Source organism: Scleropages formosus, chromosome 8, assembly GCF_900964775.1.
Source record: "Scleropages formosus chromosome 8, fSclFor1.1, whole genome shotgun sequence".
Classification (NCBI taxonomy): domain Eukaryota; kingdom Metazoa; phylum Chordata; class Actinopteri; order Osteoglossiformes; family Osteoglossidae; genus Scleropages; species Scleropages formosus.
Window position 1 is genome coordinate 32,466,024 of NC_041813.1, and position 248,737 is coordinate 32,714,760.

The 248,737-nt window shown below is 53.5% G+C and overlaps 23 protein-coding genes across 54 annotated transcripts; 14 read left to right on the forward strand and 9 right to left on the reverse strand.

Moving 5' to 3' along the window:
* Positions 1-3,000: 3,000 nt before the first annotated feature.
* On the forward strand, positions 3,001-6,388 carry mrps34 (mitochondrial ribosomal protein S34). Of its 2 annotated transcripts, none has more exons than XM_018764713.2 (4): positions 3,001-3,094; positions 4,726-5,052; positions 5,148-5,190; positions 5,987-6,388. In XM_018764713.2, the coding sequence occupies exons 2-4, from the start codon at positions 4,735-4,737 to the stop codon at positions 6,277-6,279; spliced, it is 654 nt and encodes a 217-aa protein (XP_018620229.1). In that variant the 5' UTR covers positions 3,001-3,094; positions 4,726-4,734; the 3' UTR covers positions 6,280-6,388. The 2 variants fall into 2 exon arrangements, with proteins under 2 accessions (XP_018620229.1, XP_018620230.1); XM_018764714.2 differs by having other exon boundaries at positions 3,043-3,094; positions 4,731-5,052.
* Positions 6,386-9,663, forward strand: nme3 (NME/NM23 nucleoside diphosphate kinase 3). Of its 3 annotated transcripts, none has more exons than XM_018764717.2 (5): positions 6,386-6,472; positions 8,066-8,196; positions 8,380-8,481; positions 8,630-8,742; positions 8,828-9,663. In XM_018764717.2, the coding sequence occupies exons 1-5, from the start codon at positions 6,397-6,399 to the stop codon at positions 8,943-8,945; spliced, it is 540 nt and encodes a 179-aa protein (XP_018620233.1). In that variant the 5' UTR covers positions 6,386-6,396; the 3' UTR covers positions 8,946-9,663. The 3 variants fall into 3 exon arrangements, with proteins under 3 accessions (XP_018620233.1, XP_018620232.2, XP_018620231.1); XM_018764716.2 differs by lacking the exon at positions 6,386-6,472 and adding an exon at positions 6,507-6,641; XM_018764715.2 differs by lacking the exon at positions 6,386-6,472 and adding an exon at positions 6,652-7,369.
* Positions 9,664-10,022: 359 nt separating this feature from the next.
* On the reverse strand, positions 10,023-21,903 carry LOC108941826 (C-Jun-amino-terminal kinase-interacting protein 3-like). Of its 6 annotated transcripts, none has more exons than XM_029253879.1 (31): positions 20,948-21,903; positions 20,069-20,189; positions 19,720-19,790; positions 19,542-19,627; positions 18,694-18,817; positions 17,617-17,854; positions 17,424-17,514; positions 17,219-17,337; positions 16,910-16,921; positions 16,648-16,665; positions 16,217-16,274; positions 15,982-16,134; positions 15,813-15,870; positions 15,374-15,504; positions 15,226-15,282; positions 14,939-15,091; positions 14,719-14,845; positions 14,412-14,504; positions 14,174-14,332; positions 13,866-14,031; positions 13,582-13,770; positions 13,312-13,498; positions 13,045-13,158; positions 12,883-12,963; positions 12,737-12,804; positions 12,453-12,601; positions 11,925-12,096; positions 11,685-11,798; positions 11,377-11,415; positions 10,832-11,209; positions 10,023-10,722 (listed from the first exon to the last, which is right to left on the reverse strand). In XM_029253879.1, exons 1-31 carry the CDS (start codon positions 21,260-21,262, stop codon positions 10,607-10,609), a joined length of 3,957 nt encoding a protein of 1,318 aa, XP_029109712.1. In that variant the 5' UTR covers positions 21,263-21,903; the 3' UTR covers positions 10,023-10,606. The 6 variants fall into 6 exon arrangements, with proteins under 6 accessions (XP_029109712.1, XP_029109710.1, XP_029109714.1 ...); XM_029253877.1 differs by having other exon boundaries at positions 15,374-15,522; positions 20,948-21,902; XM_029253881.1 differs by lacking the exon at positions 16,648-16,665 and having other exon boundaries at positions 20,948-21,902.
* A 6,282-nt stretch (positions 21,904-28,185) lies between these two features.
* On the reverse strand, positions 28,186-34,411 carry LOC108941534 (dual specificity mitogen-activated protein kinase kinase 3-like). 4 transcript variants are annotated; one of them, XM_018764273.1, is made up of 12 exons: positions 34,304-34,411; positions 32,861-32,914; positions 30,436-30,499; positions 30,262-30,310; positions 29,984-30,097; positions 29,749-29,868; positions 29,550-29,666; positions 29,142-29,444; positions 28,981-29,058; positions 28,754-28,893; positions 28,632-28,677; positions 28,186-28,525 (listed from the first exon to the last, which is right to left on the reverse strand). In XM_018764273.1, the coding sequence occupies exons 2-12, from the start codon at positions 32,874-32,876 to the stop codon at positions 28,421-28,423; spliced, it is 1,152 nt and encodes a 383-aa protein (XP_018619789.1). In that variant the 5' UTR covers positions 32,877-32,914; positions 34,304-34,411; the 3' UTR covers positions 28,186-28,420. The 4 variants fall into 4 exon arrangements, with proteins under 4 accessions (XP_018619789.1, XP_018619788.1, XP_018619790.1 ...); XM_018764272.1 differs by having other exon boundaries at positions 34,287-34,411; XM_018764274.2 differs by lacking the exon at positions 34,304-34,411 and having other exon boundaries at positions 29,142-29,269; positions 29,393-29,444; positions 32,861-33,080.
* A 4,817-nt stretch (positions 34,412-39,228) lies between these two features.
* LOC114911092 (early endosome antigen 1) lies at positions 39,229-51,407 on the reverse strand. The gene is made up of 16 exons (XM_029254345.1): positions 51,319-51,407; positions 49,498-49,615; positions 49,254-49,370; positions 49,088-49,144; positions 48,930-48,998; positions 48,759-48,848; positions 48,384-48,493; positions 47,546-48,092; positions 42,616-45,651; positions 40,664-40,811; positions 40,471-40,573; positions 40,220-40,379; positions 40,011-40,118; positions 39,704-39,917; positions 39,507-39,589; positions 39,229-39,420 (listed from the first exon to the last, which is right to left on the reverse strand). The coding sequence occupies exons 1-16, from the start codon at positions 51,405-51,407 to the stop codon at positions 39,349-39,351; spliced, it is 5,121 nt and encodes a 1,706-aa protein (XP_029110178.1). The 3' UTR covers positions 39,229-39,348.
* Positions 51,408-55,608: 4,201 nt separating this feature from the next.
* On the forward strand, positions 55,609-58,776 carry LOC108941638 (DCN1-like protein 3). Its single transcript, XM_029253941.1, has 2 exons — positions 55,609-58,011; positions 58,090-58,776. The coding sequence occupies exons 1-2, from the start codon at positions 57,590-57,592 to the stop codon at positions 58,583-58,585; spliced, it is 918 nt and encodes a 305-aa protein (XP_029109774.1). The 5' UTR covers positions 55,609-57,589; the 3' UTR covers positions 58,586-58,776.
* A 1,772-nt stretch (positions 58,777-60,548) lies between these two features.
* LOC108941538 (protein FAM234A-like) lies at positions 60,549-67,634 on the reverse strand. 3 transcript variants are annotated; one of them, XM_018764283.1, is made up of 12 exons: positions 67,047-67,634; positions 65,037-65,291; positions 64,787-64,897; positions 64,507-64,656; positions 64,243-64,367; positions 63,357-63,519; positions 63,149-63,299; positions 62,810-62,953; positions 62,596-62,677; positions 62,018-62,170; positions 61,781-61,883; positions 60,549-61,672 (listed from the first exon to the last, which is right to left on the reverse strand). In XM_018764283.1, the coding sequence occupies exons 2-12, from the start codon at positions 65,287-65,289 to the stop codon at positions 61,455-61,457; spliced, it is 1,653 nt and encodes a 550-aa protein (XP_018619799.1). In that variant the 5' UTR covers positions 65,290-65,291; positions 67,047-67,634; the 3' UTR covers positions 60,549-61,454. The 3 variants fall into 3 exon arrangements, with proteins under 3 accessions (XP_018619799.1, XP_018619800.1, XP_018619798.1); XM_018764284.1 differs by having other exon boundaries at positions 63,149-63,281; positions 63,387-63,519; positions 64,507-64,683; XM_018764282.1 differs by having other exon boundaries at positions 64,507-64,683.
* Positions 67,635-67,964: 330 nt separating this feature from the next.
* Positions 67,965-76,411, reverse strand: eps8l1a (EPS8 signaling adaptor L1a). 3 transcript variants are annotated; one of them, XR_001966651.2, is made up of 16 exons: positions 74,766-75,268; positions 73,604-73,723; positions 73,444-73,502; positions 72,983-73,124; positions 72,772-72,860; positions 72,610-72,684; positions 70,760-70,908; positions 70,490-70,634; positions 70,334-70,392; positions 70,150-70,249; positions 69,927-70,037; positions 69,687-69,792; positions 69,437-69,602; positions 69,209-69,341; positions 68,927-69,120; positions 67,965-68,848 (listed from the first exon to the last, which is right to left on the reverse strand). XR_001966651.2 is itself a non-coding variant. In XM_029254016.1 (16 exons), exons 3-16 carry the CDS (start codon positions 73,713-73,715, stop codon positions 69,034-69,036), a joined length of 1,533 nt encoding a protein of 510 aa, XP_029109849.1. In that variant the 5' UTR covers positions 73,716-73,723; positions 74,766-75,052; positions 76,115-76,411; the 3' UTR covers positions 67,966-69,033. The 3 variants fall into 3 exon arrangements, 2 of the variants coding, with proteins under 2 accessions (XP_018620054.1, XP_029109849.1); XM_029254016.1 differs by adding an exon at positions 76,115-76,411 and having other exon boundaries at positions 67,966-69,120; positions 74,766-75,052; XM_018764538.2 differs by lacking the exons at positions 73,444-73,502; positions 73,604-73,723; positions 74,766-75,268 and having other exon boundaries at positions 67,965-69,120; positions 72,772-72,864; positions 72,983-73,080.
* A 127-nt stretch (positions 76,412-76,538) lies between these two features.
* Positions 76,539-83,242, forward strand: slc6a16a (solute carrier family 6 member 16a). The gene is made up of 14 exons (XM_018764541.2): positions 76,539-76,677; positions 77,155-77,230; positions 78,154-78,309; positions 78,669-78,900; positions 79,166-79,323; positions 79,708-79,828; positions 79,932-80,107; positions 80,335-80,445; positions 80,537-80,778; positions 80,920-81,103; positions 81,195-81,396; positions 81,491-81,650; positions 81,729-81,891; positions 82,017-83,242. Exons 4-14 carry the CDS (start codon positions 78,669-78,671, stop codon positions 82,341-82,343), a joined length of 2,076 nt encoding a protein of 691 aa, XP_018620057.1. The 5' UTR covers positions 76,539-76,677; positions 77,155-77,230; positions 78,154-78,309; the 3' UTR covers positions 82,344-83,242.
* A 91-nt stretch (positions 83,243-83,333) lies between these two features.
* slc17a7a (solute carrier family 17 member 7a) lies at positions 83,334-96,185 on the forward strand. Of its 2 annotated transcripts, none has more exons than XM_018764533.2 (13): positions 83,334-83,964; positions 90,234-90,486; positions 91,031-91,149; positions 91,233-91,347; positions 91,537-91,624; positions 91,736-91,822; positions 91,996-92,134; positions 92,389-92,538; positions 92,665-92,797; positions 93,093-93,203; positions 93,401-93,528; positions 93,758-93,827; positions 94,082-96,185. In XM_018764533.2, the coding sequence occupies exons 1-13, from the start codon at positions 83,665-83,667 to the stop codon at positions 94,369-94,371; spliced, it is 1,983 nt and encodes a 660-aa protein (XP_018620049.1). In that variant the 5' UTR covers positions 83,334-83,664; the 3' UTR covers positions 94,372-96,185. The 2 variants fall into 2 exon arrangements, with proteins under 2 accessions (XP_018620049.1, XP_018620051.1); XM_018764535.2 differs by having other exon boundaries at positions 83,816-83,964; positions 91,992-92,134.
* A 1,493-nt stretch (positions 96,186-97,678) lies between these two features.
* Positions 97,679-99,485, forward strand: LOC108941738 (GTPase HRas). 2 transcript variants are annotated; one of them, XM_018764540.2, is made up of 6 exons: positions 97,717-97,764; positions 97,885-97,943; positions 98,295-98,407; positions 98,508-98,686; positions 98,802-98,961; positions 99,051-99,485. In XM_018764540.2, exons 3-6 carry the CDS (start codon positions 98,297-98,299, stop codon positions 99,162-99,164), a joined length of 564 nt encoding a protein of 187 aa, XP_018620056.1. In that variant the 5' UTR covers positions 97,717-97,764; positions 97,885-97,943; positions 98,295-98,296; the 3' UTR covers positions 99,165-99,485. The 2 variants fall into 2 exon arrangements, with proteins under 2 accessions (XP_018620055.1, XP_018620056.1); XM_018764539.2 differs by having other exon boundaries at positions 97,679-97,943.
* Positions 99,486-99,606: 121 nt separating this feature from the next.
* On the reverse strand, positions 99,607-106,173 carry pold1 (polymerase (DNA directed), delta 1, catalytic subunit). Its single transcript, XM_018764532.2, has 26 exons — positions 105,877-106,173; positions 104,955-105,153; positions 104,760-104,873; positions 104,518-104,658; positions 104,316-104,441; positions 104,053-104,221; positions 103,855-103,969; positions 103,646-103,775; positions 103,282-103,553; positions 103,065-103,205; positions 102,874-102,984; positions 102,583-102,774; positions 102,414-102,502; positions 102,215-102,331; positions 102,010-102,123; positions 101,778-101,925; positions 101,604-101,699; positions 101,366-101,503; positions 101,108-101,283; positions 100,860-101,012; positions 100,673-100,775; positions 100,463-100,595; positions 100,245-100,358; positions 100,099-100,151; positions 99,912-100,009; positions 99,607-99,828 (listed from the first exon to the last, which is right to left on the reverse strand). The coding sequence occupies exons 2-26, from the start codon at positions 105,139-105,141 to the stop codon at positions 99,741-99,743; spliced, it is 3,318 nt and encodes a 1,105-aa protein (XP_018620048.2). The 5' UTR covers positions 105,142-105,153; positions 105,877-106,173; the 3' UTR covers positions 99,607-99,740.
* Positions 106,174-107,020: 847 nt separating this feature from the next.
* gys1 (glycogen synthase 1 (muscle)) lies at positions 107,021-112,790 on the forward strand. 2 transcript variants are annotated; one of them, XM_018764670.2, is made up of 16 exons: positions 107,021-107,119; positions 107,858-107,976; positions 108,063-108,244; positions 108,980-109,171; positions 109,260-109,445; positions 109,522-109,666; positions 109,760-109,877; positions 109,959-110,079; positions 110,170-110,276; positions 110,395-110,454; positions 110,539-110,731; positions 110,821-110,947; positions 111,047-111,142; positions 111,221-111,384; positions 111,462-111,542; positions 111,640-112,790. In XM_018764670.2, exons 2-16 carry the CDS (start codon positions 107,859-107,861, stop codon positions 111,952-111,954), a joined length of 2,205 nt encoding a protein of 734 aa, XP_018620186.1. In that variant the 5' UTR covers positions 107,021-107,119; position 107,858; the 3' UTR covers positions 111,955-112,790. The 2 variants fall into 2 exon arrangements, with proteins under 2 accessions (XP_018620186.1, XP_018620187.1); XM_018764671.2 differs by having other exon boundaries at positions 107,025-107,119; positions 107,592-107,976.
* Positions 112,465-114,914, reverse strand: aspdh (aspartate dehydrogenase domain containing). 2 transcript variants are annotated; one of them, XM_029254019.1, is made up of 9 exons: positions 114,857-114,914; positions 114,423-114,499; positions 114,244-114,299; positions 113,988-114,132; positions 113,811-113,895; positions 113,570-113,719; positions 113,271-113,494; positions 113,046-113,185; positions 112,465-112,950 (listed from the first exon to the last, which is right to left on the reverse strand). In XM_029254019.1, exons 3-9 carry the CDS (start codon positions 114,290-114,292, stop codon positions 112,913-112,915), a joined length of 831 nt encoding a protein of 276 aa, XP_029109852.1. In that variant the 5' UTR covers positions 114,293-114,299; positions 114,423-114,499; positions 114,857-114,914; the 3' UTR covers positions 112,465-112,912. The 2 variants fall into 2 exon arrangements, with proteins under 2 accessions (XP_029109852.1, XP_029109851.1); XM_029254018.1 differs by having other exon boundaries at positions 114,423-114,907.
* tmem86b (transmembrane protein 86B) lies at positions 114,408-116,080 on the forward strand. 2 transcript variants are annotated; one of them, XM_018764674.2, is made up of 4 exons: positions 114,408-114,474; positions 114,919-115,077; positions 115,212-115,455; positions 115,536-116,080. In XM_018764674.2, the coding sequence occupies exons 2-4, from the start codon at positions 115,027-115,029 to the stop codon at positions 115,988-115,990; spliced, it is 750 nt and encodes a 249-aa protein (XP_018620190.2). In that variant the 5' UTR covers positions 114,408-114,474; positions 114,919-115,026; the 3' UTR covers positions 115,991-116,080. The 2 variants fall into 2 exon arrangements, with proteins under 2 accessions (XP_018620190.2, XP_018620189.2); XM_018764673.2 differs by lacking the exons at positions 114,408-114,474; positions 114,919-115,077 and having other exon boundaries at positions 115,088-115,455.
* A 20-nt stretch (positions 116,081-116,100) lies between these two features.
* On the reverse strand, positions 116,101-118,745 carry hspbp1 (HSPA (heat shock 70kDa) binding protein, cytoplasmic cochaperone 1). Its single transcript, XM_029254017.1, has 8 exons — positions 118,327-118,745; positions 117,860-117,985; positions 117,566-117,773; positions 117,258-117,482; positions 117,017-117,172; positions 116,797-116,893; positions 116,572-116,683; positions 116,101-116,488 (listed from the first exon to the last, which is right to left on the reverse strand). Exons 2-8 carry the CDS (start codon positions 117,977-117,979, stop codon positions 116,408-116,410), a joined length of 999 nt encoding a protein of 332 aa, XP_029109850.1. The 5' UTR covers positions 117,980-117,985; positions 118,327-118,745; the 3' UTR covers positions 116,101-116,407.
* A 739-nt stretch (positions 118,746-119,484) lies between these two features.
* Positions 119,485-134,792, forward strand: kmt5c (lysine methyltransferase 5C). 5 transcript variants are annotated; one of them, XM_018764524.1, is made up of 12 exons: positions 119,485-120,109; positions 120,923-121,001; positions 124,152-124,284; positions 124,409-124,574; positions 124,952-125,061; positions 125,154-125,317; positions 125,819-125,838; positions 126,358-126,494; positions 126,879-127,039; positions 127,265-128,563; positions 129,331-129,426; positions 134,740-134,792. In XM_018764524.1, exons 3-11 carry the CDS (start codon positions 124,172-124,174, stop codon positions 129,396-129,398), a joined length of 2,238 nt encoding a protein of 745 aa, XP_018620040.1. In that variant the 5' UTR covers positions 119,485-120,109; positions 120,923-121,001; positions 124,152-124,171; the 3' UTR covers positions 129,399-129,426; positions 134,740-134,792. The 5 variants fall into 5 exon arrangements, with proteins under 5 accessions (XP_018620040.1, XP_018620038.1, XP_018620039.1 ...); XM_018764522.1 differs by lacking the exons at positions 129,331-129,426; positions 134,740-134,792 and adding an exon at positions 133,874-134,675; XM_018764523.1 differs by lacking the exon at positions 134,740-134,792 and having other exon boundaries at positions 129,331-129,472.
* Positions 134,793-137,944: 3,152 nt separating this feature from the next.
* Positions 137,945-177,118, forward strand: shank1 (SH3 and multiple ankyrin repeat domains 1). 2 transcript variants are annotated; one of them, XM_029254201.1, is made up of 28 exons: positions 137,945-138,100; positions 138,276-138,402; positions 148,823-149,365; positions 151,938-152,141; positions 154,374-154,445; positions 154,594-154,702; positions 154,956-155,110; positions 155,250-155,417; positions 155,605-155,916; positions 156,276-156,392; positions 157,437-157,514; positions 157,753-157,819; positions 158,321-158,490; positions 158,829-158,953; positions 159,033-159,181; positions 161,457-161,567; positions 161,875-161,950; positions 168,946-169,028; positions 169,121-169,245; positions 169,334-169,469; positions 169,634-169,714; positions 170,355-170,363; positions 170,624-170,647; positions 170,772-170,828; positions 171,516-171,631; positions 171,822-171,921; positions 172,409-175,844; positions 176,041-177,118. In XM_029254201.1, exons 3-28 carry the CDS (start codon positions 148,874-148,876, stop codon positions 176,993-176,995), a joined length of 7,527 nt encoding a protein of 2,508 aa, XP_029110034.1. In that variant the 5' UTR covers positions 137,945-138,100; positions 138,276-138,402; positions 148,823-148,873; the 3' UTR covers positions 176,996-177,118. The 2 variants fall into 2 exon arrangements, with proteins under 2 accessions (XP_029110034.1, XP_029110035.1); XM_029254202.1 differs by lacking the exon at positions 155,605-155,916 and having other exon boundaries at positions 137,946-138,127; positions 138,276-138,330.
* Positions 177,119-178,985: 1,867 nt separating this feature from the next.
* Positions 178,986-183,688, forward strand: LOC108941729 (protein kinase C and casein kinase substrate in neurons protein 3). Its single transcript, XM_018764525.2, has 10 exons — positions 178,986-179,200; positions 179,693-179,763; positions 180,091-180,247; positions 181,259-181,494; positions 181,596-181,751; positions 181,851-182,026; positions 182,112-182,232; positions 182,379-182,452; positions 182,535-182,614; positions 182,698-183,688. The coding sequence occupies exons 1-10, from the start codon at positions 179,005-179,007 to the stop codon at positions 182,808-182,810; spliced, it is 1,380 nt and encodes a 459-aa protein (XP_018620041.2). The 5' UTR covers positions 178,986-179,004; the 3' UTR covers positions 182,811-183,688.
* A 4,266-nt stretch (positions 183,689-187,954) lies between these two features.
* LOC108941834 (synaptotagmin III) lies at positions 187,955-199,179 on the forward strand. 3 transcript variants are annotated; one of them, XM_018764703.1, is made up of 12 exons: positions 187,955-188,183; positions 189,902-190,098; positions 190,718-191,128; positions 191,245-191,362; positions 191,465-191,647; positions 192,594-192,720; positions 193,124-193,342; positions 193,705-193,825; positions 194,006-194,177; positions 194,995-195,124; positions 195,989-196,103; positions 196,701-199,179. In XM_018764703.1, exons 2-11 carry the CDS (start codon positions 189,948-189,950, stop codon positions 196,073-196,075), a joined length of 1,719 nt encoding a protein of 572 aa, XP_018620219.1. In that variant the 5' UTR covers positions 187,955-188,183; positions 189,902-189,947; the 3' UTR covers positions 196,076-196,103; positions 196,701-199,179. The 3 variants fall into 3 exon arrangements, with proteins under 3 accessions (XP_018620219.1, XP_018620220.1, XP_018620221.1); XM_018764704.1 differs by having other exon boundaries at positions 187,955-188,170; XM_018764705.1 differs by lacking the exons at positions 195,989-196,103; positions 196,701-199,179 and having other exon boundaries at positions 194,006-195,077.
* Positions 199,180-200,165: 986 nt separating this feature from the next.
* Positions 200,166-207,592, forward strand: med25 (mediator complex subunit 25). 2 transcript variants are annotated; one of them, XM_018764276.1, is made up of 20 exons: positions 200,166-200,443; positions 201,076-201,226; positions 201,303-201,348; positions 201,667-201,791; positions 202,180-202,278; positions 202,436-202,556; positions 202,704-202,863; positions 203,015-203,136; positions 203,236-203,314; positions 203,471-203,721; positions 203,964-204,065; positions 204,326-204,411; positions 204,568-204,625; positions 204,716-204,823; positions 206,084-206,257; positions 206,379-206,486; positions 206,588-206,659; positions 206,809-206,973; positions 207,074-207,197; positions 207,286-207,592. In XM_018764276.1, the coding sequence occupies exons 2-20, from the start codon at positions 201,081-201,083 to the stop codon at positions 207,390-207,392; spliced, it is 2,253 nt and encodes a 750-aa protein (XP_018619792.1). In that variant the 5' UTR covers positions 200,166-200,443; positions 201,076-201,080; the 3' UTR covers positions 207,393-207,592. The 2 variants fall into 2 exon arrangements, with proteins under 2 accessions (XP_018619792.1, XP_018619793.1); XM_018764277.2 differs by lacking the exon at positions 200,166-200,443 and adding an exon at positions 200,681-200,703.
* Positions 207,593-210,096: 2,504 nt separating this feature from the next.
* Positions 210,097-218,334, forward strand: lrrc4ba (leucine rich repeat containing 4Ba). The gene is made up of 4 exons (XM_018764305.1): positions 210,097-210,191; positions 212,160-212,311; positions 215,224-215,739; positions 215,861-218,334. Exons 3-4 carry the CDS (start codon positions 215,491-215,493, stop codon positions 217,865-217,867), a joined length of 2,256 nt encoding a protein of 751 aa, XP_018619821.1. The 5' UTR covers positions 210,097-210,191; positions 212,160-212,311; positions 215,224-215,490; the 3' UTR covers positions 217,868-218,334.
* Positions 218,335-230,402: 12,068 nt separating this feature from the next.
* On the reverse strand, positions 230,403-246,371 carry mybpc2a (myosin binding protein Ca). 4 transcript variants are annotated; one of them, XM_018764724.1, is made up of 31 exons: positions 246,257-246,371; positions 241,603-241,638; positions 241,370-241,384; positions 239,854-239,874; positions 238,545-238,559; positions 238,354-238,437; positions 238,102-238,250; positions 237,887-238,004; positions 237,762-237,810; positions 237,625-237,681; positions 237,243-237,409; positions 236,898-237,030; positions 236,589-236,713; positions 236,365-236,470; positions 235,668-235,828; positions 235,297-235,462; positions 235,043-235,149; positions 234,854-234,883; positions 234,610-234,752; positions 234,205-234,364; positions 233,967-234,071; positions 233,133-233,321; positions 232,716-232,850; positions 232,453-232,620; positions 232,278-232,366; positions 231,946-232,141; positions 231,652-231,791; positions 231,100-231,259; positions 230,882-231,018; positions 230,549-230,735; positions 230,403-230,454 (listed from the first exon to the last, which is right to left on the reverse strand). In XM_018764724.1, exons 1-31 carry the CDS (start codon positions 246,276-246,278, stop codon positions 230,423-230,425), a joined length of 3,402 nt encoding a protein of 1,133 aa, XP_018620240.1. In that variant the 5' UTR covers positions 246,279-246,371; the 3' UTR covers positions 230,403-230,422. The 4 variants fall into 4 exon arrangements, with proteins under 4 accessions (XP_018620240.1, XP_018620238.1, XP_018620239.1 ...); XM_018764722.1 differs by lacking the exon at positions 230,403-230,454 and having other exon boundaries at positions 230,480-230,735; XM_018764723.1 differs by lacking the exons at positions 230,403-230,454; positions 239,854-239,874 and having other exon boundaries at positions 230,480-230,735.
* Positions 246,372-248,737: the final 2,366 nt, after the last annotated feature.

The window sequence follows — 248,737 nt, forward strand, 5'->3', positions numbered from 1 at the left end:
CTCACCGCCGCCAACCAGCAGCTGCAAGGGTCACCGGATGATCCAAGAGTTGTCAGCAGAGCAAATTGTTAAAAAATGGGAATAGTAGGGGTACACCTGATCCCTTTCACTCACAAGACTGAGGTTCGAGTGAGTAGTGACGTGGTGTACCATGCACTAAATGTAGTGTACCCCATGGCATGTACCACGCGCTGTAGGTCCAGCGTCCCCTGCTGCGTACCACAAAGTGTGTGCCCTGTGTATCACTCGCTGTCTACCCTTTATACTAACTATGTACCACACAATGTACCCTGTACCATACACTGAGTACGCTGTTTACCATGTACCTTTACTACATGTTGCGTATCCTGCAAACTCTATCACTACTATGGTTGCAGATACTTTCCCTCCTTTGTCAGAATCAGAATGAGCTTTATTGCCAAGTATGTTCGCACATACAAGGAATTTGTCTTGGTGACAGGAACTACCACAGCACAGACAGAATGACAGTCACAAGACAGGTGAGAAGATAGAGTATGTGAGCAAGGGATAAAAAATATTTAAAAATATAAAGTACCCAATATACAAAAATAGTCACTAGTTACAAATGCAAGGGAGTTTGAGTAAGAGATATGATGTGATAAATAGTTATAAATATAAATAGCAGTATGTATTGCACGGTTTACTCTCTAGGGGAGAGATTTAGGTGTTCGTGAGGTAGATGGCCTGAGGAAAGAAACTTTTCTTATGCCTGGCTGTCCTGGTGCACAGTGCTCTGTAGCGCCGGCCCGATGGCAAGGGTTCGAAGAGGAAGTGGCCTGAATGTGAGGGGTCTACAATGATTTTGCTAGCCCTTTTACTGACTCTGGACGAGTGCAGTTCTTGGAGAGCTGGGGGGGATGTGCCGATGATTCTTCCAGCAGTCCGAACTATCCGCTGCAGTCTTCTGATGTCTGACTTCGTAGCTGAGCCGAACCAGACAGTTATAGAGGTGCGGAGGACGGACTCGATGACTGCGGAGTAGAATTGCATCAGTAGCTCCTGTGGCAGGTTGAACTTCCTCAGCTGGCGAAGGAAGTACAACCTCTGCTGGGCCTTCTTCACAATGGAGTCTATGTGGGGCTCCCACTTCAGGTCCTGTGAGATGGTGGTGCCCAGGAACCTGAATGACTCCACTGTTGCCACAGTGCTGTTCATGATGGTGAGTGGGGATAACGCTGAGGTGTTTCTCCTGAAGTCTACGATCATCTCCAGCTGTTTTGAGCGTGTTCAGCTCCAGGTTGTTATGACTGCACCAGACAGCCAGCTCTTGGACCTCCTGTCTGTAAGCAGCCTTGTCACCATCCCGGATGAGGCCGATGAATGTGGTGTCATCTGCAAACTTCAGGAGTTTGACAGAGGGGTCTTTAGCGGTGCAGTCGTTGGTGTACCGGGAGAAGAGCAGTGGGGAGAGCACACATCCCTGGGGGGCGCTATTGCTGTTCGTGCGAGTGTTGGATGAGAATTTTCCCAGCCTCACTATCTGCTGCCTGTCTGTCAGGAAGTTGGTGATCCACCGACAGATGGAGGTGGGCACAGAGAGTTGGGTTAATTTGGACAGGAGGAGGTGTGGGATGATGGGTGTTGAAGGCTGAGCTGAAGATCCTCGCATAAGTCCCTGGTTTGTCCAGATGTTGCAGGATGTAGTGCAGTCCCATGTTGACTGCATCATCCACAGACCTGTTTGCTCGGTAAGCAAACCGCAGGGGGTCCAGCAAGGGTCCAGTGATGTTTTTCAGGTAGTCCAACACCAGTTTTTCAAGTGACTTCATGACCACAGACGTTAAGGCGACAGGTCTGTAGTCATTAAGTCCTGTGATTTTGGGTTTCTTTGGAATGGGGATGATGGTGGAGCGTTTAAAGCAGGAAGGAACTTCGCACATCTCCAGTGATCTGTTGAAGATCTTTGTGAAGATAGGGGCCAGCCGGTCAGCACAGGTTTTTAGGCAGGCCGGTGAGATGCCGTCTAGGCCTGGTGCTTTCCTTGTCTTCTGTTTGACGAAGACCCGACGCACCTCCTCTTCACAGATCAAAGGTGCAGGAGGGGGGAAGGTGGGGGTTACTGGAGATGTTAACTGATTTGTGGAGAGAGGGTCTGAATGGGTGTAGGGTGTGAGACAGGGTTTATCAAACCTGCAATAAAACTCATTCAAATTGTCGGCCAGTTGTTGAGTTGACACGGTGCCGGGGGGTGGTGTCTTGTAATTTGTGATGTCTTTCATGCCTTTCCACACTGATGCAGGATCGTTGGCTGAAAACTGTTTCTTCAGCTTTTCAGAGTAGTTTCTCTTAGCCACTCTGATCTCCTTTGCCAGTGTGTTTTTGGCCTGTTTATACAAGACTCCGTCCCCGTTCTTGTAGGCGTCTTCTTTGGCCTGACGAAGCTGTTTGAGCTTTGCAGTGAACCACGGTTTGTCATTGTTGTATGTTAGACGAGTCCTGGTAGGGATGCACATATCCTCACAGAAACTGACGTATGATGTTACAGAGTCTGTGAGCTCATCCAGATCGCTAGCAGCAGCCTCAAAAACATTCCAATCGGTGCACTCGAAGCAGGCTTGTAAGTCCTGCTCTGCTTCCTCAGTCCATCTTTTAACAGTCCTTATTACAGGTTTAGCTGATTTCAGTTTCTGCCTGTAGGTCGGTATAAGATGAACCAGGCAGTGATCAGAGAGCCCCAAAGCTGCCCGTGGAACAGAGTGATATGCATCCTTTACTGTGGTGTAGCAGTGGTCCAGTATATTACTGTCTCTGGTGGGACATGTAATATGCTGTCTGTATTTTGGCAGTTCACGGGAGAGGTTTGCTTTATTGAAGTCCCCGAGAATGATTATAACAGAGTCCGGGTGTTGTTGCTCTGTGTCTGTGATCTGGTCGTCAACACAGAATGATACAGTTTATACGTTTCGTGTCGTTTCGCCAGTTTACTCGGCGATCGGGGCTTTACGAGCCTTTTCGGCCGCAACATAAGGAACCCGGAAAGCAGCGCGAGTTCCCACACGGACTACATTGCGGGAACACACCTCCACACATCGCCGGAAGTCGCGTGCCAGTGGAGGTCGAGGCAAAGAAAGAGGTTCGAGAAATGTTTCTTTATACCATTTAGTGTTTGTTATTTTATCAAAGGGGGTGCGGTGGCGCAGTGGGTTGGACCGCAGTCCTGCTCTCGGGTGGGTCTGGGGTTCGAGTCCCGCTAGGGGTGCCTTGTGGCGGACTGGCGTCCCGTCCTGGGTGTGTCCCCTCCCCCTCCAGCCTTACGCCCTGTGTTGCCGGGTTAGGCTCCGGTTCCCCGTGACCCCGTATGGGACAAGCGGCTCTGAAGATGTGTGATTTTCTGTCCGCGCTCTTACTTAAACCTGCTTTTTTTTTTTTTTTTTTTTTTTTTTTTAAACGTTTTTTCGTATCCCAGCAATCGTATAATCATGTCGCGTCTCTCTCCCCACACGCGACTCGGTCGGTCGGTCGGTGTGCAGGATGTGATCATCATGATCATCAATGAATGATGTTGCACGTTCTGCTTCCGACGCGTAGGACATGTGTATAATATACAGTATATAATATGAGGCCCATTTACAGAGCCGAGTGGAATAACTGTACGAAGTGCGTTTATTTTTGTGTGTGTGTGCGCGTGTGGGGTTGTCGCTATTGCTGAGGCGCCTGTGCTGTGCAGTCAGTGACTCGGTGTGAGAGAAGATGACTCTGCTGACAGGAAGGAGCAGTCTGGAGAGCGTCACGTTTCACAGTGCTGGTCCCCGCAGGGCGCATTCCCACAGGGCCCTCGGACACGCAGCGGAACGCTGGCCAGCGGAGGGGCCAGGAGATGGCAGCCTGGCCGAACGCGACCGAGGCACCCGGTTACACAGAGGAACACCGCGCGCGCACGCTGCGTGAAACCGCTGGTCCCGAGCGGGGTCGCGGCGAACCGGAGCCCAACCCGACAACGGAGGGCACAAAGCTGGAGGGGGAGGGGATGCTGAAAGGCGCCCCAAGCAGGACTTGAACCCCAGACCTGCTGCGCCCCCCCCCTCCCGGAGAAACACCACAATTTCAATTAACTGATTTTTTTTCAAGTGACGGTTGTGAAACTGAGAGCTGTGAGTGGCATCCTGATTGCAGATGAATAGATCGAAAGAAAGAGAAAAAAAGGTACGAACATTGATCCAGAGGTAATTTCTCAAGGACGCCGGAGCCAGAATGGAAGAACAGCGCCGGCGCGGGAGCGACCCACTGCTCCGAACGTCCCCGGTGCCGCTCTGTCCGAAGTCTGGCGACCGCAGTGTGAATGGCGTCGCTCCGCCTCCACGCCAGCGAGCGAAATGGCGTGGGAAGGCCTTGTGGCACACAGGATGAGTGCGTACCGTGAGCTGTCAGCGCATGCAGCCGTTGGCACCAAGCCCGACGTGATTCCCACCGCGCTGCTGGCCGTGTCCGTTCACAGTCCCAAACAACGTGTTCAGCCCCGGTGTCTGCTGCTCACAGCCGCCCAGAGCAACTCCCAGACTGCAGCCCCAGACACGGTCGGCTGACCCCTGGTACACGCAAAAAGGCTGCCACAGCTGCAGCCCTCGGATACAGGAAGGGGACTGAAACGTGTGAAAGCTTGCAAAGTTTCCCAGTACTGTGCAGTGTTGTTTCAGAAATTTAATTAACAGTAGTAATGCTTTTCCTTGCACCTGCTGTGTCTTCTCACGTCTTCCCGTTCATCAGCACAGAACCATGGTGAGGAAGAAAGTGGTTCGGCCCATTGCGGAGCTGGCTCGTAAGGTCCGGGAGTACCGTGCTTTGAAGGAGCGTCCCCGGGACTCTCAGAAGTACGCGCTGGACCTGGAGACCATGACACGGCCATACTCCGGTAAGAAGTTGCCCGTGCTGGCCTGGGAGGATGTGAGACGAGAGAGCCGTCTCTTCTCCCTGCTCTGTGGCCTGAGGTTGTTTGGAGTCGGCCGCCTCTTCACCCGCAAGTCCTGGCTGCAGGAGCACGAAGAGCCATGCTACTGGAGGATCACCAAGGTGAAGGTGGACTACAGCGCTGAGGTGAGTGTATCTGGGTGGGCAACTGCGCGCAGAGCCTTGGGGGTGTGTGTGCAGAGCGAGAGAGACACACTGCTTCTTTCCCCTTTGTACTTCAGAATATGGACCATGGGAAGGCGTGGGGGATCCTGACCTTCAGAGGTAACGTGAGTCTTGACGTTATTCTTCGTTATATGGATTTAACTGGATCTGGTGCAAAGAAGGTGCTTTATAGCAAAGAATCTGCTCTTCAAATTACCCTGTGGGGAATTTGCACTAATACAGCAGTATGCTCCAAGCATGCTTTAAATGCAACTCCTTTAGCTGTTTTGCTTTCTTTTGTTACGGTAACGGCATGTCGCCAGTACTATTCGAACAAAGAGAAACTTTATTGACCACTAAGGAAACTGCAGAAGGTGGCAGCAGTAACAGCACATGTACAAGAGGGCGGAGACAGCAGCAGAGGACACTGGAAGAGCGTGGGAATTAATAACTGTCCCATGCAGAGCAGTGCGGAACAGGGCAAACGGACGGCGCGGAGGGCTCGGAGACACCACGACCGCGAGACAACTCCTTACAGCGCACACGTTCCGCACAGTGCATTGCAGACCTTCTGCTCATGCTCGGGCAGGTGGTGCAGTTCGTACAAGACCCTGTCGTACTGTTCATCACTGTACGGCCGAGGTCATCGGAGCTCATCGGTGCGGTCCATACAGTGGCACCACACCTGTGTTCTGCTCCAGAAGAGATAGCTAATGGAGGTGACAGTGTGTGGGTTAGAGCTGCTGCCTTTGGCCCCAAAGGCCTCGGGTTCGATTCCCTCCTCCAGCTTTAGTGCTCGAGCAAGGTGCTTACCCTAAATTGCTGTGTAAATGGGTAAATAATTGTAGGAAGCTTAACGCTGTAAGTCACTTTGGAGAAAAGCATCAGCTCAATGCGTATCTATCTTTTCCTCCAGGGAAGGAGGACTGCGAAGTGAAGGAAGTGGACAAGGTCATGTACCACGACTGGCGCCTCGTGCCCAAACACGAGGAGGAGGAGCTGAAGGGCTTTGTCGCCGTGCCAGAGCCGGCCGCGCGCTTCGTGACGTATCCGCCCCTGCTTCGGGCCATGATCCTGGCGGAGGCGCGCAGAGAGGGCCGGGTGCCGCGCCAGGAGCCTCTCCTCGACCTGCAGAGAGGAGGGCCCCTCGGAAAGGACTTTCACCCGGAGCAGGAAAAGGAGCGGGAGCAGCGCGGCGCTGCAGCGTGAACCATTTATGTCGCTCCGCCCGCACGGGACCCCGGTCCCAGCGGCGCTGCCCTTGTGTGTCACTTTTCCCAGTGCCAGTGTCCCCTGTGTGCAATATACTGTTGGTGTTCCCAAACAATGTTGGATTGTGTGCATTTCCTTTATTCCCGCACCTGCATTGGAGCTCATGAAGTCTGCTGCACTGCGGACACGGGTGAGCTCCAGTGTCGCGCGCCTCTCGTTCTCCGAGGGCGGGGTTACGTGCGCGCGGCCACACCGTTCTTGGCACGTGCCGACGCTCTACCCGCGCTTTTACCGCGGGCTCCGGGAAGCGGTAATGATTTGCCTCGTGCTAACCATATTTGCCCATATTTTTCACGCGGGTAAGTGTGTTCTAAGTTCCGTATTTGCGAATATTGTTCTGGGCAGTTCACTTTGAACGGTAGTTTGAAAGCGGCCACCGTGACCACGCTAGCTAGGCTAGTGCGGCTAACATTGATTCACCGCCGCCGCCGGCTCCTTCCGTACGGGCTGCTCTGCTGTGCCTGGCTGAGCCCGTGTGGCCACTCCGCAGTTACTGTGTTCTTTTGTTCCCCTCCGCCCAAATAATATCCTGGAAGATGGAACTTCGGGAGTAGGGCACCTTTAGACCGTCGGCGCTCCCGGCCTACGCTGGTTTTGAGGCAGAATCGAAATCGATCGCCTTTTTATGCGCACACGGATGCGCTAGCTCTCTTAGCCCGTCTAACAACCTGCTGACAGGTGAAGGTACAATATAAATTGCGCCACACATCCGACAAAATGATGCCGTTGAAAAAAAGGTGAAAATACCGTGCTAGGCGTGGAGGCGCCTGTATTTCTGTAAAGAAAGCGTTGTCTAGACACCCGTAAGCTCTTCTCCGATTGGCTGTGGAGCCTGTCCTTGGAAGACTGTTTGTGATTGGTTGAGCCCGCAAGTCTCTTGCGATTGGCCCGTGGACGCTCGCGCTCTTACACCCGTGTTCCATTGGCCGGGCGTGTGCGGCGCTTAAAATGGAAACGACGCGCTTTGCGGCCGATCAGCAGGAATTGGGCGACCGCGCGGCGAAACGCGCGAAACTCCTCGAGTTCGGTTAGTAAAGGGGCGGAACGTCGGGCCGAACGAAGCGCTGCGCCCCGTGGTGCCCTGGCTCCTGTAATCGACTCGAGTCGCTCGAGCAGATCCGCTCACTCGTCGTGTGTGAAGAAACGCCCGTAATGCTGCTAGTACTAACTAATGCTAGTAATAGTATTACCATAATCCGTGCGCGTCTGCTGGTCTTCCTTCGTCGCTCTGTGCGCGCGTGTGCGTCTGTTAGAAGATGCAGTGCTGACGCTGCTGCCCAGCCGGACGACTTTTTCACCCTGAATCAATGGGAAAATTTAGTTGTGTGTACTGTGTGTACAGAGCTCTTCCCACAGGGACACGGACGGAGCGCTTGAACACACACGCAGGCATAAGACAAAGAAAGAAAGAAAGGCATGAGAAACTGCAACACTAGTCTAGTGTAATACTGTATCTGTGCAAGTATTAAAGCTGGAAGTGTGTGTACTGGCCACAGAAGAAAGGAACAAAAACTCCCAAGTGAAAAGGGAGGAGGGGAAAAAAAAAAAACAACCGCTGGGGGTCCAAGTGTCAGTGGCTGCCCCCAGAGTGCGTGCTGTGCAGGTGAACGGTGGTGGGCGCGCACCCGTAAACAGCTCTGTCGCCGTGCGTGCGTTTTGGAGAGCTCGCGGCAGCACGCGTTGCCTGACTGAGGTGACGACCGCTTTTCTCTCTCCCTCGCAGCTTGGGTCGGGCTCAACGAGCAAACGTTCGTCGCGGTGAAGCCCGACGGCGTCCACAGGCGCCTGGTGGGCGAGATCATCCGCCGCTTTGAGCGCAAAGGTTTCCGCTTGGCGGGAATGAAGCTGCTTCAGGTGACGTCATCGGTGATGGGGGGGCTTTCGGACCGTTTCCGTTCAGGGGAGGCAGGGTAGTGGGGGGGGGGGGTAGCGCTGAGGTCTTCCGCCGGAAAGACCCGGGTCCGAGTCCCGCGTCCCGGCGTTGAGGGAAGCTGCTGCGGTGAACTAAGCTGAACGGAAGTGTTTTGTGTGTCGCAGCCGTCGGACACGCTGCTGAAGGAGCATTACTGGGAGCTGCGGGACAAACCCTTCTTTGGCAGACTCATCCGATATATGAGTTCTGGACCTGTTGTTGCCATGGTGAGGGATGCGTGTGCGCATGCTCCGTGAGAGCATCCAGCTCGGACTGGTGCATCTAGAAATATGTCTTTTGGAGAATCATTATAGTGGCAGTGAGAAACTGCTATGTGCTGCTGGCTTGGCATCGTGTGTGTGCGCGTTTCAACAGGTGTGGCAGGGTTTGGACGTGGTGAAGACGGCGCGCCGCATGCTGGGAGAGACGAACCCTGCTGACTCTCTGCCAGGGACCATCCGAGGGGACTTCTGTGTGGAGGTGGCCAGGTATGGCTTAACCTTTCCCCCAGATGTTGTGCGCGCACGTGTGTGCGCGCGCGCGTCAATGATGTGTCCGACTGTGTCCCCGCAGGAACGTGGTGCATGGCAGCGACTCTGTGCAGAGCGCCCGGAAGGAGATCTCCCTGTGGTTTCGGCAGCACGAGCTCGTGTGCTGGGAGGACAACAGCCAGCGCTGGATCTATGACTAAGGCGGAGCAGGCAGGCAGGCAGGCAGGCAGGCAGGCAGCTGTGCGCTCACTCGCGGCCACATGCACACACACACGCAGCTGACTAGTTGATTCCCGGTGCTAGTGAGAAGGGCCGTGTCCTTCGTTCCCCCCAGAGGGGGAAAAACCGCTTTCAGTCCAGTGTTTGTCCCATATTACTTGCCAGAACGAGACGTCTCTCCTGTGTTGAAAACATTTCGATATTTAATTTTTAATCATCTTCCCAGTGTGCTGCGATCATGGTGTGGTGACAAGGTTACGCTGCTCTCTTAATGCTTAAAGTGGTTGGATGGTGGAACAGCACTCAACAGTTTACATTTACCGTGTTCTGTAGTACGGTCAAGGAGGTCCTCGGTCTGCTCTGATGTCAGGTGAGGTGTGACACGTCAGCGTTTCAATACACAGCTAAGGCAGCAGTGCCTCTTTGTGGCTTCCTGTCCCTCACGCTGCTCATCGGTGCCTGTTTTGTGCTCAAAGACACGGAGAAATGACCGTTCCGGTGAGCAGGTTGCGTCTGGGCACTTGGTACCCCGAGTTCCTCAGGGAGAGACTCCCAGCTCTGTGGACTGATGCTAGTAAGTTGCTTAGTGTAGAACCCTTGGCCTCGCTAGCACATCTGCTATCAGTAGAATGTACTTGAGTCTCACAGTCAAGTTTATTCAGGAAACGCATTCTGTGTTACTGAGGCTCCTCATGAATAAAGAGCATCTTCTCAGTGTCTCGCGCTGTGATTTTACTTCTTTGTCTTTCATGACAGCACTGCAATATGTGGGGCAGCTCAGTGGGCAATGCTGATGTTTCACGGTTCCTGGGCTGTGTGTAGATCTGGGTTCGAATGTGGCTCAGCCTTTGTGGAGTTCACATGTTCACGCTGTGCATGTGTGTTGCGCTTTGCTGTAATGTGTCGCGTGTTACCTTGGACACATGGCTCAGCTAAATGCTGATGAGCTATAATAACGTTAAAATCACCTTTACCACATCTGAACTCTGTTTTCCAGGATGAAGATTTTATAGCTCGTGTTGTGCTGAGAGAGAGGAAACATGCCACGGCTCACAGCCCTCTTTCCATCAACACCTTTAATACACACACATCGCATTCAAGCACATAGCTGGGGTGTCGGATCCAAGGATGCAGGTCATCGTGTGGCTCTTGGCTGTTGATTTGGCAGCTGTTGAGGACTGAGCCTGTCCTCCTGGTCCTTCTCACCACATACAGACGTTCATACGAGGGACAGCAGCCAGTCAGATTACAGCTCACAGACAGACATAGCGAGGGGCGTTGGCCTCTGGCGGCCTCTACTCTTTAATTAAAGGAAATGTGATTTATGGGCACCGTGTGTGTATGTGTGCGTGGGTGTGTCTGCGCTTGTATACACGCATCACTGGCATCCTGCCCAGGGTCTACCTTGCCTCATTGCCTCTGCTTCCAGGATAGGCTCCAGACCCTTGCTGCTGGGCAGTGGTTGCTGGAAACAATTGGATGGTGTTACAGGCTGAGGTCCACCATGGGCTGAGTTTGCCACCCCCACACAGTGATTGGGGCAGGGGTAGAGGTGTCACGGGGCACTGGTGCTAATGCTGGGTCTCAGTAGGTGCACGGGACAGGAGGAAGACTCTTAGTTCAGGTACAGTGACAATGTAAATCACTCAGGGCTGTAGGACACCTGCCACACTATAATGTGGCTCCTCTCCGCCTTCGCCAGCTTGTGCTGCTGAGCCCCAGAAGCGGTCTCTTCCGCTTCCTCATCTTCTCCGTCCCCTGCAGGAAAAACACATGGATGGCATGGCAGGGCACTTAGACCGCACGGTTTGCTTGCTCGCTCTAGTGCACACACTGTGCTGCAAACTGGCTCTCCTGGCTCTCTCACCGATGCGGAAGTCGATGTAACCCTCTCCTCCGCTCAGCACCAGCACGTTCTGCACGTTCTGGGCTTGCGCCTCCGGGGTTGAGCCAGGGTTCTCGGAGGGGCTGTCCAGCACGCTGCCGTTAAGTGTGGCCAACACGTTACCTGAACGGTGCGAGACGTCGCTGGGGTGAGAGGCTGTTAAGGCGGGGGTGTGTAGAGCAGCACGGGACTCACCTGGCACAGAGACGAAGAACTTGACGGCATCGCGGTGGCCGTGGAAACAGAGCTGTGCCTGCGCCATGGAGCAGTAGGGAATGAAGGTGCTCCCGGCGCGCTCCGAGCTGTCATCGGCATACACGTGGATCACGCCTCCGGTTGACATGGGGGACACCTTGTTCGCTGCCGGAGAAGAACGGGCTCATGGTGATCAGAGAGGACCAGCAGGATTTAGTGTGTTCTTACCACGGTAGAAACACACCAATAAAATGGGTCACACTGGTAGGAGAGGAGACAGCGACAGAGCACCAGCGCAGGAATTAGGGTGGGAGTTGTCAGCTCATACTCACCCCTCAAGCCTACGAGCTGTCCCTGGTGTAGGACAATGGCTGTGGGAGGGAGGGGGTGGCACGAGAGCCAGGTCAGAAAATGTGTAAGGGATGGGGTTTCAACAAGAAAGGAGGGCAGGAAGGATAGGAGGCAGTAGAGCAAGGAAGAGAAGTAGAATACACTGGTTAGAGGGCTGTTTCATGGTCCCTGTCTGTTGCAACAGAAGCATGGGAGAATGTTGTGAGAGCAGCCCATCGCGGACTCATCCTGATTTCATCACAAACGCTGAGAAGCGTCGCTGTGTGTGCCACTCGGCAGGAACACTCACTCTCGGTCAGTGGGATGGAAATGACCACACCGTTGCCCGTCCCAACCCACAGGCGGTTTCCTCCAATCAGGAGGGCGGTAATTCGCACAAAGGAAAAGCCCAGCTTGCCGGTACCTGCAATCAGAACCATGTGGCACGGTCAGTACACACAGAGCCACGAGAACAAAAACGCTGACGCCAAACACAGGCGTCTGCTGAGCTGCAGAACACTGGCCTCCTGTGAGGACCATAAGGCCGCACCGAGCATCTTGCTGACGTAAGGCTCGATGTCGACGTCCTGAAGATGCTGGTGCGTTAGGGCGTGGTAGAGCCGAAGTGTGGAGTCCAGCCGGATGGACACCCAGACCCCATCGCCTACCCACGCCAGCTGTCGGACCTGGCTCTCCCTGCGTGGGTGAGCGTCGAAGGACTTCTGAAATGGGACGGCTTTGTTTTAGCACATACACAGCACTGAAAACAGACACATGTGACACAGTGCTGGGAGTTTGGAAGAAGCACCGACCTTGATCTGCATAGTCATGCAATCTAGGGACGCCCATCTTAACCTGCTTGGTCTCAGAACTTCCTAAAAGGACCTCATCTGCATGTTCTGTAAGCTTCCTTTGGGAACCTGGCACAATCTTCATGGTTTGTGAGAACTCTACCCACCCCAACCATGCTCTTCATGGTCTTGGAGAACCTTACCCATCCCAACTACATTCCTGATAGTCCCTGAGAACTCAAGCCAAGCTCACAATCTGAGTAGTAATGCTGCCTAGGGACACCCACCTCAATCTGCATGGTCTTTGGCTGGATGACGTGCACCTTGTTCTTGTAGCCGCACCAGACCCTGTCATGCACCACGGCCATGCAGCGGATGGAGTGGTGAGGCCGGCCCAAGTCCATCAGGTGGTAGTTGGTCAAGTCCCACTGGCTACCTAGACAGAAACACATAGTGTTTCTCGTTGTTCTGCCTCTGTACAAGACCTCTGTCGAGTCCAACACGGTCTGCCTTGTGCCTGGGTGCTCCAAGCACCTTGACCTCATCAGCTGCGCCCATGCCAGACTCCTACCTTCAGCTCTGTGGAAGACGGCTAAGGTCCCATCCGCCAGCGCTACAAGCACCCGGCCCTTCACATGCCTGAAACGCGAGGTCACAGAGTGAAAGTCGAGGTACAAGTGCTCAGCATCACACTGGACTGCTGTGACACACACTTACACAAGACTGAGGACCGAGTCCTTCAGCTTGATGGAGTGCAAACAGTTCTTCCAGTTGGAGACGGCCGAGTGCACGTAGAGCCTGGGGAGAGCGAGGGTTTCTCAGTGCACCTCTGGTTCTTGTACGAATGGAGAAGTGTGCCGGCGAGGTAAGGATACGCACCATCCGTTCTGTGCTCCGAGCCACATGGTGGGGGCTGCGCTTGTACACAACTTCACTTCCTGGGTGTGGGCGTGGCCTGTGGGGCGTGCCTCCTCGTTTGGCTGAATGGTGGGCCTGGGTCCCGGACACAGGGTGGGTATGGTCACTTTACAGCAGGAAGAGCTGCTGTTGCCATGCAGATGAGTGGATTGGACTGGTTTTCATGCGAATAAATGCAAGCGGCTGGCTTGGCGTTTGGAGGACCGCCCACAGGGGTCACCTCCTGACCTGCTCGTGTGGAGCTCTGCGGCCGGAGCCCCAATGTCTGCGAACACGTGCTCTGTGAATGGGCCCGGTGGAGCCGGGACCTCAGCGGTTTGGCCGGCAACGGCTTCAGGCACTTCGGTGGCCTCGGCGGCCTCTTCAGCGGATTGGGACGGGTTCACCTTAGGGCCGAGCAGCAGAGCAGTGGGGCCTGGAACGCACACAGACATGCATACATGAATATTCTGGCATTCGTGTTTGTACGCCTCCGTTGCGCATGGCTGTGATTGGTACCTGGGTTCCTTTCTGCCGCTGGGGTGTCTGTGCGCGAGGAGCAACTGCTGTGAATCACGCTGCAGTTTGTGGCACAACCCACCAGCGTAATGCCAGCCAGCATGGCCTCCACGCCCCCGGTGTCTGCCAAGTCACCAGTCCCTGGCACCAGGAAGATCTCCCCTGCAGGATAGTCGCTCTCACTGGCCGCTGGACACCGAGAGAGGGGCCATGGCAAGGGTCAAGGGCAAATAGGCACGGGGGGGGGGCGGGGTTTGGAGGTGCGGAGGTCCATGCTCGCTCACCTGGAACACTGGTGATGCAGAGCACGTGGGCGTTGCAGACGTTGAACTGGTCGATGAGTGAACCTGGCTGGTTGGCATCGATAATCACCACCTTGCTGGCCAAGTGAGTGCTGGTGAGGATCCACACTCGACTGCTCGTTGCATCTGTCTCGCCGAGCTCCTTAGGCTGCAGGAGGTCCAAATAAGGCAGTTAGGGTTCACACTCAGTCTGCCTGCAGCACATACACACACCACGAGGTGTTTACAGCGCGCTCTCCTTCAGAGGAGCCGAGCAGCCCAAGGATATGCCAAGCGCGAGCTTCCGGCACCTTCTCGGGGGAACTGCGATCCCTCTTGCATTCCACTCCGTCCTGCTTTGCCATCAGGGGGTCTGAGCTGCTCGGCGATGTCCTCGAGGATCCGTTGGCTACGACTCCTTTTGTTGCTGCCTTCCAGCCAGCGAGGTCCACCCCAGCTGCACACCAGAGCTGAGGACATGACAGGTGAGCAGCCACAACCTACCTCTGGGTTCCTCGCAGTCACTCCAAGCGTCAGAGACCCTCTTACCTTCCGGTTGGGATCCTTCTCGACTAGGGGGCGACAGTATACAGGCACAGGCACGTTCTTCATGGGATTGTCCTCCTTTTCGTTGGAGGTGATCTGTGGGACGAGGTGGAACTGGGTGTACGTCCAGTGGAGCACGGTGCCTCCTCTCAGACAGCTCTCAACCATAGGGTCAGACTGCTGCCGCAGTACTCGAACCAGGAACCATAAAGCAGCTCTGGTTGCGTTACAGCTCATGCCTTACTTGGTTTCATTAGGTCGGCTTTGTTCTGCTCTGCGGAAGCCTAGCTGTAGCCTGTCAGAGGGCTACCTGTTTGAAGCGGGACGGTACGCTCCAGCCACACGCCTGTCTCACGCCGTCTTCGCGCAGCATGTGCTCCCGCACCTGGCGGTATTGCTCCCGTCGCTGCTCCCGGTGTGTGGACAGCGCGCGCTCCCTACGAGGCACACGCAACACACGAGCGGCTACAGGGTCGGAGGGAAGCACTGTTGCAGCTCGAAGTGCAGGCGACGGCGCTGCGAACGCTTACTCCTCGGGAAAGAACTCCGCCGTGCAACCGGCATCGAGGCCATGGTGCTGGGAGAAGCAGGCGGGAGATGGTGACTTGTAGTGGATGTTGACGCCGGTGTAGGGCTGCTTGACCGGCGGGGGGCTGGAGGACGTGCTGAAGAGCCGGGCAAAGCTGAGAGTATCGGCAACACGCAGGCTTGAGTTCACAGAAGACCGTGGAGCGGCGCTCCAACTCCAGCATGAGTACGTGTGAAATACAACACAGGTGCTTGGAACGAGAAAGTGCGGAAGAGGGTGGCCACTTACAACTGCCACAGGGTGGACGACGACTTCTCGGGGATCGGTGGGCTTTCCCTGGAGGCCCTGCAGAAAGACGGCCCGCGCGCGGGTAGCGTTAGCGTGCCGAGGACAGAGGGTCGTGTTGTAATCGAGCCAACAAGGCCTTTCTTCTCACCGGATCATCTCCGTCCACCGCACGGCCTCCTGCAGCTCCATGAGGCGCTCCTTGTACTGGTTGCGCTCCATGAGGACACGTGCCATCTCCACGCGGGTGAAGCGCCGACGCTGGGTCAGGGGCACGTCATCCTGGAAGGGTGAAGAGTACTGCCAGGGGGCATGGGGTCACGGGTGAGAGGTCAAGTACTGGCCAACCGCTGGCAGACACTAACGGAGCTGCAAAGTCTCGAACGGCGCAAAAGGCAAAGGGAACACGAAGGCTGCGCTCAAGAATCGCGTGTCTGCATTCAAATCTTTCCTGCTGGTGTGGTGTACTTTTTCTCCAGTTCTTTGAGGTGTACGTCACTTCGGAGAGGAGTGCCTGCTAAATGAACGCACGTAAACGTCATTGTAACGCAAGTGCCATGTCGGAGAATGCCACTGTCTGCCACTCTTACATCCTCGCCGCCGTCTTCTTTGGTGTCTTGAGCCGCTCCAAGTGCCTCTGCTTTTAGCCTGCAAGGAAGAAGAGGAACAGTGGGGATGTTGAGAAGCTCCCATTCACCTACAGAAATGAAGAGCTTGTGGGTCAATGAGAGCCAGTGCCTAAGACCCAACCCAACCCACCTCTTGAGCTCCTCTTCCAGCTCTTTAACCCTGGTATCCGCCTTGTTCTTGGACTGCTTTACAGTCTCCATTTCCTCCCTCAGCACCTCGTGCTCCCCGGACAGCTCGTCCACCCTGGCTATGAGGTCATTCTTCACGATGTTCAGGGCATTCCTGCACGATGGGTGAAGTGCACGATCCAGCACAGCTTGGAAAAGGAAGACCTCAAACATGGGCTTTAGCCACCTTCGCTTACTTGGTCTCCAGGAGCTGCTTGTTCTCGGTCAAGAGGTTCTCCACTTCCTTCCCCATGCCTGCAAGAGAGGGGCAGCAGGCATGAGATGAGAGCCAGCAGCTGTCTCTCTGCTTGCTGAGCCGTGAGGACCCTTCCCGTCGGCCCTCGGGGAGCGCCTGCGTCCCTCACGCCTCCTCCCGTGTCCGGAGGAGACCAGGCTATGCCAGTGAGGCAGAGGTGCGACAGTGAGGTGGTGGAGCAAGGAAAGGTGAGCCAGAAACATCAACGTGAAGACAGCAAATTGGGTGCTGCCGCAGCAGGCCCTGGTACCCCGGTACAGGCAGGATGAGGGATGGAGAAGCGATGGGGGAGCGCAGGGTGCAGGGCATGGTGTGTGGCTAAAGATCGGAGAGGCGGACGGTGAGAGGGTGAAGGAGGCTGCGGTGCCTTACCAAAGAAATGATCGCGCACTGAGCGTGCAGTCCCGTAGGGGGTGGCACACAGCGTGAGTAGCGGGGTGGGGTGGGGTGGGGCGGGGTACAGACAGACAGACAGAAGAAAGAGAAGTAGTAAGCATCCTTCCATACAGGAGATAAGAGAAGAAAGGCAGAGGTCCGGGAGTCCGTGTGTGTGTGTGTGTGTTTGTGTGGTGTGTGTGCACGCGCACCTACGGGAGAGCGGAAAGAGCAACCAATCGGGTGGGCAGATACACACCTGAGAACTCCCCTAGGGGCGTGTCCAGCACAGGTACGTACGGGGGGGAGAGAGGAAGCACAGAGAGGATCTGTCAGAAGGAGGCAGAAGTGCGTGCAGTGAAGAAAGCACAACGGCTCGAGTTTGGGTCGGGGGGCTGCGATGGTGCACGCATGGGCTCCCAGGGGGCCGTGCGGGCCAGAAAGCGGAAGCAGCTGGGTGCGGGCTGCTTCTGGCCTTCATGCAGGACCGAGACCTGCACAGCAACTGCACGTGTCACCGGTGCGGTGCATCCAGCCGGAGCAGAAGCAGAACCTGAGCACTACGTACCGAGCAGCTCTGCCCCGGCGTCCACGTCCCCGATGATGTCGCACTCGGTGTCCGTGATCTCGTGATACAGAGAGTCGGTGTTGATGCCGAAGGCCTCGTTCACAATTCCTCGGGAGGGGCTGCAAGTGACAAGAGGCTGTGACCCCCAGAGAGACATTGCTGGGTTGACAGGAGTCCGTACGCAACGCTCTCTGTGCACCTGTACCTGTTTGTCCGAGGGTCCGCACACATGTCCCGTCCGAGAGTGGAGCCGGTCGTCCCCCGGATCTCGGCGCACTCGTCGCTGCTGCCCATACCTGTGTGTAGAACCTGATGGTCATTCGCTGCGAGTCCCAGGGGGACGGAAACACCGGCACGGAACCGGGTGGAACTCGGCCGACGGGACAGGCTCTGCTAACCGATGCTGACGTCGTGGGTCTCCTGGGACACCTGGACCTCCATGTTCCTGCTGAGGCGGTTGGCAGCCTTCCCGCACCTGCCCCGGCGCTTTGCGCCCACCTGCACCGCGTGCTGGAAGCTATCGGGGAGCGGCATGACTGTGGCTGAGGGCGCCAGCGACGTGATTCTGTTGGTTTTGGAGCCACCGCTGCCGGGCACGGTTGCTGCCGATGACCGGTCCGATTCGGAGCCGTCCTCCTGCGTGGGAGCAGAACCACGGGGCGAAGCACGAAACGTGAGTGCTGCGGTCCACCTGTCCGCCTGGTAAAGGTGGCGACCGTCAACCTTCAGGAGCGTGTTTGGAACAGCTCTGTGTTTCCTGAGCGATTAATACGGAGAACCTTCGGTGGGAGCACTGCGTCAGTGAGGTCAGAGACGCACTGGAGATCCACGGTAAATGAACGAGGTGAAACGCAGATTGTCCCAGTACCATAACAGTGAACTGTCTACGCGCAACAAACGAACAGTGTTGTTACACAAACGCAAAACAAAACATTTACACAAACGGCAGTTTAGTTGTTTCTGTGCTCAGCAAGCAGTACGGACTGACACTTGGGATGCGGTGAACGTGGCGAGAAGTGGTTTCTGCGGCAGCCCTGCTGTGCTCGTCGACACCGGGCGCCGCGGCGCATCCTGCTGGGCTTAGGACCCGCGACCCGGGCTCTCGCGTCTCTACGCTCCCGCACGGAGGTGTCGCTAAGGGCTCTTTGGGGACCCGTGCGTGGCGGCCGTGCGCCGTACCGGGGCTGCTGCTCGCACGGCACTCAGTGCTCCTGCCTGCCCGCGGGCCCACCGGTTACGGGTTCGGATTCCACCTGCGCTCGTACTAACCCTGAATTGGTTCAGTGAAATGAGCGGCTGTCCAAATGAGTACATAATCGTAGGTAAGTTCCCAACGCACGTCACAGGGCCGCGCGCTGAGCTCCGTCCGTGCTGCTGGCTGTGCGCCGATCGCACATCTGTGCTAAAGTGTGCTCTGAGAGCGACGCGCCGGCGAGGTGCTGTTCGGCCCCCGGGAAAGGACTGCTCCAGCAAACCTTGTAGGGGTGGCCGTCGTGCCGCGTGTCGGAGCCAGGTGTCCTCCGGGTGATCTGCGGAGCCCCACGGACCATCCCGTCAGCAGTGGCCGACGTGTTCGGTGACAGCGGGCGCTCTGTCCTGCTGTGAACGGGAAGAGATGGACAGGAGGGAGGAGAGCGTGTCGGCGAGCTGGGCCACGTGGAGAAGGTCCGCACCGCACAGCCCTGACAAACGCCGTCGCGCAGGACGAGCGCTCTGCCAGGACCAGGTTGCGCTCTCGGAACCCTGAGCGCTGAGGGACGAGGACTGGGGCCGAAACGTGGATGTGGGGTTAACTTTGCCCGTGCGTGTGCAGTGACTGTTGACAAAATACAGAGGCAACAACAGAGAACAGGACGCCAAAGTAGTGCTCGGGGGGCAGGGCGAACGCACGCACACACCATGATGGGCACAGGCCTTGTGGGGAACAGCAGTAGCACCTCCACTCTTACGGGTACATACATTATTTCGCATTGCTTTCTTGTTTCACATTGTTACATTGTTTCATATTACGTTGCATGATGTCATTATGACGACGTGCTCGTGCACAGGACTTGCATTGTCCCGTTTATGTATTGTAGCTATTGTTATTGCCGTTCTTGATTGCTTTTTAGTCTACCGCTGTCTATTGTGTTCTCTCTGGTCTGTGGAGAACAACTCGGGCAGGAATTTCATAGCACTTTGTCCACGGTACCTGTGCTGATGACGACAAACCTTGCAGCTGAACTTGCGGCGCTGCACAGCCCACGGCGTGTGTCGTGTCAGAAGACGGTCTACACAGAGGGAGTAAACCGGACAAACGGCCCCCGAGAAGGTCTCTACTCACACGCGGGCCGAGCCGTCCGCTTGGCTGCTGCTCCCGGCCTGCTGCGTCTTGGACCTCTCGACGTGTTCCACGTACGTCTGGATCATCTGCGAGAAACGGGTAGCGCGACCAAGCGGGCGTACAGATCAGCACCCGCGTTCTTCACCGGACACCGTGGCCCGAGGTCGGGTGGCCTCACCTCCGCGTGCCGCTGGCGCAGACCGCCGTACTCCTTCTTCAAGTCGGACTCCCGCTCCTCCAGGCGCGAGACTGGGACAAAGGAGACGCGATGAGCCAGCTCCGGCACGTCCGCGTCGGACCACGCTGCTCTCGGAGCTTTCTACCGTGACCTAAATGACAGCATCTTCCTGTCTGCTGAACTGCACCTTCCTCAGCGCTTTAGATGAACTACGTGCCTCAGACGTGAGCTTCTCTGCTGCACCGGCCAGCGTTGGCCACCTTGTGTTGAGGATCATCATGGTTGTGATCTGTGCAAAGTGTGCCTCTGTGTCTCGGGTGTGTGTGAGTGCAGGCGGTTGGCGCCCTACTCTGGTCCGCGTAGTTCTTGGTCTTCAGGTCTAGCTGCTTCCCCAGAAGCTCCAGACTGTCCACCTGAGTCTGCAGCTCCTTCTTCTCTGTCTCCAAGGCATCCTCGAACTCGATGAACTTCTGCAGGAAAGCAGGAGATGCCGTCACCCGGCCAGCGTGGAGGGAGCGCGTGTACGCCGGACAGCGCGCGGTTCCACGCGATGTCGGTCGGCCAGTCGCGGAACGAGCAAACGCTGCACCGGCGCGAGAGAAACGAGTCGAGAGCGGCGGCTGCGCAGTTCGCGCAGGCGGGAGAGCCTCCTGTTGGCCGCCCCCGGGAACTTCCTCGCTGCGTGCATGTGTGTGAACGTGTGCTTGCGTGCAAACGTGCGTGTGGGTGCGCGCGCGAACATGCATGCGAGGATGGCCGACCCTCAGCTGAAGAACCGGGTGCTGCACTATATGGGAGTACAAGGATGTGGGGGAAGGAGCACTTTGTCTGGATAACAACAGTAATGACGTCGTCTACGTTCTCTCCTGATCGCTGGTATTGATCGGTGGTATTACCCCCCTCCGGTCTCATTTATTGACCTCATATAAATAACAGCCTGATTTGTCACCCAAAGCTCCCACCATCAACACCTACTGTCCAGGCATTACTCTCTCTCTTTCTCTCTCTCGCACATGCACACGCACACGCACACGCATCCAGCCGGTGACGCGATGCACCGAGGAGGGACCTGCTGCGTGCCGCGCCGTCCGAGTCACCGAGCGGTGACGGGCCAAGGTAACGGCGCTCCGTGCGCCCTCCCGTGCCGGGTGTGACACGAGCGTTTCCCCCACCCCCACCCCCACCCCCACGGTGAGTGCCGGCGTGTGCGGAGGCGAGACGGCGCGACCTCCTCGGCTTGCCGGCGCAGGGCCTTCTCGCGCTCGTACTGCGTCAGCAGCTGCTCGTTGTCCTCCTTGAGCAGCTCGAGCTCCACCTCGTGCTCCCGGTTCTCGACAAGGGCGGCGTCCAGGTTCTCCAGCACGTTCACCACCAGGGGCAGGAGCTCCTTCACCACCTCCTCGTCGTACGAGTCGATGAGGCGCTCGAACTCGCGGTACACGCCGGCGGCCAGGCCGGACACGCGCTCCGACGCGACGGCCGCCGAGCCGAAGTCGTCCCGGTACGCGGCCTCGTCCGCGGGGAGCTCCGTGGCCGTAGCCATGAGGGCGTCGAGGCAGGAGGAGCGCGCAGCGGAAGGTGAACCGTCTCCTCCTCCTCGGGCGGTGGCGGCGGCGCGCGGTCGTTCCTCAGCAACCCCTCGCTCCTCCTCCCTGCTCTGCTGCTGCTCTCGTGCTCCTCACCGTTGCTACGAGGGAAGAAAGAGACTTAGAGAGGCTGCCTTAGAGGGTCCGCCAGCATCAGCACCAGCGTCGGCATCAGCATCTTCCTGAGCAGCACGAGGACCAGCCCGCGCTCGTGCCGCGGCGTCACTGCGGCTCCATCATCTTCGTCGTCTTCGTCACGGTCGCGCTCCTCCTAAACGCGCAGCGGGAAACGGGGAGTAAAAGCAGGTAAACTGCGCGCTCTCGGTGCTTGCGCGCTCCCCGCGCTCCTCCAGCTTCGCTTCGCTCCGCGCCGCGCTCGGGCGGGGCGATGGGGGGTGGGGGGGGCAGCCGATCCAGTGCGCTGACGTCACGCGGTCTGGCGAGAGCGCGCTCGAGACGCCGCCCCGCGAACAATGTGTGTGCGCGTGCGCGCGCGCGTCCCCACACACAGGTGCGAGGAATGTGTCGCAGCGCGAGGCGTCACGCGTCTCACCGGCGTAACATTGAAAAACTGTAACTGTAACTGTTTTGGGGGAAACGACGAGTAAAATTGAGACTCAGTCTGAGTCCGTCACCGTGACGTGAGGAATTAATTGAAAAACATCCCAGCGATAAAACTACTATTATGCCACACTATACTGTACTAGTATATTACACTATTTTACACTATACTATACCATACTATATTGATATTATATTATTATGTTATACCATATTATACTGTACTCTATTATAATATTATATTATGCAATTTTACATATATATATATAGGGGGGGCACAGCGGGTTTGGTCAGCTCACGTGCTCTGGTGGGTCCGGGGTTCGAGTCCTGCTTGGGGTGTCCTGCAGTGGACTGGCGTCCCGTCCTGGGTGTGTCCACCAACCCCCCCCAGCCCTGTACGCTGTGTTGCCGGGTTAGGCTCCGGTTCCCCACGACCCTGCTTGGGGTGCGGGTTTCAGACTGTGTCTCTTTGTGTGTGTGTGTGTGTGTGTGTTACATTATATTTCAAAGTTTTAAAACTTTAAACTGCTTACTACTAGTTTTTAAGCTACGTATATCTCAGCAAACCTTCTGGCTTTTTCCTTTCAACAGATACATTTACATCACGTGTTCATTTATCAGACACTTTTCTCCAAAGCGACGAACATCTCATAGAAAATACCACGTGTTCGTTACAGTAGCAGGAAGGGACACTTAGATACAGACGTGTGATTCTTAAGGAGTTTCTTTCTTTCCACCATCTCAACCAATGTTCATCACACGAGTAGCTGCATGAGCCTTTATCCAAATATCCACGATTCTCCTGATCACCTTCCTAGAAAATGTTTCTTTTTAAATATTTGTAAACATGTACGTACATTACAGAAGTCGCTGCGTAAAGGTTTTTCCGGGGATGATCATGAAATTATGGCGCACGAAAATTTGCACCTTTCATGAACTTAAGACATACGTACGAGGTTCTTGTTATAATGTAACTGTGCTGAGAGAACACAAATGTCTGGTGGTGATCAGTGCCTTTGGAAGAACATCAGCGATGACGTTTGCATGAACATCCCAGTCCAGTGTCACCTTAGCCCTCGTTTGGCTCTAAAGGAGTTGAGCTCTGTCAACAGTGATGTGTTTGGCCCATCAGCACAGTAACAAGGTGAAGACACATCCATGTTCGGGACGAGCTGAAAGACCTCTGATGATGATGATGATGATGATGATGCGGATGTTGTCATCATCACAAGGTTTTCTAACAAGAATAACAAGACACTGCTGACAGTCCCGATGCGTTTTGTTTCACCAGCTCAGCATCGAGGAGCTCCGTGAACCCCCCCCCACCCCACTTTCGCGTCTGTCCACCCAAGGTGATGCTCCAGCACATGATCGAACCCATGGTTTTCCTCCAAGAACAACGAAGGCCTTCCGTGGAGCCCTGCGCTTTCACATCTTGCTGGTCCAAGCGAAACCATCTTCGAAACACCTTTGCTGCCAGCTGCTGGAACAACCTCTGCTCGCTGAAAGTGGAGCAAAACATGACGTGGGGAGAGAAGTAACATGGATTTCTGTTACTCCGAGAGTGTGTTTTCCTTATTCTTTGTGTCTGGAGAAACATTACGTGAGAATGATGGTTATTGGACAACACTGGGGAAAAGTGATGGAAGAGTAGTGTGTGGTCACGTGAAGGGTGTCTGTGTAAACACACAGAGTGTAGCTTCACCCTTTCAGAAGGATCAATGTACCTGGAACATTTTTTGAAATGTAACATTTCCTCATGACAGCTTCCCAAAGGAGCCTCACCGTAACTACGCTGGGAAGGGTGTGGTTGGAGCTGGAGCAAAGAACTGAGCTGTTTTGTGTCACACCGCAATGGTGCTGGTTCAAGTTCCTCTATGAAATCATCTGTCCATCGTCAACAACCGCTCATCCTGAGCAGGGTCGTGCAACACGGCGCAAGGCTGAAGGGGGAGAGGACACACCCAGGACAGGACATCAGTCCGTGACAGGGCACCCCAGAGGCGCCACACATTGGGCACTGGCTGAACCCGCTGCCCTCGGCTCTATTCGTGCTCACTATATACTGGGGTGGCGGTTGATGCTGTGCTATATGTAGTGCAGCTGGTAACAGAACGGTTACACCTGTTCCTTTCGGCTTTGAATGTTCAAGTTCTATCTCCATGGCTGCAGCCCAACGCGAAGACCACTCTTAACTACATCCCCAAATCTGTTACATGGTGTAATGAGTTGTGCAGGTTAGTGTTTGTTTCTTTAAAAGTTCAGTTCCTACATGAAAAAACAGCCTTCAAATAATTAAAAAAAAAGACCCACTAGAGTATCACTGTACCTTAATCATATCAGAAATGTTTAGTACAGAATTTGTTTGGTGGCTCAGTAGGTGTTCTTGCAAACCTTCAAGTTCAGTTCCTACATGAAAAACCAGCCTTTTTTTAAATAAAAACCCATTGGAGTATCACTGTACCTTAACCACATCAGAAAAAGCAAGTATAGAGTTTGTTGGGTAGCTCAGCAGAATAGTATTTGTTTCTTTAAACCCCACAGTTCAAGTTCAGTTCCTACATAAAAAAAACCAACCTTTTCTACAAAAAAAAAAAAAAAAAAAAAAAAACCATTGGAGTATCATTGTACCTTAATCACATCAGAAGGGATTAAGATAGAATTTGTTGGGTAGCTCAGGAGGATAGTGTTTGTTTTTCTAAACCCCACAGTTCAAGTTCAGCCTCTACCTAAAAGACCAACCTTTTCTACAAAAAAAAAAAAAAAAAAAACCCTTTGGGATATCACTGTACCTTAACTACATCAGAAGTAGTTAGCAGAGAGTTTGTTGGGTAGCTCAACAGGTTAGCCTTTGATATCTTAAACCCCACACTTCAAGTTTACTTTCTCCATGAAAAAGCAACCTTTTCCTTAAATAAAAACCCATTGGAGGATCACTCTTCCTTAACCACATCAGAAGTAGTTAGCAGAGAGTTTGTTGGGTAGCTCAGCAGAATAGCTTTTGTTCTTTTAAACCTCACAGTTCAAGTTCAGTTCCTACATAAAAAAACCAACCTATTCTACAAAAAAAAAAAAAACCCATTGGGGTATCACTGTACCTTACCCACATCAGAAAGGGTGCATACAGGATTTGCTAGGTGGCTCAACAGGTTAGTGTTGGCTTTTTTTTAAACCCCACAGTTCAAGTTCAGTTCCTACATTAAAAAAACCAACCTTTTCTACAAAAAAAACCCATTGGGGTATCACTGTACCTTAACCACATCAGAAGAGATTCATACAGAACTTGCTGGGTAGCTCAACAGGTTAATCCCTGTTTTTTTTTAAACCCCACATTTCAAGTTCAGTTCCTACGTAAAAAAAAAAAAAAAAACTACCTTTTCTACAAAAAAAACCCATTGGGGTATCATTACCTTAACCACATCAGAAGAGGTTAATATAGAATTTGCTGGGTAGCTCAGCAGGTTAGTGTTTGTTCTTTTAAACCCCACAGTTCAAGTTCAGTCCCTATATAAAAGACCAGCCTTTTCTACAAAAAAAAGCCCATTGGGTATCACTGTACCTTAAGCACATCAGAAGAGTTTCATACAGAACTTGCTGGGTAGCTCAACAGGTTAATCCCTGTTTTTTTTAAACCCCACATTTCAAGTTCAGTTCCTACATTAAAAAAACCAACCTTTTCTACAAAAAAACCCATTGGGGTATCACTGTACCTTACCCACATCAGAAGAGGTTAGGACAGAATTTGTTGGGTAGCTCAACAGGATAGGGTTTGTTCTTTTAAACCCCACAGTTCAAGTTCAGTTCCTACGTAAAAAAAAAAAAAAACTACCTTTTCTACAAAAAAAACCCATTGGGGTATCACTACCTTAACCACATCAGAAGAGGTTAATATAGAATTTGCTGGGTAGCTCAGCAGGTTAGTGTTTGTTCTTTTAAACCCCACAGTTCAAGTTCAGTCCCTATATAAAAGACCAGCCTTTTCTACAAAAAAAAGCCCATTGGGTATCACTGTACCTTAAGCACATCAGAAGAGATTCATACAGAACTTGCTGGGTAGCTCAACAGGTTAATCCCTGTTTTTTTTAAACCCCCCAGTTCAAGTTCAGTTCCTACATAAGAAAAACCAACTTTTTCTACAAAAAAAAAAAAAAAAAAAAAAAACCCATTGGGGTATCACTGTACCTTAACCACATCAGAAGAGGTTAATATTGAATTTGCTGGGTAGCTCAGCAGGCTAGTGTTTGTTCTTTTAAACCCCACAGTTCAAGTTCAGTCCCTATATAAAAGACCAGCCTTTTCTACAAAAAAAAGCCCATTGGGTATCACTGTACCTTAAGCACATCAGAAGAGTTTCATACAGAACTTGCTGGGTAGCTCAACAGGTTAATCCCTGTTTTTTTTAAACCCCACATTTCAAGTTCAGTTCCTACATTAAAAAAACCAACCTTTTCTACAAAAAAACCCATTGGGGTATCACTGTACCTTACCCACATCAGAAGAGGTTAGGACAGAATTTGTTGGGTAGCTCAACAGGATAGTGTTTGTTCTTTTAAACCCCACAGTTCAAGTTCAGTCCCTACATAAAAGACCAACCTTTTCTACAAAAAAAAAATCCTTTGGGGTATCACTGTACCTTAACCACATCAGAAGTAATTAGTAGAGAGTTTAGTGGGTAGCTCAACAAGTTAGCGTTTGATGTTTTAAACCCCACCGTTCAAGTTCAGTTCCTACGTAAAAAAAAAAAAAAAACTACCTTTTCTACAAAAAAAAACCCATTGGGTATCACTGTACCTTAAGCACATCAGAAGAGATTAGTAAAGAGTTTGTTGGGTAGCTCAGCAGGTTAGTATTTGTTATTTTAAACCCCACAGTTCAAGTTCACTTTCTCCATGAAAAAGCAACCTTTTCCTTAACTAAAAACCCATTGGAGGATCACTCTTCCTTAACCACATCAGAAAAGTCTTGTAAAGAAATTGCTGGGTGGCTCAACAAGGTAAAACAGTGGTTAGTAAGTATTCTCTTTTAAGGTTCAATCCCCCTCAGCAGAAAACAACTGTGTTTAAAACCAGACTTCCTTTTCTTTGAGCTCATCTGAACTCTTTGAGAAGGTGCAGCAGGAACGGTGGTATGGCACAGTCTGTAAGCCAACGAGATGCTCAATTGCAGGTTACGGGTTCAAATCCAGTCTGGGGCGGTAACAAACAGATGTGCCAGAGAATGCTACGGTGGTGACGATGGTTACGATGGTGGTCTGATTACAGCATCAGACCCTCCTGGAGTTGGTGGGGTGACAACCTGTATGTGCAAGAAGTTCAAATGTGGTGGAAAAACCCCTGCAGAAGGGGATAATGAAGGTGTGAAAAGATGGTGAAGTGGAGGCCTGGGAGACTCATAAAGAGGCTGGAGGACAGTAACCATCTCCCCTGAGGGAGCACCCCCTTGCAAGCAGTGGAAGGGAGTAAGACTCAAAGAGTATGGGTGAGAAGGGAAGAAGGAGAACTATGCCCCTAGAGGAGAAGGGTGTGTAACCCTCTCAGGGAGTAAGCATGCCTCCTTAGAGGTGTATATATATATATTTTTTTTTTTTAAATTATAAGAATCCCTCCCTTACCTTCCCACCTTATCCCTCCATCACACACACACACACACACACACTCACTCACTCACTCACTGTCTCTCACACCCACCACCTGCCAACTCTCAGCCTCTCCATCACACACACCTCACCACATCAGGTGGTAGGATTTGAACCCCCAACCATGGGGTTAGCAGCCCAACCTCTCAGCCCACTGCTCCACAGAGCTGCTACACATAGCTTTCCTTGGATATTTCAGATATAGTTAAGGAACTGTAAAACGCCTCCTACATCACCCAAAAGATGATGCTTCCACAGGACCGAACCCACAACCTCCGGCACAACTATTCCTACAGCTAGCCAACTGCACCACACAGCCAGTTCTCCTCAACCCCTCGCACATGTAGCCAAGTCAGGGGAAGGGAGCTCAGTCGGAGCCCCAAAGGGAAGGGCCCTCGGCCCTGGGTGCGACCTCACAACCCAGTGGGGCTCACAGGGCGGCAGCCAAAGAGCACTCTGTGGGACATCCAGGACCAGTGTCCTCTGCCTTATGACACTCAGGCACTCCAACAGGACACGCTGGCTGCTCCGACAGCTCGGACTGGGCCCTTTTAGAGATGCTCTAGGGAGCATCCTGAAGCCAAAAAGGGAGCTGAACCAGCCACACAGTAGTAGAAGACACTGATGACCACTCAGGGTCTCACACAGAAGTTACTCAGACTGTGCTTTTTAACAGCAGCTTTTTTATTGAAAATGTCCAGCTGAACTGTGCAAAGCTGTGTTTGGCCAATGAAAGCAGCAAGTGGCTCGTACCGAGAACACCAGTTTACCACATTTTACCAGAGTCCTGTTTCTTTAAATAGCAGTAGCTGAAGTTAGAGAGAACGAGAGAGACTTTGCAGACATGGAGTGATGCCATTGCAGGCGGTGAGCATGGCAACCAGAGGAGCTGGGCAGCCCCGCTGCAGCCTGCGGACGGTCACCGGTGCTCCCCCCCTGCGGCGAACCCGTCGTCAAGGATCTCCGTCACGAACAAGGCCACGTCTGTCTCCTTGGACTCGTGAGTCTTGAAGAAGGGTTGTTCCTCAAAGACGGGCGAGACAGAGAGGTGTGAGAGCGAAGGTGCCGGACCCCCCACCCACACACCCCGCTCCACGCACTCCTCACCCAGAGACGGCGACCGCACCTACCATGAGCTCCAGGTAGCCGAGCCGCTCCCTGGGATCCTTCTTCAAACTGCAGGAAGGGACGCGCTGCAGTGAGTGACGCGCCAACGGGGCACAAGAGACAGCAGAGCGCCGGCGCTCCTCACCAGTGCGCCGCGAACGCCACGAAGTCGGCCGAGAAGCGGTCGGAGGGCAGCGCCGGAGACGGCTCCACCACCACCTGCTTCAGCTGCTGGAACGGGGTTCCCCACGACTCGTACGGGAAGCGCAGCATCGAGAGCTCCACCTGCACGACGAAGCAGCACGCCGTTGTCGGCCCCTGCGGCAGCTGGACGAGCGCTGGCGTTGGGGTTCGGGTTCGAGCGGCACTCACCAGAGTGATTCCCAGGCTCCACACGTCCGACTTGACGTTGTAGCCTCTCTGGCTCAGCTCAGGGTTGATCCTCTCTGGCTGCGGAGACACGTGTGGGCGAAGGTCAGCGCCGGGTCACCCCGCGCTCAACCGCCGCCGCCGTCGGCAGAAGTGACACCCACCGCCATGTAGGGCTTGCAGCCGGCATCCAACGTCTTGGCCACAGAGTCCACCAGATGGCCGCTGATGCCGAAGTCACACATCTTGACGTGACCCTCGATGTTGATGAGAACGTTGGAGGGCTTCACGTCTCCAACACACGAGCGAGAAAAGAGAACCGGAGGATGAGGGAGACGCAACGAAGTGCCGGGAGGAAGGCGTGAAGGAGAATGCGCAGAAAGGAAGGTGCGGTAGCAGACGGACGGAGTCCTACCTCTGTGAATCACCGACAGCTTGCTGTGCAGATGTTCGAGCGCTTTGACGATCTGGGGACAGAGATGTTCGCAACACGCAGTGAAAACCTGCAGGCGTGCCGAGCGTGACCAGCAGAAGGGTCAGGCTCCTGGAGCGCTCCGGCAAAAGGCTCTCACCGACACCGCGATCTTGCCCAGGATGTCCTCGGGAATCTTCTTCCCTTTCTTGATGACCTTCCTGTAGAACTTGTCCAGCGACGTGTCCATGAGCTCCATGCAGATCCACACGTCTCCCTAAGGAACATGAGGGTTGGCCGTGGGACGGGGGTGGGGGCCCACCAGAGTGTCACAGGCTCGCAGACGACGCATCGCCCACCTCTCTGAACAGGGCCCCGTAGAAGGTGACCGTGTACGGACAGTCCACGGTCCTCATGGAGATGTCCAGGTCCATCAGCAGCCGCTTCTGCTCCTCGCTGTTGACTGTGGCTCTAATCCTCTGTGGGGTTGAAACGCAGCTTGAAGCTTGAATGTACTGTATGATGATGATCGTCATCGTCATCGTCATCCTCGTACGCAGGATGAAGCAGCCACTGCGGCCGGAGGCGACTTACCTTCACTGCCATGATGATCCCGCTCTGAGCGTAACGAACCTTCTCCACAACCCCATATGCCCCGCGGCCCAGCTCTGACAGCACCACCAGGTCGTCTGCCTGTACCTCAAAGTTCTGGGAGTGTGTGTTAGAGTGAGTGTGTTCGCACGCGTGCGCTCCATCCAAACAAGGTGTCACGCACAGCTTCAGCAGAGCGAGCGAGCGAGCACGTGTAAGCGCTCTTTACTCGCAGCCCCCCCTGCTGGAGGACAGTGACACTGCTGGCCATTCACACACACCTTCTCTCCGATGGTGATGAAAGCCCTGGAGTCGAGGTTCCGCGGCGGCCTGCGAACACAGTTACAGCTGAGCCGAGCGCGTGGGCGGGCGTGGGGGGTGAGGCCCACCAGACGCGTGGGGGTCATCAGCAGCGCAACAGCTTACGGGGAAACCTTTTCAAGCAGGTCACTCACATGGGGTCCAGCTCCTCCTGACAGAACACCTCGTCCGGGATGGAGAGGCCGTGCTTCTTCTTCCCTGTGCGACAGAGATCAGGGTTAGTATGAGGCCTAAGTTCTGCAGCCCTCTGGGGCCCAGATGTCCACACCTCCCACAGATAGAAGTGACAAACCCAGTCCTGAGCTCTGCGCTTGTGCTCTCTGGCCAGCGTGGCTCCTGCAAACCCCGCCCGGACTGCGGGACGCAGCGGAACGCATTTCTGAGCTGTGCAGGGACAACTATGTGAGGAATCTGGGCACCCGAGGAGCTGCGGAGCAGGAGAGCCGCGCGTCACGCTCCTGTCGGAACATGCAGGATCTCTGAAGCTCGGCGGACGCGGAGGAGCAGGGTGGTGTGCGTGTTTGGGGCGGAAAGAAACAGTGCAGATCTCTTCATGACAGCAGCGAGTGCTGGACTCAAACGACAGCTGCTGTCCACACAGAGCGAAAAGCCGCTTCACCGAGAATTCAGCCTGTGCCACAAAACCTGCAGAAGGAGCTGTGAACTCGCTGTCACTTTGCAGGAACTCCTCAGCATGAGCAGCTCTCCACCTGCTGAGTGGAGTCTCCTGCGCATCCCTGTTTGCTTGCAGCTGTCTGAGCGTCTCTGAAACGTTGACACTTTCGGTCATGGAGCAAAACCGTCGTCCGTCGCAATATTTTGGTCCAAAGCAGAGAAATGGTACAGTGCTCACTGACCGTGAGAAGGCAAAGGGAAGCCCTGCCAACCAGTTTAAAACTTCAAGTGATGAAGTCAGCAATCTCTTGAGAGGCAGTATAATGACTAAGGACCGTTATTCAATTTCCTGTTCGCTTCCCACCGATGACCTTCCGAAGAGTACGACCTGAAGCTAGCCGAGTTCTGAAGACATTCGCAACGAACGCCAAAACTCTCAAGACTGACACAATTAAAGATCGGATTACATGCATTATTAATAACTGCTTGTGCAAAGGCAGGGCACACACTGGACAGGGCATCATTCCATCTCGGGGCAGTGCCCCACACACACACACACGAAAATGGGAATTTTCAGCAGTTCACTAAACACATCTTTGCATTATGGGAGAAAACCAGACCACCTGCAAGAAACCCACATGAACATGGGCAGAACGTGCTAATTGCACAGACTGAACCCAATTCAAACTCATACACCGTAAGCTGTAAGTCACCCACTGTGCCATGATGCCACCCAAGAACAAGAGAATAAACACAGAATAAAGAATAAAGAAAGAGGGAGAAAGACGACAGAAAAAAGAAGCTCACAAACATGAGGTACGAATAAGTGATTTTAAACATGTGGGTCTTAAACCTGGATTTAATGGTGCACAGAGCAGTTCTGAGGTTCTAGACTTGGGTTTCAATTATATTTTCTCCTCTTTTGAATAGATAAACCAGGAATTTTGCATGTTTCGCAGAAAATATGGGTCAACTTTTTATGACTCCTAAACACTTATTTTAAATTAATGCCAATTAAGTGTTTGTTTTACAAGAATTTATTTCACAAGCAGATTTTCAGGAAACAAAATTACAGTTGTTACGCAAAGAACATGTGTTTACGCAGGGAAGTGCCGCCCTGGTTTCCGTCTGGACCACAGCACAGAAACTATATTACCCACAATTATTATGGATACACTGAGACCATCTGATCCAAAAAGTTCTCCTGTACTGAGCCTTCCACACACAGTGCCTTTCATACTGTTCCCTTTAATAATGTGTGATGTTCACTTTTCCATACTGTACATCATTCATATCTTCTCACACTGGCCTGTCTGGACAAGTGTCTACATGTTCACCTTTTATCTAGATAATGCAATAGTTCTCATTCTGTGTACATTTCTGGTACTTTGGCAATATTGTTTGCATTTACAGTTGTTCCTTTCATCAACAATCACGAGCGCTCCGAGTTCAAGGCGGTGTTCTGCAGGGCTCCCTCTTGGGACCGACGATGTTTTCTCGTCAAGCTGCTGCTGAATACATCAGAGAAACGTGAAAAATGTTCACAAAACTCTTCCTCTGTTTTGGCCATTTTGCTCCAAGGGAACACCACACCTGGCGATGTGTTGTGAGCATTAGACTTTAAGGGTTCAAACTTCACTTGTCTACAATGAGCTTGAGGTGACAGATGATTTCTTATTGCGACCTAATGATCATATGAAAATATTGCCAAATTAAAATTTATCTCAGTCCATGCAACAGCTCCAGGCCCTGGTGTTCCAGTCAAGATCACCTGTCGACCGGACCGCAACAAATACAACCACACGCCCTGCTGTGCCGTCTGCTCCTCCCCAAACACAAATGGGACCGACCTTCTACATGCAGGATTCACATTCCGTCTAACTGCTCTTGGAAAAGAGTGCTTTCTAGCTGTAGCTGGTGACAGAGGGAAGTGCTCGCATTTACCTTCTTTCTTCTCCATGAGTTGAGCTGCTCCAGGCTCTGGTAATTCCCAAACACCTTCCAAGAAAGGCGGAAGCAGTTTACAATAATCAGAGTGATACTGGAAATATGCGCGCGAGTTAAAGAAACCCAGAAGTCACAAGAACACACAAGAGGTGAACAGTAATTTCTTCCCCACCGCCCACAGCCCAGAGCCCAGAGCCACACAGTATAAGCTCCTGACTTGTTGTGACAAGTCCAAAAAAAAAAAAAAAAAAAAAAGCCTTATTCAGATCTTCCACAGAATAGTCAGATATACACCATGTGGGCGGGGCCTCAGCCCACGTCACCAGCGGGGGGCGGTGCTGCAGCTGCAGGCCCCATTGCAGCGGCGCTTGGGTTCAGTGCGCGAGAAGGAGCTCCTTTCACTGCCTGTACCTGGATTTTGATCCACTTATTAAGGAAGGTAATAAATATACACACACACAAACATTTCTCCAAGTCATCACATTACCAAACGTAACATTACTCTCGTTACTGCACAACAAAATTAACAGGGGAAAAAAAAAAACTTTTAAAATTGTCTCATTTCGTCTTCTTTTACATCACATACAACACTTCGCAAGGATTAACATCAGATCTCCTATCGGGGCGCGCGGCGTTCAGGGTTCGGGGTCCGGACCGGGTGAAGGACACAGACAGTGTTCATGAGGAACGTTTATTAGAACTGCGGCTCAGAGGGAAATAGTGCACTGGGTCCAAGAAACCCCTTTCCTCAGGAACCTGCGCTTCCAGGCCGCCTTCCCAGCGTGCTTAGCGGCCCCGGGCTTTTCCTCTTTCCTCCTCGCCCTTATTATAGCCCCCTGTACGTCACCCAAATCCAGCCAATCACAAAAAAAAAACACATTTCCCGCTCAAACCGTAACAATATATATAAAAGACCAACATTTTAAGCAGTAAGTGCAGACATTAAATGAAGATAACAATGAATGAGAAGAAATATCCATCGAAAATTTTACAATCATTTACCATACCTGACAATTATTACACTTCAATTACATACATTTTTCTATTTATCAGACACTTTTCTCCAAAGAGACGAAAATCACATACAGGAAATACAAGTGTGTGTGTTCATTACACAGCAGAAAGAGACACTTAGATGCAGACGTGTGATTCTTAAGTACACTTAGTTTATTTCTACCAATGTTCATCACACGAGTAGCTGCAATTAATAATTAACCCTATAATAACATCTTTTTTTAGCCCCATCTATTGTAACACACAAACATTCCTCCACTCTACACATTTACATTTATTCATTTAGCGGATGTTGTCGAAAGCGACGTACATCTCAGCAAAAGTCCAATTTTATGCATGATTACATTAATATAAAAGAGACACGGCTGCAGACATGTGACTCTCGAGGGAACCTAGGCTAGTTTGTTACCTTGCACTTGCACGTACTTATATGTTTATTTCTTAAATTAAATTAAGGTATTCCCAAATTATGCGTCGGCTCTTATACTGCAGGGGTGGAAAATACCATTACGGTATAAGAACGAACGGCGGTTCCTGCAGGTTCAGACACAAACTAAAATTGGGCACAGTGTTTGACTGGCCAGCGCTGCACACATGATCTTGCAGCGGAGATCCGGCTTCTCGTTTATGATTGGCCAGAAACTTACACGTGATATCCCGGTTGTGGTGTGTTATTGGCCAACATTGCAAAGGTCATCTAACGTTTCATTCCTGGTTGTGGTGTGTGATTGGTTGCCGACGCACATGTGATCTCACAGCTGATTTCCGGGAATATAGTGATAGTGATAGTGATATGTTATGTTGTTGTTCGCTCTTTCTGCAGTTTTATCCCTGTCATTTCTGAAGATCCTTCGCAGAGAGGCGAGATGGCTCATGCGGAGTAGATAAACATGATGGAAACCAACCCGACGATGAGGGTGGAACACAACAGGAAACGGCGGCAGTTTTAGACTGAACTGGATTGGATTGATTTTTTTTTTTTTTTTTTTTCCCCCCCTCCTTATCTCCATTCAGAAATACATACTGTTCATAAACTTTTAGTCCTTGGCCTAGTACTTCGGCAGTACTATAACTAAAGTTTACTGTTGCCGATATATACATCATTTGTTATGCCAAACGATGAATTGTTTACTGCGTACTCTGTACTAAAGGCCATCACCTGGCTATGAGCTTTCGTTGTCACCATGTGACGTCGCGTGTAACATCATGTCTCCCTTGCCTGTCTCTCTCAGTTTGTCTCTCTCTCTGTCACTTTGTGTCCCTGCTCTGTACTCTCGGTGTCATCGTGTCGCTCCACCGACTGCGACGCAGAGCGGCACCGCCTGTGTGGACATCGTGGCCGTACACGGTAACAGTTGTCCTTGCTGTGGCCTGCAGGCTCCCACGACCGCGCTGTGCTTCTCTACGACTATGTGGGCAAGCGCACCATCGACCTCCAGCACACGCAGGTACCTGACGCATACAGGGGGCGGGGAATCGCCAAACACCTGGCCAAGGTGCGTTGGGGGAGGGAGCTGGCTGACTTCGCTCTCGGTGCTTCTTTGTACTCTTTCGGATTTGCTCCACGGACTCTTCGGCCATCCTTGTCAAAATGTTAGTAAGCATTCAAGACCGTTAAAGGACTGCGTGTCTCGTTTGCTTGAGGCGGCCATGGACTTTGTGGTGGAGGAGGACCTGAAGGCCCACCTGACCTCCTGGTATATCCAGAAGTTTGTCAAGGAGAACCCGCATCCTCGGTACCTGGAGCACATCCACCGGCGAGCTTCTGGGAAGTCGACACCCCCCTGAGCCGGACGAGGACACGGACGCGGCCTCCAGTCCTGGTCTTCACACGCAGCGCTGAGGTGGAAAAGAACAAGATGAGTGCGGGAGGGACATGCAGCTCCATTTCCACAAGGTGTTCAACTTGGAGCTACTGTGGGGTGCGACCAGAGTGGGCGGGGCTCTGCTAACGACGTGGACTCGACGCTACGGCAACAGGAACAAAAGGAGCTAGTGTTGCCCTCAAGTATACTGAGCAGAGCACACATCTGTGTCACATCTCTGCATCAGGAACAAAAGTGGGTGAGCGGGCCTCGGGTGTGCTGGAACTCCCTACCTGACAGCACTCGGTGGCCTCGCGGCTGCAGGATCCTTCCATGATCCTCGGCACCCATTGTACTTGAAGGCTCCATCTGCTGCACTGGAGCTCCACACACCAGTGAGATCTGGGAGTGTGTGTGTGTTAGACTTTCTCACTGTCCTCAGGTTTAGCAATGGCAGTGTGTGCTTCCACCCTACAGCACGGGAGGGTGCTACACACGTGGCTCCCGAAGAACATGCACATGGTCAGGGTCAATTAAAATGATCATATTATTACTGAGGCATACGTGGTCATAAATGTTTTATTTACAGAAAATCCACGCTCAACTTCATGCATGTTTACACACTGATTTCCTTTTGCAGTTTTTGTAGCGCTTAGACTTTCTTGGTGTAAATTACGGTGCTGTTTGAGTGTCACACTAGTGTATTTTACAGACAGGGACTCAACAGCTCCGCCAGAGCTGTCACCGCGCTTGCCACGGGGCAGGAAACGTGGACAGTAGCCTATCATTACTTCTTATTTGCTCACATTACATGTCACATGAAGGTGGAATGTTAGTCTGTCCAAAAACTAGTTTAACACAGTGCTGTGAGGACACTCCGTGTTGGTCTCTCTGCTATGAGTGATGGGGAGAATTTACAACAGCCTAGGTAGCGGGTCAGTCTCGGGAGCTGAAGGTCGTGAGTTCAATCCTCACATGGGGTAGTGAGGTTTTTTGTGGGTGGCACAGCGAGTAGCGCTGCTGTCTCACAGAGCCTGCTTGGTGCGAGAGGACGTGAGTTCGATCTCTGCTCAGTCTGTGTGGTGTTTGCGTGTTCTCTCTGTGTTTGCATGGGTTTTCTCCTAAAGACGTGCCGTTCAGGTTCACCCATAGTGTGCGTGTTCCACTGATGCGTAGATGAATGACCCGTTGTAGGTAGTGTATCTAGCAGATGGGAAAGCTGACTGGTTTCACGGTTCTGCAGCTGGCACTTTGTTATGAGAAAGTATGGAAAGTACAAAATGCAGGGGTGGTGCAGCAAGTTTGGCTGGGGCTCGCTGTGTCGCAGGTCTGGGATTCAAGTCCTGTCTCGGGTCCCTTGTGGCGGACAGGTGTCCTGTCTGGGGTGTGTTCTTTCCCCCTGCGGCACTACGCCCTGCGGCACTACGCCCTGTGCTGCCAGGTTAGGCTCTGCGACCCCACTCGGGACAAGTGGTTGTAGCCATTGTATATGTGTGGGTATTAAATGCCATAGATCAAAGAGGCAGTTTATTTTATTAACTGAGCGACGGACACAGTGGAGACCCACTTGGCACAGGTGGAACCCACCTGTCTTTACCTCACCCGCTCAGATCTCTCCCTTGGGCTTCCTGGGGCTCTTGAGCAGGATGTAGAAAAACAGCTGTCAAGTGACCAATGACCTGCAGATGATACGGTAAAAAAACGGTTCAAATCGTAATACTTTATTTTTTGTACCAGAAGTTCAGCTGCTCTCATTAAAAGCCTGCCACTCATTTGGGAGCAGACTACAGTCGAATATTGGCTCTGAACTCAGAGGTTCTGGAATACGCAGTCCTTCCTGCAACGTCATGCTCGGAGCGTTAGGCATAGGGTCCTGCGCAGAGCTGCACCTATGAGCACACAGCACAGGGGCTCATCCTTGACACACAACTGAAGGGACTGAAAGGGCCCTTTTGTGAAGGGGACTCTTGTAAAACCAGCTCAGAAAAACATCACATTAAAGAAGAGCTCAAGATTAAATAGCAGGCAGGCCAAGGTTCAGCCAGGTTAAATGACTGCGTTATAATTATTGAGGTGTAAGTACTGAGCCCAGTCATGAGTCCAGTGGAATCGGCCCAGTAAAAAGACTCGGATGTTAGGGTTAGTCAGGTGCCTGTGGTCTGAGCTGTTGGGATGGAGCCACACGGAGAACTATAGCAGTCTGTGGGATTTAGGAAAAAACGATGCCAGCACACGCGTGTGGAACAGGCTCCGTACTTCCTCCCGATGCTGTGCGCTCCCTCGCTGACAGTGACGTGACCAACGGCAGGTCCAGGAGGACATATTCCAGGAAGCTGTTCGGCTCCATGACCGCGGCATCCTCCGCTCCACTCATGCAAAGTGCCCCACAAGCACTTGTTCCGGTAGAACCGTGACAGTGCAGGGGCTGTGGGTGGCAGCTGAGAATAGAGTTGAGTGCTTTTGGGAGTCCGTGGGTCTGTCACAGGAAGACCGTTAAGTGCTGGCCACCTCTGCGTTTCCTCTGGGTCTCATCTGTGGGGAGGTCACAGCAGTTTGGCTCTGGAGCTCAACGCATCATTTTCCTCAGTCACAACAATGAATCAAGAGCTTGGAATAACTGGGAAGATCTGTGGGAAATGATCTGAAAAGCCTAGAGCACAAGAAACACAGCCATGGCAACAACTCAGGTATTCAGTATTCAGTCCTGTTGCTGTGGGCTCACGTAATGCGGAGCGACACCCTGGACTCTGAATCCCCGATCTTTCTCGGTCACCCCACTCAGACAAGCACCTCGACCCTTCCCTAGAGACACATAGGGGCGTGTGAAAGCAGCCCTCCTGTTGTCAAGTGCTGCTGGAATGATTCCTTTCGTGGCTGCACTGCTGTCATGGAGCCTGGATGACTGAGCAGTGAGTAGCAAAAACACAACTCAACTGAAAGGCAAGATGAAGAACAGCAGCCTGTTAATGATGAGTCAGTGATGCCCTTACAAATGTCTCTACTGAGGCTTCCCAGGTGTGACCATGCAGGCCTCTGTGTCACTCATGAGTGGGTTGCAGTTGGCCCTTTTGATGGCGAGTGAGGGCTGCCTTCGGGTGAGCTGAGGTCAAGTCTCCCCAATGCCCCCAGTTTAAATGCTAAAACTGTTTTAAAAAAAAAAAATGGTGTGTTGAAAAAGAATGCTCCTTCCTCCTCCTGCATGAGGCCACCTGCAGATTAAGAGTGAGCACACGGGAAAGGAATAACAGGTATAAAATCACCCACATGGTTAGTTGCCTGTCCTACATAAGTAGTTGACACAAAACGAGTGCAGAATCACACATGTGAGTGACCCTTAGACACCATGGGAGGAGGTGTGTGGACCACGGAGGACTCCGCAGAACCACACGCAAACCAACACCTTTGAGACGGAGGATTTATTAACCTTTGAAGTGTGTAGCACAACAAAGACATACAAAGACAGGGACATTAACACACAGAACAAAGAAGAGTTCACGTCTGAAATATGAACACCGTACTTCGGATGTCATTTGGCACCCCCCCCCGCCGCAGTGCTGTACTCTGCACCCCTCAGCAATGTCTCATTCAGTGACCCCCACAGTGGTACTCCCAGATAGTCTGAGATGCGAGCCATCAGGGTGTTTGCGCTGCCGTGCCTCTGCTCTCTCAGATCTTCCTCGAGTCCGCGTCCTCAAAGAGCCTCGTGCACTCCTGGGGAGTCAGGCCTTCCTTCAGACTCTGTGTGCAGTAGTGACCCTGCGTTATTCATTAACCATCATACTCGCCCACAATTATTTATTGTTCCGAGTGCTGTAGCCACTGACCTTCGATCTCACGCCTCTGCTGGACCGGGCCGACTGGTTGCGTTCTTTTCTCTGAGACCCGGTGCTGCTTTCACATTTCACACCTGCATGTGAAGGCATGCAGTTAGTTTTTAATTGTAATTGTGACAAATGCAGAACCAGCAGAACGGGGGTCTCTGGAGCGGTTGGGAAGCGTTAGTAGAGCGTGGATGTCCTACCACGGGCCTCCATCACAGCTGCCAGGTGTTCCTCCTGGGCCTTGGTAACGCTCAGCTGGCTGCTGTGTTTGTCGCCAGCACCGCGCTCAGCACTCTGGGAGCGGTCAGGTCGAGCAGCGTGTCGTATCCTGAGGAGCGCCTGCAGCTCGTCCTGCAGCGAACACAGCTCCTGCTTCAGACACTGAAGCTCAGCCTCTTTCACATGCAGTAAGACCTGCAGGAGGAGAAATGTTACAACTTCTGTCTCTGTTTGGAGGCACTCGGGTGCACGCGCATCCAGGAGGCGGGGTGACCGCAAGCTGCCTACCTCCATCTCGTACCGCTCGGAGCTCCGAGTCCCCGAGGGCCCGGCCCCGATAGCCGGCGGGCCGCTGCGGATGCGCGAGATTTCCTCCCTCAGCTGCCTGTTGAGCTCCTGTAGGCAGGTGAGTGTTGGACACGGGCCACTTTTCTGCGTCAGCGTGTGCAAGGCTGGTGCTCCACGTGTGTGGGAGACACTGCTCCCTGTTGGCTCACCTGATTGTGTGCATTCAGCTCACGGTTCTCCCGCTGGCAGCGCCGCAGCGCCAGCCTCTCGGCCTCAAGTGCCTGGGCCAGGTGTGTGCTCTCCAAGCACTTGTGGGAGTACTGCTGGGACAGCACATCCAGCTCCCGATGCACAGACTTCAGCTCCTCCCTGGGGCGCCGCAGTCAAACACTCAGGCCTCAGATGCACAGCTGGGGCAAGGACAGACCTTACAAACACACGGGCAGGCAGAGCTACTCACTCGTAATGGCAGCCTAGTTCATCCGCGTCGGACTTCCTGCTCAGCTGGGCTCTCTGGACCTTCTTGAGCTCCTCGTGATGGGCCTTCTTCATCGCCTCGATGGCTGTGGGGGCAGGGCAGACGTTCGCCGTCAGGTCACGCATGGCAGCGATGATGAGCAACGCACACGCCTGGGAGAGTAGCGGTACATTACCGGCGATGGTGGCTGCTGTCTCCTCAGCTAGAAGTCTGTCTCGCTCTTCCTGCAGCTTGGCCGTCTCCGTCTGGTGCCGCTTGTGCAGTTCCTCCATTGCCTTCTGATGGGCATCCTCCATGGCAGCGAAGCCCAGCTGGCACGTGACCTGACAAGCGGGTGCGCGCACATACACACAAAGGCACAAAGCCAGGGTCAGTGGAGCAGCAGATGCAGCAGACAGGGTCCAGGCCAAACACTGAGATCCAGGCAAGAGCACTTCACAGAGCTACTCCAGCAGCCCCGCAGGGCACACTCATAGCCCACAGTCCCCGGAAGTCTGACGAGCAGAAAAGCTCCTGCTCTCAGGAGAAACGAACATCCCCACTTGCCTCCAGGTTTCACTAGTGTGGCTTATCGATCCAGAGTACCCCAGCACTCCTCCAAACTTTCAGGGACTGATGGCTGCAGTCCAGCATTCAAAATATATACACTTGTTCCTCACATGACAGGGTTCATATGTTCTATGAAACTAGGTTAACAAACCAGGTTCACTCAAGAGTCACATGTCCATAGCCATGTCTCTTTCTCTTAATGTAACGCACAAATTGGATTTTTGCTGAGATGTATGTTGCTTTGGACAAAAGCATCTGCTAAATGAATAAATCTGAGTGTGAATCCAGCCCTTGGCTAGGGGTCAAAGTACCATTACTTCTGATGGAAAAAAAGTGTCAGTTCCTGGATCGAAAATACGTCACCAGAAATTAAAATACCAAAATAAATGTTACATTATGCATAATGATACTTGATCTGCAATAAAAATGTTACTCCTCTTTCAGTCGTAAAATTTCCCAAATTCATTATCAATTCCCATTGTACAATTGTACAGAGGTCACAACTGTCTGTATTTTAATGACATCATGAACATGATCTGAGCACCAGATGCATCAATAACTACAGAGCTTTTCTCCAGTGGGGGAAACCCTGCACTGAGAAAATAAATAGTGTCTTTTTATTTACTCTCTTTTACATCCCATTGTGGTTGTTTTACCCTGTTCCTTGAGTCCAGCTGCGTGCTTCCCGCTGAACAAGCGCTTCGGCGCCGAGCGCTCCGTTTTCTCCTCTTTCGACTCCAGACGCACTACAAGTGACGCTGAAAAGGCTCCTTTCTGCAGCGGCTGCGGGTGAAGCCGTGTGTCTTTCGTGCGCCTTTTACTCATTTCAAACCGAGTTTCCGAACCGGGGCCTCGCGTACAGCGGTAACACCGCGGTCTTTGTGAAGTAAACAAGAGCAGCACCGAGACTCTCGTTCGTACCTGTTCTTCAATAGCGCACTCTTTCTACGGAGCTGTCCAGCACACAGAGCCTCAGAGTTGCACTGGGACTCAACTCTTCCTATCTAAAAGCTCCGACTGACCGGCTGAAGGAAAGCAGAGCAGTGGCCACTGGGCTTCTTACATGCACCCTTCTGGAAGTGAAGAGACACACACACACACACACACACACACACACCCCATACGGGGTCGCGGGGAGCCGGAGCCTAACCCGGCAACACAGGGCGTAAGGCCGGAGGGGGAGGGGACACACCCAGGACGGGACGCCAGTCCGTCGCAAGGCACCCCAAGCGGGACACGAACCCCAGACCCACCGGAGAGCAGGACCCTGTCCAACCCACTGCGCCACCGCACCCTACTCCCCTTCTGGCAGTGAACTGACCACCTAATGGACAATAGCACTGTTGTACTAAATCAAAAGTGCTTCATGTTAAAAAGGGTATGTACTTACATAAGTCATAGTGGTTATTCATTGTACTGAACCTTGTTATGATGGATGAGTTAATTTTACTCTAAATAATATTTAGAGACATATCAGTTACCTGTAGCATGACTAGACCTGGAACTGATGGAGACTGATGTGTACATCTGACCAACCATTACACAGCCATGGTCTACAGATGGAGAAAGAAAGGAGACCTTCAAGTGCTCCAGATCCTGCTGATATTCTTCTTTCAGGCAGAAAATGCTCTTCTCCAGCTGTTTGTTCCCCAGCTCCTTCTTCATGACCTTCACTTGTGCCTCCAGCTCCCGGATCCTCTTCCTCAGCGCCACCAAGTCCGTAAGCTGGATAGAGGCATGCTTTGGTGGAGCTCGGCAATGTGGTGACTCTTCCTCGTGGCTGCTGCCCAGTTCACGGAGCCTCCTCTGAAAGGTCTCCTCCAGCTTTTGTATGTGCTCTTCGTGTCGGTCCTCCATCTTCTCCATCTCGATGAGGACGAGCTCCAGCTTGCGCTTGTTTTCAGCCGCCTCCTCTACGAGTGCCAGCTCAGTCGGAGCCCTTCTCTGCTCTACCTGTAATGCCTCCGCCTGCTGCCGGGTCTCTGTCTGCTCCAGCTGGGACAAATGCTGCTGCAGCTGGAGCAGCTCCTTGCGCAGGTGTTTGTTCTCTGCCTGCAGAGAGGCTGCATCTCTGCAGAGCTGCAGGCTATTCTTGTGTTCTGCCCTCAGTCTGCAGACCACGTAGGCCACCTGGGCCTGGACCATGGCCTCCTGCAGGCAATGGGTGTGGTCCCAGGTGTCAGAGACCTTGCTGTAGCAGGAGTTTGTCCTGTAGACAGCCTCCAGCCACAGGTGAAGACCGCTGCTCTTCCACTCGAGGCTCATCCCCACCTCCCTGGAGAGGCGCTGCAAGAACACAGCCTGAGCCTCCAGCTCAGAGGCCAGAGTGTCTTGGCTGAGTCGAAGGGACTCCATCGTGGTACTATAGGATGGAAGGTCCCCAGGACGGTTCATCCTGGGATTCTCAAGGTAACAGGCTGGTTCCTTTTGGATGTCTTCAGGGATCAGATCCACAGCTGGACTCTTGGCCGCCTCTCCTTTCCCTCTCAGGGTCCAGTCTCGGCTCGGTGAGCTTTTCCGCATGTTCACTGCGTCCTCCTGGAGTCTCTGGAATTTCACCTTATACAGAAGCTTCAGATTCTGAACTGCGTAGTCCAGATTGGCTTTGACACAAGGGTTCTCAATGAAAGAGCCTTCGGTTGACTCTGCACCATCTTGGCACATCTTTAGCTTCTCCACTTCTATCCAAAACTCACTCTCCACTCTCAGTTTGAGAGCCAAAGCATGTACATCAACCTCTCCATCACCATCATCGTTGCTGTTCGGTTTTTCCACCTCCTGGTAAATCTCACTGAGGTTCAGGAAAAGGTCCGCATTTTGACTCCGTATGGAGGATGCCATCCTGCTCAGAACCAGTGCCTCAAAAGCCAACATTTCTGCAATGCGTTTCGCCCTGTTTTCTTGTAGCACGTTTCTGTCCCTCGCTTCACAGTCAGTCCAGTTGTCTTCCCAGAAACCCGCTCCCAGTCCGATATTATGAGCAATGCTGCTCAGCTCTCTTCCCACCTTTACCAGCAGGGGGTGCTCCATGTCTGAGACCGGGCCATCATGGCTCAGGCCTGCCGAGACCTCTTTCTTATTGGGCCCCATCCAGGTCTGAGTCCTCCTGCATAGGGGGTCCACAGCTCTGGTGGAACTGGTCCACTTCCCTGTGTCCTGATGATGCTCATTGTTCAGCTTTCCCAATTCAGCACAAGTCTCTATCCCAGAGCCACACCCCCAGCTGGGCCACCCTGTCCCAGAATCTTGCTGATCCTGTAGCTTCACTGTGATGTCTCTGAGCTTCTCCTCTGTGGCAAGGAGCTTTGCTTCCAGGCAGCGGATGACAGAGATGAACCCAGCCGGGTCGTTTCCTGCAGAAGCCTTGCAGGAGTCCTGAGACACAAAGTTGCCAGGCCCCATGGGGGCACCACAGTGAACAGACCCATGGTCCTCCGGCATCTCCTCCACACAGCTAGCATCTCTCCACATGGTGAGCGTCTCAGCAATGGAGAAGGACTTGAGGTGCAGTATGAGGGCATTATAGTCTTGCTGAAGCTGAGTGTGCACCTTCTGAAGGTCAGCGTGTGCCAGTCGCAGGCCCTCTTGGCACTGCTCCAGCTGGACAATTTGTTCCATGGCACTCATCAGCTTGACCTGCAGTTTGGACGCTTCTCCTCCACAGCTCAGCTGGCGGAGCAACTGCTCCTTAGCTTGCAGCCTGAACTCCGTCTCCTCCAAGCTGCTTCCCAGAGCAGCCATCTTCACCACTGCCTCGTTCAGGTCCTGGTCCTTCCGCTGCAGCATTTTCTCGTACATCTCCTTGATGTTCTCAATCTCTTTGTCCTTCTGCTGCAAGGCCCAGGCCACCTGCTGGACGCACTCTGCCTTCTCGGCACAGGAGCCCATCTCCCTGAGCTGTTTCCACTTGCTGTCAGCTATGACCGCTTGCTGAGCCAGTTCCCGACAGCGTCGGTGCAGCTGGCTCTTCTCTGCCTCCAGCAGCCGCACGCTCTCCGTCAGCTTCTCAATGGCATCGTCCTTGAGCAGCAGTTGGGCCTCTCCAGCTTCCAGCCTGGTGGGCCGCTTGTCACTGAGCAGCGCCACGGCCTGCTGCTCAACCTCCAGCAGCCGCTGCTCTAGCTGCCACATGTTGCCCTGGGCGGTGGCGAGGCATTGGGCCAGGCCGTGGCGCTCCCGCTCCTGCTTTTCCTGCAGCACCTCCAGGTTCTCCTGCAGCCTCTGCTCGCAAATGGCCTGCGCCTCCTCAGTGGTGACGAGGTGCCCCGTCACCTCGGCCAGTCTGTCCTGGAGCTGCTCTGCCTCATTCAGGTGGTCGTGCTGCAGGGCCTGCTGCTGCTCCAGGTCAAACAGCGCCTGACCCCTCTGCAGCAGGTGGGCTTCCACAGCCTGCAGGCACTCCCCGCGCTCTTGCAGCTGTACACGCAGGCCTTGTTCCGCACACTCCCACCGCTGCCTGCACTCCCGGGAGCGCTCCTGCTCCAATTGGAGCTCACTTTTCACCTGTGCCAGTGCCCACTCGCTGGAGGCCTCACTCAGCCTGGGTTGTCCCTGCTCTTCTGTTCTATGCTGGGGGCCTGAGCTCGCCGGTATCCACGGTGAAGATGGAGAGTCCTTCATTGGGGAGTGAATCACACACCATTACTCATTCTGGGCTGTGACCTAACGCACATCATTTACATTTAATCATTTAGCCCATGCTTTTCTCCAGTGCAACTTACAATGTTAAGGTATTTAACTATTTACCCATATAGCTATTTAAGGTACTGACTATTTACCCATTTATATAGCTGGGTAATTTTACTGGAGCAAATTAGGTTAAACACCTTGCTCAAGGGTACTATGGCTGGAGGTGAAGGTCAAACCTGTGCCCTTTGGGTCCAAGGGCAGCAATGCTAACCACAACACTACCAGGTGCCCCATTTTAGGCTATACTGAACACCTGGAGTCACCAGTCCCCTTGTCCAGGTGGAACAACTGTGCTCTTACTGCATGCGTGCCCACAATCATATACATTGGGTGCCCTACTTAAAAACCAACTGTTGGTCCAGTTAAGTTTATTACTCCCACAGGTCATTAGTCAAATGCGACACAGGCCACGGACTCCTCAACACTTCCACATTTCTCTTGTAGTCCTACATGCAGCTACTTGTGTAGCATGTGCCTGCAAAACCAGTGGCATCACACAAACTGACTGTATAGACATCCCCTCAACTCACAAACTCTTTATCCAGAAATTTGGTTTAATGGTTTACACTTCTGGATTAAAATACCTGCATAATAAAATTTATCCAACGTAAGTCTAAAGAAGGCTGCCGATGGTAGCGTAGCGCACAGCACTGCTGCCTCAGTGTCTGGGTGGTGTGAGAACTTGGGTTTGATCCCTGCTCAGTCTCTGCAGAGTTCATGTGTTCTCCCAGTCTCTCTGTGGGTTTCCTCCAGGTTTGGTTGACTCATTTTGTTGCCATGCATTTGTGTATTGTGAGTGCAAGAATGACTGCCAAGCCTCCTTCTTTCTCCACCCACCACAACCCAGTCAACTGTTGTTCTTTTCACTTGCTGAGTACAGTAACAGTTCATTGCTTTGTTTGGTTATTTAAATTTGTTTTCTGCACTTATTTTTAAGAAAAATTTCGCCATGTGTTACTGCATACTGGATATAGTATATTGCAGTTATTGTAAATAAAGCACAAAAAAGGACTGTGACCAGAGCTAGGGCACGGTGTTCACAAGCATGCAAGGCAGCGCTGATTATTCATGATCTCTATGTGTTGGCCGATTGGGTGAAGCTTTGGAGCATGATTTGAATGGGTATGCTAGTCGTGTTTATGAAAAAAGAAACAATTATTCTCAGAAAAGTTTGTCATGGCAAAAAGTTGGTTACCCAGCACTTTATAAGCAGGGGACAAATGTATCAAGTGAAAAACTAGATATGAAGATGGTTTCATTTGGTTAATCTCCACCACTTTTCACCTCCCGATGATTACACACTGCTCACTAATGACTTTGGTTACCAGGGTAAATGCTGCACCTTTAAAGTATAAGTACGATGTATGTCCGGCAAGTACACGAGAAGACTGTTTCGAACATAAAGGAAAAAGTAGAGACATTAAAAAATAACACCATGACTTGATTAACTGTGATAAAGTGCTGTAAAGAGAGCTCTCTGTAGGAGACCTTCATGTTCCTATCAATGACAACACCTCTTCATTACTGCAAACTGAAAACTTTCTTACATGGGCTTCAATGATTATATGTCAACACCAGGGTTATATAAGCGTTTCTGTATTTCATCAGAAACAATGTGCTTTTATACGTATTCTAAACATCAAAATACACTGTAGCACAAATGACACGTTTTAATGTGTAAGGTAATGTGTCTTTCTTCATTACACATAAAGTACCGGTACTATCGTAAAACATTAGTGTGGAATTATGTAACATCTATGACGACAAAATGATTCAGACTAAGATGTGATTGTCCAGCTTCAACATCCCCCTCTCGTACCTGCAGCACATCACTGTCCAAGGCTTTTCTTTGCTTCTCCAGCGCATTCTGCAGAGGAGAACAAAGGTCAGGGGTGACAGACATAGGTGTCTTTGCGCTGTTGGTCACCTGCCGCTCATCTTCAGGGGGTTTGATTTCTTCTTGCTGGCAAGGCAGATTGGTCTCCTGCTGCAGTCTGGGAGGGCTGCTCAGCCCCTCTTCCCTGGGTGGATCCTTTTCAAGGCCACACCCTCCTCTGTTTGCTCCCTCCTCCTTCGGCATTGTGGTGGCTGGGGTGGGCAGTGCCTTCCTATCCACTGTGTCCCGAGCCTTCTCAGGAGGTCTGGGCAACTTCTGCGGCAGCAGCTCTCGCCGGAACTCAGCCCAGTCAAAGGTTCTGTAGCGTCCCTCCAGCCTGCGGTCACGGATGCGGCTCCTCCTCCTCCGCTGCTCCGTACCGTTTTGGTTGTCCATCTGTGTTTGTAGCTCCGCCTTGGAGCTGTGTGCATTTAACCCAGACATGGTGGGACACGGCAGGGCCACGGCTCTGGCCTCTTCAAGAAACGTGCTGGGAGAGAAACAATTCACAGGTCACTGTGTCACACGCTGATCAACCAGCGGGGAGGGGGAACTGTGGGAGGAGTTCTGGACAGGGGGAGGGGCCACAGTGTAGAGGGGACTATGGAGAAAGACTACAAACAAAGAAGCCTTTGAACCTGCATTTGGAACCTGACAGCTTCACAGAGGTGGGTTTCCTGTAGCAGGATAGTGAGCAAGAGGAGATGGAAAGAACTTCAGTGGCGATGGACGCTCATTGGAGAAGCTGCAAAACTGTCCACCTCCAGCATGTTTCACTTACCGTGTGACATCAGGGGCAGTGATGGTTTTAACATTCTTCAGCATGGCTTGTATCCAATGGCGGCGAATTCCTGAGGTCACAGCACTGAGGGTGACGGTGCCATCCTTTGTCTGTGTGAAGAATCACAGCCTGTGGTTACAGCTGCACTGACAGCAATGACCAAACTGCAATGAGCACACTGACAGTATGTACTTGGCACCCTGGTCAGAGCACATCAGCAAAGGATATTGTGAGCCAAACAAGTGCCACATAAACACACTGACTCCATGTTACACTTCTGGTTTCACAGCTGAAGTTCCTCCAGACTCAGCAACAAACCACTGCATTTCTGGTCCAGCAGGAACACTGAAGTAGCAGCAACATAGCCTGACTCACATGGATCTGGAAGCCATAATTTCTCAGCACTGGGAACTCGGTGACATCGCAGCAGGTGGACAGGTCAACCTCGCCGTCCAAATCGCCCGTCTGGAACAGACGCGGACATGTTGTGTGTCGCAGTGAGCGGTCCAGTGGCCCACGGGCTCTTAAAGTGGTGCTGGAGTTTACCTCTTCCGCCACGGTGTCCCTGTACCATCTCAGGCTTCGGTCAGTGAGGACAAACCAGCGCTTCTTCCACTGAGGTATGTAAAGAGAAGTGTATCTATAATGAGAAATTCAAGACGGAACGGTCAGGCAAAACAAACCGTCATGGAGCAGGTACTTACCACTCCACCATCAAAGAGCTTGGACAGCCAGCCCTTCTTGAAATTCAGCTGGTCGGGCTGCAGGGACGGAAGAGACGGGAAGTGCCCGATGCACATGAAGGAGATAGCGCATGAGTGTGGGTGTATGTGTATGAGTGTGTGTACACAGCCTGTGCAGAGCCCTCACTGTGCTGGACGACTCCATCAATCTGTGGTCCAGGGACTTGGTGCGTCTGACCCCCATGTGGGAGGATTGCAAGGTGCGGGACATGGTGTGTTCCAAGCGGCCCTCTGGTGGACGTGCCTGCAAATTCGGAGTGGTTAATTAAGTAACAACTGCACTTCACATGTGGACGTTCATCAACAATTCAGCTGATGTTGGCGGTGGCGGTGGCTACAAGGTCGCAACGCAGAGGACCATGAGGTGGTACCTGCTGTTCAGAGTGCGCACTGCAGCTCTGGCGGGTGCCGTTAACAGAGGAGGAGACGTCCTCCCGCTTCCCTCTGCTGCCCTGCAGGGCCTCTAACTTGTCTGTGATGAGCGGGCGCCTGGTCAGGGTTCCAACACACAAACACACATGTCTCTAAAATACATTCCTGTGTTCTTCATTTCAGACATTCAGTCAGACAGCAGACAGGAACAGTGGGAACACTCAAACGTCAGTGGAGTGGATACAGAAAGTGCCTTCTGTATGTTAGAGTATCTGTGCTGTGGACTGAGTGCATTGACCTGCAGGCAAGCCTGTGTTGTGCGTGACTGTGTTTGTGTCTGGGGGAATTAGGATTTAAATCTAGTTTAGGCAGCAGAGCTGAGCATCATGAGGAAGGAGCAAGACCATAGACCAAGCTGGAGAAAGAGAACATAAGGGAAGAAAAAAAAACAAAAAAGAGTAAAAACTGTTGAAGAGAACAACACTACATTTATTCATCTGGAAACATGCAGAAAGGAGAGTAAATATCAATAATAGTAAGATCATAAAGTATAAGCTTTGAGAACTTGCACCACAAACACACATTGCACAATGACATGCAGCTATTCACAGATGGCCCTAAAGAGCTACCAGTGACTTACCATGAGACTTTCCATATGAACTATTATCTATGTGACTAGTGCAACAAACTTGTCTCTCACTGTCTACTTTAACGCCAAACAGCAGCACAGTGAGTAGTGCTGCTGTCTCACAGCACCTGGGTGGTGTGAGAGGCTGTGGGTTCAATCCCCACTCAGTCTGTGTGGAGTTTGCATGTTCTCCCTGTGTCTGTGTGGGTTTCCTCCCACACTCCAAAGACGTGCTGTTCAGGTTCCCCCATAGTGTGTGTGTGTGTGTGTGTGTGTGACAGAGAGAGAGTGCGTTCCACTGATGTATGCATGAGTGACCCATTATAAGTAGTATATCTAGCAGGGTAAGTCACCTTGGTGAATAAGGTGTGTGGGCTGGTAACACTACATAGAGTTAATTGGAAGTTGCTCTGGAGAAAAGCATCTGCTAAGTAAATAAATGTAAAACTGTATGTACACAGACTCATCTTGATAGAAGTGTTTATTGAATAATGGCACAATTAAAACCATGTTAGACATATTTTCTGAAGACTTTGTTTCATTATTTTGCTTATTTTTTCAAACAGACCGTAGGAGCAGGAATACACAATGTAGCAATACATTTGTACAGATCAGATTCATTTGTTGCATTTAACTATTTCCAAAACTTCAAACTGAAAAATAAGTACTGAAGCTCAATGAAGGATTAAGAAATGATTAACTAAACATGATAAAATGACATCAAATAAACATATTTAGAGACAGACCTCACAAAACAATATCCAGAGTAACCACTTACAAATGTGAACCTGATCTGTAATAGTCAATAACTATACATACCTTGATATTATGTGGTAAACGAAGCAGAGAACATTGCAGGGGGGGGGGGGGGGGGGGGGGGGGGACACATTACAAGTGATATTTGTGGCAGACAGGAGCCTGGAAACAGTCACTCCCTACTGGCATTCACAGCTGCACCTGGTGTGGGGTTCTTAAGAGATAGCGAGCACCAGGTGCGGCCAATTCAGAAAAATGAGGACTTCAAAAAGACAAACTGGAGAGTATATAACTTTATATAAGATGTCACTGTACTTGTTCATTAGTTGTTAAACATATTCTTCTCCACACTCAAGGTGTGTGAGGAATGTGCAAGTACAGAGAGTGTGAGTGTGTGTGTGTGTGTGTGTGTGCGTGCGCGTGCGTGCTCTCCCACCTGGACTCCAGGCTAAAGAGCTGCTCCTTCTGGGCATCCTGCTGACCCATTTGCAGGGTCCTGAGCACACCTCCCAGCTGGGTGTACATCCTGACTCCTCCCCAATAAGGCCCTGCCCACCCTGACATCTCCTCACTGGGGGTCCTGTACCTGTGGGGTATTTCTGGGTTGCTCCTCTCCTGGCCTTCTTCTCCCTGCCTGTGTGCACCAAGACTTCTTCCCGAACAATCTGATCATGAGAACAGAGCCAGAGAGGGGCAGTGAGGACATACAGCAAAACACACACACACACACACCTCTGACTAGAGCAGGGGGAGATGGGATGTGAACCACAATCAACATGGAGGTAGTGATCACAGAGTCAAACGGTGAAGAGGCGGTATACGTGATGCCGGGAGGGAGGCCTAGTGTCTTTGTGGGAGTGATTTTTCCCCCATGACCGACAACAATTCCCACTCTTTTCTGCTACTTTTCTCCAAAGTGACGTACATTGATTTCCCAGCTGGGTAGTTTTTGGTGTTCTAATCCAGGGTAACTAACTGGATCAAAGGGAGGTAGGATTCGAACCAAGGTGCTTTGAGTAGAAGGCAGCAGCTCTAATCATGACATCTCACCTGCTGTATGCTCTAATGTCTTTAGGTTGAGGGTAGGGCTAGGGGTACGGTCAAGTTCAGCACACGGCTCACAGGCAGCACCTCACACCCCACAGGGCTCTAATCCCACTGGGGCATCACAACCACACAGCTGCTGTCTGAGGGACGTGGACTGAAGGAGTGGACATGAGACACACAGGGTAGCACACACTGACAGTGACAGTAACACAGTAACTGAGTGCGAGGCCCACCTGTGTGTGTGCTGTGTGTGGGGAACCCATGTCCCGGTGATGCGCCCACTCCTCCTCTGTGCTCCTCCTCATCCTGCGATGCCATGGTCCCTGCTGTAGACGACGGTGCTCCAGCCAGGGCACAGCAAGTGTGTGTGGGAGCTCTGCATTGCTGGACAGGATGGTGACAGGAAGCCCCTCCTCCACTTGAGAGACCCCCTCCTACATACACACGTGTCCTTTAATGCTCCAGTAGAGCTGTGCAGTTAATAGCATTACTAAGTTACTGTATTTCACCACAGGTGTCCAGCAGCTCCTCACTCTGTGGGCTCCAGCTGCACCACAGAGAATAGCTGCAGCAACGTGCGTGCTTGTTCCTCTCTCTCTCTTTCTCTCACACACACACGTGCACACAGTGGCCGCACGACCTGAGTAGTGGTCAGTGTGTCTGTGAGCCCCTTCCTCTGCCCCTGTGTGCTGCTGTGGGTTACAGCATTAAGGCCTCCTATCACCTGCGCAACAGAAAGACACGCACATGCACAGAGCTGCTCACCGTGTCACTAACGATGTTGGACACTAGTCCCCAGGGATTGGCTTGGTGCCCCATCCCATCTGGTGTGAAAAGGCCCCTAATCCCCCAGTTCCTGGATTAGCTTCAGGCTTATGACACTTTTCTGGAGCACAGGGATGAGTGCTGTTCTGATGGCTCCACACACTCTGCAAGTTTGATTGTAGCCTTGCATCATGGAGCACTTCCTGGTGACACTGCCTTGAGGCACAGTGATGGCTGGGACACAGAGACAGGGCATAGTAACCGAGGACCTTGCAAAGTATGAACCCCACGTAGTTCCACTGGACAGCGACCTCATCAAGACATATGTGGTGTATACAACACTGTAGGAACATGCGTTCCTCCCATAAGGGGGTTAATTAGGTAAATATACTTGCTTATTTATTTAGCAGACACTTTTCTCCAAAGCAGCTTACAATGGATACTATGTAGTGTTACCACCCTACACACCTTATTCACCAAGGTGACTTACCCTGCTAGATACATTACTTACAATGGGTCACTCATCCATACACCAGTGAAACATACTTTCTCTGTGTCACACACACTGTGGGTGAACCTGAACAGGCACCTCTTTGGACTGTGGGAAGAAACCAGAGCACCCGGAGGAAACCCACACAGACACGGGAAGAACATGCAAACTTCACACAGACTGAGGGGGGATCAAACCCACGTTCTCTCACACCACCCAGGCGCTGTGAGACAGCAGTGGTACTTGCTGTGCCACCATGCCACCATCTACCTAACTTTCCTTTCAGAATCAGAAACAGAATGAGTTTTATTGGCCAAATGTGCTGATGCATAGAAGGAATTTGCTGTGGTTCTAGGTGCCTCCAGCATTTACAGACAAGCAAAACTCATTTACATAACTTATATATGTATTTATCTCTGTGTCTTCAATGTATGTATATGTGTGTGTGTTATGTGTATGTGTGTTTTACATTGTGTGCTGGTGTAACCAGAAAAAATTTCCCTCTGGGATTAGCAAAGTTTCATTCATCCATTAATTCATTCATTCATCTTGTGAAATCCCTCAGGTAGGCAGAATCCCTTTGTGAATACTATGTACATTAATTGCTTTTGAAAAAAATCAGCTCCCAGACAAAAAATAGTCGGTGAGAACGTGTCAATCAGAGACGGGTGCATAATCAGCAGGGGACAAAGCTTTAGCTGGGACCAGAGAGCATGACTCTCCATGACTGTCCCCTCTGGGGTTTGGAGCAGCTAACCCCTGAGCACAGGTATACTCTACAGTGAGGAGGTGCAACACAAGCAGCAGATCAGCATGTTATAGCTGAGAAGTCATATGACACCTTACATGTGAAAACCCTGAACAGTATTTACTTGCAAAGACCGTGTTGCAAACACACTTTCAAAATACAATCAAGTCCTGAAAGCAAAACTGAAATGAAGTGCAGAGTCTTGGAAAGACACATTTATTATATGCGTGTCCCCTCTCCCTTCAGCCTTGCGCCCTGTGTTGCTGGGTTAGGTTCCGGCTTGCCGCAGCCCTACTCGGGACAAGTGGCTGGAGACAGTGTTGCGTGTGTATTCATATATGGTTATTCCAAGCATCAGATTGCTAAACTGAAATTGAAGATTTCATACAAAGGTGTCCATTACTGTCTTGAGAGAAGAGGGCCAACTGGATCTAACCAGGAGAGAAAAAGAAGGGGGAGGCCCAGATGCACAACTGCACAAGGAGATAAGTACATCAGAGTCTGTAGTTTGAGAAACAGGTACCTTACAGGTCATCAGTTGGCTGCTTCATATAGAACATGCCAAATACCAGTCATCTGCAACACTAAAGACTTAGTCTCATCCGTCCATAATGCTCTTTTCCAGTAATCTGCCATCTGATGTCTGTGTTCTTTTGCCCATTTTAATATTTCTTTTATTTGCCAGTTTCCTTTGTAAAAAATCTTCAGTTTTTTTGGCAATTTGACACATCATGATGATCATGATGGAATTGCCTTAATTTTGAAATATATTGTTGTATTGTATAATAAATACACTTTTGTTTCATCTGTGATTTATAATAATGAGTTGGGAATTAGCAGACCGCACTAGTCAGCCTAAAACCAAAATTCTTTACGGAAACCATGAAACTCAAATGTAAAACAGAAATTTAAATAAATACATTTTCTGAACCGCAACGCCAGTCCGCCGCAAAGCATCCTGAGCGAAACTCGAATCCTAGATCCACTGGAGAGCAGGACCCAGGCCAACCCATTGCGCTACTGCTCCCCCTAAATAAATACTGACACGTGTAATTAAAAACTACAATAAAGGTCCGTCGCTTTGTGATGACATAAGCCACGTACGTTCAACGTAAGCACGCTGGGGAGACGCAGTACAGGAAGTGATGGAGTGAGAATTCCCTTTGCTATCAATAGTATATGTTGGGAGCGTAAACGGTGGGAAAAGCGTGCGTTGGCTATTGAAAGGAAGCCCGATTGTCGGCGGAGGGCTGTAAAAACACGGTAATGAGGGAGGGGAGGCCGTGCGGTGTGTTGCTTCGACACCGTTTGTAGCCTAGTAGGAAGTGAACATGACTCGCGTCTCCACCACCATCCTCCTGTGAACAACGGCGGGTCGAGGTAAGAGAGCAGAGTGCGCGCGCGTGACTCTGGAAAAACAGAAGAAAACTAAACTGAAATCCCCAGTTAGTAACCTGCGAGGAGTGTGCAGCACACGGTTGTGTGTGTGTGTGTGTCTGTCCAGCTGCATTTTCAGGTGTGTTCCCTGGAAGTTCGGTGTTCCTCCTACTGCCAACCCAACGACCGACGCGGCGAGTAGTAGTGCTGTGGCTGTCTCTCTCTCTCTCTCTCTCTCTCTCTCTCTCTCTCTCTCTCTCTCTCTCTCTCTCTCTCTTTTTCTCTGTGTGTGTGTGTGTGAAAAACACACTGCAGGACAAAAATGACCATGAGCCATGTGATGATGAAAATGTAACCAGTGACTGACAATGTGTCTCTGCTGCCCTCGCCCTTCCTTGGTGCTCTTTGCTGACAAGACAGAGTTTGGTCTCAGTTTCACTGCTGTACCTGAGTAGTTTTGGTGTACTTTGCTCTGCTCTGACCGCTCATCCCTCTAGCTGACTTTCCCACTCCAGTGTGTACATCACCACCCGCCAAGGAAAGTGCACGATAACCGTGTAGTTAATTCTTATTGTTTAAAAACTTTTCAGTAACACCAAGTAGTTAAGTGACGGGTAAAGCCTTAGGGTACTCGTGTCATTTACACTGGTATCTAGTACTAACGCGACAAACGGGACAGTACTAGAATTGCCGCGTGTCTGGATGCAAGTCTGTCCTACAGTTGTTGTTCTCGGAGATGTACGTTCGTTGCTTCGGTCCACCAAGGAGGAGGAAAGCATCCGTTAAATTAATACAGTCAAGTACAGACATGTTACATGTCGTGTACGTGTAGGGAGAACTTCTCTGTTGCATCCATGTGCCACACTTTGCTCCAGGACACTTGACGTGAAATCGTTGCACAGGGAGCAGGTACAGTCTGTGTGTCACGCGTTTCTGAACACAGTGCTCCTGCTCCAGTTTGCAATGAGGCGACTTTTGCGGAGGAGACTTCTCGTACCGTGCAGGTGATACCATCATTATGGCAGGCTGCGAGTGGCAGAACTCATCCCTGCCATGTGGGTGGGCGTGTTTGCCGTGTTGAGTGTGTTATCTGCGCGCTATTCTAGAGGACAGCAGAGTGGAACAGCATTCTGGATTCTGGACTAAGCTTATGTAAACAGTGGCAGCAGACGTGCAAATTCCTCTGTGGAGGCACCGCCTGTCCCAGCCACAGCTATCTAGATGTAAATATACCTGTGACATAGACGTGTGTGTGTGTGTGTGTGTGTGTGTGTGTGTGTGTGTGTGTACGAGCGGGCACTCGCCTGTTGCAGCTGTCACTTTCTTGCCCTTGCCTGTGGTCCTCTGCTGCTTCGCAGCCATCCGGGTCGCATAACCACAGCTCCCAGGGCTGCAAGGCTGCAGGTAGCAGTGTCCCACCGCACACTGCTGCTGCTCTTCTGTCCACTGGCTGCTTTAACTCTGGTTATTCATCTATAAGCAGCAGCATTGTGCACCTGTAACTACAGTGCCTGCACATGCTGAACTGTGTGTGAACACAAGCGTAAGTAAGGCCGTTAACAGTCACGCTTCTTTGCCGGTATTTTGAGCCGCTCGCACAGCTGCAGCTTCACCATTCCATCTCACAATTCAAGGGTATAACAGCAGCACCCTCCTTGGTACTGTGCTGCTGCGGAGGGCTCAATGAACATGACTATTGTTGTGGTACTTCCTTGCGCAGTTAAGTGTCTCCTCCTCAGTGAAGTGTGCACACATTCTCTCTTTCTCACACACACACACACACACACACAACCCTCCTCCTCTGTGGTTGTTTTCTATCATTTCTGTCACTGAAAGTTGACTCATTCCAGAGATACTGATTGTTTGCGACCAAGCCGACATCCCATTGGCCCCTTTCATTGCCTGTATATTGTTTGCTTTATTTAAAGGTATAAAGTACTTTGGTATTTCATCCCCATCCTTTGGTGGCTCAGGTTGTAGAGCAGGCCTGTTCGTGTCTGTCCTCCACTGGGACGGGCGTCACTCCTCAGGTTCCGTGCAAAGAGGAAGTCTGGGATTCCTGCTGTTTGCTGCGGCTCTTCACTGGTCAAATGGGAAACAGAGGTCAGGGCTTTGAGGCGGGTGACAGTCAACGAGCGATGGGCTGCACGGGGAAGCCATTGTCGGTTGGGCATGATGGCAGCGTTTGCTTTGAGTTAGTCTCCTGTTGTTTCTTGCAGCTCCTGATGGCATGCTGAGGTCCGCTGGCCCCCCGTGGCTCAGCTGGGTTGGAGCACCAAGATGGGACAGTGTGTCACAAAGTGCAAGAATCCCTCATCGTCCCTGGGCAGCAAGAGTGGAGACAAAGAGTCAGGGACAAAGTCCCATTGCCGTAAGGGTGGGGCTAGTTCAGGGGACCGCAAAGATGAGCCAGGGTGTGTAAAAGCTTCCAGGGATCCCCTGCCCAATGGTACCAAGAAAGCAGAGGTGTGGGCAGAGACAGGTGGGGCCTTGGGTGGGGTTGTGGTGCCCTTGGGGGAGGCAGGGCTCTCATCTAGCCGCGTGGAGGAGCTGTTTGTACGTTACAAGGATGAGCAGGATGATGCCATCCTAGAGGAGGGCATGGAGCGCTTCTGCAGCGACCTGCAGCTGGACCCCACTGAGTTCCGCGTGCTGCTGCTGGCTTGGAAGTTCCAGGCTGCCACTATGTGCAAGTTCACCAGGTGAGTCAGGGTTCATAATACACACACAAACACTGAGGTGTCTCTGCCAGCTTGCTGACATGTGGCTGTCTTCTGCAGGAGGGAGTTCATGGAGGGCTGCAAGGCTCTGAGGGCAGACAGTCTGGATGGCATCCTGGCCCGTCTGCCCAGCCTGCAGGCAGAGGCGCGCGTTGAGGAGAACTTCAAAGATCTGTACCGCTTCACCTTCCAGTTTGGTCTGGACTCAGAGGAGGGGCAGCGCTCGCTGCAACGCGACATTGCCATCGCCCTGTGGCGGCTGGTCTTTACCCAGGACACCCCGGCCATTCTCCACTGCTGGCTGGACTTCCTGATGGAGAACCCCTCGGGCGTGAAGGGCATCTCACGGGACACCTGGAACATGTTCTTAAACTTCACACAGGCCATTGGTCCTGACCTGAGCAACTACAGTGAGGATGAAGCCTGGCCCAGCCTCTTTGACACCTTTGTGGAATGGGAGGTGGAGCGCAGGAGACTGGTGAGGCAGGGTGGGGCTGCCGAGTTGCTGCCGGGGGAGCCCCCTGAAGACACGGCCCGCCTCTCGAGTCCTGGATGAAGACACAAATTGCTGCTGTTGCTAGGGTAACTACGGTTATGACTATTTACTCTTTGTCAAGGGCTGGGGTAGATCTGTGGGTTCCCTCCAGCCTTCATCTGCCTTGTGTTTTATGAAAGGGCTCCAAAACTGTATGGTTTTGGCATTTAACTTATTAATTTCTCTTGAGGTAAATCTGTGTGAATATATATATATATATATATATATTATATATATATACACACACACACAATATATATATATCTTTCATCAGTGGATGTATAACATACATCGCTTCTTTTTTTAAATGCTCCTGGATGCTTTAGAGGTCAAATGTGAAGGCACAAGAAGCTTTGCCTGCTCTGTGTCTACCACTCTGAGGGACACTGGATACTGAGTGCCAGATCTGGCCCGTGCGATAAGTCTACACAGAGCAGTTTGCAGCTTCCTCTAACAGACACGTGCAGTGGTTTTTCGTAAATTAAATAAAGCGTTAACTATTTTGTCTCTTTCTGTGACTAACAAAGAGAAAATTCACACACTCACTTCTGTTGTTTCTCAATACAGTTCACTTCCTGCACCTCTCCGTTACAATCACGTTTCTTACTCCTCAGTGTTAGTGACAAAGTAGGTGTTTTGAGCTCTGTTGTTGCCTTGGTACCACGGCAAGGCCTGTCCACTTGCAAAACAGGAAGTGGCAGAAGTCCTTTGGCCCATCCTGGAGAGACAGCTCAACTTGAACCAGCTCCAACTAAGTTACTGTCACATACACACATTCTCAGAGCACTTTGCAGGACTTCATTGTACAAATAGGCTGGGAGTCAGAAATACAGTCTCAATTCTGGATGTACCATGAGGTGACACTAATCAGGCCAAGAACAACTTAACTTTATAGGCACCATCTCTACTCTGGAATGGAGCCCTAAACTGCCACTAAGAGAGGTGTACTCACAGTATATTGTGTGCTACGTTATTTGCAGGAATTTAGCATCCATACGGCTGGGACTGCTTTTCAAGTTCCACTCAAGGTTAGATGTGGAGGTAATCTGTCCAAATTTGAGCTTCTGTGATACATTTTGGAACTGCAGAGCTGTCATTTGTGGTTAGTGCAGAAATAACAATCCACAATGGAAGATTACTTAGTATTACCATGAATTATGCACACAATCTTGCAGCTAGGGGTTGCCTTGAGCAACATCTCAGCTTTCTTGCCAGTGCAGCTGGCTTGTAGTCAGTGCACTTTCTCTACATGAAGGAAATGACTCGTGTGGTTCATTTGTCACTGTTGCAATATTCCAGTGCAGCAGCTGACTGACTCAGACCCAGTGTGATTATGAGGCGGTGCCTTTGGGCTGGGTGCAGAATCCTGGTGCACGGCCGGTGGTGCTGGAGTCTTGTCTGACAACAGTCAGCAACGAGAGGAAAGGGTGTGATGCCTTGTCACCAGCAGTCTGGGTTTAACAGAGGACCGCTCAACAACAGATGTGTTTTTGCTTTAACATTTAACAGTGCACAGTGATTGCCCCTGCTTAGCACAATCCCAGTTAAAGACAACTCAGAAATGCCTGTTAGCACGTTAAGTACATGCGTACATACAATTTTCTGTGAATAGAGGAAACGGTGAAGTGCAGCCATTTAAAATCTCCTGAGAAGTGATTAAGTCATTAGCTGCTGACTGACACAGTGAATAATGCGATCACACAAGGAACCTGCTTGAACATCTGAGCATTAAGGCCTGCTAATTAATTTTGGTGTTAAAAGTCGAGTCACATCAAGTTCATCTCAGTCTAGGTTCCTGGACCTTAATCCTGCTCAGATCTCCATCACTGCCACCAAATAAAGCCAGGTTTCAGACTAACCAAAACACAGAAAACTTTTCTTTCTACTTAGATCTAAATAAAGAGCTGTTTTATGGCTTTGGGGGGTCATGACAAATTGAGAAGGCCAAGAGTGATGTCATCTTTCAAAAGATTAAAAGGCATGGTTCTGAAAAATAAAATGTTTATTGCACACTCACAAGTACAACATCCACAGAGACAAACTGGTGCCCCTAAGGCCTGTTCCATAGGTTCCTGGGACTTTACAAAGTGCATTTTATGTTATTAGTTTTTCCCATCCATGTATTTTTTACAGGATCAGTAAGTCCCATCCCCTTTTGATATCACCGCTTCCCTCTCTGAAACCAAAGAGAATTTCCTGAGGGATTTTGTCCCGATCTCTCCATTTCTACTGTCCTTTAGACATGGGGCCAAGCTTTACGGCACTTTACTTGCCTGGGGACTGCACTCCTACTTTCTGGATTCCAGGATGTGAATGTCTTCACCACCAAGTCTAGTGATGAATCCATCATCCAAACATGATGTAGAACTGGCCCACGCAAAAAGGATGGACTCTGCTATGCAAACAATCACATTTTACACTATCATTATAACTATGCAACTTTTGGAGACATTTAAGGGCCATTTTGCAAGGGTTCACACAGTACTTGTGTGCCCAGCTACATCAGTTCTTTCTTGGTTTAAACTATTACTACAAGCTGCCTGGGTTTAACTGGTCAGAAACACCTAAAGCCATACCCCTCAAGGAGAACCATGTGGGGGCACTGTCCTACCTTGGGGCAGAGTCATGTTACAAGCTCTAAGTGACCTCCAGGTTCCCAGGTTGTAGTAACAGCAGAAGGCATCCTACTATAGCTGATCCTGATGTGTTTCATGACAGGGGTGCTCATCTTTACAACAGAGCCCAGGAATGCCCTCCCAACAGGAAAGAGAGGGACCAGAACCATTCGTGCTGATTTTCTTGGGGCAGAAGGGGAGCCTTGTTCTCAACCCTTGTCTGTGTCAGTGTCATGGAGGATGGGGTAAGGGGGTGGGTTAGAGGGGCAGGTTTCTTAAGTGTTCTGGCGGAAGCGAAGTTTATCAAAAGCCGCTTTGACAGCCTGATCGTTACCGCTTGCATCCCCCAGCCAACACACGCGGCTGCTTGGCACATCCTCCTTCAGCTTGCGCTTGGTGAGCATGACACCATTCTCCAGCCCATCTTGCCCTGCTCCCTCAGAGCCCATCAGTGTGATGAAGCAAGCATGCCGCCCTCTCTCCAGCAGGGTTGCTGAAACAACGGGGGGGGGGGGGGAGTCAGTTTCGAGAAGGTCCACTCACATCATGTTTTGGTCATGTAGAATCTGGGCAGCTGTAAACACTCCTGAAAGACACTCACTCCTGAATGACACAATGTGCTCAGTGCCAGCACTGTTCTCCAGGACAGCACAGGGTTGCTGAGGGTGCAGCATGTAGATGAAGCGGTCTTTTCTGCTGGTGCTCTGAAATAAACCACCACAGCACAGTAAAAATGCAAATGACCTGTATTTCTGGTGTTTACTTGTCAATTACAAACCACAAACAGAATGACACTCCAAGCCATGATAGTATTAGCCCAGAATGCTGCGCGACTGACCGAACTGTTCTGCTGGGATGGCATTTCTCCCCAGAACACAAAGACTGAGATGGTGTGGATGGTCCTGATGGAGGTAGGCACTGGTGTGTTGGGTCGGATCAGCAAAATCATGTCCCACAGAAGAGCCCCAGAGTTGCCATCCAGGATCATCACCTAGCAACATATATGGGCATGGTACAGGGCACAAGGTGTGTGTACCACACGTGCATAGAGGGGGTAGGGGGGCAGGGAACTGTAAACATACATGATTGTCTTACACAAACTCTGTTCTGGCTCCCACTGTCTGTGCTCTCTGGTTGTCAGAGTAGCAGATGGTACCATCATCATGAGAGCACACATTCAATCCTCTGTTCATTACTACCCTGTGAAAAGTTTCATGCTCTGTCTCCTGCTCACCCTGGAGATCAATAGGTCCATTATCTGCACTGGAGTTGCTTTCATCCAGCACAAAGGACACAGTGAGGTCCTCTGCAGGATTATTCACACTTGGGCAACCATGCTGAGTGGACTGTTAGAGGATTACAACTTTTCACTGTGGTAATGCACAGTAAATCAGTTCAACGCAGTAAGATCCTCACCCGTTTGGTGCCACCATCAGAATCATCCTCTATCACAACATCAGGAACATCATCCTTGTTGAAGTATCCTGTGGTAGGCTCACTGGTGGAGCAGACAAAGGTAAACAGTCATGTCGGCTCATGGCAGCTTCTCACCTTCTTTCGCTCAAATCACAGGCCGCAACCACTGTAGTGGGTGGGTGAAAGAGAGAGAGAAACATCCAGAAACATGCACCTGAGGACTCTGCTGATGTTGACCCTCCAGAGAGACTGCAGCCTATCTCCATCCACAAGCTCAACAGAACCCGCAGATACCAAGAGCAGGTTGGGACTTCTGCTTTCCTTGGGAATCTGAACCACCTGCTGGAGTGATTCTGAACTGCAAAGAGACACACTTAGGTCACAAAAGCACCCACAAGCACGTACCTTCAGCATACACATTTTGTTCATTTTCACAGTGGACACATTATGTACATAAGCCACAAAGACACAGTCAAGATATCAGAGTATGAATGGTGGAGACACCTGTACTACTGTTTTCTGTGTGTACACATATCGAAGTCAGCCAAGGTACCTGTAGAGCAGAACCTGTCCAGTGGTGTCATTAGCTTTTTTCTCCCACACCTGGTCTCTCTTCAGGCCAGCTTCACTTCCCGCTCTGGCCTGGGCTGCCACCTTCCACAGGGCCTGAGCATAAAGGCCTGAACCTGTTGGGGCCAATACATCTGAACTCAATAACATGAGCAGCGAGGCCTTCAACGGCAAGTAACCAGTTACAGTACCTTGCCAGTCTAAAATGGCAGGTATTTCACCTGTCTGAAACAGCAGGTAGTGAGAGCCTGATGCCGTGGTGTGCATCAAGTGTTTGAAAGTCTTGGTGGAATCAAGAACCACATCCGAGCCGATCAGACTGCCCATCTTGCTAGACACTATTCTCAGCTTGGTCTGTGGACAGAAATGGTGAACAACTGTTAAATGACAAAAATTTAACTTCAAGATGATGACACAGCAGTCAGGTCAAAAAGGCCCATCTTGTCACTACATTTACATTTATTTAGCAGAAGCGTTTCTCCAAAACGATTTCCAATTAACTTTATGTCGTGTTATCAGCGCACGCACCTTATTCACCAAGATGACTTACACTGCTAGATATACTACTTACAATGGCTCACTCATCCATACATCAGTGGAACACACTGTCACTCACACACTGTGGGTGAACCTGAAAAGCATGTATTTGGACTGTGGGAGGAAACCAGAGCACCTGGCGGAAACCCATGCAGACGTGGGGAGAACATGCAAACTCCACACATACTGAGTGGGGATCAAACCCACGTCCTCTTGCACCATTCAGGTGCTGAGACAGCAGCGCTACTCGCTGTGCCACCGTGCCACCCATTTATTTGTTTGGCAAATGCTTTTCTCCATAGCGATGTACATCTCATAGAAAATACAATGTGTGCACTACATTAGGAGAAAAAGAAACATACATGCAGACACGAGATTCTTAAGTACAGTTAGTTTCTTTCCACTGTATGAAAGAATGTACATCACACAAATAGCTGTGCAAAACTTTATCTGAATACCGACGATTCCTTATCACCTTCCTAGTAATTTAAAAAAAAAAAAAAAAAAAAATCTATAAACATTTACGTTACATTACACCACCTGTGTTGGCCCCGGCCCCACCAGAACCAGGTCACCCAAGCCGTCTCCATCCAGGTCTGGCACCATGAGAACCGGCAGCTGACTGCTGAAGCTCGGCAGGTGTGGCTGCTGCCAGAGGATGGTCCCTTCAAGAGACGTGACAGATGGACAGAACTTGACAAGAGGCCTCTGCAGCTCTCGGAGGAGTGAGATGGCAAATCATACCTCCACAGCCATCTATTAGTCATTTAAAACCCATGTGCAATCAGCACCCTGTCTGTTTACCAGTGTGTTTGTCAATGGCGGTCAGCTGTTGAGAGTGTGCAATCAGGCAGCCGGTGTCCATGCCCCCTAGTCCTCTCAATCCACACTGTGCCCAGTGAAACTCAGGGGTTAAGGCACGCTCCCACAAGGTTTGTCCATTGGTGCCTGCCGCTGCCGAGAAGAACAAGCAGGGCGAATCTGCAGAACACACAAATATACACACACACACACACACATACACACCATTGTCCACCTGCTACGGATGTCCACACTGCAGGGCTCACAGTACTACTGCTCTCACCTTCACTGGTGCAAGACGTATTCAAACTGCCAACAGAGGCCTTGAGGACAAAAACAACATCAAGGATTTTGTCTTTGTTTGCGTCTTCAACAGCAAGGAAATTGTATGTAGCTTTGGAGAGAGAACAGAAAGACAGAACTTTACTAAAACATGGACAACACCGGAGGAATAAAACTGATCGCACCCACTGCCATAAATTCCCCTTGATTACACAAACACATCAAGAGGTGCTCTAAACTATTTTTCCCACCTGCATCGGCGTAGGTTTGGTTCCAGATGCGTAAGTAAACAGGTCGGACAGGGCATGGGATGATGAAGGAAAAAGCAAAGACCACCGTGAGGCAGAGGAACAAGGAGAGGAAGAAGGCTGCTGTGCGCCAACGTGAAAGGTGGGCAAAGCGACGGCCTTCCTGATATTCCTCCTCCACCTTGCCTGGGGGGATGGCATTACTCTCCTCTTTTAGCGGCTGTGCCTCTGCGCTGTTGTCTGTAAGCTCCGGCATGTCTATGTCAAGAGTAAGACAGAGGGCGTGAACCCCAGCAAACCCTGCTCCTTACCAAAGTCAAGGTTCAACCTCAGAGCACACTGTTCCCTTGTTAAGATTATGAAAGCAGTGCCAAGCACTTGACCATACAACCACACCCCGCGGACTCGACTGTTAGCCCCACTAACGGGCAACTGTGCATTTTCAATGTCCCCAGACACGTGTTCACACTGCAGCTCTTCAGCCCAAACAAATTCACTGGCTTCAAAGGGCTAGGACCCTCTGTCCAACTCTAATAATAACAACAACAACAACAACAACTAAGCCCAAAGACAATGTAGGGTTTCCCACTAACAAGTCATAACACGCTGTGGAAAGCCCGTCGCAGGATCTGCTGCCTTGGACAAGACTCGAGATTCTGAAGACATGAAAGCGCAAGAGAAATGGTTTTTCAACTTGTCCCCAGACCAAACCCACTAATGCAACTGGGTGAGTGTGGAGGTGTGATGACTGCACAATACATGTAGGGGGGGGGGGCACTGAACTCTATCCCCCCTGTCAGTGACCAATACGGACAGCCACTGCCCACCCCTAAGAGACGTATACCGTAAGGCAGTCCTCAGAATTATCCGTCCAACGTGTTACCCCAGTGGACCATGCTGAGGCCAGGCTTTCTAGAGGAGCCTGCCAAAAACCGAAAATAGCAGTGTGCGTCTCTTTTGGGTACAGCTGCATCCAGGGTGCTGGACGGATGAATCCGGAAAAGACACAAACATGAGGGAGGGAGGGAGCAAAGACTTGTTTCAAGTATTTTAAACTACACCCAGGCTTTTCACTCTGTTAGCTCTCTCCCCCGCCATTTCTTAAGACAGCCGATTACAAGTACAGCTGACCTTTGAACAACACGGGTTTGAACTGCACGGGTCCACTTATACATGGATTTTTTTTTTTTTACTGGAGAATTTTTTTGGGAGATTTGTGACAAAATGAAAACTCACAGACAAACCGGGTAGTACAGAAATATAGAAAAAAATTAAAGAAAAGTTCGGCATGTCATGAATGTAGTATGTAGATGGATAATAGTCTATTTTATTTACTAACATAAAATGTACATGCAATATGTATAACATCATGTACTGCTTTGTACCATCATAAGACAATACTGATGCAGGTACCGACAGACAGACCATTCATCTTGTAAAGAGACCACTAGAGAATATCGATAAAAACAGTACAGTACTGTAAATGTATTTTCTCAGTTCCTTATTTCTTCATAACATTTTTTTCTCGATTCTATTTGTAAGCATACAGTATATAATCCGAACAACACACAAAAATACGTGTTAATCGACTGTTTATGTTCTCAGTAAAGCTTCCGGTCCAGCAATGAAGTCTCTGGGGAGTCAAAGTTACACTCGGATTTCCGACTGCGCGGGGGGTCGGTGCCCCTGTAACCCCCCCGCGTTCATCAAGGATCAGTTGTAAACATTTGACTGAGACGTACTCAGTGCTCCAACAAGGGTATTTCTTGCGAAAAACAGTCAAATACAATCAATGAATGGATGCAAAACATTAACTTGAGTTTTATCCCACCATGTGGGTCGGTGCCATTTCCCAACTGTGCGGTAATATATATATATACAGCGAGATTCATCCATTTCATGATTCATCATGCCTCGAAAAGCACCGAGCGACTGCCAGAAAAAAAAGTATCAATCTCAAGGTGTCACTCTCCAACAATGTCATCATAAACTGTGCTAAAAGAAAAGACTTACCATTAGTTTTGACACTTTCTTTACTGAAAACAGAAAAGTCTTTTACTTGACATTCAGCACCTGCCGCCGCTGCGCTGCGACTCTTCGAGACGAATCTTGGCTCGACGTCGTTTCAGTTTGTTTACTCTCCGCAACAGTAAAAGTAAAGTAAGCGTCTCCACGGACTCTTTATCACCAAGTTCGCCACAGATATGAACAACTTCGGACCCTCTGAGTCTAGCAACTGGCGGAAAATGTTCAAAATGATAAGCTGAGTGAGTCGCGTCAGCAGCGCGAACTCTGAGGCGACGAGTCTCGCGGGCGGGCGGGGAGCTCGAGAACGACAATCCAAATGTCGTCACGCGCCCGGCGGGTCACGAACGCGCCACAGGTACAGCTGGAGCGCGGACTCGGCAGGCAGGCAGGCAGGCAGGCAGACAGAGAGCAGAAGGAGACTCTCACAAAGAATCCGCAGTTACACAGTTACGTTCAGTCTAGTTACGGCGCCTCTATATCTGTGCGAATTCGCCACAGCACTCCGCCAAGACACCCGGAACTGGGCGCGTGGCGTCGGGCAGGACTCCGCGCACACTGGGTGGGCAGGCGGGAAGGGGGGAAGAGGAGGGGAGGAGGGGAGGGGGAAGTTGGCGAGGCATTCTGGGCAATGGAGTTCATCAAGTACCGCCTAAGCGCCACACTGTATGTCCTCTCTCCGTCAACAAAGGGATATCCTAATGCAGGCTCGCGGTGGTTCCGAAGCATATTCACGAAGCGTAGTGTGTGCGATAAGACACACACACAAAGGGCAGTTCGTAGCCACAATTCGCCTGAGACACATTCATTATTATTATTATTATTATTATTGTTGTTGTTATTAACTCTTGGGCCCAGGTTGCGGCTATCATTTTGCATTCTGATCAGCACTTTACACTTGATGCTGTTTGTCAACTGCACTTAATTGCTAAATTGAAAACAAATTCACAGAAGTCAGAGGTATAAAAAGTGCACAAACTGTCCAGAGATTAGGACCCAAAATATATTTATTGTTTCCTCATATGTGACATAACAGAGGCAACACTCTCAAAGAGAAAAAAGATAGAAATTTAGAAAAGGACATTTTTTAGGCCTTTAAACCTTCAGAAGGTGCGTTGTTGAGGAAGCATGGATTGCGATATGAGTTTAAGTGATGAAAATACATATTTTTACTTGTTAACAAGACACCAAATTTGATTTGTTGAGAAAATTCAGGTTTCGACTCGAGATGCTGAATCTCTGCCTGTTGGCTGTCCGTCCGTGGGCAGTGGGACCCTTCCGTGTGTGTGCGCGTGCGTGCGAACTGCGGCGAGGTGAACTGCCAGCCGTACCCCCCGCACCGTATGTCGGCGTGTGCTTGGAGTGTGGCCACCGTGCCGCTCGGTGGAGCCCGCTTGCCCCACGTTCCTCTGCCGTGTTCTCGTGTCAGTGTCTGTTCCGCTCTGGGATTTGGGACGTTAATGTGTTAACAGCCCATGTCTGTGTTTCAGCGACAGTTCGCCGAGGAAGACAGCGAGATGCGTGACCATAGGAGCCCGACTCGGTTTTATTTCTCTCGTTGCGATCCAGAGCAATTCTGCACAATACTCTGGTATCGCACAGGGGTCTAAAGAGTAAAGCAGTGTGATCATTACGTACGAACACATTTGATCTTCATACATGTCACACGCTGAGAAAGCTGCACATGGGGCTGTTTACCCAGGACAGGCCCCCCCACCAAACAAAGCTCTGCATTGCTAGTGGACACCACATGTTGAGAAGATGTTGCAGGAGAAGGTCCTTAATGGGGACTAAACAGAGACGGATCATTAGCGTTAATTACACTGAATACAGGTCTTACTTACGATACCAGTCACACCCTTACACACCCCTGTGTGTGCGTGTCTGCTTGTGTCCCTGTCGAAGTGGAGAAACCACTGTAGCGGAACTGCTGCCACTGCATCCATGCCACAAGCACCGTCGCTGACCCCCACGCTCACAGCCTGCCGCTGTCCTCCTTCTGGTCCACTTTGATCTTCTGTTTCTCCATGACCGTCTCGAGCTCCGTGACCCTCCGCTCGTCCTGTGTGTGTGTGTGGTGGCCCACAGGTCCGCAATGAAGCCACGCGAGGGACAGCAGCACACAGAAGGGCAGAACAGCGGCCACTCACCTCCAGCAAAGACTTCTGCACCATGATGTGGCTGTAGATCCTAGCGCCCTCCTCTGGAGAAACTGAGCGCAGCTCCTCCTTGTTGAGGGAGAAGAGCTGTGCGCCAGTGAGAACACCCAGGCTCTGCACTGTCCTAAGGAGGGAGGAAAGGAGGAAGGGATGTGCCATGTGCCAGTACGCCGTGTGCCGTTTGTCCCGTGCCGTGTGGTGCACGACAGGGAGCCTCACCTCTCACTGAAGCCCTTTCCCCGCAGCCACTTCTCCACCCTGCTGGGGCTCGACTGGTAGGTGAGGGGCTCCGACGTGCTGGACCTGCGGCGATCCACCGGAGGTGCTCCGCTGCCGGACTTCCTTCTGGCCAGCTTCCCCAGGAGCTCGTCGTTCACCACCATGACTGACAGGCCACACGGCAAGTGTCAGTAGCTCTGCCTCCCCGCACCCCCCCTTCCCTGTCCCACACCCAGCCACCGTGCCGTACCTCTGTCGCTGTCTGGCGGCTGGCTGTACGGCCGACTGGCCCAGGGCTGCGCCTCAGCGGGGCCCGAAAGGCTCGTCACAGCCATGGAGTGGTGCCTGTTCACTGGCTGTGGGGGACGGAGCCTTGTGTGAGGGACAGGGCACCTCCTTCCTAAACTCTTTTGCCGCAGTGACCATGCAAAGTGCAGCTTTTGGATTGTATGTACGAGTGCACGTGCGTGTGTGTGCGTGTGTGGGGTACCTTGGGCTCCCCCTTGGACCCCCCCTTGGGCTCCAGGATGTTGAAGGGCACGAAGCCGATTTGGCCGTAACGATTGCGGCACTTCCACCAACGCTTGGACGACTCGATCACCTATAGCGCGGGGAAGACGACACACCTGGGCCTTGATAGGGTGCTCACACCCACTGCGTGTTGGCCTACCTCACTGTCGAGCCTCACAGCAGCGTCACGCGCACACTTGTACCTCCAGTATCTCGCCGTGCAGCACGGAGAGCTCGCTGCTGTTCCGCGCCACAAAGTCGTAGCAGCACACGTACATCCTCTCTGCCTCTGGCAGGGCATCGCTGCAGGAGGACATACAGACCACTAGGTGGCGCTGTTGCTGGGCACTGGGTTCAAGAGGAGCAACTCGGCTGCTGGTCACTTACATGTGGTCGGCGAACTGCTCTGGAGAGGCGGCTCGCTGGGCGGACACGCTGGAGGAGCGCTACAGCACCACAGAGACGAGAACAAGGTCGCTGAGGACTGAACCCTGCAGCCAAACCCGAGCCCACCCTGCAGACACAGTGCTGTCGGCCGCTCACCTGGATTCTGTCCCTTAATTGGTCTTGGTTGTGCTGCAGCTCAACAGGGTCCTCCCACGGCTGTCCCTCGGGGTCAAAGGCCGCGGGTGTCCATCCATCCGAGAACAGGGGTATGTAGGGGGAGACAACCTCTCTAAGCTGGGACCTGGGGGACAAGGGTGTACACAGCAGCTCTCACAGAGGGTGCAGACAGACAGACACACACACACACACACACACACACACACACACACACACACACACACACACTCACACACACACACCCCTCACCGTGGCTGTGTCCAGTTGGACCCCAGAGCTGTCCACAGCTGCTGCTCCTCCTCAGTCAGGTGCCCCTGCAAAAGGGCCACGGCTCCGCTGCTCAAGGCTGGGCTCACCACGCTCGCCCCCAGTGCCGGCCCTCCGGTTGTCTTCACCAGCTGGAACCATGGCTTGCTTACTATGTTTTACTCACTTACAGAGAAAGTATTTGTCCGGTCCAGTTTCGTCTGTTTTTGCAGCTTTTTGACAATACATTAAAAAAAGTGACACCAGTTTTGCTTTCAGGTCATTCCCTTCAGGTGGAACATAATGAAATGTGGGTTCAAACGTATGAAAAAGGAAATTCCCCCTGTAACTGCAATCAGCCTAATTAAGGGGGTAATTAGGGTCAGCTGCTCAAACACTGTCAAGTCCAGTTTGGTCTAGCGCTGTCCAGTATAATTTTTATTTACTGAAACCTTAACCAGGACAGGAAAAGTTAGCAAAACACGAGTCACAGAGCCACATTATCCCAGGCTCTAGGAGCTCTGGAAAAGAGTTACTAAACCCCATGAGTCTGGATAGGGTTACACAGTCATTTTGAAGGCCCTGACCCTCCATCAAACCACTGTCAGAGTCACACTCATCAAATAGAGAAAGTTTGGAACAGTGGTGACTCTATTGCAGAAATTGCCAAATTCTCTCCACAAACAAGGCATAAAATAACCAATGAACTCAAAAAGAGCCAGAGAACAACATCTGAGGAATTACAGGCCTCCCTTTCCTCTACTCAAGATGATCTTCATGGCTCCACAATAAGATACTGTGCAAAAGTGAGATGCATGTGAAACCGGCAAGGCAGAGACCATTGCTCACTTTAAAGAGCATGCAAGCTGATGCACAGTTCACCAAGAAGCAAAAAAAGTCTAAAGGCTTCCGGAGGAGTCTTCTGTGGACTACAGACTCTTTTCAGACATAACCCTTTCCACGGGTCCTGCTACATCTGGCAAAAAGCAAACACAGCATTTCAAAGTAAGATCCTTCAGCCAACAGTCCAGCATGGTGGTGGCAGTGTAGTGGTCCGGGGCTGTTCTACTGAGAGAGAACCTGGGCACCTTGATACCAGTGAAAGTGTCATGAATTCCTTCCTCTTTGTATCAGAAATTTTAAAGGAGAGTGTGTGTGTGTGAGTTGAAGCTGAAGCGCAGATGGGTCGTGCGGCAAGACAGCGATCCCAAATGCACATGTAAAGCAACATCAAAATGGGTTATAGAACGGCCCGGTCACAGTCCAGAACTGAGTCCAACTCAATCCAAGATGCTTTTGTAAGACCTAAAAGACCCGTTCATGTTCATAAAATCATGCACATGTCCTGAGTTAAAGGAGCGTAAAACATGCGGGAAAGGCGGCCGAGACCCTCATGCGGCGAAATGAGACCCTGGTCAGGAGCTACTGGAAGAGTTTTGTTGCAGTCAGTGCAGCAACTGACCGAGTTACTTTTCCACACCTGCGGTGTACATTTCATTACCTCCCCCAACAAGGAAATGACATAAACACAAGACGGGAGTCACGGTGTCTCTCCCACCCTCTATCCACATAGCACTGGAACTGCAGAAAGATCTGATCAAGTTTAATGCCAAAAAGCTGCAAAATCAGAGGGAGAAAAGTGCAGCGCTGGACTCGAATCTCCTCTCTTACAGCCATTCACCCTCTTCCACAGCAGGGCACTACGGCAGGAGGTGGGACTGAAACCTGGATCTGGCAAGGCAGTGCAGGGCAGGGCAGCAGCTCTGAGCGCTATGCCACCTGCTGGCCCTGCTTTCTCACTTTCTCCTCTGCTCCCACTAAGGTGAGTGATCGGTGCAGGTGGAGCTCCTCACCAGATCCAGGGGCAAGAAGATGTGGTGCAGCAGCTCCTCTGACGTGGGGTTAGCGATGAAGGGCTTCAGGCGCGCCTGCGGTTATGCGAGAGAGAGCGGTCCCGCGTCACACGAGTGGGCCAAACGCTCGAACGGAGCGCACAGTGGGGACCGGTGCCTCACCAGCAGGCTAAAGCAGTACTTGAGTTTCTGGAAGATGTCCACAAACTCGTCCTCCTGCGGCGGTCGGGCCCTCAGCATCAGCAGGTCGTCTTCCTCAGAAGAGCGAACCACACGGGCCGTCAGAAACGGTGCACGCCGCCTTCTTCACGACATCGCTCCGCCACCACTCACCCCCGTCCCCACCCCCTGCCGGGCCCCGGAATGTGCTGACCTTTGCTCTCTCCATCCTGCTCCTTCCTGCGGCTGTTCTTCTTCTTGGTCTTCCTCTGGGCGAGGACACTGCTGGCCTCGGCAGCCTGCTGCAGTCGCCCCATGAAGGCCTCGATGTCGCTGAAGCAGTGGTTCAGGATTTCCTGCGAGGGGAGCGGTCAGGGAGTGGTCAGGGAGAGGTCAGCAGGCTGGAGAAGAGGTGCACGGAACCAGAGCAGAACAGAACGTGTCCCTGGCACCCCAAGCCCCCAGCGTGCAGCAGAGCCTGCCGCTCGCACCTGGAGGAGGAGCACCTGAGACAATAGCTTCCTTCCGTAGAAAAGAAACCGGTGCTGATGGGGTCATGTACCACACAGCACACGCAGACACACAATGCACACACACACAACACGTGTGCGCACACACACAGAGGATGCACACAGACACATAGAGTGAGATGCGAGGTGCGAACACAGAACGTACCACTTCTCTCTGCAGTTGTGCTGTAGATTTGGAGTTGAGCTCATTGTGGAGTCCATTCACTGCCGGGGTGGGGGGCGGGAAATCAGTGTTAAACACGGTGTGGAAAGGAAACAGTTTAACCCCCCGGTAATGAGCGTCCTGGTCAGGAGTCACTAGTCACCTGTGGTCCCGGGGAAGGACGAAGAAGGGCTGTTTGGCCCCCCTGACACCTTCCTGAAGGCTCCAGGGTTGCGAGGAGCTACAGGAGGAGGGGTCTTTACCTGCTGCTCCATGGATCAGACTGGAAAGGAAGTGCAACAGTTATACTGATTTATTCACACTTTTCATTTGCCAGACAAATCCTGGAGTGAACAAACTTGCATCATCAACAAGGAGCTTTACACACACACACACACACACACACACACACACACACACACACATGCACACACACACAGGACTACTATGGACACACAGCTTGTGTGTGTGACACCACCACGTTGCTGGTTCACATCCCTCCAGCAGCTCGTCTAGGAGCGAACATTCAAACAGCAAATACACAGTTTATCACAGCAGATGGTGTTGGACTCATTGATGGAGCTGTCAGCAGATCAGGAGAGAAGAGGCTCTCCAAGAGACGGGTTCGAGACCCTCCTCCAGCGTGGGAGGGACTCAGCAGCTCCGAGGGACACGACATTTGTTCCACCGTCGTGATGCTGGACCCCTGTTAGTGGGAGCACTGAATGCTGCATGCGTGGCGTGTAACATCCCTCTGTGCTCCGGGGCGTTCGGCTGTCGCAAGCAGATTCTGAAGAGGAAGTCAACATTCCACATGCGTGAGCCCAGGAATGTAGCCCTACAGTCAGAGTGCGTGTCGTCACACCGAGAATGTGCATGTGCGACCGACCGCACACGAAGAGGAAATGAGGAGCGGCTCTTCGTGGCGACACGTCGAAGGTCCGTCCACAGCTCCAGACCCCCCCAGCAAATCCCAGTGGCTCCTAGAGGTCAGGCTGCTGAGTGCAGGAACAGGGTTTGTTTCCCCACAAAACTCGTGTGACACTCAGAGACCCATGGGGCCGTCGGCGTCCCGTCCGGGTGTCCCGTACTGATGCTGAGCCCTGCTGTCGAAGCGTTTGGGTGTGAGCTGCATGATGGTGTCCCCACCAAGCTTTTCCCATTTCACATTCTCTAGCAGCTTCGCCCGTAGCGTCCCGTGATGCCTGCGTCCCCGTTCCCCGGAAAGCACACACACAGGTGACATCCCGCCGACAGGGAAGCAGCTGATGCCGTAACCATGGCGGCGCACATGGCACCACCAACGTGCCCACCACCGAGCTTACCTGGTTTCTGTGTGCTGCGTGTGCCCGGGAGCTCGCCGCCCTCTCAGTGTGTGTATGTATCTCTGAGCGCCTGCGCTCTCTTCAGCTGAATACTCCTGCCGTCACGCCTTCAGCAGTTATGCAGGAACTTGAAGAACCGGTCCAGCTCCACGGTCCTCCCGGGTACTTGAGCGTGACACCATCACCCATTGCCTGTTGGAACCGCACGCCACTCGGGAGGGGGTGATGCGCCCACGGGCACCCGCTCTGTGTTCTGGTGAGGCTGCGCTATTTGACACACGTCTAAACTGGACACATGCAGTGGTGTCAAAGTGTTCATGTCGCACCCCCACTCACACACAGCTCAGAGTCACCAGGGTATGAAGAGCTGAACGGAACACAGCGGTTTGTGGAACTTCAGTCCAGCCTACCTGCACTGCAGCGCCAGAGCTTCTCTCTCAAGTTCCGCCATGTCCCTGTCCCTGTTCCCTGTCCATGTCTCTGTCCCTGACCCTGTCCCCTGACCCTGTTCCTGTTTCTGTTCCCTTTTCCCTGTCCCCTGTCCCTGTCATTGTTCCCTGTGCCCTGTCCCTGTTACCTGTCCCTGTCTCTGTTCCCTGTTCCCTGTGCCCTGTCCCTGTTACCTGTCCCTGTCTCTGTTCCCTGTTCCATGGGCCCTGTCCCTTTTCCCTGTTCTTGTTCCCTTCTCCCTGCCCCTGTCCCCTGTCCCTGTCAATGTTCCCTGTTTCCTGTTCCCTGTGCCCTGTCCTTGTTCCCTGTCCCTGTCTCTGTTCCCTGTTCCCTGTTTCTTTTTCTGTTCTCTTTTCCCAGTCCCTGTCCTCTGTCCCTGACCCTGTCCGCTGTCCCTGTCCCTGTCCCTGTTCCATGTGCCCTGCCCCTGTTCCCTGTGCCCTGTCCCTGTTCTCTGTTCCCTGTCCATGTCCCTGTTCCTGTCCCTGTTCCCTGTTCCCTGTCCCTATCCCTGCCCCTGTCCCCAGTCCCTGCCCCCGTCCCTGTCACTGTTCCTTGCTTCCTCTGCCCTGTGCCCTGTTCCTCTGTCCCCTGTCCCTGTTCCGTGTTCCCCGTCCCTGTCCCTGTTTCCTGTGCCCTGTCCCTGTTCCCTGTCCCTCTTCCCTGTTCCCTGTGCCCTGTTCCTTGTACCCTGTTCCTTGTCACTGGTTCCCTGTCCCTGTGCCCTGTCCCTGTCCCCTGTCCCCTCCCTGTTTCCTGTCCCTGTTCCCTGTTCCCTGTCCCCTTGTCCGTCTGCTTTGTGCCTTCATATCCCCCCATTTCCCAAGACACAGCTTGATTCCTGACTATGCCCTTTAAATTCTCTTTGAAAGGATGTTCGCTCCTCATTAATGTCCTACCTGTTTATGGACCACGAGTTTTCACCTGTCCCCTCAATAAAACTGGTGCACCTGCAATTGGGTCCGTCGCCTCTCTGCCGCTTGGGAGAGTCGTCTCAGTCTTCAAGCAGTCATTCTCTGTCAGTCGTCTCAGTCAAAGTTGCAGTCAGAGGCGTGTCCTTTTCCGGCTGAGGAGACCGGGCGCTGCGCGGGGCCCAGCGTCCAGTGTCCAGCGTCCTATGTGTACCCATGTAAAGTGACATCCTTTTCACTGGATTATGTTGAGGAGAGGAGAGGAGCCCGTTGTGCACAGCACCGTGTGACCGGTATTATTGCTCCTCCCTTCTAGACATGCCTCCCGTCTGCTCTTGCACCCCCACCCTGGAGCTCTGTGCGCGCGCGCGTGCGTGTGTGTGTGTGTGTGTGTGTGTGTGTGTGTGTGTGTGTGTGTGTGTGTGTGTGTGTGTGTGTGTTTGGTGGCGTTCCAGTCGATTTGCTGCAGCAAGTTCGAGTCCCTGCTGGGCGAGTCTGGCAGAGCCTCTGCTCGTTGAGGTCCACTCTGCAGGGGAGCTCCGTTGGACGAGGTAACGGAGCGAGTGTGTGACTGCTGTGTGTGAGCTCGCCAAGACCGTGTGTGTTTTGCTCCTGGTTTGAGTGCCATTTTCAAACCCTTTACTGGGACCACCTCCTGTTTTTACAAAACGCGGTAAAGACCACGACCCCTGCCGCACACGCTGCGAAATACGAGACACACAGACAGGTCCAATGGATCATTTATCTGTCCCTGTTCCTGTGGCCTGTTGTCACTGCGTCCAAGGTGTGTGTGTGTGTTTGCGCGCCTGCCTGCGTACACACACACTGGCATTGACATTGACACCGACACACTTTTCTAAACAGTATGGAAATACCATGGTATTTAAATAGCCTGTGTGGTTTTGTAATGGACACAATGTGTGACCTGCATGGATTTATTGGAGGAAGCCCTCTCACCGTGCTAAAAACAGTGCCTTTGAGGCTTGGGGCTGTGGGTATTTATTCGGGACAGTTATTTATATCCACAGGTGTGTGAAAACAGAGTAAACCAGGGTCTTGGCAGACCTGAAGTTGCACATGGGGCTGTGATCAAAATCAGTAAAGGTATTTGTTAACATTTACCATATTTACTGTGTTTGCTCTGAGGAACGCAAACTTCTCAGCGCTTCTGATGCTCAGCGGTGACCAGGCCACTAAAACACACTTGACGCACTTGACGCACTGGTCCATGGCGTGCTGGGAATCGCATACAGGAAGGGGCTCTCTGGTCTCGAACCCGAGTGCGCCGCTCGTTTGCTCATGCCTGACCCTAACCTGCCCAGTGCTGAGGGGCTGGACGAGGGTTCATCCTCCGCCTGAGTGCGTGCGTCCCCAGTCCACGAGCAGTCCAGCGCGACTTGGGTGGGGGAGGGGTCCGGCCTATATATAGACACTGGGAGGGTGTGTGAAGGAGGACGGTGGTGTTTTTCCACACAGTCATACGATCCACACAGAAGTAGGGGACACTTTGAGTCCTTCCCTTCTCCCCGTGTGGAACATACACCCGGTCCTGGTGCAGCCCAGTCTTCCGCTTGTCCCTCTCCGTCCACATCCTTTCGTCAAGAATGAATGTCAGGGGTGCCACTCTGTCAGCCTTCTGCGGACACTGTGAGTACAGTGGCGACAGAGTCCCCTCTGTATAAGTCATATGTGGAAAGTGAGGACTTTGGGTGCAGTGGGGATAGTGTCCTGTCTCTACAGGTCTTGTGTAGACTGTGAGGACTGTGGGTCTACGGGGGCAGTATTCTGTCTCTGTACACGCAGGGAGATAAACCGAGTCACCATGTGTCATGTGCCGCTCTCACACAAGGCTGTAGAACTTGTCCTCCTCTGTCTCCTTGTGTCCTCAAGCATGTTTGTGTTGGTGGAGGAGGGACATGGAGACAGAGACACTGGGAGGGGTTGTCCTTCCTGGAGGAGGCCGTCTAGTGGCACCGTGTTAAACACATGGGTTCGAGGGATGACTTATTGTCTGCGTTCTTCACCAGAAGGATCTCACTGAAACTTCACCAAGACTTTCCGAAAGTCTCCAGTCATCGTCCTCGACTTGTCGGCAGCGTTGGACACTGTCAACCACCAGATTCTACTCTCTTCTCTTGGCCTCAAAGGAGCGCCACTGAACCGGTTTGAGTCCTACCTATCAGGTAGATGGTACCATGTGGTCTGGCGCGGTTCCCTGTCTTCTCCTGAGCGTCTCTCAGCCGGTGTTCCTCAGGGCTCAGTGCCAGGACCCTTACTCTTCTCCATCTACACTTCTTCCTTCAGCTCCCTGTCCTGTCCCTCCACCGTCCTCCACAGTCTTCTGTGTGAAGCTCTTTGTCTGTCCTTGATGTCCTTCTGTTTACTCTGCCTTGTACACACATGAATGATGCGTGTAAATGTGAACGTACAGTAACGTCAGTGTGAGTCAGTATATATGTGAAGGTGGGGGTGGGGGTAGAGCACAACGGTTCCCTCTCTGTTGCCATGCAATCCAACAGCTGCCTTCTCCTCGGCCACACAGATGGAGAAAGCGCCGTTGCCCGGCGACGAGGAGGGGCGACGCATGTCGGAGGGCCAGGCGGAGGCTCGGCTGCTGGAGCCGGATGAGGGGCGGGGCCAAGAGGGGGGGTCTGCAGACCCCACTCGACCCGCCTGGGGCAGCAAGCTGCAGTATGTGTTGGCGCAGGTGGGCTTCAGCGTGGGCCTGGGCAACGTGTGGAGGTTCCCTTACCTTTGTCACCAGAACGGTGGAGGTGAGTGGTGCTGCGGCCGTGCACCTTGAACGCACCCTGTTTACACACCCTGCGTCCCCACTCTTCCGGAGGTGTGTGTCACATTGTTCTCATCGGTTTCGTTGAGTGTTTCAGGGAATGAGTGTGTAAAGTGTGCGTCTGTAAAACGCTGCTGCATCTGAGTGCCTCTTGAGCAGGAGCAGCTTTTCCTGTTGCCCCCTGTGCTGCGCATGTGTGTGTGTGTGAGCTGCTGAGGGAGGCCCTGACCCCACTCCTCACACCCCAGGCGCCTTCTTGCTGCTCTACGTGCTGCTGCTGGGCTTCATCGGCGTGCCGCTCTTCTTCCTGGAGTTGGCGGCGGGACAGTGTGTGCGCCAGGGCAGCATCGGGGTGTGGGGGCGCATCTCGCCTCGGCTGGGGGGTGTCGGCTTCTCCAGCTGTGTGGTGAGTCCTGCCTTCTCACTTTACTTACTCGCAGTCCTCCTACACACCGCTCGCACACCGACACGGCTCAGCTGCCCCTCAGTCGCCCCGAGTTTGAGGACTAACTCTTCCCAAGGGCTTTGTACCTCGTTTTCACCCAGGTTCATTCTGAATGACTGCTGCTCAGGTAGTGAGTGTGTTCTCAGGCGGTGTGTGTGTTAACACTGCACTCACTGCTGAGGAATTCCAGGCATCCAACGAGACAGGGTCTGACCCCCCTCCCCCTCCCCCCTGGCCTAAACTTTTTTTTGGCCAGAGCTGCCCCCCATGCTGCTGCCTGCCCAGCATGCGTGTGTGTGAGTGTGAGACTCAGGGACACTTTCCTTTCCTCGCCTCCTGCCTTAGGTGTGCTTCTTCGTTGCCCTTTACTACAACGTCATCGTTGCCTGGAGCCTCTTCTACCTGGGCAGCTCGTTCCAGGACCCCCTGCCCTGGGAGCAGTGTCCTTTCCACAACAACAGGACAGGTATGTATGGCCTTTGCTCCTGGGGGAGCCCTGCTTCTCCTGCCCCTTGTCTCCCTCCTCCTCACCACCCCCTCACTGAACCCCCTACCCTCCCCCCGCGCAGTGAAAGAATGTGCCAGAAGCTCCCCCACCACTTACTTCTGGTTCCGCAAGGCGCTGGACATCACGGACTCCATCGATGACCTGGGCCACTTCAACGCCGTCATGAGCGGCTGTCTGCTGGCTGCCTGGGCCATCGTGTGCCTGGCCATGATCAAAGGCATCAGGTCGTCCTCCAAGGTACCAAAAACGTCCCCCGCAGCAAACTGCGTTGTGAGAATGTCCAACTGACTGACCTCGGGCTCCGACACCGCCTGGGACTGTGACCCCTCAAATTATGAGGACTGGTCAGGCCCTCGACTTCTGAGGCTGTCCATTTGTCCTCAAATCATGAGACCGTGCGACCTCCTGGGACCGTGACCACGTCGCGTTCCTGTCGAAACCGTCTTCTGCCCTCTCCTCTCCAGGTGATGTACTTCTCCTCTGTTTTCCCGTACGTCGTGCTGCTGTGCTTCCTCGCCAGGGGACTGCTGTTGGACGGAGCTTCTGAAGGGATTGTCTACATGTTCTACCCACGGGTAAGCCCAGGGGGGCGGTCAACTGGGGGTGTGCGGTGCAAGGAGCTCCGGCAGCTTCTCCTGACCTTTCCTGACCTTTGGTGGCCTCCAGCTGCAGATCTGGGGCGAGATACAGGTGTGGCGACAGGCTGCCACGCAGGTGTTCTTTGCGCTGGGCTTGGGCTTCGGCTCCGTCATCGCCTACTCGTCTTACAACCCCCCGAACAACAACTGCCACCGCGACGCCCTCGTGGTCTCCGTCATCAACCTGCTTACCTCCATTCTCGCTTCCTTGGTAGTGTTTGCCATGCTGGGCTTCCGAGCTAAGAGCATCACCATGGACTGTGTGGTCCGGTACGTGTGTCTGCGTTTGCGTGCTTGACCGTGTGTGTTTGTGTGTGTGTGTGTGTGTGTGTGTGTGTGTGTGTGTGTGTGTGTGTGTGTGTTCCTGAGTGCTCTGTGCTCCAAGTGCTGAATTCACCCCTTCCCTCCCAGCAATGTGAACCTTCTGGCTGAGTTGTGGCACCCGGACCCCTCTCAGCTAGCCTCAGTGCCGTGGCTCAACGTGTCTGAGCCCAGGTCCGTGACCTTACCGCAGTACAGCCAGTGGTTTCTGCAGTACGGTGCCCAGTTGGGGGGCAACTTTACAGACTGCAACCTGGAGGAGGAGATGAACAAGGTGGGTGCCGCTTCCTGCGCTGCTTGTTGCCAGGTGCCAGAGGAGAAGAGTTTCCCTCCGAACCCTACGACCCCTGTGACCCCTCTCCCAGGGAGTGGAAGGCACGGGACTGGCTTTCATCGCCTTCACGGAGGCCATGACCCTGTTCCCTGGCAGCCCATTCTGGTCGGCGCTCTTCTTCCTCATGCTTCTCAACCTGGGCCTGAGCACCATGTTCGGCACCATGCAGGGCATTCTCACGCCGCTCACGGACAGCTTTGCTCTGCTCGGCCGCCGCAGGATCCTGCTCACAGGTAGGAGGCGGCCGTCTGGGCCTTGATTGGGTCCCTGCGTACCGCCCGCTGACCGATGGTGCCCCCTGCTGGGTGCGCCTCTCTCTGCCCCCAGTCGGCAGCTGTGTCCTGGGCTTCGCCTTGGGCCTGCTCTTCACCCAGCGCTCCGGAAACTACTTTGTGACCATGTTCGACGACTACTCGGCCACGCTGCCACTCATCGTCGTGGCAGTCTTCGAGACAGTGGCCGTGTCCTGGGTGTACGGAGCCGACCGGTAAGGCTGTCTGCAGTTGGCTGTGGCGAACAGTATCTTTTACAGGTGCGTTGTAACCATGTCTATTGGCATCTGCAGTTTCTTAGATGACATTGAGAGAATGATCCGGTGGCGCCCCCCAGTGCTCTACAAGTACCTGTGGCGCTTTGTGTGCCTCTTTGCCATGCTGGCTTTGCTGGGCGCCAGCGTGCTGCGCATGCTCTTCAAAAGGCCCACCTACACGGCCTGGAACCAGCACATGGTAAGGGGCAGTTGGACCGCAGCTCCCAGCATGCACTGTGGTCATCCCAGAACATAGATTTGCATGTAATGTACTGTACATTGCTGGTGGCAGCGGGACCACATCCTCTTGTCCACCCGCTTTAGGCCTCGGAGACGACGCTGGAATACCCCGGCTGGGCGCTCGCTTTCCTCTGCATGTTCATGTTGGTGGCACTGCTGCCCTTACCCATAGCATACCTCCATGCCATGCTGAGGAGTGATGCGGACGCCCACACAGTGCCGCCGGAGCAGCAGGAGCTCCAAGGGGACGGGTACCTCGAGTGCGACTGGGCTGAGCCCGAGTCCATCTCCAGCTCGCCGCAGGAACAGGCGGGGCCTTGCAGAGCTGTCTTCCTGCCGCCGGGGACCGATTGCTACACGCGCCTTCCTCAGCATGAGGACTATGAGGAAGAGGAGGACACTGCAGTGTGAGAGGGCAGCAAAGGAAAAAGGGCCACCAGGAAACAGGCACCTGTCGTTTCCTCAACTCTCGGCCACAGACAGAGCAGACAGGAACCCTGGCTCCATGTCCCCTGTCCAGCCCGGTGTCCTGTCTCCAGCTGCGCAAAGCGTCACTCCTGCCAGTCAACGTGTCCTCCTTTGCCGGAGCAGCCACACATGTGAACCTGACTTTTGTGAACTGTGTGTAAACACACAGAACAGCTCCCTGAAGAAGGATCGAAAAAGAACGGGAAACTTCAAGAGGACTGCAAAACGTGAGCAGAAGAAGTGAAGTGGAGTGGAGTGGAGTGTGGGTGGGTGCAAAAAGTCCCAGGTGGCTATGGCTGGCAGGACTACAGTGGGGGTGTATTACATTACCTTAGAAACATCTTGCTTTTTTTTTTTTTTTTTTTATTTCTGAGCAAGTGTTACCAGAAAGAAAAGTTTGGATGATATATTTGGTAAAGAGTCTTGCAGAAAACCACCCCTGTTGCTATAATCTCATGAGCTCTATACCTCCTGAAAACTTAGTATGCAGCGTGAACCCTGACATGCTCACTGTGTGTCCTGCTGCGCTCGGTGATGGTTGAACACTGGAACCACTGAGGGTCTGACCACCAGCACGGTCGTGTTCACATCTGAACATCTCTGTTGCCCTCACAGCTGTGCCACTGGTCACTGATATCCTAGAAAGACCAAGAGTTCGGTAGCTGCTGGTTGAAATACCCACAATGCACCAGAAAGAGGCCCACTTCTCACTTCTTGGCTTATTGTAAATGCATAAAAATATGGGCAGTTATTTTCATTTTATGTGTGGGTAGACATGAACGGCTCGTGTTCCAGCTTTGTTTTAAGTCATATAATTCAAAGTATATGTTCTGTTTATCTGACCTGTGCACGCTTTTATTGGAAGGCACTTGATCCTGGACATAGCTCTGCAGGTACAAGTTGAGCCTGAAGGTGGCAGTCTGTGTCGGTCAGATGTGAACAGGACACCCCAGGTTGGAAGTGTCCGTCTTTCTCAAGGTAAGTTTGGACTGAGGTCACTGGGAGCTGTGCGCTGTGGTACGCAGGAGCTTCGGGGCTCCGTTGAGGTGCAGCGTCCTGGAGTTCACTGAGACAGATGGTGATCATTAGGTGATCAGTTATTGTAGTGGATTTCAGCCACGGGGTTCTGATGAGGAGTGTGTCTGCGGGTGCACTGTGGACCGATGATGATGCCCCCAGGCTAAGGAGAAGCCCACGGGTCGGATGGAGTGGCTGAACTTCACTCATCGTCCGAGGATGACTTCAGAGGCCTGGAGAGAAACACATGTCGTCCAGAGACCCGTCCACCAGCACGTGGAGAACAGCTGTCGGTGTGAACATGCAAGAGACAAGGGTTACCGTCACGAGAGGGGGAGGAGGTGAGGGATGGGAAGAGAGGGAGAGAGAGAGAGAGAGAGAGAGAGAGAGAGAGAGGGAGAGAGAGAGGGAGGGGGAGGCAGTCCGTGCGCCGGCTGTGGAGCACACTAGTGGCCGCAGACCGGACGGGTGTGTGCGCCGTAAGGATGGAGGTTCGACCGGACAGGCTGAAGGAGGTGGCTGGAAAGACCCTGGGCAAGATCCACAGGTACAGCTGGGGTTCTCTCACGTTCTCTGGTGAACACGTCCGTGGGGGTGTGTTTCTCTGTATCAGAGCCCCCGGGACTCGCTGCTTGAGCACAGGTTGGGGTTAGAGGTCAGGGTCAGGTGCTTGGCATTTAGGGGAGGTTTGGCTCTGCGCTGCAGGCTGTGTGTGTGTGTGTGTGTGTGTGTGTGTGTGTGTGTGTGTGTGTGTGTGTGCGCGCGTGTGCGTGCGCGTGTGTGTATGCACGTTTGTGTGCGTGCGCCGTGTCCATGTACTCAGGTTAAAAGAAGAAGGTGTAATGTGGTTTATTGATTCTGAGGTCCATTCCATGTTGGACAGTAGCAGTGAGGGACGCGGAGAAGACACTTTCCCTCCCCAAACCTTCCAGGCAAATGGTGTATGATCCATCGTTCTACAACAACAGTGATAATAATATGTCCTTATTTTTCCTCTTATTATTAAATCACCACAATCTCTGTTGGCTTGTAAATTTGACACTGATGAATGACATGATGACAAAATCTGCACCGAAAATGGATCATAATGTACATGTGAAGGAGATGAAACTGAATTTTGTGCTGTTTTGTGTATTCTGTATAATCTGTAAAAACTTGGGTGTACTTTAGTCATCAAATCATCAGCTCTGCAGGAAAAAGAAAGTAGTTAGACCTGAGATAATGTTCATTGTCATGATCCGGTTCAGCTCCAAATGACATGCGAAAGATACACTGTAAGTACGAGCAGATTTCACTGTACGCTGGTGCTGGACGGACGATGGACAGTGTGTCCTCAGCAAGTGCTCCTGCGGACAGTGTCGTTGGAGTGCGTCCTCAGGCTCGGTCGTTGTCTCATTCCTGATCGTCTCAGTAACAAGGTCACCGTTTGTTGGGTTTTACCTCTCAGTTGCGAGAACATCACATGTACATTTAATAACACCGAGGGGGGCACTCATGAGCACACGGACATCAGGAGACACTTCGAAAAGATCATCAGCCTCTCTTCAAACTCCCGCTTGTTTTGCACACCGCAGCGGGGTGTGTGTGTGTGTGTTTGTGTGTGTGGGGGGGAGTTCCTCTTACATAACAGCCCTGAGTGACGGCGTGATGTCAAAGGCTCACAGCCACAGTGATCTGGAGCCAGAGGTGAACTTGTTCTTTCTCATGATACTGTGTTAACAGTTACTGATAGACACCTGTAAGAGTGTGTGTGTGTCAGTGTGTGTGTGAGTGTGTGTGATCATAACCAGTGCTCACAGTAATGAGAGAATGTGTATCAACAGTCTGTCTGTGTGTGTGTGTGTGTGTGTGTGTGTGTGTGTGTGCACCTGTGTAACTACATGTTTCAGATCAGATGATTACCTGTTTTTCTCTTTTATGTTGTGTGAGTGTGTGAAATGTACAAAATTCACAAAAAAAGAGTCTGAACATGTCTTTCTGTGGAACTGTGAGTTATTCATTCTTAAAACTCAGTCATCTATAAAGCACCTACAATAAACATCAAGTATTGAAAGGCAGAAAAAATTGATTAATACTTTGGTGTGATTTTTTTTTAAAATGAAGTTCTGTAATTATTAGTTATTTTACCACAGTGGAGACTGTAAAAATAAAGTAATACTCTATCTGCAGTGTGTAATTCTCTCCCTCTCTCTCTCTCTCTCTCTCCCTCTGGGATTTAATGTAAAAACCTCCAGAAATCCCATCCTGAAATAGCCGCCTCTCTGGCCAGCTGTCGGTCCACGCAAATCCAGCCCCTGTCCCTTTCCACACTCGACCCCCTCCCTTTACCCCCATAGCTCACGAGATTCGATGGGATGCGGTAAAGCGCATTTGTGTCTTTCTTTACCTTGCAGTGCATGTGTGGCTCGAGCTCCAGCTGTAAAGTAGGTATGAAGATGTCGTAGTTGTACGGCGGTTGTTAATTAGATATAAAGAGGCTGTCAAGTAGTTGTCAAATAGTTGTCAAGTAGTTGTCAAGTAGTTGTAAAGCTGTTAAGGACAAAGTGACTGAAAGGCCGAGTGTGGCAGTCGCTAAGTGACATGAGAACACACGCACACACGCACACACGCACACACACACACACACACACACACACACACATCAGATGCTGCAAACAGAGATGAGCATTCACTAGTAGAGCTGAGCATTCACTAATAGAAATGTGTGTATCCATGGTAGTGTGTGTATGTCCAGAGCTGAGTGTGTGTACAGTACATCCACGGCAGCGTTCATCTCAAACACTTTCCCTGCCTGTCGCCGTGGTATCTCAGCATGACTCCTCCTCCTGAATTCTGACTGAAGTTCATCTGTTATTTACACACATCCCTGCAAAGAAGAACTTTTGGTGTTAGCCACTGTCGGCTCAGCTCCCTTCCCCAGCACCAGGAGCCTGAGGAGGGGGTGGGGTCTCATGTGAAGATTAACCCCCAGGGTCTCCCGGGCAGCCTGCGAAAGGGGCGACTGCAAAGGGGAAAGAAAGCTGTGTGCTGCGAGGATGACCCCTCTACGTGGCGTGAACGGTTCACCACGGATGCGACAAAATCTGGCATGGTGTTGGGTCACAGCCCCTCGTGAGGAGCCAGAGCAAGCAGCTGCAGGGAGGCAGATACTTGTGATTAATGCATTTTTATATGAGAGCCCATACAGCTGGGTGAGCACAGCCCAACGGTGTGTGTGTGGACGTATGGGGAGCGGGGGCATCTCCCTAGGTAACATTGTCCCGCTGAGACACAATCTGTTCACCAGAGAGGTGTGAAAGGAGGGGGCTGTTGGACTGAAACAGAGAGAGGGAAGGTGGACGTTTTGCCTGCGTGTGAAGACATGGATTCGCTGTTCGCATCGTCCACACCTTTGTCGACTCACTGAGGAGACGCAGAGGAGGACAAGGACAAGCTCTTGGGTTCACTTTGTGGACACCCAGTAGAGGACAGGGACAGAGCTCTTGAGCGGTTATGTAAGAGGGCTGCCATGTTTTTGTCCCTCTTTCCGCTGTCTGATCCTCTTGCGTGGGGATTATGAGCACAGTGCTGTCAATTTGTAAATGTAATATAAATAACACAAAGAGTCTGAATTCAGCCTTTCATTTACCACATATCCACTGAGGCTCCGCCCACAAGCCCACCAGTGAGAAGCCTGACCGTGCGCTGAGATCACGACCTGCCCTTCCACTCAAGCGCAGCCTCGACCCCACTCTTTGCATGCTGTCGATGGATGTGCGGCAATACTCACTTTCCACCACTCACCTGGAGTACTCGCAAGGGCCATTACTCACTCAAAGTACTCACTTGGAGTGCCTAGAGGAGTCAGTACTCACTCTCCGGGAGTGGGACGGGACCCGGTGTGCTCTGCTGCTCAACCGCAGCCCCACCCCCCGCACATGGCGAGGCTCTTTATGTAACCTGTGGTGTTTCAAGCGCCTTTTCCGGTACACTCTTGATATGATCTATTGTGTTGTTCCGATTGATTTGTGATTCGGTGCAATTTTGAAAGGGGAGCAGGATCTCTGTGGGTCAAACGCACACACTCTCACTCACACACTCTCTCTCTCTCACACACACACACACACAAGCTGCTCATATCGTAGTGTGGCTCTCTATAAATGTCTACAACAGAAATGTACACGTTGTACAAATGTACAAAGACTTACAAAAAAAGAGCCAGAAATCAGTGCCTTTCTACTCAGTCATCTTCATAGAAACATATTCGGAAACACTGCGCTCTGTCAATTTCTACACACCGCATTCAGTCGTCTGTCTGCTCCAGTTGGGCTCTCAGTCACTTAGAGCCCCATTACTGCACTGTGGTAGAGGACATTGTGTGGATGGTGTGTAGACGCTGTGTGGATGGTGTGTGGATGGTGTGTGGATGGTGTGTGGACACTGCGTGGATGGTGTTTGGATGCTGCGTGGACACTGTGTGGATGGTGTGTGGACGCTGCGTGGATGGTGTGTGGACACTGTGTGGATGGTGTGTGGACACTGCGTGGATGGTGTTTGGATGCTGCGTGGACACTGTGTGGATGGTGTGTGGACGCTGCGTGGATGGTGTGTGGACACTGTGTGGATGGTGTGTGGACACTGCGTGGATGGTGTTTGGATGCTGCGTGGACACTGTGCGGATGGTGTGTGGACGCTGCGTGGATGGTGTGTGGACACTGCGTGGATGGTGTTTGGATGCTGCGTGGACACTGTGTGGATGGTGTGTGGACACTGTCCTCCCTGATGAACCTTCACTGTGGCCATGAGTTGAAGTTCTCACTGCAACCTGCAGTACAACCCATCGTGGCATCGCTTAGTGAGCTGTTGTCACGGAAACAGTGCCAAGTGCCTCGTGTTTGGTGTCAGCTGGGCGTAAGGGGATGCTGTCAGAGCCCGACAGGAGCTCTCTGTTTGTGCTGTACCATGACAAGTGCCAGCCAACACACACACACAGACAGAGACACACACACACACAGAGCAGGTTTGCGTGTCTCTAATGAGGCCAACCGGTGTGATGAACCATCTGACACGGGATCCGACGAGAAGTCCAGCCGATGCTCCGACTCGCCTTCATTAGCGTGTGCCATGTGGTGGTGCCGGGGTGCAGGCTGTCTCCTAACAAGCCGTCTCCTAACGAGGGCCCCTGGCATTCTCAGTGCCCGTTGCCCCTACGGCTGTGTTACACACCTGGCCTAGGCATTTCTGTGTGGGGGTGAGGCGGGGCACGGGCAGGCGCCCACTCCACTCCAAGACTCCACTCATTTCCAGAAGTAAATCAGTACTGTAATCCTCATATGGATTAGTGGGCACACAGCAAAGACAGATAGCAGAGGGACGAGGGATGGAGAGAGAGGGGGACGCCCTTCGTAGTCTGTCCCTCTGTCTCCGATCCCTTTGTCCTCTTCAGAATTCAGGTGCACAAATCGTCTTGGAGCCCTTACCGCATCCGGGGGGGGGGGGGGGGGTAATGTGGGGCCTTTACCGCACCCAGGGCAGTCTGCAGGACCATAGTATGACAGGAGGGGAGAGTAATGAGTCATGAATTATTGGTGGTGGGAGACACCTGCAAATAAATGTGAAATAAATGCAATGCAAATGAATGTATGTAATGAGTGTTTGGTGCCAGCTGCGAGTATCTTCTCTGCACAGTGACGGGTGAGGATCCCCCATCCTTGCTGTTTCTCAGCGTGAAACCCCCCAGCAACGCTTATAATTAGTTCTGATTAGTCAGAGCCCCCTCCTAGAGATGCGGTAACCTTTAACCTGTCCCCCCTCACACAGCTGTTTGCCTGCAGGCGGACTGGAGCTGGCAGGCAGAGCTCAGCATGGCTGACAGCAGAGGAGTGGAGCTGCTCATCTTCTCCACTCCACAGATCCCTTTCATGGTGACTGAGATGCTGTAAGCGGCTCGAGCAGCATTTGACCAGGGTACGGTCACGTGATGGCACGCTGCTGTCTCACAGCGCCTGGGTGGTGCGAAAGGATGTGGGTTTGATCCCCACTCAGTCTGCGTGGAGTTTGCATGTTCTCCCCGTGTCTGTGTGGGTTTCCTCTGGGTGCTCTGGTTTTCACCACGCGAAGTTAACACCGAGCTAGAGGTTCTCTAGGGATTGTGACATGAGTTGGTAGTAGCAAAGCATGGAGAAGTGCACCCCTGGCCGGAGCCTATCTGATGCTCATGCCGCAGCTGGTATCCCACCAGGGAAGACTGGGGTGAAAGCTGCTCTCTCTCTGCTAGCGCTGTCCAACCGGACAGGAGGACATCGGTGGAGGAGCAGATCCTCAATGACAACTGGCTGGATCTTTCTCTCTGACTGCAGGAGAAACACATGTCTGACTCCTGCTTTCATATCCTGCAAAATGGTACCATTTGTGCTGTGAGGAGAAGTGTGGTGTGGTGCCTGCTGGCAAAGCCCAGCTTTGACGCCCACACTGTCACTCAAGGATGGAGAGCTCTGAGAAGGTTCCTTCAGACTGATGCAGAAAGGAGGTTCTGCTTTCAGAACCATATCAAAATGTTGACAGCTCTGGCCTGTTCATCACGCGGGTGCGGACTTGAGGCCCATTCCAAGTTGAGCAGACACACCTGCGGCTCTGCGTTCGTAGGCGATCATGCTTGAGCCCCTGGTCCAAAGCACTCGGGGTCCCTGGGGAACGTGGGCTTCTCAAGCTCAGCATTCCTTCCCTCTTTGGAGGGCTCTTCCAGTGACAGTGAGCACTATTCCCCATGAGCGTCGCGCGCTGGTCTGCGTCCTCCACTCGTGCGCTCATGTCTCGCTCTTGTGGTACCTCCCGCAGGTTGTTGGAGAGGCGTCAGCCGAACGGCGAGACCATCGAGCTGTCGGCAGAGGGTCGGCCCGAGCTGGTGCAGGAGAAGGAGCTGCCCGTTGTAGACTGCACCTGCTTTGGCTTGCCCCGTCGCTACATCATCGCCATCCTTTCCGGTCTGGGCTTCTGCATCTCCTTCGGCATCCGCTGCAACCTGGGAGTGGCCATTGTGAGCATGGTCAACAACCACACCGTGCTCAAGGGCAACAAGGAGGTGCTGGTGGTGAGTCTACCGGCTCTTTGGGCCAAAGCCAAGGGGGAACTCAAATTCCTTTGAAACCTTTGAAAAACAGGCGCTTTTTGACGCGAGGGAGGTGCTAGTTGGCATTATCTTCGGGAGCAAGGAAAGGCTTCCCCTTGTCGGCCAGTGACCAGCAGCTCAGGAGCAGGAAGTAGTACGCTGAGGTCATGGGTTCCGGTGAATGCTCGCCAACGTTCTGTCTTGGCCAAGAGTCCTCCGGGGGCCTCGAAGCTGCTGTCAACCAGCTTGTTGCCCCTCCCACTTGGGACCCCACTGGACCAAAGAGGTGTAGCGGCGGGTTGCTGAAAGCAGGGCAAGCTGGAACCCGGAGCTTTCTGCCTGCTGACACTTGTTGTGTGGTCAGGTCGCAGTCTGATTCTTGTTCCCACAAAGTAGAGCTGGTCAGAACGCGTCAGCTGCGAGCACTGCTGCCGGCCTCAAAGAAGAGCACCTGCTGCCAGTGTGGTCGCAGGACTAGGCTCTTTCCCATGGTGACCCCGACGAACAGCTCTCTCCCTTGCCGCAGGGTGCCCAGTTTACATGGGACCCAGAGACGGTGGGCATGATCCATGGCTCCTTCTTCTGGGGCTACATCGTCACACAGATCCCCGGTGGCTTCATTTGCCAGAAGTTTGCTGCCAACAGGTGAGGAGTGTGTCCTGCTCTCCGTTGCCCTCCTCTGCTGCCTCTGCATCTCATTGCTGCTCCTGACTCGCGTCCCTCCGCAGAGTGTTTGGCTTCGCTATCGTCGCCACATCTACGCTCAACATGCTGATTCCGTCGGCAGCGCGAGTGCACTACGGCTGTGTGATCCTCGTCAGGATATGCCAGGGACTTGTGGAGGTACTTCGGAGTGTGTGTGGGTGTGTGTGCGCGTGTGCTCGTTCCGCCAAGGCCCGCACTTTCCCGCATCCTGCTGCTGTGCCGTATTGCCTTCTGCCTCTGACATGTTCCGTGTGTGAGGCTGGATTCGTCCTCGTGCCTTCGCCGAGACGCAGCCCGTTTGAGCTGTTTCCTGTCCTTCTCTCGTAGGGTGTGTCGTACCCAGCATGCCATGGGATCTGGGCGAAGTGGGCCCCTCCTCTGGAGAGAAGCCGATTGGCTACGACTGCCTTCTGCGGTTAGCTGACAAGTCCCGGTTCTTGGCGCGTGTATCTTCATGCAGGCCGGCATCGCGCACCCCCCTGCGACGTACCTTTGCGCCTGTTTTGACACCACTCTGTTCTCTCAGGTTCGTACGCCGGGGCCGTGGTGGCGATGCCCTTGGCAGGGGTGCTGGTGCAGTACTCTGGGTGGTCCTCAGTCTTCTACGTTTACGGTGAGTGGCTCGGAGCAGCGCTCTGCGAACCCAGAGGTTCTGCTGACCATCCCACCCCAAGGGACACATGGTTCAGTGTCTCATGTTGCTCATTTCGCTTCGCTCCTCAAACTGCGGTCCAATTCTGTGCCTGCATTGCCTCATCTCCTCCTCCTCCTCTCTCTCCCAGGCAGTTTTGGGATATTCTGGTACCTCTTCTGGATCCTGGTGTCCTACGAGAGCCCGGCTGCTCACCCAACCATTACTCCCGAGGAGCGGAAGTATATTGAGGACGCCATCGGGGAGACGGCGGGCCTTGTAAACCCCCTGCAGGTACAGCTCCTCGTAGCGCCTTCTGATGGCCATCATAGTGATTCTCATCAGCTGAGCCCCGCCTGTCCAGCACTGGCACGTCCAAACGCTCTGTCTGTTCCCAGACACGAAGCTGGAAATGACGAGATCTTCCCTCAGTAGTATCTACCCCCAGGTTGCAACAGCTGGTCTCTTCCTGGGATTTGAACCCACCCTCGTGATAACATACCGATTATGGGCAATGCAGAACATTCCCTGACACTTCTGTCTACTAGAAATTCAAGACCCCGTGGAGACATTTCTTCACCTCCATGCCAGTGTACGCCATCATCGTGGCAAACTTCTGTCGCAGCTGGACCTTCTACCTGCTCCTCATCAGCCAGCCGGCGTACTTTGAGGAAGTGTTTGGCTTTGAGATCAGTAAGGTGAGGATATTTCTTGTTTTGTGATGCACCACCACAATGGGTTCAGGTGAAGACGTTTTGGCCAAAAAGGTCAATTCTGCGGTTACCATCCTGAGAGACATCTTCCCACCCTTCTCTTCTGCTCAGGTGGGTCTGGTGTCTGCCCTTCCCCATCTGGTGATGACCATCATCGTCCCTATTGGGGGCCAGCTGGCCGACTACCTGCGCTCCCACAAAATCATGTCCACCACGAACGTCAGGAAGCTTATGAACTGCGGAGGTGGGTGGAGGACAGCAGGGCCAGGAGGACAAGCCTGTTTCTCAAGCAAGTCATTGTGCAGACTTGCTGCTCTGTGTTTGCACCACACTTAAAAATCTCTCTGTGGGCCTCCTCAGATGTTTGCTCTGCCGCACCTCTTCTCTCACCGTGGACTGGAAACTGCTCTCTGTGTGAATGAAAACCTTCCACACGAATATTTGAAAATCACAACACACCCTGGTCAGCATGTCCGGGGCGCCGTGCCCTCATCCAAGTCGTCCTCCTCTTCCCGCTCTTCCTTCTCGTTCCCCCGCAGGCTTTGGCATGGAGGCCACTCTGCTCCTCGTGGTGGGCTTTTCCCACACCAAGGGCATCGCCATCTCCTTTCTCGTGCTGGCGGTGGGCTTCAGTGGATTTGCTATCTCAGGTTAGAGGGGTGTTGCAGCTCTCGTCGGTGAATCGTCACAGGAGAGGAGAGCAGCTCAGGGCCAAGGGACTCGCACAATGGCAACCAGACACACACACACACACACACACACACACACACACACACACGCACACACACGTGTCCAGGGACATTTGGGGCACAAGGACAACGTGTTTCCACATGCTTGTTGCTTCCAGGCTTCAACGTGAACCACCTGGACATCGCTCCACGCTATGCCAGTATCCTCATGGGCATCTCCAACGGGGTGGGCACCCTGTCGGGCATGGTGTGTCCTCTCATAGTGGGAGCCATGACCAAGCACAAGGTGCGACCTGCCTCAACTCTGCGTGCGTGTGTGTGTGTGTGTGTGTGTGTGTGTGTGTGTGTGTGTGTGTGTGTGCGTGTGTGTGTGAGTGAGAACCTTGAAGTTCCAGAAAGCAAAACAGACAAAGCACTGTCATCACTGAAGCTGCACACCTGTAGGGGGGCGTGGTCACTGGGAGCCCTGGGATCCCGCTTTGTCCTGCTTCACCATGTTTCTCTGTTGGCCCCAGACCCGAGAAGAGTGGCAGTACGTCTTCCTCATAGCCGCTCTCGTCCACTATGGAGGAGTGATCTTCTACGGTGCGTACACAGTGTGCCTGTGTGTGCGTGTGTGTGTTGGCCCCCTGCCTATATGCCTGTTCTCTCTGTAATCAATCAGAGGCCTGCTCTGTGTGCTCTTGTACACGTCTGCAGCAGGAGCCCCTTTGATGAGCACCGATGAGACGGGTGACAAAGAAACACCGCTTAGCCGTTTCGATACCGGAGCCGTGACCCGGGGTCATCCCTGGGGGAGGCGGGTTCTGACACGACATGCGCTGACTCGCCCCCCGCAGGCATCTTTGCGTCCGGCGAGAAGCAGCCCTGGGCCGATGCCGAGGACACCAGTGAGGAGAAGCGTGGCATCCTGGACGAGGACGAGCTGGCCGACGCCACCGAGGAGATGCACCATTCGGCCAGAGGGGGGCAGTACGGAGCCTTGAGTGGCCCCCCTGCAGGCGGCGGCAGCGGTGGGGGCGGAGGCTGGGTGGCCGACTGGGACTGTACCGAGGAATACGTGCAGCCCCCCGGGCCGAACCACTACCTGTACAGCGGAGGGATGGATGGACACCTGGGGGCAGCGTGACGTGTGAACCTGTGTACATGGTCCTCCTTGCCGAGTGTGTCTTTGTGAATGTGTGTGTTTAGCTGCAGAGCCCACATTCCCCTTTCCCCTTCCTCTGGTCAAAGTGTGGCCCGTGTGCCAGATTAATAAGAGAGTGCGCGCGTATGTGTGTGTGCGTGCGTGCGTGCGTGCATGTGTATGTTGTGTGCGTGTGTGCGCCCCACTCTTTCTCCGCATTCCCTTTGAAAAATGTTTCTTAATATTCAGGTCCACGGCTTTGTACCGCGCTGCCATGCTGCAGGTCGGCCTCGTGCCTCGAACCTCTGCCCTGCGCCCGACACCGTGGAACTGAACTGATGCACCTGATGAGCTCATTTGTTTGCATTGTGAGCATCAAAATATGGAATATACACACAGTCTATGAAAGCACAGAATTTTGGAAGGTTTCGTAGAGAAATGCATTCTGGGTAGCCAACATACTGTATAGGCCAGAGTCCAGGTCAGTTACGTGTTACCTGTGAGCAGCAGGAAAGGTGAGCCGTGTATCTGTGTGTGAGCGTCATTGTCGGTGTCAGTGTCGATATTGGTGTGCGTCGGTGTGAGTGCGACAGTGTCAGTGTGAGTGCCAGGGCTGCTGAGATACTGAGCAGCTGTGTGGTGCGTGGGTTCGAATGGATGCCACCGCTATAATGACTGTGGAGAAGGAGTGTGAAGAGGTTCAGCACACGTTAATGGAGCCTCTTAGCACCGGCAGCAGCAACACACTCGATCACACACTTGATCACACACTCTCGTGGAGGCAGAGGCTAGCAGTCCAACACACGGTCGGTGACCTGGACGGTAGGTGACTGACGGTGAACATCCTCAGCTGTCTGATGTGATGAGACAAAGTCATGCTCAAGTGTTTCCAGGGAAGAGGGACGCTGGACACATGACACGAGGGACATGGGACACAAGGACACAGGGGACGTGTGACTCCTAACCCATAGCAACAGGTCACTTTGGAGTTGTTGCCTGTTTCAGCGTGGATCTGCACACCAGTGTTTTTATTCCATCGGTTATCTTGGATACTACAGCAGTTATTATATAGGATATAATACCAGATACTGTACCGGTTATTATATGGGATATAATACCACGGTACCAGTTATTATATCCCGTATACTACCAGTATAGACACTACCAGTTATTATAGCAGTTATTATAGCAGATATAATACTGGATGCTGCCCCACCCAGGTAACAGGCAAGAGGAGAGGAGCTTGAATAGCTTTGCAGGCCTGCTGTTCTGTGCTCTTCTGTTTCCTCCTCCTCCATATGTTCAGTGGAATGTGTCACATCTACAAATGATCAGAAATAGAACTAATGCATTTTTAATAAAGGAATAATGTGGAATGAATGTGTTTACTGTAGATGGTGAAACGGTTAAACATGATCTCAGGCATAATATAGAGAGTGGGCGTGGGCCGCGAACCCTGCACACTGCCGAAAATGTGTAGTCATTGAGAGTGACACACAAGGGGTCACGAGACCCAGAGCACCCCCCCCCGTGGGAGGGAGATCAGCGTGGTGGGAGACCAGGTGGAGGTACCTGCACTACTTCACCAGAAATCTCCTCAGTTCTTTACTTCTGCATTTGTCCTTGTTCTTGTTTTTCTTCATTCTGTTTCTTCCTGTGGTTTTGTTGACTTCTGTTTTGATCTTTTATTATTTGAAATGCTCTTTACTTGAAAAAAGTAAAGCATACATGAATTATAAAAGAATATATATGTACGAAATATGGGCATGTGAAAAACCCCTGTATAAAATAAATGAAAATGAGTGTGTATGTATACATACACGTGAGTTCACTCGGGTCATTTCTGCAATGTTTCCTTGGATGGAAGATAGTGGGTGTTTGGTCAGTACTGCAGCGAAGAGGGACATTAGAGATGATGATCTTCAGCTGCTCGAGGTCAGAAAAGAGCAACGTGTTTTCAGTCTCCGGTTCATCAGTGGATTCACACTCTAGGACTCTAGAGGAGCTGGACTGTAGAGGAGATGGACTGTACGTGAGTTGGACCGTGGAGAAGATGGACTGTAGGTGAGTTGGACTGTAGTGGAGATGCACCGTATGTGAGTTGGACTGTGGACAAAACGGATGAGTTGGACCGTGGAGAAGATGGACTGTAGGTGAGTTGGACTGTAGAGGAGGTAGACTGTAGGTAAGTTGGACTGTAGGTGAGCTGGACTGTGGACAAAACGGACAAGTTGGACCATTAACAAGATGTCCGTTAGAAAGATCAGCCTTCAAAGTTCAGTCTGTTTGGATTCACAGTTATGCTTTTTGTCACCCCTCTTCATTTGAATTTCTAAGTACAGTGTTGTCCAACCAGTCAGTGCAAACGTCCTCTTGTGCGTCTCTCCACCCTCCTCCACGCCTCTCTCTCTCTCTCTCTCTCTCCCTCCCCATCTCCATCTCCATCTCCATCCCACAGAGTGCATCTGTTCGCCAGACTAATCTTTGCCTAAAATGACTGAGATAATCCGGGATCCATCTGTCGTGGGGATGGAATGACAAGGGGGGTGGCTGTCCAGGTTCAGTGTGAGACGTGGACGCCGAGGAGGACAGGCCTCAGTCCTCAGTCCTCAAAAGCGCCTAACTAACTGCCTCTCTGGCGTTTATGCAGCTCCGCTTTCATCACTGTGACGCCCGTTTCTGTTGTTACAGTCGTTTGTTCTCAAATATTTTTGTCTAGTTCATAACCATTTTTGCCAATACTGCATAAAATACAAATCGCGTAAAAAAAAAAAAAAAAAAAAAAAAATGTGTGACTGCACGTTTAAAACAAAAACAAAAAAAACAACCGTTTGTCAACGTTTTGTCTCGTCATTTTGCCCCCTCGCGGGCCACAACAAGAGCTGCGGCTCCGGAAGTGTTTCCGTACGAAACTGCAGACTGAACACAGTCACGTCACCAGGGGGCAGATTTACAAGCGTTTACCGTGTTTGCCGAAACGTGTAAAATGATAAATGGCCATTAAAATTGCATAGTTGTGCGAAGGGATCCTTAGTTGTGCGATATAATGATATTAACTGTTTTTATCAGTTAAATGAGCAATGAGCGTGTGCCGGGTACATGACTAGAAGAAAGAAACCAATCCCGGAACTACTTTTATGTGTACCGTGCTGCAAGGGGAACGAAAAGAAATCACGGAACAGGCGGAAATCAACGTCACAACGCTGACTGGTTTTTCGTCGATGGTGATGTCACTGTGCTCTCCTATTGGCTGGATCGAAATCGTAAACTTGGAGATGATTGGCTGAAGTTCGGATTCCCGCCTCTCGCCCCCCACCCCCACCATGGAGTCCAAAGGGATTTAGTCGGAAGTTCGTTCTCACCTGTGGATTTAAGCAAGGGTGAAGCGTTAAAAAGGTGGTTTTGTATTCAGTTCCGCGAGTTTTCAACCTCTTTTCTGTCGCTAGTAATTTGTACTTTCATTTTTTTCACTGGGATTTTTGACTTGTCGTGGCTATCATGCATCTTGTGTGACAGCTAATCCGGCGATTAGGTGCGCCGTCTCACCGACTGACTGGGAGAGTCTGGCAAAAGAGGTGAACTAGTTTTCTTGCCTCTTCTTGTTCTTACGTGTCTTGACGAGTTTGTGTGTCTTAGTGCGGCCTCCCTCTTCCCTACCCGCGCCCCTCATAGGCTCATTCCTACTGCTCGAATTTGCTTGCGCTCCGGCTTATATGTATGGTGCCCAAGCAGCCGAACAGCAGGGGGCGTCGCGCTTAAAGACACAGAGGAGGAAGGAAGGAAGGAAAGAAGCCCAGGGCTCCGGGTTCGCACGCCGCCCTCTCCTCTGTTGTGGCTACTGCTGTGTCCCGCCGCCGAGTAGCCAGAGTGCGACACAAACTCGCTCCCCGCAGATGTCCACCCTGTAACCATAGCTACCGTTTCAGGGATGACGGAGTACAAGCTGGTGGTGGTGGGGGCAGGGGGCGTGGGCAAGAGCGCTCTCACCATCCAGCTGATCCAGAACCACTTTGTGGACGAGTACGACCCCACCATCGAGGTGAGCGAGCGAGCGATCGATCGATCCCCAGCTGACGGGCTCATGGCCCCACCGCTCCATGTTCCGTCTGGTGAGGTGTCTGTCCTCCGCCTTCTCGCAGGACTCGTACCGCAAGCAGGTGGTTATCGACGGCGAGACCTGTCTGCTGGATATCCTGGACACGGCGGGCCAGGAGGAGTACAGCGCCATGCGGGACCAGTACATGCGCACGGGGGAAGGCTTCCTCTGCGTCTTCGCCCTCAACAACAGCAAGTCTTTCGAGGACGTCCACTTGTACAGGTGCTGGGGGGGGTTGGGGGAGTCCAGGCCACTTGGCGCCGTCCACCTGTCTGCCTGGCTGCCTGCGTGGCACATGCCTGAGTGGGGGGGGGTGCATCCTGCTGTCGCCCTGCAGGGAGCAGATCAACCGCGTGAAGGACAGCGACAACGTGCCCATGGTGCTGGTGGGCAACAAGAGCGACCTGGGCTGCCGCAGCGTGGACACGAAGCAGGCGCAGGAGTTGGCGCGGAGCTACGGCGTACCCTTTGTCGAGACCTCCGCCAAGACCCGCCAGGTGGGGGTGCCTTCTTTGTGCCAGGGCTTGGCGCGTTCGGGAGATTTCTGGGCGGCTCGTTGACCTCTCTTTCTCTTTCCAACGGCCAGGGCGTGGAGGAGGCCTTCTACTCTCTGGTACGCGAGATCAGGAGGTACAAGGAGACGAACCGCAGCAACAAGAAGAGCAGGAAGAGCACACCGAGGCGCTGTGCGTTGCTATAGCAATGGCCCATCTGCCCCACTCGCTGTCCTTTCCCGTCTCTTCCGTTCCTGTTATATAACGGCGTGTCTCCAGTCTAAGCGTTGTTTCGGTGTTCGCAGGCATTTGTTGAGTGGACCACAGAACTGTGGTGTAAGGGACCACCCCCCCATATAAGTGAGTGAGAGAGAGCACACTTCTCCCTGGAGGTGGTTCTTCTCACACCTAACTTGACAAAAGTTGCCATTGGGGGCACTGTGATGTTGACTTTGTGTCCACTGCTGTCCAGGTTGGACCATCAACAGGACAGACTCGTAAGTGGGAGGTTTTTACGGAATAAAGCTCTTTTTGCAGCTTACTTGGTGCACACTCTGCTCTTTTCACACCCCTTCCTGTGGCCGCATGGCACCTGTCCCACAGAGTACCTTTCACTATTTGTGAAAGAATGGGGGCAAACCAGGTCACTTTTCCGTAAACAAAGTTTAATCGTAAAAAATACAATAATCTGTCACAGACTCATAGAAAAGAGACACCTGACTGTTTACAAGCAGCAAAGCTTGCTGGGTATCTGGGGAACACAGCAGGGCACCGTCTCTACTTCACCACCCAAACCGTGCCACCAGCTTCTCCTGGTCGTCCAGATCCTTCTGCACCTTCTTCCTCATGTAGAATATAGGACAGTCGCGGCTGCGGGAGCACAGTGAGGGGGTCACACCGGGCGGCTCGGCACCCTACCCATCGAGACAAGAAAGCGAGCGAGGTCCAGATACCTAGTACACAGCACATCCTCATGCAGCGAGCCCTGGCAGCGCTGGCACTGCGTCCAGAGGCGTGAGAAGCGCTCCTCCAAGGAGCTCAGGTGGGAGATCTGCGGGAAGGAGTTCAGGAGGAGCAACGTGGCCCCGTGTCAGTGCATGGCCCCACCCACACAGCAGCAGACAGAGGGCGCTCTCCTACCTCCTTCTGGTAGAGTTCAGATTGCCGCTTCTTGCAGAAGTCACACACGGCCGCTGTTGGGGAGCACAGCTCAGGTTAAGAGGACCAGAAGGAGCACGACTAGGACACGAAGGACGCGCACGCATGCGGGGGACGGCGCCTCTCACCGTCCGTCTTCAGCACGGCTCGGCAGCCGATGCAGGTGCTCCTCTTCTGGGCAAACGCCATGAGACCACCCACCTTAGAAGTGAGCACAGTCTTGCAACGGGTGTGGTCTCCCTCTGGGTGTGGGGCCAGGGGGCAAAGCGGGGAGAGAGATCATATGAGTGCAGAATACACGCAGGAGGTCCCCCAGCAAAGAGAAGGGCATTGTGAAAAGACGTACTGAGCAAGACGCTCTCGGCTTTGCTCTCCCCCAGGATGGGTTCGAAGATGCGCAGCAGGGGCTTGGAGAGCTGCTGCTCCAAGTAGTACTGTGTGTCGATGGGGATGTTATTCTCCAGCACGAAGATGGGGTCCTGGGGACAACGGTAGGATTGAGGAAGTGCGATAGCTGCAATCCACAGGCACACGCACGTGCGGGCCCACACCTTACCTCTGACTTCATGTACGCCGCTGTGCCTTTGGCTGCCTTGACGATAACGTAGGGCACCCTGTCGCCGAGGTTCGGGGCGCTTCCTGCGTCGCGTTTCCTCATCCTGGAGATAGGGTGGCACCCACCGTTACCCTGTATGACTGCTCTCCGATCGGAGTCCTGTAGCCCAGCTCCCATCATGCCTCACCTCTCAGCCAGTTCGACGTGTGCCTGCTTGCCAGCGTACTCCTGGGCGCTCCTCGTCAGTTCCTTCGTGATCACCAGCTGCGAGATGTCGATGCGGTTGCACAGCAGGTCTGAGATGACCTCCTTGGCATGCTCCACAGCCCCTTGGGGGTCCCTGTGGGACGAGAGACCAACTTCGCCTTGAGCACGGGCACGCACACACACAAACAAAGGCAAGCGGGGCGCAGTAGTACGCGGGGCTAACTGCACCTGTCGATAAGAATTTTCTGCAGGCAGGTGTTGATAAGGTTGGCCACCAGGGGGCAGTTGTCCCTGCGTACTGTCTCGATGCCTTTACAGTCCATTTTGTCATGCGTTTCTGAGTTCGAGGAGAAATACAGGCCAGCGTAGCGCTTCTTGTTGATCAGCAGGTACGGGTAGTACACCTGGGAGTGGAAACAGCCACAAGCGTGAGGCACAGGCTGCAAGGGGCAACCCCACAGTCCGAGAGCGCGCGAGCAGAGGCACCTTCTCAAACTCTAGTTTGATGGGAGGGGTGAAGTGGGTCGAGACCCAGTCGGCCGCCTCACGCCCCAGGTCCATGGCGTCCTTCACGGTGGCAACGCCCAGCTTGGCCATCACAGAGTCGGTGTCCCCGTAGATCACCTGGCCAGATGCAGAAGGCGAGTGCGTTTTTCCTCTCTTGTCTCTCTCTCACTCACACAGACACAAACGTATGAGAGTGCAGCCGAGAGAAACAGCACACCTTGGCATTAGCCTGGTAACCGTTGGCAACCGTGTACCTGGCCTCCACCAGCTGCTTGGTTTGTTCGATCATCTGTCTGCCGAAGCCTGTGACGCTCTGTGGGGGACACAGCAGTCACACACACTGCAAACACACAGTGACTCCCTGGGCCGCAATGCCCCCTGCAGGCCTTACCTGAGAGATCTCCAGGCAGGGGAGCTTGCCCACCTGGGCACCTGTGAAACCGTACACGGAGTTGGCGCTGATCTTGAGGGCCAGCTGGCGGCCGTCCAACACCTGCTTCTTAAAGGGGTCCGTCTCCTTCTTGAGCTCAGCCTTTGCCCTGGGGACGAGGAGAGACGACTGGCGGTCACCGCACAGCAGTCCTTGCGGGACAGCGCCCCTGTGCCACAGCAGAGTGACTAACCTCTTCCTGGCAGACAGCAGGTTCTCCAGGATCTCGGGCAGCAGCCCCTTTCTCACTGAGCTTTTCACAAACAGGTCCCCCGTGGGGGTCTTGATGAAGTCCTCCGAGGACAGCCTGCGGGGCACAGGTACGAGCGCCCTGTCATTGCCGTCCCTCCTCCAGAGTTGTGGGCTGACTGCAGCATCCCCCCACCCCCCGCACTCACCCCAGTTTCTCCATAGAGCCCTTCTGCAGCAGTGTTGTGTAGCACAGATTATGCGCCATCATGATGGACGGGTACAGTGAAGAGAAGTCCAGCGTTGCTATGGGAACACTATAGTACCTGCAGAGAGAAGGATGGTGTCACTGGTTCCCATGACCCTAACTGGGTGTGTCAAGGGCAGCCAGGAGGTGGCGCTACAGACCCTTTCTCTGGCTCAATGACTGTGGCTCCGGTGTAGTCCTCGCCTCCCTCCGTCTTCACCACCGGCATCACGAGGCCCTGACGCATGGCCTGCAGGGACACGGAGCCTGAGCGCGCAGCTCCACAAAGGGCCCCGCCATCTAGTGCACAGACTGCGAGCAGGTCCTCACCTGGCGCAGGAGCTGAGAGACCACCTTGATCTGCTGGCCACGTGACAGCAGGTAGGTGAGTGGCACGCCCGTCACCCGTGCCATCTCCATGTAGTTAATGATGCACATGAGCTTCTGCAGCAGCCGCAGCGGCAGATAGGCATCCTTGAGGCAGTAGACAGCGAGGCGGCGGCGCGTCTGCTCGTTCCCGTTCTGTGGCACAGACACGCGGGTAGAGAGGGAATGCGAGCGAGTGGACGAAGTGCACTAGGGCGCAGGCAGGGGGGCCGCAGGATGGCCGGCGGTCTCTACCTGCAGGTCCGTGATGATGGAGTGCTGCACATCCTCCTTCTGCTCATGCAGGAAGTGGAAGCTGACAGCATTGAGTGTGTACGAGCGCAGCTTGTAGTCTCTGAGCAGCACCTGTGAGCACGGAGGGAGGGAAGGGGTGAGCGTGAGAGCTCAGGAGTGCGAAAGCGGCCTCTTGTGTCCACTGCGCTTACCTGCAGCAGGTCAAATTGCACTCGGCCCTCCATGTTCACCGTCTTGTTCTCCCTGCGGCCCACCTGCTTGGACTGGAAGCTCGAGTCTCGGATGACGCACCTGATTCCTCGAACACGGCCCAGGTACGCAAACAGGTCCACCTGGACGGGCGGAGAGGGGGCCCTGTTTACGCACTGCTCTTCACGCAGGCGGAGAGACACGAGAACGGCACGATACCTTCAGAGCTGCGGCACGGTTCAGCAGGTAGGGCAAGTCGAAGTTCTGGATGTTGTAGCCCGTGATGATGTCGGGGTCGACCGTGCGCACAAATTCCGCCCAGCTCTGCAGCAGCTGCCGCTCCTGCGTGAAGCACAGCAGCTGGGAGCCCACAATGGGGGCGCACGATTGCAGCGTAAACACTGTGCGCACAAAGGGCTCCTTTTCCCCATGCCGCTGCACCATGGACGCAATCTGGATCACGGGGTCCGTGTCAGGTTCCGGGAAGATGCCTGGGGCATGCGGCCAGGGGCACGTGGTGAGGGTCATGGGCAGGAGCTACACTGGCGCCAGGAGGTAACACAGGAGGCGGAAGGCACCATACCTTTCCTCCCGGCGCATTCGATGTCAAAGCTGAGTACCCGCAGAGGGGCGATACGCTGCCAGTCTCCCTCTGCCGGGTGGCTCACCAGGTGTGTCCACGCCACGTCCACCTCGTATTGACACAGCGACACCTGGCGGAGGGCATCACTTTACTGGAAGCTCCTCCAACCGACCGGGCCCACAGAGAGAGAAAGCGGCCCTGGGTCCTACCTTGGTGGGATGGCCCAGCTCAGGATCGGCCAAGCCCTTCTCCTCCCTCACCCGATACTTCCCGGCAGGAAGCTCTATCCAGGAGCAGCCCACCATGTTGCTGTCCACCATGAATCTGCACAGGGAAGAGCGGGGCATGACGGCAGAACGCGGGGGGCCTCCGAGACATGCGTGCCGGTGCTGCGCCGAAGCTGGTACCTGATCTCAAAGTCAATGTTGGCTTCGTACGAAGTGTAGCTCTGCAGCGGAAAGGAGCCGAACTTGAAGCCTTGCTCCAGCAACCTCTTGGCAGGGGCAATGAGGCGGGGTTTTGCCATGGTGATGCGAAGGAAGTCCACGGACCGGTTGCCATGGAAGCCATACATGCCTGGCACAGAAGAAGGACGAGTAAAACAGAGAGCCGAGGGAAAGCCACCCCCGGGGGGGGGGGTTAAGGTTTTAGTGTGTCGGGGGGTGCTCACTCTCTTTGCGCTTGATGTCGACGGCGAGCACAGTGACGGACACGCTGTCCTTGTTGGAGCGCATGTCCTTCAGTACAACGGCGTTCAGCTCCTTCTGGAAGTCACTGAGGTGTGCTGGAGAGAAGCCTGATGGCGATACGCAGTTATGCGCACGGTGCGGGGTTGCATACGTGAGCAGTGTGTGAATGTGTACAGCACTCACCGCTCGGCGCAGGTGTGTAGAAGTATGGCGCGAAACCATGCACGTGGCAGCACACGGAGTTCCCGTTGTCGGTCACGCCAAACATGCGGATGATGGGAACGCTGCCCTGGTTCTGGCCCGGCATTCCATCCACAGGGGAGCCTGGGGGTTGAGGGGCATTGGGCATTGGGCATGGGGTTAGAGCACTCTCGGTCAGGACACAGAGCGCGCCCCGCCCCCCCCGGCAAACAGGAGCTCCTTACCCAGATAGTAGTCGATCTCTATCTGCTGGAAGACCAGCTTGTCGGCCGTGGAGTCCAGGAGCGGGGGCTGCGGACGGCGCCAGCGGGGGTTCAGGTCTGCCGAGAACAGGTCACCTGGCCAAGACAAGCAAGGGTCAGACCTCCATCCCACAGGTCCATCAAGAGGCCCGTACATAGCTCCGCCCCCAAGCTCACCGACAGGAATGACATCGTGGCCGGCTTGTCCCTCCCTCAACTCCGCCTCCATCTCGGCTTCGTCCAGCATGGCCAGCTCCTCCTCAAAGAGAGAGGGACCGTCTTCCCAGTCCCCGCTCACTTTGCTCCGCTTGGCCTGAGAGGCTCCACCTGTCACCGGGCTGCCGTTCACGCGCTTCCCCTCCATGGCTCAGGCAGTCTAGCGCACAGCAAGGGGCAGAGGCACCACGAGAAACATGAAGGACTGCAAGAGGGTAAAACCAATTCGCACGTTTTCACTGACTGCCTGTGTGTGCGCTGCACACCTAGCACTCGTTCACATTTACTCACTTATCATGTGACCCTTTCTCAAAAGCAACATAAGTTACTGACAACTTTTTACCTACCTAGTACATGTGGAAAATTTGACCGGAACTAGTAAGTACCTTGCTTGCTCGAGTACAGCTGGAGGTGAGATTTGGGTCAAGGGCAACAGTGCTAGGGTACAGTGCCCCACGACGCCTCTCTAGCTCCTCTACGCGGCAGGCAGGTAACTAGTATAATGATTATATATCAGATCTAGAGCATCAGGTTACACAGGTAACCATCAATGATCGTAACGAGTTAACCACCAGCCTAGTGCGCAAAGTTGAAAGTAAACAGCGGGGCAGGGAGGGTAACTGGATCCTCTAGCACAAAGATAACTAGTTTATCAAGTTCCTACTAGGCAAGGCGACAACGGAGCCCGCTGTTGTTGACCAGTGAGTAAGTGACGGTCGGTGCCGCGTGCGCGCGCGTACACTCCTCCGCTCCGCCGGGTTACCGGTATATGTAACACACACACGACACGAGCCGAGCCGAGCCGTCCAACGACGCTGCACGCGGCTGTACAATATCTCTCGATCGGGGCCGAGCTCCTGCACGTGACGGTATAAAAGTTTACCTCTTCTCGACGATCCCCTTCCGTGCTCAAATCTACGTCGCATAAACTCCCGCCAACTGTCCGCATTCAAGCTTTTTGGTGTGTGGACCAACGCGCAAGTACTTCCGGGTCACAACTTCCTGTAAACGCAGCTCGGCCTTCCAGCGCTGCGATTGGTCGTCGAACAGCTGAACGCACGTCCATCTACAGCCCCCATTTGCGAAAGGTCGTCTCGGAACAGCACCGGTCTCAGTGCCTTAGCTAATACGCACGCACATTGACTGAAACTGCCTGCCCCGAGCGGGGTCGCGCCGAGCCGGAGCCTAACTCGGCAACACGAAAGCTGGAGGGGGAGGGGACACACCCAGGACACACCCAGGACAGGACGTCAGTCTCAGTTTGTCGCAAGCGCGCAAGGCACCCCAACGGCCCAAGCGGGACTCGAATCCCGCGCCCCCCTGCTCCTTAGCTAATTGCAGCTAATGTATAACATGGTACATTTTTCTGGTTCTTCCACATAAAAATCTGAAGGGGTTTTGACTTTTGAAACACGTTGCCAGACGGTCTAATTTAGCGAGCCCCAAGGACGGAGAAAAAAAATCGAAGATGCTCGTGTTATACACCACCAGTGTCCTTAAATAAATGTGCATAATTTTATACATAAAATCGAAGTTCTGACCGGTCCATGTAGGTTCTTGTTGGCTTAATTTAAATAAAATCTCTCCCCGGCTGTTATTTGGAACATCTCCTTTCTCGGATTATTAAGAAACAGAATAAGGAGAACTCCTCTGTGGAGAACGTTGTTACTCTATGAGGAATTGGTACATGTGTAAACGTTTCTCTGGAGCGCCTTGCTGACCTCAAACGGTTCTTGAAAATGTCAAATAACTCGAAGCATTTTCGCTGCCCCTGTAGAAATACCGCTGTCTCACGTCCATTTCCATTGATGAACATGACAGCGTCCAATCACGTTTGAGCAAAGCCGAGCTCTTCACCCAATCAGCTTCTCATTAGGAACACTCACCGTTCTGGAGGCGGGCAGTTAAGCAGTCAAAGAGGGAGGGACGAATACGGCGTGTGGTCACGCCCTCTATGCAACACAGTGGCTCACCGCGACGTCCGTCAAATCTGAGCCAATGGAGGCTGAGAGGGGCGGACCTTAGCGTCCGTCCTCACTTGTCCAACAGGTTTCCTTGATTGACTTGAGCAGATGCTCGTTTCTCCGTCGAACCAGCGTGCTGTTCTGGGACTGCATCGCTCCTGGGTGAGTGCAGACTCCGACCTTCCTTTTCAGGACTTTATGCTGTTTGGTAGCTTTTTGTGGTACGAAACCGGAGTGTCTACAAGTCTTGACAGCCGTTTCAGATGTAAAAAGATGTTTTTTTTTTTTTTTTTAAGTACCCACGGTGCGCGCGCATGATGATGTGGACGTATGGCATCTGCCTGGCCTCGTCCCTCTGTCTGTGGATTTGACAGTGAAATTTAATCAGAAACACACTGCTGTCTCCATGTTAGCCATGGTGTGTTTGTGTGTGTGTCTGTGAGAGAGAGGATTCTGGGATGTCCTCATGATGACAGTAGAAAATGCTATCTTGTCACTGTGTGTACGTATCGTATGTGCTCTTCCTGTGTCTCCTAAGGTATTTTTGATTCTGTCCACCTTTCCCCCAACTTCCTGTGTTGCCAATGTTGGCTCCTCCCATTCTGCCTCTTACTTCCTGTGTCTCCGGGGGAAGTGTTGGCTCCTCCCACTGTAGCCTCCACTTCCTTTTTTTCCTCCAGGGTGATGTTTGTCACACAATGTAGGCTTCAGATGAGATAATGTGGTGAGGAAACATTCTCTCCCACCAGCCTGCCCTTCTGTGTGTGAGTGAGTGAGTACGTGCGCAAGCTCACACAGTGTAATTCCTGAGCGGGGCCATAGCGGCGACATTGCCTGATGGCACACGCTTGCACATGTTACAGCGCTGTGTCTGTACCCCCAACCCCACCCCCATCCCAGCATGCCCCTCACTCGCAGCGTCTCGGTGACGTCCCTCTCGGGCCTCGATGAGTGGGACGAGGAGTTTGACCTGGAGGATGCCGTGCTCTTTGAGATCGCCTGGGAGGTGGCCAATAAAGGTAGGCTGGAGGTATTGGTCACGTTGGCCATCCACAGTGTGTGTGTGTGTGTGTGTGTAGTGACCACTGCCCCCTCCCTCCTCCAGTGGGCGGGATTTACACCGTGATTCAGACCAAGGCGCGTCTCACCTCCGAGGAGTGGGGCGAGAACTACTTCCTGGTAGGACCGTACACGGAAAGCAACGTGCGCACGCAGGTGGAGCTGATAGAGCCGACCAATGGGGTGCTGCGGAGGACCATCGACAAGATGAACGCGAGTGGATGTAAGGTAGGCGAGTGACGCCCCCCCGGAATGCGTCTCTAAAGGTTAGAGGGTCCCGGCTGTATCAGTTACCGCGTCGGCGCTGCCCTCGGCCCGCTATTCTGGGGCTGCTCTCGGAAGCATCTCGGGGGCATCACGCTCCTAAAATAACAGCCCTCGCACAGAGAGGGCAACACAAAGATGCCCGTGATTATTTACCGCAGTAAAGGGCATACTGTAGGTGGGTCAGTACTGGAGTGAAAGTGCTGTCAAGTAGAAGTTAGTGTGGTTGAAATGAAGCTTTTTAACGTCTCGTGCACACGTTTGCCATGAGTTAGGTGTTTTCTGCAAGTAGAAATACATACACACACTCCCACTATAAGGGCAATTTAGAGTGAGCGGTTCATATGTCTTTGGCCTGTGGAAGGAAACCCACACGAACACGTGGACAACATGCAAGATCCACACGCACTGAGCCGGACTCGAACCCATATCCAGTCCACATTCTTTCCTGAGTGACACGGTAAAAGTACATCTCTTATAAAACGCTGATGTTAAAAAGTGCTTTGTGTAAAAAGGACGCCCGCGTACAAGTAACGCGGTAAAGGTCACGCGTTGCTGCCGAGGGCTCACCGCCCGAACTCGGGGGCGCTTCCCAGGGTCCCGTGTGGTTTCCCGCCTGTCAGCAAACGGCTCCGAGGAGGTCAAGGGTCAGAAGTCAAAGCAGCCGAACCCCGAACCCTATGCGTCCGTGGCCCGCAGGTGTACTTCGGTCGCTGGCTAATCGAGGGCAGTCCCTACGTGGTGCTCATCGACGTGGGCTTCACCGCTTGGTCGCTGGACCGCTGGAAGAGTGAGCTGTGGGAGAGCTGCGCCATCGGGGTGCCGTGGTTCGACCGCGAGGCCAACGACGCCGTGCTCTTCGGCTTCCTCACCGCCTGGCTACTCGGGGAGGTCAGTGGGACAGTGGGATCTCGGTCGCGGTTGCCATGCGGTCTCGGTAAATGTGCGTTCGTGTGACCCCTGCCCCCCACACCTCCAGTTTGCGGCACAGTGCGACGAGCCCCCCTGCATCCTGGCGCACTTCCACGAGTGGCTCGCGGGGCTCGGCCTCGTTCTCTGCCGCAATAGACGTCTCCCGGTGGCGACCATCTTCACAACCCACGCCACCCTGCTGGGGCGCTACCTGTGCGCCGGCAACGTGGACTTCTACAACAACTTGAGTCAGGTGTGTGTTTGGCTGCGTGTGTGTGTGCTCCCGCCTGTGTGCGCGCGCTCGTCTCACCGCTTCCGTCCCGTCCCAGTTCAACGTGGACAAGGAGGCCGGCGACCGGCAGATCTACCACCGGTACTGCATTGAGCGCGCGGCGGCCCACTGCACCCATGTCTTCACCACCGTCTCCCAGATCACCGCCATCGAGGCCGAGCACCTGCTCAAGAGGAAGCCAGGTGGGGCTGCGGCGCTGGAGCGAAACGGGGCGGCGTGGAGGGAGAGGGAGCGAGAGCGTTAAGTGGGCGTATCCCTGTCCCTGTGCCGCTCAGACCTCGTCACCCCCAACGGGCTCAACGTGAAGAAGTTCTCTGCGATGCACGAGTTCCAGAACCTTCACGCCCAGAGCAAGGCGCGCATCCAGGAGTTTGTCCGCGGCCACTTCTACGGGTAAGTCGCCGGCAGGGGTGCCGTGCATGCGCAGAGAAGCTGTGTGTCGTGTGCGCCGTGTCACTCTGCCTCTGTCCTCAGGCACTTGGACTTCAACCTGGACAAGTGTCTCTTCTTCTTCATCGCCGGAAGATACGAGTTCTGCAACAAGGGTGCCGACATCTTCTTGGAGGCTCTCGCGCGCCTCAACTACCTGCTGAGGGTACGTGCGAACGGTGCGTGTGTGTGTGTGCGCGCGCGAGCATGTTGGCACGCCGCTCACGAAGCAGCGTCCCTTTGCTCCCATCCTCAGGTGAACCACAGCGAAGTGACCGTTGTGGCCTTCTTCATCATGCCCGCCCGCACCAACAACTTCAATGTGGAGACGCTCAAGGGCCAGGCGGTCAGGAAACAGCTCTGGTAGGAGCGGAGACTCCGTGCTGTGGACACACACGCGCACACACACACATACACGCATGCATGCCCACACACACGCAGGGCCCTAACCACCCCCCTCTCTCCCTGTCTGTGGCACCAGGGACACGGCACATGCGGTCAAGGAGAAGTTTGGGAAGAAGCTGTATGAGTCGCTGCTGGTGTGAGTGGCACAGCTCCCCCCCACCCCATCCCACTCCATCACCTTACACTCCGTCTCTCTTACCTGCTGTCCCCGTGCCTGCAGGGGGCAGCTGCCCGACGTGTCCAAGATGCTGGACAAGGAGGACTTCACCATGATGAAGAGAGCCATCTTCAGCACGCAGCGCCACAGCCAGCCACCCGTGTGCACCCACAACATGCTGGAGGACAGCAGCGACCCTATCCTTACCTGCATCCGCCGCATCGGCCTCTTCAACGGCTCCGCCGACCGCGTCAAGGTGCCGTGTCCTACCTGGGGGGGGGGCTGGGAGCGCTCAGGGAGCGCTCTAGCCTGACACCGTCCTCCCGTCTTCCTGTCCTCCACCAGGTGATCTTCCACCCGGAGTTCCTGTCCTCAACGTCCCCCCTGCTGCCCATGGACTACGAGGAGTTTGTGCGCGGTTGCCACCTGGGCGTCTTCCCCTCCTACTACGAGCCCTGGGGCTACACGCCAGGTGCGTGTCTGGGTTTGCGTGTATGTGTGTGTCCACTGCGTGTTGACCTCCACCCCGCCGTGTCCCTCACCCTAACCCCTGTCCTTGTCCCCCCTCCAGCCGAGTGCACGGTCATGGGGATTCCCTCCGTTTCCACCAACCTGTCCGGCTTTGGCTGCTTCATGGAGGAGCACATCGCCGACCCGTCGGCCTACGGTACGACCCCCTCCGTCCCACTCCTGCACCCTCGTCCTTGTCTCACCCAGCAGCGCTCACCCGTGCCCCCCCTCTCAGGAATCTACATCCTGGACCGGCGCTTTCGCAGCATCGACGAGTCATGCCACCAGCTCACCTCCTTCCTCTTCCAGTTCTGCCAGCAGAGTCGGCGCCAGCGCATCATCCAGCGGAACCGCACTGAGCGCCTCAGCGACCTGCTTGACTGGCGCTACCTGGGCCGGGTGAGTTCCGGAGGTGGGGGAGGGGGGGCACCTCCTACTGCGACCAGTGTATAACCGCGCCCCGCTGTTCCTCTCAGTACTACATCTCAGCACGCCACATGGCCCTGGCCAAGGCCTTTCCAGACACCTACTGCTACGAGCCTCAGGAGCCGCCCTCCGTAAGTGTTTGTGTGCGTGCGTGCGTGTGCGTGTGTGTGCCTTCCCTCCTTGCTGCCCACCTTGTTGACTGCAGCCCCTCTCCCTGTGATGCTGCAGACCCAGGGCTTCCGCTACCCTCGTCCCGCCTCGGTGCCGCCCTCCCCCGCCCTGTCGCGCCACTCCTCCCCCCACCACAGCGAGGCCGAAGACGAGGATGACGAGAGATATGACGAGGATCTGGAGGCCGAGAAGGACCGCCAGAACATCCGCCAGCCTTTCTCTCTGCCGCTCAGGAACAAGGGCGCACTGCCGTACTCCATGGCCGCCTCCGAGGGCGATGGCAGCCCTGCCCCCTCCCCGCCCAGCTCCATCCCCTCCCCTCCCAGCTCCATCACATCTCCTTCGGACTCCATGTGTAGTGAGAAGAACTGAGCAGTTTATTTCCTCCATCACATTCTTCTTTTTCTTTCTTTCTCTCTCTCACACACACACACACACATGCGTAATTCACTCGGTACACATTGGGTGAGTCTGTAACACTTCCCCTTCACACACCAGTCAATCACTGTGCGTGTAGTTGTGACACTCCCTGCGTGCACACCCACAAGGGACAACCTAAACACTCCGCACGCGCGCGCGCACACACACTCCATGCACACACATGCTGAGAGACAGTGTTCTACAGTATTAACGGTGAGATACAGCTGAACTGTGACTTCAGAGAGACGTGAACAAGCCTGACACACACACACACACACACAGGGCATGAAAGAGAGGCAAGGAACTTTAACCATATGACGAGGTCACAGTGGAGTAACTCTCTGGTCACAGAGAAACTAACCCTGGCTGAACACTGACAGTGGCCTGTCTTCCTCATGCTTCTGGCTCTCACCTTTCCTTCAGGAACACTCCTGTGTGTGTGTGTGTGTGTGTGTGTGTGTGTGTGTGTGTGTGTGCGTGTGTACACACAGGTGTGGAGTGTCACTTAGCTGCCCAGCCTTCTCTTTATACAGTGGGAAGGTGTGTCAGTGAGCTGTGTGTGACATCAGGAATAGACACCAAGAGAGCACAGAGACGAAGGTCCTTTGTCAGACTCTTCCTGTCCTGTTGACGCGATGCCACGCCACATGGTACACATGACTGAGAAGACACACACAGAGCCTTGTTGCTGCAGCACACAGCGAGTGTGACGACATGGTGGACACGTTATACACACACGCACACAGTGCTGCGGAAGTAGCGCAAAATAAAGGTCCTACATGAACGGAGCTGGTGGTGTCCGTGTGCTTTGTGCATCGCAGACGTGTCTCGGTCCCGTCTGCGTGTCTGTGCACCTGGGTGTACTTTCTCCTCTTCCTGCAGCAGGGGTCACTGGAGGTCAGGTCAGCGCTCAGCACAGGTACACTGTGCCGCCGTGGCCTCTGCACACTGTAGGGGTGGCAGGGGCGAGAGAGAAGACGAGTGGCTGGCGGTGGCGCTCCGCTGCTCTGCATGTCAACAGATGTCAGATAACGGCCACCCACCGAGCAGACTGCTCCAGAAGGATCTGAAGGTGGCGCTGCCGGTCACGGCTCCCAGCTGCGCTGGGTTTCTCCTCACCGTGGTGACCGAGAAGCCGTCGACCCCAGTGATCTGGAGCTCCAGCACATGGTACTCGCTGAGCCTGGGGGGGAGGGGCGAGAGTGAGTTTGTTCCGCCGGTGGGAGGGGAGCGGAGGCGGGTCGGGGCTCTGGACACCGGACACCCACCCCGTGTCAGACACGAGCTCCCCCTCCACGCCGCCGAAGCCCAACGAGCTCGCCGCTATGGCGGCCGCAGCCATCGTGTTCACGTTGTTGGGGGCCAGGGGGCAAAGGTCGGCCACAGAGCCGCGGAACAGCAGCCGGCGGCCCTCGCCCTCGACCCAGTTGCGGCGGAGCGCCCCCTCCAGGCGGAAACAGGATGGGTGTTTGCACATGCGCAACGAGAGGCCCTGCAGCGAAGAGGATGTACGAGCAAAAGTCAGAGGTCGCGGGGCGGGACGGGGCGGGGCGGGTCGTCCTCTCACCGTCAGCAAACCACTTTCGCTGAGCCGCTGGATGTCCTGTCCGCCCCACAATGCACCGCTGGGAACATACAGCGTCCTCCCGTGATGTACCGCTGCCCGGCGTAGCTGCCCGTTCAGCTGTGGGTCCGAAAGTGCCGACGGCGAGCCCACCTGGCCGACGGGAGAGCGGTCAAAAGCCAGGCGCCAGAGGCAAAACCGATTGTGGCAGGAAGTGAGGTCGTGGCAGGAAGTGAGGTCATACCAGGAAGTGACTGTGAGCGAGAAACATCTCCCCAAAGTCCTTCACCACCTGTGGGTGGCACACCTCCACGATCACATCAGCACTCCTGAAACAGAGACAGGCGCTGGGGGAACCCGACCCTGGGAGTGTCTCGGGTGCGAGGAGGCCGGGCGGACGCTCGCTTGGCGGAAGACGTACCTCTCGGGGAAGTCAGACAGCTGCTCCAGGATCAGCTCCTCTGGGACGGACCCTCTCAGCCTCTCGGGACTCCTGTTCCAGACGAACGCGAGACGCAGGCCCGCCTCGTGGCCCTCGGCTAGGATCCGCCCCACCAGGTATTGTCCTGCAGGGGGCACAGCGGCTGAGGTTGAGGTTGCAGAGTCGCGTCCCGGGAAGGGCTCTGCACTCGAACCCTCGTAGTCGAGTGGAAGCGAAGACTTGCTGAAATACGAACCTAAGTGTCCGTATCCCACGATTCCCACGGCCGTCGCGCTGCCTGCCATGACGTCTCTAGGAACACACACGCACACACACGTGCAGAGAGAGATGTGTAAAAGACCCATTCAAGTGTCGCCCCACGGAAGTGGCGTGTGCCCCGTCCCACTGTGCCAATCACCATGAGGGCGAACACACCTGAAGGACGCCTGCAGCTCTCACTCTTCTCTCGCGGCCCCGAGACGAACCCGTGAGCCGTGCGTTCTGGCCCCCCGCTGCATTGTGGGAAGGAGGAGGTGGACTTTGAATGAATCAGTTAGTTATTAATTTGGGCTCTGGTCCCTGTGAGCTGGAATGTGGTGCTGATGAGGTACAAAAGGGGGGGGGACACTTGCTGTGACCGGTGTGCGTGTGTGTGTGTGTGTATGATGAGTGAGTCAATAGAGGAGTGAAACGTTACTAATACCAGAGAGAAATTGCGTCCGGATGCAGTGGCACACGATGTATAATGGAGTACGGAACTCGGTAACTGTGTCCGAGAGCGGAGACCACGATGCCCCCCACGGCCTCCGCTCCGTCACGTTATCGTGCGGCAGGACGATCCGTGCGCCGCGTTCCAGCAACACACTCACCTTTGACCCTGGAACCGAAGGCCTTATCAGCGCTCATCGAACACTCTGACATGATTCGGCAGGCAAAGTGCAGAGTCCACAGGCGGCCGAAGCGGCGCGGCCGGTGCAGACGCACAGGCGCGTACACGTACACACTCTCGCTCTCACTCACGGACACGCACGGGGCCGAGATGGACATCCTGGAGACGCACGCGTACGACCGCAGACAGCGCCGGAACACGGTGAGGCGGGGACCCCGTCTGGCAGCATGGCGTCACGTGTTCGCGTGCGCATGTGAAGGTGTATGGGAATACAGGTCAGCGTGTGGTCAGCGCTGGCACCAGGCTCATCTGCCCCCCGTCTCTCTCGCCCCCAGAGCTGCGTCCTGTGCCTCGCTCTCCTGCCTTTCTTCCTCTGCACCTGCATCTACTTCCACCTCTGGATTCCGGAATCTTCACCGTCGCCCTTCGCCGCAGCGCTCAAGTGCGGCCCGGTGCTCTCGCTCGCCCTGCTGGTGCTCTGCTACAACGGGGGGCAGAGCCTGTGGGGTGTGGCGGGGGGCCTCGTCTTGTCCGCGGGGGGAGACGCCTGCCTCGTGTGGCCCGAACGCTTTCTCCACGGTAAGGAGGGCAGCGCGTCCACGCTTCCGCTCAGGTGTGTGTTCGAGAGCTGAAAGGTCGTGCCGCTGACTTCTCCCCAGGTATGGCCTGCTTCGGCGCCGCACACCTGCTCTACTGCGCCGCCTTCCTGTCCCAGCGCTACTCGTCCCCATCCTCGTCCATCGTCCCGCTGCTGTGCTCCATCGCTCTGTGGGCCACGGGGGGCACCGTCTACTATCACATTCTGCCTTTCGTGCAGCAGAACCCGGACGCAGGCGTCCTCGTCCCGGCCGTCGCCGTGTACACGTTGCTCATAGTGACCATGGCGACACTGGCCGTTCGTACCCGGCGTCCTCTGACCGGTGCCGGGAGCCTCGTGTTCATGGTCTCGGACCTGAGCCTTGCCCTGCAAGTCTTCCAGGTGATCGAGCCCAGCACGGGCATCAGGGTGGTCGTCATGGCAACATACTACTTGGCCCAGCTGCTGATAGCCGTGGGAGACGTGTCGGCCGGCGCTGAACAGGAGGACGGGCTGGGAAAGAGGAAGCGGGTCTAAGGTGGGGGGGACACTCAGAAACTCGTTCCACACTGTTTCTGCTGTTACCCCCAAGTTCAACCATTGAACTCTGCCTCCTTGAGCCAGGACTCACACACACACACACCTCACACCAGAATGCACTTCCTTTAATGGGGAACCACAACAATCCAGCAAGCTGAATCAGACAAAGACTGGCACATATGTTCACACTACTGTGTGTGTGTGTGTGTGTGTGTACGTGCACGCTGCTGTCACACTCCCTTTATTGTGTGTCTAATGAATCTTGTGCCTGTAGCTCTCACTCCACTGTTCACACAGAAGCCCAATAAATGTCTGTGCGGAAGGAGCTTCGCCTTCCAGCTTCAAGTCCGCTTGTCTGTGCTGAGCTGTCTGGGGTTCGACTGTGGGAAGAGGGGGTGTTGGGGGGGGGGGCCCTCAGCGGTCCATGCCGTTGTCGTCGGGAAGCTGGCCCTGGAAGCAGGCGGCACGCAGACGCTCGCAGAACTCCAGTTCCTCCTGCGGGGGGTTACAGCCGAGTTACCGTCACCGTCCGTGCTGCCACGGGGTCCAGGTGCGCGGGGTGCGAGACACCGGCCTACCTGGCTCTCCGGCCGGCCCTCCAGCTCTTCGGCTCTGTGCTTCAGCAGCTCGCCGAGGCCCAGGGCTGGCTCGCGGCAGTCCCTCACGCCACGGGGACACTCGTCCACCAGACTGGGCCAGCACCGCGGAGCAGGGACAGAAGTGAGACAGCATGAGCGCGGAAGCACGAAGACACGCGTAAAGGGGGGGTACCGGTGTGAGAGGAGCGCACTGCTCAACCGTACCAGCAGAGGGCGCCGAGCACGTGCTCGTGGAAGGGCGAGTGCGGAGAGCGGAGCACGGAGACGAGCTGCTGCACCATGCCCATGGAAAGCACCGTGTCTGCGGAGGGACAACAGGTGGACGGTCAGCTTTGCACACGCGCGTAGACACGTGCGCACGCACGCACACACACACACACACACACACGCACGCACGCACACGCTTCCTCCCAGCATCCGTTACCTCTGTGCTCAGGATAGGCGGTCAGCAGGTTGAGCAGCAGGAACGCAGACTTGGTCCTGAGCTTCTCGTTGTCCGACTGCATCCCTCGCATCAGCACCGAAAATCCATCGTGTGACAGGAAGGCGCGCAGCCCCGCTTCCTGCTCCCGCACCAGACCTACGCAGAGACGCCGTGAGAGCGCGTCGCCGGAGAAGGAGGCGCCCGCAGCAGGCAGGATCCTTAGAGAGGGGCTCGTACTCACAGGAGACGGCGTAGAGCGCCTTCACGCGCACCGTCGGGTGCTCGTCCGTGTCCGTGAGCCGCAGCAGCCTCAGCAGCGCCTCCTGCTGGAGCAGGTAGCACTGCACTTCGGGCATGTTTTGCGCACAGGAGGCGAAGAGCTGGGCCGCCCTCCACCTGACCTCCCCCCGCCGGTGCGAGAGGCACCGAGACAGGCACAGGTCCAGGCCGCCCAGCGCCATCAGGTCTGACGGAGACACGGAGCGAGACGGTTTCAGCGTGCCGGCCGGCTGCGGAGACGCGCTCCCCGCGCCACTTCCCGGGCCTCACCTCTGGCATTGTCCAGGTTCTCACAGAGCTCCGAGAGCAGCTCCAGCGCGGCCTCCACTCCGTCCTCGTCCTCGTCCTCGTCCTCGCAGACGTCCTCGCCGCCGCCCAGGCCCCTGCGCAGAACGGCCAGGCACTCCTTCATCTGCTCCACCTCGTCCCGCTGCCCGTGGCAAAGCTCGGCGAGCGCCTCCCGCAGCCACGCCTTCCTCTGCGGGCACAGGGCGACGGCGGGTGAGCGCCTGGCCTGGGGTGGCGTGGCGCGGCGCGGCGGAGCCGTGCCATGCGCCGACTTACCTCCTCCGACATGGGCTCGCTGGGGGCGGGGCCATCCGCTGCAGAGCCCGCCTCCACCGCCATGCGCAGGACACCCTGCAGGTTGCGGGGATGCTGCCTCTCGCCGCCACCTTGTGCCATGGTCACCTGGGGGCGGGGGCGGTCAGGCAGATCAGATGCTGCGTTTCGCATGATGATCGTGGTCCTCCACTTCATCACGTGAGCTCTGTCTGTGTACTGCGCGAGTCAGTACGACGACTTGTCTTGATTACATCATATCATGACTAGTACTAGTAATAAGAACGGCTCGGGCCGCCCGGGGAGGAGACGAGCACACGAGGCTAGCTACTACTGCGAAACTAAACTTGTAACTTAGGCAGCAAACTGGTGGTGTGGTGGTGGCGAAGTGATCGATTCGTGAGAAGAAGTGTGTCCACTCCGCACTCGCTGCTCGGCTCAGTCACCCGTCCTCCGTCTCTTCCACTTACCCGTTACCGCAGGCAGCCCAGCGAATGAAGGCAAGGATCAGAATAGACTCGTGCTTCTCGAGCAGACGCGCGCCGCCCGCAGACTCTTCGCAGAAGGAATCTGGAATATTCCGGACGCTCGGAAACACACGATCGCGACACAACAGGCAACCATGCTGCCCTCGGCCGTAACGTACCCAATAAAGGCGCACAGTCGTTTGCAACCAACGGACCGTAACACTAATAGTAGCCGCGTACACTGTTTTTACATTTACCTACGGTATTTATCTGTCACTTCTCGCCAAGCGACTTCCAGTGAACACCATTCCCCAAGGTGACTTACACTGCTTGATACACCGCTTGCAATGACTCAATCATCCCTACACCAGTGAAACACACAGAAAGATATACATATATATGCACACAAACATGCATTATGAGTAATTTCAGAGTCACCAGTCCACTTGAACAGCAGCATGTCTTTGGAGTGTGGGAGGAAACCCACACAGACAGGGGGAGAACATGCAAACTCTACACAGACTGAGGGGAGACTGAATCCATGTCTTCTCGCACCCCCCAGGCGGTGTAAGGCAAAGGCGCTACTCGGGGCGCCACCATGTCGCAGCTTTACGTTTTGCACATCTTCATAAATACTGAGGCCTCGATGCTTATATTGTCTTTTCACAGCACCAATGTCATTCAGCTAATGTAAAATGTATGTAAAAAATGCAAAGCATTTTTTTAACATAAAACTTTTTGTTTCATCTTTTTTTAGCAAGGGGCTCCACTAGAATAATAAAAGAGCAAAAATTAAGAAAATGCAATTACACCAAGGCATCGTAACGACCCGCGTTACTGTGTTTGAGTGGGAAATGTGTTTATGGTAATTGGTTAGCGTTTGGTGGCATACAGGGCATATAAGGGGGTGATTGCATCTGCCATGAGGGGGGAAAAGAGGGGAGAGCCTGGGCGCGCTAAGCAGGCTGGGAAGGCTGGCTGGAGGCGCAGGTCCTGGAGGAAACGGGGCCCTCGGACCGAGAGCGTTATTATTCCGCTGTGCGCCGGTGTTCGAATAAAGCATTCGACGTGAACGCTGCCTCTGCGTCCTTCTTCTCCTCATCCAAACTCACGGCGCTGCGCGCCACAGTATTTTAGTTTTCTACATGTACTTTTGCTGCATAATCTGTGAGTCGTTCTCACAACCAAGAAAAAATCGGACGACCCTCCATCTGACAGTCGGCTCCTGAATGTGGATGGGAGGCCTTGGTGAGAATAGCGTCACCAGCGCGGAGCGCTCTTATTGGTCAACGCTCTTCGAGTCAGTCGACTGGGGGCGGGGCTTCCCACATGCACTCACGGTGTAGACCAATCACAGCGCACGTTTTCGAACCGAGCGTCAGAGCGACCATTGACACGAAGGAAATGGCGTAGAGGGTCGCGGCGACTTAAGGGTGACAAAAAAAGTAAAGGTTTTTTTGCGCTGTTAGAGACGGTGGAAGTTCTGTATTGAAAGGGCAAAATATTCAGTTAAATTCCAAGGCCCTGTTAAAACTACCGGCGTACGTTTGCAAATGATTTCAGTGTCGCACTGGCACGGAATAACGGTTCGCTGCAGGTAGCCGCTAGCTAAGGCAGTGCTGTGCACACGGCGGCGGCGCGGCACGCGCGGCTGCTGCTGGAAGCTTCCTTTGCCCAGTCTTCGTTCCTCCCAGGCTGTGCGTGTGTGGCGTGGGGACCGAGCGCCTGTCGACCGGGCTGCGAGGAGGGAGCGCGGAAGCTTAGTGAGTGTCGCCTGGCTCGGTTGGTAAGGTCTTCCTTTTTTTATGCTCCCTGAGTGAATGGCAGCTGGCTGCACTCCGTCCGCGCGCTCTGCCTCCTCTTCTGTCGTGTGTGTGTGACGCGCGCGCTTCATCATCACCACCACCAGCGACTCCGCGGCGTGGCGTCGCGAGAGTTGCGAAGCGCTCGGACCCTTGCCCTGGGCTGGAGCGGTTGTTGCTGTCGTTGTGCACCGCTACCACTCTACAACACTGTCCACCGCCATAGCAGTGCTATATAGCTGCGGCTAGCGTAGTGGTTAGCGCAAGTGCTTTCGGACCCAAAGGTCGCAGGTTCGAGCCTCGCCTCCGCGCAAGACTTGTTTCACTAAACTTTAGTTTACCCCAGCAGCTGTGTAACACGCTTGGAGGAAACACTACTGTGTGTTGCTGTACACCACAATACACTAGACTAGTGTAAAGTGCTGTACATGATCGTACAAAAGTGTGTATGGAGCATCTGTGTGTGTCCCCAGAAACTCGAGTACGTTCACCTTGTTTTCTCCGTACATTTTTGCACCTTACTCTCAAAGTGACTTTGTGTTCAGCAGTCCATTTACCCTCGTGTGCCGTAGCCTGGGTGCTTTTACGCCGTCATTTCAGGGTGTGGACCTCGAGGTCGAATTCCAGCCCGGTTCCTTCGCCTGCAGGCAGCGGCAGTAACCGCTACGCCACCTGCTGAAGAACCATATGGAAGTCACTGTTTTTTGACATACCTTTACTATTTGTTGCTTTACCTGCTCACGTGTCTCTGCTCATGTGTCCTGCCACACGCGCCTGGCCTGTCTCCGTGCTGAAAGGGGTGCCTCCAGGGGTTCCACCATGCTGGGTCCGTGGTGAAGAAGAACGCTGGACCAAGAACCCGTTCCCCACTCTGAGGTGAGTGTCTGTCTGTGTCTGTGTCTGTGTTTGTGTGTGTGTGAGAGAGAGAGAGAGAGAGAGGGAGAGAGAGAGAGAGAGGGAGGGTATATGAGCGTTAAGCTAGGAATCTATGTGGCTTACGGCGTAGGATGGACGACAGCAAAGGGGTTAGCCCCACCGTACGTCGGCAGGGAGTCCTCGATGAACGTGAGCAGATTCCCCGCTTGGTGTCACACAGCATATATAGACAACGGACCGTCACTCTGCAATATTAATTCATTCCAGAGTCACCGTCATCTGGTAAAAATGTCAAATTCTCCGACCATTCTCGGTCAGTTCGTGCCCGAGTTTTTCATGGCACCAAGAAACCATTTCCAAATGTTAAAATATGTTTTCCAACCTTGTTAACATAAAATAATAACATAACAGGAAGATCGTTAACATAAGAAGTGAACAGGTGGATATGGTGGCACGGACGTGAGTTCGATCCCTGCTCTGTTTGTGTGCACTTCGCACGTTTTCCCATGTTTGCAGCGGCTTATTCCCAAAGAGGTGTGTTTTGAGGCCGTTGCACTGGCAGCCTGAGGGAATTTCCTCATGAGGTACGACTGCTCTTATTTACGTGTGAATTAGCAGTAAACTACAGTGCATATTTCTCGTAGACTGCAAGAGATATCGATGATATCGTGTGGCTGATATGGCTGATACCGGTGGTGGTATCACATAAAGCTAAACTGCAGTAAATATCACTAAGGGCACAGCGAGCACAACCGGAGCTCTGCCACTTCCACGACGGTCAGATAAGCGTTGAGGCGGTTGCGCCCACAACACCAGCCCACTAGGCAGCTGCTCATTGACTGAAATTACTAAGTCTTACTGCTGATTGGCTGTCATTCCTCCCACAGCTCCGCCCTCACTTTTGTGGGCTCCGAAAAGCGCGATCGTGTTTGCATCGTATTTTGAAATATTATCCTGTCATGGAACTTGTTTTATAGTGGAGGACTTGTTTGTTCTGAGGTGTAATAAATGTATTGTGATGCCCTCACGATTTGAGAGTTTACTGCGTGTTATAATTGGATTTTTGGTTTTTTGGACCAAAAATCCAATTGTAACACGCAGTAAACCCCTGTTGGACATCTCTTCATGGATGTATGATCACCACCTCCAACTCAACCTCTCCAAAACAGAGATTCTTCACCTCCCAGCTGGCCTGTCCTCCTGTCACGACCTGTCGAGCAAACTGGACAACTCACTCATTTCCCTAGCTCCTTCGCTAAGAGTCTGCGAGTAACGATTGACGCGAGTCTGTCATTCTCTCAACATATCGAAGCCACAACCCGGTCCTGCAGATACATCCTGCATAATATTCGTAGGATCCGTCCCTACTTTGCTATTGACTCCGCCCAACTACTTGTCCAGGCCATGGTGACTTCCCGTCTGGACTACTGCAACTCTCTTCTGTGTGGCCTTCCGGCTAATGCCATCAAACCTTTGCAGCTTCTACAGAATGCTGCTGCATGAGTTGTGTTTGATTTGCCAAAGCGCTCCCATGTATCTCCTCTATTCATTTCTCTGCACGGGCTTCTTATAGCTGCCCGAATCAAATTCAAAACCCTGGTTACTGTGTACAAATGCATCAACAGAACAGCTCCCAACTAATTGCAAGACTTAATCAACCGCTACACCCCAGCCAGGCCCCTTCGCTCGTCTACTTCTGCTCGCTTGGTGGTCCTGCGCACGAAAGGCAAAGCTCGGAGGTTCTCGGTTCTGGGTCCGTTGTGATGAAACGACCTTCCCCTGTCACTCAGAACTGTGGAAATTCTGTCTATATTCAGGAAGGGTCTGAAAGCTCACTTTTTCCAGATCCACTTCATCCAAGATCTCTCCAGCTTATTTACGGTGTAACTGTTCACGCCTCGTAACTTCATAAGCATCCCCAGATACAACCTTTATTCAGCCACTACTCTGGCATTATACTTGAGCTTACTTGTGTATCTTATATTTTAAAAAAAAAAAAAAAAATTGGCAGGAGGGCATCGGGATTTGTCTGTCCTGTGTTTTATGCACCCACTCGAATGATGAACCTCAGTGCAGCAAGTGACAGGGAACAAGGTAGGTTTGCTTGAGACTTTCATGTCTGCAGCCATGTCTCCTTCTCTTTAAGTAATGCATAAATTGTACTTTTGCTGAGATGTACGTCGCTTTGGACAAAAGCGTCTGCTAAATGAATAAATGTAAATGTTTTGGGGTTGACAGCTCTTCTTATCCTCTTTTCTTAAAATTAGATGCGTTCCTTCTGTTGATGTAATGCACTGTGTGATTTTCTCCGAGATGTACGTTGCTTTGGAGAAAAGCATTTCCTGAATGAATAAATGCAAACGTAACGGAATCATGCTATGGCTATTTTGCCAGTATAATAATAATTTTGATTAGATATAATTTTATTGCCGTTTGTACAGGTTGTGACTCGAAACAAAACAGATGTAACATTGAGTGTGAAACACATGTGTGCAGGCAGTCCCTAGATTACGATCAAGTTCAGTGTCCTCAGTCTGTCTTTAAGTCGAATTTTGACGTAAATCGGAACAGTTAGGTACGGTGGGTATCTAACGTCATTTTGTCAGATGTTTGTCGTAGTACATCATGTACTTTTCTATGCATAAAAACATTAAAGGAACACTTCCGGCTATACTAAACCATCTTTAATATAACAATACAGTAATAATAATAACAGGCAGCTCCGGTGGCACAGAGAGTAGTGCTGCTGTCTCACACTGCCTGGGTGGTGCGAGAGGACGTGGGTTCCCTACTTAGTCTGTGTGGAGTTTGCATGTTCTCCTCATGTCTGTTTGGGTTTCTTCTGGGTGCTCTGGTTTCCTCCAAAAGGAAAAAGCTTCAGAAGTGAATATAAAATGCACTAGTGATAAAACAGGCTATCAACAATTACATTATTTCTTTTGTGCTCTACATTTTCCTTCTCTGAATTACTGTCTGCATCACCTAATTTTAAAAAGTATGAGTTTAAAAATGTGCAGTCATCCATTCCAGTTTTTCAAAGGAAAACCTGTTTCCTCCAAGGCAGTGGAAATAAGTTGGCAAAATGGCAGAAGTGGTACGAAACCCAACAGTACGGAGGCCTATTCAGATGGACTGGTCTCTGTCTCTCAGTATGTGGATGCAGGGCGGAGATGGAGGGGTGCAGTAGAATGAGTGTCCGAGAGCTATGCGAGACCGATGACCTGGCCACCAGCCTGGTGCTGGACCCTTTGCTGGGCTTTAGCACCCACAAGATGAACATCAGGTAAAGACTCTCCGTTCTCTAGTCTCGAGCTGCTCTTTACCACATAGTAAGAGCTTGGGTCAGAGCAGCGCTGCTGACTTTCTGAGACTGTCAGAATGACTTTTCTCACTCACTTCTCTTCCAGTCCACCACCAGAGATCCGCCGCTGGGGTTTCCTCAGGGAGAAGCTGTTGCGCTTCCAGCGTACCCATGACTTCAGGGCCACCTTTGAGGCCCTGACTGGCGGCGAGTGGGCCTGGACTTACTTTGCTGAGCTGGGGTCTCATAGGCAGGAGCTCCTGAGGCAGCATGTAAGTGGCTGTGTGAGTCTCCGGCTGCCTGAGGGCTTCCTCAGCAGGGAATGTTACACCTTCTTCACCTTTCCTAGTGACTGCTGCCTGGTGATGCCTGCATGCAGAGCCGTGTTAGTAACGATGAACCTGATGAACATTGAATGGGTCACTAGATGCTACAGAGTGAAAGAGAATGTATAGCTATTTTTAGATAAACTAGTATATGCCTGAGCTGCTTGTACTTGAGCTGCACGAATTACTAAATTATTTTTGTGATGTTGCAGTGCTCTACCTTGCATTGTGTAATTTATTGATTCTTTATTATTGCTAATGTGTTAATTGTGTTAATTATTCGTGATAACTGTTCTGGGGGAAAAAACGTCTCTGGTTCCCAGGTGTACCGCTACCTCAGTGCTTTCCTGTTAGACAGCGGAGTACAGATTGAATCCTGTCACCGCTACTCTTCGGAAACCAACGGAGCAAAGATTACCGCCACGCGACACTGGTGAGCTGCGGAAGTGAGACTTCCAGCACTTCAGGTTTCTCACCTGCGTGTGTGCACATGATGACGACCTCGGTGCAATGCTCATGTCACAGGTCGGTGGGGGAGAGAGTGGAAGTGCTGCAGGGCTGCATCGCGGAGCTGAGTCCTGCCGACAGTGCGGTACTGAGGGCCGGAGTGAACGACTTCAGTGTCATGTACTCGACGCGCAAGCGCTGCGCTCAACTGTGGCTCGGCCCTGCTGCCTTCATTAACCACGGTGAGCTGAGTGACGGCAGGGCAGCTGGTAGGGTGGTTGATAAGGCTGCTGCCTCTACACCCAGAGGTCGCAGGTTCCAGTCTTACCTCCCACTGTAATACCCCTGAGAAAGGTGCTTACTCTAAATTGCTCCAGTAAAATTATCCAGCTGTGTAAAAGGGTAAATAATTGTAGTCTAACATTGTACATCGCTTTGGAGAAAAGCGTCAGCTAAATGAACAAACATAAAGGTTAAGGTTTCTTTCCAACCTGTGCATGTGCAGCAGTGAAATGTGAAAATGTGATGTGTTTAAGGATGGATTACTGAGTTCATAGAATGTTAAATGTAATAACATGGCTTTACTGGTAGAAATTCTTTTTATCACTGTGACATTCGCAATTGTAGAGATGACTATGTTAACCTAATTAAGTTTTACTGCTCGATGTAGTACACATGTTGTGCTCATATCAAGAGTGTGAGTCACTGTTGTAACTACGGTTCTGTCTCTTTGTGGTGTGCAGATTGCCGACCCAACTGTAAGGTAAGGACACTCGGCACACACCTCTGCCAGAGGTCCCATGGTGAATTTGTCAGATGGCTACTAGTTCATTCAGTTTTGGTGTTTGAGAAAAACTTGCCTTTGCTTGTAGTAACTTTCTTGATGTGCTTTTATTCATTGCTGGTATCATAGGTGGCATGTTTTTGTCTTTGTCTGGTCTTGATGACGGTCCTCACTAATAAAGATTTACATGTGCCGTGTCTTCTTGTCTTTATGCCTTTACCTCTTCATTGCTTTTCAGTCATTTAAACAATAGTGGCTTAAGCACTAAAAAGCTTGTTTGGTGTTCCGTTGATGATAATGGCATGAGGTGTCGCACGTGCTGTCATGCATGGCATCATGCAGTATGAAAGTGTGTATTTGGCTATGTCATGCAGTCTCCTTTTAATGTATGGTTACAGTGTGTTCATTGCATCAATTTGAACTAATTCTGTTGCATTCTGTAGGTTTTGGTCCAGATAAACAAAATTTCCTCTGATTTGATTCACATATGTCACTCAGTTTGTCCCAGGGGACAAGAATGGAGCGTGTGTGAAAGTGATCCGGCCCATTTCTCCAGGGGAAGAGATCACCTGTTACTATGGCGATAGCTTTTTTGGCGAAGACAATGAGATGTGTGAGTGCTGCACATGTGAGAGGTGGGTGAGAGAGATTAGCAATGACAGGAGCTCTCAGCAGGAGCCTCCTGACTGTATTTCTTCATGTTTGTTAGTTGTTTTTTGTTGTCGGTGTTTGTTTAGATTTATATTCAACAATGAAAGACCGGTTTCATGTAGTTAATTCAAAGTGACCCTTTGAAATACAGTTTCAGTTTTAAGCAGTGCTTTGTTTCTGTTTGATGTTTTAATAATCCAAAGGCACTTTTGCCGTTTTCATTTTTCCAACCCTCCTTTTTTCTTTGCACACTGTCAGAACAGCATGAATTACATGTCAGGTGCTGGACAGCAAGCAGTGCTCCATTGTGTTCACTGGCAGATGAGCCTTGTTTGCCCACTTGCTTCTGTGCTGGATTTTGTGTTTAGGAGGGGAGAGGGCTCCTTTAAGCAGAGAGAAAGACAATCGATGAGCAAAGATCCTGCTGAGGCCTCAGGGCAAAAGTACAGCTTACGAGAAACAGACCTTCGCCTGAGTCGAGAGAAGGGGATCTCTGCTCCGAGAACTTTCTCTGCTCTGTCCAACACAGGTACGGTGGGTCTTGCCCCCTCCGTCAGCACAGGTGTCATCTGCTACTTGCCTCCTGTTGTCAGCTGAGTGTGAGAGACAGGTAGTTGTTTATTGAGGCTGCAGTTTTGGTTACCTTTTTATGACACCACTCCTCCTCATCACAAATTAATCAGTGGATTAAGTACAGTAGATTTAAAGTAAATGTCTGTTTCTTTGTCTTTCCCTTTGTATCTTTTTGTTCCAGCTCCTCCTATAAAACAGTCCCTGGGTCAGCGGCTGAAACGGACTCCGCTCACTTTCAGCAACAACAGTAGAGGAAAGATGAGAGTTCCAAATGGATGGAGGCAAGAAGAGAGAGGGAGAGCAGCGGAAAAAAAGAACATTGCTGTGCCCTCTTTGTCACACATTGTTTTTAAGGAATTGAGAGTGCAGTTGCATCGTTTACCAGATTTACCATTGCAGACCTCAGCATATGTAATAAGAAGCGGAACACCTAAAGACTTGGAAAATTGCAGGCCCTTTGCCATTCCCCTGCCATCAAGCGGACAGGACAAGGAAGGCAGAGAGAGGGAAACCTTGTGTTCATCACCCACACCAGTTCACGACTTCACCACACGCCTCTTTGTTCTCAGCTCTCGCTCTGCTCCTGGCAGTGATGAGCACTCTGTGGAGATGCCCTTTGACCTGGTGGAGAAGTCCCTGCCAAGGGTCTCCACTAGCAGTGTCCAAAAAAATGTGTGTGAACATTTGAGCACCAGTTCTGCCTTGGCTCTTCCCAAAGATTTTGTGAGCAGCAAGAAAAATGTTAACAGTCAGAGTGTTTATAAAAGCATCAATTTAACAGGAGCACTTGATAGCGGCAGTGCCGGTGGTAGTAAAAGTAAATCAGAAGGCTACAACAGTGAGGCTGTGACAGCGACCACAACTACTACTGAGTGTATCAGCTTAGTCAGCAGCGGATGCATTAGTAACGTGGCTTATGTTCATAACTCAACATACACTGGAGGAGAAGAGTACGAGAGCAGTGGGATTCAGCAAGGAGGCTCACGCCAGCTTATGGACGTGAGAAGAGATGGGTGTGTGAAAGCACACACGCCGGGCACTGACAGGAACCTCCGGGTCACCAAACGCTCAGAGTCTAGTAGTCCAAGCAACTGTAGCAAAAGACATACGGTTTGTAAACCTGAAGTGGAGTCCATGGATCAAGGACATAGTAATGGGCCTTGCATCTCTGATTCACCTCCATCTGCCCCCTGCTCCTTGTTCTCCTCCTTCAGTTCCTCCAGCTATGTGGCTTTACCGACTCCCCAGCAGCCGCTTTGGTCTTTGTTTAATCGGTACCTAACAGTTGATCTGGTCAGGCTATCAAACGTAGATGCTGACAGAGCTGGTCAGAAGGCAGAGAAGGGGGATGGGGAAGGGATGAAGGAGAAAGTAGGAGGGAGCAACGCTGGAGTAGAAGAGAGGCAAACCGAAACTAGAGTTTCCAGAGCACAGCAGAACTCTAAGAGGAGGAATGGCAAGAATTTTGGAAGACTTCAAGGTAAGAAATGGCTGAGGGAGTTTCATTTTAGAGCAGTTGATTGCACAGGTACAGAAAGTGATGCAGATTGTAATGTTGTGGCTAATATACCACAGGTGCAAGGAGGTAATGGTAAGAGGACAGGATGCAAGGCTGTTGAATGTCAGACAGACTTAAAGGCCATAAAAAAGCAAGCAGAAGAGGGAAGGAAGTATAAGAACGAAAATGAAGGAGAGCAAGAGAAGGGTTGTGAGAATACAGCGACAATGTTGTCAAAATGCAAGGGTGTGGCTAAGAAAATGAGGGAAAATATTGCAAGAGACCATGCAAGTGCAAATGACAGTGAAATGCTTGCGTTGTCTAGGGATAACATTTGTATTAGGGAGGTGAAAGTGCTGCTATCTGATATTTTTAAAGACCTCAAGGGGAGGGAGGAAGTACAGTATGTTGGGACTTATCGGTCTCACAAAGGCAGGGATTTTGAGAGTGCAACAGACAGGGTATATGTGCAGTTGCTTAAAGCAACTAAGGCAAAAAATAACAGAAGGAGAAGCAGGGGTGGTAAGAGACAGAGAAAAGAGAAAAAGTTGAAGGTTCCTTTGTTTACAGCTGATAGGACAATCTCTGATCAAGTGGATACCTTGCAGCCAGTATCTCCTCAAGTCCTTGAACATCTCCCAACAGATGGTGTAATCTCAGAGGACCCCAAGCCTAGTTTTCATCTTTCTCCACTAGTTAATTATGTTGTTAAATCTGACTGTATACCATGTTTGGATCCCAATCCGCAGGCACAGGCCCAAACCAATATACCCTTAAAGAAAAGGATGCCTCGAAAAGAAATGGACGTGGAACCTGAACATGGGTTAAATGTTGCTTCTTCAGAGGTATTTTCCAGGAACGTCACACAATATTTTCCAAAGCAAAACAATGATTTAAATACAAGAGAAGAAGGTAAAGGGATTGGATCAGAAATGAAGGACAGCGCAACTGAAAAAGAGCATAGTTTAAGCAATCACTGTAAATCTGGTTTTAAAATGATGCCTGTTTTTCGGTTTAAGAATGCCACCATAAATAGGACCTTTAAACAAAGTGCAACTTTCAAGAAGTTGCTTTTCAAGGTGAACTGCAGAAAACTAGTGAGGCGGCACAGGGCGCTTATGAAAAGAAAGAGAAAGAAAGGGACAGTAGCTGAAAGAAAGACTGAGAAGTGTGAGAAAGAGGGGGAGGGAGAAAAGAAGAGTCTGATTGCGATCTTGGATGGGTTTGAAAGTATGGCACCACAGATAGAGCAAAGTACAGGGAGTAAGCAGAAGGAATCACCTGAAAGAAGTCAAAGAGAGAGTGTTCTGGGAAATGATGACCTTCAGTTGACAGAAAATAGAAAATCACAGCTTCCAGTAAGCTCTTCTGGGCACCAGAAGCCGTCATCTTTGAGAATTTGCTCATCAGACTCCATAGACCAGAACTCTGAAGAGCAGCCTTTGTCTGCAGAGACTCAGGAGCTAACAGGTGTTGAAGGTAATGACCGTTGTGAGAGGGAAGAACTGATGGAATTGCAGCAACAGTCTGAAGCCCAGGTTTTGTCCAACTTGAACAGTTGTAATGTTAAGGATTGCTATAATTTCAGATTTCGTTTCAAGAGAAAAAAAGGAGAAGAGTGGGAGGTAGAAAAAAATGTGGAAGGACAAGAAAATATGGTCGAAATTAACAATCCTCTAACAAAAAGCCAATATTTAGAACCTTTTCCAGCTGTGGTGAACTCCTCCTCAGGTGTGGATTTTGAAAAGATGAAACCGGTAAAAGTCACTTCAAAGCAGAAACAACAGTGTATGGGCAATGTGGAAGAAGGGAGATGCTTGGAAAGGATGGAAAACATTGGAGGAAATGAGGGAGGGGAAGAAAGTGACAAATTAGTGCCTTTTCCGAATAACATTCAGAAGGAGAACTGCAGAACTGGTGAGGTTCATGACAGAAAAGGCTCTGATAAAGAGGTTGACAGGCTTCGTTTACAGAACAAAGATGAAATGGAAAAATATGCCTTGACTGAAACGAGGAATGAGGTCAGTTTCTGTAATGCTTTTAAAGGGGAGCGGTCTTCATTGAGAATCCGACTGCGAAGAAAAGCCGGGGAATGGGCAGTAGATGTCGAGGAGAAAACACAGTCGCTTGGGAGGGCAAGACAAAGGGACTCAGAAAGATTATCTGACATGGTAAAAATGGAAGAGAATGTTTGTTGCAGTCTGTTAGAGATGCGGTATGGTGGAAAACCCAAGTACCAGGAGCTCAAAGATGACAGGTCTTCATGTTTTCTGTTCAAAAGGAAAAGGAACCTGAAACCTAAAGGGCTACGATGTCCAAATACAAAGCCTTTCATTGGCACTCTCTCTCTCCACACTCATCATAGTGCAGGTGAAGATACCGGAGGAAACTGGAGACTGAAAAAAAGAAGAAAAATCATTGCAGATAATGGAAGGGTATCCAGAATGCAATCAAGAAAAAAGAGAGTGCGGCAAAAGGGAAAGAAACAAAAAAGGACCACTTGCTCAAACCATAACTTCCATGCCAATAACCGTCTCTCCTCTGCACTTACACTTGAAGCAGCAAATCCGCTGTGGTCCTCTGACAGCAGTTTCCACACTGATATGAATTCTACCTCCTTGCCGCTGCAGCCCAAACCTCAATCCTCGCCTTTCCTGTCTGAAAGGTCTCTTGTTGCAGACCCCAGTAACGTCGAGTGTTGTGACGAACTTCTAGACTTTCAGTCGTTAAATTTAGAAGGATATTATCAGATTACTCAGCAAACCAGCCTCGAAAGCCCGTTAACAGAGTTTTGCACGCTGGATGGAGAAAATCAATCAGCGTCCCTCAATAGTCCCTTCCCTCGTTCAGCATCTGATGTGTGGCATGCGGAGTCTGCACATCTAGACGCACCAAGTCCAGGAAGTAATTTCAGCCCAAGGACAGACCTGGAATGTTTTCCAAATTTCTGCTGTCCAAAAGTAGAAGCTCTCTCTCTGAATGAATGCCACCATTCCGCCAAAGATGTGCTTAAAGATTGTGCATCAGATTTATCTGCCTCAATGTCTGAGGTTCAGAAAATACCTCCTGTGATCCATCCTTTTCTGGATAAAAATCAAATAAACCCCAAAAAGCAGGATCAGAGGGTGCACTCCTTACCTCTTGCTGGAAGAAGTTGTTGCTCAGTTAAAGAATCACCACTGTGTGACGCAGCATCCTGTCCTCGGTATTTTTCACGTTCAGGCCCTCTCAGTCAAGTCAGTTCACACAATTACAACTTTGGTTCCAGGGGAAAAGCCCGTTCAGACTGTGCACAAGTCCAGGAACTTGTGCAAAACAGAGGCTTTGCACCCTCAAGCAAATCTGAGTCTTTTTATACAACCCAAACAAGTACTAGTGTGTACGATCTTGGGACACAGACTCAGCCTGTAAAGTCATATCATTCGACAGTGGGACCAAAATCTGAACTGTACTTGAGTACTCAAACTGTTAGCCTTGGAGATACATTCCGTTGTGCGTATGACAAAAATGTTGGCATTTTCCACAACTCCGATTACTCAGTAAAAATTCAAGGTTGCCAGCAAAGTCAGAATGTTCATGCTGCCCATTGTCAAGATGCGATGGCTGTCAGAAGCCACAACTTTCCATGCAAGTCTGGGTACGGAGATTCGGGAAAGGGTAGTCTGTTCTACGGTGCATCAAATTCCGCTTCGGGTTTTCATCAAGGTAACTTCCCAGAGTGTGACTTCACTCCAAACCTCAACAAGTCTCTTTGTCACAGAGATTCAGTTTACCTGACCTCCAGTAAAGACACGATGACTTTTGAGAAACAGCCGCCTGAAAAGTTTCATCATTGCTGTAGTTTAAGTGATAAAGACATCTCTCATTTGCCTAAGGCTTTCCCACTTTCAAACCCAGTTCATGTAAATTACTGCTCATCTCACAACAAGCACCCAAATCAAGACAAAGGTAGAACTCTTCTTCACCCGGAGAACTCCCCAGCTACATGTAACATGTCTGCCTGTCCAGACAAATGTCAGCTGCCTTTTACCAAGGCTTCATCATTCACAAACTGTGAATCTTCTCACCTTGCATACAATCCATCTCTGTCTTCTGTGGACCAACAGCAGCCGATGTGTCAGCACATTAGCCCTCAGATTGTTCGCACTCAAAGTTCTGACCAGCAGGTGCCAGTGAACAAGGCTTCTTCCCACTGTTATAGTCAAGCTTCCCCCTGTGTGTTGAACTTCACAGGTGATCACTCTGTGAGTCTAGATTACAAAGATGGAAGAGAGTATTTGAACTACCCCTGTTCCACGCCTACCAGTTATGCTTACCGCTGCTTGATGGAGCCCTCTGGGACACAAGGCAGGCTAGTCCTTGAGCCGTGTAGGCCATTGTCCTCCAACTATTCCTCCTTTCCCTCTTTCGGCAGCAGTGCAGGCCTGGGGAGCTTGGATGATCAGGGTAGGAGGGATGTGCATGAGTCTAGCCAAGGTGCGGGCCAACCTTTGCAGTGTGGTGCTCGCTCTCTCCATGCATCATCCCACTCGCTCATCCCCCCTCACCCAGACAGGAAACCCAAGCGACTAAGGCTTGTTGTAACTGAGGGAACTGTGGATCTAGACCTGCAGTATGCAGACTAATGGAAACATCAATTTTGTCTTGTTCTTGTGCTGGTAGTTGATACTTAACTGGTACAAAAGGAATTGGTTCACATTTCTACGAGTTGTTTTGATTTGTCTACTTTATAGAACAGAATTTTTCCTGAAGAATTTTTAAGAAATGACTTTTTGGCGTGCAAGGTTATTTCTATTGTTTTTATATTGACAGTTATGAAAAGATACAATTTATACATTAATTTTTATTCTGAGACTATTGAGTAATGGTCTTAACCAGAATCTGGTGAAGTTTAACCAGTTATTACAGTTTCACAATGATACTCATTGTCTTAATTTTTTTTATTCACCCAAAACTTTGGGACATGACATTTCTAGTTGATTAAATAGCCTGAAAATCTTAACACTCAAAGTCCCCCCCCCCGGAGATGTATGAATGATGTTTTTTTTTTTTTTTTTTTTTTTTTTTTAAAAAATGAGCTGTTACTGTAAATGTAATAAACACCAGATTTTTTGAGAAGTGCCACAAGTTTCTGCTGGTCTGTTGTTGCCGATCTTAGTAGGAACCGATAGGGGGTGTCGAAGTGCTCTGTAGTGAATTGTGTGGTACATTTGAGTCGGTTTTTTTGGACATACTGTGCTGTTGTACACAGGAGGCCATGAATCTGACGAAATGCGCTGTGTTTTGTATCAGCGTCTGTGTGTTTGACTGGACTCAGACTGGATTCAGCAGCGCAGCCTGTCATACAACTCATAAAGTTGCTGACCATCCACTGGACTAGAGGACGGGCTTCATGGGCCAGAGGCCGGTGTCACCGCTCACTGAGCGGGAGTGGCCCGCATCTTTACTGCTCTCTCCAGCAGTCCTCTCACGGTGCAGCGTTTCCACATGCAGGAGAAAGATGCTGGAAGCATTTCAAGGTCTGTGGCTTTCGGACGGCATTGGTGCGCTAGTGATGTGGATGCACGTCCTGCATCCAGGCTGGTCATCTCCGAACTACAGGGTCCATTGGGTGTGCGATGACATTCGGCAAAGAATACTTGTAGGAAGGAGAAGTGGGGTGTTTCACAGGCATGCGACTATGAGAGAGATATGTCATTACGGCTTACCTGCATACATCAAGCTAGGCAGCGTGACTTTGTGTGTTTCTCTTTGTAGTTCAGTGTGTACAGGAAAACAGTGGCTATTTATTTCAGCGTTGCTGTTCTTATGAAATGGTGCTTTCTTATGTAACATTAATGTTTGAAACAAGATGGTTGACCATAAATTGCTGAGTAAGTAAATACTTCTCAGGATGTTTTTTATGTACCGTTTGCTCAATGAAATGTCTTGTTTATCTCTACTTTTGTAGGTAGATCTAGTTGGGATGTATGTTCACAGCTTTATGTAAGGGATTAAAATCTTTTTAATGTTCTGCTGTAAAATGATCTTATGAAAAATTAAAATATACATTTGTTTCTAAAAGACGTTGCGATAGTGTATGTGCTTCTCTTTACCCTGTAGCTGTTTCCCTGTCTCAGACCTAGGGCTGTCTTTTTGACCTCTCGACTTTTTTTCAGAGGGCCTCCGTCTTCATCCCCCTCCGCTGCCACGACCCACTTCCGCTCTGTTCTGCGGCAGATGATGGGTTAACTCCGCAGGCAAGTGGAGCAGCTTTTTTCATAATGAGGTCAACAGCAAATCAGAGTGGGAGATGAAGAGAGACAATTGGAGTATGTGAAAGACAAAAATACTGTCTCTCAATTCCCTTAACTTGAAGACTTGTGCATTTTGATCTGCGATATTTAGCCCCAGTGGGACCGACCCCTCGGGACACACAAACGTACACACGCACTGTGATCCAGACGCGAGGGTCTGCAGACTCGGCCTGCACTCAGCCAGCTATGAGGTTGGACGTTTGCTCCGCAGCTCTTGGGGGACCTGACAGGGTGTGCGCTACAGTACGTCCTACCAGCCCTAACTCTCCGTCACTAAAGGTACGGCAGAGAGCAGGGCATGGGAAGCTCTGCTCATCCTTCACATCTCAGGCGCCCTGGTGAACGGTGCAGAAGTCACATACGTATCTTGCAATAACAACATCGTTCTCAAACGTGAATACAAATACTACCCCCTGTAACGGTTCAGCATCAGCCAAAGTTGGAACAAATATTTTTTGCAGGAATTTTATCTTCAGGCAAATGCCCTCAAAAGTCCAGTTGGAAAGCTATGCTAGAAATGTGGAGCAGGACACACGTTAGTGAAGTGCATTTCTTGTCCGTGTCTCGAGTCTCTGTTCCTTGGGTCATTTTCCATTCTTTTCTACAACAGACCTGAGACACAGCAGACGTCTTAGGAAAAAACATTGACTTAAAGTGGAGGAGTCTGAGTTTGGCGATGTTGGCATTAATACTAATATATATGGTTTCAGATTTTTTTGTTGGTTTTCTACCCATAAGGTTACTGTACAATGACAGCTGCACAAAGGACTTGTCCTGATGTCTCTCGTGTGTCCACGAATCGTCTCGGTGTTCAACGTAATGTTTCAGCACTGTTTGTTGTTCGTTTGCCGGTGCTGTGTTTGTCTGGCATTTATTTACAGCTTTGGGAGTAAGAATTTCATTGGGCAAATATGTACACGTGCACTTTTATGTACATATGACAATAAAGTTGACTTTCCATCTTCTTATACGGAAAAAGATTCCTGCTCACCCACTCTAATTGTAGCTCCACAGCAGAGGTGTGCTGCCCGTTCACAGTGAAACAATCCCGGTAGGCCACGAGGATGTGCAGTACGCCATTTTACCTGGTTTTCCACTTTGTTTGTGGTTGTGGGCGACTTATCATCCGTGCCCAGTAATCGCCGAAGTGTGTTAACGAGCCCCCGTTTTCCACAAAGTAAGTCGTATTTTACTCTGCTCTTTCCACATACACCATGTAACATGTTCCTGTGGAGGGAACCGGCATTACCGAGCTCATCGTCGAAACCTCGCTGGAATACTGTGCGTCACGTTGCGTGTCGCGTTCACCCCCCACATAGATGTAGGCCTACTGCATAATATGTTACATATCTGTACGTGCCATGGACACGTGCCTGTAATGAGAAGCTCGAGGTCGCATGCCCTCGTAGCGCGTTCATGTTCAATGTGCACAATGCGAGGCTTTGGAAGGGGAGCAACAGCGTACAGGACTTTCTTCGTCCTTCTCGCAATTACTGTAACCTCATTAACGAGTTGATTAATGACGGAAATGGTAGAACGGAAATTACATCCCTGAGGCTTTCGTTTCCGTCACCCAAGCCGTATTTCCCGTGTAGAGGCGCAACGGGAAAACGACCGCGTTCAAAGCAGTGCTGCGTGAGGCGGTACGGGTTGTGCGTTCGCGTGTTTGAAGCGCACTTTTCATTGACGTTTGCGACGCAAAACTTATGGTTTGTGTTTTTGTGCAACTTTGGTTTCCGTAAACCTTCGGAGATGTTCAGCAGCTCAGTCATGAATTCACTTTTGCCTCGTTTTGAAGTTGAGCGAAGTGTGTCGGAATGAATGCGAGGTAAAAGTAAGTGCCAGGGACAGTTCCCGGGAACTTAGACCGAAACCCTTATCTGACGCATCATATTTCACGGTGAAGCGGCCAACGTGGCCACCTGTTTACTTGCAGGGACCCGACAGCGTACACTTTGGCCGTAGGTGCGTGCGCAGCCCAAGGTTGTGCAAAGGCTCTCACTGAGTGAGATGAAGCTGTACGCGACACTAAACGTACAAACATACAGGACTGTGGAGTTCGCATGTTCTCCCCATGTCTGCGTGGGTTTCCTCCAGGTGCTCTGGTTTCCTCCCATAGTCCGAAGACCTGCTGTTCAGGTTCCCCCGCAGCGTGTGAGTGACAGAGAGAGTGTGTGCGTGTTCCACTGATGTACGCGTGAGTGACCCGGTGTAAGTAGTGTATCTAGCAGTGTAAGTCACCGTGGTGAATATGGTGTGTGGGCTCATAACGCGACATAGAGTTCATTGGAAGTCCCTTTGGAGGAAAGCATCTGATAAATAAATAGATGTAAATGTACTAAACATACAGGACTGCACATTATCAGAGCAGCGTCAACCACTTGAGCGAAGCTACTGGCACATTCGGCTACATTCGGAGGCCTGTCTGAATGCGGATGGAAGCCATCCCTGGTTTGGCTCGTCCTTCGCCTGTCCTTTGGCACGCGGTCGGGGTCGCGGTGCAGGTGAGCGCAGGTATCGGCGGTCTCCGCGTCGGAACGCAGCCTGCGTGTGTCTCTTTCTCTCCATTGTCCTCTGGCAAAATGAGGCCTGTCTGTGGAACGCTGGGTCCGCTATTTTACGTTCTTCCACTTTTGGTGACGTTGCGCTAAATGGAGTCCACGCGCTTCTTAACGTCACGTTTGCGTGTGGGTTTCATCACGGATTTGTTGCACGTGCCACGTGAAATGGTGATAATAAACGATAAAATACAAGCCCGTGGTTGAAATTGCGCCAGCTGTGTCTTGTTGCGTCTGCCTCTTGATGCAGTTATTGAAGGAGACGCTTCTGCATTTTGTGCCCGAAACACACTGCTGGACAATATGTGTTCTCCTCGCCGTGCCGCGCCGTCACAAGTGGGGAACGTCAAAGAGGAACGTGTGAGGATGGGGAGAAGGAGAGGGAGGGCAGCGGCGCTAAGAATGGAAGAGAAGAGAAGAGAAGAGAAGGAAGCAGCCAACCAGCGGACAGAGAGAACGACAGCCGCTTGAATGTGCTGCTGTGAAGAATGAGGTGGCGGGGAGGGGAGGGGAAGGGAAGGGAGGGGAAATGAGGGAGAGCGAGCGAGTGAGCGAGTGAGCAGAGCTCATGGTCACACCAGAGGAAAGAGAACTGTTACTACTGCTCTTACTGTGAGACGGGAGCAGCGATACACACTGACATGCACGGACTCACACCTAAACGTGTAAATCCTCCTTGTGCTCTTCTTACGGTATCTTTTTGTTTTTTTTTTTTCCTTCTCCATCTTCTTCTCTCTCACTTCTGTTTTGTCTCCCTCTCCCTCACTCATTCTTGCAACTGGCAGCTGCTGGACATTCCTTCCTTGACTCCCTGATCTGTCTCTCTCTTCTTCTTTGCAGAAAGGAGGATTCTGAAAACGGAGGAGAGGAAAGAAGGAGAGCAGCGCTGCACACAGTAAGAGAAGAAGCCTTCCTCCTTTGTGTGTCTGCAAGAGCGCCGATGAGGGACGCGTCGACGCGTGGATGGGTATGCACGGAGAGAAGGATGGAGAGGGATAATGGGGAGCTGGAGGAGAGCGGGGACAGGGGTGGCTTTGGGGAGAGTCCGAGCGCCGGGGGGCATCGGCTGAGGGGAGACGGAGGTGCTCGAGTTGCAGCGTTTAGCTGCGTGTGTCTCGTGCGCAGCAGCAGAGTGCATGGTGAGCGTGCTTTGTTGGAACGAGAGGCACGCGTGTCGGTGGAACGACGGCCGGGAGACGAGGCAGAGGAACAGAGGGGGAAGAAAGTGGAGTGTATCCATAGCGTGGCGAGGGAAGTGGTGCGGCATGGGGCTTGAGAGAAGCAAGGGTTAATGGGAGAAGGAGGACGAAGGCAGGCGGTGGATAGGATTGGTGGGCTGGTGTGTGTATGCGTGTCTGTATGTGCCATTGAACAGCGTGCAGTCTGACACACGGATTTTAAATTAAAGGGACCTTGAGCTCAACGTTGTTGCGTTCCCAGCCGCAAGCGCCAACACGTACGTGGACGTCACACACGTGCATGAAACATGGGCACTGTGATACAATGGATATGCTCTGTCTCTTTCTTTCTTTCTTTTTCTCTCTCATACACACACACACACACACACACACACAGGACCATGTACTGCATGGATGTATGATTGCTGCACAGATTTCGCCTGCGACTGGCATGGCTTCCACTGAGACGTGGACAGGGGAACTCCCACGCAAGTGTTTTTCTGAAAAGACTCAGACACTGAACGTTTCGCATGCTGGAGGACGCAGGCGCTCGGGCGCTCCCACTGCTCCTGCACAAACAGTGTGGTACATCTGTGAGGGAATCTGGCTAAATGGGAAGAGGAGAAGAGCAGAAGAGCACTTGCTCGGGTTTATCTTAGGCTACCCGAAAGGCATCAACTTCCATCTGGCTCAGCTATTAGCTCCGCCTCCTTACGTGAAGCGCGTAGTCCGTCACGGCTCCTTGGGCCTCACCTTGGGGATCAGACACGGCGTCTCTATGAAGCCACGGCCATCACAACAAGTTTCCTCTGCGGTAACTCTTCTGACACCTCCTGCTTCCTGTGCAGAGGAGGACGAGGATGAGATGAAGGTAGTCTGTCTCTTGGGGCTGCAAGGTGGAGCCCGCGGAAGGAGGTGCTCTCTGAATGGGCTGCACGGAGGGCAGATGCAGCGAGGCGCCCGCGGTTGCATCACGACGACGTGTTTGTAGGTGGGTCGCCTTAGAACGACTCGAGGCGGGCGACTAGCAGAGGGCTGCACATCAGCGGAGAATGTGTGAAACGCAAATGAGGAAAGCGAAAGGTGAATATGGTGAGCAGGAAAGCCTGCCTTACGCAGATGACCCGGAAGCTGTCGTGCACGCCGGCAGTTGAGAGAAGAGGGCCGGCAGGAAGCGCATCATGAGCGAATGAGCGAACAATTGGGCAGAGTGGCCGCTCGCAGGGAAACGAGGCGCCGGTGGCGCCGCTTCTTCGAAGGACAGGGAGCAGTGCTGGAGCCCCCTGGAGTCGGCCAACAGGTTCTCCTCCTGTCCTCCTAGCTCCTGTCCAGCCATCCATCGCTGAAGCGCCGTTGCCAGCAGGCTGACGTTTTGCAGCGCCCGACACGCGCCTTCTCCTCGGGTCGAGCCATCAGGAAGGCGGTCCTTCCAGCAGCCAGGGCGCAAACGCTCCGTGAACTCTGCCGACTCGCTGCGTTGTTCTTCCGCGGCGAGACGCACTGGGGGTGTAATGCAAAATACGATGTTTCGCGTAACGAGTGAATTTGGACACATTTTGACAAATGGATTCCTTCCGTGCTACAAACAAACGCTCATTATGGGCGATGACATTACTGCCAGACCTGGGCTGAGTGTAAGCGCCCGCCCGCGTTGTTCTGCTTGAATTAGCCCTGTTGGGAGCTGCGTTTCAGCACCGCGTTAACCACGTGCGTTGCGCGCACTCCACGCTTGAGCTCGCGTACGCATTCATTTGAGCGTATCCCTCTGCGTTTCCTTGCTGCCGCTCGGCAGTGCCACGAGTGCCGCTGGTGCCGGTAGCGTGAGTGGCCTTTGCTCTCTGCTTGACACGCTGGCCGGCCGGAGCGGGCGGCTCTCCTTCGGCGCTTGCTCCGCTGGCCGAACCCGTCCGCGTCACACGCGAGTCCTTGACCCCTGCTCCCCGTCCTCACCGCTTCCCCGCCTGAGGTGAACGACTGATCTGGGCCATGGCGTCTCCCCTGTGCTCTGGCCTACTTCAGTAATCTCCTTGTCTTCCTCTGCCTCCCTGCTTTCACGCATCCTCCCTTTGCCTTGTTCCACCTCTCGCTTTATCTGCTTTTTCCCTCTTCATTTTAGGCACGTCCCTTTCCTCTCTGCCTCTGTCTGCTGGTCCTCCATCACTCCGCCTGTCTGCTCGCCCCACTCTCGCTCGCTCTCTTTAACGGTGCTCTCGTCTGCCGATGTAACGGGGACCTCCGCAGATTCCCGCCGTTCCCAGACGAGATGCGCTTCGGCCTGGAGAGGAATGTCCACCCTGGCACTCGTCTCGGGTGCCTTTGCTCCCTGCTGTAGCTGTCTTGAGTCTCCCGTGTAGCTGTGGGGCCGGACGGCGGTCCCATAGAATTGCCTTGACCCGTCTATTCGTCCATGTGGGATTCTTTCGAGCGATGACAGGATTTTGGTGTCAGCACGCAAAGCCTCTTCCTGTATCGGTGTGAGGGTGGCAGAGTTTGTTTTACGGCTGCAGCGACGCTCCTTTGGCGCTTCCGATTGCCATCCCCTTGTCTCTACGCACGTGGTGCGCCCGCAACGGTCACAGCAATTGAACGACGACTTGCGCTGCTTTTTTGTCACGCCGCGCGGGCCGGACCAGCGGGGATTTAATTCATCCTAATTGTTCCTTTGAGGGGCCGCGATGTGGCGTTTCTCTGCCGTCAGCGATCGGAACTGACTCCGCAAAGAGGCTATTTTTAGAAGCAGATGCTTTATGAAAGCAGTGGCCCGGGGTGGCGCTTGCATCAGAGCGTACGGGTGCTGGCGCGTCGGAGCCGAGCAGCGGACGCTTTTGTGAATCAGGCGTGGCTCCTAGAGGACGAGTGTGAGCTCATCTCGTGCTAAGAGAAGGGAAAGGAGCTTGCACTTGCCCCGTCGCACCGCACCCGTACTGCGTTTGCACTGCATGTCAAAGCAGTCCGTGCCCGCTCGCTCTCGACGGACTCTGCCAACGGGGCATGCCCAGGACAGGGCCTTCTGTCCTCCTCTTGGAAACTGCGCGTTACCTCTGTTTCTCGGCACGAACCACATCCCACGTTTAGCCGAAGGAACGGCGAGTAGTTAACAGCGCGAGTCACTCCACTCATTGTTAGTATAATAAAAATGGTTATTGTCGAAGGCACTTCTACATGTATTTCACCACAATGTTTGAGCCTAGGGGTGTGGTGGCGCAGTGGGTTGGACCACAGTCCTGCTCTCCAGTGGGTCTGGGGTTCGAATCCCGCTTGGGGTGCCTTGCGGCAGACTGGCGTCCCGTCCTGGGTGTGTCCCCTCCCCCTCTGGCCTTACGCCCTGTGTTACCGGGTTGGCTCTGGTTCCCCCGTGACCCTGTATGGGACAAGCGGTTCTGAAAATGTGTGTGTGTGTGTTTGAGCCTAGTCCTGGTCTCCCTTGACAGTGACAGTTCCAGGAAATGCACCAGTGAATAAAAAGTCACCGTATGATTTTAACCCATTTTGAATCCGGAGGTCAAACTTGCGCGAGAGCTTTATTACAGTTATCGTCTGCCGTAGTACCATCATCGCATTGATAACGGCACAACTTTGTGAGTCGTTTCCCCTGTGTGTTCGCTGCAGTACAAGAGCAGAAGGCGTGCAGTGACCTGGTGCCAGCTTACTTTGGGTGGGAGGTGGCGGTGCGCTTGGGTGTCACTGAGTTGGTGAATCTCCTCTTTGCAGGACCCCCACGGGCTGGTATCTTTGCAGTGCTCCTCTTGACGCGTCTCCTTATACCTTTCCTCCGCGCGTGCCGCCGAGGTCTGCACGGTGATACTTTTCTCAAACACGCTGTCCAGTGTGGGGGTTTCCAGCAATCGGTGTGTGCAGCAACAGACATGATGAGCGGGTGTTGGGTGAAACACACAAAGGCATAAAGGCGTACACCAAGGGGTTGAAAACTGGCAGGAGGTGAATGCGTCCAGCACCTTCGCGAGTAGCACGTGGCCTCCGGGGTCGGCTTCCCAGGGGACTGGGACTTCGTGCCGATGTTCGTGGCTGACATCGTAAGGCGGCGAGCCTGTGTGCCTCCCTCAGCCCCTCTCTGTGCTGCTGAAGTTTCGCATCTTCACTGCCCACTACCGGTAGCTCGGGAGAAGGTTTGATGACCTGATTGCTGACCGCTGCCGCCGGCAGCCGATGGGAATTTATGCCGAAAACAGAGGGTAGGTGAGGGAGACTGGGAAGCGAGCTCCCTCGTAAGTGGAGCTGGGAGGGGGTTGTTAAAAACAAGGCTATCCGTGTGAAAGAGGAACTGCGATGTGTGCTGCTCCCCTCTCCGCAGACCCAATTTTTTGTGCCGCTTGCGGGCGTCACTCTCTGGGGGTTCGTGTGGCCCTTGAAGCGAAGGAGCGATGAACGCATTCGTCAGACAGCTGTTGAAGCGTTACGTGTGCTGCGAAAGCCTCATTCTTTGCGTCGCTTTCTCTGAGACGTCACTCTTGAGGGCGGCCGCGTGTCTCGACAGAGCGGCGTAGGCCATCGGCAACAGACTGCTCCCGATTCCTCATTGAACCGCTTGGGTCCTTTGATCGGTGACGAACAGGGTGCCGGTCTGACCCTGGGCTCTGTTACTCGCTGCTGTATTTATGGAAACAAGAGATGAATGGTTTGCGCCCTTGGAACCACCCACAGTGCCTCGAACAGGGATCTCTCTCATGTTCACCACAAACAGTTCCCACGCAACAGCAAGGGTTCGACCAGCAAGTGAGTCGACTTGTGGGTGAGGAGAAGGAAGGCATGTCAAGGTGGGAAGGTGGGTGGTGGCAGGGGGTGGGGTGGATGACTCTGAACGGCAATGGAGATATGTTCACGGTGCAGGGAGCCTTGTTGACCGAATAACGTCGAAGCGTTTACGTCATTTAGCTCATCACTTAACGCTTTCCTCGAAGCTGCTAGATACACCCGTAAAGGTGAACGAGTACCGCTGGTAACAGACGGGAAGCAAGAGCCCCGACTCGTCCTCGTCCTCCTCCTCCTCCTCCTCCTCCTTCGGAGGGTTCACACGCACCCAGAACAAGTCCCGACTGCATCTTCTGAGTTGGTCTTTTCTCAACTAGCTCTGTTTTTTGAGGTCTTTTCCCTTCTCGAGGAAAAAAGAGTAACCCTTGTCTTCCACAGGAAGACACCTGACAACTTCTGTCAGATTAAAGATCTCGAGACCAATACTAGAAGAGAGAAATGTCAAAATTGTGGGTCCCATTGTGGGTTTATGTGGCCATCTTAACGATGGGGGTGGATGATCCTTAACAGCAATGCAGATGTGTTCAAAGTGCAAGGGGCCATGTGGGGCAACTCCTCTGGCAGCACACACACGCTCTGTGTGTGGAGAGAAAGCCATGGACTTGGAAGAAAACGACAACTGAAAAACCGACTCAAGTTTCACCCTTACCGACCAAGACGGAAACGACCTCTCCTTTCTACCGTCCTCTGGTGACCTGGTGCATTTGTGCACGTACAGGACTCGTGTCAGAGCTGAGAGACAGGCAGTTTGTCCATCTGGCTCCATTTGGCATGCTCCTTTTCAAATAAAGGGCGGGCGGTGAACACGGTGGGAGAAATATGAACGAGAGAACGAGAGGGCCGTGTGTGAAGCGACCGGTGCCGCTACGTGTAACTCCCTTGAGTCCAGCAGTCAAATGAGCAGCACTCGAGAGGGAAACCTAAATTGTTACTGAAAAGTGGGCATAACGTTGGAAAGCATCTCGCCGTAAAGGAGAGGAGCGCAAACAGCCGGCGGCACTTTTGCCCAATCCAGGTGCCGTTGCAGGCTCCCAGAGAAGGTTGTCTTTTCGCTCTCCGGGCTGCTGACGGTTGCTAGCATGACAGCTTCTTCTAGTGATGGGCTCACGGGCCGGGGCAGTCCGTGCACGCGCAGGAGAGCTACGCATCTTGCGATCGCGGAGCCTGATCGCGCAACGTGAGCGTGGCGGTCACAGCCGTGTTCGCGGCAGTGCCGCTGGCGTAGCTCCTGCGCGTCTCGTTCTTCCTTCTTCTTGTTAATTGCTTTGGCCAACTTCTTTTCTTGTACCGCGGCAGCAAACCTCCTGGAGTTCTTGAAATCGAGAGAGCGAGAGGAGGATGACGGTGAAAGAGAGGGAGAGACGGATGAAGAGAGACGGGGCCGTCGGAGGGTACGACGTGGAAGGAGGAGTGTGCTGGGAGCCAGAGGAAGGGATATTTGTGACGAGGGACTCGGAGGAAGAGTAGAAGTGAAAGGGAGCGAAGAGACGCAGGTGTGAAAGCACGAGGAAGGCTTAGAGAGGAGAAGAGCGACCGCTCTGATATCCGACTGCGCCGATCAACCTACGTAGCGCAGACAGAGACGATAAAACTCGCCTCCCCTCTCCCCTCTGTCCTTAAGACGTGTAGTACGTTGCTTCTGTGTCATTCTGGGTGATGGTAATTGGTAAGAATTTAGTATACATTACAGAAATGCTTGTGGAGGTTCAGCCTGAGTAACAGGAAAGTGAAAATTAAAACCCTTCTGTACTGCAGCGTTTTCAGGGTCTCCTCAGCCTGTCGATGATCTGTGGCAGGAACACTGAAGGGACGCAAATGGCTCTGCGTTTCCCCGGGTGTCACGCGGCTCCGGTCCTCTGGCTCGTTGCTCGCGGTGACACGGACCGGGTCGTGTGAGTTCAGGCCTCCGCCGAAGTCTGCAGCCCTTGTGATGTGGACGGTCGGATTCGGATGGTTCCGCGCACACCGTGCGGGAGTCGTATGCTGGCGTGCGCCAGAGATACGTGCGAGTCGCGCGGTTCACGGGCACCTCTCCCTCCGTTTTTTTACGTTTAAAACGCGTGACTTCCGTGACAGGACCGAGGATGCGCGTCCTTCGGAATGCATCCTGCAGAAGTCTTTACGGTTGTGTCTTTCACCAAGAGCCGTAAGATGCCAAGCGTGACATATTGTAAAAAGTGGAAAAAAAAGAAACAGTAGCTGCTGCATGGGGGCGCGGGGGCGCGGCAGCGCGGCGGGTTGTCCGGGTCACGCTCTCTGGTGGGTCTGGGGTTCGAGTCCTGCTCGGCGTGCCTTGGGGCGGACTGGCGTCTCGTCCGGGGCGTGTCCCCTCCCCCTCCAGCCTTGCGCCCTGTGTTGCCGGGTTAGGCTCCGGTTCACCGCGACCCCGCTCGGGACAAGCGGTCTCAGCCAGCGTGTGCGTCTGTGTACTTGCTGCGTGTAACGCTGACACCCGAGTACAAAGCACCGTCGTCAAGAGAATACGTTACGGCAAGGGGGAACCGCAGATGAAAAATGTTTTTAAAGTATTCTTTTTTTTCTCATAATTTCAGATGTTTAGGTGTGCTCAAGTCATGCAACAGGCGTATACCAGAAGCCGTTGAGCCTTCGAGCCTTTGTCGGTACACCAGAGATCCCTGAGGAACCCACTTCTTCTCACTTCTTCTTTCCTGCTGCAGAAATGTGGTGAAGTTCGCTGCTGTGCTGAATGTTCACAAGACTGCGTTGGATGTATTTCTTCTGTTTCTTTGCTGGCGACTAATGGACGTTGCGATGGCACTGCTCAACTTGTGACGGATCCCTCTGGTATTCATTTTCATGCCATGGTTCTCCGCAGCGTGCCACCGTGCTGCATGCGCTCAGGTGCGTTACGGTTTACAGGCCTTAGCTAGGGAGCGCTGGCACCGGGGAGCAGGATCGCTGGTGGCTGACAGCGGCTGGAAGTGATGACACATGCTGGTGATGACTGTCTCGTGGCTGGTGTTGGTCGACTGTGGTCGCTGAGCGCTAAGTCACGTGTTTGTGCGTGTCCTGAGCGGTCACGTATCCGCCGTTGATGTTTTTTCTATATTATGTTCAAAGAAGAGAATCGCTTCCTCACCAGGAGCTACAAGATGGCAAAGTCTGAACGAAAGGTTGATCGAGGGCTCAACTGCCGAGCTTAATTTCCTGCGCAAGTAGGACCGGTCGGGTCTGTATTGCGTAGCCTCTGCCCTCTCCTTGTCGCGCTCTGTCACTCAGTTTTGTGTCAAGGCTGTGCGTCTGCCTCGCGTTCATGCCTGGAGCTCTGCTCTCCCCACTATTCCCAGAATAAGCGCACTTTGTAAGCGCACCTTCGGGCTGCATGAAGTGTGCATATACAGTGTCTCCAGTGTCTTTTGGTACTCGTGAACATATGTCATGTCCTTTTTTATGTCCAGCATCATGCGCTTTTTGTAAAATACAGGGTGCGTGAACTTGCACTGTATTTTGCTCTGGAGGATTTCAAACGCTTGGCAGGATGTGTGTGAAATATTCAAGTTATGCCAGGTTCTACTCCTTCGTGCTTGAGAATTTTTTGGTCATCTCAATTTTCATCATGCAGACTAGGGGAAGAGCATTGCGGGGTCAGTGTTCGGGAGCGCCGGGAAAGTCGGCGGCTGCCGTGCCTGGCCGGCCAAGACAGACCTTTCGCTTTGTTCGTCCGTCTGAACGTTTCGTTCTGGGTGTTCTCCTTGAGTCATAGGTTGCTCCTGAACCCATGGCTGGAGCATCACATGCATGCCCTTTCCTCCTTTGGCTTTATCTCGAAAAGTAGAGGGTTCCCGAAGAAACGTGCCTTCGTCCAAGGTTCCTCTCCGAGACCTGGGGGGGCGTGCGGCTGGTGCGAGAGGGCAGGGGACAGAGGCAGATTGAGAAAGAGAGTGAGAGAAATTGGATGCTCCACTTTTGTGCTGTGAAAGTGGGGCGATCTGTTCCTTGGAACTTTCCCAGCAAAATTTCCTGGGGACCAAGACACTGAAAATATCCATCTAAATACATGCTCCGTCCTACATAGAGTGAAACGGATAGAGAGTACGAGAGGGGCACAGTAAGAGTTCCGTAAGTAGGGTACAACATGCATGACCACTGTGTGAACAAGCAGCCCCTTCTAGCCAGCTGAGAAAGCTTGGCTCGCAGTAACGCTCAGCAGCACTCCTAGAAATAGTTCGAAGGTCAGCTACACAGTGGAGGCCAGAAGGACATAGGACTGAAGAACCTCAGAACAACCTAGAAAGTGAGAAAGCCGCAAGCAAACGGTGAAGGGAAGCGGACGAAGTGGGCCTGCGGCGTGCCCGAAGGCCTCTTCTCCGCTGGCAAGTTGAACCGCCTGCCGCATCGCTCCTTTGGCAGGCCCGTGCCGCCAAGGCTCTCGCTCCTGCCAACCGTATGGCTCCGTTGGGCTTCTCTCGCGGCCCCAACGCCGGGCCCTCGTCCAGACCGTCCTTCCAGCTTTCTCTGTCGTTCGCTATCGTCTATGATCCGATCTCTCGTCATCCTTGCCTCTTTTCCCCTGTACTCTCTGCCCGATATTGTCTTTAACCTCTCTTGTTCGCTCCCCCGCTCTGAGGCCCTGCTGTGCCTGAGCTCCTCCTCCGTCTCCTCTGGCTTCTACATTTTCATTCCTGAAACATCCTGTGTGCTTCCATCTCGCCATTCGTGCCCTTTCCTGCTGCTCCAGTGCATTTCACTGCACCTTGCAACCTTCTTTTCCCCTTTTCAAAGCCCCTCTGTGGCGCTGCCTGCTCCGGCCTCCGTGGCCCCGTTTGCCTCTCTTCTTCTTCTTCTTCTTCTTCTTCCTCCTTTCATCCTCTTCGATCCGATGGCACAGCGGTAGGCAGAGATGGAATTCGCACTTTAATTTTTCGTTTCCTTCCCCAATTAGTCGGCTCTTTCACGCAGTGGCAGCCCCCGACCCCCTGTGAATTTCTGCAGCCCTTAACTGCACCGGTGCTCGTGTGGCCAGTTGGGGTGCAGCGTGGCTGATGAGCTGGGCTCGGTGTCCAGGTGTTGTGCAAACATTGTGTTGTCGCTCTCTAGATTCTTCCTCTTGTCTCATTTGGCGAACGCCTCTCCTCCTTTCTTTTCCTCACCTTCCGACGGCTCATGTCCGGTCAATCGATCTGGCTCATCCCACAGCCTGAGGGGCACGTGCATTCATCACGTGTCCCGGACGGTAGCATTCTGAAGCATAACGTGAGCGGTCGTGGCTGTTCCTACAGGTTATTGAAAGATGTCCACTTCAGGCTGCAGCTGTTGTGACAAACAGCTACACCAGAAGCAAGGTGCAGCAGGTAGAAGTGGGGTTTTTGTCTGGTACCCTACTCTTCATCACTTGTGTTGGTGTGGTGTGGTGTTCAGGGTCATTACATACAGTGTTGTCCTCTCTGATCTCCTCTTCCTTCTTCTTCTCCTCACCAGTGAGTCTCCGGAAATGATGCCATTGCCAATGGTGCCACCCGCCTTGTCGCCATGACGATGCCGTTCAGCCCCCTCTCCAGTGATGAGGAGCAGCAAAGGATGCTGGGAAACAGCCAACACCTATATCCAGGGGCAGAAGACGAGGATGAGGAGGAGGACGAGGGAGAGGAAGATGAGGGCGAGGAAGATGAAGGAGAGGAAGGAGAAGATGATGACAATGGAGAGCTGGAGCGGGAAGAGGAAGAAGATGTAGATGAGGACGAAGTGGAGGAAGGAGGGCATCCGCACGGGGACAGGCGCGATGGCCCCAGGCAACCGGGCAACGTGGTTGGACGCCAGATGGGAGACAGACAGCTGCGCTCTGGAAATCCAGGATTCGCCGCCAACCCCTATTTGTCCAACCCAGGACCCACTCACCAGCAACCGAGCAGTCAGGTGCAGCAGCAGCGGAGGCGAGAGCGCAGTGGCAGCGTGGCCCCGTCTGATGACACACACATCTCCATGATGGTGTTCCGCATCGGCATCCCCGACATCAAACAGACGGTCAGTCCGCACCTCGGGCCCCCCTCAGGTCCTCTCTCCTGTTCTCGCGCGTGCCGCCTCTGTGCGATACCCACGTGTGCGTGGGAGCATGATACACTGAGAGGGAGTGCAGAGGTGTGAGGGTGGAGGCAACTCTGGGCACCGTGTGGTTCTTCACACATGACACCTGTAGCAGACAGTTCTGTAGCAGACGGTTTTGTAAGGAGGAGACGTTGACCCGGGGCGGCGCTGCTCGGGGTGACCCGGCACTTGGATCGAGGAGCACGTTTGTGGTTTGCCGTTTGGCCTGCGAGCCCCAGGGACTGCGAATGAACGAAACGTACGGCGCGAAGCCCGCGAGCCTCGCCAGCCGGGATCTCGCGTGATGACACGCCTTCGGAAGGCCGCTCCTTTCTAGTGCGTTCGTACGGAGTTCTGCCCCCCGTTCAGTCGCACGGCTGTCACATACTGGGTTCATGAGAACACGAGGCCTTTTGAAACCCAGACTGCTCCCGACCTGCAACACGGACATGGCAGTGCGTGAGAGTTTACGTAAAAAGTCCCGTTGCCGGCTGCCGTCTCAGCTGCTCTGCGCTCACGTCTTAGTTGAAGGTTCTTTCCCGGGGTCACTTCTGGAATCAAGTGGTTCGGCGCACATTGAGTGTCACCTCAGAGGACTCCCTTTGTACATTTCTCCGTAACCCTTACTGAACACAGTCAGTGGCCGTACACACGTGTGTGAGAGTAACCCTTGCAGCAGTCAGTGGAGATGGTGGTGATGCCCTAGTGCTCGCGTGTGCCGATGTGTGGCACCCCTCCAGGATTTCACTGTGTAGCACGTGTTGCAGGCACCACGGAGCAGCGCAGCTGCTCGCTGTCCTGGGACCCCCCGTAAGTGGACCGGGAAGCGCTCTGCGTTCCTGTGCTAGAAAAAGTGTGCTTCCAGGCTCCCGCGTTCTGATTTATTATTGATCTGTGTGTGCGAGATGCTGTCTCTCGCCATCTATTATTTATGATTCTGCATTTATTCAGACAAGTTGAGATAAAAGTTTAATTGTGGTGGGTGGGCTGATAACAACAGGGTCACAAGTGATGCAGGTTCCACACCCAGGCTGGCTCTGCGTTATCTTCCCCGTGCCTCTTTAGCTCCTGTCATGCTCTCTGTTTGGAACACATGCCCCCGCCCCCGCCCCCGCCCCCGCCCCCACCCCCTCCTACACCCCCACCTCGTGCTCCCTCAGCGGTCCCAGTGCATTCAGCCTGTTCTACATGTCAGCTAATTTGCCCTCAATAAATGCTAATTGCTTGTTAATTGTGTTTTAATGGGATTGCAGAGAGGAGGGCGGTGCGACAGCGTAAATGTTGTAAGTTGAAAGCATAAGGCTCCCCGTGTCAAAGCCCGCGGCAAACACAGGCGCACCACTTTGTGGTTCCAGTTGAGCACAACCCCAGGCCTGGAGAAAGCTGGGCGTTTGCAGACGTGCAAGAAGCTGGAAGCGGCAGAATGGACAGAGCACAACCTTCGGCGCCTCGACGGAGTCGGAGGCAGCGGCGCTCATTGCAGCGCTCATCCCAGCGTCACACACGCACAGCTGTCGTACACACAAAGCTGCCCTTTGTTTTTATCAATGGGGTGCCTCAGTCATGGCTGTTTAAGCATCGTTGGAGTGTGTGAGATGGAGCGAGCAAGAGAGAGAGCGAGTGTGTGTGCGTGTGCGTGTGCGTGTTACCTCTCTTGCGTTTACTGACAGTCCCGATGTTCTCCACATCTCATTCTCTTATGAGCTCTTGGTGAACACTCAGCTATGGTTTCCCAGAGCACCACTTGCATGACCGTTTGTACATGTGTTCTCTCTCTCTCACACACACACACACACACACACAATTGCGCCCAAACACCATCCCATAATACTGTCTCACAGGGAGCAGCATGGCGTTTCTATGACAACTTGCAGCTTGCGCCACTAATGAACAGGTTGCCATAGCAATGGGGTTGGCTGTGCACGAAAGTGAGAGACTAAATGAAAAAAAGAATTTCACACTCGTCCAGCACATCACTGCGTGGTAAAGGAGTGCAAGTTTGTCATTCTTAGAATGCGAGCACGTGTGTTACGACTCGAGTGAGTGACCGTATTGTTCACCCAAACGGGGCTTGAATGTAAGACTGGTTGTGTGTGTGTCTCTCTCTGGATAGCACTGATCTCCCCAGCGGGTCACAGGGATCTCCCAGCTTCAGCTTCTCCTGCGTATTCAGGTGTTTGCACTGAGTTCAAGTGGAAGCAGCGCTGTGTGCTACATGATCATCGCAGGAACTCTGCTCCATTGGCATGCCGTCGTCACCCAGGAGCTGTCAGATTGGCTGCTTTGGAATTTTGTGGTGGGCTCATGTAGTGAATTGATTTTAGTCAAAGTAAATAGATGTTTCACGCAGCCCCCTTTGCTGAGATGTCCTGGGTTCCTCCTTTCGTTGTTCATGTGTCTCAATTTGACTGGCTCCTCTTTCTGCCAAAGGGCCGGCAGATCTGATGATGCCGAATGTGGTCCTCGTTTCTCACGAGCAGTTGCCGTTCCATTCTCCTGTCCCACGCCGCAGAAGTGTCTGCGGTTCAACCCGGATGCAACAGTGTGGCGGGCCAAGCAGCAGGTGCTGTGTTCACTCACGGAATCGCTGCGGGATGTGCTCAACTATGGCCTCTTCCAGCCGGCCACCGATGGCCATGACGCCAAGTTCCTGGAGGAGGAGCGACTACTGCGAGAATACCCACAGTCCTTTGAGAAAGGGGTACCCTATCTTGAGGTATGCTATCTTCTTAACAAGATGCCCGTCAGCAAGTACCATGCTGTAAACAGCTGTATACTCTGCTTCACTCTTCCGTCATTCATTTCAGAATTGGTTTATACAGTAATTATCATACATTGTAACACAGTGGTTCTCAACCTTTTTGAGGTACCCATGGACTCCTGTACATATATATGCGTGTGTGTATAATATGCAAAGAAATCCTATTGTTTCAGCATAAATATACTTTTGGTGCATCTACAAATTGTACACAAATGGACAGACCCAAAATTGCTCTACTATTCACAATTTGTAGATTATTTGTCATCAACCTGTCTGCAGCGTTGGACACCGTCGACTACCATATCCTACCCGCTTCTCATAGACAGCTTGCCCTCAAAGGAGCGGCACTGAACCGGTTTGAGTCCTACCTATCAGGTAGATCGTACCACGTGGTCTGACGTGGCTCCCTGTCTTCTCCTGAGCGTCTCTCAGCCGGTGTTCCTCAGGGCTCAGTGCCGGGACCCTTACTCTTCTCCATCTACACCTCTTCTTTCAGCTCTGTCTTCGCCTCCTACCGATTCTCCTATCGCTGCTGTGCTGACGATACCCAGCTACAGACATTTCCTCACGCGTCACCTGTGTCTCTGTGACATCTCGGCTCGGACGACTGATGATCATCTACGAGCGAACCTCTCCAACCCAACTGGTTCGTCCGCATTCTGAACTCTCAATCAAAGCGGAACCCTTGCTCATTTCGCCTGCTTTGTTGACCGAGAGCCCAGGAATAACGATCGACTCGCGTCTCTGGTTCTCCCGACACGTCTAACCCATAGCCTGAACCCGCAGATACATCCTGCGTAAAATCGACAGGATCCGCCCTTTTCTCACAACAAATTACACAGCTCCTGTTCCACATCGCGGCGATTATCCCGCCTGTGCGACTGCCACTTTCTCCTGTCTGGCCTTCCAGTGTCCGCCATCTCCAGGCCTCTCCGGCTGGTGCAGAATACCGCGGTACAAGTTGCGTTTGACCTGCCAAAGCGTTGCTCTGTCTCTCACCTCCTCATCCCTCTCCATTGGCTTCCTGTTTCTGCCCGCATCAGTTTCAAGACACTGGTCACGACCCACCAGACCATTAATGGATCTGAACCCCGATAGCTACAGCACCCGATCAAGTTCAAGTGGTTTTTATTGTCGTTCCTCTATATACTGTAACTTGTGCACAGTGGAACAAAATGTCATTTCTCCGGAGACCAGGGTGCAACGCAGAACAGTACGCATCGCTATGCTCCTGCTAGCCTACTATGTTCTTCCACCTCTGGGTGCTCGGTGGTCCCACTCGCTACAGATCCAAAATCAAAAGTCAGAAGATACTCGGTTCTGCCTCCATGCAATGGACTGAGCTCCCTGTGTCCCTCAGCACTGCTGAATCCCTCTCGATGATCAAGAAGGGTCCCCAAAATGCACCTTTCAGACCCACTTCTGTCCTGATCTTCTGTGTACTCCATAAATTTACATGTCATCTATTCTTCATTTATACAAATACCTTTGTATTTCCATATGCTTCCATATCGGTTCCATAGTCTCCTCTTCATGCGATGATATTGTTAATGTGATCTGTTTTAGCATTTTGTGTTCCGCGCCAGTTCTATAGGCAGCTACCCATGTACTGTATGCTGTTTTAAACAGTGACATGAGGAAAAACTGACTGTACTTTCATGTTTGCTTATTTATATATCCCATTGGAGAAAAGTGTCTGTTGAATGAATAATTGAAAATGTAATACACACACACACATTTTTCGAACCGCATGTCCCATACGGGGTCGCGGGGAGCCGGAGCCTACCCGGCAACACAGGGCGTAAGGCCAGAGGGGGAGGAGACGCACCCAGGACGGGACGCCAGTCCGCCGCAAGGCACCCCAAGGGGGACTCGAACCCCAGACCCACCAGAGAGCAGGACCCGGTCCAACCCACTGCGCCACCGCGCCCCCTGAAAATGTAATATTTCACTGAAAATGAACAAATGGAAAATGTACCATATTGGAGGAAAGCCCTGAGGTACTCCTTTTTAAGCCTTGAGGTACCCCCAGGGGTCACGTGCTCTGGGTTGAGAACTACTGCTACAGCATAACTTTTGGCAGCACTTTGTAATGGGGTGAGGGAGTGAGATGAATGAGAGTAGAGATGAGGAAAAAGAATCGGTTTTTTAATGACGACTGGGTCTTGCTGTCTGTCTCTCTTTCAGTTTCGTTACAAGACCAGAGTGTACAAACAGACCAATCTGGATGAGAAACAGCTGGCTAAACTGCACACTAAGGTGAAGGAGTGTATCGTGCAGTCTGCATCGTACACTCTGATTATTAACTCCCCATCACACATGCATCGCACAGTGTGTCGCACCTTTCAACCTCAGTGTAGCGTCAGTGCTTGTCATTAACCTCCACTACCGCCCCCACCCTTCACAGGCCAGTCTGAAGAAATTTCAGGACTACACCCAAAGTGGCTCAGTGGAGAAGATGGCTAAGCTGCTGGACAAGGGACTCGATCCGAACTTCCAAGACCCCGAGAATGGAGGTGAATCTTACACAAAATTTTGAAGCTGAAAAGCTCAGTGGCCTTGGAATGAGAACTCGAGCACATGTATTTGCGTAAGGTGTGCTCCCTCGTGTACCTCGTGTACCGCAGTACCTGAGCAGAGCTCTCTAGTGACGCTGCACTGTCACGTGTTACCACTGCGGGTCAGTGCAGGACTCTTGATGCATGTTCACATACTGCAGGTCTTCTGCTTGTGTTGTAATGCAGCCTCTCTCACACTCTCTCTGGCCAGAGACTCCCCTAACGCTGGCAGTTCAGTCTGAGAGCAGCGGCGGGGAGGGCATTAGGGTCCTGATTCTGGGAGGTGCCCACATTGACTTCCGGGCCAAGGATGGCCTCACTCCCCTCCACAAAGCTGTGCGATCCCACAACCACACAGCGCTGCTGGTAACTGTCCAGCTGTTGACTCCTGTTCTCCCATCTTCATGTGCATTTCTCCGTGCATAAAGTAAATGGCACCTTTTCAAGGGTCACTTGGGACAGAGTAGCTTCAGAGGCCCACACAGTGCCGCTTTCCTCTCCCCAGGCCCTCCTGTCAATGGGAGCCTCTCCAGACTACAAAGATCGCAGGGGGCTGACCCCGCTGTACCACACTGTGCTGACAGGGGGCGACACGTCGTGTTGCGAGACCCTACTGTACCACAGGGCTAAGCTGGGTGTGAGGGACGAGAATGGCTGGGATGAAACTCACCAGGTAACCCCTGTGGTCCAGCAGAGCACCCAGAGTCTGTTTGCATCAGCATATGTCCGAGTGTGAGTGTGTGTCTCTGTGTGCGTGCGTGCGTGCGTACAATGTGCGCGATGCAGCGTGCGGCCCTTTAGGTCAGCCTTTCTCTGCGTCCATCCCATGCTGCAACTCTCCTTTCCTGTGCGCATTCCAGACCTCCATCGGCATGTGCTCACACGTCTCTCCATCCTCCCTGTCCCCCCTTTGCTTCCCGTGTCGCGCTGTCGGGAACGAAGAGGAGTGCAGTGTCGGACATCCACGAGGTACTCATTCCTCCATCCTCTTGTTCCTCATTGCAGCTCTGCTCTCACCTTCTCCTCAGCGTCACCTGCTCATTTTGCCTCCCCACGTTTTTGCCACATCCTCCACCTTCTCCTCCCATCTCCATGGAGCTGATGTGATGTGTGTTCTGATGAGTCTGATGCCGAGAGGCACAAGCACATTTGTTGCAGTGAAGAGCAGTAAGGTCAGTTCAGTCAAAGCAAACAAAGAAATGTGTGGACTCTCTCACCTGCTCTTCACCTTATCACCTAACCTCCACCTTCTCCTTGTGCTCCTCTTTCCCTCTTCACGAGGCTGTCGTGGTCAGGGCGGCTCTGTGTTGTGTGTGTGTGTGTGTGTGTGTGTGTGTGTGTGTGTGTGTGTTGTGTGTGCTGTCCCGCTGTGCTTTGACGCCGTGTTTCTGTGCTGCGCTCTTGCGTGTCTTTGTCGGTTATACGCGACGCGACGCAACATTACGCTCTGTCTGTCTGTAGTGTCAGCTGGAGTGTGTTGTGTTGTCCTGTGTACCTCCACCCGCACCCTCACGCCCTCGCTCCCTCCCAGGCCTGCCAGAACGGCCATGCTCAGCACCTGGAGCACCTTCTCTTTTATGGTGCGGACTCTTCTTCCCAGAATGCCTCAGGAAACACTGCCCTCCACATCTGTGCTTTATACAACAAGGTAACAAAGACTGCGCGACAGCGTTCGACGCTCACACGCACACTCGAACATAGAGGTACGTGCGCTGAAATGGGCGGGTTAAGGAAAGTCACGTACGAATGTGCCGAAAGAAAATCGATCACTGTCTTTCGGTTGTTGTTGCTGCTGCTGCTGCTGCTGCCCACACGAAGGACACTTTTGTAGACGTCCAGGTGGAGATGTTCTTCTCTCTCTCTCACTTCCACAAAGGCTCCGACGCTAAGTTGTGTCTTGTTTTGCTTTGTAGAGGCTGCCAAAGAGACGTTAACGTCGGCTGCGTTGCGCATTCTGCGTTCGCCTTTCTCTGACACTTTGACGGCTAGATTAAGGAGTGCAGGATGACTCGAGAGCGGTTCCCTTTCCTGCCGAGCCGCTAAGGAGAGAGCCCTAACTTACTGCATTATCGCACAGGCGTTGCTCGCTCGTGCAACGCTCCAGTCTGGATGCGTGCCTTAGTTTCGGTTCCCGTTGAGGGCCTCGGTTGGCGCACGTGGCTCGTTTTCCCAGAGCTCGTCGGAAACGATGGGACATTTGTTACACTCAAGGAGAAACCGTGGTAAATGACTTGACATTCTGGTGCTCGGGACTCACGCTGGCGAGCGGCATCGTGGAAAAGCAGCTGCGATGTTCTGTCTCGGCGCCGTCACACCTCAGCCCCCGTTGCCCTTTTCACGCTAAAACAGACACAGTTACGAAAGCAGGTCTGGGTAAGAGTATTGACTCAAGGGCTTCGTGTAATACAGAGCATGGCTTGCAGTCGTATTAGAGCTCCGTTTCTTTCTCGTAGCGTTTCCAAACTTGACTTGCTGTCGGTGACCCTTCTCTTCACCACGTCGCTGCATGCGATGGCAATTATTACTACAAAATCATAGTCCTGCACACTGAGGACCACGGCAGGCTTGGAGCTACACCAAAGGGGCAGCATGTGATTGCAGTTTGTGCACTTTCCTTTGGAATGAATAATGCTTCTGTGTGACATAACGCATTCTTGCTGCTCTTCTAACGCCTTCCTCACTGACCGGTCAGGAGAGCTGCGCTCGCATTCTTCTGTATCGAGGGGCCAAGAAGGACACGAAAAACAACAGTGGTCAGACTGCCTTCCAGGTAAGCCATGTGTGAGCTTAACGTGAAGAACGGAGCCGTAACAGAGCCAGGAAGCTGCATTCATTCACCTTCTCACTTTGGAGAACCTCAGGGAAAAAGAGGACACGTTAAATTGGGGGGGTTATGAGCTCCGGTCCTTTCGGGGCTTCTTATCCTGCATGTTTCTGTCGTCGTTCATCCCAGGGCCTCGTGTCGGGCCCACGCCGCACACTCCCTTCACCTGCACATGTGTTCGCAGGTCGCCGTAATGTCTGGCCACTTTGAACTGGGAGAGATCGTTAAAAATCACCGTGACACAGATGTCGGTAAGTCTGGTGCCTGCGGTGTGTCTGTGCGAGAAGTCTGGGCGCGGCGTGTGTCTCGAGAGTCAGGAGAGGCTTTATTGCCATTTGAAGCACATACAGCTGGTAGAGTGAAAGGGAAGTACGTTCCTCCAGGACCCTGGTGCTATACAGAAAGAACACAGAGTTAGCGACGCAGACGACATAAGGTGCACGTGTGCGGGACTCGCGCAAACAGCGCTGGACATTTCAGCCATCGCTAAAACAGGACAGCGTGTCTTCGTTGTCCTTCTCTGCTCTTTCCGCCGCCGCCTTTCTGCTCCGCTCTAGTAGCTCGGGTTAGCCCTGTGCCTCTTGTGTTTTTCCTCTCTCTTCATACCGACCTGCTGTTCGTGTCCACGCTGCGCACCGTGTCCATGTGTGAATGACACGTTCTGCGCAGTTCAAGTCTCTGTATGTAAACTGTGTCTCCCTAGTTTCTTGCACATTTACGTGCCTTTCTCCTTCGTCTTCTCTTGACCTTAGTGCCCTTCCTCGAGTCTCCCAAATACGCCCCCCAGAGGCGGGAAAGTGGGCGCACCCTCACGCTGCCGCAGCCACACCCTTTCCTCCGCGCCAACAGCGACAGCAGCATGAACCTGCCGGACTGGATGGCTCTGCCAAATGCCGCAGGAAGCAACATTGTGTCCGTGCAGGTGAGCGAGGCGGCTGGACCGCGTGTGTCTCGTGTGTGTCCGGGCCCCCGTGTGCCTCGAGGTGTGTCTGTATTCGGGCTCCTCAGGGTTGCGACGGTCCACGCTCCAGTTCGCTTTTGACTTCCGCTACAAATGTCACTTACTGCGTGCTTTTCGGAGGTGCAAAGGAAAAATACTCTTACAGGATGACAGCTCGCAGCATCGGCAGAACAGTTACGCGCTAGCCAGGCTTGTTATATCTTCGAACGCGACTTAAAATATTTGAAAAGAAACGCAAGAAATGCACACCCATGACTTAAATGTGACGCGTGCCTCTGTTTCCTCACCGTTCTTCTCAGGGCTACAAGCACTCAGGCACCCTGCGAAGCTCCAGCAGCCCCCGTGGAGTGCGCACCCGCTCTCCGTCCCGCGGCAGAACGGGCGAGAAGGAGGAGCGAAGTCGCTCCATTCGCAGCAGGCCCGGGTGAGTGGGACCTCCCGGGGCGCGAGGCATCGCCCGGGCACAGCCCGGGAGAGTGGCACGCACCTCTTTCTCTCGACAGAGCGGGCTCAGCGGGAAGTGCTGTGACATCTGGCAGCCAGCGCCGGCGTCTCTACAGCGCGGTGCCCGGACGAATCTTCGTGGCAACGAGGTCTTACTCCGCGCAGGGCGATCGGGAGCTCAGCCTAAGCAAAGGGGACAAAGTTAAAGGTGAGGCACGGGAAAGCGGTGCGGAGCAACGCACGTGGCACAAAAGCAGCTGATAGGTTGTGGAGACGGACAGGAAAGGAAGGTTTCTCCGGCAGAACCCCAGAGCATGCCGCTGCCTGTGAGCTGCTCCTGCAAGAATACTCACCGTATGTGTATTCTCGCTTCTGGCTCCGTTGCAGTGGACCGACCTCCCCCTCTCGCTCAGAACTGCTGATTCTCTGTTCACGTTTAAAACATCTGAACCTGAAACTCACCTCTTCCCACGATCTCTTAAGTTCATGTAAGGTGTAAATGTTCATGCGCTATAACTTGAAGATGATGCCAGGATAAACCTTTACGCAGCCACCCCTGTAATGTAACGGAAATGTTCATATATGTTTCAAAAACAAAAGAATACTCAGAAGGTAATCAAGAATCGTCGACATTCTGAGAAAATTTTATGCGGCTACTCGTGTGATGAGCGTTGGTCCGTATGTTGGCAAGAAACTAACTGCGCTTAAGAATCGCGCGTCTGCATCCAAGTGTCTCTTTCTTCGAGATGTTAGTCGCTTTGGAGAAAAGCCTCTGATAAATGAGTACATGTACATGCAAGTGTCAGTGAACCAACAAATGAGAGCAAATAGCAGCATGAAAACAACCTGTACAAACTGGAATTTGCAAAAGCAAAATTTCAGGAGGCAAATCGAAATCCATCCACAGACCTTTACTCTTTCTCCTATACTATTCCAAGGACTAACCTCTACCCCATTGCCACCTCTCTCCTGCACAGTGGTGTCCCAAGCAGGGGGCTCAAGATCCCGCCTGCAGATGGAAAGTTCCCCAAGCATCTGAGCAACCGCAGTATAATAATCCCAGTCCTAAACACTGGAATTGTGTCGTCTGTCCCAGTCCTGTGCTCAAGTTTCTGAGCGCTGTCCGCCAGTGTGGTGCTGAAACGAGGGAGACGGCGGCAGGATTACAGAGGAAGCGATGCAGGCACACCTGCTCCTCACCGTATGCACACAGCTAGGACTAGAAGTCTATCTGTAACTCTAAATTTACTTTTATTACTAAGTCACCATCAATATAATGCCAATAATACAGACGTCCCGCAGTTTGTCAATTTGTTTTCAAGTATCGTCCCTCCACTGCTGTGTTTTTCTAAAGACTTCTGTCTGTCTGCTGAAAGGGAATGTCCTGCGTTACTGCCTGCTGCCATTATGTAGCAGTAAAACACGCGTGAAGGAGAGAAACCCCAAAAGGAGTGAGTACACACACACACACACACACACACACACACACACACACACACACACACACACACACAATGTCTACAACCGCTTGTCCCGAGCAGGGTCGCGGCGAACCGGAGCCTTACCCGGCAACACAAGGCGCAAGGCTGGAGGGGGAGGGGACACACCCAGGACGGGATGCCAGTCCACCGCAAGGTACCCCAAGCAGGACTCGAACCCCGGACCCGGCACAGAGCGGGACCCGGGCAAACCCGCCCTGCCGCCGCGCCCCCCGAAAGGAGTACGGGAGCACCTTAATTCCGCACACTTCTTGCAGTTTTTATGGTATTCCTGAATTTGGCGCTCAGTAATGTGAGAAACGTAGCACATTTATGGACAACGATGAGCACTGAATTAGCCCCTGTGGACAAAATGCATTTTTATTTCCAGCCGTTTTACCCGACTTAATACGAATGTTGAAATGAAAGTCTTATAGCGTCTTTATTTATTATAGCTATGTCTGAGATCGGGATCTCTGTATTATTATCTTTCGCTGATGGTGACGTGGTGGTGGGACTCATAAGAACAAAAAAATCAGTTTTGATCAGTTCCCACTTGTTTCTCCACCGCGGGCCCATTGTACTCGGTTAGACTCTTTAATATCTCCATTAACCTTGCTGATGGATTAAAACGATTCCGTAAAAATGCAGTGCCAGTTCCGTGCCAGTTGCTCACAGATTAGTCTGATAAACGTGTGAAATGTTCTTCTTTGTGCTGTGAGTGAGCGAGCGAGCGAGTGAGCGAGGAAGACCAAACACAGGCTGCGAAGAGTACACAGGATTAAGGTGGCACCACGCTGCTGCTGTGGCCGTGCACTCTGTACCGCCACCTGTCGGCGTGAAAGGTCAACATATCGTGCCGTTCGGTCCTCCGAGAATGCGTCTCTGCAAAATGTGCAACGTACCGATTCGTGACACGTGGAGCCAGCGTGTGCGTGTAACTGATCGTGTGCGCACGTTGCTCGGCTGCTCTGAACTGACGGGGCCCGTTTCTCCTTCTGCCAGTGCTCAGCGTGGGTGAGGGAGGATTCTGGGAAGGCACAGTAAAGGGTCGCACCGGTTGGTTCCCCTCTGACTGTCTGGAGGAGGTAACAGCGCGGCAGGTCAGCCGCTCAGGTGAGACAGAGGCGCTAGCGCCCCCTTCCGTCGCCAGCAGACACGCACCTTCACACCTTCACACCTTCACCTCTCGGAGAGAGAGCTTCCTCACCTACGAACAGCGTGGTGTACCCCTGACCGCCGCCGTCCTCCTGCCTTAGCGTAGAGGGTGCGCTTCGGACAGGTGCGGAGGCTCAGGACGGCGGCGTGACTCAGAGCTTCGCGCAGACGCAGTAACGAGAGCAAGCGCCACCGAGGAGTGAACCGTGTCCGTAGCCGCACGCGGTGCTCGAGATGCTACCGCCTCTTTGTGTGTGTCTTACAGAGAGCCGCAGCGATAAAGCCAAGCGCCTTTTCCGCCACTACACGGTCGGATCATACGACAGCTTTGAAGCGCCCAGGTAAGGCTTGGTCCTGTTTTACTCAGGCACGCTCTCCCCAAGGTACGCAGGCCACACGGTGGACACGCCGCAGTTTCCTGTGTCCTGCGTCCTGCGTCCTGGGGACATTGCTACAGTGGGGTCCCTCTTCATCCTGGAGGCTGTCAAAGGGATGCCGCAGGCTAGGCTGCGCGATGCGTGCAGGTGTCGGACGGGCTTCTGAGCGGGCAGGGGCTGGTGCTGCTCACCTGGCCAGTGTTCTGGAAGAGATGGCATTTTCTCAGCAGCTGTGGTTAGAAGTCCGCATCCCACTAGGGGGACAGATCGTAGTGAGAGCAGCATCCAGGTGAATGACAGCAGTATAAACAACAGTGGAAGTACCGCACGTTTACGGCATCGTATTGGCAGGAACGTGTGCGGTGACAGACCCATAGCAATGAGCGAAGCGTGAGAGTGCCTGTGTTGCACACTTTTGGAGCTGCACACTGCTTTTTTGAGGTCCTTTCAATAATTTCCTGTGTTCCAGCGAGGCTCTGCTCTACTCTGCTCTGCTCTACTCTGCTCTGCTCTGCTCTGCTCTGCTCTCTGGGTCTGCACGGCACGCTGCTCTGCACTCTGCCCAAAGGTGCTCAGCCTAACCCGGGCTGACGCCGCACGCAGCGCAGATGCATGCGATGCGTGATCGGCCACGGAGCAGCGTGTGCCTTGTGCTCTCACGACGTTCGAGCGCGGCAAGTGGAGCAGTCGTGGGCCGGAGTTGGGCGGCACGTACCTCCCGGGGCCCCTCCTTGCGCCGCACACCCCCGTTTGGACACTTGGAGGACTGTGGGGCACCCTGGCTCCGGTGCAGCTGCCCCTCTCCTCATCCCTGTACACCTTTCTCTGTTGATCTTGGTTCGTGCTGACCTCCTCCATCTTCTCCCCCCTCGCTCTCCCACTCCCTCTCCCTGTTTTCAGTCTCCCCCTTGTTTTTAATTTTCCCCCTATCACTCTCTCCCCCGCAGTGTCTCCATCTGTATCATCAGAGTGGAGGTCAGGCAGTGAAGGGCACTCTGGAGAGGGAGAGAAAGCGAGAGGAGAAGATCCAGAGAGTGTGGGCTCCACAGTGGGGCTCCTCACAAACAGTGGCTGACAGCTGTTCCGTGACATGCGGAGTCACAGTCCACAGCTGGGCGTTCCCAGTGCGCACAGTGCGTCTCTCCATCGCTGCAGGGAGAGCAGGAGGCAGCGGGTTGCCCCGGCAGTGCACGCTATTCGCGTCAGAGGGATGCGCATCTAGACGGGGCTCTAAGAGCCGGCCGTCAGCTCTCAGCCCTCTCCCTGAGCGACTCTCGCGCTCGCTTCTCTTCCTGGCCTCCCGGTGCCTGTGTAGCCGTAGAACTCGGCGCAGCTGCGAGTGCTGCTCTCCGTGTGACACCGGTCCGCCTGGTGCCAGAGAGTTGCCCTCTCTCCCTACAGTCGCACCTTCCCTTGCCCGCTCCTTTCTTTTCTCATTCCTCACAGCCACAAACAGCACATAAGAGCAACTCGCCAGACCTCCAGATCTCTGACATTTGACATGGTGCCGCTGTGGTCACAGGCCATGTTGAGGAGGTGTTTTTCGGCTCTACGTGTGACGCACACGTGATCCGAGCAAGCAGGCGAAGGAAGAGAACGAGGGAGCAGGAGCAGCGGTACTCAGGTGTAGGAAACCGGGGCCAAAAGAGCTTGTGCCCCACGCAGCGGCGTGTGTGACGTGTGACCGGAGGGCATTCCTGTGGTCAGCGGCAGCATTTTCTCATCACGGCACTGGAGACAAACGTGGGATGCAATGCAGGGCGTCTGTCTCTCTGGTCAAGCGTCCGACGTAGAAGCTCTCTCTCGTTCTGTCACCGTCTCGCTCTCTCTCCTCCTCCCTTCTCCCCGTCATAGCTAGAACCGAACACCCGCGTCTCTGTTTCTCCAGCACTCTACCACCTCTCCCGCCCTCTGCTCTCTTCCTCTCGCACGGTCACACACTTGCACTATGTTCACAACAGTATAGCATGGCATGCAGAGAGAAAAAGAGAGAGAGAGAGAGAGAGAGAGAGAGAGAGTGGTGGCAGGAACAGCAATAGTCACTGAAGGCAGCAACGCAACAGAAAGAGAGCGAGGAAGAGAAAGAAGGCAGGCAGAGGAAAACGAGGAGGCACAGAGGAACAGGAGCTGCCAGAGATGATGTGAGTGCCGCTTTCTTCCTACTCCCTCCTCATCGCTCGCTCTCCTGCTTCCCGTCTGTCTCAATGCATTTCTCTCTTCCTGTGGCCCTGTCCCCCTCTCGCCCTGCTCCTGCTCCTGCTCCTCCATTCATGCGTTCAGCTTTGTTTACAGACGCTGCGAGAGAGAGCGAAGGGGAGGGGGGTGGGAGGCCTCTGTGTGTGTGCGTGCGTGCGAAGACAGGACACAGCGAGGAGTATCGGGAGGGCGGGACACCTCCTGGAATACATGTGAGAGACGAGGGGCGAACGTGGACGGGCCCTGGGGGTCCGATTGAGGCCGAAGTTGGAACAAGGGGAAGTGGGAACCGTGCAGGCTGTGTAGGGTCAGCACTTCCTTTGGACTCAGATACTCTTGATCTCGCTCCGTGTCTTGTTTTCTATCGTTCATTGTCGCTTGTGCCGTAAAACACCGCTCAGAATTCAGTCCGATGTCCCGAAATCCTACGAGGAGAAGAATTAAGATCCACCCCCCGCATCAAATACAGAGCCACTCATATCAGCTTATTTGATCCTCTGCGTCGGTTAGTCAGCCTCCTCTTATAGGTCCTTAATGGTTCTTTACTCTCTTCTCCTAAACGGAATTAAACGCTTGAGATCACCTTGGACGGTCGTCAGATTAACGTTAACAACAATAAATGCACGAGCATTTTCATGAATATTCGTATGTCCGTACTGTCTGTCTTCTATATTCAGCCAAAGACACGTGTGAAATTTGCTCGAGACTGAAAGTTATATGGCCGAAGGTAAAGAAAAAGGTAAAAGGTAAAAACAAATGAACGTAACTGGTGGTCAGTACAAGAAAGCAGAGTGTTTGCGCTGGAGCAAGGGAACGAGAGTCCAGCGGAGAGAGGCTTTCGGTTTCCTTTACGTGAAATATTCTAACGTGTCGGTGAAATATTATGATAACTGTTTTCACGTCATTAAGCGTTTGAATGTCAGGAGAAAAAATATTTCTGTTGGACAGAATGGAGAGGAGTGGATTACTCTGGCGTGTAGTAAAACGGAGTGGAGCTGAGCTGAGCTAAGAGAAGAAGAGTTGAGTGGAGTGGAGGTAAGAGGAGTTGAGTGGACGTAAGCGGGGTAAAGTGCAATGGAGATGGGAGAAGAGTTGAATGGAGTGGAGGTGGAGGGAAGACGGCTACAGCTGAACGGAATGGTGCTAAGAGGAGTTGAGTCGAGGTAAATGGAGCGCTGGTAAACGGGGTAGAGTGGAACGCAGCTGAAGTAAAGCTGAATGGACATGAGCGGAGTGCAGCGAATCATCTCGCAGTGCGGGGCAGTTCAGTAGAGCGGCATGCGGCGTATCTGGCCGGACATCAAGCGCAAGGATGATGACGTGAGCTGGCAGTGGCGATGAAGAAGCGGCTACGAGTGGGGACTGTACCCTGATCTGCTGCTTCTTCAATAAAAGTGCACGGTGGTGGAACGATGGATCCGCGTCGTTCCCTGCGGAAACACCCGCAAGCACCCGTAACAGCGGGCTGTGTCCCAGGTGACCGGGCAGCTGACCTCCGTCGGGACGTACGTGTATTCATTTAGCGACGCGCATCTCGCGGAGGAGTGTGAGCCCATGACCCCGGCCTTGTACAGGGCCCCGGAGGAGCCACGCGGCACCAGGCGGCACCACGCGGCACCAGGAGCGCGGCGCACGCCGCTTTTTATGAATGAGAAATTGGAGACGCGCTGATGGAAGCCGAAACCCAGAGGCACGGGTGTGTGCGTGTGTGCGCGTGCGTTGCATGCGTCACTTAGATAAAGTGGACACGCTTTCCTTCGGTCCTCTCTCTCTGCCCCATCTCCTCTCTGGCAGAATTACCTCATTTTCACACTAGCCTTTCTCACGGCGGTTTAAACCACCTCTCTTATCCCCTCCCTCTCCTCCGTACGCTCCCTCCTTCCCTCTCTCTCTCCCCCACTCTGTCACCCCCCCGTCTCTCCCTGTCGCAGTCACAGCAAAACATCTCTCTCCCCGCTGCTCTCTCTGTCTTAAGGATGAAGGGACTGGGATGGTTTGGGCCTCTCTTCCTGTAGCGTGCTGTCTCACTCTTGCTCTCCGCTCTCCTCCCCTCTCACTTCTCTCCCTGGCTGTTCTCTCGCTGGAAGACGAGGAAGAGCAGTGGGGGGGGGGGGGGGGGGGTGGAGGGTGGAGAGGAGGACCTTTCTCTCTCTCTCTCTCTCTCTCTCTCTCCCTGTCTTCCTCTTGGCCGTCTCTAGGCCCCAGGAACAGGAGCATTTGGTTCATTTACAGGTAGTGGTGCTTTCTTTTTCCCTGGGTGTGCAGGGCACAGGGAGGGCGGAAGGAAGGAAGGAAGGAAGGAAGGAAGGAAGGAAGGAAGGAAGGAAGGAAGGAAGGGGGGTGGTGAGGCAGAGGAGGAGAGGAGGAAGGAGAAGCAGCTTCCGAGGGAACGGACGAAGGCAGATGAGCCCTGATGTGCGTATGCCTTTCCTGGATTTGTGCGTGTTTCCAGACCGCATGCGTATACGAGGGTTGGGCCGCGAACGGTGGTGGTCGGTGAGGCGTCGCTGAAGGAAGGAGCGGCGGAGCAGGAGGAGCAGGAGGAGCAGGAGGAGCAGGAGAACTGCCAAAGAACGTATACTTGCTGCTGCTCCTCGACTCCACCTCTGCTGTTTTGCAGTACTTGCGTGTTTGTGTGCGTCAGTGTCGGGGGGGACGCCGACTGCCAGGGTGCAGCGCGCAGGCTGCTTGGACCCAGAGTGAGCGAGCCGCCTGGGCCAATGTGACAGGAGGGCTACGGGAGGACAGGATGAGGAACCGGGCTAGAGCGGCTCTCATTCGTTCCAGTGGAGGTACAGAGAGAGGTCTGCAGCGAGTGTGTGTCTTCACAAGGCATGATTCCAACACTCGTGCAGGTAGGTCACGCTGCATGTTGTTTCACTGGTCGTTTCAAGCGCGCGTCTCTTTCTTCCTCGGCGAAAGAATGCTACGGACATACGCTTATCTCTGATCTACACTGGCATCCTGCGCGTTCAAGCGGTCATAGATGGCGTTCTCCCTAAGCACCGGGCTGGGGGGGGGGGGGGGGGAGACGAGACGAGGGCAGGGGCTGATGGGTGCTATGCTGGAAGCTGGAGATGGGAGATGGTAGGCCGCACTTTGGTTTGGAGACTGGGACAAGAGTAGAAACCTCCCCTTCCGAAGTTTGTGCGCTCGGGGCACTGGCGTGACTGCGCGCATTAATCCCACAATGCACTTGTGCGGCACTGTGCCACAGTGATATATGGGACCAGTTCCTGGAAGCATGCTAGATCCGCTGCGTGACACTGAGAGTATGGAAGAAATTCTTCGACAGCGAATGGTTCCTGAGGGTGATTACAACGAAAGGATAAGGCCTGCGCTGTGTGTTGGACATTGTGTGTGCAGCCAGCAGTAGGTATGGACACGACGGGACACTCCGGAATGGAGTCCCCGGCTTTGTAACTACATTAGGTCTTTACATTTGCTCATTTAGCTGACACTTTTCTCCAGAGCGTCTTACAGTGTTCGGCCGTTTGCAATTATTTACCGATTTATACAGCTGGGTAATCTTTTACCGGAGCAATTTTAGGGTAAATTACCAAGGGTACTACAGCTGGAGGTGACACTCAGATCTGTGACCTTTGGGTCCACCACTATGCTACCAGCTGCCTCTAGCTGTTTTTAAGCTATAAATAAACCAAATGACCACATAGGAAAAGAAAGGGAGAAAGGCAAGGGAGAAAATAACTTCTCGGGATCCAAGTGCCGGTGCCCCCCCCACCGCCTCTGGGCATTCTAGATAGAAAATAACTTTATAGCCAACTTAAACAGCTACTTGTAATATTACTATAGTAGCTAGATGCTAAATTAGTTGATGAGCTGAGGTCCAGGTGCAGATGTGCTGGTCTCATCCACCATGGCACGCAGTGATGAGCCAGTGTCAACATGGAGTGTTGGTATCACGGCCAGTCTCCTCAGGTCTCGTCATGGGGAAACAGTCCTCAACAAAAAAAAGAAAAATTCAGTAACTTATCATATAACGAGACTATAGTTATATGCCAAAAGGAAAGGAAACAACACTGCAAACAGGAATCGCATCAGCTATGGATACGCCAGAGTGAACAGATGAGTCTTAAACCTGGATTTAAAGGTTAAATGTTGCTTGATTGGTTACTTAGATTTAAAGTGCAGTGAAGTGCCATTTCGAGACTTTCTGGACGAGTCCTACTACAAGCAGTCCAACCACTAGTGGTTGTCTTAACTTTTGTACCCGATGACTGTTGGTCTATGCCGGTTGGATATGGAGGCACAGACGAACTGTGTCGAGTGGCCCGAGAGTCGCCATGATGCCTGTCATCACTCATCATTAGGTCCTTCGGCATTTAAGATCGCTGCTGTCCACCACAGCTTTCTGCATGCCTCTGAATCAATACTTGTCATTCTTTTATGAGATCTGCTCCTCCCGAAAGGTTTACTTACATGGTTGCCAGTGCAAACCTCGGATAATGAAGCCCAAGATCAGAGCACACGCACACAAGGGTCTCTTGCCTGAAGAATGAAGTTCAGGTGACACAAAGACCCGGCTGTAAGCCGGTGTATCCAGTGAGGTCGCTGTCAGCCCTGCCCTCTTTAACATGGAGTACACTTTGGTCCTCCCTTCCTCTTTCTCCACGCCCCTCTCCCAGGGCAAATACCAAAGACTAAATTGAGTGTAACATAGTCTTGGGAGCATGTGTGTGTGTGTGTGTTCAGAAGTAATACACACACACACACAATCTGTTTTCCTCTCCTCTCTCATTCAGCGACTATATCATCAAAGAGAAAACGGTGCTTCTGCAGAAGAAGGACAATGAAGGGTTTGGCTTTGTACTGCGAGGAGCTAAAGGTGAGTTCTTCCTACTCTTCCTGTATACTCTCCCTCTTCCACCTCCGCTGTAATGCCTGGAGCCTGTACTCTGTCCTCCTCTGTGTCTCTAGCTCAGACTCCAATAGAGGAGTTCACTCCCACCCCAGCTTTTCCTGCACTGCAGTACCTGGAATCCGTTGACGAAGGGGGAGTGGCATGGAGAGCAGGCCTGCGAATGGGAGACTTCCTCATTGAGGTGTGTAGCACGGTGGGGCCTGCATTTTGGTACAGCCGTCTCCAGTCCGGTCATTTAATTTAGCAGAGTTGCTGGATTTGTTTTGCAGGTGAACGGTCAAAATGTCATCAAGGTGGGTCACAGACAGGTGGTGAACATGATCAGGCAAGGAGGAAATAGCTTGATGGTCAAGGTCGTCATGGTGACCCGCAATCCTGACATGGAAGAGGGTTCCAGGAAGAAAAGTAAGAGGTCACTTTTTAAGGAGACAGCTTGTCACAGCTACCTGGCGCTCGTGCTCATTGGCACGAGGATGACGAGGATGACAGTGGAGACACTAGTAATGAAGGTGCTGCTGTTGTCGGTCCTCACGGTCCAACATGGCTTTTTGTGTTGTTCTGCCCCACAGTCCCCCATCAGAGCAAAAGACTGAGCGCCCCTTCCGTTGCTCTGCGCTCCAAGTCCATGACCTCGGAGCTGGAGGAGATGGGTAAGGCATGGTGGGGTGTGATTTGCCTACTGACAGTGAGGAGGAGGAGGCTGTAGGCCTGAAAGGAAAGGGGAGGTGTTCGAGGATGGGCACCGGAAACGCTAGCGAAAGTGAGAGTCAAAACGTGTGGTCGAGTGGACATCGAGCGGACAGGAAGTACACTGAAACTCAATGCATTTCACTGTTCTTTCAGCGCTTCCACACTGTCACATCCAGCTCCCCCCAACAGGTAACCCCAAGAGTACAACACCCCTCCCCACCGAAACCCACCCGCACTCCCATTTCCCCTCCTTCTGACAGCTTGGAGTGTGTGTCAGTAGTAGCACGGGTTCCCTCGCCGGGGGGGGGGGGTGATACGGCCTTGCGGAAGTGTGTTTGAACCCACATCCCGTGGACCCGGCTCAGCCTTGAGCACACACTCTACACTCCCACTCAAGAGCACCACACCCTACTTTATGCCGTGACCGGTGACAGGACCCCCTGCTGTTTGTCTCAGTAGGTCTCCACGTACCTTGCGTCGGCACACGGACACCCCGCAGCGCCCTCTGTCCTGAGAATGCTGACTCCGCCCACCACAGGTGTCTGCCTAACTGACGTCCCTCTGTGTGTCTTTCCTTACTGCTGTCGGGATGCTCCTCAGTCGAGAAAGGTGAGCCACGGCCTTCCGGTGAGATGTCACGCGCGTGTCCGGCTCCGCTCAGCTCCGTCTGTCTGTCTGTCTGTCTGTGCGTGCGTGCGTGCGTGCGTGCGTGCGCGCGCGTGTCCGACCGCTGTTCCGCACGTCTCTTGTTTTCGTGAGTCGTAGTGAGCGCGTGCCATTAGTTGAGGTGCGCGCATTTCGCACTATTGCCTGTTGTCTTGAGTGCAGAGAACTACCTAATCACATGTCTCCTTCTGGGCACGTTTCAGCTGCTACGCCTTGGAAAAAGAAAGGTATCGAATCCTCCCTGACCTCCCCCGAAGTGTGTCGGCTGTCGGTGTCTGAGTGGTCCAGGTGTAGTCGCGTGTGTCTGGGCGGGGTGGGCAGGGCTTACTCTCTCTGTGTGTCTCGCTTCAGAGTACGAGCCCTCACAGGTGAGCGAGAAGAAGAGGACAGTCTACCAGATGGCCTTGAGTAAGAGTGCCCTCCTGGGGGTGAACTGGGCTTCCTTAACTGAGCTCTCTGCTGACGTTGAGCGGGACTGGTTAGCAGAGCTCACTCTGTGGGGGTGGGGGGGGGGTGTCCTGGGTGGGGTCAGCTCACCTGTCCTCAGCCTCGGGGCTCAGAGGGGAATGATTGGCCGTGCGGACCTCCTCTCTCTCGCTCTCTCTCTCTCTCTCTCTCTCTCTCTCTCTCTCTCTCTCTCTGTCCCCCATCCTTCCCTTTCCCCGCCACCCCCTCTCTGTCCCTCCTTGTCCTCTCTCTTTGAATGACTGCTTCTTCTAGTGTTCCCTGTGTTCACTTTCCATTTTCCTTCATTCTTACTCTGTGTTCAGTGACTAACTGTCACTATAACAGTGGCAAGTTTTTTACATTTATGTTTTTTTAATGTCTGACTGATGGCCAGAGCTTCTCATACTGTATACAGCATTGGGGAAGCAGACTAGTAAGAGCAGCAGTGACACAGCGCATCATTTCCGCAGTCACTTCCACCACAAAGAATGCAGTCGTTATGCTGTACCTCTCTGGTTGTGACACGGTCCCGCTGGTGTGTGTGCTGTTGCGGTGTAATCACGGTGAGTTTGAACTTCTCCCTCCTGTGTCCTTCCTCTCTCTTCCCACCTCTTTCTCTCGCTCTCGCTCTCGCTCTCCCTCTCTCAGACAAACTGGACGAGATCCTGGCAGCTGCGCAGCAGACCATTAGTACCAATGAAGCTCCAGGGTCACGGGTTCACGGGGCCAAGAGAGAGCGAGGCAGGGGTCTCTTCAGTAACGAGGTGAATGGGGCTGAGCGACAAACAGATGACTATAACAATAATATTGCCTGCCATGCAGAGGAAAACCTGCACTTTTTTTCTAACTTTTGAAATTCTGAGAAGTCGCTTGAGGTCTTGGGAAGGAGCCCGATCGCTCGCCTGTTGTGTTCGGTGTCGCACCGACGCCTTCCTGTCTTCTGGCCTTTTGCAGCCCAGCTTTGAGCAGCCGGGCTTTAGCGTGATGGCTCCTGCTACTGGGCTCGGCTATGACCGCGGTCAGCACGGTATGATGCTACGGCAGAAATCCATCGGTGAGGCTGTCTGTCTGTGTGTGTGTGCACGTGTGTGTGTGTGTGTGTGTGTGTGTCTGTGTGTCTGTGTGTGTGTGTGTCTGTGTGTCTCTCCACCCTCCCGCATGTGTGCGCCAAGTCTGCTCCGTGCCTCTGCTTTCCTGTGGCCTGCTGCAGCTGGCTGCGTGTCTCGCTGTGCAGCTCGCAGCCTCAGTCGCCTGTCTGGTGCTTTGTGCCTGTAGTGCAGTTCACCGTCGCACCGTACCGTACCGTCCCCCTATCTGACAACGCTTCCTGCCGGGCACGAGCATGCTCAGAAATGCACCGTGATGCACAGTGGGCACACACAGGGGCAGACAACCTGCACTACAGACACACACACACACCTCTCCTTGGAGTGTCTCCTTCCTGTGAGGCCTTGACTGTCCCTGCATCCCCCTCCACCCCTCTCCACCCCTCTGTGCTCCTCCCCTGCTCCTCGTACCCCCCTCTCTCTGCTTTGTTGCAGGCGTCCCCGAGGAGGAGAAACATTACCTCCACCCACCCGCCATGAAGTTTGCACGCAGCCTGTCGGTTCCTGGGCCGGATGACATCCCCCCGCCACCTACCACTGCCCCACCGGACCCTCCCTTCACCGCAGGGCCCCCGTTGAGCTGGAGAAGCAAGCAAGGCCAGCAGGCACCTGCACTGGTCTCCCAGAGTTCGTCTACGACGTCCAGCTACCAGGTCTATTTCCCTCAGGCAGGCCGAGAGAGAAGCGGGACCGGAGGAGGAGCCGGGAGCGTGGACCACGCCCTCACTTCCCCTTACCCTGCTCCGCCTGTGTCTCACATCCAGCCGAGCAAAACCACAGCGTCCCGTAAAGGAGGGGTGTTCATGGGGGACCCTGGCGGCGCTGCGGGTGCTGGTGGGAGAGCGGCCCTGAGAAGGGGCTACAGCAATGCTGCCCTGCCAACTGCTGCTGCAACAGCGACCCAGCAGGCACTCGCACAAAGCCAAGCTGTCCAGCAGATAGCACAGGCCGAACGCGGAGCCGCCAGCGTGGCGGGGACCGGGGGGGCGCCGAAAGCAGGGGCCCGCCGGGGAAAGGGCCCTCTGGTGAAGCAGTCGAAAGTGGAGGAGGGAATGCGGTTGAGTGCGGGCCAGACGCTGGGCAAAGCCTCCGTGGAGAAGAGCTCCATACCCATCCCCACCATCATCGTCAAAGCGCCTTCCACCAGCAGCAGTGGCCGCAGCAGTCAGGGCAGCAGCGTGGAGGCGGAGCCGCCGCCCGAGGGTGATGCCAAGGGCCCCCCTGGGGCCCCTGCCGGCCCCCCCATCTCTGCGCCTCCCTCGATACCTGCCCCACCTCCTCCTCCTACTACCCCCGTGCCACCGCCACCTCCTCCACCATCTACTCCTGCACCCCTCCCGTCCCTGCGTGCCCAGGAGAGCCTTGACTTCACCAGTCAGTTTGGGGCGGCCATTGTGGGGGCAGCCCGCAGGGACCGGGAGCGCTTCCACCAGGCCAGGAGGAAGAGCACCTCCTTCTTCCTCTCGGCCGAGGAGGAGCTGGGGGCTGGGGGGCGGAGTCCGACCTCACAACACCAGGACGCGGGTACCCCGTCCCCTCGACTGCGCCCGTCCAAGTCAATTGACGAGGGTATGTTCTCAGGTGACTTTCCCCAGCACACGCGTAGCATGCCCCCTGCCTTCGGGCTGCCCGAGTACTCCGCCCAAGCGGGGAGCGACTACCAGCCGAAGTCGGTGCCGGCTGATTTCTATGGTGCGGGCAGGCAGATGGCCACCACCTTCATCCACCCGCTCACGGGAAAGGTGCTGGATCCCTCCTCGCCGCTGGGCCTGGCCCTGGCCGCCAGGGAGCGGGCGCTCAAGGATGACGGGAGGGCGCGGCGGGAACGGGGCACCGAGCACCACTTTGGGCGGCAGCTCTCCTCTGCGGCGGCCCCACCCACCCCAGCATCTCTACTGTCCCACGTGCCATCGGCCATCTCCGCCTCCCAGTCCTCCAGTTCCTCCTACCTCGTCACCTCATCCTCCTTGGCAGCCACCACCACCTCCACCCTGGGCCGCCCGCCCTCACCCAGGATCCTCCGGGGTGGAAGTGGCTGGGGCGAAGAGGCGGGGGAGAGGGAGAGGGAGGGGGGGCCACGGGAGGGGTTGAGAGTGCGGTTTTCAGAGGACAAAACAGTTCACACGCATCACTATCAGTCACAGCACTACCAGACTAGCTACAGGGAGCGGGAGAGAGAACGGGAGAGAGAGCGGGAGAGAGAGCGGGAGAGAGAGCGGGAGAGAGAACGGGAGAGAGAGCGGGAGAGAGAGCGGGAGGGCTACGGCAGGAGGCATGATCAGCCCCCTCAGCCGCCCTCCCACCCAGCACCCCGCCGTCCATCTTTCCTCCGCATGGAAAGCAACGCCAATGCCCACGTGCTCTCTCTCACACCTCAGTCACCCCCACCTACCCCCGGGGCTGGGGCAGCCAGTGGGAGGCTGGGTCTCATGGTTCTCCCGCCTCCCGCCCCCTCCGTGGACCCAGATGACGAGTTTGTCTTTTCAGACCCCCTGCCGCCACCGTTGGAGTTTGCCAACAGTTTTGACAGGTCGGCCTACTCTCAGCAGCAGGGAGCGATGCTGGTCAACAACTTACAGCTACCACCAGCCCCTCCCCCTCCACCACCCCCACCACCGCCCCCTCAAAAAGAGCCTTTCACAGGGGGTTTCCCATCGCACACCCCCCTGCCCTCCCCCCAGGCGGGAGACTCCACGGCCTCCAGCCTTACATCTTACGACAGTGAGGTGGCCAATCTGACACAGTCGGCACCCTCCCCGTCCTCCATGTCCCCCTCGGCCCTGCAGTCCTTGGCCCTGGTCCCTCAGCCGCCGCCTCCGCCCTGCGTGTCCCCTCCGCCGCCGCCCACCTCATTCCACAGGCCCTTCACCCTAAGCCAGACACACCACCTGTACAACAGCACACAGGCTCCGGGGCGTTCCTCACCCACGCCACCTCCCCAGCCGGCTCCGCCCTCCCATTTGTACCGTGGCTCCTCCACCTCATCCACGGGTCCCACGCCAGTGCACACCAGAGCTCCTTCCGGCCTGCCCTCTATAGCGACCTGCCCCGGTACCGCCGCCGCCGCCGCCTCCACCGCCTCCGTCACCATCCCCTCGACTTCTGCGCATCCCGGAGTTGCTGCTGCCGTGACAACGGCGGGGCACCGCAGAGCGAACCACGGCCCTCCACCTGCCAAGAGTGGCGAGTCCCAGGAGACCGTGGTGGATTCTGGGATAGAGGAGCTGGACAGCCGCAGCAGCAGTGACCACCACCTGGACAGCATCTTGGGAATAGGTGGTGCTAGAGGAGAGAGAATGGAGAGAGCTGAGAGAGGAGGCGGAGTTGGAGACGACAGAGGGGGCGATCTTCTCGACTCCTACTTGACCTACATGGATGGGCAGACTTTTGAGATACGCAATGCCAAAGCGGCGCCCTCCACTTACCCCAAACCGCAGAGGTACCGAGACGGGAGCAGGCCGGCCACGGAGCTGAGACGTCAGTCCACCACGGCGCCCCCTGCACGCCGCCCCTCCCTGGAGCCCCAGAGGCGCAGGGAGGAGGAGGAGGATGAGGACGAGGCAGAGGAAGGTGACGGCGGCACCGAAAGGGAGAACGGACAGGACGGCTACGGCGACGGGATGCCACAAAGCCTGGCTCGGCCCACTTCGCTGTACTTTGAGCGCCCCCGCACCCCAGAAGTGAAAGCCCCCTGGGCGGAGGGTGCTCCCGGGGCTGCCCAGGCACTGGAAGGAGGGGGGCATACAGGGAGCATGTCCTTGGAAGGGCGCAAGATCCATCCTCCCCTGTCCAGCATGAAGGCGAGTATTATCAACGAGCTGAGCACCAAGCTGCAGCAGATGGGCAGCCACCGGACTCTAAACCGGCACAGGTGAGCTCCCGCTACTTGCCCGCTACTCACCCTCCAGTCAGAGGTACCGGGGCACACCTTACCTGCTGCTGTGGTGCACGGTGTGCGTGGACTTGGCCAGCTCGGCAATAGCCAGCACGTGCCACCATGAGGCTTTGTGGGGGTCGTTCGCCGTGTGTCAGGGGCCACTTTCCTAACGCTCTCCTTCTCCCGTCAGGTTCTCGGAAGACTCCACAGGCACCCTGAGCCCACCGATGGTGCGCTCTCCATCTCCGTCCCCCCTGCAGGCCACGCAGTCCAGTCCGTCCCCCACGCCCGCCTCTCAGCCGCCCCTGTATCCTGACTGGGCCCGTTCTCCGTCACCCCAGCCGAGCGCCGCCGCCGCCGCTGCCGCTGCCGCCGCCGCTGCCGCCGCCGCTGCCCCCACACAGCCCTCGGCAGTGCACGTGGCCGTCTCTCCGTCCTACTCACCGTACCCGACGTCACCCAAGCGCCGGCCCGTTTACCGCACCAAAGCCCTGGAGTTCCAGTTCATCCCGAGCCGAGAGTCACGCAAGTCGGACCCCCAGCTGCAGAGGAGACGTGCCCCCAGCCCGCTCATCTCACCTTCGGACCGTCCCAAACTCGGCCCGCCGCGGCCCTCCTCCCTTCCCATCCTGCCCACCAGTCCCCTGTACGGCAGCCTGTATGACCTGCGCGGCTCCGTGACCCCGCCCTCCCCGGCCAACCCCCTGGGAGACCCCTATTTCTCCCCCTCGCCCCCTCTGTTTGCCCCCAGCGGGGCCCCTCCGGCACCCAACTCCTCGCTGGTAGTGTCCCGTTCTCTGTCCCCCACACACTTCCTCTCTGGGACATCATCTCCCCCGCTGCACCCGCTGCCCCCTCCAACTTGCCTCAGCTACCCCCACCTGCCTCCACCACCCCCGTCGAAGCCCTTTGCTTCCAAGCCCCTCCCTTATTGGACCAAGTACGATGTTGCCGACTGGCTAGGCTACCTGAACCTGGGGGAACACCGTGATCGTTTCCTCGACAACGAGATTGACGGCACCCACCTGCCCTCGCTCACCAAGGAGGACTACCTGGACCTGGGAGTGACACGTGTGGGTCACCGCATGAACATCGAGCGTGCGCTCAGGAGGATCATGGACAGGTGGGAGAGGGGCGGAGAGTGAAAGTGGGGCACGTTGACAGATCATCGGCCCATGAACGCAGCGCGTCAGGAGGGACCATCTGCAGACCCCATCTCCTGCTCTCCATCCCTCCCTCTCTCTCTGTATCTCTCTCTCTCTCTCTCTCTCTCTCTCTCTCTCTCTCTCTCTCTCTCTCACACACACACACACCTCTCCTTCCCTCCTTCTCTCTCAGCGTACCTTGCCAGACACACTCGTGTCCTGTGCTCTGCTTGTGGGCTCCTTGTGTGTGGTTCCGCTCTCTCTTGCCCAAGGTCTTGCTCTCTGCAGGGAGGGTTGCGTGTGGGGGGGCAGTGGGACACTGATAGCAACGCGGGGACACGGTGTTGGACTCATGAGCTGGATTGGCCATCACTGACCACGAGGACAGGATAGAGCAAGAGATCGGCACAAACGCTCACTTGCAAAAAGTCATAATCGGACTGACGCAAGCAAGGCGCGCGCACACACACACAAAGAGCAGAGGCATCACAGACAGTTTTCAACCTCTCCTTACCATCCCGTGAGCCGGAGTTACACTGGAGCCTGAAGAGGGATCCCTCGCTGCGAAGCTGCCTTCGCACACCACTCTTCCCACGACAAGATGTGAGCAGCAACTGTGGACGTGAAGAGCATCGCTTCTCTAGTCACTGTTATTGTCGGCACGGCTGACACGTGCTTTGCGTACAGTGTGTGCGCGTGTGCGCGTGAGGATGGCACCCTTTGTTTAAAAGAATATGCAGTGTGTGAAAGGACAACTCACCTTCCGCCTGCCTCAGTGGGCGGGGCTTCCTCAGCTCAGCTCGTCTGCAAAGTGCCATGGAAATACTTCCACCCGGCTTCCTGCCCCCGTCCCGTGTTCCTGCAGTAAACCGCGCTACAAAGGGCTCTTCCTCCCTCCCTCCCCTCTTCCGTGCGTTGCTCTTTGCACAGGGACCAGGGCGTGATGCTGTTTCCCCCAGTTGCCAAGTTGTCCTACTTTGACATGTTAAATAAACTGTGGCCACCTCCATGTCCACTATACCGGTAATAAAGGTAATAACAGTTTTAATGATGTATTTAATTATGGTAAGACATGTACAATATTGAGCTGTCCTTCGCAATCTTTGTCTTCCAAGCGCTATTTATGATGAAGAGAAGCTGACTATTTTCTCTGATGCTTTCTACACAACTTGCTCTACTCCCTCGGCTGCTCTCTGCGAGCGCTGCGTGTGTGCCGGGTTGTGCGCGTGCGTGTGCGTGTGCGTGTGCGTGTGTCTGCACGAGCATACTTGTGTAAATGAGTGCAAGCCATCCTCTCTTCTCTCCGGTAGTCCCAGACAGGCCCCGCCCACCGGCTCGAGGGGGAGGAGCCACTTGGGGCCATACTTTGCTCATTTTGCATTAGATTCGCAGTGATAACAGGAGGCGGCGGGGGGCCACGTGCACTCGTGCTTCACCAGAATGCGTCGAGCAGTCGTGCTTTGGTGTGTCGCGGCTCCACCGAGACAGAGCGAGCGAGCGAGAGAGAGAGAGCGGATGTGCTTCCCCAAGGGACTGGCCAGGGGGTATAGAGCATTACATTGTTTCCTATAACAGAATATTTTAACACTGTAAAAAAAACACTATATGAACTGATGAAAGGTTACTTCAAGACTACAGATGTATATGTGGTACACATATACGCACATTCATATACACATATATATGAATTACATATGTTTTAAGAGTTAACAAAGTATTAGAATTAAGTTAAAGATGCATAAATAAATGATATTGTGAATAACCTGTGGCTCATTCTCATGCTTTCCCTTCCTGCCACGGTACCAGCAGTGCGGCACACGGAGTCGCACACGGAGTCAGAGCGCGCTCTGGTGGAGGGGAGGCTCGCGTGCGCCCGGTGACATTTGACACGGCCTTCGGGGCCTGAGCTGCTGCCAGGGGCAGGCGGGGTAAAACTGTAGAATGCCCCCAGCAGAGGGGATCCCAGCCCAGCCCAGCCCAGCCCAGCCCAGCCCAGGCCACGCGTCTCAATGCGTCCAGAGACAGATAGCAGGGACAGTTCTCCAGTTGTCCAAGGGGGGGGACGACACGGAGAGGCAGAGAGAGGTACAGGCACTGGAAGCGAGGCCTTAGGGGAAATACAGCGAGGAGGTGAGAGAGAGGGAGACCCGGAGCACCGCAAGAGGGACGAGCGAGGACAGAAACTTCCGCACACTCGCATTGAAAGTAAGAAACCCGGCTGCTTGTGTTCGTACCACGGCACAACTCGTTTTGCAGGACGTTGGCTGATTTGTGCCGTGGCTGTGTTGACTTGTGCGTGACAGAGGAGCAGGCGGCCCGTGGTCGAGAAGCAGACCACAGCGTGATCTGACGGGATACGACCAGTTTCGTCCCACAGTCCTCTGTGGACTGTGCACCTCAGAGTGTCATGGGTGTGTGTGTGTGTGTGTGTGTGTGTGTGTGTGTGTGTGTGTGTGTCATTCTGCACCTGGAGCAGGGTGCCTCTCGGTGGACCCTTGACGCCTGCTTTATTTTGGGAAGGTTCGCCTTTCACGGGCGGAATGCCGAAGCCCTGACCGGCGCCCTATTTAGAACTCGGTGTGTGACCAGCGCCCTTCCCCTCGGTGACCCCACACAATCCGCTGTGCTCTTGGCACAATGCCGTCGCTGGTACCGCAGCGTGCGGTGCTCACTGTCTTACTCCTCCATGTGTCCCAGAGACCCGCAGCATGTTGGCTCTGCCTGAAGAAAGCACCCCTGTGGAAGGCACCCGGGACAGCTTCTGGATGGTAAGGGTTGTGAAGGACGACTGACCTCTTGGTACATTTCACACACACACACACACACACACACACACACACACACACACACACAGAGCTTCCACCAAAAGGCAGGATGGGTGAGAGACAGTGGTGCTGCCATGGTGGGGTACTCCACTCTGGCTCTGGGTTCCAGGCTGACCAATTCCTATGAGTCCCCAGACCCTGCAGGGGTCCCAGATGCCCTCTTTCTCTGCACTCATATCATCACCTCTGCACTGTTTGTGGGTGACGAGTGCCAGTGTCCCTGTCACAGTCCCAGTCCAGTTCCTATGTGTCACTGTGCCCCACCCCCAGCCTGGGAAGTACGTTCGCACCGTGCGCCGCACCAGTGACACCTACGAGGCCTGCGACCTCGTGGTGGCCTGTTTCCAGGAGAGGGCGCGTGTCGAACGCAGCTACGCCCAGCAGCTGAGCCAGTGGAGCAGCAAGTGGAAACCTGAAGTGGACGCCAGTGAGTACTGCAGCAAGGGGGGCAACAAACAGACAGACAGAGACAGAAGGACAGAGAGACAGACGGAGACAGAGAGAGAGACAGACACAGATGAACTCAGAGAGAAAGAGAGATGGACACAGAGAGAGAAAGAGAGACAGATGGACAGAGAGACAGACAGACGGACACAGAGAGAGAGAGATGGACAGAGAGACAGAGACAGACGGACTGAGAGAGAGAGAGAGAGGGAGAGAGACAGACAATTGGACACAGAGAGAGACAGATGGACAGAGAGACAGATACAGACGGACACAGAGAGAGAGAGCGAGAGACAGATGGACAGAGAGACAGAGAAAGATGGACTGAGAGAGCGAGACAGAAACAGATGGACGCAGAGAGAGAGAGACATGGACAGAGCGATAGCGACAGATGGACGCAGAGAGATAAAGACAGATGGACACAGAGAGAGACAGATGGACAGAGAGACGGAGACAGACGGACTGAAGGAGAGAGAGAGAGAGACAGACAGAGACAAATGGACACAGAGAGATAAAGACAGATGGACACACAGAGAGAGAGAGACAGACGGACACAGAGAGAGACAGATGGACTGAAGGAGAGAGAGAGAGAGAGACAGACAGACAAATGGACACAGAGAGACACAGATGGACAGAGAGACAGACAGACGGACACAGAGAGAGAGAGATGGACAGAGAGACAGATACAGACGGACACAGAGAGAGAGAGCGAGAGACAGATGGACAGAGAGACAGAGAAAGATGGACTGAGAGAGCGAGACAGAGACAGATGGACGCAGAGAGAGAGAGACATGGACAGAGCGATAGCGACAGATGGACACAGAGAGAGAGAGAGAGAGAGACAGAGAGAGACAGATGGACTGAAGGAGAGAGAGAGAGAGAGAGAGAGACAGAGACAGATGGACACAGAGGGAAAGAGCATCGAGCCGAGTGAGTCCAATTACCGCTTTTACCTTTTCTTTCTGCCATCCACCCCGTGGCACCATCTCCTCAGGCCCTCTCTACGGCTCCCTCCTGAGAGCGTGGCAGTGCTTCCTGACGTCGGCCGAGCGTCTGTCCGAGCTGCACTCGTCCATCTGCCGCTCGCTTGTGTCGGAGGACTGCGACCGGGTGAAGACCTGGCAAAAGGAGACCTTCCACAAGAAAATGTGCAAAGGCTTCAGAGAGTCTCAGGATCTGGAGACGGGCTTTACGCGAGCCCAAAAGCCCTGGGTCAGGAAGCTCAAGAAGGTATTTACTGAGCGTGCGTGCGTGCGCTGTCTCTTCATCCTCAAAACGTTCCGGCAGTCTACGTCATCACACGTTCACGAAACAAAATGCCGTTTTTCCAGCTGGAGAAGGCCCGCTCTGCGTACCACGGGGCCTGCCGCAAGGAGCAGGCAGCCCGCAAGCGCGTCGCACACACTCAGGGCAACCCAGACGTGCCCATGGAGAAGCAGAAGAGGGCCCAGGAGGAAAGCGAGCTGGCCTCGCTGCAAGTGGCCAAGGTGCTCTCATGGCGGCAGGGTGCGTGCGTGCGTGCGTGCGTGCGTGCGTGCGTGCGCCCTGAGCGGTTCCTCACTGCCGCTCGCCCGCTCTGCCTGCAGGCGCGCGCCCACTACGAGAAAGTGCTGGAGGAAGTGACGAGATACACGCCGTGCTACATGGAGGAGATGGAGTCCGTCTTCGACCAATCGCAGGAGGAGGAGAGGAAGAGGATGAGCTTCCTCAAACAGGCCTTCCTCTCCATACACCGGCATCTGAACGTCACCGACAACGAGAGGTGAAAGGTCACGGCATGAAAGCGGCGCGTGTTCCTGGGGACACGAGACCGGCTCTCTCACCGTGCCTCTTACTGTGCTTGGCAGCGTAAAGGCAGTGTACGACGAGCTCCACCGCGCCATCATGTCCATCAGCGAGCGGGACGACTTGCGCTGGTGGAGGAGCGTCCAGGGGCCCGACATGGACACCCGCTGGCCCCAGCTCCAGGTGCGTCCTTCAGCTTTTGGAGGCGGCCGGCTCTGCGGCTGGGCTCGGAGGCATTACAGTGCCGCGCACTCCCCTGGGGCTCTTTTCCCATAATGCCGAGGGTGGGGGAATGAGGGGATGACTCTTGAGAGTTTCCTTCCCTGCAGGAGTGGAGCCCTGAGGCGCAGCTGGACACAGGTGTGCCAAAGCAGGACAGGAGGAGGGCTGCTCCTGACAAAAGGTAGGTGCGTGCGTGCGTGCGGAGCCTCCGGCCCCAGGACGAAACACCGTCACCCTTACGCCCGCTCTCGTGTCCCCATCAGCATGGTGCCAGGTGCCGTCAGGGTGAGGGCGCTCTTTGACTTTGTGGGACAAGAGGCGGATGAGCTCTCCTTCAAGGCAGGTGCGTCCCGCGGCGCCCCGCTCCGTCGCTGCTCCCGCTCCCCTCCACGAACCGCGGCTCAATGTCACTGCCGCCCCCTGCAGGCGAGGAGATCCTGAGGACTCAAGAGGAGGACGACCGAGGCTGGAGTAGAGGAGTCACAGACGCGGGAAAGGAGGGCTTCTACCCAGCCAATTATGTGCAGACGATACACTAGGGGGGCGGGGGCGGCGCCGGGCGGTGTGCGGGGGGAGCCCCGCACTTTGTTTTGTTTTGCCAGCATCTTGTCGAAGACCCGTCCGGCGCGCTGCGTCTGCTTTCCCAACATACCGCCCCCTCCGTGTGTCCGAGCAGCACTGAGGGAGGCGGGACAGGGAAGGAAAGCGTCCTGTGTCCCTTCAGTGGCACAGTTGGTGCCTCCCACTGTCCATATGACACGTGAACTCTTTATGTGTGCGTGCGTGCGTGCGTGCGTGCGTCTGCTCACGACTAACTCGCTGCCAAAAGTTATTTCCTTGTCTTGACCTGCTACGTATGTGTTAATTTGCACGAAGAGAATATCAGCTTCTTTGTCAGTGCTCACTTTGTAACCGCTGAGAGTGATGCTCGTTACGGAGGATGAAGAAATGGCCCCAGGGGTGACTGGTGAGTCCTTTTCTCATCTGTACACCTGCAGTTCCCCATTTGGCCTCTAGGGGTGCTGCCGTCACACTGGTGCTTTTCTCGCACCTGCTGTCTCGCTGTGATTTGTCCCTGGAGACATCGGGGAAAACGATTGCGTCTTTCATGAATAAACGGTGTGGGAGACACTGACGCTGCACAGGTGTGTCATTGTGTGGCAGAGGGAGGGGCGGGAGACAGGTGGAGCAGGTGTCGCGCTGGAGGAGACACCGGTGTAGCAAATGGCAGCGAGCAGGACAGCGAAACAAGGACCTCTGAGGACTGCCTTGTGGACTTGTCCTCAGTGCGGCCTCCAGCGGGACATCGAGGCCGAGTTTGCTGCCAGTTCCCTTTCCTGTCCCAGTGCTAATTTGTGTTCATTTGTGTGTTTATGCAGTGGTTCACATGGAAATACTCTTAATAGATATATTGAATAGACCGTATTATTTTTATCACTACTATTTTTATTATTGCTGTGTCTTTCTGGCAATGAGCACTGTTGTGATGATGTCTCTTAGGTAGCTCAACACCCATCGAGTGCCCACACTGAGGGTGGGGGTGCAGGACGCAGCCATTCATCATTAGTGGTTTTAACCGTTCCCTTAATGACCGCGACTTCCTGTGGGAGCAACCTGCCCGGACTACTCTCAGCCGGTGAAGAATCCGGCGACCACCTGCTCCTTGTCTCATTCTCTCGGGAGGGTCTTGGCGTTAACGTCCAGCGCAGCGTCCCGGACCCAAGTGCGGCCGCGTGTTCTCGCCGCTGTCGCTGGCACACCTCAGCCCATCGCCCGTTGACGTCTTCAACTACGCTGTCGAAGTCACTGGGGGAGGTTCTTAGGAGCCCGGAGCCCGAGTGACCGCCGGTCTGAACTTGAGTGACACATGGAGGAGTGCGTCTGCCACGTGAGGACACCTCTGTGGGTAAATTGCTGATTCAAGCCCCACATGCTGCCACTGTCACTTGTGGTGTTCAGCAACCAGTTACGCACAATGTGGTGGCATACGGTGTGACTCTGAGGATCTAATCTTGGAAATAAGAAGAACACAAAACGGAGGAGGAAGGTGGGTTTGTCTCCACATGCGCTTTTGCCAGAGAGAGACGGTGTGTGAGCACATGGCTCCCGGCTGTGTCCTAGCCGTACCCACCCTGCACATCAGGAGGAGAGGAGGCCGTGCCGGCGTGCCCTGGGAGGCGCTCTTCAGGCAGTCCGTTTCAAGAGGCAGCTCCCCCCCACCCCAGCTCAAATGCAAACTCCATGCCCTCTTTCTTTAAATATGGCCATGTCAGCAGCCTCCTGCACCCTTGGCGCCCCCTAGCACCGCTCAGCACTCGCTGTCCCGCACAGCCAGTACTTCACGGCACCGCCGCATTATTCTGGCATGTTCCATCTTTTCCTCCTTGCGTTTACTGCATTTCCAGATGAAGATCGGCTGGTAGCAGTGGGAGCACGGCTCACCCTTCCTGCCCCTCCCTCGGCCTTCTGTCTCCTTCCACTTCCTCTTGGAGACGGCTGGAATGGCACCTGGAGGAAATGCTGCCAAGGCTGACTTGAGTCAGGACTGAAATAGTCCCCTGTGGGGCTCAAAAAGAAGCAAGAGAACTTACACCGGGAGGGCTGAAGCCTGAGGGTGGGTACAGATGGCCAGTGCAGAGCGGCACACAAAGGACACGCAGCACTTGCGCGAGAGGTCTGACCATGTCCACTGGAACCAAATAGCGACTCTCTTTTCCCACGCTCTCTTGGTTGCTGCGCGGCTGCTACCCTAACGGTGCCTTTTTACGTCCCCAAACTTGTCCATCTCACTCCAATGATCCCGCTTACTATACTAACCTGTTGTCTAATTGTTGCCCGTTAGCTTGATGAGGCAAATCAGGAGAAATGAGTGAGTTGTCCAGTTTGATGGAGAGTTCGAGATATGTGGACAGACCAGCGGGGAGGGGAAGGATCTCAGCTTCGGAGAAGTTCGCTCATTGGCGGTCATTAGTCGTCCGAGCGGATATGTCACAGATGCACAGGCGACGCGTGAGGAAATGTCTGTAGCTGCAGGAGGAAAGAGAGGAAGAGCTGGGTATCGTCAGCACAGCAGCGATAGGAGAATCGGTAGGAGGCGAAAACAGAGCTGAAGGAAGAGGTGTAGATGGAGAAGAGTAAGGGTCCCGGCGCTGAGCCCTGAGGAACACCGGCTGAGAGACGCTCAGGAGAAGACAGGGAGCCACGTCAGACCATGTGGTACGATCTACCTGATAGGTAGGACTCAAACCGGTTCAGTGCCGCTCCTTTGAGGGTAAGCTGTCTACGAGAAGCGGGTAGCATATGGTAGTCGACGGTGTCCAACGCTGCAGACAGGTTGACAGCAGTGTCCAAACAAAAAACATAAAGATGGAGCAGTTGCAGATTTTTCACAGCCAGGAGGAGAATCGCAGAGAAGGAGGGAGAAAACAAGTGTGGGTGACTTTCCCTTCCATGCCATTGTCATGGCAACAAGAGAGAGAAAAGAAGGGATGAAGACCGAAGAGAGAGATGTAGAGTAACAGAGAGAGAACAAATACAGTAACCCCACTAGCTGTCCAGCTCAATGGTCCAAATGGCTCATTAAACATCCCACTTCCAGTCCAATCGCCGCCGCCTTCATCGTATAGAAGAGTCCGATCGTCACTGCCTTCATCGTATAGAAGAATCCGATCGCCGCTACCTTCATCGTATAGAACAGTCTGATTGCCATTGCCTTCGTCCTACAGGCGAGTCTGATCGCTGCTGTCTTCATCGTATAGATGAGTCCAATTGCCGCCGCCTTCATCGTATAGAACAGTCTGATCGCCACCGCCTTCATCATATAGAACAGTCCGATTGCTGCCACCTTCATCACATATGAGTCTTATTGCCACTGCCTTCATCGTATAGAACAGTCCGATCGCTACCGCCTTTATTGTATAGATGAGTCCGATCACAACCACCTTCACAGTAAAGAACAGTCCAATTTCCACCTCCTTCATCGTATAGATGAGTCCGATCTGAGTCCAATTGCCACCGCCTTCATCATATAGATGAGTCCGATCGCTACCGCCTTTATTGTATAGATGAGTCCGATCACAACCACCTTCACAGTAAAGAACAGTCCAATTTCCACCTCCTTCATCGTATAGAAGAGTCCGATCTGAGTCTGATTTCCACCGCCTTAATCATATAGATGAGTCCGATTGCCGCCACCTTCATCGTATAGAAGAGTCCGATCTGAGTCTGATTTCCACCGCCTTAATCATATAGATGAGTCCAATCGCCAGCGCCTTCATCGTATAGAAGAGTCCGATCTGAGTCTGATTTCCACCGCCTTAATCATATAGATGAGTCCGATTGCCGCCACCTTCATCGTATAGAAGAGTCCGATCGCCAACACCTTCATCGTATACAATAGTCTGATCGTCGCTGTCTTCATCGTATAGAAGTCTGATAGCCACTACTTTCATAGGTATAGAACAGTCCGATTGCCACCGCCTTCATCGTATAGATGAGACCGATCTGAGTCCGATTGCCGCCGCCTTCATCGTATAGATGAGACCGATCTGAGTCCGATTGCCGCCGCCTTCATCTTTTAGAAGAGTCTGATAGCCACTACTTTCATAGGTATAGAACAGTCCGATTGCCGCCGCCTTCATCGTATAGATGAGACCGATCTGAGTCCGATTGCCGCCGCCTTCATCTTTTAGAAGAGTCCGATAGCCACTACTTTCATAGGTATAGAACAGTCCGATTGCCACCGCCTTCATCGTATAGATGAGTCCAATCACCACCGCCTTCATTGTATAGAGGAGTCCGATCTGAGTCCAATTGCGACCGCCTTCATCGTATAGAAGAGTCCGATCTGAGTCTGATTTCCACCGCCTTAATCATATAGATGAGTCCGATTGCCGCCACCTTCATCGTATAGAAGAGTCCGATCGCCAACACCTTCATCGTATACAATAGTCTGATCGTCGCTGTCTTCATCGTATAGAAGTCTGATCGCCACCGCCTTCATTGTATAGATGAATCCGATCGCCACCGCCTTCATCATATAGAACAGTCCGATTGCCACCGCCTTCATCGTATAGATGAGACCGATCTGAGTCTGATTTCCACCGCCTTAATCATATAGATGAGTCCGATTGCTGCCACCTTCATTGTATAGAAGAGTCCGATCGCCAACACCTTCATCGTATAGATGAATCCGATCGCCACCGCCTTCATCATATAGATGAGTCTGATTGCCGCCGCCTTCATCTTTTAGAAGAGTCTGATAGCCACTACTTTCATAGGTATAGAACAGTCCGATTGCCACCGCCTTCATCGTATAGACGAGACCGATCTGAGTCCGATTGCCACCGCCTTCATCATCTAGAAGAGTCCGATCGCCACCACCTTCATCGTATATAACAGTCTGATCGCCACTGCCTTCATCATATAGATGAGTCCGATTGCCACCGCCTTCATCGTATAGACGAGACCGATCTGAGTCCGATTGCCACCGCCTTCATCATCTAGAAGAGTCCGATCGCCACCACCTTCATCGTATATAACAGTCTGATCGCCACCGCCTTCATCATATAGATGAGTCCGTTTGCCGCCGCCTTCATCCAGCCGATGAGCTCACGAAGCTCTGATTCAGGCCAGCAAGGACCCGACACGCACGTCGCTCCACTCTGGCGCCACCTGCTGGCAGGAGCGGCCCGCCAGGAGCTCCAGGCTCCTCCTGCATCCATCCACCTTCCGCTCCGTGCTGCGCGCCGTGTCGCGCCGTCCTCTGCAGAGTCTGGAGACGGGAGCGGCACGAGCGCAGAAGAGCGGAGCGCATCGTTGAAGAGTCATCGGTGCAGGAGGAGCAGGACGGAGGAAAGAAAGAGGCGCTCATCGTCGTCATCCGCGTCGTCCTCTTCATGTGAGCCCCACCGGTCAGTCGCAACGAGTCAGCGAATGAATCATGATTCATTTCATGTGGGTGATGCTCAGTGCTCCTGGTGCTCAGTGCTCCTGGTGCTCAGTGCTCACGGTCACCGACGTCGTTATATTAGCCGATGTGATGTGTGGTTTTTGCGCTCCGAGCCTCGAGCCTCGAGCCTCTGCTCTCTTCTGTCATCATCTCCGTCACGGATTCTCTCCGGCGCAGCATCACCTGTGCGAAAACAAACGAAGCGGTCGTGCGCGCGCACGTGTGTGTGTGTGTGTGTGTGTGTGTGTGTGTGTGTGTGTGTGTGTGTGTGTGTGTGTGTGTGTGTGTGGGAGGGAGAGGCGGCAATGAGCTCCCGTACACACTCATTTATTGTTCCAGACGCGCGCAGAGGAGCTGTCCATCATGTGGAACGGAACAAATGTTACATTATTATCGTTTCCTTCTTCCTTTTCATTTACTGCTTAACTGACCTGTCGACTCAGAGTGAAGTGTGTTCACATGATTTACTGCTATACCCGTGTGCGTGCACGCGCACACACACACACACACACACACACACACACACACACACACACACACACACACACACACACACACACACCTGTGCTCCGCGCGGTTTCTCTGCTGTGTGTCGAATGTTCGGTCTGATTCCTCTGTGTGTTTTACATGTATCATCCGCATCTGCGTCACGTGTGTGTCTGCGGCACGGGAACAAACAGGTGTGAAATGACAGGTGGTGACGTGTGACACTGGAAACAGACACAAGTGTGCGTGTGTGGGCGGGCAGCGAAGCACGGCAGGTCTTACGCTGCCTCCGTGAGCCCATGAGGACACGTTGAAGAACAGCCATGTTCCTGGGGCCAATTGAGAAGAAGCACAGATGGGCTTTACGGTGCTGGGGGGGCAGTTAGTGAGGAGGTGTGTAGTGGTGGGAGTGTGTGAATGGGCGGCCACTATTACTGCCTCCTGAAGAACGTTCCATTCGGCGTGGTGGACGGTCTGCTGTTGGTTTACCATGAGTTTACCCCGCGTGACTTGGTACAGGGTCACGGAGAGGAAGGGCCAACGCCTGGAACACACACACATTGTTTGGTCCTTGTCCTGTCCTGTCCTGCTCTGTCCTCCCTGCTGTGAGGGTACCGTCCAGCAGGTCAGAAACGCGGTGTGCACACTGTGTGTGTTTGTGTGCGTGTGTGTCTGTGACGGGGGGGGCAGGAGCAGCACTGCTCTCATTTTTGACACAGAACGAGAGTGGAAAGGAGCAATGACAGTGTTCACAGGTACTTCAATGCACAAGAACACAGCTCCACATTTGCCTGCACGCCGTTTCCCACGTGGTGCTCTTACACACATACACATACACATACACGCACACGCGCATTTCCACCAGGCCTGTCACTCTCTGCTGCCAGTTGATGTTTCTGCCCTGCAGACAAAGCCCAGATGAGCTGCTGGACACCATATCGCTGAGAGCGCGACGTCCCACTGGACCCGAGTACCCACAGTCCGGCTGGCCTGTGCCGGTCGCCCTCCTCGGACTCTTCCGCAGTCATGAGCTAATTGTACATCTGTGTGAATGCTCCTTCCTGACAGCAGTGTGTGTAGCGTTGTCTGTTGTCACGGAGACCGTCACTGTGTGGGTGATGATGTGGCGTTGTCTCTGTTCACCTCTGGTCTCTCTTCGCTCCTCCCTGCACCCCTTGCTTTTGACCCCCCCAGAGAGACTGGCGTTCCCCCTCGGGGGTGGGGCCATGCTCATTGGACGATGTCGGGGGACTGGGATGAAGACCTCTGCAAGAAAGCCCTCGTGCTGGTGGAGGAGCTGTGCTTCCACGCACCGGGCGGCTACAGCCACAACGAGCGCTGCCAGGAGTTCAGCTACATGCTCAGGGGCCGCAACCGTCAGGTGGACACAGGTGAGCTGTCGCCTACACCACTAGGGGATGCGCCCTGCGTGATGGCACATTGGCTGTTTGAGGTCCCTTTTCCTGTGCCACATGGACAAACACACCCTCTTGGGTGCCCATCACTGTGCAATGTGTGTGCTGTGTGTTCCTCTGTGTGTGTGTGTGTGTGTGTGTGTGCGTGCGCTCCATGTTCCTCCTCCTCCATCTAGTGTGACTGAAGCAAGGGTCACACTTCATACCTCACACTCTGCCTCTCTCCCAGCTGCCAACACACAGACACACACACGAGGCCAGGCTGCGCCTTTTAAATCACTGCTCCATTAGTGACACACTTGGGGCTTTGACTCATTCGCAGAAAGGGGAGAGGAGCATGTTGGAGGAGAAACTTCCAGGTGTGTGATACACACACAGCGAACAGCTCAGTGCCACACCTGTGTTGCCATGTTACCCCCCCCACTCCCATTCCTGGCAGCAGTGGGAAGTGGTCTGACGTTGCTTAGCAACAGAGCATTACACTCGTTGGTTCATTCACCATGGGGAGCCCTGTAGGAGCAGCTGCTCTGGACTGAGGCGAACTGTGTCGGATTACCAGTCACACACTCGTTGTGTGTGTTCCTCTCCTTCGCAGAGATCTCTGTGAGCCTGCTCTCCGTCATCGTGACGTTCTGCGGCATTGTCCTGCTTTCAGTTTCCCTCTTTGTGTCCTGGAAGCTGTGCTGGCTGCCATGGCGAGACAAGGAGGGTGGGGGGCTCAGCCTGACCTCTGGCCTCCTGCCAGGGGGCACCGGCCTGGGAAGCTCCTCGCTGCTGCCCCCCCTCCTGCACAGGAAAGACACACACTCCTCCTCCTCGCTGTACCCCTCGCTTTCTCAGCCCAGCCAGCACCACCCCCACTTCTCGGACCTGCTGGGCATGGAGAGGGGTGACATTGTGGCGGGGGGGCCGGAGAGGACCCCCGCTGGAGGCGTGTTAGGTGGCGCACAGGAGATGCAGGAACACGCCTACCTGGACATGGACTGCTATCCCAGCTCAGCTGGAGGTGAGAAGACACGATGATGTCACAGGACAGGTGTGCTCCACTTGGGAAGTCTGTGCGTGCGTGCGTGCGTGCGTGCGCGAGAGAGACTGATGTGATTCTCCCTCTTCCCTGCTCAGGGGGGCTCAAGCTGAGCCAGACGTCCCCAGAGCTCCCCCCGGTGTCGGAGTGCGGCGCCGCCCTGCAGGCCCACAGGGAACTGCCCAGCGCTCACTCTCAGCACCAGGTCTCCAGCCGGTCAGTGCCGAAAGCGGCAGCTTGCGTGCGTGTGTGTGTGCGCGCGCGCCTCTGCATGTGCCTGTGCGCGTCGTTGACCCGCTGGGCCTCTCTCTCTCTCAGGCCTCGGCCCATGAGCCACCAGCTCTCGAGCCCCGATTTCCACGGTGACGAGAAGAGTGAGCAGGTGACGAGCATCGGCCAGATCAAGCCGGAGTTGTACCGACCGCGGCAGGCGGAGCAGGAGGAGGGCAAGGGGGAGGGCACCTGTGGAAAAATCAGCTTCCTCCTGCGCTACGCCTTCAAGTGAGTGTGGGGGATCACCTCCACTGGGTGGAGGAGCCAGGGGATTGATTATACGCACACGCGTACACGCGCACACTGCTGAGCGAAGGCTGCCCCGTGACTCTGTGTTATGGTGCGCTGCCCCACCGGAGTGAGCAACGTGCTGACGGTGGGGCAGCGAGGGACGACGCGCTCATCAATTATACATGATCAGCTTGCAGAGCGACCACCAAAACAGCGTAACAATGAAGTAACGGCACAACAGCGAGGTGCGTCAGCTTTGCGTGCGCGCGCGCGCGTGTGTGTGTGTGTGTGCCTGCGTTGCCACTGTTTGTCTCCCCCGCAGTGACACTGAGAGTGTCGGGCTCCTCTGTGCGGAGCTGTTCTCTACATAGTAAATATTCAAATCAGTTTATAGCCCTTGAGAGTCTGTGCAAGACCAGAGTGCTTCTTGGGGATTGTTGTGGGTGGTGTGCGGGGGGGGGGGAAGACTTTCTGCCACGCAGTGATACACACATGTGGTCTCCTGGAGAAGTGCAGCTGTGTCTCCTTGTGTGTGTGTGTGTGTGTGTGTGAGAGAGACAGTTTTCTGTGCGGGAACAGGTCTTTCCATCACGCTTCCTGTCCATCATCAGCTGGTGCTTTCAAAGGTCACGTTACTCGGTGATGGTGTCATTCGATTGACAGCGAACCCCTGTGAACGTGTGGTTTATTCCCGCCTTTCGTTCTCCTGTGTTCTGTAGTACAAGGAGGGACGCCTGTGAGGTTAGCACCGTGTGTGTGTGAACTCGCGATCTAGAAGAGTGGAGCAGTACCTCTCTGGTGCAGTACTTTACTGTACTTTACTACAGAGTGCAGAGTGCTCGGGCTGTGGGCCACGCAAGACTCAGTGCTGGGTGTCCAGCATCCCGGGGACGTCCAGCAGGATCAATGCGTCCCTCTCTGTTCTCCCTCTGCCCCCCTACAGCACGGAGCAGTTAGTTGTCAAGATCCTGAAAGCGCTCGACTTACCGGCGAAAGATGCCAATGGCTTCTCGGACCCCTACGTCAAGATCTACTTGCTGCCAGACAGGAAGAAGAAATTTCAGACTAAGGTGCTTCTTCGTCCCTCCGCTCCTTCACCGACTCTTGGCCTTTCTTTCTCTCTGGGGGCAGCTGGTGATGTAAAAAGCATATGAACAGCTTGTAGTGGAGTGGGTAGAGCTACTGCCTTTGGACCCGAAGATCACACGTTTGAACCCCACCCGAGCTGTAGTACCTTGAGTAAGGTACTTAACAGAAATTACTTCAGTGAAAGTACCCAGCTGTAAAAATGGATAAATAATTGTAAGTAGATCAACACTGTAAGTAACTTTAGAGAAAAGGGTCAGATAAATGAATACATGTTCAGTTAATGTCTTTCTGCTGCTCAGTGGATGATGTTTGATGCTGTCTTGCATTCAGCTCCTCACTCTTCACTGAAGAGTTTTGTTGTGACCCTCTCTCTTCATCCCTCAGGTCCACAGGAAGACTCTGAATCCCATTTTCAACGAGACCTTCCAGTTTTGTGTGCCTCTAGCTGAACTTCCCTCCCGCAAGCTGCACTTTTCTGTGTACGACTTTGACCGCTTCTCGAGACATGACCTCATTGGGCAGGTGGTGGTGGACAACCTCCTGGACTTCAGTGAGGGGACAGGAGAGAAGCCCGTGTGGAGAGACATCATTGAGGGTACAGCGGTAAGACACAGAACTCCAGCACCTTCAACAAAAAATAGACTTCTTAAGGGGATTTAGTGGGAGTCCGAGTGGGACTCAATGGAATTCAGCGGTACTCAGTCGGACACCCAGTAAGACGTCCAGCAGAGCTCCTAGTCGGACTCAATGGGAATCTCAATTGGAAGTCAGTGAGATTCTCAGCAGGACTCTGCGGAGCTCTATGGGAATCTCAGTGGGACCTAAAGGGACTCTTTCTACGTTCTGCAAACTGTTGTACCCTTCAGCCAAACCCCCGGTGTTGGGTTATGTTGTTTCCTTGAGTTCAATGTCACTTTGGAGGAAAACGTCAGCAAAATGTAAATAAATGTTAATGTCTGCTGCAGGAGAAGGCTGACCTGGGAGAGCTGAATTTCTCACTGTGCTACCTGCCAACTGCCGGCAGGCTCACGGCCACCATCATAAAGGCCACCAACCTGAAGGCCATGGACCTCACCGGCTTCTCAGGTAATTGAACTAGACTGAACTCAAAGCCATTGGCGTGCTGCTCTCTTGACAGATGGTGTGCCATGGTCCTGAGAGCCATGTGATGCAGGAGCCGTTGTGGAGCTAATCGGTGACTTGGTCATAGGATAGTGTCTGCAGGCAGTCGCTAAACTCCACCTTGACCCCCGGTTGCTCTCACAGACCCCTACGTCAAAGCATCCTTGATCTGTGAGGGACGGAGACTGAAGAAGAGGAAGACATCCATCAAGAAGAACACCCTCAACCCCAGCTACAACGAGGCTCTGGTGTTCGACATCCCTCACGAGAATATTGACAGCGTGTCGCTCATCATTGCTGTCATGGACTACGATTGGTGAGTGATGGAGAAGCACCATTCATTAGTCTATGTACATTAGGTGTGAGACGCTTTTGTCCACAGTGTCCAACAATTCAGTAGACAGAGGTGTATCCAGGAAAGTGCATGAGAATCTGAGGGACAGGAGAAGACAGACCCTGTGACGGCTGTCCCTGGAGGCGAGAGCAAGACCTCCAGTGTGAAATGGAGATGCTGTTGGAACAGGGTTTCTCTGAAGCTGCAAACAAGCAGTGCCCTTCAGATGAGTCAAGTGTCACCTGTCCCACGGTTTGGGGCGAAGGGTGAGGTGCACGGAGAGCGGTGACGCATCACGGTGGGCAACGTGTCCCCCTACTGCTGCCACCATCTGCTCGTCATTCTGCAGCAGAGCACCCCCTTTGGGGGCTCCACGTGTCCACCTGGCACGAGGCCGTTCTGCATTTGCCGTTTCTGTCCTTTCAGCCAACTAACAGATGTGTTCAGAGTGTCATGCATCAATATTTGCTGCGTAACCTGGTATACTTTACCATAGTGTGTTGACTCAGCTCCCTCGCAGTTGCTCAGCCGAAAGGGTTCGCGATGAGGACAGTCGTGACGTGTTGTCGGAGCAACGTAGACTCCCAGGAAGAAGGGGCGCGTCTGCTGCATGTGACCCCACTCGCCGTCCAAACACAATGTCTTTCGCTCATTTGTGTTCATGTAAAATTCAGGTTTCCTTCATTAGCATAAATCCGGAGCCGCCAAGGCATCACGGCACCGCAGCACACAGTGGAGTGCGATGAGATCTCTGCCGCTCTCTCTCTCTCTCTCTCTCTCTCTCTCTGTCTGTGTGCAGCATTGGCCACAACGAGGTGATAGGAATGTGTCGGGTGGGCGGCGATGCTGAGGGGCCTGGCAGGGAGCACTGGGCAGCCATGCTGGCCAACCCTCGAAAGCCCATTGAGCACTGGCACCAGCTGGTGGAGGTGGGCATGTCCTCGGGCACCTGGGGCTACACAAAGCACTGTCAATGCACAAAAGGACACATGACATTGGTGATGTGTATGTGGGTGCACCCACACACCCACACACACACACGCGTTACTGATGTATGTGTACAGTCAGAGCACATAACATTGGTCCAAAGAACAAAAAACCTCTGCAAAGTTTTATGAAAATGTATACTCTTTTCAGTATGAAGCAATCCGGTATTTTACTGGGTGGTCAGTTCACGTCCAGAAGAGTCCAGAGTAAAAGGAAGAGCTGAGTCCAAGTGCAGCTCTGAGGCTCTGTGTGCTGGATAGCTCCGTAGAAAGAGTGCGCTATTGAAGAACAGGTACGAACGAGAGTCTCGGTGCTGCTCTTGTTTACTTCACAAAGACCGCGGTGTTACCGCTGTACGCGAGGCCCCGGTTCGGAAACTCGGTTTGAAATGAGTAAAAGGCGCACGAAAGACACACGGCTTCACCCGCAGCCGCTGCAGAAAGGAGCCTTTTCAGCGTCACTTGTAGTGCGTCTGGAGTCGAAAGAGGAGAAAACGGAGCGCTCGGCGCCGAAGCGCTTGTTCAGCGGGAAGCACACAGCTGGACTCAAGGAACAGGGTAAAACAACCACAATGGGATGTAAAAGAGAGTAAAAGAATGTAGGAGCCTTTAAAAACACACCACTTTCCTCAGGTGTCAGTACCAGCTTAGATGGATGGTCATTTGACCTCCTCACCAGTGGAACGGGACGAACGGGTCATTTTACAGAACAAGTTAACGTGGTCATTTGAGGGAGGGGTGTCGATGTGTTTATGCACACTGCTGGTGAGCAAACAGGTGGACGATGTTTCGTGTGTCGTCCCTCAGGAGAAGACCATGAACACGTATGTGTCCAAGAGTGCCACGGCCTCCAATAAGCCCCACATCGTGGTGGACAGCCCTCACTCAGAGTAGCGGGGGACAGACAGAGACCTCCTGTGTGGTACGTGGCCTCCTCGAAGCGCACTCTACCCCACAGCCACAAGGAAAGAGCGCAGCGAGGATGTGGCCGTCTTGTCCGCTGTCCCTGTGCTCGCAGCACAATCAGAGACTTACAGCAGAGGGGCAGAGTGATGCTTGGCGAGCTTTATCTCACACACACGGAGCCTACAGAGAGAGAAGTCAGCGTGCCTCATGCTGATACGCTTTGTAAGCGACGCGCACACACACACACACACACGCACACACACACACTTCATTGGGAAGAGCTGATAGCCGCACGCACAGCAAGTTTGGGAGATGTTCGTAACCACAGACAAACACCTGTATCTCACCCACATGTGACCCAGTATTGAAGCCCTTCACCTCCTCCATTATACCTCATACCCTGGAGCACAGGGACACGTCCACAGCATGGGACATCCCGCAGGTTCCTGTATGTTTGACAGGACGCCCTTTGCCCTCAGCAGAGAAGAGGGACAAGAATTATTTTTCTCTCACATCCCTGACTATGACTGTCCTCCTGGACTCAAGCTGCAGGAAGCTCTGCTCATTTTCCCTCTGTCTCTCTCTCTCTCTCTCTCTCACACCCACCCCACAGCGCCCTGTTCCCCGTGTCCCGGTCCTGTCCTTGTCTGTGCTTCCCTGTCCGTCAAAAAGAGACACGGTCGGATGTCCACAGGAGCTTCGTTGCCCTTCGGTTCTTTGGTTCTGCTTCTATGAACAAAGCTTCTTGACAAGAAAGGAGGAGTATGATGTCATCTCAGGAGCCCAGAGCAACCTCAGCAGGCGATGAATGTGAATCGTCATGCACACACACACACACACACACACACACACATACACATGCACACACGCACCATTACCTGTTGGTAGTGTTTTTTTCCCCCAGGATGTGTGTCTTGTCCACTGACTGGTGAGTTGTCCACACATTCCTTACAGCGCTGGTTTCTCCTTTGTCCAACATGTCCCACAACCTTGCTTCATTCATTCTTCCTCCCACTGCCTGCATTCTGAGACTGACTTGCTGACACGGTCGTCTGTTTTCGGATGTCCCCCCACCGTCCCCCGCGTGGGTCATGCTCACAGCGCTCGGACATCTGATGGAGAAACGGGAAGAACATGTTCCTTCTGCATCTACATCTTCATCGCATGGCACCAGCAAGTCTATCCAGCACCTTCAGCACATTTACAGACCCGTTTTTATCCATGCTGTGAAGCAGCTTTGTTCAAGCAGCTTCCTGTGTGTTCGCCGTGGACATAACAGAGGAATTGAGCGCTTGCAGCAGGTCCCCTGTCCTCACTCGCTGTCCCTCACGGACTCTGCTGGACTTCTCTGCGTAGGATGCTGGTGGACTCTGGGGTCTGTGACCATGTGGACAGGGTCACATGCAGGTCTGAGGGTGAGGCTGTGCTGCTCTGCTCCGCCAGGACATATTTTGGACAGGCGACTTCGTATGAAAAGGGGGGCCTGAGCTCCGTGTTCCTTGACGTGTGTACCTGTGTCTGATTTCTCTCCGTACTCGTGCGTCTCCGTGCCTCTTGGTGTGTTGCTCTGCTGTGACCTTGTTTCCTTGTGTGCGACACGCGTGTCGTGTTCTCGTTGCCCTCTCCGACGTGTCTCCCTTCGTGTCGGCTCTGTGTCCTAGAGGGCCCTGTGTGCCTGTAGAGCTGTGTACTGCTGTGTGTGTAGAGGTCAGTGTGGCTCAGAGTCAAAGCAGAGCCAACGGCCGCAGCGTCTCAGGACCGAACCATCGAGCTAGGCCGCTCTGAGTCAAAGGTTAGTGCTGGAACCCGGGCGTCGAGGTATGGGCGCATCATGCTGCCTTCCTCCACTGGACAACGCCAGGTGGACGTGGTTTTGGAAACACGTGCATCCCGTTTGCCACACTGCATGTGGACATGTTTACAGCAGCACGACTGTTGTTCATTCCATGCAGGGATCGTCACGAGTCCTTCTGTAAGAACAGTGTGAGCGGCCTGGTTCTCCTATCGAGGGTGATGGTGAACAGTTTCCATGGCAACTATAGTCTAGCTGCTGTATTCCCGAGTGCTTTCCCTTTCCTTTTCAAGGGACTTTCTCAAAGCGGAAACGAGCTCTCCGGGTTTTGCTAACGGGTGCGAATGGTTGGCGCTCGGCCGAGAACAATGCTGACGGTGGCTGTGACCAACCTGCAATAAAGGAAATGTGGAGAAATGGCCTTGTGTGTGAGTGTGCGTGTCCACGCTACGTCACACATCGTCACGACCGGCACTCTACACTTAATAAGATTTCACAGTACTTGTAGCTGCCAGTCCTGGCTCTTTATGCTCAGTTCTGTTCCCATGATGCTCTTCTTCTGCCCACCTGCTGCGAGTTACCACACACCTGACACATACTGCTTTCTGCACAAAGAAATGTATGCGGGAATGAAAGACACCAAGTGGCAGCACCTCCTCGCAGTGACTTGCTTAAAAAATTAGTAAAATTCGGCAGGACGAGCAAGGGACTCGTGAGCGACGTCTCGCTCTCTCACTGCGTTCCTCTTGGAAATGGTGCAGGGGGGCAGGCGGTGCGAGTGCTGCGTGGCGGGATGCTGGCCAGGTGCAGACAGGAGGCTAACGCACTTACATTATTTATGACCATGGGTGCTGTTTCCATAAAAAGCACTCCCTGTGTGTTTAAAGAAAATCACTTATTTGGAAAGGCAGAGATGCAGTGCAGAGAGGCGTGAACGAGAGGGGGGAGAATGAGAGAGGGGGCCAGAGATGGGGGGAGAACGAGGGGGGTTGGGGAAATAAAGGCACCTGCATCCTCAGCTGGAGGGAAACTGAGAAAAATGACAATAAGCAAAACAGAAAGTGTCTGTTGAGGAAGCCACACAGCGGTGCAAAGATGTGTACTTGTGTGTGGCTCTGAGGCTCTGTGTGCTGGACAGCTCCGTAGACAGAGTGCGCTATTGAAGAACAGGTACGAACGAGAGTCTCGGTGCTGCTCTTGTTTACTTCACAAAGACCGCGGTGTTACCGCTGTACGCGAGGCCCCGGTTCGGAAACTCGGTTTGAAATGAGTAAAAGGCGCACGAAAGACACACGGCTTCACCCGCAGCAGAAAGGAGCCTTTTCAGCGTCACTTGTAGTGCGTCTGGAGTCGAAAGAGGAGAAAACGGAGCGCTCGGCGCCGAAGCACAAAATGTAAAACTCTTGGTGTTGCTAAGTTGCTACGAAAACACAAGGTTGTTGATAAAGGATGAATGACAGGATGATCTGAAAAGACAAGCAAGAAACACGTAAAGAAATAGGCATTAACGTGCTGCTGTTGTTATTGCTGGACGAAAGACCTTTTACTTTTTATCCAGGAACCATCATTTTTCTTCAGGAAATAATGGTAATTAGACCTTCTCTCGATGGCAACTGGCCAGCGGGGGTGAATTCCTGGGACAAATGAACCCTGTTGCGTGGGGACCGGAGCGGAGCGACTCCTGTGAACACGGAAGCACCGGGAGAGCCTTCGCATCTTTCCCGGGGGCTGAGGGCTCCCCGCTGCCTCTCTCACGCAGCGCTGTCCCCTGTGACCCGTGGCCCACCCTTGTATCCGTAGCCGCCCACAGCCGTCGAGTGTCCATCATGACCTCTGCAGGCCCCGCTGGGCGCCCGGTGCGTCCTGGGGCAACTGCGACTCGTTGGGAGTCCGGACACAATCTGCTCATTGTCCTGCCCGTGTGTGTGTGTGTGTGTGTGTGTGTGTGTGTGTGTGTGTGGGCGGGCGGGCACCCACGCGTGTGTGTGTGTGTGTCCATTCGCCCAGGCGTACCGGCCAGCGGGCGGCGCAGCACAGGAAGCGACGCTCACGACGCCGCGATGGCGTTACGGTGCCAGGAACTTGCGGTCCTCACCGAGACAGAGAAACGGCTCCCGGAAACCACTTTCAGGGCCCTGTTTCACAGCCAGCGGCCCCCTTGCCACGACCCCAGTGCACCCTTCTGCGAACCGGGACCGCCCCCTGCTGGCTGCATTTGCCAGCACCAATACTGAAAGCACCGGAGTGCACAGCAGTATTCTTCTCACACGAAGCATTTGGACCCTTTCATTTCTTGCAGCATTGTGTCTAAATACGTGAGTTTCGTGACAGGGCTCCTCTCCTCACATCTGTGTCTGGTGCTCGGCGATCCGTCGCTCGTCACTCGACTCGTCAGTCTCGGTGCGTCGCTCTCAGTTTCCCGCTCAGACCAGAGCAGTGGAGCACCGATCGCCGAGCGCGAACCAAACGGGTCACGCGCACATTTACTGCGATACACGTCGCAAGAAACGGTACAACCAGGGTGTTAAAACGACAGTTCTATTGTGACGCTTTGACGGTCGGCGGTAAGTGCAGGCGGTTCGGAGCGAGGAGACCGTTAGCATTAGCATGTTAGCGCCTTAGCTTAGCTTAGCTCGCGAGCTATTCGTGGGGAAGAGTCAAGAATGAGGGAGTAAAGCCGTTAAGTTAACAGCGCGGCTCGTCACTGTGTACGTTACTGAGGCGCATCGCATCGCGTGCAGCTCGCAGGGAAGTCAGTGGCGCGAGAACCACCGCGAGAACCGGTGCGCAGCCGCGGGAGAAGCGCTGAGGTGCTGAGTGGCGGGTGAGTCTGAGTGAGTGAGGGGGCGAGCTGGCGTCTCGGCGGGAGGCTGAAGTTGGCTCAGTCGCTCGCTAATGAATTATGAAGCCAGGCCAGGAGCTCCACTAGAGCCTGTAGTTAACTTAATAACGTAACGCCCGCTCGCTCGCTCGCTCGCTCGCCGGTCGGTCGGTCGGTGTGGGATAACTGCGGGTCACGGTAACTGTGCCTCCAGCCTTCATAAGTTCATTCAGCTTGTTTCTCTTCGCTCAGCTGAGCGGCCCGGGACTCGTTCGACTGCTCCGCTGTTCGAGTAACCCGGCCTGGCCGTCCCTCAGGCGGGTTGGACGTTTTTCTTTCTGCTGTGTGTGTGTTTTCACACTCCTTCCCCTTCAGGCCCTATGGTGTTGGGCGTGGAATCCATGGACCCGCCCACGAAATCAGGAGCCAATCAGGTGGCCGACGTTGTGTTCGTCATCGAGGGAACCGCGAACCTCGGGCCCTATTTCGAGTCTATGAGGAAGCACTACATACTGCCTGCCATTGAGTGAGTACAGCCCTGGATCAGACTGTGCGTGTGTGCCACCGCAGTGCTGTACCTCAACGAGTTCTCCTGTCTGTAGGTATTTCAATGGGGGGCCTCCTGCAGAAACTGACTTTGGAGGAGATGTAAGTGGTCTCTCCGTTCATCTGTCTCTCCCAGTCTGTCTGCCTTCCTGACTTTGAGGTGCGCTCGTGTTATGTTGTATGTATGTGTGTTTATTGCTCTCTAAAAGAAATACAGGCGAAAGCACTCGGTGAGACAGCTGCAGTGGGAAGAGGAACTGTTGAAATGAGCTGCTCCTGGCCCTCTTCGAGAGGAGTTCCTCTTGGTGCTCAGCCAAGGGTCTTCTTTGCTGGGGTGTCCCTCTGTGACATGAGTCTCTCCAGCCCCCCTGCCTGGTGTGAAGTGTCATTCCTGTGATGTCTCCTGTCCTCCTGTTGCAGTACGGTGGGACACAGTACAGCTTGGTGGTGTTCAACACGGTGGACTGTGCCCCCGAGTCCTACGTGCAGTGCCACGCCCCCACGAGCTCCGCCTTTGAGTTCGTCACTTGGATCGACAGTATCCAGTAAGAAGGGTGCCCCTCGGGCTTGTCTCTGTGTCTGTCGGGGCCCGGAGGCTCAGTGGAAGCAGGGGTAATACGCTCTCGCTGCTGGACACGTTGTAGTGGGGACACAGTCTTTTTTTCCTCAATGGCCCTTAGACTCACCGCTGTGGCTTCTCTGTGACTGCACCGTAACTTTGTGGTGGTTACATGGCAGTTCCCTGTTGATCACACAGTTATTACACAACGATATCCCTGTTGTGACCAGCAGCAGGTGGTTGGCACACAGAGAGTGTTTGTGGATGTTTTTATCACTGTGGACAGTAAATGTTGCAGTTAAACAGTTCTCCACACGTGTCCGGGTGGCTTGGTCCAAAGTGATGTCCTGTGCTCCTCACTCTAACCTACCCAGGTTCATGGGCGGTGGGGCAGAGAGCTGCAGCCTCATCGCCGAGGGCCTCTCGGTGGCTTTGCAGCTCTTTGACGACTTCAAGAAGATGAGGGAGCAGATGTGAGTAGAAGGTGGAGGCCTGGAGTGCCACTGTCAGGATAGGCATCAGTGGTGCGTTGTGTCTGCTCATGTGCAGCACTCAGCAAGTGAGCTCCTCAAATGCTCCCTCCCTCTGTCTCCGTCTGTCCCTCGCTGCTGCTGGATGCCTGCGACTCAGAGGCCAGACCCACAAGGTGTGTGTGCTGCTGTGCAACTCCCCACCGTACCTGCTGCCCGCCGTTGAGAGCGTCAGCTATACGGGCTGCACCGCGGACAGCCTGGTCCAGATCATACGCGACGTGAGTGCCGCTCGTGTGTCTCACGAGCCTCAGCTGTGTGCATCGGTGCCCCAGATTTTCCCCAGGCCTCATCGCCGCCTCTTTCCTGCTGCACGGTTAAGTGTGTGACTGAGAATGGATGGGCTAACGCAGCCCCTTTCCCCGCAGAGAGGCATACACTTCTCTGTGTTGTCTCCTCGGAAACTGCCCGCGCTGCAGGCCCTCTTTGAGCGAGCTTCGCCTGTGGGTGTGGCTGCAGAGTCTCCACACCCAGACTACAGCCAGGACCCGCGTCACATGATCCTGGTACGAGGCATCGCCCTGCCAGGTGAGAGAGAGAGAGAGAGAGAGAGAGAGACTGAGACTGGCTGAGAGCTCCTTCCCTTCTCCCTTGTTACCTCATTTCCTTTGGTTTACCTTTAAATGAGCAGTACAACTAAATGAAATGTATTTCACTCTGTTTGTCTATCTGCCCACAGCTGCCCAGGGGGGGGGCTCTGGGGCAGGCCCTCTGAAGCCACCTCAGCCCCTGTCTGTCGGTCAGACCAGTCTCCCTGGAGCCTCCCAGCCTCCTCCAATCAGCACAGCTCATCAGTACCAGGTTTGAGCCTATGGCCCGGTACACAGAGCCTGCCAGTCTTCCTGTGCATTCCTTACCCGAGCCTCTGTGTGTGTCTCTCTCTCTCCACCTGTCCTGCAGCCGTCCTCTTCTCTCAGCGCTGCCCAGGTTGCTGCTCAGAAGGCTGTAGAGGCGGCCAACAACCAGAAGAACCTGCGCTGTGAGTGTGTGCACTAGCAGCAGGACTCTTGTTTTCTTGACACAAAGGAATAATACAGTGCTGTCTTGTCAGTTCAGGGACATTGACTCAGCTGTCTCACTCTTCCACTCCCTGTGTCTCACTGTTCTCTGTGTGTTTCACTCTTTTTTTCCTCAGTCCCGTCACCTTTCGGTCAGCCAGCACCTCTGCAGTCAGTGAGTGGTGTGAACCTGGTCCCGACGTCTCAACCTAGTCTGGCCACCGTCACCACCATGTCTGCCCCCATGCTGAACCAGCAAACACCACCCCCCCCGCAGCAGTCACAGGTTCAGTCTTCTGGGCAGCCCACACCCAATCAGCAGCCTTCTCAGATTGCTCAGCCACAGCCGCCCAATCAGCAGACACCGCCTTCCTCTCAGCCCGGTATGGTGAGTCTCAGCTATGGAAAGGCACCTTGAGGGGAGGTTGCTGAGGGGCACACGTATCCGACACAGTGTCGCCCCCGTCCTGGCTCGGAGGGAGACTGACAGTGTGCCTGTGATGGACTGGGGTGACCTTGAGGATGTCTGCAGAGATGCCAGTAGTGTCTGTCTTCACTCTGAAGCCTTGGAGGAACACTTTGCATGTCCCCGAAGAAGGAAATGTTCAGCACTGTCCGTTCCCCTCACAGCCCGGTGTGCCGGCAGGCCAGCTGAGTGCCAATCCAATTGGACCGCAGCAAGGAGTAGCCAATAAGATCATGGCCTGGAGCGGGGTGCTCGAGTGGCAAGAGGTAAGACAACGAAGGACCTCCTGCAAGAATCTCCTCTGTGATTCTCGAGTAGGAATCTAGAGGGGAAGCCTCCTGTAGGAATCTCAGAGGAGCACTCGTCGTTGCAGATGTCCAGCATTTCTCCACATTTCCCTTTTCTGTCACCTACGACCCCCAAGAGTTTGAAGCACCTCAGCTTCTTCTCAGGTGGCTTGAGAGCCCCACTGATGGGGACACACTTACATTCTGGCACACCTGTCCTGTCCCCTGTTCCCCTGCAGAAGCCAAAGACGACGTCGATGGATTCCAACACGAAGTTGACACGGTCGCTGCCCTGCCAGGTGTATGTCAACCAGGGAGAGAACCTGTGAGTGTCCTGGCCATGTTCTCCCCTCACTGCGACGAGCTCCTGGAAGCGGATGTAGAGCTTCCTTGTCACGCTGAGCACCGGTTGGCTGAGCTTGTTTCCGTGTTAATTGCTGATTGTTTAACTAGTGTGTCTTTGTCTTCTCTGTTACCCCAGCAATGCAGACCAGTGGCCCCAGAAGCTCATCATGCAGCTCATCCCTCAGCAACTGCTGGTGAGGCCCATTGCTCTGTTTCCGCCTACTGCACCGCCTCTCTTGTGTCTTTGCCCTAGTCTGTGATGTTAATCTGCTCTTCTCCCCTAGACTACACTGGGGCCTCTCTTCAGGAACTCTAGGATGGTACAGTTCCACTTCACCAACAAGGACATGGAGTCTCTCAAGGGCCTCTACCGCATCATGGCCAATGGCTTTGTGAGTGGGGTTTTCTGGAAGACCCCCCCCTTAATTCTCTGTCATTTTGCTCTTCCGCTTATGGTCTGCCCCACCGCCCCTCTGCCTGATCCTCTTCACCTCGATGTCTGATGCCAATCAGGGCAGAGCCATGGGTCTTTCACATGTTCCCTTTTCTCATTAAAACAAGTGTTCTGATTGGGTAATTACGTGCCACCCAGAAGCCTGTCCTCACATAAGTGAAGTGAGTTCCTATTGTGCTGGTGTCCAGTTTCTGCTCTTTCTTACACAAATTACAAAAATAGGTCCAGCTATTAAAGTACAGCAAAATAATAAAAGATACCTTTTATATGTGACAGCTGTAGTATCACCTTGTACTTTGCTTTTATAGAGTAAAAATTACTGAGGTGTATAAATGTAAATTGTGGTAAGTAGCGTAATGCTATATGTCGCTTTGAAGAAAATTAACAAAAAAAATTAATGAATAATATCAGAAAATCTTAAAGAGCAATGAATCCGCTATTCCAGCCCTGACGTTAGTGACTTTCATCGGTAGTTGCGATTGGTGGAGACTGTCTGTCACAGGTTCACCCATGTTTTCTTGTGCTCAGATTCAGCACATACTCACATTAATTTACCGTGTTCTCTCATTTTCCTAAATGTTCCCACGAGTGTTTATTCCGTTTATGACTGATTTCCACCCATAGTCAGAGCTCAGAGTTGTTTTATTGACCATCATGCATGTGCAGCTGTGCTGTTGCCGGGGCCAGATGGATTGCAGAGGGTTTGGCCTGTGGCGCTGTGGTGGCCGCAGAAAAGCCCTTTTGTTTGCTGGACCCCTGGCAGTTTTCGGTGTCTTTACAGTCCTCACTGAAGCCCCTAACAGGCAGTTGGAAGGAATAATTCATTGAATTAATAATTTGTGTGATGAAGGAGAATATGTAGTTTCATAAGTCACTGGAGCTGATTTTCACTATTTAGCGCCTCGTTGCATGAGAGCAGAGGGTCTGTGCCCTGTTTCATTTTCTGCTCCTGTCTGTGTCCGCCAGATGGCGCTAAATCCAGTTAGTTCAGTCTCAGTGATCAGTCATTCACTTCCTGTCACTGCAGTTTGGGAGAGGGGACCAGTGGAGCAGTCAGAAGAGGTTGTAGGTTCATGTTCCTCCAGAAAGTGCACTTAGGGTCTCATTGTAGATGAGTGTTGTGAACTTGTGAAGCCTGTGGGTGGCGCTGTTTTAAGGATTGTAACCAAATTGGAGCGGTGTATGTCTGTGCACAAAGGCTGGCTGCGTGCACTTCCCCAACAGTGCCCCCTGTGAGGTGCGCGTCCTCATGCTGCTCTACTCATCCAAGAAGAAGATTTTCATGGGCCTCATCCCCAACGACCAGAGCGGCTTCGTCAATGGCATCCGCCAAGTCATCACCAACCACAAACAGGTCCAACAGCACCGCACGGTATGCCCCTCCCACCCCCATGCGCATCTGTGTACCTCAGTGTGTGTGCACACCTGTGCCTGCGTGTCTCCGTGTGTGTGTTTCCCTGACCCGCATGCCGTCCTCCTCTGCCATGTTCCAGATGGGTGCTGCTGGCTCCATGCCGCAGGGAGCTGTCCCTCCTAACCAGAACTTCCTCAACCGGCCCCCCGGGCCCATTCCTGTCTCCCATGGCAACGTCCAGCAGCAGGTAACTGTCGCGATGCTCCTGTGCTCTGCCTGCATCCCCTCACCTTGTCTGCCAGAGGTCATGGACTGAAGTGTGTCTCTGTCTGTTCGACTGTCCCCCAGCCAGTAGTTTCGGGGTTACCACCGGTCAGCCAGGTCACCATGATGGATGACCCGCAGAGGCAGTCCAACATGGTAAGACTCTGCCCCCACCCCCCACCCCCCACCCGATGCTCTGTCTGTCCAGTTTCTCTCTCTCAGCTCCCCTGCTCCTCAGAAACTCTTGACCTTCCGGTTCTCATTCCTATCGCTTCTTATTCCTATCTCCTCTCGTTGGTCTGCAGATGAGGGCAGCTGCCACAGCCAATCAGCAACCTCCAGTCTCAGGCGCTCCACCCAATCAGACAGCGCAGGGTGGCCAAGCTCCACCACAGCCTTCTATGCATCGCCTCTCCAATCCAGGAGCCAATCCACAGCTGCGCAGCCTCCTGCTCAGCCAGCAGCAGCCGGTAACAATGCCCGACTGACCTTTGACCTGTGGCTGGAGGTGGGGCTTCCTTCCCATGGGTGTGATCTATGTGCTTCTCTCTCTCTCTCTCGCTTACACAGCAAGCGGCCGTGTCCCACATGCAGCCCGGGATGATTCCCCATCAGGCCCTGGGGCAGCCGCTGGTACATACCTCACCAGGAGGGGGTGCCCCGCTGCAGGCTCAGTGGAGACAGCCGCTGGCAGGTAGCACACTGAGTGTGTGCGCGTGTATGTATGTGGGGCCTGTGCACGCAGTGTGATGCTCTGCCCTCTGTCTTCTCTTCCCTCTCAGGCCAGATGCTGATGCCCCCAGGTCAGAGAGGCTCCGTGGCTCCGGGTCCCAGCATGCCTCAAGTGTCTAGCGTCATGGAAGATGAGATCCTCATGGACTTGATCTGAGGCAGTCCTGCCGTGATGCGCTGTGTGCAGGACAGAGCACGGCAATACACACAAACACACAGTCTTGCGCGCATACACACACTTCCTGCCAGCAAGTTACACGCATGTTTGTTTTGCTGCCTCTTTTGTTCCCCCTTGCAGCAGCTGCTTCCTCGCAGTGCAATAAAGGCTCGTTTTGTGCATGAGAACTTGTGCAGAAACCGACGTGTCCATGACGTGCTCCATGCTGTCCACACGGTACACATGTGGAGGGAGGGGCACAGTATCCGGAGCGTGTGGGATGCTTGCTGAGGCCAAACGGCGTTGCCACATTAATTTTAACTCCGGCAATATGTTGCGTAGCCACACGTGGGCGCCGTGTGCCGCACTTCGTTCTCCTGCCAAGCGCTCCTAGCAGATGGCAGCCTTTGGCACTCACTTTGTCCTGGCAGAACCCGCGTGGGACCCAACGCACCTCCCAGTCACTGTACCTCCTGGCAACCATGTAACCATAACAGTATGGTTGTTTCCCTGGGAGCGTACAGCTCTCTCTCTCTCTCTGTGTGTGTGTGTGTGTGTGTGTGTGTGTGTGTGTGCGTGCGTGCGTGCGTGCGTGCGTGCGTGCGTGCGTGCGTGCGTGCGTGCGTGCGTGCGTGCGTGCGTGCGTGTGTGAGAGAGAGAGAGAAGAGTGGTGATGCCTCTCTCCTGTCTACAGTGTAAGCACAGCATCACACTCGCTTTGTTTGTTGACATTGTCATTTAACCATCATTGTGCTGCACACATCCCTTTGCGAACCATGTAAACAACACACACACAGTCCATGAGCACTCGTTCTTACACACAGGAAATGATGTCAGCCTGTGTCTCCAAGGAGATGGAAGTGGTTGCTAGGAGACTGTCACATCGGGTTCGCTGCTCTCTGCCGTCTCCCCTCGCCATCGGGGAACTGGGGCTTGTCAGTAAATGGTGGTGGTTGTTGTTTGTGTGCTGCAACGACCGGCCCCTGCCAGACTTCCTCCGGTCTGAGCCCCGTGCGCTGAGCACCTCCCACTGACGAGACAGCAGGATGACCCGCTTGGTGGTACAGGAGGAACTGCCCTGATGGTGGCGCTCTCTTACCGTCGCACGGTGTTTCTCTGTGGGGTCCTGACACCAGGGCCAGCTCATTAGCATAGCCTGTTAGCTGCTGCTATCCTCATGCTAATACTAATCGTGTGCATGGCTCCTGCCGGGCGGGGGGTGGGCAAGGGTTTGAATTCACTGCGGTGCATCAGAACTCACACACACACACACACACACACAGCGCATAGTGCAGGGAGAGCGAACACCGAGTTAGGCGAGAGGACGGAGGTGGAGACAGAGCGGCCCACAGAGGCAGCTAGATCCAGGAAGGCGGGGGAGGGGAGGGTGCGAGGGGGAGGGGGATATCCACTGCACCACTGTGTGACTGGAAATCTAATGGTTGAGGGGGAGGTTGACCCACCAGAGCGGGACTCAGAGGGGTGCTGTCGTCCCTAAGTAAAAGCGGTGGAGACGGTGTATGGTGGTCGGCATTACTGTGACTGTTCGACATTGTTGTCAGCTCTCCATCATTTCCATGTGCCTACTGAGGGTGACTTGTCCCATTCCCACCTCTGTCTCCTTAGCCTTCTGTCCGTAACCATGGTTTCTCCGTGTGCTGCCCCCCCAAGCCCCACCCCCACTCTTTGATTTGTCTCCATGTCCGTCTGATAGGTTCCTTCTGGACACCATGTCTCTCGTTCCAGCTTCCCTAATTGGCAGGACGGAGTGCTGCGGGAGCGCTTTGCACTGGGTAAAAATACAGCCTCCACCCGGGAGGGGAGGGGGGACTGCGTACAGTAGGCGCGTTCTCGTTGCCATGGGAACAGTCTGTGGATGGACCACACGCGCTCCTGTCAGTGTTGGAGCAGCTTAGAGGCCTGGTGTTTACATGGATATTGTTGTGCTGCAGTGTGTCTGGTCTCCATCCTCTCCACTCCAGCGTCTCTCCAACAATTCCCAGAGGACATTGAGGGACAAAGGGAACATCAAGGGACACACACAATAGTGAGGGACAGAGGGAACAGTGTGAGACACAAGAATAGTGAGGAACAAAGATAGGAGAGAGAGGGGACAGTGAGGGACATGCGACTGCACTTCTGCTTGAGGAAACAACGTGTAAAGAGGATTTAAGATTTTCTGGTGGAAACGGAGCTCACAGGTGTTCTAGGGATCTCCTAGCTCCTGCAGCGCAGCACATCACGCCTCCATGGCAGCATTTTGGTGTGACATCACATCTTCTCTGGGATGTCCAAGAGTGAAATTCTCATCATGGCCGTGTCCCACACTGTCATGCGTCCCTACAGCAGCCTTACTAACCACACTGGCCACAGTGTGATATGTTCCTCCAGCTGATGTGTGTCCCCTGCTGACCCTTTGCATGGCCCTACTGCTGCAATGTGTCCCTTTCAAACACACTCGTGTGGACATGCCATGGGAAACCCTCCGGAGTGTTATATTTGTACACGAGGTGAATGTTGCTGGATGGATGTCTTCTCCAGAGGAGCCAGTTGTTCCACCGACTTCTACAATTCATGGAAGGACAGAGAAAGACAGACAGTGTGCGATGCTCTGAGCATCAGTCTGAGAGAGAGCGAGAGAGCGGTGGGAGAGGAGGGAGGAGGAGAGAGAGCGGAGGGAGGAGAGCAGAGCGAGTGAGAGAGAGAGAGAGAGAGAGAGAGAGAGAGAGAAGGAGACAGGCAGCGGAGGAAAGACAACAGCTCAACACTGCTGCTGTGAAAGGAAGAGGAGAAACGGAGGTAAGAAAATGGGAGGTGTGTGTGTGCGCGTGTGTGTCAGAGACAGACCGCAGAGAACACTGACCCGAAAACAACATTGACGTGAATACAGATTTGTATCCGTATTCCTCAAGCATAACTGTATGTATAGGGATATGTGTGTGTGTGAGAGATAAAACATATACAGATACTATATGTAAATAAATGAGTGTGACAGTTAAAATGAGCTCAAGACTTCAGTGTCTTTTCAGGTGAAAGATTAAATTCAAGTTTGTATTGAAAGAATGCGGCAGTGTGTGTGTGCGCGCGGACGCGGGTGTGTGGGTGTCAGCTAATGAATTTGTGTTGCTAGGTTGTGCACCAAGCGGGCAGTTCTGATGTAGTAAATGGATGGCTCTGTGTACACACTGTGTGTGTGTGTGTGCGCGCGCGCGCGCACGCGCATGTTACCCTCTGTGGTTGCGGAGGTTTTTGTTTGTTGATGCAGATCTGTGTGTGTTAAGAATGCAGCTGAATGTATCCATGTGCTTGTAACAGTGTTACTACAGTGTGTGTCGGAGATGGATCGGTGCGGTCATGGTTTCGTGGAGGCTCTCTAGGGACGTGTGTGTGTGTGTGTGTGTGTGTGTGTGTGTGTGTGTGTGTGTTGGACCCTAACCTGGGGGACGTTGCAGCCTCGAACCACACAAACCACCCGACTGGCCCTGAGCGGCGGCTGCTCCCCCGTCTTCATGTGGATGCGGTGACGTGACGGGCCGCGCCGCGCAAACACGTCCGTCTGCTGACGGGAAGTAACGACAGCAGTGGTGGATACGGGTTTCGACCAGGCCTCACGCAACGCACGGAATAACGAGGGACATGGGAGACGGGGACGGCGATGGGGATGGGGGCGGGGTCAGCGGAGGCCTGCAGAGGCAGGAGGAGATATCTGCGAGCGGAGGACCGGTTGGGCGGAGAGGGACAGAGTACTGTGCTGGAGAAGGCAGGAATCAGTGGGCTGCCCATCGAAGAGGACATGCTGCCTGTCTCTCTGCACTGTCTAATTGGAGCAGCGACTGGACACACACCCTGGAGCGGCCGTTACTCGTGGCACAGGGACTGAGAAGAAGTACGTTGAGCACAGACCCCACGCGCAGGAGAAACGTGGCATGCTTGAACCCGGGAGCTGGACGTGGACACGGCAAGCGCGTTGTCACGGTCCTCAAATGAGCAGAGTGACAGTTGAGGTCAGCGAGCCTCCAGACCGTCCACTGCCGGTGGACACGGCATGTCCTGCTTCCACGAGTACTTGAGTAAATAGAGCAGCACCATTAAAGCTCGCTGTGTGCGAGGCTGCGACCGCTGCAGCGTGTGTTATGTCGACCGTGGACACGCAGGACCGTCCCGCAGCGGCTCTGCGCACACGTGCTCTCTGACACCTTCTGTCTTCTGGAGGTCAAGCACCGGACAGAGCTGAACGTCCACTGAGCTGGGGGACAAACAAGGACTCTCTGGGCAATGTTGTGGGAGGTGGTCGAGGATCCAGTCAATGTGTGGTTGCGGTGGTGCCTGTTTTGTCGTTCTCCTCGCGGGGCCCCTGTTTGTGCACACGCACACGCACACGCACACGCCTGGTGAATCTCACAGGTCTGGGGCGCTTAACGAGTAGAGGCGGAGCCAGGGAGAGGGTGGGGCTCAGGGCACTGACATTCGTCTGATGTCTGACAGCACTGCTGGGTGCCTCGATGGTGCTGCCATGGCGACGATGCTTTGGGGGGGGCGGGGGCAGGGGTCTCCAGGACTGAGCAGGACGGCAGGAGGAAGTGTGTTTTGAGCGAGTGTTGGGTGCGAGGGAGGGTGGGGTTCTCTTTGCTGTTTCCTAGCGACCTCGGTTCCCCCTTCCCGCAGCAGCTGACTCACCGCTCGGCTCCGGGTTCGAGCCCTCAGGCTCCAGCTTCAGTTTGTCGCTGTAACGAGGAGCGTTGACTGCGGCGCCTCTCCCTCACGCAGCTCCAGTGCCGCATACCACGAGCGGCCGTCCAGCCAGGGCCCCGATCAGGCAAAGCCAGCGTCCGGCGATGGAGCGGGCCGGCCCTGAGCACTCAGGAGCAGGGTGCCAGACGCCGAGGGCCCCCAGCGAGGAGCCAGGCGAACGCAAGATGGTGAGTAAACCTGTTCCTATGGCAACGGGGTCTGCGCAAAAACCCTCTTCCATTTCACAGAGTAAAACGAGGAGAAAAGCACAGAAGACCTGTGGAACACAGAGGACGGGCAGCGGGAGCCGGGAGAGGTGTCAGTCTGGAGCGGGCTCTCTGTCACCTGCCTGTCTGTCTTTCTGTCTTTCTCTTTTGTCCATCTATTTGTTTGCCTGTTTCTCTGTCCTTCTGTCCGTGAGCCCTGCTCTGTCTCACTGGAAAGGGTCGTGATCCACTTTGCTGTCGGTGTGTCAAACTCACTGTCCTCTGGTCAGTCCCTCTTTTTTGAGCTCGTTTGTCAGAGAGTCAGTCTGAGTGTGTGTCTGTCTGTGTGTCGCGAACCCAGTCCTGCTTTTGTAGGCCTCGGTTCAGAGTGGACTGCGTGGAGTTTGCCGTTGGACTGCGGCGGACAAGAGGCGCAGACGAAGCTTCGGTGTGCAGCTGGAGCAGGGCACATTACGCTCTAGACGCTGTTAATGCAGATTAATTGCTCTCAATTGCTGCAAAATGAAGTGCTTGTTAATAGACTTGGTCGGCCGATCAGAACGGCCACATGGTTTCCGCTTTGGCGAATCAACAGGACCGTCGAGCATGATTTTGCCCGAAGCTAAGCGAAGCCTGAAGGGTCTGGATGCCTTCCTGTCAGCTCCGCTCTGGGCATCATGCACTGCGCGCACTCTGCACGCACTCTGTGCACACACACCGGACACTGCTCCCAGAAGCCCGAAGGTTAAAGAAGGTATCTTGGTGCTGGTCACACTTCTATCCTGGAGCTGGACGCAGTTCCATCCTGGTACTGGACACAAGCCTATCCTGGTGCTGGCTCCAGCTCTGTTCTGGTGTTGGACGCAGTTCCGTCCCGGTGCTGGATTCAGTTCCATCCCGATAGTGGACGGAAGCCTGTCCTTGTGCTGGATGCAGTTCCGTGCTGATGCTGTGTGCGTTTCTGTCCTGGAGCTGGACCCCTACATGTCCGGAGTGGTAGTGGCCCCAACAGGTGTTTTTGAAATAAGACCACATGCGGGACACAGAAAAGAGTCACTGCACTGTCAGTGCTGGCGTGTCCCCCTTCATGTGTGACGGGCCAGTACTTACATGCTAACAAACCCCTCTTGCCCACTTTGTCCCCATCCCACTCTCAGATGACCAGGTAGCTGCCACATGTCCTAGATAATGAATTGCCAAAGCACTCCTAGTCAAAAATAAGAAAAATATGGTAACAGGACCTTAAATGGTTTACTCTGGCTCCCCAGTTGTGTGTGTGTGCGTGTACAAGCAGACGCATGCGCTTTAATGAGAGGAAGGAGAGAGCGGGCGGGGTGTGAGGATGGGAAGGGTACAGCTGTAGAAAGAAGGAGGGAGATGGAGAGCGAGCTGGCGGGCGGACACTTGGTGAAAAGGTAACCATGGTAACCCTCTGCAAAGGTCTGAATTGATACAGGAGGGAGATGGAGGCTCCGTATGCAGGGACACACACAGAGGGACAGGAGGGAGACACACTTCGCCACAGTCACTGACTGTGTCACCAACAGCAGGATTATGAGCTACAGCCCCCAGGACATTCGGTCAGGTGTGTGTGTGTGTGTGTGTGTGTCTCTGAGTGGGTGCACAGTGGTCACTTAGTCTGGCTTGTGCGTCACTCACAAAGTCCTCATCTGTCCCTTGTCCTGTCCCACCCCCTCTGCAGTCCTCCGTCAAGTTTTGAATCGTCTTTTGTTTCTCATTCTGTTCCTCACAACCCAGTCACAGTGACTGCAGTGCTGAGGTCGCAGCTGTCCCTGCGCTCACCACTGGCTGGAGCTGTCCCTGCGCTGTCCCTGTGCTCCCCGCTGGCCGGAGCTGTCCCTGCACTGTCCCTGTACTGTCCCTGCGCTGTCCCTGCGCTGTCCCTGCGCTCCACACTGGCCAGAGCTGTCCCTGCGCTCCACACTGGCCGGAGCTGTCCCTGCGCTCTCTACTGATTGGTGTGGGTACTGAGTGTCATTTGCACACCACTGCAACCCATACAGTGTGATCGTCATCACACTGCTTTGGTGCACTCTGGGACTTTGAAGCTTTGCGAAGACAACAAGGCCGGGACATGGATGCAGTTTGAACTGTGCCGTATTGGTTCCCCAGCATGGACAGCTGGAGGGGGTGTGACCCTTAGGGGAGTTTGGACCATGGAGACATTTGGACTTATTGTGAGTCCAAGGCCATCTATTGACGGCTGTTGCCTAGGCAATGCAGGGATGGGTGTGGCCGCTTCCGTAGTGCCACCGCTAAAGAGGTTAGTGTGTCTGCGGAGTGCAGTGTGGGGGGCATGGCATGTCCTGCTCTCCAGTGCAGCGCAATGGAGCAGTGTCCCCCAGCTCCTGCCATAAAAGTCGTAGCCTTTCCTCCCTCTGTCCGTTAATATGGAGGGGCCACACCCGTGCTCTTGCGTGTCAAGTGAGAGCTGCCGCCTCTGCCGCCACTTCAGCTGTGTCACCGTCAAAATCACGGTATTGTCCTCCGCACACCTCCATCCCCTGACGATGAGGCTTAGTCTCCAGTTGTGGGGCCCAAACCAGTAACGTTTTCTGAAAGTTTCTGTTAGCGGCTGTGCCTGCCGGTCCCTCCGAACGTCCAACTTGCTCGCCACCGCGCCACCGTCTCTCCCACAGCCCATCTCCTGGTCAGCGTGGCGCTCCTTCAGGGGCAGTACTATGTTGGCCTGTCAAATGTAACATGTTGTGATGCTTAGTGTTGCAGGAACTGAGCGCAAAGATGCTAATGAGGAAGTCAAAGTGTGTTGGGTTCAATGGGGCCTCGTACTGGGGGCAGAGCTAATGAGCTGCATGTGCTGGAGCTTCCAGGCTGTGTGTGGCAAACTCACTGTCTCTCTCTCTCTCTTCAAGTAACATTTGTGCAACAGCCAAAGCCACAAGGAAGATTGAGAAAGAGGATTGCCACCCCGGAAGAACGGATATATTCAAACAGGCGGCAGGCGGAATGGAGCCGCAAACTAAGCAGGAGAGCGGCATCGGCGTGTGAAATGAGTCCTTTTCGAAGAAGAGCTCCACATGTTTACTGACTGTTTACTGACTCGTCAGTGAAGTGAAGACACTTCTGCACCTGCAATCAAGGTGTCCTCTGGAAAAGGGGAGGGTCATGACCCAGTTGCCATGCTCATCGCCACGGTGACCGGCGTCCCCAGCCCATCCCCCCTCCTCCTCCTCCTGTTGGGCCAGCTGCTGCTGCAGCTCCTCCTCCCTGGCTCAGCCTCTGTAGGGGCTGCCTCAACGTGCCCTGCCCCCTGTAGCTGCTCCAATCAAGCAAGTCGAGTGATTTGCACTCGGCGGAGCTTGGAGGAGGTGCCTGACAGCATCTCGGTGAACACGCGATACCTCAACCTGCAGGAGAACTCCATACAGGTGACTCGCTTGCTCACGGCATGCACTGCTTGGTGCTTATCGCATTTCTGCTTGTGCTTGGTGCTGACCCTTGGTCTCTGCTCTGTGGTGTCATCCTCTTGGTTTTTCTCCTGTGTGCCAGGTGATCAAGTCAGACACCTTCAAGCATCTGACACACCTCGAGATTCTGCAACTCTCCAAGAACCAGATCCGTCAGATCGAGGTTGGCGCGTTCAACGGGCTGCCCAACCTCAACACGTTGGAGCTCTTTGACAACCGACTCACCCTGGTCCCGTCGCAGGCCTTTGAGTACCTCAGCAAGCTGCGGGAGCTGTGGCTACGCAACAACCCCATCGAGACTCTACCTGGCTACGCCTTCCACCGCGTGCCCTCCCTGCGGCGCCTTGACCTGGGCGAACTCAAGAAGCTTGACTACATCTCTGACGCCGCCTTCGTTGGCCTCGTAAACCTGCGCTACCTGAACCTGGGCATGTGTGGCCTCAAGGACATCCCAAACCTCACGCCGCTGCTCCGACTGGAGGAGCTCGAGCTCTCCGGCAACCGGCTGGAGATAATTCGGCCTGGCTCCTTCCAGGGCCTAGTGTCGCTGCGCAAGCTCTGGCTCATGCACTCGCAGGTGTCTGTCATCGAGCGCAACGCCTTTGATGACCTCAAGAACCTGGAGGAACTCAACCTGTCCCACAACTCGCTGCACTCGCTCCCGCATGACCTGTTCACGCCACTGCACCAGCTAGAGCGAGCGCACCTTAACCACAACCCCTGGGTTTGCAACTGCGATGTGCTCTGGCTCAGCTGGTGGCTCAAGGAGACGGTGCCCAGCAACACGACGTGCTGTGCCCGCTGCCACGCGCCCCCCGTGCTCAAAGGCCGGTACATAGGAGAGCTGGACCAGAGCCACTTCACGTGCTATGCCCCGGTCATTGTGGAGCCCCCCACCGACCTGAACGTCACCGAGGGAATGGCAGCTGAGCTGAAGTGCCGGACAGGAACCTCCATGACTTCGGTCAACTGGATAACACCCAACGGCACCCTTATGACCCACGGCTCCTACAGGGTTCGCATTTCAGTCCTGCACGACGGCACGCTGAACTTCACCAACGTCACTCTCCGGGACACAGGCCAGTATACGTGCATGGTGACCAATGCCGCGGGCAACACCACGGCGACCGCCGTCCTCAACGTTACGGCGGCCGACGTCAGCATTAACTACACCTACTTCACTACGGTTACTGTGGAAACTGTCGAGACGAACGGAGAGGAGAACTCAGCGCGGCAGGAGATCAACGAGACGATCATCAGGATTCCGGGCTCCACGGCTTCAGGGGACATTTGGGGTGCTGGGACCACCCTGGCGACCACATCCTCTTCTATCTCTGCTTCCTGGTCCTCCTCTTCTCCTCGAGCTACCAAGTCCATGGAGAAGGCCTTCACGGTACCCATAACTGACATCACCAACATGTCAGGCCTCGACGATGTGATGAAAACCACCAAGATCATCATCGGTTGCTTCGTGGCCATCACCTTCATGGCGGCCGTCATGCTCGTTGTCTTCTACAAGCTCCGCAAGCAGCATCAGCTCCACAAGCACCATGGACCAGCGCGAGCCATTGAGATCATAAATGTGGAAGACGAGATTGGTGGTGGCGGAGCCAGTGGCACCACTGGACGGGGTGGCGGCATCTCAGGGGGGACGGTCCATTCGGTAGGGGGAGGAGGCTCAGCCATGGGGCAGAGTCTCCGGCTCTCTCACCACCCAGAAATGGTGAATCTGCCCAACCTGGCGAGAGCCGACCATCTGAACCACTACTACAAGGCACACCATTTCAACAACAACATGATGGCTGTGGGTCTGGGGGCTGGCTCGGTAGGAGGGGGGGGGCTCAACAACAACAACAACCCTTCCCCCCCACCCATCTCCTGCACCCAGGTGCCCATGGCATCGTCCGGCGTGCAAAGCCCTTCTGGAAACAGCCCTGGCTCGGCGGCGGCCCCTCTGCCCCTGCCCCTACCCCCGCTTGGTCTGCATGGTTCCCTCAAGGGCATCATAGGAAAGAGTCAGAAGGCCCAGATCGAGCCGCTGCTCTTCAAGAGCGGCTCCAAGGAGAATGTCCAGGAGACACAGATCTGAGACGTGGATGCAACGGGAGGCCGTGGGGAGTCGACTCGCTGCTGCAGTGTACACACACATATGGAGGCACGGAGGAACCGGCCCGTTGCGAGGGACATGCCACCCCGAACTGTGCCGTCCGCAAGCAACAAGGCCCGCCAGCACATGCACGTGCGCACACACGCGTACACGTACACACACGCGCACACGGACACGCGCTCACATTCACGCACACACGCACACACGCACACACACACACACACACACACACACACTCTCACGCTCTCTGGACAATGTGGTGCGCTGAGCACTTACTCATCCTCCATTAAGGTGTCCGTCTCCTGCAGCCCTATTGAGGAGGGAGCACAGCGCTTGCTGAGCGTGTCTGTTGGGGTCCCAGGTGACAGGGCCCTTGGGACACACATGTGGACAGCAAGGACAGACTTGGGAAGTATGACAGGAACTGGAAATACACACAGTATATATTTTCATTTGAAGAAAATAAATTATGAAGAGTCTTTACAAAATGACTGAAAGTCCAGACTTAAAAGAGAATAAGAGCTGCTATTGTTCCAGCTATTATTATTATTATTATTATTATTATTATTATTACTATTATTAATATTATTCCAAGGAAAACTTTGTCAGTCATACATTTCGCTTTGTTTTGGAGACACGGGAGGGGTGGCGGGGGTTATCAGACTAAATGTCAGATGTTTGTTCCCATTTTGATTTATGTCATTTTAACTGACTTTAACTCGACCCCCCGTATGTAGGAGCCGAGCAGATGGGGGGGCGGGGCGGGGCGGGGGGGGTGCTTTCCGGTGACAGCTCAACAAATACTTCACTGATACATGACACACTGTAGAGGTTGCCTGGTGGGAGGCGGAGTCAGTAGCAATCCAGTTCCACCTGCAGTGGTCGCTATGGCAACCAGCGCTCTGACAAGCAAACGCTTCTTGCTCACTCGTACAATTGGTTCCATGATGAATCTCCGGAACTTCTTCGCCACCGTCTTTGATTTATGCTCTGAACCTCATTCTGTGCACTATAATGTTGGGGTGACGATGAGTATCATTGTTATTATGGATTATTGTTTTATTTTTATTGATGTAAGTGATTCAGTGAAATATGACACAAATTACATTGGCTTTACTGAGAGCACTTATGGCGCCTGAAGTGACAAAGCCTGATGCTGAGGACGGTAGCAAGTCGCACCGTCGCAAATCGTTTCTTCATTCCTGGAGAACCAGCTGACCCCCCCCCCCCCCCCCCCCCCCCCCGAGTAGCACCCCCTCCCGTGACCCTCTCCCCAGTGCCTCGCATGGCCCACATCCACCGTGCTGCAGGCTTGAAGGTCGGCCGCCCCAAGCTGAACGGTGAATTACAGTGGGCCTGTACCATGGGACGAGCCGAGATGAGTTGGACCTGGGCTGATGGCCTCATGGTCCAGCAGGTAAGAACGCCACTGAGAAGATGACACATCGAAAAGGACTTGAATCCGGGAGAGACAGGAAAATGTTGCCGATTCTACTTGACGACAACAACGGTGTCTTTTCGGTTGAACTTGACCCGTTCTCCAGCCCCGTGTGCCGTGCCGCTTGTTCTGCTTATTGTTGTTATCAGCTAATGCAGAGGTGCGTTCCGTTGTGGGAAGAGGAAGCTTCCCAGGAGGGAAGACACACAGAACCACTGCTGTCCTCCGAATGTGTCCGAAGATCATCCTGTGGACACGGACACACACACACGGAGACGCACACGGACGCACATACACACACGCAGAACCGCAACATAAAGGGCTCCTTTTCTGCACGGGTGCGGGGTGTGTCCCTGTTCCGCTTGGCCCGGTTCTGTCTGCCTGGCTCTGCAGAGGCGGGACCCTGTTTCCATGGTGACGCATTGTGGCACCTCTGCAGAGTGGAGTGTGAGCGCTGTGATTCATTTTGAGTGCCTCTGCAAATGGAGTGAGGGCTGTCAGAGCCCGCAGCCACGGTCCCGACACACTGCAGAACAGTGTCCAGGCCAACGGGACACTGCGTGTGTGCGTGTGTGTGTGAATCTGTCTTTCAGGCTCATGTCTGACTCTTGACACCGCTGCAATTCTCCATGCTCCGGCTGAGCAGACCCTTCCTTTATGCTTTCCTGCGGACAGATCCCTGGACACGTGGTCCTCGGTGTAACCTTTGACCCCAGACCGGCTCTGTGTGGGCCCCCTAGTGGGCGGAGGGTGTTTGAGCCCCACTTGTCCTCTCTCCCTAGAACATGCGCTTCCATCCCCGGGACTCAGACCATCTCTAGCATCACGGGACACAGGTGTTGAAGTGTAGGACTTTGTGCAGCAGCGCTGCGAACGAGGCCCCACCTCCCTGACTGCTGCCTCTGGTGCACTGTAGGGTATGCAAGGGGCGGAGCTTGAGAGAGACGGGTTTCTTTCTCTTGGCGCTCCTGTACAACAGAGCATTTTGAGGGTCGAGAGCTCGCAGAGCGGTCACACGTGGGCTCACAGGCACACATGTAATGTGTTCTGTGAGGCTGGTGGGGGGGCGGTTCTGTTGAGGACGTGCTGGAGTCGGGCCTGTGCTGTGCTCGCGGCTGTCTGCTTCGGCACACGAGCGTGGCAAGATGAGCGAAACATCGGAAGCGCTGGGGGCTGCAGCGGTGGACCTTGTTCCGTGTGTCACACATCCGTTTCTCTGCACGTCCTCTCTTCCAGACCGCTCTGGAACATTCCAGACTGTGTCCCCAATGACAAGCATCAAGGAATGCAGAAGGTGTCCTGGAGAAGTGGGGCCATGTCAGGATGCGTTGTTACGGCAACGGTGCGGCGGTGTTTCCGCAGTGGCTGGACATTGTCAGCTTCCGGCCCAGTTGTGTTGGGGACACGCTGAAGGTCCAGTGATATGCCACACAGCATCCTGAGAGATATCGGGCTGTTGTGCGCTCAGGCTCTGCTGGGGGTCTCTGCACACTGCGCCACTGCCCTTTGGTACTCGCTGCCTGTAGGAAGGAGGGTGACTCCCATCGGGACACAGTGCAGTGTGAAACTGGATTAATACACAGGTTCTGACTGTGGTCCATTTCTGTCTTCTGGCTTTTCGAATCACCCCATTGTCCTGATGGTTCGGTAATCACTAGAGTCCACCTTCAGTTCTTTCCTCGTCCGTGAGGGCCTCATTTCCTGTCTCCAACCTCTCTCCCTCCGCTGTCACCGCCGCCGCCGCCACCGTCATTGTAGCCGCTGTTGAATGTGTGACTCTGTCTCTACAGAGTGACTGGCTCCTTTCTCGGAATAGAGCGATCGCTGTAGCGCTCAGAGCCAGGGGACGAGGACAGGGGGACATGGAAACCACGAGAGAGAGTGGAAATGCTACGGGTGATGAGCAAGGCAGAGCCACAATTTCACTGTCCGTTCGCTGTCACTCTTACGGGGGACAGTCGTTGGAGACTCTAGACTCTCGGAGAGGACAGCGCTTTTTACACTGTCCACCTTGTTGTATCCTTGACCAGTGTCATGATCTCCTTGCTTCACTCCTTCCTCAGGCCCACCACTCAATGCACGCACGCACGCACGCACGCACGCACGCACGCACACACACACACACACACACACACACACAACAACAACAAAGGGTTTCTTTCTGTTAAATGAAATATGAGCTCCATCTGCTCCTTTGTTTGAAACGTTCTTCTGAGAACATCTCGCGACGCGTGTCTTATGCGGTTGTTTCCTCTGTTACAGTGTGGGTTCACCACGGTAAATGTACTGTAATGTAACGGAAGGGGTGCGGCAGGTTGGAGATGGTCTTCACAGATCAGTGCCAAACTTTCTTTCTCACCAACATATCTGTTTATGTGCCATACTAAGCAATTTATGGAATTAAAAAAATGAACTCTTTTTTTTTTTTTTTTAACAAAATAACTGCGTTGTGCTCCTTTAGACTTCCTGCGCCTGGGTAAATGGAAATAAGTATTTTGTGTGTGTGTGCGCGCGTGTGTGTGTGTGTGTGTGTGTGTGTGTGTGTGTGTGTGTGTGTGTGTTATATTTTGGTGGGGATACACTTCCTTGACAAGATGCAGTGGCAGAAGACAAAGGGACTCGAACCATTCACCCGCCACAGGCTTCAAGTGGCATCGATGTCAACAGATGAGTTATTCATTGACACTCTCTCACACACACACACACACACACACACACACCTCACTGATGTGCTGCTGTGTGTGTGTGTTACTCCCAAACACACATCTGTGTATACATACATCACACTCTCCAAGAGAATGTGCTTGTGCTGGCCGTTTAAGCGAAGCTGTGCATGCACACAGTTTTACCGCGCTACTGCCAGCAGTAGAGAGGTGCGTGCTCCTGCAGGTGCTCGTCACCCATCGCTGACACGCCGAGTCAGCAGGATTCGACGCTGCCGGTTAAGGGTCTCACACGAAGGGGGTTCGACCTGCGCCCAGGGGATGATGACCACATTAACCATGGTAAAGTGTGGTGCTGCTGGGCTCTGATGGCTCTCTGAGCTTTCTTTCCGGGGGCGATGCTGATGCTGATGTCCTCCTCACAATGACAAGACGAATATGAAGAATGTAACACGCGAAGGAGGATGCTGGGAATGGGGACAGTGTTAGCGTTAGCATTAGCATTGTTGTCATCCCCTGCTGCACCCCCTCCCCCCTCCACCAGCAGAGAGCCTTTTCTTTCTTGCTGCAGCGTTGTCATGGTGACCGAGAAATGTGGGAACACCTCTGTCCTTCACAGGGACTGCGCGCACAAGATAGGGGGAGGTGGGGGGCACGGGGGGGCTCAACAAACAGGCCCTGGTGAGACTGAGCCGCAGCCCCGACACACACTCCAGATGCACATCTCGCGCCCCCACTCGGCATCTCGCGGAAGGACGGGCGCCGGTGCGAACGGCCCCTTTATACGGCCATGTGTTTTGTACCTCTCTGCTCTTCGGCTGTGAGGCCGCGTCTCCACGACAACGGGGAGCCCAAAATAGCGCTCTCCTTTTGCTCGGTGCGTTTCGCGCGCGCTCCCGTCAGCCCGAAATGCCGCCCCCGCCCTGCCGCCGCGTGCACCACTCCTGTTCCGCAGTCTGTGCTTGTGTGCGTGTGCGTGTGTGTGCGCGCGCGCGTATGTGTGCGTGTGTAGCTGGCCCTCTCCTGCGCTCTCCCTCTGTCTCCGTCTCTCTGCAAAGATCCCATTTGCATTTATTTTATTGGCAGCTTGCGTTTCCATGGAAACACCTTGAAACCATGGCAACAGTCTGAAGTCAGCCAAACGCTCTTTCAGAATTGCTGCATTCATGTTTCCTCTCTGCTCTCTTAGTGCGTCGCTTTGTGTGTGTGTGTGTGTGTGTGTGTGTGTGTGTGTGAATGTATACGTTTAAACTCAGCTCTTTGTACCTCTCTCTCTCTCTCTCTCTCTCTCTCTCTCTCTCACAGACACGCACACAGTGTGTACAGGTGTATGCCATGTTTTTACTCATTTCTCCCATGAAGGCCCTGCATTGTGGTCCCAGGTGACACACAGCAAGGTGCAGTTCTAGACTGCGAGATACAGCGACGCACAGAGAGACGCACTGGGGTGCAGTGACACGTGACATTACACAGTGAACGCGATGTAGTGTTATCAGCCCACATAGTGAATGTGCGAGGCGCTTTGAAGAAAAGAGTCTGCTAAATAAATAAACGTAAACGTGAATGAACGCAGGACGCCTATAGGCGACAGTTAACTGTTCGTGAGAGTGATGGGCCGAGGGGGAAGAACTGTTCTTGTATCTGGTTGTTCTGGTGGACTGTGCTCTGTAACACCTGCTAGAGGGGAGGAGCGTGAAGCGTTTATGCCCGGGGGGCGCGCGGTCAGTGACGATTGCGCCCCCGCTTCCCCATTCTAGACTCGTACAGGAGCTGAAGGGTCGGCAGCTCTCGGCCGTCTCGACCGTCCGTTATAGCCTCTTTCTGTCCCATTTGGTAGCCGAGCCAAAGCAGACACTTATGCTATAGCAGCGCGCAGGGCAGGCTCATTGACAGCTGAGTAGAAGTGGGGCAGAAGGTCCTGCGGTAGGTTGAACTCGTTCAGTCGGCGAAGGAAGTATATCCTCTGCTGGGCCTTTTTCCACCATGGAGTCGATACAGGTGTCCCACTTCAGGTCCCGGGACACTGTAGGACCAGGAACCCGAAGGACTGGACTCCGCGGCTGACACGGAGCTGTTGAGAATGGTGAGGGGGGAGTGCTGGGAAGGCGGTCCTCCTGAAGCCCACAATCATCTCCGCTGTTTCGAGCGCGTTCGGCTCCAGGTTGTTTCGACTGCACCGGCCAGCCAGCTCTTGAACCTCCCTCCTGTATGCAGACTCGTCACCGTCCCGGTTGAGGCCGATAACCGTGCTGTCGTCTGCAAACTTCAGGAGCTTCACAGAGGGCTCTTTGGAGGTGCGGTCATTAGTGTAGCGGGAGAAGAGTAGTGGGGAGAGCGCACACCCCTGAGGAGCGCCAGGACTAAAAGTGAATTTCCCAGCCTCACCGGTCGCTGTCTGTCCATCAGGAAGTCGCTGATCCACTGAGCGATGGTGGCGGGCACGGAAAACTGCGTCAGTTTGGTGTGAATGAGCTCTGGGGCGGTGGTGTTGAACGCCGAACTCAAGTCCACGAGTAGGACCCTACTAAGTCCCTGTTTTATCGAGGTGCTGTAGGATGAGGTGCGGTCCCATGCTGACTGCGTCATCCACTGACCTGTTCGCCCTGTAGGCAAACTGGAGGGGGTCCAGCGGGGGTCCAGTGATGTTCTCCAAGCGGGTCCACACCAGTCTCTCGAATGACTTCATGACTATAGACAACAGAGCAACAGGTCTGTAGTCATTCAGCCCCATGATCTTGCATTTCTTTGGGACTGGGATGACGGTGCAGCGTTTGAAGCAGGAGGGGACTTCGCACTGCTCCAGTGACCTGCTGAAGATCTGGGCGGGACACAGACAGGCGGAGCACGAAAGTGCACTGCCGCACTGTATCCTCCATTCACGAAGGACAACCTGTCTCGTGCTCCTCCTCATCTCTCATCGCTCACCTCCACCTCCTCGAGCAGAGCGCCTCCTGGAGGTTCCTCCAGCGTGCCCCCCCCACAAAGGAGAGCTAATGTTCATTCCTGCCACTGCAATATGTCATACAGAGTCTGTGTGTGTGTGTGTGTGTGTGTGTGTGTGTGTGTGTGTGAGAGAGAGAGAGTGAGACTGGTAGAACGCTGTCCCGGGTGGCCTGCGGACCGCTGCTGCAGTGTATCATCTTGTCTCCATGGCCATGCTGTTGGTATTAACCACACTCTCTTTAAGCGGACAGAGCAGGTCCCACACGTTCTCTCCCGGAAATGGTGTGTAATTACCGTGGTAATAGCGCTCCTCCCAATCCCACAGTTGCTGGCATTCCTGTGCGCGTGCATCGCTGCTCATGTGCCTGCAGTGTCCTTGTCGCTTTGTCGTCACCCCCTTCTTCCTCCTTCTGTCCACAGCAGCATCGTGCTCGCAGTCGGCTGTCCTGGATTCGAGGACAGCGGAGGTATTTGGGTGCGAAAATTCTGGAGGGTCATGGTCTTCCGCCCAGTCCAGATGCCATCAACTGGGACCAGGTGTGTGACCTGAGGTGCAGGATCTCGCAGCAGTGCGCCCCCCGGAGGTCAAGTGCAGCGAGCTACGGCACCAGGCAGCCTCCCGCACAGATTTACGGGAGCGACTCGCAGGCCCCCAGAGAGAGTTACAGGTACGAGCATCTCAGGCTCGGCGCTCCGCTGCACTGCTTATTTATTACTGCCAGTATGTGTTTTATTTACTGCGGCTCATCGTCACCGGGGACAAAAACACACGGCAGAGCCATGTTTGCGCTCCATGTGAAAATAACGCACCGGTGTGTGCAAATCACGGGAAATCACAACGAGGGGAGTCCAGTCGATCGGGACGAGGGCGGGCCGTGCTGAGGCGGTTGACCTGAGACGACCCTCTTCCGTGAGGTTGAGTTCGAAAGCAGCTGAGGTGTCCTCAATGTGACACCCTCTCAAAGTTTCTTCACATTCATCTTACGTTGATATTTTTTATAGGCGAGCAGAGCGACGAACATTGCGCAGGGAATTCGCAGCATGGAGGTCAAGGGAATGGCTGCAGAGCTACTTCTTGACGGGAAAGTTCTGAGCATCTGCGTATCCGTGTTCTGGGAGACGTACGGAGGGTTGGAGTACCTAGTGGAGTACCGCCTCCTTGCCGAGCTGCCGGGACTCTGTAATGGATCGCTGATGGCACGCGTGGCGTGGCGGGGCGGGGCAAACGGACGCGCAAGTCTCAGCAGGTTACGGGTGACACGGACACGTCGGGCCTCTGGCACGCTTTTGTGTCACGTTTACTGATGGGGCTGTCAACGGGAAGCAGGAGCCTCATGTTTCCCATCAGAAGTGTTGCAGCAAACACCGCAGCCACGCGAAGAGACAACGCGGGTTTGGACAGGAAACGCGCGGGACGGTGTGCCGGAAAGCTCCAGTGCGACTCGGTCTTCTGCCCCTCCTGGCCACGCAGGGGTACTGCAGCACAACGGCCCTCCGTGAGTCGGAGTTTGACTTCTCCCAGGTGTGTGTGTGTGTGTGTGTGTGTGTAGGTTTCAGCAGAGTCCACACTGAATGGTGTGTCATGTATACGTGGCACACGTGGGTTTGCACCACTGTGTCTTGTGTGTGATATACGTGGATGAGCAGCGAGGCAAGGAAAGGTGCAGTAATCAAATCAAATCCCTTTACTGTAACTCACCATAACAAGAAGTGTACAGTTGGTAAAACTTGTAGGTGTGTTCGCCGCAGCCCTTCCGCGTGAGTCACAGATGTACGGACCGCAAAAAATATGTACAATATACACAATAAATGCCTGTACAGTGTGTACAATATTCACATAATAAAATATACAGTATACGGTATCCAGTGTTAGCGGTAAAGCGCGGTACACGGGAGGTAGAGTGAGTAGCGCATGTGGTGACATAATTAGTTATTTGTTCGAGTTCAACAGTCTGACGGCCTGTGAGAAGAAGCCGTGCTGCATCCTGCTGGTGCAGGATCTGATGCTGCCATACCGTCTGCCTGCTGGTAGCATCGCGAGCAGTCTGTGGCTCGGGTGGTGGCTGGGGTCTCCGATGATCCTCCGTGCTTTCCTTACACACCGCCTGCTGTAGATGTCCTGGAGGGAAGGAAGCTCACCTCCGACAATGTACCGGGCTGTCCGCACCGCTCTCTGCAGAGCTTTACGGTTGAGGGTGGTGCTGTTCCCGTAGCAGGCGGTGATGCAGCCAGTCAGGATGCTCTCCACGGTGCAGCTGTAGAATGATTTGAGGATGTTGGGGCTCATACCAAGCTTCCTCAGCCCTCTCGGGAAGAAGAGGCGCTGGTGAGCTTTCTTCACCACTGCCTCAGTGTGAGTGGATCATGTGAGGTCCTCGGTGATATGAACACCGAGGAACTTGAAGCCGTTGACCCGCTCCGCTGGCGTCCCATCGATGGTGATGGGTGTGTGCCCCCTCTCCTGTCTCCTAAAGTCCATTACAAGCTCCTTGGTCTTTTTGATGTTAGGCAAGAGGTTGTTTTTCTGGCATCAGTGTGTCAGAGTGCGCACCTCTTCTCTGTAGGCCCTCTCATCGTTGTCGGTGACCAGACCTGCCACTGTTGTGTCGTCCACAGATTGATGATGCCATTGGAGCTGTGTGTGGTCACGCAGTCGTAGGTGTATAACGAGTACAGGAGAGGGCTGAGAACACAGCCCTGCGGGGCTCCGGTGTTGAGGGTCAATGAAGAGGAGATGCTGCTGCCAATTCTGGCCACCTGGCATCTGCCTGACAGGAAGTCCAGGATCCAGCCGCAAAGGGAGCTGTTCAGGCCCAGAGCCCGGAGTCACAAGTCAAGCTTGGAGGGCACAAAAGTATCGAATGCTGAGCTGTAGTCCAGGAACAACATTCTCGCATACGTGTTCTTTTTGTCCAGGTGGGGGAGAGCGGTGTGTAGGGTGAAGGCAGTGGCATCGTCAGTGGAACGAACGGTTGTTACCGTAAGCACGCTGCAGTGGGTTGAGGAGGCAGGTGGCACAGAGCAGATGTGGTCTCTGGGGGTCAGAGCAACAGGACACTAGTCATTCAAGCAAGTGAACTTAAATTTCTCTGGTACAAGAACAACGGTGGACATTGTAAAACATGTGGGGACTTCAGACAGAGAGGGAGAGGTTGAAAATGTCCGCAAGAACTCGCGCTAATTGGCCCGGGCATGCTTTGAGGACACGGTCGGGGATGCCGTCGGGACCCACGGTCTTGCGCACATTTACCCGTCGGAAGGATCGGGTTACGTCCGTTACAGAGACAGAGACAGTAACGAACTCTGCAGCATCGGCCGTGGGAGCGCTGTCCGTGGGGGCGGGGGAGTTTCCGTCGGAACGAGCAAAGAAAGTATTAAGCTGCTCCGGTAGAGACAGCGGCGTTCGCAGCGGAGTGTTTCTTTCCCTTAAAGTCCGTGATATTGTTAATTCCCTGCCCCAAGTCTCTGTGACAGCAGTGTAACAGCAGTGTAGACCCCCTGTGACAGCAGAGCAGAGGCAGTGTATCTCCAGTGTAAGAGTAGTGTAACAGCAGTGTAGACCCCCTGTGGGAGTAGAGCAGAGGCAGTGTATCTCCAGTGTAAGAGTAGTGTAACAGCAGTGTAGACCCCCTGTGGGAGTAGAGCAGAGGCAGTGTATCTCCAGTGTAAGAGTAGTGTAACAGCAGTGTAGACTCCCTGTGACAGTAGAGCAGAGGCAGTGTACCTCCAGTGTAAGAGTAGTATAACAGCAGTGTAGACCCCCTGTGACAGTAGAGCAGAGGCAGTGTATCCCCAGTGTAAGAGTAGTGTAACAGCAGTGTAGACCCCCTGTGACAGTAGAGCAGAGGCAGTGTATCCCCAGTGTAAGAGTAGTGTAACAGCAGTGTAGACCCCCTGTGACAGTAGAGCAGAGGCAGTGTATCCCCAGTGTAAGAGTAGTGTAACAGCAGTGTAGACCCCCTGTGGGAGTAGAGCAGAGGCAGTGTACCTCCAGTGTAAGAGTAGTATAACAGCAGTGTAGACCCCCTGTGGGAGTAGAGCAGAGGCAGTGTATCCCCAGTGTAAGAGTAGTGTAACAGCAGTGTAGACCCCCTGTGACAGTAGAGCAGAGGCAGTGTACCTCCAGTGTAAGAGTAGTATAACAGCAGTGTAGACCCCCTGTGGGAGTAGAGCAGAGGCAGTGTATCCCCAGTGTAAGAGTAGTGTAACAGCAGTGTAGACCCCCTGTGACAGTAGAGCAGAGGCAGTGTACCTCCAGTGTAAGAGTAGTATAACAGCAGTGTAGACCCCCTGTGGGAGTAGAGCAGAGGCAGTGTATCCCCAGTGTAAGAGTAGTGTAACAGCAGTGTAGACCCCCTGTGACAGTAGAGCAGAGGCAGTGTATCCCCAGTGTAAGAGTAGTGTAACAGCAGTGTAGACCCCCTGTGGGAGTAGAGCAGAGGCAGTGTATCCCCAGTGTAAGAGTAGTGTAACAGCAGTGTAGACCCCCTGTGACAGTAGAGCAGAGGCAGTGTATCCCCAGTGTAAGAGTAGTGTAACAGCAGTGTAGACCCCCTGTGGGAGTAGAGCAGAGGCAGTGTATCCCCAGTGTAAGAGTAGTGTAACAGCAGTGTAGACCCCCTGTGACAGTAGAGCAGAGGCAGTGTACCTCCAGTGTAAGAGTAGTATAACAGCAGTGTAGACCCCCTGTGGGAGTAGAGCAGAGGCAGTGTATCCCCAGTGTAAGAGTAGTGTAACAGCAGTGTAGACCCCCTGTGACAGTAGAGCAGAGGCAGTGTATCCCCAGTGTAAGAGTAGTGTAACAGCAGTGTAGACCCCCTGTGGGAGTAGAGCAGAGGCAGTGTATCCCCAGTGTAAGAGTAGTGTAACAGCAGTGTAGACCCCCTGTGACAGTAGAGCAGAGGCAGTGTATCTCCAGTGTAAGAATAGTGTAACAGCAGTGTAGACCCCCTGTGGGAGTAGAGCAGAGGCAGTGTATCCCCAGTGTAAGAGTAGTGTAACAGCAGTGTAGACCCCCTGTGACAGTAGAGCAGAGGCAGTGTACCTCCAGTGTAAGAGTAGTATAACAGCAGTGTAGACCCCCTGTGGGAGTAGAGCAGAGGCAGTGTATCCCCAGTGTAAGAGTAGTGTAACAGCAGTGTAGACCCCCTGTGACAGTAGAGCAGAGGCAGTGTACCTCCAGTGTAAGAGTAGTATAACAGCAGTGTAGACCCCCTGTGACAGTAGAGCAGAGGCAATGTATCTCCGGTGTAACAGCGGTGTTGGCCCAGGGTCATGACAGTTGAAAACGAGGAGTTGAGCTGTGAGCTGTAGTCCTTTCGAGTCGCCGTGGACTGACACAGGGGTACTCCAGTGGTACTCTAGTAGTATTCCAGCGGCACTCCAATATGAGGAGCAAAGGGAGCGATGACACAGAGACACCGAGCAGGATGCAACTACATTTTATTGTATCTCTTGCATTGTTTCTTCTTCTCCTGCCACCTCATCCACCGTTCACTTCTTGTTCTCCTTTTCCACGGCGAGGGCTGGAGAGGACAAGCAGGGGTGCCGTTACCTCATTGTCTTACCCATCATGCATGAGCAGTACGGCAGCAACGGGAGACCGTGTTGCGGACGCACCTCGGACCTCTAACTTGCACTCGACCACGTCCTCGCCGAGCTCATTGACGGCCTTGCAGGAGTAGTTGCCCCCGTCAAAGAGGCTCGGCTTGCGGATGTGCAGCGTGAGCACACCCTGGTTGTTCTGCATGAGGTACTTGGGGTCCTCGCCGATGATCGTCTTGTTCTTCATCCAGATGATCTTGGGCTGCAATGAAACAGGCAAGGAAAGCAATGGACAGGAAGCAGAGAGGTGCTCTGGTGCAGTGGTGGAGTGCGCACATACACACACATTCACATACACATGTGCTCACACACACAGAGGAGCTTGTTCCCTCCCTGGGCGTGTCCTACCTTGGGACGTCCGCGCACGGAGCAGCTGATGGCGGTGGAATAGCCTGCGATGACAGATCTGTCCTGGAGGGGCTGAGTGAACTTGGGCGACGTGTTCAGGTCCTTCTCCTTGTACGGCGGGCGGTTGTACGCCAGTCCTGAGTGCAGCAACAAGGGGGAGGCGTCAACGGATGCTCAGATACGACACAGCCAGGAGCCACGCAAGGGACACACGGTACCAGTCTTGGCGATGACCGCCGTGTTCTTGCTGAGCCCCGCCTCGTCGCTAAGCCCACAGATGTTCTCGCTGAAGATGCGGAACACGTATTCATTCCCCATGACCAGGTCCGACACGGTGCAGTTTGGGCGGCGGTTGTGTTCGTAGACCATGAACCATTCCTGTGGAGGGAGGGGCGGAGCGGTACAGGAAGTGAGCGGAGTTATTAGAGCAGGTCAAGCAGGACTGGACGGGGGCGCGACAGGAAGTGAGCAGCAGTTGGCCAGCAGATCCTAGATGGTTCTCTGTGAAAAATAGGTCTTCCGCACTCACTGACACTGGTTAAGCAGCACATGCAAAGTCCACTTTCCGCGCTTCGCACAGTGCGTAGCTGCATCTGCATGACTCCGGCCACTCGGGTTGGGTCTCGCACTGAAGTCGAACAGAGTGGATCGAACAGAGGGTCGTCACGACAGCCCATCGACAGCATGCTGCAGGACCGCTCATGTGCTAAATCCCCACTGGGGCCGTAAACATGTCGTTAGCGTGTCGTCAGCACAATCTGCACGCACACCTTGGTCTTCTTGTCTGCCTTCTGGATGATGTAGCCTGAGATGTCACTGTTTCCATTATCCTTGGGGGGCTTCCATTCCAGAGCTGCGTTGAAGCCCCACACATCAGTAACCCTCACAGCCAGCGGGGGCCCGGGTTTCTCTGGTGGGAGGTGAGGGGAGGGGTTACTTCTTATACACAGCATCAGCAATCTGAGTCACACACCGTAGAGCCTCAGACACCCACGCATGGCAGTGACTCACAGTGTGACACACACACACAGATGCACAGCGGATGTCGCCGTAGCAATACCCACCCACCACACGGATCTCGAAGGACGCCTTGTCCTCCATGTTCTCGATCTGCACCGACAGCGTGTACGTCCCCGAGTGGTCTCTCTCGGCTGAGCGAATGAACAGGATGGTGTCCACCTCTGTGGTCCTCACCGACACTTTCTTCGGGTCCAGGGGCTCATCGTCCTTGAACCAGTTGACCACAGGGCGTGGCTTTCCCTGTGCGATGTCAAGGAGAGATTGTGTGTGTGTGTGTTTGTGTGTGAAGGAGTGCTCCAGTTGTCTCGGGAGGAGCTGAAACTGAGGACACTCATTGGACAGCGAGCGACCCGTGAGGCCGCGTGCCACTGCTGACCTGGAAGGGAATGACCAGGTTGATCTTCTCTCCAACCTTCCTCACATACTTGGTCCTGAGGTGGCGCGGCAGCCGAATGTGAGGTTGCTCTGAAACGCAGGAGGGGTTTTTCAAGTTATGATTGTGGTTCTAAGGCCAGGGGAAGAGAGTGGCATGGGTGACGGCACTCACTCACCGATGATCTCGCGGATCGTGACAGGCTGAGCCATGACGGCAGGTGGGCTGCGACCTGCGATGTTCACGGCCATGACCCTGAACTCCATCTTCTCCCCCGTGGGCAGACCCCGCACCGTGTAGCTGTTCTTCTCCACCGGCTCTGAGTTCGCCTGGATCCACTCGGTGTCTGCAAGGCGCGGAACCACCAGAACGAAAAGAGGGATGAACGAAAGAAGAACATTCAAGGTCCCTCTGTCCCGCAAGCCTCTTGGGTGTGCCCACCTCCCTCCTTGCGGTACTCGATAATATAGCCGTCGATGCCGCCCGCTCCTATCTTGTCAGGGGGGCGCCACTTGAGCATGCAGGCGCTGTCCATGACGTCATCCACGGTGAGGCGGGTGGGCTCGCTAGTAGGGGCTGGGCACAGGAAGATAGGAAGGGAGGGGCAATGCGGTATGGTCAGCCAAAGCGACACACTTTCCGGTCCGTCCCCAGCAGAAGCCTCTCGCGGAATGTGAGCGTACAACTGTCCGCACATAGGCCCTGTCCACACTCCCTGCTCTGCCTGCTGCCTGTATTGTTTGTTTGTGTGTTTATTTATTTATTTATTAACTGTGCCCCACCCTTGTGCTCTAGGGGGTGGGGTGGGGTGGGGTTAAGTGGGGCGAAGTGCGCTGCTGTGCTGTTGGGGGAACGCACCAATCGGCATGAAGGGTTTGGAGCTGCAGCTCGGCTGGGAGACACCGATACCATTGACGGCAAACACCCTCATCTCGTACAGCACCCCCTCGATCATCTTCTTGGCCTCGTAGCTCGTGGACTCGTAGATGTCGAAGTTCAGCTTCGTCCACCGCGAAGAACCCACCTTCTTCCTCTCCATCAGGTACCCTGTTGGGCAAGAGAGATTGTTGCTTGCGTTCAGCAGGTCCTATGTCGCCCGGGGGCGGGGCCACGCTACAAGCCCACCTTCATCGGCTCATCGCAGCTGTAAGCGGCGCACTCCAGCAAGTGTCCCATACAAGTGTTCCTTGTTCCATAATAAATAGCGAGTTGCCGGGATGAGCAGCACTGGGCGGATGGCGGAGACAGCAGGCCGACGGCGTGGCGACGGCGTGCCGAGGGACTGATGTGGCGTTTGTTGTCTCCGAGAGGTGTGATGAGATGTGTCTGAGCTCCATCTCATCAAACAGACGGCGTGCTGCATTTAAGATGGAGCGAGGGCACCCGCCATCCGTTTGGTGGAACGCAAACAAACAAACAGATGCACAAAGGGAGCGGCAGACAGCGTTTCGCTGTGTCCAGACTGCAAAGCGCCAGTTACTCACTCAAGTCTAGTTACTCACTATTTATATTCTTCTGCGAGCTGCCGGTGCCTGCAGTCGGGCAACTTTGTCAAGCCCCGTTGGGGTTCATCTCAGATTTCGATTTTTGGATCGCTGTTCCGGTCGGCGTGGTGTGTCAAGACTGCGTGTATGTTGCGTGCATGACGTGCGTGACGGACATCACAGAGAGGAAGCACAGCTATGCAGTCACCTTTGATTGGTGATCCCCCATCGAATTTGGGTGGTTCCCAGATGATGGTGGCTGTGTCTTCTCCAACTCCCATGCACTTGACTCCCTCGGGGGGATCCGGCACATCTGGGGACACGAGGAAGCTGGAGTTAGGTGTCAGTGTCTCCAGCACGGGACCTTTCGTGGGCACCAGGCAACAATCCGAGCGAGGAGAACAGAGTACTGGCGCGGAACGGCGCCCGCGTGAACCAGCACAGACCTACAACCTTGATGAAGAGCTCGGCCTTGTCCTCGCCCGCTGGGTTCGTCACTGTGATCGTGTACCTCCCCTCGTCGCCCCGCTCGGCTCCCTCGATCACAAAACTGCTCAGGGTTTTCCTGTTGTCCACCCTCACGCGGCCCTCCGTTTCTGTAATCACCTGTGGAAGGAGCCAGAGGTGGACAGAAGGAGGCGCAGTGCTTACAGAGCTGCTTCTGTCGCAACAGAAACAGAATGAGACTGGTGAAGCTCAGGAACAAAATGGCTCCTGAGACTCTCGTGTCCAGACCATCACTCCTAATTGTGGCTAATGCACTTCCCTCCATCCTGTCCCACAATATTCCAGGCAACACATCCCATAATGACACGCTACTCAGCCCACGCAGGGCCACAGCATTTCCTCACGTTGTCCCCTTTTGTCCAGCACACAGTGGGAGCGGGCTCTCCCGAGATCTCCACATCCAGCCTCAGCTTGTTGCCTGCAACGACGATGATGGTGTTCTTGTTCACCATGCTTCCAGTGGTGTCCAGGTGAATCTTGGGCGGGTCTGAGGGCAACACAGAGAGGCTGAGTGCCGGAGGGAGGGGACAGCTGTGAGGGTCGGAGCAGCTGTGAAGCAGCACCACGGTATCTGGAACGGACACCTACCTTGACGAGGGACGTAGTCGATCTTGATCTCTGAAAGAGAGAAATGCGTCAGATCGAAACCCCGCTGCAGAAGTCGTCATCTGAGAGGCGCCAGTGTTCCCTGCCCGAGTTGGCATGACCGTGTCCCGTGTGAGGGACACAGCAACGGGTCTCGAACCCCTGATAACAGCCCGTCCGTCTTTCTCTCACCCAGGAAGTTGAGCTTGGCAGACAGGGAGAGTGCGTATCCGTCTGGCACAAAGGTGTAATCTCCAGCATCCTCAGCCTTCACATCATCGATGGTCAGCTTGTGGATCCTGGATCGGCGGATCAAGAGGTCAGGAAGCACTCGGCACACGCGAAGGTACAGGACGCGGCTTTGCGCATGCTTCTCTGCATCTCGCACAAATCTGTGTCCTCTGCAGTGTCTGTGCGAACCTGTCTAGGACCCCCGGTTGAATCACCTGCCGATGTGGACCATCTTTATCCGGTTGCTGGCCTTCACCTCCACTCCATCCTTGTACCACTTTCCTGTCACCTTCTCATCAGACACCTCGCACTTGAAGATGGCCTGCTCAGCTGCCTTGACTGTCAAGTCTGCGATGCTCTGGAGCACCTCCAGCTCCTTGTCTGAGAGACAGAAACATGATCAAAGAGGTTTTCAGCCCTCTGCGCTTTCATTCCGTCTTTTTCTGCCACATGGGTTATACTTGCATATCTGCAAATTTAAAAAAGCAAGAGAAAGTGCAATGGCACTGAAGAAGTGGGCAAAAGGAAAAGAGTGACCCTCGGATAAGATGGACAGAACAAGCACTTGGACATTAGCTTCAGCTACCTTCAACTTCAAGTTCGGCCTTTGACTCCCCCCCGTTGGTGAAAACATAGTACATTCCGATGTCCTCCTTGCTCGCTTCATTGATGATCAGCCAGTGCTTCTTCCCGTCTTTCTTAAAGCGATACTTCCCATCTCTCGCCAGTTCCACGCCATCTTTCATCCTGAAGGGAGAGGTCATGAGAGAGCAAATGTTCTACCCTTAATTGATGCTTTTCTCAGAAGCGACTTACAGTGCAGTGCTATTGACAGTTGTTCACCTGTTACACACACACACACACACACACACACACACACACACACACACACACACACTGTCTGAAGCAGCTTGTCCCGAGCGGGGTCACGGCAAGCCGGAGCATAACCCGGCAACACATGGCACAAGGCTGGAGGGGGAAGGGACACACCTAGGACGGGATGCCGGTCCATCACAAGGCACCCCAAGCAGGACTCGAACCCCAGACCCACCAGAGAGCAGGCACAAGCCAAGCCCACTGCGCCACTGCACCCCCCAGGCAGGTAATTTTACTGGAGTAATTCAGGGTAAGTACCTTGCGCAAAGGTGGGATTCAAACCTGCAACCTTTGAGTCCAAATGCAGCAGCTCTAACCACTACGTTACCAGGTCCCCCAACAACAGGAGCTCCTGAAGACTGGGACACACCGGTGTGGTCCACGAACGTTGTGAACCTTTGCCTTACCACTTGACGTTGGCCCCCTCCTCGGACACCTCCACCTCGAACTCGACCTTGTCTTCTACAACCACGTGGAGGTCATCCAGCAGCTTGGTGATGGTGACAGGTGGCTCTGGGGGGTGAACGAGAGGCCGAGAGGGCAAGTGTGCCAGAGCAGCACAATGATGCCATTTTCACACTTAGCATTCCATACCGATGACCGGAAATCACCAACCTGCATGGAAACTGACCTTTGACAAAGACCTCTGTGAAGCTCTTGTCCTCCCCGATCACACACTCGTAGGCCGCGTCATCCGCCAGTGTGCACTTGTTGATGGTGAGCTTCCTCTTGTTCCCCACACTCTCAAACACGTACCTGGCACACAAGAGCAGAATGGCACCACAAAAGGCCCTACATCAAAGACCTCTGAAAACAGAGAGACTCTCAGTTAACAGTAGCATCTCTCTGACCATTTGGCTGTTTATTTACAAAGGACACCCCCTATCCCAGCTCCAAGTGCCCCATCATTCCCTCTTGGTTCACCTAACCCAAACCGTACTTGGCGGAGGGCTTGATTTCTGTTCCGTTCTTCAGCCACTTGATCTGGGCATCAGGGTTTGCCACCTCCACTGTAAGTTGGATCTTCTTTCCCTTGTCCACAGAGTAGGCTGCCTCGAGCTTCTTCAGGAAGGCTGCAGGTTACAGAGCATCGGATGGTACCAAATTAGTGATCCTCTTCCTGTCGGAATCCCAGGCCTGTCACCATTTTGGGTAAGATGCCATTCCTGTACTCTTCATGTCCTCTTTCCTCCTTCTGGAGACCTGGCCTTCTGTAGCCTCTCCTTACACATTGGTTCATGAGGAGCCTGTTTGCCATCACGTAGCCTCTGTACTGTACCCTTACCATCACATTTCTTTGGCTCCACCTTCATCTTCTTGAGACGTTTGAGCATGCCACGCAAGTCCGTAATGCCATACTGGAAGGCAATCTTCTCGTAGTCACAGGGCTTGGCTTTCTTCAGGATGCTCCACACATCCACCTCCTCTTTGGGTTCCTCCTGCTTCTTCTCCCTTAGTGGGACATAGGAAGGGTAGCACAGAATTGTGCTGATGTTTTTGATGTTCAGCCATTGCACAGTTTAAGAACACAGTTTGCTCACGGGAAAAGTCCAGTTGTATGTAATAGGCAAAGATGTTCGTGTATGAGTGTGAACTTGTGAGAAGGTGGGGTGGTGGTGCCTGAATAGGGCCACATTCTTTGCCGAAGAAGTAAAACGCTCTCTGACCTTTTCTTAAGTAAACCACTGAAGTCCAGTTCCCCCTCGTCTTCTCCAGCCTCACCCCTGGAAGAAGAGGAAAGTGTTGGCTATGATCTTGTGGTGTTTGACATACCCGTGAAAGCTCTGCCCACAGCGACACTCACGATCTCTTAAAGGCTTCCAGAATATTTGCCTTTTGGTCCTCTTGAGAAGCTGAAAGACACTGATGGACATCAGAACTGAGGTGGCACAAAGACAGGCCACCAAGCTCCAACTTTGTCCTGCCTACCTTCTACGGTGATATCAAACGTGCAGCTGTCACATTTGTCTTTGGCGGTAACTTCACACCTGTAACCACCGGCATCTCCATCGACCACTTTGACAATCTTCATTTCGTATGTGTAGATCTGTAGGGAACAGAAGTGCATCCTGCAGTAGACTGGATTTTGCCAAGAAACGGATGAAAACGGACCCATGTGTCAACAGAGGTGTGCACGTACACACCTTGCTGTCCCTGTCATAGCTCTCCTTGAACTGCAGGTGCTTCCCTGCTTTGCTGCCCAAGTCCAGCCACTTTCCCTTCAGCCATTTCAGCGCTGGTTTCCTCAAAAGGGTGGAGGAGTCAACCTTGGCTACAAAGGTGATGTCCTTCCCTGTCAGGGAACAGCAGCGTGACCCATTAGCCAAATTCATCCCTGCCTCCAGCAACCTGCAAAGCTGTGTGGGAGTCCTTCCATTGGAGAAGGTCTTCCTTACCTTTGATGGCTATGGTGCTTTGGGGCTTCTCCACAAACAGACCGCTGAGCTCGGTCATCTCTGGCTCCGTCCCTGGGGTGGCCGCTAAGGACGAGAGGAGATGTACACAGGTGAGCGCTGCGTTATTCACAGAGCCCATGATTATGTTATACATGTACACCACTAGCGTAATGGAGACGAAGGTCTCTTACCATCTGCAAGTACTTCTGTGTGGGGGTGAAAGAGAGAGAGAGTGAAGGCTTCAGTTAGTCAATGTGTCCACCATATGTGATGTTTGATCATCAACAGCGATGGGAGAAAAACCCTGAGACACACAAATCACAGCCAGTGCACCTCCATGGCTTCTCTGTTTAAATGAAACAGAAGCGAGACGGAGCTCTACACTGTCCCAGCACAGGCCATGTCACGCCTGCACACCTCCACATGGAACCAACCCGTTCATTTAAATCGGAGAGAGTGAGACGGAGAAAGAGGGACAGAGAGAGAGGGCGAGAGAGAAGGAGATTGTCACTCACATGCTGTATATGTCACCTGCAGACCTGCGATCGTAGGCAACACAGAGATGAACAGAAGTAGACATATATGTACATTATTCACACACATACACACCCCAAAGCCTGAATCCATATCCCGCACTTACATGAACACACTGACACGCACACATGTACATATACTGTACGTGTGCAATATTTGCACAGCGAAACAAGTGTCAGAGCTCTCGATCATCTCCAGGTGTGGTAGGTCTTTCACGACACGCTCAGGACCTGGAATCACACCCGATGAGCTGGTGGACAAGCACAGACAGGCTTTTCACTCTCAACATACAGGCGGTGCATCCAGACTCAGGGACCTCATGGAGGGCTTTTCACAACACATTCTGGAACCACTTGGAATCTGTGTGTGGCAGATCCTTCCCACAAATCAGTGTGTCAGACACCTCAAGCAGCGCATACACACACGCGGTGCGCATACTCCTCGGTCAGCTGGCGCTATGAGCCCAGAGAGCAAAGGCCCTGTCCGCAGACACACACTCAGACCGGCCGCCTCTTACCGTCGTCCGTGTTGCTCTGCTCTGACAAGTGAAAGATAGGAGTTCTGTGTGAGCAGCTGCTGAGACGCACACACACCACACACACTCAGACAGCGTAGACGCAGAAAGTAAATGAAGTAAATGACCATGCGGGACGAGTGCAGTTCGAGCCTCATCTGCACATGATCATGGACGTTAAGCGGTCACCCGAGGGGGGCAGAATGGGGCACATCACGCGAGCCCTTCGGCCGCACGTTCCTTTACGGCACATTACTCGATATATGTACGTATGTGTTGTTGTCTGTTGGCTCCCAAATGTATCCTTTGCGCAGCCTCACACGCTCTCGGGTGAGGAACACAAAGGACACGCAGTGAACACCCAGGTGCCCTGAGAGGGCGAGGAGACATGGACAGGCCGGCACAGGCCACAGCATATCCGGAGACATGGGATGCGACGTCGGAGGTCTTACCCTCTGCCGCCAGGGATTTCGCTGTGGGAGGAAGGTGGTCCGAGAAGGAAGTCAGAGCATGTGTGAGTATTAAAAGTGCACAGATACATGGACACCTACACACACATTGAGAGAAATACACACATGAAGTATAACGGACCCTCGTCTGACAAGGATTTGGACCTACGAGCTTGTGTGATCTGTCCTGTAAGATTTACGCAGCGAGCCGTCATATTTTCTTTATGAGAAGTAAGCAACCAAGAGCAGGAATTTCAAATCAACGCATGAAACTAGATGATGCTGAAAATCTCACGGAGCGAGCAGCCCTCCAACGTGAGACACGGCCAGGTGTCTAGCAGCGGTGTAACAGATCGTGCAAACCTCTCTGATAAATTTTGTCAATTTTATCAGTGTAAAAACGTCACGATATCATAATACTAAGCTGTAAAGATAAAACTTTAAAGATAGTGCTGAAAGAAGCTCAAAAGGCAAAGGAAGGCCTTACCTATCACTTCATAAGCTGAAGTGACAGAACACATTGAATTCTGCTGAAAGGCAGTAGAAAGGGCTGCATGTGATTTCATGAAGTGATTTGTTTATAACAGATGATGCTCAGCAGAGAGGTGCTATGAGTGAATCCTCCAATTACATTTAGAGAATTACCTTTTCAGGTAGTGTTCCAATAATAATAATAATAATAATAATAATATTATTATTAAAGCGCATATCAAGTAAAAATCTGTGGGTTACTCTAAAGCAGTTTAGAATAGATATCATAATTAACAATTAGAAGAGCAACAGAATAAAACAACAAAATAACAGCATTAAAAAGTTACTGTCATAAAAGAAGAACAGAGTCCAGCCATCATTAACTGCTTGCTTGGTGTAGGGCTGAGGAGGATTTGAAGTCACCAGTTCACCTTAAATACATACTGTACATATCATGGGACTGTGGGAAGAAACCAGAGCACCTGGAGGAAACCCGTGTGAACATGGGAAAACACATAAACCAATGGCTGAACCCACAACCCAAGAGCAGTGAGGCATTTGCTGTGCCACTATGTTGCCCAGGAAGAACAGAATAAATTTGCAACAAAAGGAAACATAGTAGTGAGAAAAGTGAAGGGTGGGGGGTAGCTCCAGAAAAAAGGCTCTCGAATGGATTATGAACAAATGATTTTGAACACGTGACTCCTGGATTTAAAGGTGTCCGGAGCAGTTCTGACGTTCTCGATTTGGGTTTCATTGACAGTTGCTCTGTGTTTCAAAGGCAGGAAGTTTGAGTGTAAGAGGCAAAATTCTTGTGGATCAGGACCATATGATTTTTTTTATTTTCTCTATTTAAATGAATGGTAATTAATAGTAAGTTTCATGAAAATTCTCTTCATAAGCAGCTTTTTAGCAACAGGTCATACTTGTTAAGTAATAGGAGCTGGTATATATTTCTAGACAAACATATATGCATACACTAGAGAGCTGCAATCAAACACAGACACAGGTATAAACACACACTGCATTGCTAGCAGCCTTTACTCACCTTCAGGTTTTTTTACTGCCAAGAGAACAAAGAAAAGCATTAAAATGATGAGAAGTGACAATAAAATGATCTTAAGTAACTGCTCTTCTTTGAGGCATCTGACTGCAGTGCGCGTGTGTGTGTGTGTGTGTGCGTGCGCGTGCGTGTGTGTGCGTGTGTGCGTGTGTGTGTGTGCGTGTGTGTGTGTGTGTGTGTGTGTGTGTGTACCACAGGCTGTCATGTCCTCTACTCACCAGCAGGGGCCGCTGCACTCTTGTCTTTCTTGGACACTGAGGAGGAGGAAGAGGAGGAAAAAACATTTTAGATGTGCAAAGTGTATCATTGCATGTGAACGTGTGTGTGTGTGCGTGTGTGTGTGTGTGCGCGCGCGCGTGCACGCGTGTCATGGCCTCCTCGTCTGGCTGGTCCTGCTGTGGCCCAAGGACACAGAGCCAAAGTCCTTCTGTCCAGGTAAGTGGGGCAGCCTGACACAGCTGAGGAGGCCCTCGAACCCTGCTGTTACCTCCGTGTTCAGAACTGCTCCCAGTGTCACTACATCAGTCTATATCAGTTGGAACAGCTGGACCAGAACCTTCTGCGGGGACAGAACCCACGATAACCGCTACATCTGGCCTCTTCCTGCCTCCAGGTCCCTTAACCACATGTCTGACTGCAGGAGACAGTTCTCAGCACGGGAGGATTTTCAGAAGCACGGCTTGGACACGTACAGCCAGGTGTGTGTGCGCGCGGGGTGGGCTCAACGAGCAGGTGCGGAGACGGGGGGCCGAGTCAGGCAAAGGGAAGGGTGTCCGTCTCTCCACCGAGACACAGAAACTGGCCCTGCTGCCCCTCCCCCACGCCCTGAGTCTCTGTGCTCCTCCCTGTCTGTTGACTTGCTGCTCCCCCGGCTCTTATGGCCAACGCCTCTATTTTTGACCAGGTTTGTCTTTCAGGCCGCAGTGTGTTAACGCTCAGTCTCCTGCACCTGGCCTCCACACCATGACACTCTGACACCGACCCCTGTGTGTACAGTGGATAGGGCTGACCGCAGAGTCCAGGGTCTGCCCCCAGCACACGGAGGGAGGGCGACTCTTCAGCGCGCACCTGCGGGTCTTCCTTGCACGCGCTCCGAGCTCCACGCGGTGCTCGTGAAGGATGACTGTGAAGGCTGCGCGTCTCGCCTCCTTACGTGACCATAAAAAGATGTAGTAAATAATAATACGGTGATAGCAGTACTGCGCTGCCCCCGGTGGCCAGCTGAGGGCTGCGGTGGTTGTGCGCCGCCAGCCCTCCCCTGCCCTCTGTCCAAAGGCCCTGCGTGCCTGTATTTATAGATTAGCCCCTCCCATCCAGAGCCCCTCTTCCCTGAGCCTGTTCCTCCAGATGGGCTCAGGTCCCGGAGGAGAGAGGCCTTGGCTCTGGGGGCCCGCAGGGGGCAGCTATTTTAAGCCAAGAGCAGGAGGGAGTTTCTCACCCCTTTTCGCGTCTCTATATAGACGGGGGACACGTCTCTTCCTGTTCCTAAATTTAAAGGACAGCACTCCAAACATGGACAAGTCTCTTCCCTGCGTTAAAACCCATGTGCGACATTATCTGACTCCGGTAGAACCAGGGACGCACTTGAGAACCAGTGAACCCACTCATGTTTGTTTCTCGTCGTCGTCATCGTTGTTGTTTGCCATGTTTGCACACCAGGTGGCGCCGTCCTGCTGTGTCGAACCCAACCGAGTGCAGGTGCAGCGCAGGACTGGCTCTCTGTAAATCACAGCTTAACTGTCCGCGTTGCCGCTTTCCCTCCATCTCTCCGTTCCCCTCGGGAATCTGCTGATGTTCCCTCCTCTCCTCATTGCCCAGGAACGAATGCCACGCCGTCACTTCTCAGCCAACGCTGGGCTGAGCGATTCTGACCCCAGCGAGGGCCTTGCTGAGTGACGCCAGAGGGTCACGACAAGGTCACACGGTGGCGTTTCAGTGTCCTGTCTCAGTGCTCATCTCCCATGATCGTTTCACTCTGCGGTAGTGCTGTAAATCTCCGTGTACATCCCTCTATGTACCTCTGCATTAACCTCTCTGCTCCTGCTGTCTTCGTGTTAATGCAGCGCAGTCCTGCGCGCGCACGCACACGCACGCACACGCACGCACGCACACACAGAGATACGGGATTACACACAGGCTCCCTTTCTCCATTTCATTGGGGTATTAAGCTACGCGGAACGCTCGTTCCAGCCTGTCATCGACACAGTCGCACAGATGCCGCCAGTCGCCCGCTGACAGGCCGTGACCTTTCGTGCGGACGGTGCTTCCAAAGGGCCTTTTCTCCATGGAGGCAGGACACCTGGACATGCGGAGCAGGTCGAGACGAAGCACACGGAGAAGGTAGGGGCCGACGGTGCCCTGGAGGAAGGCGGACTATGATGTGACACATGACGAAGATGGATGGGCGACATGCTATTTTTATTCCGCGTGAGTGGCATCAGTGGAATGTGGCAGGTGTCCATCTGTGGGGGGTAAGGGGGCGGTGCCTGGCTGGCAGCATCCTGGTACAGCTAAGCTCTCCTGGCTCTCTTTCGCAGCTTTATGTGTCTGTTCTGGTGAGTGGACTTATGGAGCACTGATTTGGGCTTTTCAAGAAAGAGCGCAGGTGAAGTAGAGGGAGGGAGTGAGAGAGGCAGGGGAAGGGGGGTGCAAGGCCCTTCTGCACCAAGAGATGAAGCAGAAAGGACCTCTTTCATGTCTTGCACCTCTTGCAGGGCTGAAGAGGAGGAGGGCATGAGATGTGGGAAAGGTGGAGTTCATGTGCAGAGTTGCTGTCACATTCAGAAAAGCGTCCCACACCCACCTTGTCGGGAAGCATGGATGGTGTTATGCTCAGTCCAAGGGGGAGAAAGAAGAGGCTGGAGGAGCACCAGGGGGCACGCATCAACACCTAGTTTGAGTAGACAGGAACTGGCACATACTTCTCGCAGGGCCTCCTCACTCTTGACCTCGAACCCTAACCCTAAGGCCCTGGATCTTTCATTTCAGGGTGTTTATAAGCCCCTTTCCTCGCTCTAGCCGGATGCTGGTGGAGCCGGAGGCGTCTGAGCAGAGAGAAGAACCTTCCTGAGAAAGGAAAACACAGAGGCACCAGGAAAGTTCCGGAAGGATGATTAATGGCAGGGTGGAGCGATTTTTGAAAAAATATTATTACTCAAGTGTCATAATGTCATGTTGGAGGAGAGAAGCCAAGAGAAAAGGGGTAGTGTCAGAAAGCTGGAAGAAACTGAGAGACGGCGTACAAAGGGCGGGAATCGGTTCCGTTAGGCGAACTAAGCTAACGTGGACGGAGTTACGATGAATTGTGCTGAAGTGGCTTTGCATAAGTTCGGATCAAGACGTTCTTGTCTGCTGTCCTGCCAGAGGGGGAGCTGAGGACTGAGGTGCTGCCCGGGTTCGGGTTCGGGTCAGTGGAGTGGCGACGGGTTCCTGACCCCTGGGGAAATCCACTCTCCCTGTGATCCTCACCGCTACTGGGTACCGGCGGCTGACGGCTAAACGGAGACTGAAAGGGGGACGCAAGACGAGAAGTGGACAGAGACATGAGACGCGCAGAGAGGAGGAGGAGGAAGAGGAGAAGAAAGGTGGACAGATGGACAGTAGTGGACGCAGTAGTGAGGAAGTGAATAAAGGAACCCGGAGCATGAGAACAGCCCTTTTCCTCATGTCACAGCGTGTCACAAAATGTCAATGTGTCCATCAAAGTGCGTCAATCACATGTGTCACTTACTGTATGTTTATACAGTATGTAACAAAGCGTGAACATCCTTCACCTGACCTTAGGGCAGAGAGGAGTTGCGCTGTGAGGGGGTCAGCCGCCCGCACCGGAGCGTTGAGTACCGTGATTTACCGTTCCTCTGGTCCGCTGCCGCTGTCGGAAAGGCGAGACGCCGGCGGAACACGGGACGCGCTCATATTTTCACTCGTTGGCCTCACGAGCAGCGCGACCGCAGCGAGACGATAAATCTGCGTGACACTAATTGCCCGCTTCTGTAAACACAGGGTGATGTTTCAGGAGCCGCGCCGCCGGAGGACACGCTCAGCTCGCTGGGGAGGGCCGCCGCCACCACCGCGACCGTGCGCGCGCTCATAGGGTCAGGAGCGCCACGACCTCCCTGTGTGTGTGGGTGCCGGTGCGCGTCTTGGCAGCGCAGCGGCGGAGACGGCGGATGGGCTGCAGTGGTGGACGGCGGCCGACGCTCAAGAAGCGCATGTTCGCCCAGAGCCTGAACGTGGTCCTCCCGCTCTAACGTGCAGGTATGAAAGTGCCTGCTTTCCCTGTTCTAGCGTCTGTTTGAGACCTAAGCGAAGTGGCTCGCGCACACACAAATACACACAGCTCCTGTGTCTAAGTGAGGCCTCCTGCAGCGCTGCCTCCACTCCTCCTCCTCCTCCTCCTCCTCCTCCTCCTCCTCCTACTCCTCATGTTTATTCACAGCGTTCTTCATTATGACGCACACAGTCCGGTGTGCGCTGGCTCTTATCCCTCATTACCGATGCAGAAAGTCTCCACAATGACGATGAGAGAGCCCCAGTCTGCCCCCCAACCCCTCCCACACACGCACACACATACATTCAGTGTGACTGGCCCCAAATTCAGCTCAGAGCTCTGTCTTCACACACCACCTGACAGTGAAACAACCATTGAACCGTTTCCCGTGATGGATCTGAACCTTACCGAGACCAAGATACTACGAGTGGCCCACGCTGGAGGCTGGCGCACGCGCACACGCACATGCACTTTCATCCCTGACCATGCAGACGAGTGCCTGACAAGTGTTCAGTCCCCTTTGAGAGTGTGCCAGAGAGCGGACCGCAGGCTGCCGGGACCCAACACGCTCGTGTCCCTGTGCCTCCGTCTCACTGCTTTACCTGCCTTCTTGGCCTCAGGCATGGCTGCGTGTTGCTGTCCTTCGTTGGTGCTGCTGCTGCTTCCTTCGTCCGTGCGTCTGTCCCAAGCCCTCTCTGCATCCCTTTTATTGCGCCGCTCTCTCTCCTCATGAGCTTTCGAACCCCTGGGGAGGGAAAGACACACACACACACACACACACACACACACACACACACACACACACACACACACAGCCAAGGAGACGGTGACACTTGAGACCCTGAGGGAGAAAGACGCACTGAGACCAGACGTGTGGAGCACGGTTAGGAGAGCTGAGTCTGGACTTACCTGCTCAGTGTCTCAACCCAGCCCCATCTGGACATTGTTTCACTGCACGAGTGAGTGATACAAGTGGTAGCAGTCACCAAAGGTCCTCAAAAGTCACCATGGGCCATCAAGGGCCGTGAGGGACCAAGAATGTCTGGCACATCATACAGTGAGGCCAACAAAAAAGTGCTATGCTCCTCCATCCTGTGCCGTTGGGCGGTCCCACTCACAGGGGTCCAGTGTCACAGTGATGGAATGAGCTCGGTGTCCCTCACAGCTGCTGAATACCCTCACACCGAAGAAGGGTCTCGAACCCACCTCTTTGAGAGCCGCTTCTATCCTAAACTCCTGACAGCACCATCAACGAATCCATCACCGTCTGCTGTGATTAACTGTGTATTTGCTGTTTGACTATCACTCCTAGAGGAGCTGCTGGAGGGATGTGAACCAGCAACATGGTGGTGTTACACACACAAGCTGTGTGTCTAAAGCTCTCCGTCTGTTGCTGATTGTGATTCAACAGACGGTGAAATCCTACAGCACACTGGGGTTTGCGAGCTCAGCTCTTATTTGGGCACATCCTGCATGGCCATCGACAAGTCATGCTGTGCTTTACGTGAGTGGGTGAGCTCCTCAGCAAAGGCTCCCGAGGCCCAGGGTCCCAAGAGGGACCTGAGCTACTCTGTAGAAGTGCCACCTGAGAGAGGCAACATTGTTGAGGTGTCAACGCAGCACTGTGGATAAAAAGAGGGACTCACCCATGAGCAGTGCGTGTGTCTCTGCGTGTGTCTCTGTCTGTGCAGGACGAGCACCAGGGTGGCTGAGCTCCATCCTGCTGCACATCTGCTCCCGCACATCAGTAAACAGGCGTACTGGAACACAGCTCCACGATGCCTTCATAACCTTGGAATGTCAATAAACGCGCTTTTGAATTTCAATTTGAGCGAGAGAGAGAACTTAAGACAGACGGGCAGAGCGAGGCTCGTTATTTATAGCGTCCGCAACCGGAGAAGGGCGGGAGGTCAGAGGTGCTGACAGCAGGGCGCTTGGACCTTCACGCACAGCTCGGTGGACCAGGACGCAGCCGCTTCAGCCGCTTCAGACGCTCCAGCTCGTCTGCCTCGGCGCAAGTGACACCGGCGTGGCCGTTCTGACGAAGGACGCGGCACCAATTTACATGCAGGACAGCAGTCCTGCGCCATGTGTGTCCTGTGAGAGAGATGTGCTCAAAGTGATTTCGAGCACGAGTACTGTCCCATCACGGCCCACGCGCACACACAGAGACCTCTGACTGGGCATGGAAGGGTTAGGGTTAGGGTTAGTGCAAAAAGAGCTGCTCAGCATGTCCCTTCAGTCCTGTGTCTCTACATGCAGTAATCACGTGAAAACAGGAGAAAAGAGGCCCAAGTTTGGACACTGGTCACGGCTGGACGCAATTAACAGAGACAGGAGTGATGTCACCCTGAATGTCCGATTTACTGACACTGACGACATAACAAAGAAATACATTGTCACATGTTTTTTTCATAAATTTTCACAGGTTGCAGCTGTGACACAGAGAAATTGAATGTTTGAATGGAAAGGGGGGTGCCCTCTCTGCCGCAGCGGGTTTGACCAGGTCCTGCTCTCTGGCAGGTCTGGGGTTTGAATCCCACTCGGGGTGCCTTGTGACGGACTGGTGTCCCTTCCTGGGTGTGTCCTCTCATCCTCCAACTTTGCACCCTGTGTTGCCGGGTTAGGCTTCGGCTTGCTGTGAGCCCCCCCCGCCCCCTTGGGACAAGCGATTGTAGACTGTATGTGTTTGAATGGACTTGTTCCGGGAAACTATGACTCACAGGACAGTTTCGCCTCTGCAGTAGCCATGCGTCCCTTTTCCTTGTGGACATGCAACATATGTGTGGTTCACGGAAGAAGCCTCTTCATTCTTTCATGCATCAGTGTTGCAAATAACTGTAAGCTGAATTAAAAGACATAGTGTCACAACGAGTAGCGCTGCTGTCTCACAGCGCCTGGGTGGTGTGAGAGGACATGGGTTCAATCTCTGCTCAGTCTGTGTGGAGTTTGCATGTTCTCCCCATGTCTGTGTGGGTTTCCCCCCACAGTCCAAAGCTATGCTGTTCAGTTTCCCCCATGGTGTGCAAGTGCCACCGAAAGAGTGTGTTCTATGGATGAGTGTTAGTCACCAGGGTGAATAA

Coding starts and splice junctions, on each gene's coding strand:
- LOC114911092 (XM_029254345.1), bottom strand. CDS start 51,407: ATGTACACCCAGCTGGGAGGTGTGCTCAGGACCCTGCAAATGGGTCAG. Junction 48,849..48,929: donor GGGACACCGTGGCGGAAGAG/GTAAACTCCAGC, acceptor CGTCTGTTCCAG/ACGGGCGATTTGGACGGCGA. Junction 39,590..39,703: donor AGCTGTGATGGAGGCCCGTG/GTAGGACATCCA, acceptor CTTCACATGCAG/GTGTGAAATGTGAAAGCAGC.
- LOC108941534 (XM_018764273.1), bottom strand. Junction 30,311..30,435: donor CAGGAGGAGCTGGACCCCAT/GTGAGTGACCTG, acceptor CTGTGTTCGCAG/GCCGCCGCGGAACCTCGACT. Junction 28,894..28,980: donor GGAGCCTGGGAATCACTCTG/GTGAGTGCCGCT, acceptor TTCGTCGTGCAG/GTGGAGCTCTCGATGCTGCG.
- med25 (XM_018764276.1), top strand. CDS start 201,081: ATGGTGTTGGGCGTGGAATCCATGGACCCGCCCACGAAATCAGGAGCC. Junction 206,487..206,587: donor ATGGCAACGTCCAGCAGCAG/GTAACTGTCGCG, acceptor ACTGTCCCCCAG/CCAGTAGTTTCGGGGTTACC. Junction 206,660..206,808: donor CGCAGAGGCAGTCCAACATG/GTAAGACTCTGC, acceptor GTTGGTCTGCAG/ATGAGGGCAGCTGCCACAGC.
- gys1 (XM_018764670.2), top strand. CDS start 107,859: ATGCCCCTCACTCGCAGCGTCTCGGTGACGTCCCTCTCGGGCCTCGAT. Junction 110,080..110,169: donor GCCTCAACTACCTGCTGAGG/GTACGTGCGAAC, acceptor TCCCATCCTCAG/GTGAACCACAGCGAAGTGAC. Junction 110,455..110,538: donor CTGTATGAGTCGCTGCTGGT/GTGAGTGGCACA, acceptor CCGTGCCTGCAG/GGGGCAGCTGCCCGACGTGT.
- mrps34 (XM_018764713.2), top strand. CDS start 4,735: ATGGTGAGGAAGAAAGTGGTTCGGCCCATTGCGGAGCTGGCTCGTAAG. Junction 5,053..5,147: donor AGGTGGACTACAGCGCTGAG/GTGAGTGTATCT, acceptor TTTGTACTTCAG/AATATGGACCATGGGAAGGC. Junction 5,191..5,986: donor GGGGATCCTGACCTTCAGAG/GTAACGTGAGTC, acceptor CTTTTCCTCCAG/GGAAGGAGGACTGCGAAGTG.
- eps8l1a (XM_029254016.1), bottom strand. CDS start 73,715: ATGGAGCAGCAGGTAAAGACCCCTCCTCCTGTAGCTCCTCGCAACCCT. Junction 73,125..73,443: donor CACAACTGCAGAGAGAAGTG/GTACGTTCTGTG, acceptor CTCCCCTCGCAG/GAAATCCTGAACCACTGCTT. Junction 72,861..72,982: donor GCAGGATGGAGAGAGCAAAG/GTCAGCACATTC, acceptor CTTCTGAGGAAG/ACGACCTGCTGATGCTGAGG.
- tmem86b (XM_018764673.2), top strand. CDS start 115,140: ATGGGAATACAGGTCAGCGTGTGGTCAGCGCTGGCACCAGGCTCATCT. Junction 115,456..115,535: donor GCCCGAACGCTTTCTCCACG/GTAAGGAGGGCA, acceptor ACTTCTCCCCAG/GTATGGCCTGCTTCGGCGCC.
- LOC108941638 (XM_029253941.1), top strand. CDS start 57,590: ATGGGACAGTGTGTCACAAAGTGCAAGAATCCCTCATCGTCCCTGGGC. Junction 58,012..58,089: donor ACTATGTGCAAGTTCACCAG/GTGAGTCAGGGT, acceptor TGTCTTCTGCAG/GAGGGAGTTCATGGAGGGCT.
- aspdh (XM_029254019.1), bottom strand. CDS start 114,292: ATGGCAGGCAGCGCGACGGCCGTGGGAATCGTGGGATACGGACACTTA. Junction 113,896..113,987: donor CTGTCTGACTTCCCCGAGAG/GTACGTCTTCCG, acceptor TCTCTGTTTCAG/GAGTGCTGATGTGATCGTGG. Junction 113,495..113,569: donor GCGAAAGTGGTTTGCTGACG/GTGAGAGGACGA, acceptor TCTTCGCTGCAG/GGCCTCTCGTTGCGCATGTG.
- pold1 (XM_018764532.2), bottom strand. CDS start 105,141: ATGGAGGGGAAGCGCGTGAACGGCAGCCCGGTGACAGGTGGAGCCTCT. Junction 103,970..104,052: donor AACATTGACTTTGAGATCAG/GTACCAGCTTCG, acceptor TTCCCTGTGCAG/ATTCATGGTGGACAGCAACA. Junction 102,124..102,214: donor GGCTCTATGGAGAAACTGGG/GTGAGTGCGGGG, acceptor TGTGCCCCGCAG/GCTGTCCTCGGAGGACTTCA.
- hspbp1 (XM_029254017.1), bottom strand. CDS start 117,979: ATGGCACAAGGTGGCGGCGAGAGGCAGCATCCCCGCAACCTGCAGGGT. Junction 117,774..117,859: donor GCGAGCCCATGTCGGAGGAG/GTAAGTCGGCGC, acceptor CTGTGCCCGCAG/AGGAAGGCGTGGCTGCGGGA. Junction 116,684..116,796: donor GTGCTCGGCGCCCTCTGCTG/GTACGGTTGAGC, acceptor GTGCTGGCCCAG/TCTGGTGGACGAGTGTCCCC.
- kmt5c (XM_018764520.2), top strand. CDS start 124,172: ATGGAGGGGTGCAGTAGAATGAGTGTCCGAGAGCTATGCGAGACCGAT. Junction 125,062..125,153: donor ATTACCGCCACGCGACACTG/GTGAGCTGCGGA, acceptor CTCATGTCACAG/GTCGGTGGGGGAGAGAGTGG. Junction 125,318..125,818: donor TGCTGCCTTCATTAACCACG/GTGAGCTGAGTG, acceptor TGTGGTGTGCAG/ATTGCCGACCCAACTGTAAG.
- mybpc2a (XM_018764722.1), bottom strand. CDS start 246,278: ATGCCTGAGGCCAAGAAGGCAG. Junction 232,367..232,452: donor CACGATCCGCGAGATCATCG/GTGAGTGAGTGC, acceptor CCTGCGTTTCAG/AGCAACCTCACATTCGGCTG. Junction 231,019..231,099: donor GGCGGTCATCGCCAAGACTG/GTACCGTGTGTC, acceptor TGCTGCACTCAG/GACTGGCGTACAACCGCCCG.
- LOC108941826 (XM_029253877.1), bottom strand. CDS start 21,262: ATGGCTACGGCCACGGAGCTCCCCGCGGACGAGGCCGCGTACCGGGAC. Junction 14,032..14,173: donor ATCGCAGTTCCCCCGAGAAG/GTGCCGGAAGCT, acceptor GACCTCCTGCAG/CCTAAGGAGCTCGGCGAGAC. Junction 13,159..13,311: donor GCAGAGCTCCACACGAGCAG/GTCAGGAGGTGA, acceptor TCCGGGACCCAG/GCCCACCATTCAGCCAAACG.
- lrrc4ba (XM_018764305.1), top strand. CDS start 215,491: ATGCTCATCGCCACGGTGACCGGCGTCCCCAGCCCATCCCCCCTCCTC. Junction 215,740..215,860: donor TGCAGGAGAACTCCATACAG/GTGACTCGCTTG, acceptor CCTGTGTGCCAG/GTGATCAAGTCAGACACCTT.
- LOC108941729 (XM_018764525.2), top strand. CDS start 179,005: ATGCGTCCAGAGACAGATAGCAGGGACAGTTCTCCAGTTGTCCAAGGG. Junction 181,752..181,850: donor CCTCGCTGCAAGTGGCCAAG/GTGCTCTCATGG, acceptor CTCTGCCTGCAG/GCGCGCGCCCACTACGAGAA. Junction 182,453..182,534: donor AGGGCTGCTCCTGACAAAAG/GTAGGTGCGTGC, acceptor TGTCCCCATCAG/CATGGTGCCAGGTGCCGTCA.
- shank1 (XM_029254201.1), top strand. CDS start 148,874: ATGACGATGCCGTTCAGCCCCCTCTCCAGTGATGAGGAGCAGCAAAGG. Junction 149,366..151,937: donor TCCCCGACATCAAACAGACG/GTCAGTCCGCAC, acceptor CCCACGCCGCAG/AAGTGTCTGCGGTTCAACCC. Junction 158,954..159,032: donor TCCATTCGCAGCAGGCCCGG/GTGAGTGGGACC, acceptor TTCTCTCGACAG/AGCGGGCTCAGCGGGAAGTG.
- slc6a16a (XM_018764541.2), top strand. CDS start 78,669: ATGGAGAAAGCGCCGTTGCCCGGCGACGAGGAGGGGCGACGCATGTCG. Junction 79,324..79,707: donor TCGGCTTCTCCAGCTGTGTG/GTGAGTCCTGCC, acceptor CTCCTGCCTTAG/GTGTGCTTCTTCGTTGCCCT. Junction 81,892..82,016: donor CGGCCTGGAACCAGCACATG/GTAAGGGGCAGT, acceptor CACCCGCTTTAG/GCCTCGGAGACGACGCTGGA.
- LOC108941738 (XM_018764539.2), top strand. CDS start 98,297: ATGACGGAGTACAAGCTGGTGGTGGTGGGGGCAGGGGGCGTGGGCAAG. Junction 98,687..98,801: donor GAGGACGTCCACTTGTACAG/GTGCTGGGGGGG, acceptor GTCGCCCTGCAG/GGAGCAGATCAACCGCGTGA. Junction 98,962..99,050: donor CCTCCGCCAAGACCCGCCAG/GTGGGGGTGCCT, acceptor TCCAACGGCCAG/GGCGTGGAGGAGGCCTTCTA.
- LOC108941834 (XM_018764703.1), top strand. CDS start 189,948: ATGTCGGGGGACTGGGATGAAGACCTCTGCAAGAAAGCCCTCGTGCTG. Junction 190,099..190,717: donor CAACCGTCAGGTGGACACAG/GTGAGCTGTCGC, acceptor TCTCCTTCGCAG/AGATCTCTGTGAGCCTGCTC. Junction 193,826..194,005: donor GGACCTCACCGGCTTCTCAG/GTAATTGAACTA, acceptor TTGCTCTCACAG/ACCCCTACGTCAAAGCATCC.
- slc17a7a (XM_018764533.2), top strand. CDS start 83,665: ATGTCGTCCAGAGACCCGTCCACCAGCACGTGGAGAACAGCTGTCGGT. Junction 90,487..91,030: donor GCAACAAGGAGGTGCTGGTG/GTGAGTCTACCG, acceptor CCCTTGCCGCAG/GGTGCCCAGTTTACATGGGA. Junction 92,135..92,388: donor GCCTTGTAAACCCCCTGCAG/GTACAGCTCCTC, acceptor TCTGTCTACTAG/AAATTCAAGACCCCGTGGAG.
- nme3 (XM_018764715.2), top strand. CDS start 7,291: ATGGAAACGACGCGCTTTGCGGCCGATCAGCAGGAATTGGGCGACCGC. Junction 8,197..8,379: donor CGGGAATGAAGCTGCTTCAG/GTGACGTCATCG, acceptor TGTGTGTCGCAG/CCGTCGGACACGCTGCTGAA. Junction 8,482..8,629: donor CTGGACCTGTTGTTGCCATG/GTGAGGGATGCG, acceptor GCGTTTCAACAG/GTGTGGCAGGGTTTGGACGT.
- LOC108941538 (XM_018764282.1), bottom strand. CDS start 65,289: ATGCCGGAGCTTACAGACAACAGCGCAGAGGCACAGCCGCTAAAAGAG. Junction 64,898..65,036: donor CCAAACCTACGCCGATGCAG/GTGGGAAAAATA, acceptor CTCTCTCCAAAG/CTACATACAATTTCCTTGCT. Junction 61,673..61,780: donor GCACATTGTGTCATTCAGGA/GTGAGTGTCTTT, acceptor CCGTTGTTTCAG/CAACCCTGCTGGAGAGAGGG.